Source organism: Liolophura sinensis, chromosome 13 (genome assembly GCF_032854445.1).
Source record: "Liolophura sinensis isolate JHLJ2023 chromosome 13, CUHK_Ljap_v2, whole genome shotgun sequence".
NCBI lineage: Eukaryota > Metazoa > Mollusca > Polyplacophora > Chitonida > Chitonidae > Liolophura > Liolophura sinensis.
In genome coordinates, this window is record NC_088307.1 from 28,752,406 (window position 1) to 28,986,684 (window position 234,279).

The following is a 234,279-nucleotide window of genomic DNA, read 5'->3' on the forward strand; positions in this document are numbered from 1 at the left end:
CCTGTGTTAAACTGTAGTTTTCATGTTGAATTGGCTCTTGTCATTAAGAAAATTGCTTTTTCGTCGGTGGCCTAATGGTTAGACCGTCTGCCTCAAGGTCGAGAGACCTGAGATAATACGCGGCTCGGGTGTTATCAAAGACATTAAAATGGTATTTCCTGCAGCCTCACTTGGGGCTCTGAGAGGTTAGAACAAACAAACAGGACTGGCTGGTTCGTTGTTAATAGATGCGACTGGGTGGGGTGCTCTAACCTCCCAGTGCTGAGCGCAATTGTTAGTCTTTGGTATATGACGCGACGCGGATTTGATCCCAGGTCTCCCTACTTCGAGTGTATTAACACCATTATTTAAAAAAAAACACTTTCTCTGCGATATGTACCAATGTGATATATCGAGCTTTAGGGGAAATCTCGAAAACTCCCTCATTTTAAGCTCTGAAGTTTTGGGCAACCAGCGGTAAACTAAACTTGTCTGGTAAACTAATACATTTTTGGCTTTTTAAGTGCTATCATTTTTGTGGGACAGTCTTCAAAGTTTCATTCTACTTATAAATGTTCACGTTTTTGACGAAACGGATTCGGATACACACTAGGCAAAAGTAATGAAAAGTCCAGATTCACCGACCTTTTGGGTTTGACCTCTGTCAGCTGGTTATTAATTTTGAGAAAAATTCAATGGTCAAATTCCTGACCGATGTCTTAGGAGACAATAGTTATTAGACTCGGAGGGTTCGGGCTTCGCAGATGTAGGGACAGTGCTGTGAGGCCATTAACGTTAGCGTGTGTGTGCATGTAAATGGGAAATTAATTGTGGACTGTGGCCAGCTTGTGTCATCTATGTGTCCTTCTGGTCACTAAGGCGATTGACATGTATTGCTGGTGATTAGGAGCCCGACTGTGGTCTATGGTCCAGACGGTTGACATGTATTGCTGGTGATTAGGAGCCTGACTGAGGTCGCTGGTCCAGACGGTTGACATGTATTGCTGGTGATCAGGGGCCCGACTGTGGTCTTTGGTCCAGACGGTTGACATGCATTGTTGGTGATTAGGGGCCCGACTGTGGTCGCTGGTCCAGACGGTTGACATGTATTGCCGGCGATTAGGAGCCTAACTGTGGTCGCTGGTCCAGACGGTTGACATGTATTGCCGGCGATTAGGAGCCTGACTGTGGTCGCTGGCCCAGACGATTGACATTTGTCCTGGTGATTAGGAGCCTGACTGTGGTCTTTGGTCCAGACGGTTGACATGTATTGCCGGCGATTAGGAGCCTAACTGTGGTCGCTGGTCCAGACGGTTGACCTGTATTGTTGGTGATTAGGAGCCTGACTGTAGTCTTCGGTCCAGACGGTTGACATGTATTGCTGGTGATCAGGAGCCCGATTGTGGTCGCTGGTCCAGACGGTTGACATGTATTGCCGGCGATTAGGAGCCTAACTGTGGTCGCTGGTCTAGACTATGGACATGTATTGGTAGTAATCAGGGGTGTGATTGTGGTCGCTGGTCCAGACGATTGACATATGTTGATGCTGATTGGTAACCTGACTGTGGTCGCTGGTCCAGACGGTTGACATGTATTGCAGGTGATTAGGAGCTTGACTGTGGTCGCTGGCCCAGACGATTGACATGTGTCCTGGTGATTAGGAGCCTGACTGTGGTCGCTGGTCCAGACGGTTGACATGTATTGTTGGTGATTAGGAGCTTGACTGTGGTCGCTGGTCCCAACGGTTGACATGTATTGCCGACTCACAGCGATCGGTGATTTCATATGGTACAGACTGTGCAGTTCTTAGGACGAAGACACGGTCGCACAGGTAATGCACAGGTAATATGGTTATTTTGTTTACTTTTGAAACCTTAGGTGTCAGGGAGCAGCAATAAACGTCAGAGCGCTAAAGATGCTGATTGTTTGACATTTATTGACATTGGTGTTCCATTTATTAATATCAGTACTTTATTTGTCGATAACAATAATTTATTGATGTTATCTTTTCCAAGGGGATCCTCTTCGGCCGTAAGTGGCAAGGTCTTCCAGCAACCTGTGGATGGTCGTGGGTTTCCTCCGGGCTCTGTCCGGTTTCCTCCCACCATAATGCTGGCCGCCATCGTATAAGTGAAATCTTCTTGAGTACGGTGTAAAACACCAGTTAAATAAATACATGAATAAATACTCCAAAGGGAGAAGTCATTCTTTCCACAACATATAGTCCTTATCACAATAAATACTACATAGACATCCTTGATATAGATAAAGCCATTTTTATTCAGTCATCCTTGGTATACAAATGACACTTAATACAAACTGTCACGTGATGTACATATTTCTTGATTTCAACAACTAGGGTGCATTTTTAAGTAGTAGTCGGAAAAGCTCTCCACAGACTTGGTATATTAATGACACTTAATGTGGGCTATCGTGTGATGTGCATATTTCTCGATACCAACACCAGGAGGCGATAAATGAATTAACGATATCGATAAACACCACTATTTATCGATATCGATCATTTCGCCTTTTCAGCCATCTGATAATTACTGCTCCTTCCTGACAAGTCGTAATGTTTCTAACCTTGTCCATTTTTTTCCGACATAAGCACTGTGCACTGTGCTACAACAAATCACCGACCTAGGTCAGACAGCCCCTAATTCTGCTGCCTCATTTCTTCGAAGGCTGACCATGCTACGTCGGCCATTGTAAGTACAAATATTTTTGTTTTTGCCTGTCTTTTTTAACGTCGTAGAGGGAGCAGATATTTCCATTAAAACCAACATTGAACTCACCGATATTTATAGATATCGCGATATCGAAAAGTATTTATTGATAGCACTAATTCATTTATCGATCTCAAACAGCGATTTATCAATATCAATGAAGGATTTATCAATATTAATAAATATATATTGATAGCGATAATTTATCCAATTATGTGATCAGACTCACATGTGTAGGATCATGCAGTCTTTCTATGTACATTACGGTCCCGTCTGAGGACGAATGGGGAAGAAATGCATTATTTATGATGAAAGTCGTTTCATGGAAAGAGATGCGTTGAATCGCATCTTAAGTTATTGTAAACATGCTGTAAGCAGTCGTAATCAACACGGAATCCCTGCCTAGGCTAGTTGGTTAACGCACCAAGTCCGTTTCACACAACTCCCGAAGATATGTCCTACCAATGTGATATGTTCTACCAATGTGATATGTCCTAACAATATATATGTTCTACCAATCTGATATGTTCTATAAATGTGATATGTTCAACCAATGTGCTACCAATGTGGTATGTCCTACCAATATGATATGTTCTACCAATCTGATATGTTCTATCCATGTGATATGTTCAACCTATGTGATATGTCCTCCCAATATGATATGTTCTACCAATCTGATATGTTCTAGCAATGTAATATGTTCTACCAATGTGATATGTCCTACCAATGTGATATGTCCTACCAATGTGATATGTTCTACCAATCTGATATGTTTTATAAATGTGATATCTCCTACCAGTGTAATATATTCTACCAATCTGAATTGTTCTATCAATGTAATATGTTCAACCAATGTGATATGTCCTACCAATATGATATGTCCTACAAGTGTGATATGTTCTACCAATGTGACATGTCCTATCACTGTATTATGTTCTACCATTGTGATATGTCCTTCCAATGTGATATGTCCTATCAATGTGATATGTTATACCAGTGTAATATATACTACCAGTATGATATGTTGTACCAATGTGATAAATCCCACAAGTGTGATATGTTCTACCAATGTGATATGTTCTACCAGTGTGATACCTCCGACCAATGTGATCTGTCTTACCACTGTGATATGTTCTACCAGCGAGACATGTTCTACCAATGTAATATATCCTATCTGTGTAATATCTTACACCAATGTGATATCTTCCACCAATCTGATATCTTCTACCAAAGTCACATGTCTTACCAATGTGATATGTTCTACCAGGGTGATATCTTCTACCAGTGTGATGTCTTCTCCCAATGTTATATCTTCTAGCAATGTGAAATGATCTACTAGTGTGATATGTTCTACCAATGATATATGTTCTACCAATCTGATATGTTCTATCCATGTGATATGTTCAACCTATGTGATATGTCCTCCCAATATGATATGTTCTACCAATCTGATATGTTCTAGCAATGTAATATGTTCTACCAATGTGATATGTCCTACCAATGTGATATGTCCTACCAATGTGATATGTTCTACCAATCTGATATGTTTTATAAATGTGATATCTCCTACCAGTGTAATATATTCTACCAATCTGAATTGTTCTATCAATGTAATATGTTCAACCAATGTGATATGTCCTACCAATATGATATGTCCTACAAGTGTGATATGTTCTACCAATGTGACATGTCCTATCACTGTATTATGTTCTACCATTGTGATATGTCCTTCCAATGTGATATGTCCTATCAATGTGATATGTTATACCAGTGTAATATATACTACCAGTATGATATGTTGTACCAATGTGATAAATCCCACAAGTGTGATATGTTCTACCAATGTGATATGTTCTACCAGTGTGATACCTCCGACCAATGTGATCTGTCTTACCACTGTGATATGTTCTACCAGCGAGACATGTTCTACCAATGTAATATATCCTATCTGTGTGATATCTTACACCAATGTGATATCTTCCACCAATCTGATATCTTCTACCAATGTCACATGTCTTACCAATGTGATATGTTCTACCAGGGTGATATCTTCTACCAGTGTGATGTCTTCTCCCAATGTTATATCTTCTAGCAATGTGAAATGATCTACTAGTGTGATATGTTCTACCAATGATATATGTCCTACCAGTGTGATATGTTCTACAACGTGATATGTTCTAACAGTGTGATATGTTCTACGAATGGGATATGTTCTACTACTATGTTATTTTCCACCATTGTGAAATGTAAAATATCCTACCAATGTGTTAAGTCCTACAAGTGTGATATGTTCTACCAATGTGATATGTTCCACCAGTGTGATATGTTCTACTAATGTAATATGTTCTACCAATGTGATATGTCCTGCCAATGTGATATGTCCTACCAATATGATATGTTCTACCAATGTGATATGTCCTACCAATGTGATATGTTCTACCAATGTGATATGTTCTACTTATGTGACATGTCCTACCAGTGCAATATGTTCTACCAATGTAATATGTTCTACCAATCTGATATGTTCTATCAATGTGATATGTTCTACCAATGTGATATGTGATATGACCTACAAATGTGATATGTCCTACAATTGTGATATGTTCTACCAATGTGTTATGTTCTACCAGTGTGATATCTCTTACCAGTGTGATATGTTCTACCAGCGTGACATGTTCTACCAGTGTTACATGTCCTACCAGTGTGATATGTCCTACCAGTACATGTTGGACTAATGTGATATGTTCTGCCAATGTAGTATGTTTTTCAACTGTGTTATTTTCAACCAATGTGATATGTCCTACCAATATGATATGTTCTACGAATGTGATAAATCCCACAAGTGTGATATGTTCTACAAATGTGATATGTTATACCAGTGTGATACTTCCGACCAATGTGATATGTTTTACCAATGTGATATGTTGTATCAGTGTGATATAGCCAACCAGTATATGTCCGACTAATGTGATATGTTCTACCAATATAATATGTCAAACCAGAGTGATATGTTCTACCAATGTGATATGTCCTACCGGTGTGATATCTTTAACCAGTTTTGTATCTTCTACCAATGTGACATGTCTTACCAATGTGATATGTTCTACCAGTGTGATATCTTCTACCAGTGTGATGTGTTCTCCCATTGTTATATGTTCTACCAATGTGATATGTTCTACCAATATAATATGTTCTACCAGCGTGATATGTACTACCAGTGTGATATGTACTACCAGTGTGATATGTTCTACCAATGTGATATGTCCTACCAATGTGATATGTTCTACCAATGTGATATGTTCTACCAATGTGATATGTCCTACCAATGTGATATGTTCTACCGATGTGATATGTTCTACCATTGTGATATGTACTACCAGTGTGATATGTTCTACCAACATCATATGTTCTACCAATGTGATATGTTCTACCAATGTGATATGCTCTACCAATGTGACATGTTCTACCAGTGTGATATGCTCTACCAATGTGACATGTTCTGTCATGTGATATGTTCTACTAATGTGATATGTCCTGCTAATATGATATGTCCCACCAATGTGATATGTGATATGTCGTACGAGTGTGATATGTTCTACCAGTTTGATATGTTCTACTGATGTGATATGTTCTATCAGTGTGATGCATCGTACCAATGTGATATGTCCTACCAGCGTGACTTGTTCTAACAGCGTGCCCTGTTCTACCAATGTGTTGTGTAATATTAGTGTGATATGTTCTACGAAGGTGATATGTCCTACCAATGTCATTTGTTCTAGCAATGTGATATGTCCAATCAATGTTATATTTCCTACCAATGTGATATGTTCTACCAATGTGATATGTTCTACTAGTGTGATATGTTGTACCAATGTGATATGTTTTACCAGTGTGATGTGTCCTACCAATGTGATATGTTCTACCAATGTAATATGTCCTACCAATGTGATATGTTCTACCAGTGTGATATGTTCTACGAATGTCATATGTCCTACCAATGTCATTTGTTCTAGCAATGAGATATGTGCTGTCAATGTTATATGTCCTACTAATGTGATATGTTCTACCAATGTGATATGTTCTACCAGTGTGATATGTTGTACCAATGTGATTTGTCCTATCAATGTGATATTTTCTACTAATGTAAGATGTATTTCCAGTGTGATATGTTCCACGACTGTAATATCTTTTACCAATGCAATATGTTCTACCAATGTAAAATTTTTACCAGTTTGATATTTTCTACCAATGTGATATCTTTTTCCAGTGTAATATGTTCTACCAATATTATATGTTCTACCAATGTGATATGTTCTACCAGTGTGATATGTTCTACCAGTGTGATATCTTCAAACAATGTGATATGTTCTATCAATGTAATATGTTCTACCAGTGTGATATGTTCTACCAACGTGATATCTTCTACCAATGTGATATGTTTTACCATTATGGTTCATCTTCAACAACAACCTTCCGAGCAGAGCTGGCTATAGTCCACAACTAATGCTTCCAAGTCAGGAAGCCTGGTGTATTTAGATATATTTTTGTTTGCTCCTTTTGGCTACACATTTTGCTTTTTCTGCTTTTTAAGTGGTATGAATTGGTAGGACAGCCTTCAAAGTGTTATTCTAGGAGTACATTTTCATGTTTTTTGACGAAATAACACCTAGTTATGAATTCATGTTACTGAATAATTATACTGGTGGAAACTTTCTTGCACGAGCGTCCTGGTAACAGGATGGGAATTGTTGAAGTCAACCATTTTCATGTCAGAGTCAACTACATCTACATAAGTGCAGGAATTTAGCCAACTCACCCAAACACCTTCCAAAAAGAAGGTCCAATCGGTATCCATTGACACACTGTTTCAGACATGTGTATGATCCCACGGAATTCTGACACACCCTTAACCCACACAGATCCTCATCGCACTCGTTTATATCTGAAGCGATGAAACATACAGGACATTCATTGTAAAATTTCAGACAACCTACAAAATCAATGTGGCATTCTCTATATCTAGCCCATTATTCTATGGGCAAATCAGACCTCTGACCGTAACAATACCAAATGTGGACAATTTACAATTTTGTGATAAATTTGCACAAAGATATTGTAAAAGGGAGTGTTTGTATCCATAGTGGCTTTATAAATAAGACATTATCCCCGTCCTGAGTACACTTACTTTTAGTTAAAAAATCGGCGATAGATACAGACTGAGGAAAATGTGATGATAAGTCTGAGACTCACAAAAAATACTGAGGAGATTAAATGTTTCATACTTTACATTCAAAGTTCGGCATTCATACCTAAAGCATTTGGTGTTAACAATTGCTAGTTTTGTTCGCAAATAAATCAGTCAATATGGCCTGGAATTTTTTCATAGATTAATTCAATTTAAGCAATTAAGTAACGTCAAACAGGCTATGCTAGAGAACTGCGGCAAAAAGCCATACTGTTAAATCCGATGAAACAGATACCATGTGCAAAGCTGAGACTGATATTTCATGATAAGAAATTATTGGTTTTTTTTTTTGATATAATAGCATAATTTCAGTTGGTCATAATATAGGGATGTCAATTCAGAAATGCTTTAAAAACAGGGAAAACTAGTTTTTGTTGCACACAGCTTTCACACTTTGAGGACAACAGGCAATCTGCCCGAGTACCAGGTTTGTGAATGTAACGATTCAGAGCGATTAATGTGGAAGCTAAGCAGGGAATGTGGCTGACCGATCCCTCGACTATTCCTGTGTTAAACTGTAGTTTTCATGTTGAATTGGCTCTTGTCATTAAGAAAATTGCTTTTTCGTCGGTGGCCTAATGGTTAGATCGTCTGCCTCAAAGTCGAGAGACCTGAGATAATACGCGGCTCAGGTGTTATCAAAGATATTAAAATGGTATTTCCTGCAGCCTCACTTGGGGCTCTGAGAGGTTAGAACAAACAAACAGGACTGGCTGGTTCGTTGTTAATAGATGCGACTGGGTGGGGTGCTCTAACCTCCCAGTGCTGAGCGCAATTGTTAGTCTTTGGTATATGACGCGACGCGGATTTGATCCCAGGTCTCCCTACTTCGAGTGTATTAACACCATTATTTAAAAAAAACACTTTCTCTGCGATATGTACCAATGTGATATACCGAGCTTTAGGGGAAATCTCGAAAACTCCCTCATTTTAAGCTCTGAAGTTTTGGGCAACCAGCGGTAAACTAAACTTGTCTGGTAAACTAATACATTTTTGGCTTTTTAAGTGCTATCATTTTGTGGGACAGTCTTCAAAGTTTCATTCTACTTCTAAATGTTCACGTTTTTGACGAAACGAATTCGGATACACACTAGGCAAAAGTAATGAAAAGTCCAGATTCACCGACCTTTTTGGGTTTGAACTCTGTCAGCTGGTTATTAATTTTGAGAAAAATTCAATGGTCAAATTCCTGACCGATGTCTTAGGAGACAATAGTTATTAGACTCGGAGGGTTCGGGGTTCGCAGATGTAGGGACAGTGCTGTGAGGCCATTAACATTAGCGTGTGTGTGCATGTAAATGGGAAATTCATTGTGGACTGTGGCCAGCTTGTGTCATCTATGTGTCCTTCTGGTCACTAAGGCGATTGACATGTATTGCTGGTTATTAGGAGCCCGACTGTGGTCTTTGGTGCAGACGGTTGACATGTATTGTTGGTGATTAGGAGCATGACTGTGGTCTTTGGTCCAGACGGTTGACATGTATTGTTGGTGATCAGGAGCCTGACTGTGGTCTTTGGTCCAGACGGTTGACATGTATTGTTGGTGATTAAGAGCTTGACTGTGGTCTTTGGACCCAACGGTTGACATGTATTGTTGGTGATCAGGAGCATGACTGTGGTCGCTGGTCCAGACGGTTGACATGTATTGCTGGTGATCAGGAGCCTGACTGTGGTCTTTGAAAGAGACGGTTGACATGTATTGCTGGTGATTAGGAGCATGACTCTGGTCGCTGGTCCCAACGGTTGACATGTATTGTTGGTGATCAGGAGCCTGACTGTGGTGTTTGGTCCAGACGGTTGACATGTATTGTTGGTGATTAGGAGCCTGACTGTGGTCGCTGGTCCAGACGGTTGACATGTTTTGTTGGTGATCAGGAGCCTGACTGTGGTCTTTGGTCCAGACGGTTGACATGTATTGCTGGTGATTAGGAGCCTGACTGTGGTCGCTGGTCCAGATGGTTGACATGTATTGCTGGTGAGCAGGAGCTTGACTGTGGTCGCTGGTCCAGACGGTTGACATGTATTGTTGGTGATCAGGAGCCTGACTGTGGTCTTGGTCAAGACGGTTGACATGTACTGCTGGTGATTAGGAGCCTGAGTGTGGTCTTTGGTCCAGACGGTTGACATGTATTGTTGGTGATTAGGAGCTTTACTGTGGTCGCTGGTCCAGACGGTTGACATGTATTGTTGGTGATTAGGAGCCTGACTGTGGTCGCTGGTCCAGACGGTTGACATGTATTGTTGGTGATCAGGAGGCTGACTGTGGCCTTGGTCCAGACGATTGACATGTACTGCTGGTGATTAGGAGCCTGACTGTGGTCGCTGGTCCCAACGGTTGACATGTATTGTTGGTGATTAGGAGCCTGACTGTGGTCTTTGGTCCAGACGGTTGACATGTATTGTTGGTGATTAGGAGCCTGACTGTGGTCTTTGGTCCAGACGGTTGACATGTATTGCTGGCGATCAGGAGCCTGACTGTGGTCGCTGGTCCAGACGGTTGACATGTACTGCTGGTGATTAGGAGCCTGACTGTGGTCGCTGGTCCAGACATTTGACATGTATTGTTGGTGATTAGGAGCATGACTGTGGTCTTTGGTCCAGACGGTTGACATGTATTGCTGGTGATTAGGAGCATGACTGTGGTCAATGGCCTTGACCGTTGACATGTATTGTTGGTGAGCAGGAGCCTGAGTGTGGTCTTTGGCCCAGACGGTTGACATGTATTGTTGGTGATCAGGGGCCTGACTGTGGTCGCTGGTCCCAACGTTTGACATGTATTGTTGGTGATTAGGAGCCTGACTGTGGTCGCTGGTCCAGACGGTTGACATGTATTGTTGGTGATTAGGAGCCTGACTGTGGTCGCTGGTCCAGACGGTTGACATGTATTGCTGGTGATTAGGAGCTTAACTGTGGTCGCTGGTCCAGACGGTTAACATGTATTGCTGGTGATTAGGGGCCTGACTGTGGTCGCTGGTCCAGACGGTTGACATGTATTGCCGGCGATCAGGAGCCTGACTGTGGTCGCTGGCCCAGACTCTTCACATGTATTGCCGGCGATTAGGAGCCTAACTGTGGTCGCCGGTCCAGACGGTTGACCTGTATTGTTGATGATTAGGAGCCTGACTGTAGTCTTCGGTCCAGACGGTTGACATGTATTGCTGGTGATTAGGAGCCCGACTGAGGTCGCTGGTCCAGACGGTTGACATGTATTGCTGGTGATTATGAACTTGACTGTGGTCGCTGGCCCAGACGATTGACATTTGTCCTGGTAATTAGGAGCCTGACTGTGGTCTTTGGTCCAGACGGTTGACATGTATTGCCGGCGATTAGGAGCCTAACTGTGGTCGCTGGTCCAGACGGTGGACATGTATTGTTTGTGATTAGGAGGCTGACTGTGGTCGCTGGTCCAGACGGTTGACATGTATTGCCGGCGATTAGGAGCCTGACTGTGGTCGCTGGTCTAGACTATGGACATGTATTTGTAGTAATCAGGGGTCTGATTGTGGTCGCTGGTCCAGACGATTGACATATGTTGATGCTGATTTGTAACCTGACTGTGGTCGCTGGTCCCAACGGTTGACATGTATTGTTGGTGATCAGGAGCTTGACTGTGGTCGCTGGTCCCAACGGTTTACATGTATTGTTGGTGATTAGTAGCCTGACTGTGGTCACTGGTCCAGACGGTTTACATGTATTGTTGGTGATCAGGAGCTTGACTGTGGTCGCTGGTCCAGACGGTTGACATGTATTGTTGGTGATCAGGAGCTTGACTGTGGTCGCTGGTCCCAACGGTATACATGTATTGTTGGTGATTAGGAGCCTGACTGTGGTCGCCGGTCCAGACGGTTGACATGTATTGTTGGTGATTAGGAGCCTGACTGTAGTCTTCGGTCCAGACGGTTGACATGTATTGCTGGTGATTAGGAGCCCAACTGTGGTCGCTGGTCCAGACGGTTGACATGTATTGCTGGTGATTAGGAGCTTGACTGTGGTCGCTGGTCCAGACGGTTGACATGTATTGCCGGCGATTAGGAGCCCGACTGTGGTCGCTGGTCCAAACGGTTGACATGTATTGCCGGCGATTAGGAGCCTGACTGTGGTCGCTGGTCTAGACTATGGACATGTATTGGTAGTAATCAGGGGTCTGACTGTGGTTGCTGGTCCCAACGGTTTACATGTATTGTTGGTGATCAGGAGCTTGACTGTGGTCGCTGGTCAAGACGGTTGACATGTATTGTTGGTGATTAGGAGCTTGACTGTGGTCGCTGGTCCCAACGGTTGACATGTATTGTTGGTGATCAGGAGCTTGACTGTGGTCGCTGGTCCAGACGGTTGACATGTATTGTTGGTGATTAGGAGCCTGACTGTGGTCACTGGTCCCAACGGTTTACATGTATTGTTGGTGATCAGGAGCTTGACTGTGGTCGCTGGTCCAGACGGTTGACATGTATTGTTGGTGATTAGGAGCCTGACTGTGGTTGCTGGCCCAGACGATTGACATATGTTGATGCTGATTGGTAACCTGACTGTGGTCGCTGGTCCCAAGGGTTGACATTTGTCCTGGTGATTAGGAGCCTAACTGTGGTCGCTGGCCCAGACGATTGACATTTGTCCTGGTGATCAGGAGCTTGACTGTGGTCGCTGGTCCCAATGGTTGACATGTATTGTTGGTGATTAGGAGCCTGACTGTGGTCGCTGGTCCCAACGGTTGACCTGTATTGTTGGTGATTAGGAGCCTGACTGTAGTCTTCGGTCCAGACGGTTGACATGTATTGCTGGTGATTAGGAGCCCGATTGTGGTCGCTGGTCCAGACGGTTGACATGTATTGCCGGCGATTAGGAGCCTAACTGTGGTCGCTGGTCTAGACTATGGACATGTATTGGTAGTAATCAGGGGTCTGATTGTGGTCGCTGTTCCAGACGATTGACATGTATTGCAGGTGATTAGGAGCTTGACTGTGGTCGCTGGCCCAGACGATTGACATTTGTCCTGGTGATTAGGAGCCTGACTGTGGTGGCTGGTCCAAACGGTTGACATGTATTGTTGGTGATTAGGAGCTTGACTGTGGTCGCTGGTCCCAACGGTTGACATGTATTGCCGACTCACAGCGTTTGGTGATTTCATATAGCACAGACTGTGCAGTTCTTAGGACAAAGACACGGTCGCACAGGTAATGCACAGGTAATATGGTTATTTTGTTTACTTTTGAATCCTTAGGTGTCAGGGAGCAGCAATAAACGTCAGAGCGCTAAAGATGCTGATTGTTTGACATTTATTGACATTGGTGTTCCATTTATTAATATCAGTACTTTATTTGTCGATAACAATAATTTATTGATGTTATCTATTCCAAGGGGATCCTCTTCGGCCGTAAATGGCAAGGTCTTCCAGCAACCTGCGGATGGTCGTGGGTTTCCTCCGCTCTCTGTCCGGTTTCCTCCCACTATAATGCTGGCCGCCATCGTATAAGTGAAATCTTCTTGAGTACGGTGTAAAACACCAGTTAAATAAATACATGAATAAATACTCCAAAGGGAGAAGTCATTGTTTGCACAACATATAGTCCTTATCACAATAAATACTACATAGACATCCTTGATACAGATAAAGCCATTTTTATTCAGTCATCCTTGGCATACAAATGACACTTAATACAAACTGTCACGTGATGTACATATTTCTTGATTTCAACAACTAGGGTGCATTTTTAAGTAGTAGTCGGAAAAGCTCTCCACAGACTTCATACATGGTATATTAATGACACTTAATGTGGGCTATCGTGTGATGTGCATATTTCTCGATACCAACACCAGGAGGCGATAAATGAATTAACGATATCGATAAACACCACTATTTATCGATATCGATAAATAGTGGTGTTTATCGATATCGATCATTTCGCCTTTTCAGCCATCTGATAATTACTGCTCCTTCCTGACAAGTCGTAATGTTTCTAACCTAGTCCATTTTTTCCGACATAAGCACTGTGCACTGTGCTACAACAAATCACCGACCTAGGCCAGACAGCCCCTAATTCTGCTGCCTCATTTCTTCGAAGGCTGACCATGCTACGTCGGCCATTGTAAGTACAAATATTTTTTTATTTTGCCTGTCTTTTTTAACGTCGTAGAGGGAGCAGATATTTCCATTAAAACCAACATTGAACTCACCGATATTTATAGATATCGCGATATCGAAAAGTATTTATTGATAGCACTAATTCATTTATCGATCTCAAACAGCGATTTATCAATATCAATGAAGGATTGATCAATATTAATAAATATATATTGGTAGCGATAATTTATCCAATTATGTGATCAGACTCACATGTGTAGGATCATGCAGTCTTTCTGTGTACATTACGGTCCCGTCTGAGGACGAATGGGGAAGAAATGCATTATTTATGTTGAAAGTCGTTTCATGGAAAGAGATGCGTTGAATCGCATCTTAGGTTATTGTAAACATGCTGTAACACGGAATCCCTGCCTAGGCTAGTTGGTTAACGCACCAAGTCCGTTTCACACAACTCCCGAAGATATGTCCTACCAATGTGATATGTTCTACCAATGTGATATGTCCTACCAATATATATGTTCTACCAATCTGATTTGTTCTATAAATGTGATATGTTCAACCAATGTTCTACCAATGTGGTATGTCCTACCAATATGATATGTTCTACCAATCTGATATGTTCTATCCATGTGATATGTTCAACCTATGTGATATGTCCTACAAATATAATATGTTCTACCAATCTGATATGTTCTAGCAATGTAATATGTTCAACCAATGGGATATGTCCTACCAATGTGATATGTTCTACCGATGTGATATGTTCTACCAATCTGATAATTTTTATAAATGTGATATCTCCTACCAGTGTAATATATTCTACCAATCTGAAATGTTCTATCAATGTGATATGTTCAACCAATGTGATGTGTCCTACCAATATAATATGTCCTACAAGTGTGATATGTTCTACCAATGTGACATGTCCTGTCACTGTATTATGTTCTACCATTGTGATATGTCCTTCCAATGTGATATGTCCTATCAATGTGATATGTTTTACCAGTGTAATATATATTACCAGTATGATATGTTGTACCAATATGATAAATCCCGCAAGTGTGATATGTTCTACCAATGTGATATGTTCTACCAGTGTGATACCTCCGACCAATGTGATCTGTCTTACCACTGTGATATGTTCTACCAGCGAGACATGTTCTACCAATGTGACATGTTCTACCAGTGTGATATATCCTACCACTATATGCTCGACTAATGTGATATGTTCTACCAATATAATATGTCCTACCATGTCCTACCAATGTGATATGTCCTACCAGTGTGATATGTTCTAACAATATGATATGTGTTACCATTGTAATTTGTTCTACCAGTGTAATATGTTCTACCAATGTGACAAATCCCACAAGTGTGATATGTTCTACCAATGTAATATGTACTATCTGTGTGATATCTTTCACCAATGTGATATCTTCCACCAATTTGATATCTTCTACCAATGTCACATGTCTTACCAATGTGATATGTTCTACCAGGGTGATATCTTCTACCAGTGTGATGTCTTCTCCCAATGTTATATCTTCTAGCAATGTGAAATGATCTACTAGTGTGATATGTTCTACCAATAATATATGTCCTACCAGTGTGATATGTTCCCCTAACGTGATATGTTCTAACAGTGTGATATGTTCTACAAATGGGATATGTTCTACTAATATGTTATTTTCCACCATTGTGAAATGTGAAAACTCCTACCAATGTGATATGTCCTACAAGTGTGATATGTTTTACCAATGTGATATGTTCCACCAGTGTGATATGTTCTACTAATGTGATATGTTCTACCAATGTGATATGTCCTGCCAATGTGATATGTCCTACCAATATGATATGTTCTACCAATGTGATTTGTCCTACCAGTGTGATATGTTCTACCAATGTGATATGTTCTACTTATATGATATGTCCTACCAGTGCAATATGTTCTACCAATGTAATATGTTCTACCAATCTGATATGTTCTATCAATGTGATATGTTCTACCAATGTGATAAGTGATATGACCTACAAATGTGATATGTATTACAATTGTGATATGTTCTACCAATGTGTTATGTTCTACCAGTGTGATATCTCTTACCAGTGTGATATGTTCTACCAGCGTGACATGTTCTACCAACATTACATGTCCTACCAGTGTGATATGTCCTACCAGTAGGCTACATGTTGGACTAATGTGATATTTTCTACCAATGTAATATGTCCTACCAATATGATATGTTCTACGAATGTGATAAATCCCACAAATGTGATATGTTCTACAAATGTGATATGTTATACCAGTGTGATACCTCCGACCAATGTGATATGTTTTACCAATGTGATATGTTGTATCAGTGTGATATAGCCAACCAGTATATGTCCGACTAATGTGATATGTTCTACCAATATAATATGTCCTACCAGAGTGATATGTTCTACCTATATGATATGTCCTACCAGTGTGATATCTTTAACCAGTTTTGTATCTTCTACCAATGTGACATGTCTTACCAATGTGATATGTTCTACCAGTGTGATATCTTCTACCAGTGTGATGTGTTCTCCCATTGTTATATGTTCTACCAATGTGATGTTTTCTACCAATATAATATGTCCTACCAGCGTGATATGTACTACCAGTGTGATATGTACTACCAGTGTGATATGTTCTACCAATGTAATATGTCCTACCAATGTGATATGTTCTACCAATGTGATATGTTCTACCAATGTGATATGTCCTACCAATGTGATATGTTCTACCGATGTGATATGTTCTACCAGTGTGATATTTACTACCAGTGTGATATGTTCTACCAATATCATATGTTCTACCAATGTGATATGTTCTACCAATGTGATATGCTCTACCAATTTGACATGTTCTACCAGTGTGATATGCTCTACCAATGTGACATGTTCTGTCATGTGATATGTTCTACTAATGTGATATGTCCTGCTAATATGATATGTCCCACCAATGTGATATGTAATATGTCGTACGAGTGTGATATGTTCTACCAGTTTGATATGTTCCACTGATGTGATATGTTCTATCAGTGTGATATATCGTTCCAATGTGATATGTCCTACCAGCGTGACATGTTCCAACAGCGTGCCCTGTTCTACCAATGTGTTGTGTAATATTAGTGTGATATGTTCTACGAAGGTGATATGTCCTACCAATGTCATTTGTTCTAGCAATTTGATATGTCCTATCAATGTTATATTTCCTACCAATGTGATATGTTCTACCAATGTGATATGTTCTACTAGTGTGATATGTTGTACCAATGTGATATGTTTTACCAATGTGATGTGTCCTACCAATGTGATATGTTCTACCAATGTAATATGTCCTACCAATGTGATATATTCTACCAGTGTGATATGTTCTACGAATGTCATATGTCCTACCAATGTCATTTGTTCTAGCAATGTGATGTGTGCTGTCAATGTTATATGTCCTACTAATGTGATATGTTCTACCAGTGTGATATGTTCTACCAGTGTGATATGTTGTACCAATGTGATTTGTCCTATCAATGTGATATTTTCTACTAATGTAAGATGTTTTTCCAGTGTGATATGTTCCACGACTGTAATATCTTTTACCAAAGCAATATGTTCTACCAATGTGATATTTTTACCAGTTTGATATTTTCTACCAATGTGATATCTTTTTCCAGTGTAATATGTTCTACCAATATTATATGTTCTACCAATGTGATATGTCCTACCAATATGATATGTTCTACCAGTGTGATATGTTCTACCAGTGTGATATGTTCTACCAATGTGATATCTTCAAACAATGTGATATGTTCTATCAATGTGATATGTTCTACCAGTGTGATATGTTCTACCAACGTGATATCTTCTACCAGTGTGATATGTTTTACCATTATGGTTCATCTTCAAGAACAACCTTCCGAGCAGAGCTGGCTATAGTCCACAACTAATGCTTCCGAGTCAGGAAGCCTGGTGTATTTAGATATATTTTTGTTTGCTCCTTTTGGCTACACATTTTGCTTTTTCTGCTTTTTAAGTGGTATGAATTGGTAGGGCAGCCTTCAAAGTGTTATTCTAGGAGTACATTTTCATGTTTTTTCACGAAATAACACCTAGTTATGAATTCCTGCTACTGAATAATTATACTGGTGGAAACTTTCTTGCACGAGCGTCCTGGTAACAGGAAGGGAATTGTTAAAGTCAACCATTTTTATGTCAGAGTCAACTACATCTACATAAGTGCAGGAATTTAGCCAACTCACCCAAACACCTTCCGAAAAGAAAGCTGAATCGGTATCCATTGACACACTGGTCCAGACATGTGTATGATCCCACGGAATTCTGACACACCCTTAACCCACACGGATCCTCATCGCACTCGTTTATATCTGAAGCGATGAAACATACAGGACATTCATTGTAAAATTTCAGACAACCTACAAAATCACTGTGGCATTCTCTATATCTAGCCCATTATTCTATGGGCAAATCAGACCTCTGACCGTAACAATACCAAATGTGGACAATTTACAATTTTGTGATAAATTTGCACAAAGATATTGTAAAAGGGAGTGTTTGTATCCATAGTGGCTTTATAAATAAGACATTATCCCCGTCCTGAGTACATTTACTTTTAGTTACAAAACTCGGTGATAGATACAGACTCAGGAAAATGTGATGATAAGTCTGAGACTCACAAAAAATACTGAGGAGATTAAATGTTTCATACTTTACATTCAAAGTTCGGCATTCATACCTAAAGCATTTGGTGTTAACAATTGCTAGTTTTGTTCGCAAATAAATCAGTCAATATGGCCTTGAATTTTTTTCATAGATTAATTCAATTTAAGCAATTAAGTAACGTCAAACAGGCTATGCTAGAGAACTGCGACAAAAAGCCATACTGTTAAATCCGATGAAACAGATACCATGTGCAAAGCTGAGACTGATATTTCATGATAAGAAATTATTTGTTTTTTTTTCTGATATAATAGCATAATTTCAGTTGGTCATAATATAGGGATGTCAATTCAGAAATGCTTTAAAAACAGGGAAAACTAGTTTTTGTTGCACACAGCTTTCACACTTTGAGGACAACAGGCAACCTGGCCGAGTACCAGGTTTGTGAATGTAACGATTCAGAGCGATTAATGTGGAAGCTAAGCTGGGAATGTGGCCGACCGATCCCGGGACTATTTCTGTGTTAAACTGTAGTTTTCATGTTGAATTGGCTCTTGTCATTAAGAAAATTGCTTTTTCGTCGGTGGCCTAATGGTTAGACCGTCTGCCTCAAGGTCGAGAGACCTGAGATAATACGCGGCTCGGGTGTTATCAAAGACATTAAAATGGTATTTCCTGCAGCCTCACTTGGGGCTCTGAGAGGTTAGAACAAACAAACAGGACTGGCTGGTTCGTTGTTAATAAATGCGACTGGGTGGGGTGCTCTAACCTCCCAGTGCTGAGCGCAATTGTTAGTCTTTGGTATATGACGCGACGCGGATTTGATCCCAGGTCTCCCTACTTCGAGTGTATTAACACCATTATTTAAAAAAAAAAACACTTTCTCTGCGATATGTACCAATGTGATATATCGAGCTTTAGGAGAAATCTCGAAAACTCCCTCATTTTAAGCTTTGAAGTTTTTGGCAACCAGCGGTAAACTAAACTTGTCTGGTAAACTAGTACATTTTTGGCTTTTTAAGTGCTATCATTTTGTGGGACAGTCTTCAAAGTTTCATTCTACTTATAAATGTTCACGTTTTTGACGAAACGGATTCGGATACACACTAGGCAAAAGTAATGAAAAGTCCAGATTCACCGACCTTTTTGGGTTTGACCTCTGTCAGCTGGTTATTAATTTTGAGAAAAATTCAATGGTCAAATTCCTGACCGATGTCTTAGGAGACAATAGTTATTAGACTCGGAGGGTTCGGGCTTCGCAGATGTAGGGACAGTGCTGTGAGGCCATTAACGTTAGCGTGTGTGTGCATGTAAATGGGAAATTAATTGTGGACTGTGGCCAGCTTGTGTCATCTATGTGTCCTTCTGGTCACTAAGGCGATTGACATGTATTGCTGGTGATTAGGAGCCCGACTGTGGTCTATGGTCCAGACGGTTGACATGTATTGCTGGTGATTAGGAGCCTGACTGAGGTCGCTGGTCCAGACGGTTGACATGTATTGCTGGTGATCAAGGGCCCGACTGTGGTCGCTGGTCCAGACGGTTGACATGCATTGTTGGTGATTAGGGGCCCGACTGTGGTCGCTGGTCCAGACGGTTGACATGTATTGCCGGCGATTAGGAGCCTAACTGTGGTCGCTGGTCCAGACGGTTGACATGTATTGCCGGCGATTAGGAGCCTGACTGTGGTCGCTGGCCCAGACGATTGACATTTGTCCTGGTGATTAGGAGCCTGACTGTGGTCTTTGGTCCAGACGGTTGACATGTATTGCCGGCGATTAGGAGCCTAACTGTGGTCGCTGGTCCAGACGGTTGACCTGTATTGTTGGTGATTAGGAGCCTGACTGTAGTCTTCGGTCCAGACGGTTGACATGTATTGCTGGTGATTAGGAGCCCGATTGTGGTCGCTGGTCCAGACGGTTGACATGTATTGCCGGCGATTAGGAGCCTAACTGTGGTCGCTGGTCTAGACTATGGACATGTATTGGTAGTAATCAGGGGTGTGATTGTGGTCGCTGGTCCAGACGATTGACATATGTTGATGCTGATTGGTAACCTGACTGTGGTCGCTGGTCCAGACGGTTGACATGTATTGCAGGTGATTAGGAGCTTGACTGTGGTCGCTGGCCCAGACGATTGACATGTGTCCTGGTGATTAGGAGCCTGACTGTGGTCGCTGGTCCAGACGGTTGACATGTATTGTTGGTGATTAGGAGCTTGACTGTGGTCGCTGGTCCCAACGGTTGACATGTATTGCCGACTCACAGCGATCGGTGATTTCATATGGTACAGACTGTGCAGTTCTTAGGACGAAGACACGGTCGCACAGGTAATGCACAGGTAATATGGTTATTTTGTTTACTTTTGAAACCTTAGGTGTCAGGGAGCAGCAATAAACGTCAGAGCGCTAAAGATGCTGATTGTTTGACATTTATTGACATTGGTGTTCCATTTATTAATATCAGTACTTTATTTGTCGATAACAATAATTTATTGATGTTATCTTTTCCAAGGGGATCCTCTTCGGCCGTAAGTGGCAAGGTCTTCCAGCAACCTGTGGATGGTCGTGGGTTTCCTCCGGGCTCTGTCCGGTTTCCTCCCACCATAATGCTGGCCGCCATCGTATAAGTGAAATCTTCTTGAGTACGGTGTAAAACACCAGTTAAATAAATACATGAATAAATACTCCAAAGGGAGAAGTCATTCTTTCCACAACATATAGTCCTTATCACAATAAATACTACATAGACATCCTTGATATAGATAAAGCCATTTTTATTCAGTCATCCTTGGTATACAAATGACACTTAATACAAACTGTCACGTGATGTACATATTTCTTGATTTCAACAACTAGGGTGCATTTTTAAGTAGTAGTCGGAAAAGCTCTCCACAGACTTGGTATATTAATGACACTTAATGTGGGCTATCGTGTGATGTGCATATTTCTCGATACCAACACCAGGAGGCGATAAATGAATTAACGATATCGATAAACACCACTATTTATCGATATCGATCATTTCGCCTTTTCAGCCATCTGATAATTACTGCTCCTTCCTGACAAGTCGTAATGTTTCTAACCTTGTCCATTTTTTTCCGACATAAGCACTGTGCACTGTGCTACAACAAATCACCGACCTAGGTCAGACAGCCCCTAATTCTGCTGCCTCATTTCTTCGAAGGCTGACCATGCTACGTCGGCCATTGTAAGTACAAATATTTTTGTTTTTGCCTGTCTTTTTTAACGTCGTAGAGGGAGCAGATATTTCCATTAAAACCAACATTGAACTCACCGATATTTATAGATATCGCGATATCGAAAAGTATTTATTGATAGCACTAATTCATTTATCGATCTCAAACAGCGATTTATCAATATCAATGAAGGATTTATCAATATTAATAAATATATATTGATAGCGATAATTTATCCAATTATGTGATCAGACTCACATGTGTAGGATCATGCAGTCTTTCTATGTACATTACGGTCCCGTCTGAGGACGAATGGGGAAGAAATGCATTATTTATGATGAAAGTCGTTTCATGGAAAGAGATGCGTTGAATCGCATCTTAAGTTATTGTAAACATGCTGTAAGCAGTCGTAATCAACACGGAATCCCTGCCTAGGCTAGTTGGTTAACGCACCAAGTCCGTTTCACACAACTCCCGAAGATATGTCCTACCAATGTGATATGTTCTACCAATGTGATATGTCCTAACAATATATATGTTCTACCAATCTGATATGTTCTATAAATGTGATATGTTCAACCAATGTGCTACCAATGTGGTATGTCCTACCAATATGATATGTTCTACCAATCTGATATGTTCTATCCATGTGATATGTTCAACCTATGTGATATGTCCTCCCAATATGATATGTTCTACCAATCTGATATGTTCTAGCAATGTAATATGTTCTACCAATGTGATATGTCCTACCAATGTGATATGTCCTACCAATGTGATATGTTCTACCAATCTGATATGTTTTATAAATGTGATATCTCCTACCAGTGTAATATATTCTACCAATCTGAATTGTTCTATCAATGTAATATGTTCAACCAATGTGATATGTCCTACCAATATGATATGTCCTACAAATGTGATATGTTCTACCAATGTGACATGTCCTATCACTGTATTATGTTCTACCATTGTGATATGTCCTTCCAATGTGATATGTCCTATCAATGTAATATGTTATACCAGTGTAATATATACTACCAGTATGATATGTTGTACCAATGTGATAAATCCCACAAGTGTGATATGTTCTACCAATGTGATATGTTCTACCAGTGTGATACCTCCGACCAATGTGATCTGTCTTACCACTGTGATATGTTCTACCAGCGAGACATGTTCTACCAATGTAATATATCCTATCTGTGTGATATCTTACACCAATGTGATATCTTCCACCAATCTGATATCTTCTACCAATGTCACATGTCTTACCAATGTGATATGTTCTACCAGGGTGATATCTTCTACCAGTGTGATGTCTTCTCCCAATGTTATATCTTCTAGCAATGTGAAATGATCTACTAGTGTGATATGTTCTACCAATGATATATGTCCTACCAGTGTGATATGTTCTACCAACGTGATATGTTCTAACAGTGTGATATGTTCTACGAATGGGATATGTTCTACTACTATGTTATTTTCCACCATTGTGAAATGTAAAATATCCTACCAATGTGTTAAGTCCTACAAGTGTGATATGTTCTACCAATGTGATATGTTCCACCAGTGTGATATGTTCTACTAATGTAATATGTTCTACCAATGTGATATGTCCTGCCAATGTGATATGTCCTACCAATATGATATGTTCTACCAATGTGATATGTCCTACCAATGTGATATGTTCTACCAATGTGATATGTTCTACTTATGTGACATGTCCTACCAGTGCAATATGTTCTACCAATGTAATATGTTCTACCAATCTGATATGTTCTATCAATGTGATATGTTCTACCAATGTGATATGTGATATGACCTACAAATGTGATATGTCCTACAATTGTGATATGTTCTACCAATGTGTTATGTTCTACCAGTGTGATATCTCTTACCAGTGTGATATGTTCTACCAGCGTGACATGTTCTACCAGTGTTACATGTCCTACCAGTGTGATATGTCCTACCAGTACATGTTGGACTAATGTGATATGTTCTGCCAATGTAGTATGTTTTTCAACTGTGTTATTTTCAACCAATGTGATATGTCCTACCAATATGATATGTTCTACGAATGTGATAAATCCCACAAGTGTGATATGTTCTACAAATGTGATATGTTATACCAGTGTGATACTTCCGACCAATGTGATATGTTTTACCAATGTGATATGTTGTATCAGTGTGATATAGCCAACCAGTATATGTCCGACTAATGTGATATGTTCTACCAATATAATATGTCAAACCAGAGTGATATGTTCTACCAATGTGATATGTCCTACCGGTGTGATATCTTTAACCAGTTTTGTATCTTCTACCAATGTGACATGTCTTACCAATGTGATATGTTCTACCAGTGTGATATCTTCTACCAGTGTGATGTGTTCTCCCATTGTTATATGTTCTACCAATGTGATATGTTCTACCAATATAATATGTTCTACCAGCGTGATATGTACTACCAGTGTGATATGTACTACCAGTGTGATATGTTCTACCAATGTGATATGTCCTACCAATGTGATATGTTCTACCAATGTGATATGTTCTACCAATGTGATATGTCCTACCAATGTGATATGTTCTACCGATGTGATATGTTCTACCATTGTGATATGTACTACCAGTGTGATATGTTCTACCAACATCATATGTTCTACCAATGTGATATGTTCTACCAATGTGATATGCTCTACCAATGTGACATGTTCTACCAGTGTGATATGCTCTACCAATGTGACATGTTCTGTCATGTGATATGTTCTACTAATGTGATATGTCCTGCTAATATGATATGTCCCACCAATGTGATATGTGATATGTCGTACGAGTGTGATATGTTCTACCAGTTTGATATGTTCTACTGATGTGATATGTTCTATCAGTGTGATGCATCGTACCAATGTGATATGTCCTACCAGCGTGACTTGTTCTAACAGCGTGCCCTGTTCTACCAATGTGTTGTGTAATATTAGTGTGATATGTTCTACGAAGGTGATATGTCCTACCAATGTCATTTGTTCTAGCAATGTGATATGTCCAATCAATGTTATATTTCCTACCAATGTGATATGTTCTACCAATGTGATATGTTCTACTAGTGTGATATGTTGTACCAATGTGATATGTTTTACCAGTGTGATGTGTCCTACCAATGTGATATGTTCTACCAATGTAATATGTCCTACCAATGTGATATGTTCTACCAGTGTGATATGTTCTACGAATGTCATATGTCCTACCAATGTCATTTGTTCTAGCAATGAGATATGTGCTGTCAATGTTATATGTCCTACTAATGTGATATGTTCTACCAATGTGATATGTTCTACCAGTGTGATATGTTGTACCAATGTGATTTGTCCTATCAATGTGATATTTTCTACTAATGTAAGATGTATTTCCAGTGTGATATGTTCCACGACTGTAATATCTTTTACCAATGCAATATGTTCTACCAATGTAAAATTTTTACCAGTTTGATATTTTCTACCAATGTGATATCTTTTTCCAGTGTAATATGTTCTACCAATATTATATGTTCTACCAATGTGATATGTTCTACCAGTGTGATATGTTCTACCAGTGTGATATCTTCAAACAATGTGATATGTTCTATCAATGTAATATGTTCTACCAGTGTGATATGTTCTACCAACGTGATATCTTCTACCATTGTGATATGTTTTACCATTATGGTTCATCTTCAAGAACAACCTTCCGAGCAGAGCTGGCTATAGTCCACAACTAATGCTTCCAAGTCAGGAAGCCTGGTGTATTTAGATATATTTTTGTTTGCTCCTTTTGGCTACACATTTTGCTTTTTCTGCTTTTTAAGTGGTATGAATTGGTAGGACAGCCTTCAAAGTGTTATTCTAGGAGTACATTTTCATGTTTTTTGACGAAATAACACCTAGTTATGAATTCATGTTACTGAATAATTATACTGGTGGAAACTTTCTTGCACGAGCGTCCTGGTAACAGGATGGGAATTGTTGAAGTCAACCATTTTCATGTCAGAGTCAACTACATCTACATAAGTGCAGGAATTTAGCCAACTCACCCAAACACCTTCCAAAAAGAAGGTCCAATCGGTATCCATTGACACACTGTTTCAGACATGTGTATGATCCCACGGAATTCTGACACACCCTTAACCCACACAGATCCTCATCGCACTCGTTTATATCTGAAGCGATGAAACATACAGGACATTCATTGTAAAATTTCAGACAACCTACAAAATCAATGTGGCATTCTCTATATCTAGCCCATTATTCTATGGGCAAATCAGACCTCTGACCGTAACAATACCAAATGTGGACAATTTACAATTTTGTGATAAATTTGCACAAAGATATTGTAAAAGGGAGTGTTTGTATCCATAGTGGCTTTATAAATAAGACATTATCCCCTTCCTGAGTACACTTACTTTTAGTTAAAAAATCGGCGATAGATACAGACTGAGGAAAATGTGATGATAAGTCTGAGACTCACAAAAAATACTGAGGAGATTAAATGTTTCATACTTTACATTCAAAGTTCGGCATTCATACCTAAAGCATTTGGTGTTAACAATTGCTAGTTTTGTTCGCAAATAAATCAGTCAATATGGCCTGGAATTTTTTCATAGATTAATTCAATTTAAGCAATTAAGTAACGTCAAACAGGCTATGCTAGAGAACTGCGGCAAAAAGCCATACTGTTAAATCCGATGAAACAGATACCATGTGCAAAGCTGAGACTGATATTTCATGATAAGAAATTATTGGTTTTTTTTTTGATATAATAGCATAATTTCAGTTGGTCATAATATAGGGATGTCAATTCAGAAATGCTTTAAAAACAGGGAAAACTAGTTTTTGTTGCACACAGCTTTCACACTTTGAGGACAACAGGCAATCTGCCCGAGTACCAGGTTTGTGAATGTAACGATTCAGAGCGATTAATGTGGAAGCTAAGCAGGGAATGTGGCTGACCGATCCCTCGACTATTCCTGTGTTAAACTGTAGTTTTCATGTTGAATTGGCTCTTGTCATTAAGAAAATTGCTTTTTCGTCGGTGGCCTAATGGTTAGATCGTCTGCCTCAAAGTCGAGAGACCTGAGATAATACGCGGCTCAGGTGTTATCAAAGATATTAAAATGGTATTTCCTGCAGCCTCACTTGGGGCTCTGAGAGGTTAGAACAAACAAACAGGACTGGCTGGTTCGTTGTTAATAGATGCGACTGGGTGGGGTGCTCTAACCTCCCAGTGCTGAGCGCAATTGTTAGTCTTTGGTATATGACGCGACGCGGATTTGATCCCAGGTCTCCCTACTTCGAGTGTATTAACACCATTATTTAAAAAAAACACTTTCTCTGCGATATGTACCAATGTGATATACCGAGCTTTAGGGGAAATCTCGAAAACTCCCTCATTTTAAGCTCTGAAGTTTTGGGCAACCAGCGGTAAACTAAACTTGTCTGGTAAACTAATACATTTTTGGCTTTTTAAGTGCTATCATTTTGTGGGACAGTCTTCAAAGTTTCATTCTACTTCTAAATGTTCACGTTTTTGACGAAACGAATTCGGATACACACTAGGCAAAAGTAATGAAAAGTCCAGATTCACCGACCTTTTTGGGTTTGAACTCTGTCAGCTGGTTATTAATTTTGAGAAAAATTCAATGGTCAAATTCCTGACCGATGTCTTAGGAGACAATAGTTATTAGACTCGGAGGGTTCGGGGTTCGCAGATGTAGGGACAGTGCTGTGAGGCCATTAACATTAGCGTGTGTGTGCATGTAAATGGGAAATTCATTGTGGACTGTGGCCAGCTTGTGTCATCTATGTGTCCTTCTGGTCACTAAGGCGATTGACATGTATTGCTGGTTATTAGGAGCCCGACTGTGGTCTTTGGTGCAGACGGTTGACATGTATTGTTGGTGATTAGGAGCATGACTGTGGTCTTTGGTCCAGACGGTTGACATGTATTGTTGGTGATCAGGAGCCTGACTGTGGTCTTTGGTCCAGACGGTTGACATGTATTGTTGGTGATTAAGAGCTTGACTGTGGTCTTTGGACCCAACGGTTGACATGTATTGTTGGTGATCAGGAGCATGACTGTGGTCGCTGGTCCAGACGGTTGACATGTATTGCTGGTGATCAGGAGCCTGACTGTGGTCTTTGGTAGAGACGGTTGACATGTATTGCTGGTGATTAGGAGCATGACTCTGGTCGCTGGTCCCAACGGTTGACATGTATTGTTGGTGATCAGGAGCCTGACTGTGGTCTTTGGTCCAGACGGTTGACATGTATTGTTGGTGATTAGGAGCCTGACTGTGGTCGCTGGTCCAGACGGTTGACATGTTTTGTTGGTGATCAGGAGCCTGACTGTGGTCTTTGGTCCAGACGGTTGACATGTATTGCTGGTGATTAGGAGCCTGACTGTGGTCGCTGGTCCAGATGGTTGACATGTATTGCTGGTGAGCAGGAGCTTGACTGTGGTCGCTGGTCCAGACGGTTGACATGTATTGTTGGTGATCAGGAGCCTGACTGTGGTCTTGGTCAAGACGGTTGACATGTACTGCTGGTGATTAGGAGCCTGAGTGTGGTCTTTGGTCCAGACGGTTGACATGTATTGTTGGTGATTAGGAGCTTGACTGTGGTCGCTGGTCCAGACGGTTGACATGTATTGTTGGTGATTAGGAGCCTGACTGTGGTCGCTGGTCCAGACGGTTGACATGTATTGTTGGTGATCAGGAGGCTGACTGTGGCCTTGGTCCAGACGGTTGACATGTACTGCTGGTGATTAGGAGCCTGACTGTGGTCGCTGGTCCCAACGGTTGACATGTATTGTTGGTGATTAGGAGCCTGACTGTTGTCTTTGGTCCAGACGGTTGACATGTATTGTTGGTGATTAGGAGCCTGACTGTGGTCTTTGGTCCAGACGGTTGACATGTATTGCTGGCGATCAGGAGCCTGACTGTGGTCGCTGGTCCAGACGGTTGACATGTACTGCTGGTGATTAGGAGCCTGACTGTGGTCGCTGGTCCAGACATTTGACATGTATTGTTGGTGATTAGGAGCATGACTGTGGTCTTTGGTCCAGACGGTTGACATGTATTGCTGGTGATTAGGAGCATGACTGTGGTCAATGGCCTTGACCGTTGACATGTATTGTTGGTGAGCAGGAGCCTGACTGTGGTCTTTGGTCCAGACGGTTGACATGTATTGTTGGTGATTAGGAGCCTGACTGTGGTCGCTGGTCCCAACGTTTGACATGTATTGTTGGTGATTAGGAGCCTGACTGTGGTCGCTGGTCCAGACGGTTGACATGTATTGTTGGTGATTAGGAGCCTGACTGTGGTCGCTGGTCCAGACGGTTGACATGTATTGCTGGTGATTAGGAGCATAACTGTGGTCGCTGGTCCAGACGGTTAACATGTATTGCTGGTGATTAGGGGCCTGACTGTGGTCGCTGGTCCAGACGGTTGACATGTATTGCCGGCGATCAGGAGCCTGACTGTGGTCGCTGGCCCAGACGATTGGCATTTGTCCTGGTGATTAGGAGCCTGACTGTGGTCTTTGGTCCAGACTCTTCACATGTATTGCCGGCGATTAGGAGCCTAACTGTGGTCGCCGGTCCAGACGGTTGACCTGTATTGTTGATGATTAGGAGCCTGACTGTAGTCTTCGGTCCAGACGGTTGACATGTATTGCTGGTGATTAGGAGCCCGACTGAGGTCGCTGGTCCAGACGGTTGACATGTATTGCTGGTGATTATGAACTTGACTGTGGTCGCTGGCCCAGACGATTGACATTTGTCCTGGTAATTAGGAGCCTGACTGTGGTCTTTGGTCCAGACGGTTGACATGTATTGCCGGCGATTAGGAGCCTAACTGTGGTCGCTGGTCCAGACGGTGGACATGTATTGTTTGTGATTAGGAGGCTGACTGTGGTCGCTGGTCCAGACGGTTGACATGTATTGCCGGCGATTAGGAGCCTGACTGTGGTCGCTGGTCTAGACTATGGACATGTATTTGTAGTAATCAGGGGTCTGATTGTGGTCGCTGGTCCAGACGATTGACATATGTTGATGCTGATTTGTAACCTGACTGTGGTCGCTGGTCCCAACGGTTGACATGTATTGTTGGTGATCAGGAGCTTGACTGTGGTCGCTGGTCCCAACGGTTTACATGTATTGTTGGTGATTAGTAGCCTGACTGTGGTCACTGGTCCAGACGGTTTACATGTATTGTTGGTGATCAGGAGCTTGACTGTGGTCGCTGGTCCAGACGGTTGACATGTATTGTTGGTGATCAGGAGCTTGACTGTGGTCGCTGGTCCCAACGGTATACATGTATTGTTGGTGATTAGGAGCCTGACTGTGGTCGCCGGTCCAGACGGTTGACATGTATTGTTGGTGATTAGGAGCCTGACTGTAGTCTTCCGTCCAGACGGTTGACATGTATTGCTGGTGATTAGGAGCCCAACTGTGGTCGCTGGTCCAGACGGTTGACATGTATTGCTGGTGATTAGGAGCTTGACTGTGGTCGCTGGTCCAGACGGTTGACATGTATTGCCGGCGATTAGGAGCCCGACTGTGGTCGCTGGTCCAGACGGTTGACATGTATTGCCGGCGATTAGGAGCCTGACTGTGGTCGCTGGTCTAGACTATGGACATGTATTGGTAGTAATCAGGGGTCTGACTGTGGTTGCTGGTCCCAACGGTTTACATGTATTGTTGGTGATCAGGAGCTTGACTGTGGTCGCTGGTCAAGACGGTTGACATGTATTGTTGGTGATTAGGAGCTTGACTGTGGTCGCTGGTCCCAACGGTTGACATGTATTGTTGGTGATCAGGAGCTTGACTGTGGTCGCTGGTCCAGACGGTTGACATGTATTGTTGGTGATTAGGAGCCTGACTGTGGTCACTGGTCCCAACGGTTTACATGTATTGCTGGTGATCAGGAGCTTGACTGTGGTCGCTGGTCCAGACGGTTGACATGTATTGTTGGTGATTAGGAGCCTGACTGTGGTTGCTGGCCCAGACGATTGACATATGTTGATGCTGATTGGTAACCTGACTGTGGTCGCTGGTCCCAAGGGTTGACATTTGTCCTGGTGATTAGGAGCCTAACTGTGGTCGCTGGCCCAGACGATTGACATTTGTCCTGGTGATCAGGAGCTTGACTGTGGTCGCTGGTCCCAATGGTTGACATGTATTGTTGGTGATTAGGAGCCTGACTGTGGTCGCTGGTCCCAACGGTTGACCTGTATTGTTGGTGATTAGGAGCCTGACTGTAGTCTTCGGTCCAGACGGTTGACATGTATTGCTGGTGATTAGGAGCCCGATTGTGGTCGCTGGTCCAGACGGTTGACATGTATTGCCGGCGATTAGGAGCCTAACTGTGGTCGCTGGTCTAGACTATGGACATGTATTGGTAGTAATCAGGGGTCTGATTGTGGTCGCTGGTCCAGACGATTGACATGTATTGCAGGTGATTAGGAGCTTGACTGGGGTCGCTGGCCCAGACGATTGACATTTGTCCTGGTGATTAGGAGCCTGACTGTGGTGGCTGGTCCAAACGGTTGACATGTATTGTTGGTGATTAGGAGCTTGACTGTGGTCGCTGGTCCCAACGGTTGACATGTATTGCCGACTCACAGCGTTTGGTGATTTCATATAGCACAGACTGTGCAGTTCTTAGGACAAAGACACGGTCGCACAGGTAATGCACAGGTAATATGGTTATTTTGTTTACTTTTGAATCCTTAGGTGTCAGGGAGCAGCAATAAACGTCAGAGCGCTAAAGATGCTGATTGTTTGACATTTATTGACATTGGTGTTCCATTTATTAATATCAGTACTTTATTTGTCGATAACAATAATTTATTGATGTTATCTATTCCAAGGGGATCCTCTTCGGCCGTAAATGGCAAGGTCTTCCAGCAACCTGCGGATGGTCGTGGGTTTCCTCCGGGCTCTGTCCGGTTTCCTTCCACTATAATGCTGGCCGCCATCGTATAAGTGAAATCTTCTTGAGTACGGTGTAAAACACCAGTTAAATAAATACATGAATAAATACTCCAAAGGGAGAAGTCATTGTTTGCACAACATATAGTCCTTATCACAATAAATACTACATAGACATCCTTGATACAGATAAAGCCATTTTTATTCAGTCATCCTTGGCATACAAATGACACTTAATACAAACTGTCACGTGATGTACATATTTCTTGATTTCAACAACTAGGGTGCATTTTTAAGTAGTAGTCGGAAAAGCTCTCCACAGACTTCATACATGGTATATTAATGACACTTAATGTGGGCTATCGTGTGATGTGCATATTTCTCGATACCAACACCAGGAGGCGATAAATGAATTAACGATATCGATAAACACCACTATTTATCGATATCGATAAATAGTGGTGTTTATCGATATCGATCATTTCGCCTTTTCAGCCATCTGATAATTACTGCTCCTTCCTGACAAGTCGTAATGTTTCTAACCTAGTCCATTTTTTCCGACATAAGCACTGTGCACTGTGCTACAACAAATCACCGACCTAGGCCAGACAGCCCCTAATTCTGCTGCCTCATTTCTTCGAAGGCTGACCATGCTACGTCGGCCATTGTAAGTACAAATATTTTTTTATTTTGCCTGTCTTTTTTAACGTCGTAGAGGGAGCAGATATTTCCATTAAAACCAACATTGAACTCACCGATATTTATAGATATCGCGATATCGAAAAGTATTTATTGATAGCACTAATTCATTTATCGATCTCAAACAGCGATTTATCAATATCAATGAAGGATTGATCAATATTAATAAATATATATTGGTAGCGATAATTTATCCAATTATGTGATCAGACTCACATGTGTAGGATCATGCAGTCTTTCTGTGTACATTACGGTCCCGTCTGAGGACGAATGGGGAAGAAATGCATTATTTATGTTGAAAGTCGTTTCATGGAAAGAGATGCGTTGAATCGCATCTTAGGTTATTGTAAACATGCTGTAACACGGAATCCCTGCCTAGGCTAGTTGGTTAACGCACCAAGTCCGTTTCACACAACTCCCGAAGATATGTCCTACCAATGTGATATGTTCTACCAATGTGATATGTCCTACCAATATATATGTTCTACCAATCTGATATGTTCTATAAATGTGATATGTTCAACCAATGTTCTACCAATGTGGTATGTCCTACCAATATGATATGTTCTACCAATCTGATATGTTCTATCCATGTGATATGTTCAACCTATGTGATATGTCCTACAAATATAATATGTTCTACCAATCTGATATGTTCTAGCAATGTAATATGTTCAACCAATGGGATATGTCCTACCAATGTGATATGTTCTACCGATGTGATATGTTCTACCAATCTGATAATTTTTATAAATGTGATATCTCCTACCAGTGTAATATATTCTACCAATCTGAAATGTTCTATCAATGTGATATGTTCAACCAATGTGATGTGTCCTACCAATATAATATGTCCTACAAGTGTGATATGTTCTACCAATGTGACATGTCCTGTCACTGTATTATGTTCTACCATTGTGATATGTCCTTCCAATGTGATATGTCCTATCAATGTGATATGTTTTACCAGTGTAATATATATTACCAGTATGATATGTTGTACCAATATGATAAATCCCGCAAGTGTGATATGTTCTACCAATGTGATATGTTCTACCAGTGTGATACCTCCGACCAATGTGATCTGTCTTACCACTGTGATATGTTCTACCAGCGAGACATGTTCTACCAATGTGACATGTTCTACCAGTGTGATATATCCTACCACTATATGCTCGACTAATGTGATATGTTCTACCAATATAATATGTCCTACCATGTCCTACCAATGTGATATGTCCTACCAGTGTGATATGTTCTAACAATATGATATGTGTTACCATTGTAATTTGTTCTACCAGTGTAATATGTTCTACCAATGTGACAAATCCCACAAGTGTGATATGTTCTACCAATGTAATATGTACTATCTGTGTGATATCTTTCACCAATGTGATATCTTCCACCAATTTGATATCTTCTACCAATGTCACATGTCTTACCAATGTGATATGTTCTACCAGGGTGATATCTTCTACCAGTGTGATGTCTTCTCCCAATGTTATATCTTCTAGCAATGTGAAATGATCTACTAGTGTGATATGTTCTACCAATAATATATGTCCTACCAGTGTGATATGTTCCCCTAACGTGATATGTTCTAACAGTGTGATATGTTCTACAAATGGGATATGTTCTACTAATATGTTATTTTCCACCATTGTGAAATGTGAAAACTCCTACCAATGTGATATGTCCTACAAGTGTGATATGTTTTACCAATGTGATATGTTCCACCAGTGTGATATGTTCTACTAATGTGATATGTTCTACCAATGTGATATGTCCTGCCAATGTGATATGTCCTACCAATATGATATGTTCTACCAATGTGATTTGTCCTACCAGTGTGATATGTTCTACCAATGTGATATGTTCTACTTATATGATATGTCCTACCAGTGCAATATGTTCTACCAATGTAATATGTTCTACCAATCTGATATGTTCTATCAATGTGATATGTTCTACCAATGTGATAAGTGATATGACCTACAAATGTGATATGTATTACAATTGTGATATGTTCTACCAATGTGTTATGTTCTACCAGTGTGATATCTCTTACCAGTGTGATATGTTCTACCAGCGTGACATGTTCTACCAACATTACATGTCCTACCAGTGTGATATGTCCTACCAGTAGGCTACATGTTGGACTAATGTGATATTTTCTACCAATGTAATATGTCCTACCAATATGATATGTTCTACGAATGTGATAAATCCCACAAATGTGATATGTTCTACAAATGTGATATGTTATACCAGTGTGATACCTCCGACCAATGTGATATGTTTTACCAATGTGATATGTTGTATCAGTGTGATATAGCCAACCAGTATATGTCCGACTAATGTGATATGTTCTACCAATATAATATGTCCTACCAGAGTGATATGTTCTACCTATATGATATGTCCTACCAGTGTGATATCTTTAACCAGTTTTGTATCTTCTACCAATGTGACATGTCTTACCAATGTGATATGTTCTACCAGTGTGATATCTTCTACCAGTGTGATGTGTTCTCCCATTGTTATATGTTCTACCAATGCGATATTTTCTACCAATATAATATGTCCTACCAGCGTGATATGTACTACCAGTGTGATATGTACTACCAGTGTGATATGTTCTACCAATGTAATATGTCCTACCAATGTGATATGTTCTACCAATGTGATATGTTCTACCAATGTGATATGTCCTACCAATGTGATATGTTCTACCGATGTGATATGTTCTACCAGTGTGATATTTACTACCAGTGTGATATGTTCTACCAATATCATATGTTCTACCAATGTGATATGTTCTACCAATGTGATATGCTCTACCAATTTGACATGTTCTACCAGTGTGATATGCTCTACCAATGTGACATGTTCTGTCATGTGATATGTTCTACTAATGTGATATGTCCTGCTAATATGATATGTCCCACCAATGTGATATGTAATATGTCGTACGAGTGTGATATGTTCTACCAGTTTGATATGTTCCACTGATGTGATATGTTCTATCAGTGTGATATATCGTTCCAATGTGATATGTCCTACCAGCGTGACATGTTCCAACAGCGTGCCCTGTTCTACCAATGTGTTGTGTAATATTAGTGTGATATGTTCTACGAAGGTGATATGTCCTACCAATGTCATTTGTTCTAGCAATTTGATATGTCCTATCAATGTTATATTTCTTACCAATGTGATATGTTCTACCAATGTGATATGTTCTACTAGTGTGATATGTTGTACCAATGTGATATGTTTTACCAATGTGATGTGTCCTACCAATGTGATATGTTCTACCAATGTAATATGTCCTACCAATGTGATATATTCTACCAGTGTGATATGTTCTACGAATGTCATATGTCCTACCAATGTCATTTGTTCTAGCAATGTGATGTGTGCTGTCAATGTTATATGTGCTACTAATGTGATATGTTCTACCAATGTGATATGTTCTACCAGTGTGATATGTTGTACCAATGTGATTTGTCCTATCAATGTGATATTTTCTACTAATGTAAGATGTTTTTCCAGTGTGATATGTTCCACGACTGTAATATCTTTTTACCAATGCAATATGTTCTACCAATGTGATATTTTTACCAGTTTGATATTTTCTACCAATGTGATATCTTTTTCCAGTGTAATATGTTCTACCAATATTATATGTTCTACCAATGTGATATGTCCTACCAATATGATATGTTCTACCAGTGTGATATGTTCTACCAGTGTGATATGTTCTACCAATGTGATATCTTCAAACAATGTGATATGTTCTATCAATGTGATATGTTCTACCAGTGTGATATGTTCTACCAACGTGATATCTTCTACCAGTGTGATATGTTTTACCATTATGGTTCATCTTCAAGAACAACCTTCCGAGCAGAGCTGGCTATAGTCCACAACTAATGCTTCCGAGTCAGGAAGCCTGGTGTATTTAGATATATTTTTGTTTGCTCCTTTTGGCTACACATTTTGCTTTTTCTGCTTTTTAAGTGGTATGAATTGGTAGGGCAGCCTTCAAAGTGTTATTCTAGGAGTACATTTTCATGTTTTTTCACGAAATAACACCTAGTTATGAATTCCTGCTACTGAATAATTATACTGGTGGAAACTTTCTTGCACGAGCGTCCTGGTAACAGGAAGGGAATTGTTAAAGTCAACCATTTTTATGTCAGAGTCAACTACATCTACATAAGTGCAGGAATTTAGCCAACTCACCCAAACACCTTCCGAAAAGAAGGTCCAATCGGTATCCATTGACACACTGGTCCAGACATGTGTATGATCCCACGGAATTCTGACACACCCTTAACCCACACGGATCCTCATCGCACTCGTTTATATCTGAAGCGATGAAACATACAGGACATTCATTGTAAAATTTCAGACAACCTACAAAATCACTGTGGCATTCTCTATATCTAGCCCATTATTCTATGGGCAAATCAGACCTCTGACCGTAACAATACCAAATGTGGACAATTTACAATTTTGTGATAAATTTGCACAAAGATATTGTAAAAGGGAGTGTTTGTATCCATAGTGGCTTTATAAATAAGACATTATCCCCGTCCTGAGTACATTTACTTTTAGTTACAAAACTCGGTGATAGATACAGACTCAGGAAAATGTGATGATAAGTCTGAGACTCACAAAAAATACTGAGGAGATTAAATGTTTCATACTTTACATTCAAAGTTCGGCATTCATACCTAAAGCATTTGGTGTTAACAATTGCTAGTTTTGTTCGCAAATAAATCAGTCAATATGGCCTTGAATTTTTTTCATAGATTAATTCAATTTAAGCAATTAAGTAACGTCAAACAGGCTATGCTAGAGAACTGCGACAAAAAGCCATACTGTTAAATCCGATGAAACAGATACCATGTGCAAAGCTGAGACTGATATTTCATGATAAGAAATTATTTGTTTTTTTTTTCTGATATAATAGCATAATTTCAGTTGGTCATAATATAGGGATGTCAATTCAGAAATGCTTTAAAAACAGGGAAAACTAGTTTTTGTTGCACACAGCTTTCACACTTTGAGGACAACAGGCAACCTGGCCGAGTACCAGGTTTGTGAATGTAACGATTCAGAGCGATTAATGTGGAAGCTAAGCTGGGAATGTGGCCGACCGATCCCGGGACTATTTCTGTGTTAAACTGTAGTTTTCATGTTGAATTGGCTCTTGTCATTAAGAAAATTGCTTTTTCGTCGGTGGCCTAATGGTTAGATCGTCTGCCTCAAGGTCGAGAGACCTGAGATAATACGCGGCTCGGGTGTTATCAAAGACATTAAAATGGTATTTCCTGCAGCCTCACTTGGGGCTCTGAGAGGTTAGAACAAACAAACAGGACTGGCTGGTTCGTTGTTAATAAATGCGACTGGGTGGGGTGCTCTAACCTCCCAGTGCTGAGCGCAATTGTTAGTCTTTGGTATATGACGCGACGCGGATTTGATCCCAGGTCTCCCTACTTCGAGTGTATTAACACCATTATTTAAAAAAAAAACACTTTCTCTGCGATATGTACCAATGTGATATATCGAGCTTTAGGAGAAATCTCGAAAACTCCCTCATTTTAAGCTTTGAAGTTTTTGGCAACCAGCGGTAAACTAAACTTGTCTGGTAAACTAGTACATTTTTGGCTTTTTAAGTGCTATCATTTTGTGGGACAGTCTTCAAAGTTTCATTCTACTTCTAAATGTTCACGTTTTTGACGAAACGGATTCGGATACACACTAGGCAAAAGTAATGAAAAGTCCAGATTCACCGACCTTTTTGGGTTTGACCTCTGTCAGCTGGTTATTAATTTTGAGAAAAATTCAATGGTCAAATTCCTGACCGATGTCTTAGGAGACAATAGTTATTAGACTCGGAGCGTTCGGGGTTCGCAGATGTAGGGACAGTGCTGTGAGGCCATTTAACGTTAGCGTGTGTGTGCATGTAAATGGGAAATTAATTGTGGACTGTGGCCAGCTTGTGTCATCTATGTGTCCTTCTGGTCACTAAGGCGATTGACATGTATTGCTGGTGATCAGGTGCCCGACTGTGGTCTTTGGTCCAGACGGTTGACATGTATTGTTGGTGAGCAGGAGCCTGACTGTGGTCGCTGATCCAGACGGTTGACATGTATTGCTGGTGATCAGGAGCCCGACTGTGGTCTTTGGTCCAGACGGTTGACATGTATTGTTGGTGATCAGGAGCCTGACTGTGGTCTTTGGTCCAGACGGTTGACATGTATTGTTGGTGATTAGGAGCATGACTGTGGTCTTTGGTCCAGACAGTTGACATGTATTGTTGGTGATTAGGAGCATAACTGTGGTCGCTGATCCAGACGGTTGACATGTATTGTTGGTGATTAGGAGCATGACTGTGGCCGCTGGTCCAGACGGTTGACATGTATTGCTGGTGATCAGGAGCATGACTGTGGCCACTGGTCCAGACGGTTGACATGTATTGCTGGTGATCAGGAGCCTAACTGTGGTCTTTGGTCCACATGGTTGACATGTATTGCCGGCGATTAGGAGCCTGACTGTGGTCGCTGGCCCAGACGATTGACATGTATTGCTGGTGATTAGGAGCCTGACTGTGGTCACTGGTCAAGACGGTTAACATGTATTGTTGGTGATTAGGAGCCTGACTGTGGTCACTGGTCCCAACGGTTAATATGTATTGGTGGTGATTAGGAGCATGACTGAGGTCACTGGTCCCAAGGGTTGACATGTATTGCCGGCGATTAGGAGCCCGACTGTGGTCACTGGTCCCAAGGGTTGACATGTATTGTTGGTGATTAGGAGCATGACTGTGGTCACTGGTCCCAACGGTTAACATGTATTGTTGGTGATTAGGAGCCTGACTGTGGTCACTGGTCCCAAGGGTTGACATGTATTGTTGGTGATTAGGAGCATGACTGTGGTCACTGGTCCCAACGGTTAACATGTATTGTTGGTGATTAGGAGCCTGACTGTGGTCGCTGGTCCAGACGGTTGACATGTATTGTTGGTGATCAGGAGCCTGACTGTTGTCTTTGATCCAGACGGTTGACATGTATTGTTGGTGATCAGGAGCCTGACTGCGGTCACTGGTCCCAAGTGTTGACATGTATTGTTAGTGATTAGGAGCCTGACTGTGGTCACTGGTCCCAAGGGTTGACATGTATTGCCGGCGATTAGGAGCCCGACTGTGGTCTTTGGTCCAGACGGTTGACATATATTGTTGGTGATCAGGAGCATGACTGTGGTCACTGGTCCCAAGGGTTGACATGTATTGTTGGTGATCAGGAGCATGACTGTGGTCACTGGTCCCAACGGTTGACATGTATTGTTGGTGATTAGGAGCATGACTGTGGTCACTTGTCCCAACGGTTACTATGTATTGTTGGTGATTAGGAGCATGACTGTGGTCACTGGTTCCAACGGTTAACATGTATTGTTGGTGATAAGGAGCATGACTGTGGGCGCTGGTCGAGACGGTTGACATGTATTGTTGGTGATAAGGAGCTTGACTGTGGACGCTGGTCCAGACGGGTAACATGTATTGTTGGTGATTAGGAGCCTGACTGTGGTCACTGGTCCCAACGGTTAATATGTATTGTTGGTGATTAGGAGCATGACTGTGGTCCTTGGTCCAGACGGTTGACATGTATTGTTGGTGATCAGGAGCATGACTGTGGTCACTGGTCCCAAGGGTTGACATGTATTGTTGGTGATTAGCAGCATGACTGTGGTCACTGGTCCCAAGGGTTGACATGTATTGTTGGTGATCAGGAGCATGACTGTGGTCTTTGGTCCAGACGGTTGACATGTATTGTGTATTGATCAGGAGCATGACTGTGGTCACTGGTCCCAAGGGCTGACATGTATTGTTGGTGATTAGGAGCATGACTGTGGTCATTGGTTTCAACGGTTAACATGTATTGTTGGTGATTAGGAGCATGACTGCGGTCGCTGGTCCAGACTGTTGACATGTATTGTTGGTGATCAGGAGCATGACTGTGGTCGCTGGTGGAGACGGTTGACATGTATTGTTGGTGATTAGGAGCCTGACTGTGGTCACTGGCCTTGACGGTTAACATGTATTTCTGGTGATCAGGAGCCTGACTGTGGTCGCTGGTCCAGACGGTTGACATGTATTGTTGGTGATTAGGAGCCTTACTGTGGTCACTGGCCTTGACGGTTAACATGTATTGTTGGTGATTAGGAGTATGACTGTGGTCGCTGGTGGAGACGGTTGACATGTATTGTTGGTGATTAGGAGCATGACTGTGGTCGCTGGTCCAGACGGTTAACATGTATTGTTGGTGATTAGGTGCCTGACTGTGGTTACTGGTTCCAAGGGTTGACATGTATTGTTGGTGATTAGGAGCTTGACTGTGGTCACTGGTCCAGACGGTTGACATGTATTGTTGGTGATTAGGAGCCTGACTGTGGTCACTGGCCTTGACGGTTGACATGTATTGTTGGTGATCAGGAGCCTGACTGTGGTCGCTGGTCCAGACGGTGGACATGTATTGTTGGTGATCAAGAGCATGACTGTGGTCACTGGTCCCAAGGGTTGACATGTATTGTTGGTGATTAGGAGCATGACTGTGGTCACTGGTTCCAACGGTTAACATGTATTGTTGGTCAATAGGAGCCTGACTGTGGTCACCGGCCTTGACGGTTGACATGTATTGTTGGTGATCAGGAGCCTGACTGTGGTCGCTGTTCCAGACGGTTGACATGTATTGTTGGTGATTAGGAGCCTGACTGTGGTCACTGCCCTTGACGGTTCACATGTATTGCTGGTGATCAGGAGCCTGACTGTGGTCGCTGGTCCAGACGATTAACATGTATTGTTGGTGATCAGGAGCATGACTGTGGTCACTGGTCCCAAGGGTTGACATGTATTGTTGTTAATCAGGAGCATGACTGTGGTCACTGGTTCCAACGGTTAACATGTATTGTTGGTGATAAGGAGCATGACTGTGTGCGCTGGTCGAGACGGTTGACATGTATTGTTGGTGATTAGGAGCCTGACTGTGGACGCTGGTCGAGACGGGTAACATGTATTGTTGGTGATTAGGAGCCTGACTGTGGTCACTGGTCACAACGGTTAATATGTATTGTTGGTGATTAGGAGCATGACTGTGGTTTTTGGTCCAGACGGTTGACATGTATTGTTGGTGATCAGGAGCATGACTGTGGTGACTGGTCCCAAGGGTTGACATGTATTGTTGGTGATTAGGAGCATGACTGTGATCACTGGTCCCAAGGGTTGACATGTATTGTTGGTGATTAGGAGCATGACTGTGGTCTTTGGTCCAGACGGTTGACATGTATTGTGTATTGATCAGGAGCATGACTGTGGTCACTGGTCCCAAGGGCTGACATGTATTGTTGGTGATTAGGAGCATGACTGTGGTCATTGGTTCCAACGGTTAACATGTATTGTTTGGTTATTAGGAGCCTGACTGTGGTCACTGGCCTTGACGGTTGACATGTATTGTTGGTGATCAGGAGCCTGACTGTGGTCGCTGGTGGAGACGGTTGACATGTATTGTTGGTGATTAGGAGCCTGACTGTGGTCACTGGCCTTGACGGTTAACATGTATTGCTGGTGATCAGGAGCCTGACTGTGGTCGCTGGTCCAGACGGTTGACATGTATTGTTGGTGATTAGGAGCCTGACTGTGGTGGCTGGCCTTGACGGTTAACATGTATTGTTGGTGATTAGGAGCATGACTGTGGTCGCTGGTCCAGACGGTTGACATGTATTGTTGGTGATTAGGAGCATGACTGTGGTCGCTGGTCCAGACGGTTAACATGTATTGTTGGTGATTAGGAGCCTGACTGTGGTCACTGGCCTTGACGCTTGACATGTATTGCTGGTGATCAGGAGCCTGACTGTGGTCACTGGTCCAGAAGATTGACATGTATTGCTGGTGATTAGGAGCCTGACTGTGGTCACTGGTCCAGACGGTTAACATGTATTGTTGGTGATTAGGAGCCTGACTGTGGTCGCTGGTCCAGACGGTTGACATGTATTGTTGGTGATCAGGAGCCTTACTGTTGTCTTTGGTCCAGACAGTTAACATGTATTGTTGGTGATTAGGAGCATGACTGAGGTCACTGGTCCCAAGGGTTGACATGTATTGCCGGCGATTAGGAGCCCCACTGTGGTCACTGGTCCCAAAGGTTGACATGTATTGTTGGTGATTACGAGCATGACTGTTGTCACTGGTCCCAACGGTTAACATGTATTGTTGGTGATTAGGAGCATGACTGTGGTCACTGGTCCAGACGGTTGACATGTATTGTTGGTGATCAGGAGCCTGACTGTTGTCTTTGGTCCAGACGGTTGACATGTATTGTTGGTGATTAGGAGCCTGACTGTGGTCACTGGTCCCAAGTGTTAACATGTATTGTTAGTGATTAGGAGCCTGACTGTGGTCACTGGCCCCAAGGGTTGACATGTATTGTCGGCGATTAGGAGCCCGACTGTGGTCACTGGTCCCAAGGGTTGACATGTATTGTTGGTGATTAGGAGCCTGTCTGTGGTCACTTGTCCCAACGATTGACTTGTATTGTTGGTGATTAGGAGCATGACTCTAGTCTTCGGTCCAGACGGTTGACATGTATTGCCGGCGATTAGGAGCCCGCCTGTGGTCGCTGATTCAGACGGTTGACATGTATTGCCGGCTATTAGGAGCCCGACTGTGGTCGCTGGCCCAGACGATTGACATTTGTCCTGGTGATTAGGAGCCCGATTGTGGTCTTTGGTCCAGACGGTTGACATTTATTGTTGGTGATTAGGAGCCTGACTGTTGTCGCTGGCCCAGACGATTGTCATTTGTCCTGGTGATTAGGAGCCTGACTGTTGTCTTTGGTCCAGACGGTTGACATGTATTGTTGGTGATTAGGAGCCCGACTGTGGTCGCTGGTCCCAACGGTTGACCTGTATTGATTGTGATTAGGAGCTTGACTGTGGTCGCTGGCCCAGACGATTGACATTTGTCCTGGTGATTAGGAGCCTGACTGTTGTCTTTGGTCCAGACGGTTGACATGTATTGTTGGTGATTAGGAGCCTGAATGTGGTCTTTGTTCCCTACGGTTGACCTGTATTGATTGTGATTAGGAGCTTGACTGTGGTCGCTGGCCCAGACGATTGACATTTGTCCTGGTGATTAGGAGCCTGACTGTGGTCGCTGTTCCAGATGGTTGACATGTATTGTTGGTGATCATGAGCCTGACTGTGGTCTCTGGTGCAGACGGTTGACATGTATTGTTGGTGATTAGGAGCCTGACTGTGGTCACTGGCCTTGACGGTTGACATGTATTGCTGGTGATCAGGAGCCTGACTGTGGTCTTTGGTCCAGACGGTTGACATGTATTGTTGGTGATTAGGAGCCTGACTGTGGTCGCTGGCCCAGACGATTGTCATTTGTCCTGGTGATTAGGAGCCTGACTGTTGTCTTTTGTCCAGACGGTTGACATGTATTGTTGGTGATTAGGAGCCTGACTGTGGTCGCTGGTCCCAACGGTTGACCTGCATTGATTGTGAATAGGAGTTTGACTGTGGTCGCTGGCCCAGACGATTGACATTTGTCCTGGTGATTAGGAGCCTGACTGTGGTCGCTGGTCCAGATGGTTGACATGTATTGTTGGTGATCAGGAGCCTGACTGTGGTCTCCGGTGCAGACGGTTGACATGTATTGTTGGTGATTAGGAGCCTGACTGTGGTCACTGGCCTTGACGGTTGACATGTATTGCTGGTGATCAGGAGCCTGACTGTGGTCTTTGGTCCAGACGGTTGACATGTATTGTTGGTGATTAGGAGCCTGACTGTGGTCGCTGGCCCAGACGATTGTCATTTGTCCTGGTGGTTAGGAGCCTGACTGTTGTCTTTGGTCCAGACGGTTGACATGTATTGTTGGTGATTAGGAGCCTGACTGTGGTCGCTGGTCCCAACGGTTGACCTGTATTGATTGTGATTAGGAGCTTGACTGTGGTCGCTGGCCCAGACGATTGACATTTGTCCTGGTGATTAGGAGCCTGACTGTGGTCGCTGGTCCAGATGGTTGACATGTATTGTTGGTGATCAGGGGCCTGACTGTGATCGCTGGTCCTAACGGTTGACATGTATTGTTGGTGATCAGGAGCCTGACTGTGGTCGCTGGTCCAGACTTTTGATATGTATTGCCGGCGATTAGGAGCCTGAATGTGGTCGGTGGTCGCAACGGTTGACATGTATTGTTGGTGATTAGGAGCCTGACTGTGGTTGCTGGTCCAGACGGTTGACATGTATTGCCGGCGATTAGGAGCCTGACTGTGGTCGGTGGTCCCAACGGTTGACATGTATTGTTGGTGATTAGGAGCCTCACTGTGGTCGCTGGTCCAGACGGTTGACATGTATTGCCGGCGATTAGGAGCCCGACTGTTGTCGCTGGTCCCAAGGGTTGACATGTATTGCTGGTGATTAGGATCATGACTGTGGTCGTTGGTCCCAACGGTTGACATGTATTGTTGGTGATTAGGAGCCTGTTTGTGGTCGCTGGTCCCAAGGGTTGACATGTATTGTTAGGGATTAGGGGCCTGACTGTGGTCGCTGGTCCAGACGGTTGACATGTATTGCTGGTGGTTAGGAGCATGACTGTGGTCGCTGGTCCCAACGGTTGACATGTATTGCTGGTGTTTAGGAGCCTGACTGTGGTCACTGGTTCCAAGGGTTGACATGTATTGTTGGTGATCAGGAGCATGACTGTGGTCTTTGGTCCAGACGGTTGACATGTATTGTTGGTGATCAGGAGCATGACTGTGGTCACTGGTCGAAAGGGTTGACATGTATTGTTGGTGATCAGGAGCATGACTGTGGTCACTGGTCCCAAGGGTTGACATGTATTGTTGGTGATCAGGAGCATGACTGTGGTCTTTGGTCCAGACGGTTGACATGTATTGTTGGTGATTAGGAGCATGACTGTGGTCACTGGTCCCAAGGGTTGACATGTATTGTTGGTGATTAGGAGCATGACTGTGGTCACTGGTTCCAACGGTTAACATGTATTGTTGGTGATTAGGAGCCTGACTGTGGTCACTGGTTCCAACGGTTAACATGTATTGTTGGTGATTAGGAGCCTGACTGTGGTCACTGGCGTTGACGGTTGACATGTATTGTTGGTGATCAGGAGCCTGACTGTGGTCGCTGGTCCAGACGGTTGACATGTATTGTTGGTGATTAGGAGCTTGACTGTGGTCACTGGCCTTGACGGTTGACATGTATTGCTGGTGATCAGGAGCCTGACTGTGGTCGCTGGTCCAGACGGTTAACATGTATTGTTTTTAATCAGGAGCATGACTGTGGTCACTGGTCGCAAGTGTTGACATGTATTGTTAGTGATTAGGAGCCTGACTGTGGTCACTGGTCCCAAGGGTTGACATGTATTGTTGGTGATTAGGAGCCTGACTGTGGTCACTGGTTCCAACGGTTAACATGTATTGTTGGTGATTATGAGCCTGACTGTGGTCACTGGTTCCAACGGTTAACATGTATTGTTGGTGATTAGGAGCCCGACTGTGGTCACTGGCGTTGACGGTTGACATGTATTGTTGGTGATCAGGAGCCTGACTGTGGTCGCTGGTCCAGACGGTTGACATGTATTGTTGGTGATTAGGAGCTTGACTGTGGTCACTGGCCTTGACGGTTGACATGTATTGCTGGTGATCAGGAGCCTGACTGTGGTCGCTGGTCCAGACGGTTAACTTGTATTGTTGGTAATCAGGAGCATGACTGTGGTCACTGGTCGCAAGTGTTGACATGTATTGTTAGTGATTAGGAGCCTGACTGTGGTCACTGGTCCCAAGGGTTGAGATGTATTGCCGGCGATTAGGAGCCCGACTGTGGTCACTGGTCCCAACGGTTGACATGCATTGTTGGTGATTAGGAGCATGACTGTGGTCACTGGTCCCAACGGTTAACATGTATTGCCGGTGATTTGGAGCCTGACTGTGGTCACTGGTCCCAACGATTGACATGAATTGTTGATGATTGGGAGCATGACTGTAGTCTTCGGTCCAGACGGTTGACATGTATTGCCGGCGATTAGGAGCCCGACTATGGTCGCTGATGCAGACGGTTGACATGTATTTCCGGCGATTAGGAGCCCGACTGTGGTCGCTGGCCCAGACGATTGACATTTGTCCTGGTGATTAGGAGCCCGATTGTGGTCTTTGGTCCAGACGGTTGACATGTATTGTTGGTGATTAGGAGCCTGACTGTGGTCGCTGGCCCAGACGATTGTCATTTGTCCTGGTGATTAGGAGCCTGACTGTTGTCTTTGGTCCAGACGGTTGACATGTATTTTTGGTGATTAGGAGCCTGACTGTGGTCGCTCGTCCCAACGGTTGACATGTATTGTTGGTGATTAGGAGCCTAACTGTGGTTGCTGGTCCAGACCGTTGACCTGTATTGATTGTGATTAGGAGCTTGACTGTGGTCGCTGGCCCAGACGATTGACATTTGTCCTGGTGATTAGGAGCCTGACTGTGGTCGCTGGTCCAGATGGTTGACATGTATTGTTGGTGATCAGGGGCCTGACTGTGATCGCTGGTCCTAGCGGTTGACATGTATTGTTGGTGATCAGGAGCCTGACTGTGGTCGTTGGTCCAGACGGTTGATATGTATTGCCGGCGATTAGGAGCATGACTGTGGTCGGTGGTCGCAACGGTTGACATGTATTGTTGGTGATTAGGAGCCTGACTGTTGTTGCTGGTCCAGGCGGTTGACATGTATTGCCGGCGATTAGGAGCCTGACTGTGGTCGGTGGTCCCAACGGTTGACATGTATTGTTGGTGATTAGGAGCCTGACTGTGGTCGCTGGTCCAGACGGTTGACATGTATTGCCGGCGATTAGGAGCCCGACTGTGGTCGCTGGTCCCAAGGGTTGACATGTATTGCTGGCGATTAGGAGCATGACTATGGTCTCTGGTCCCAACGGTTGACATGTATTGTTGGTGATTAGGAGCCTGTCTGTGGTCGCTGGTCCCAACGGTTGACATGTATTGCTGGTGATTAGGAGCCTGACTGTGATCGCTGGTCCCAACGATTGACATGTATTGTTGGTGATCAGGAGCTTGATTGTGGTCGCTGGTCAAGACGGTTGACATGTATTGCCGGCGATTAGGAGCCTGACTGTGGTCGCTGGTCCCAAGGGTTGACATGTATTGTTGGTGATTAGGAGCCTGACTGTGGTCGCTGGTCCAGACGGTTGACATGTATTTCTGGTGGTTAGGAGCATGACTGTGGTCGCTGGTCCCAACGGTTGACATGTATTGCTGGTGTTTAGGAGCCTGACTGTGGTCGCTGGTCCCAACGGTTGACATGTATTGCTGGTGATTAGGAGGCTGACTGTGGTCGCTGGTCCCAACAGTTGACATGTATTGCCGACTCACAGCTATCGGGGATTTCATATATTACAGACTTTTCAGTTCTTAGGACAAAGACACGGTCGCACAGGTAATGCACAGGTAATATGGTTATTTTGTTTACTTTTGAAACCTTAGGTGTCAGGGAGCAGCAATAAACGTCAGAGCGCTAAAGATGCTGATTGTTTGACATTTATTGACATAGGTGTTCCATTTATTAATATCAGTACTTTATTTGTCGATAACAATAATTTATTGAGGTTATCTTTTCCAAGGGGATCCTCTTCGACCGTAAGTGGCAAGGTCTTGTAGCAACCTGCGGATGGTCGTGGGTTTCCTCCGGGCTCTGTCCGGTTTCCTCCCACCATAATGCTGGCCGCCATCGTATAAGTGAAATCTTCTTGATTACGGTGTAAAACAGCAGTTAAATAAATACATGAATAAATACTCCAAAGGTAGAAGTCATTGTTTGCACAACATATAGTCCTTATCACTATAAATACTACATAGATATCTTTGATATAGATAAAGCCATTTTTATTCAGTCATCCTTGGCATACAAATGACACCTAATACAAACTGTCACGTGATGTACATATTTCTTGATTTCAACAAGTAGGGTGCATTTTTAAGTAGTAGTCGGAAAAGCTCTCCACAGACTTGGTATATTAATGACACTTAATGTGGGCTATCGTGTGATGTGCATATTTCTCGATACCAACACCAGGAGGCCATAAATGAATTAACGATATCGATAAACACCACTATTTATCGATATCGATCATTTCGCCTTTTCAGCCATCTGATAATTACTGCTCCTTCCTAACAAGTCGTAATGTTTCTAACCTTGTCCATTTTTTTCCGACATAAGCACTGTGCACTGTGCTACAACAAATCACCGACCTAGGTCAGACAGCCCCTAATTCTGCTGTCTCATTTCTTCGAAGGCTGACCATGTTACGTCGGCCATTGTAAGTACAAATATTTTTGTTTTTGCCTGTCTTTTTTAACGTCGTAGAGGGAGCAGCTATTTCCATTGAAACCAACATTGAACTCACCGATATTTATAGATATCGCGATATCGAAAAGTATTTATTGATAGCACTAATTCATTTATCGATCTCAAACAACGATTTATCTATGTCAATGAAGGATTTATCAATATTAATAAATATATATTGATAGCGATAATTTATCCAATTATGTGATCAGACTCACATGTGTAGGATCATGCAGTCTTTCTGTGTACATTACGGTCCCGTCTGAGGACGAATGGGGAAGAAATGCATTATTTATGATGAAAGTCGTTTCATGGAAAGAGATGCGTTGAATCGCATCTTAAGTTATTGTAAACATGCTGTAAGCAGTCGTAATCAACACGGAATCCCTGCCTAGGCTAGTTGGTTAACGCACCAAGTCCGTTTCACACAACTCCCGAAGTCGCCAAAGATTAGTTAACTAATATTGAATAGCGGTCCAAAGAATAGCAATTAAATATTGTTATCATACGGTATATCTGATATCGATGGCTTGTGCATGGCAACAGGTGTGGATTAGCAGGGTAATCGGCGTAGATTAACATGGTAACAGGTGTGCATTACCATGGTAACAGGTGTGGATTAGCATAGTAATATGTGTGGATTAGCATGGTAACAGGTGTACATTACCATGGTAACCGGTGTGGATTAGCATGGTAACAGGAGTGGATTAGCAGGGTAACAGGTGTAGATTAGCATGGTAACAGGTGTACATTACCATGGTAACAGGTGTGGATTAGCATGGTAACCGGAGTGGATTAGCATAGTAACAGGTGTAGATTAGTAGGGTAACAGGTGTGGATTAGCATGGTAACAGATGTAGATTAGCATGGTACAGTTGAAGTTTCCTATTTCTGCATACACAAGCTACAAAAACCATTGCAAACATCAAACGCGTTATTCAGTTACAGAGTAGATGTAACACCCGACAAGGCTAGAAACCTACAGACAGTCATACAAAGCAGTCGCAGCATTCCAGATCATTCGTGATCCTACGTTACCAAGACAAGGCTCGTGTACAGATCGGCGCCATCAGCACAGTGATTTCCCCTTTTTGGGCTTAATTGTTGATCGAGGAGTATGAGATATTTAACAAGTATTTTCAGATTCCTTGAGTCTCAATTTCCACCAATGATATAAAAATCAAGCACCTATCTGTATTTGAAATAATCAAAAACATCCAAAATAAAAACGGAACTATTTACTCACTTTATAGCTGATAAATATTAAGTTATTCAACATGGCGGCGCCCACAAAAGACAGCATGAAAAGAGAGTTCAAAAAGTAATTGCGTATGCCATGGCAAGCCTTGGCGTTTCCTGTGGAGTTGAAGGGGAAGCACGTCAACGCTCTGCGTGTGGTATATGAGAAATGATGTCATTGCCGTCTTACCGACTGGGTATGGTTAAACTATTGTATATCACTTATCAGCCTATGAAAGGTGGGTCATCCAGCGTCGAAAACACAGTAAGGAATCGAAATAACTATGATTGTATCCCCCCTAAAGTCTGCTGTGCAAGATCAAGTGGTATGTGTGCTTTCCCCAAGTCTTTAGTTTTATCATTGATATTTCTATCATAAATCGCCATAAGTCAAAGGTCAAATACCCATGAGCCTCTAAATAGGGCACTGCTTAACAGTTCGATGCATTCGCCGTCACGTGTAGATGTTTACAAAAGGAGAAAGTAGTCCTCTCAGAACAAGTGGCGTCACGCGATAGCTTCGATTTCGAGGTCACTGTTATAAAAAAAACATGGCGCCCAAGTATATTACAGGTGTAATCTTAACTGAGACAGTAGGTACATTTCTATTTTAGAATGCAATCGCAGCTGGGACAGTGTTGTGTCAGTTTCACTAGTGGAAATGAGTGAAACCGAACTTTTGGAAAGCAATTTACATCACTTAATCCTAAATGCATAAGGCCAGAAAATCAAAACTTCACCTCAAAGATTTTCTGGGATACTTCAGGCAGGGTATGTGGGGCGTATTCAACAAATCCCTTCTTGAACAGTACTGTAGTACTCGGTAACTGGAGATCAGAAGAGCGAGCTAAAGCTCCACCTGGCGAAAGCTCAACCCTATAGAAAAAGGGTAAGAAAAGTGGTCGCCAACACTGAAATATCAACTCTTTACATGGGCTATAGATAACATCAACGTTGCCGGCATCATTTCCAAGGTCAGTGGCAGGGCAGAGGTAAATGAACTGGCTGTGTCAGCTCGTAATATTTTTTCCAATCACCACAAGAAAATGTCGGTACATTGGTGACGAGAAAAGAAAACGAGAAGGTTGATTTTATTAGCAGCACGATGATTTGTCTATGCACCCACGAGTGTTTGAATTGTTAAATTCAAAACGGGGAACAATCAGTGTCGACTGTTTATGATTACAGTCGTCAAATAGTTTAAATGCAATTCAAGGTATTGGCATCCTGGTACTGCGGGCATTGACGCCCATACACATCGATGACGAGGTAGTTCCTCTCTCAGTTTAGGAGGCTAAAGGGGTCTATGCAGGGGGGTGTTTAATACTTCCTCAGTGGGTGAGCGCCCTCCTACTGGCCCGTGTTATTTCGTAATGACGCCAATTGGCACATAAGTGGGCTTGGACTCGCGAAATTCCAGTCCCGTGTATTATACCGGGAAAAGTACGCAATACCATGTTTTCCGGTGAGCCCTTACCATTTCGCATGTAAGCGATGTTCACGTTGTGAACACTTTGAAGGTGGTAGGTGAGTTTACACACAAGTTGTATCACTGCATGTACAGTGAGTTCAGTAGAGTCTTGAAGCGGTTCACAGGTTACCCATCACAAGCACAGAGGTTGCTGACATTGTCTGATGTGGAGTGTGTATTTTCTGTTTAGTCAGCTGTGATATATCATATAAATATATACATTTGGGGATATGCGCTTGTTACAGATCTGAATCTGTTCAGCCAGGGTACTTGGGCAAACATCAAAGAGGAGAATAAAACAAACATCAGCGTTATGCCACTTGGCATCAAAGTCTGACGCCACAGTGGTGGATAAATTACATCTCGGCTCTGTGGAAATGGACTGATTTCGCAGTCATTTGATTGTTGTTTTATATCGTACTTCACTTATACGACGATTGCCAGCATTATGGTGGGAGGAAACTGGGCAGTGCCCGAGGGAAACCCACGGCCATTCGCAGGTTGCTGAAAGACCTTCCCAAGTAGGGCCGGAGAGGAAGCCAGTATAAGTTGGTCTTGAACTCACAATGACCGCCTTGGCGAGAGGCTCTTGGGTTATTGATCCGCGCCGGCGTGCTACACAGCAACCCAACCACCACCGCCTCCCCCGTCCTCAGGCACGGAAACCCCTTTGTCAGAAATAAGGGACACTACGACATATAGACTCTGTTGCTTGTCCCGATGACAAGTATTGACAAAGAAGTATATAGAAACAGCCAAGTATACTGAAGATTTTGAAGACTTATTTAAATCAATTTCCTGTGATAATAGTGTTAAAAACTAATAGGAATGAATAAGCCATTGAGATACACTAGGTGCGAAGAGGCGATATTACCCTGAGTTCACAGATATCCTTACGTTACAGATATACGCCGTTATGGGCTTCATTAGTTTCTATGAGGTGGCGAGGCCGCTACTGCTAACAATGCAATAGATGTTTTAGGAGACACGGGAGGTGGAAATCTGAGTTGTCCAAAGACAGACTCTTTACAGTTCAACCTGCACGTGTCTTAAAGTATAAAATTTTAGCCGTAGATAATTTGTAATAGTGACCAAGAAGAGACGCTCTAATTCACGTTTTTTTGTTCTTCTAACAGCAGCAAGCGGCTATCCATATCAGTATTAGAATTCATGTTTGGTTGTGATATGTAGTTAAGAGTTCACCAATATTGAATAGCGGCTCAAGGAATAGCAATTAAATATTGTTATCGTACGGCATGTCTGATATCGATGACTCGTGCATGGTTACAGGTGTGGATTAGCATGTGGATTAGCATGGTAACAGGTGTAGATTAGCATGGTAACAGGTGTAGATTGGCATGGTAACATGTGTTGATTAGCATGGTAACAGGTGTGGATTAGCATGGTAACAGGGGTAGATTAGCATGGTAACAGGTGAAGATTAGCAGGGTAACAGGTGTAGATTAGCATGGTAACAGGTGTAGATTAGCAGGGTAACAGGGGTAGATTAGCATGGTAACAGGTATAGATTGGCATGGTAACATGTGTTGATTAGCATGGTAACGTGTTGATTAGCATGGTAACAGGTGTGGATTAGCAGGGTAACAGGTGTAGATTAGCATGGTAACAGGTGTGGACAAGCAAGGTAACAGGTGTAGATTACCACGGTAAAAGGCGTAGATTACCATGGTAACAGGTGTGGATTAACATGGTAACAGGTGTAGATTAGCATGGTAACATGTGTTCATTAGCATGGTAACAGGTTTGGATTAGCAGGGTAACAGGTGTAGATTAGCATGGTAATCGGTGTAGTTTAGCAGGGTAACAGGTGTCGATTAGCACGGTAAGATGTGAAGATAAGCACGGTAACAGGTGTAGATTAGCATGGTAACAGGTGTAGATTAACATGGTAACAGGTGTGGATTAGCAGGGTAACAGGTGTAGATTAGCATGGTAACAGGTGTGGACTAGCAAGGTAACAGGTGTAGATTACCACGGTAAAAGGTGTAGATTACCATGGTAACAGGTGTGGATTAACATGGTAACAGGTGTAGATTAGCATGGTAACATGTGTTCATTAGCATGGTAACAGGTTTGGATTAGCAGGGTAACAGGTGTAGATTAGCATGGTAACAGGTGTAGTTTAGCAGGGTAACAGGTGTCGATTAGCACGGTAACATGTGAAGATAAGCACGGTAACAGGTGTAGATTAGCAGGGTAACAGGTGTAGATTAGCATGGTAACAGGTGTGGACTAGCAAGGTAAAAGGTGTACATTGCCATGGTAACAGGTGTAGGTTACCATGTTGACATGTGTGGATTAGCATGGTAAAAGGTGTACATTACCATGGTAACAGGTGTAGATTACCATGTTGACATGTGTGGATTAGCATGGTAACAGGTGTGGATTAGCATGGTAACAGGTGTAGATTACCATGTTGACAGGTGTAGATTAGCATGGTAACAGGTGTACATTAGCATGGTAACAGGTGTAGATTACCATGTTGACAGGTGTGGATTAGCATGGTAACAGGTGTGGATTAGCATGGTAACAGGTGTAGATTACCATGTTGACAGGTGTGGATTAGCATGGTAACAGGTGTGGATTAGCATGGTAACAGGTGTAGATTAGCATGGTAACAGGTGTAGATTAGCATGGTAACAGGTGTGGACTAGCAAGGTAACAGGTGTGGATTAGCATGGTAACAGGTGTAGATTAGCAGGGTAACAGGTGAAGACTAATCGTGTGGATTTTCGTCTGCTAAAGGGGCCAGTTGATCGGTGCTTTGCAGGCTGGCGGGAAACAGATCGTGTGTAATGTCTGAAGTGTTTGGGGGAAGTGGTCATTCTCAATTCGCTTTCTCCTTAGTCGCTTCCGCGGGCGTTTATTGAGGGAAGAGCAAAAGAACATCTTTTTCATTAAACTGGTCATTAACTATAGTGGCAAACTTATTAATGGTGCTTTGTAGATTACAAATAAATTAACGCCTTTTCCAGAGGGACGTTTTTTTCGCTTAGCATAAAATTGTTTTCCTCGATCTCTGCTTTTTTAGAGCGAAATTATATATATGAATCTTGTCACACCAGCGACAGCTAGTCGGTATTTTCATTGACGTAGCACTTCATGTAGATAATAACGGTAGTACTGATGTCGTATGACATATATGTATAACGGATGCTGTTATTCTTACGTTCATATTGCGTTTTAACCTGTTGTCATTAATAAATATTATTTGTATCAAATTCATGATGTGATATGCAGTTAAAAGTTAACTGACACTTAGCCGACTACTGTATGGTAAAAATGAGAGGTGGATAGAGAGAGCGGGGTGAGAGGAGGGGGTAGGGAGAAAATGAGAGAGTGATACTGTGTTTTTTTGTGGCCGGGCGAGTCCATGCCGCCAAAGTGCAGCCGCCACTGAAACATCGTGCTGAAAACACCAGACATTGACACCCCCATCCAGTCACATTATAATGACACCGGGGTATAACCAGTCCTGTTTCCTTACTCTAACCTCTCAGTGCTGAATGCCGAGCAAGGCAAGTGCCATTTTAAACTCTTCGGTATGGCTCGACCAGGGTTTGATCCCAAATCTCGGATTATACAGTGCATGCACGCCTCTGCCATGAACTTCTTTGTATTTTTTTTTTATTTGTGTGATGTTTATTTACCTTGTCTGATTTAGTCTCTATGACGCGACTGTAGTAAAAAGTGTGCATGTGTTTAAGAAATGATTAAAAGAAAAGTCAACAAATGATATAACCGGAGTAATCAAGGAATAGCGGTGAAAACACACCTAAATATGCTTCGTAAATCAGCTTCCAATTAGGGATTCTCACGAAGCTATGACATGCGCAACCGGAAACACGATTTCGAGTCACGTGAACCCATACATATGTGGTTAAAGCGCAAAGCAGGGTTCTGGTGACGTAAGCGGAAACAGACACGTCCTTGGGTTATAGATGGCAGCACTTTCGATTGTCTGTATGAGCGTGATTGTGATCACTTTGAAATGCGATGTCTTGGTTGTGCAACACCACAAAAACTAAAAGTTATGATTTTTACGCTTCTTGTGGTATACTTTGTTGATGTATACATACATTTGGTCTGTTGTCCTTTCTTTTAAATATCTTGTCTACACCCTTTTCTCCTGTTTTATTTATCGAATTCGTTGACTGGAGCGTTTTAGGCTACTTTGAGAATTGCTATGGTGTAAATTTAGTCGCATCTATTTATATACATCGAAAATATTGTCTTACGCAGGCAGTGTTATGCTGTGACGCCTGTTCGGACCTATGGCGGTCAAGGCGAGATCAAATCCTGAATGTGAAAATAAGTTCAGGGTTTATATCCATTGGCCCGTTGATTGATGTCAGGTGTCGACTCCGTGACAACACGATTGCCAACAGCACGATATAAATGGCGTCCCTAAAGCCTAACACACGTGAACTCAAACTAACGAAATATACAGCTATATACAGTTTGCCGACGCCTAAAGACCTACTGATGAAAAGCAGCGGTCGACCCATATCGGGAGCTTGACACGCCACATCATAATCAATGACCAAATAATGGCCTTAGACAACTCTGTCAGCCTAAATATTGCTAGGCCAAATTCAAATTTCAGGTATTTTGGTAAGTGGTTAGCCGTGGTCAACATGTTTACAATTGTGAAAACTTCTCCGTCTATAATATACCGCACAGTTTCTTTCATCATTGGTTTTTGCTAAGTGAAGCCATGTTGTACTGGAATATTAAGCCGTTAATGCTTCGTCTTATGTTCTATCAAGGGCGTATTTTCTCTCATCGGAATCTTAAACGTTGAATATTTCCTCTTACAGATAACTAACGATCGTCTACATAACCTTTGCATTTAATAACATATGGTATATGTATCAACCCGGTGTTCGGGATTTGAACACATTGCTTAGCACTTTAACAAATCTCCGTGTCCTCTGTACAAGCTTGCTTGGATCTGCCTCATGCATTTCGATATATATATAAGTCCATGAATGGATCAATCCGTGCATGCATGTCGCTGTATAAATAACGTATTTTTATTATTTATTATTTGATTGGTGTTTTACGCCGTACTCAAGAATATTTCACTTATACGAAGGTGGCCAGCATTGTGGTGGGAGGAAACCGGGCAGAGTCCGGGGGAAACCCACGAGCATCCGTAGGTTGCTGGTGTTGGTCACACCATGCACAACAATATGCCACAATGTCGGTATAAAGACGTTCATGTTAGAAAACTCAAGCCAGTAAAGGAGACAGGTATAGGGCTGGGGTGAAAGGCTACTGTTCTCTACTGACGTATGGGCCAGGGTAATGTTCAGGCAGATGGGACGCGCTTTGACAACTTCTGTAAATCCTAGTGCACAGAAAGTGTTCATCTACCTTTCCTTTAATACCCTCAAATCACGGCCCAGATAAATCATGACAATCATATGTATCACATGTCGTTCATAATTAAACTAACTCACAACCGCCCAGGTAGCATATAGGTATGTAGCAGGTTGGTCCTCGATCATATACAGAAGTTATTCACCAAAGACACAGAGGTACACTGACGACGATCCAGATAACAAACGGCATTCGCTGGTATGCTCCTAATAGCCTGTACTTCAATACTACTGGTATATATCTACAAATCGTCCGTCTAAACGCCGTCACAACTTACCTTGACTGTCACAGGTGGCCGACAACGCGAGCAGTAGACTGACCACTGTCCTGGTAAGGGACAACATTCTCCTGCTATTTGTCGGATGCTATAGAGAAGGTACGAGATCTGACAGATACAGAACGACTTGTGTAGCTATACGTGCATAAATGCTACCTCGCACAACCAGGAAGAATTTATTTTGTGTAGAAATCAGGATATGTTTGTATTATATACGGACTTGCCACTCTGGCCTGCTATATACAGGCTGTATGGAAAGTGTGGCGTGGGGGTAGATTAGAGCCGGGAGCCGGGGGTGACGTAGAGAGGGGGGGACGGGGGGGGGGGGGATAGGTTACCTATGTAAAGCTTTCAGCGCGGTCGGAGTGAGTGAGTGAATACTTGGGGTTTAACGTCGTACTTAACAACTTTTCAGTCATATGACGACGAAGGAATCCTTGGAGTGCATGTGATGTGCCTCCTTGTTGCAGGACGGATTTCCACCGCTCTTATCTAGTGCTGCTTCACCGAGACGCCTTACCAAAGGCAAGTAAGCCTCCTCGCCCGAGCTTTTGTACTGATACGGGTCAACCAGTCGTTGCATTATCCCCTTCATGCTGAACGCCAAGCGAGAAAGTTACAAATTCCACTTTTAAGGTCTTAGGTGTGACTCTACCCATGACTGACACTGGATCTACTACTCCCGAAGCGGGCGCTCTGCCATCTGTGCTAACGGGGCCGCTGGGCGGTCGGGATCACACGTAATTGCATAGGTCTTTATCTGAACCATGTCATTTTCCCCGTAAATTTCCTCATACATATAGAGTATTTATACACCAGAATACAGCGGAGTCAAACAGGATATAGCCTGGGCAGTATATCCTTCCTGTTATTCATTCTCTGCCGACATGGACGTCACAGACTCTAGCTGTTCACAACCATGACAACATAGATTGGCTGATAACAAGGGTTGCTATCACGTCCTTTTTCATGCAAGAATCACAGAATTCTGCTGAATTTAATTTTTAATGAACTTATCATACCATATAGAGCGCAGTTCGAAATTGTTATTGTAAATCTCATTCTACTGTTTAGTTATATTTATTGTTAAAGGATGAGAAAACTTTAAAATGATGCCAAAATCATATGAGAGAGTGTCAAGACATTTTTTGTTTGAATTTTTTTTTTTGCAGCAGAAATGTCTATTTGAAAATATTTATGTGTGCTGGGTATTTGTCGTCGTTGCATAATAATGTTCTAAATAAGGATATAAATTTATGTGAATGTAAATTTGTTGTTGTTGTAACATCAAAACTCAAACTCAGACATTTATAATCAAAGAACAAACATAATATAGACGTAAACTATAGGAGCCTGTAATTTTACCATTGCTGTTACACTCCTAGCACCAAGAGCTCAAAAAACACAATCATGTCAAAAAACACAATCATGGCTCTGGCAAAGGTACTGTTTATAGGCACAGTTAAATGTATTATCCCTACCGATGTACTCCTAATAAGACGATAACCGAGCTGATATTAAGTAATTAAAGTGATAAATAAAAACAACCATTGATCACGTGATTGGTGTACCGGAACGATGAAGAAGTGTAATGATCCAACGGGAAACCGTCAGTCAAGATAGTTCAAGAGAAGAGCTTTTCAAGAGCACATAAGTATGCATCCCCGGTCGTTCTTTACAGTCAGAGCAAACACCTTTATACAGAGACTCCAATTATCTGAGTTGTATATTGAGTCTTCACCAAACATCTGAAACCAAAAGCACTTGTTAGAGACCAGTGGCAGTTTCCAAAACTTGTGATTTTTCAAATGATGAAATTCCTTAATGTAAGTCACTCGACATTTTGTATGTAACATGTATAGGCGGATATTAAACATTTTGCTGTTTTTCGTCCTAAATGAAAGTCGATGTGATTGTGGTTTAATGACTTTTTAACGCCTTTCAATAAGATAGAAAACCGAAAAATCTGCACATCTGTCTTTATTTACGAAGGATTTACTATAGATATACTGATAGATGTTACAAGCATCTAGTAATTTTTATTTCACGGTGCAAACACATGTCAGTTATGTTTAACTCTTCTCTTTTCAGGATGACAGATATGTGATAATTACTGCACCAGACGAGATACTAAAATATTATCTTGAACTTCCCGGAGATCGCGTCTGCTGTAAAGGTCTGCTGTAAGCACCCCCCCCCCCCTCCCCTGACGTCAACAAATTTGATGGCGTCAATCACTGATGTTAATCAAATATAAACATTACACTCTTGACTGCGTTTTGAGTTAATTTCAACTTGGTCTGTGTTAAGTTTACTTGAAGATACATTTTCTGGCACAGCTTCCGGGTTCGATTCAGATTTTCGCAAGTGTCGTCGATTTCTTCTAACAGTAATTTCGTCGTTGCGGCTAACCTCGTTTGATCTCACATTCTTCTTTCTGTTAACAATGGCGGGCTGTCACACTTTATCGTGAGGCTAGGCTCCTGACCTGATCTTCTTCTTGTAAGGGAGGTAGATTTCTTGCAGAACGGTTGTAATACTTTGTCTGCCTCACAAGTTTACGGTTCTTCTGTTCCTTGACGTTTTCAGGAACCTTTGATGTAGGTAGCAGGGTTTTCGTTCTCTGTTGAAGAGATGTTGAGCTGGGGAGGAGTTGGCAGCTTCTGTTGGAGTATTTCGATAGTCTAGCCTAGATAGTTCAGTGGTTATTTTGACAGCAGATTCCGCCTTTACACTGGATTGGGCGTAATCCGGGGAACTGGTGATCTGTCGAATATCATAGTTTGAAGCGCAGTCGGTAAAGTCTTTGGAGTTAAATGGAGGGCCATTGTCGGTGATAATAGTGTCTGGTATTCCATGCCTAGCAAAATGTCCTTTCAATCTGGTTATGACCTGCTTTCCAGTTTTGTCCGTAATCTGGTCGACTTCGAAAAAATCGCTGAAACCAGGTATTCCTTCAGGTTAAATGTGAAAAGGTCCGTAGCAGTCTTAGAACAAGGGCGGTCCGGTATGTTCTGTGAGATAAGTGATTCCTTGGTCGGATTTCTCCGGAACGTGCTACAAGTTTCACATTTGGAGATGGCATCAGACATTTCAGAGTTCACGTTAGACTAATACACGCAGTCCCGTGCCCTTCGTCTACAAGACTGAGTGCCAGCGTGGTGACTATGTATCAGATTGATGGTATCTTTCCGCATGGTAATAGGAATGACTACTCGCGGTCCCCGAAAAATGATTCCGTTCTGGACAGACCGCTCATCTCTGATATCAAAGTATGCAGCTACGCTGGGAGCTTCGTGTTGATGGTCTGGCCATACATTTAAAATGAAGGTCTTCACACTCTGTACTGTCGGATCGAGGTTTGTCTCTCTCTGAATTTCGGCAATCTTCGGTTCCGAGATTGGTAAATACTCGGCCATGTTGATGGAATAAAGCTCAGTTTCAGTCGGGGAGTTGTCTTCGAGCGCTAAAACATCCACCTGATGAATAGGCTCTTCAGTAGTACGCAGGTATGCTCTAGACAACGTGTCGTCGATTTGCATCTCGTTGCATTTCTTATAGACGTATTCTTTTAGTCGTATTTCTAACAGCATGCGATGTAGGCGTTTTGGGGCAGTCAGCAATGGCTTTTTCTGGATGTACTCTAGAGGCTTATGGTCACACTTCACTAAGACATAAGTACTGGTTGAATTGGGTGAAACCAAATACTATGCTCAAGAGTTCTTTTTTGATTAGAGCATAGTTCCGCTCGGTCGAGGTAAGAGTTCGGCTTCCGTGTGCGACGGGTTGACCTCCTTGAAGGAGTGTAGCACCAAGACCGGTTTCAGAAGCATCGGTCTGCAGTGTGGTGTCTTCCTTCTTGTAGTACTTGAGAACCGGGGCTTCCGTGATGGCTATCTGGATTGCGTCGAAAGCTTGGTCGTGGTTAGCATTCCATGGCCACTCCACATCACGCTTAGTCAGTTGTCTGACGGGTTCACATATGTCCGATAGTCCTTTTACAAACTTTGAATTTATTTATTTATTTATTTGATTGGTGTTTTACGCCGTACTCAAGAATATTTCACTTATACGACGGCTGCCAGCATTATGATGGGTGGAAACCAGGCACAGCCCGGGGGAAACCCACGACCATCCGCAGGTTGCTGTCAGACCTTTTTACGGCCGGAGAGGAAGCCAGCATGACAAACTTAGAAAGATAGTTGACCACAACAATGATACGTTGCACACCTTGCACGTCACTTGGTTTAGATATCTTCGGGAAGCCTCCACATTCTTGGCGTCTGGTTTGAGACCTTCTGCCGAAAGCACATGTCTAATGAATGATACCATTCGTTCTTTCAGTTCAAGTCTGTCAGGGTTTACGCGAATGTTTTGTTGTCTGCATCTCTCCATCAGTTGCATGGATCGCTTGTCATGGATGTCGATGGCTTCCTCGTATGTTGACCCCTCGCCCGTAACAAGAAGATCGTCTGTCACCCGAAATGTACCAGGTAACTTCTGAAGGGCTTCATCCAGACAATGTTGGAAAATTTCCGGTATAGGCGAGATACCGGAAGGAAGGCGTAGCCATCTATACCGTCCATATGGGCTTTCGAAAGTGGTGAGGTAACTTGATTCTTCCTCAAGAGGGATATGCCAAAATCCATTCCTCAGGTCCCCATGAAATTCTCATGATACGCAGCTCGAATAAACTTACCTTAACTTACCGATACTCTATACATAATAATAACAATGTCAACCATGCATCTGGCCGACAGAGTATCTCTCTTTACTGACCAGAACCTCTGCTACCTTGTCACTCAGCTGAATTTGGTTCCGCACGGGCTTTCATACTACTGCACTGGTGACAACCTGCTTATATCCCATTAGTCTGGATTTAAACACAGTGGATCGATAATATACAATAAGGACAATGGTGGCGGATCGACAATATACAAAAAGGGCAATGGTGGCGGATCGACAATATACAATGAGGGCAACGATGGCAGATCGACAATATATCATAAGGGCAACGGTGGCGGATCGACAATATACAAGAAGGGCATTGGTGGCGGATCGACAATATGCAATAAGGGCAATGGTGCCGGATCGACAATATACAATAAGGGCAATGGTGGCGGATCGACAATGTGCAATAAGGGCAATGATGGCAGATCGACAATATACAATAAGAATAAGGGCATTGGTGGCGGATCGACAATATACAATAAGGGCATTGGTGGCGAATCGACAACATACAATAAGGGCATTGGTGGCGGATCGACAATATACAATAAGGGCAATGGTGGCAGATCGACAATATACAATTAGGGCAACGGTGGCGGATCGACAATATACAATAAGGGCAACGGTGGCATATCGACAATATACAATAAGTGCAACGGTGGCGGATCGACAATATACAATAAGGGCATTGGTGACGGATCGACAATATAAAATAAAGACAATGGTGGCGGATCGACAATGTGCAATAAGGGCAACCGTGGCAAGGGCAAGTACAATCTGTTACAAACCCTTTATACATTGACATTCAGATCAAGGTACAAGTATGTCCATATGTACAGAATGTATTACAAATGAGAGGTTAAGATTCTCATCTTTTGGAACAGGTTGTCATTTTTAGACAGCTTTCAGACCATGTTCTCATCTTATTGACAGGTTTTCATCTTTTGGATAGATTCTCTGACCAGGAAGTAATATTTTGAACAGACTCTCGCCTTTTAGATCAGATATTTGGACAGGCTATCACTTCTTAGATAAGTTCCCATCTTTTAGACGAGGTTCTAACCTTTTTCACAGATTTTCATTTTTGGGAACAGGTTGTCGTCATTTTGGACAGACTCTCGTCCTTTGGACGAAGTTCTCATCTTTTGGGTAGGTTCATCTTTTAGATCATGTCCTGATCTTTTTTCTCTTCTTTCATACCAGGCTCTCCTATGGAGAAATTTCCGTCTTTTGGACAAGTTTTCGTCTTCTGGACAAGTTAGGTTCTTATGTTTCTCAACATTTAAACAGGTTCTCATTTTTTTCAACAGGTTTATAGTTTCTCATTTGGATCTGGTTCTCATCATATGGACAGAGCCTCATCTTTTTAGATAGATTCTCATCTTGTCGACAGCTGTCATTTTTTAGGCGAGCTGTTTTTTGGACAAATTTTCCATCTTTTGGCCCGCGTCTTTTGGACAACTTCTAATTTTTTGGACAGGTTTTCATTTTTTAATCTCATATTTTGGATAGTTTCTCATCTTCAAAAGAGCAGGGGAAATCCGTCCTGCGACAAGTAGGCACATTACATAGGCCCAAAGGATTCCTTCGTCGTCATCTGACTGAAAAATTGTTGTATACGACGTTAAACCCCAAGCACTCACCCATTCACTCACTCTTTCTGAGCAGGTTCTAAACTTTTGGACCAGGTTTTAATCTTTTGAACAGGCTCTGATCTTTCTTATAGTTTTCCATCTGTCGGACCGGTTCTTTTGGTCTGGGTCTTATCTCTTGGACACTTATGGAGACTCTCATCGTTGGATAAGAGAAGCGGATTTTAAACCATTCTCTTTAGATGTAATTATAAACAACCCTTGCAATTCAACGTTTCACATACTCAATTCAATTCAGTTTTCAAATTCAGTCTTTATTGCCGTCAGCAATGCAAGAAGAGCTGGTATTAATTATACTTATCTTAAATACTCATTTTTACATAGGACACAGGTACACCTACATTTGACATGAGATACGTTTAAATCTAGCGCTGTAAATTTATTTACGTCTAATTGTTTCAGTCGCTTGTAAGCATCTTTTAATTTTAGCCTGTAAGATTTTCATAGATATAATTTTGTTTCTGTTATCTGTTCATACATATATACATATATTCATACATACCTATATGAACACTTACAAGTTGGATGGCGATTCCATTCCGTACGTGTTCAACTTATTTTTGTGTTTGGGTTGTTTTCTTAAGTCTTGGGGCTGTTACACTATTGTATACACTATTTATGCGGTCTCGAAATGGGTTTATACCTGTTGATCAATTTAAAATAAATAAACGTCAATAATGTTTTCATTTAGTTCCTATTTTTTTTCCATTCATTAAGTCAAAGTGTAATGTTTGACTTCTGTATGGTGGGTTTCTTTATCGTTCTATGGCATCACATACATTGACATACGCATGTATGTATGCTTGGGGTTTTATGTCGTACTTATGGCGAAGGAGCAATTTAAGGTGTGTGTATTTGTGTGGCAGGGCGAGTCCATGCCGCCAAAGTGCTGCCGCCACTGAAGTGTCATGCCGAAGACACCAGACATGACATCCCACCATGTCACACCATACGGACTCAGGGCCAACCAGGCCTACCGAAGTTTGACTGTAACTTTAACTTTTATTTTTCTGACAGAGGACACCAAGACACCATGTGAAGGAAAACTTCACGTCCCATTTTACAATGATGTTATCTACTTGGTATTTCATGCCACACTCAAAACACATCGTAGTTGACCTCAAATTTCCTCCGCCCCTTGTCACTAGCTTTGACCGATCCTTAGATCTCTATTGAACTCGCATTGTTGTCGTCAGCTTTCAGAGGTTCTAAATGGACACCAGACAGGCTCTGACGGAAGCTAGCTGTGAGGTTTGTTTTGGAGTTCAAACAATGTCGTATAGGGAAAATTTAAGTTTCAGTATCAAAAGTAATATTTTATGACATTTTTTTCTACTTCTAGAAATGAGTTTTTGTGCGAAAAAAGAACAACTCAAAGAATGTTTCTCTTGTGCAAAGGATATAAATTTTGTAGGCACAGGAAACCGGAGTGCACAGGGTAAACTACCGGCGTCTGGTGATTAACTGGTGAGGTTTCTCACGTGCCCATCACAGATGTTTGCCCAGGATGCTATATGAATATACGCGAGTATGCCACGTTGGTAGTAGGCAAGTGATCTCCTGCCCAGACCGCCCTACAAGCAGGAACGCTGCCCACTGCTTACCGCCATCAAAGCCTGTGGAAGCGCGGAAGGACCTCATGAGCGCGCAGCGAGGTACACTTTACCTCATGCCACACACAGGCGTCAATAAATGACTACCGCTTTACAACTGAATGGCCACTATTTCAGTCATCACATGAAGAAACACAGATATATGAAACTGACGGAAGAGTAAAAAACCAAGTACTGCTACAATTTTGCATTGTTAAAGGACGTTTATTGCTGTTTCGTGAGGAATTAAAAACTTCTCCAATTATTTTCGACATGGAGTTACAAGGGTTAATACCAATAATGACAATTAACTGACAATCTGCCCCTTGTGGAAAATTTCCGTTGCATATAACGAATGTACAAGCAAGTTATTCCGGTATTACGTATGTACAGATAAAATAATGGAAACATTCACCACGACGCATTCAAGAATGCATTCAGCTCGTATAAGTATGTAGATATCATGTTTCTGATTCGCCATGGAAGATAGGTGGAGGGGAGGGGTGGAGGGGTGGCTTGTTATTCAAAGCCTGTTAACACCCTAAACACATCAAAATAAACCTCTGTTTTTCTTTTTCACAACAGCTCTGTGTGCTCGTCGCACACTTCTAAAGGCCCCTATTCTGGACGGATGACTCGGCTTGTCAGCGCGGTGACGCATACTGTGTTTCGCGGGCACAAACCTTCGCGGGCAAATAACATTCTAAGCTCAAATTTTCAGTCCGTTTCTTTGTTGTCGTTTTTTTTTTCTTTCATTCTTTCTGGAAGACAAGACCTAATACAGAAATACATTCGCTCGGCCAAATACCTAATGCTGAAGACAACAGATCTTGTACTGGCAAAATTCTGACAGAGTTACGGGCCTTGCACACTGTAACCATCCTGCAGGTGCGTCAATGGGAAGTTCCTTACAACTATTTACTGTATGTCAGCAACACTAACTGGACTCCGGTCATTACACTCACACAACACTTATGCCACAAAGTAACTGAATTAACATGCACTGCGACCCTGATACAGAGCTGTGGGCATCTGGCAAAGAAACTAGGAGAGTTTTTTTCTGATGCGGGATACAGGTAAGTTGCAGCTACGAGATATGTGAACTTCTCATGCCCTTACACCACAACATTGGTGCAACAGGTAGAATGCCACCACCGCCGAAGTACAAACCTAACAGCATGTACGTTAATACATCAGCAGCCGTTTAGCCTGATTACATGAAGTTTACTACCAGAGCCAGATCTAAATTTAAACAAATTTGTGACCAAACTTGTTAATTTCCACAGCTGCAGTCTCAAAATGACATTAGAGACCTTTAGTTGGAAGCACTGGTACATACAAATGAATGCACCAGCATGAACTGTCAAATCTCACCATAGTTCGATCAGCCTGTCCGTAAGCTGTCGGTCCAATCAAATTCTCGGGCTCTTGCAAGCATTTGCATATTGAGCAGTTCATGTTGTTGACTGGTGCTGAAGTTTGATCTGTCCAACCAAGGAATGGCGATTGGACTGTTAATGAGTTTCATGACGTGGCCTAAACATATGGAACAGATCTCAAGTCGCCTTCTTCATAGAAATTCCCAACAACTCTCATCTACTTTCCTTTAACACTGATTTTTTGTCCCATTTTGACACATTTGCAGACAACAAATGTACCAAGATGTAAGAACATGTATACATAGGACTGTGGCAAGAAAGAACTTACATGTTCAGGATCGCTTCATCTCAAACTTACATTTGTGCACTACATCCACGTATGTGTACCACATGCTTATGTGTGTGTGTGTGTGTGTGCGCCACATGTCCATCTGTGTATGTGTGCCACGCCTGTGTGCAGCAGCACACGTTTTCCACAGCCATGTCTGTGCACCACATCTGTATGCACCAGCACACATGTTTACCACAGCCATGTCTGTGCACCACATCTGTATGCACCAGCACACATGTTTACCACAGCCATGTCTGTGCACCACATCTGTGCGCACCAGCACCCATGTTTACCACAGCCATGTCTGTGCACCACATCTGTGCGCACCAGCACACATGTTTACCACAGCCATGTCTGTGCACCACATGTGCGCACCAGCACCCATGTTTACCACAGCCATGTCTGTGCACCACATCTGTGCGCACCAGAACACACGTTTACCACAGCCATGTCTGTGCACCACATCTGTATGCACCAGCACACATGTTTACCACAGCCATGTCTGTGCACCACATCTGTATGCACCAGCACACACGTTTTCCACAGCCATGTCTGTGCACCACATCTGTATGCACCAGCACACATGTTTTCCACAGCTATGTCTGTGCACCACATCTGTACTCACCAGCACACAAGTTTCCCACAGCCATGTCTGTGCACCACATCTGTACGCACCAGCACACACGTTTTCCACAGCCATGTCTGTGCACCACATCTGTACTCACCAGCACACACGTTTACCACAGCTATGTACATGTGTGTGTACATAAATCGACGGTCAATACTCCTCATATCTAACATTTGCACACTTGTAGTCAAGGCACACAGGTTTCCATTCAGTTGGTGTCATTATGCTTTTCCATGTTCCCTTACCACCCACACTCACACTGTGTTCACATTCTGCATGTTCATGGAAACACATTACTCCTTCCTAAACATTTGTCACTGTGGTCAAAAACATGGAATAAATCCAGAGGAGAGAAAGAGTCATGTTGGAGTTCATGTTTTTTCACCATCCTCCAAACATTTCTTTTGAACAGAAAAACTTTTCAGAAGAAAATTCTTTAGATTTGTGACCAATTAAAATCTGACCATCGTGCATCTTCTTCCTGGACAATTTAGGGCAACCTCTGTGACACTGTTAGGAGAAATGGTGTTTTGACAAGAACATAAAATGCAGCAGGCAGAATAACCTGGTGAGCAGTGCACACATTTCTGCACATTTTTGATCACATCTGGTCAAGGCAACAATTCTGAATTAGCTTGTTTTAGTTTTGTAGCTTTGGCAAATTTAAGATCAAAATGCTTCATTCAATATAGTGACCTTTGCAGGAGCAGTAACTCTGGGCTCTGATTTCACGAAGAATACCTACATGTACATGTACCCTAGCCTCTAGGTACACATTATTGTCTGAGCTCATACCAAGACACGAAACTAAAGCCATTTCTTGTCGACACTTCACAAATGGTTCAGTTACATTAGCATTAGTCTCATCCTTTCACACAAATATATATATATATATACACACACATATATATATATATATATATATATATATATATATCTGTACAAACACACTTGACTATTATTACAACATATATATTTGTATACACACAACCAAAGAGCTGTATTAAGCCGAGTCCACCTATGGTTGGGTGGGGGGTGGGGGGTGGGGGGTTGAGAAATGTTACTGTCTGATGCAGCCCACCACTTCATAACCCTAGACATTAGGAACACTGGAATAGAAACAGCTTCCCAGGTGAGCTTCCCAGGTGAGTTTCCCATGTGAGCTTCCCAAGTCTCTGTCAACAACTCCACTACTGAGCAAGTCTTTAGGCCTAGTTCAATGACTTTCAATCATAGAGCTGAACAGAATGGGTTGGCATTCGATTACAGCATGCAAATCTCTGCCTGTCCGACTGTATCTTAGAGCTCCAGCCCCAGCTTTCTTGAGCAGATTGTCATGATTTGTGTCAGTAGAAGCAGGAAAGAGGGGTAAGCACTATAAAATCTCGTAATTGCACTTGGCTACACGTAGCTGCATCACACAACAAATTCACTCCTTACATCAGAAGCCACACAACCTGGTTTTAAGCTTGAGGTACTGAAAATGGGTTTAACTTGCTGGCACCTGCCCAAACGTCTCCTTTTTTTTCTCCGGCACACTATAATAAACTGAATTCTTGACTGCAGTAATAAAATTCGTAGTTCATGGCGTTCAGCCTTGTCCGCATCAAGATGTTGTTCTGAATTTCGACTGGCTCCTCTACATCAGCTGAGCTAGCTATCCCTGGGGAGCAATCTGCAGTTTCCTCGCAGCCCATCTGCCTCCTCCGCTCCCACGCAGTGGACTTACCTGTGATGCTTAGCAGAGTCAACACCTAAATGCTAGGCTGGCACTGGCTGCTTTTCCACTCCCAACAAACTACAGCAAGTTTTGTCCAGCAGGATAACTCAGTGCAGGGCAAATTCCCACTGAACCCTGGCAGGACACAATTCTTCAGTGAACAGTTCTTCCCGACCTGCAGTGTTGTCCTGTTAGTAAGTAGACAGGGACAGGACCCAGTAACTCTGTCAACACCAATCTGCCATGTACTCAAAGTCGTAAAAGAATGTTTGTTCCTCTGAGGTGAGAATTTTGCGTTCCTTGGCTGGGGTGAGAATGGCTTTCTCAGCCGTGAATTCCTCGTCAAAGTTACTCACGTCTTCTGGGTGGCGCTAGGTAAAACAGATAAAATAAAGGTGTTATAACCAAGTAGATCATGCCTGAGAGGAGAGTAAATAAAACCCAGAAAATAATCAGCTCACATGTCCACAATGCCCAGAAAGGGAGATAACTATGTCGCTGTCTCAAAAATAGCTTCTCGAACAAGCTTCTGAAAATATCTCTACTCATTTTCCAAAGTTCCTGAAGTCTATCTGTACTTCAGTGTAGAATGGTTACAAAAAACAAACAAACAAACAAAGAACAACTGTGAAAAGCTAATAACGATAATGATCAGTAAGATCTGTAGCTTAAGGAACAAAGGAACCTAAACCCAGGGGTCAAAATGTTTGCTCATTCACTTGTTCTGTTTTAATAAGTTTTAAGACTTTAGACCATGTAAATATTTCAGAGAAGTAAAAGATTGTGTGTTGTACTTTACCCATGTTGAATTACCACATTGTAAATGGAATATTGTACTCGCGTACAAACTGTGACAAAAGGCGCAGCTTGAATATTTTTTTAGGTCATTTCGTAAGTGTGGTACAGCCATGCCATATCATTTGACCAGTACGCAGCCTTGTGTTGGTGCCCTAACCTTCAGTCAGTAAAGCCTGATAATCAGACAATCCATCACTGAATTAAAATTTTCCACTGTCCATCAGAATAAAAAGTGCAGCTTAAAATTTTTCCACACAACCCATGTGTTTGTAAACAGCACCACTGTCAGTCACGAGTAATTTAAGGCGGACTTGCCCATACTGGAGACATCTATACTTCGGGGACACAATCGGCAGTGTGCACGATTGACACTGCTGGCGTCGCTCACAAGCCAGTTCTTGAAATCTGAGAACTGCAGCCATTCATCGATAAAACGACAGTTGCCTGGCATCTCTAATGCTTTTTTTTTTCACGCACCAAATCACTCTCAATGACTACAGCGTAAGCTCTTTTCGCTAAACCAAAAAATGGCGATATTAGCGCTCTCTGGCGGAGAAAAGGAAGTCTGTAGTGGTGCAAAACTTTGACCGCGTATGTATCACTGGCGGCTGCTTTAGGTGCATGCCCGTTGCCAGTTGATTCACAGATTCTTACCACCGAATAACTATCTTCACGTGACACAAACAAAATCAAGTACTTTCAAGGACCTCCACATAAAAATGGTCAAATTCAAGCACTTTCCAGTCCTTGAATAACCAAAATAAAATTCAAGTACTTTCAAGGTTTTCAAGGACTCGTGCGAACCCTGTTATATTGGATGACCTAAATTTTGGTCAAGGTCATTGCACTGAAGAGTTCAAAAATATTAAACGTTCTGATTCCTCAGACTCCCGTAGCTTGCAGCGAGACAGAAAAGATCAACATTTCATTTCGAACCATGAAACTCGAAAAGTTAATTGGCTTGTGATTTATCAGAATGACATTGACGAACAGACGGTAAAGACACAAGTTCTGTTCTCGAGACTCTTGTCTGACTTACCACAGTGGGTATGAACGGTGGTTTGACCTTCCTCTTCAGCAGGTCATCCCAGTTTATATCCTGTAACATGCATCAGACAGCATAGGTCAGAATCCACAATGTGATTGACTGATCCACTTATTGACTTACTGATTAAGCAGTGTTTAAATCCAACTTGATTTGTAAACTTATCATTGAGAAGCCACATATCGAATTTAACATCAATACAACGAACCGTTTTGAACAAAAACCATGAAAACTTGAAATTCATTTGTAATTGTACTGAAGCCACATACATCAATACAACGAACTACTCTGAACAAAACCAGGAAAACTTTAAATAGTCCAAAACAGAACAAAAAGAATTCATCCATGAAATGGCCAGAAACTTGAATTTCATGAGTAAAACTGATTGACAGAAAACGTGTAAACCTTTTCTCCACTCCCACACCAGCAGGGGGCTGAAAAGACAAGGACAGCTACGTTCACAGGGTGTGATTTACCCCGCGTGTGTTTGTTTGGCTGAATGCTGACTTACCCTGAAGAAGTCCTGTTTCTTCACGTCACCCGCGTCCCGCTCGCTGGCTCCAAGCCTCCTCTGAGGGTTCTTCCGTAACAACTGTGAAATTGAACCAGCAAGATTTTGTCATCATCAGTTGAACCATATTTTGTCATCATCAAAAGGACCACATTTTGTCATCATCAAACGAATCACATTTTGTCATCATCAAACGAATCACATTTTGTCATCGTCAAATGGGCCACTTTTTTTCATCATCAAAAGGACCACATTTTCCCATCATAAAACGAATCACATTTTGTCATTTTCAAACAGACCACATTTTACACAAAAGCAGTCAGTTTCAGGGTAAAGGACATTTCGCAGGGGAAACCTTCATCTTTCAGCAAGTTACTATTGAACTTGGAAGACAAGTGGTTTTCAAGTAGACTGTACAAATGGTCAACAGAGTGTGGGAACCCTCTTGCTATCACCAAGGCTTGCAGGCATTCAGGGCATATCCGTTGTCTGTGACCATGTTTGAGCCCACACTTCGTATCCTCACCACTGTAGGCAAGCACCTGTACTTAACATAAGACCTGATCTAACACCTGTGTGTGTAATAGAATCAGATGATCATTGTTCAATGCCATATTTCATACCACTCAATAGGGGTGACTTTTAGAAGAGTGGTTACATAAAGAAATGAGGGAAGATCCCTTCTGATATCTAAATTACATCACATCCATTCGAGTCACCAGAAAAAAGAAAAGAAAAGCTGAGCCTAGAGTCCTGGACGGTATATCACAGGCACCTTAGTCTTACTTACCCGCCTCATAATAGAAATAGCATCCGTGGAGAGGAAGCGAGGGTAGCGTACCTCATCATTCACAATACTGTCAAACACTTCTTCCTCATCATCACCTGGGAATGGAGACTGGCAAAAAACCAAACACACCCTTCATACACATGCACACAGCATTTCAAATTTCCCCGTCTTTTCCTCACCAAAGTTTTTCAGGCTACACAAAATAAATGTTCATCACTTCTACAAGCTTACAGTAATGTAAAATGATTAGCTAAACTTTCTAAACTAGGTTTGGTGGCACGGCTACCAAAGAGCTCATCTGTTGGAGACAAGAATGCAAACCGTCCTGTGTACTGAAATCGTGAATTTGCTAAATTTACAGTAATTAATATGCACACATATCATCAGCAATGGAACATCCCACCATGTGTCATTGTGCTTTATATGCATGTAAAACTTCAGGTGAATACATACCGCACTTTTTGAGATACTACCCATAACCCATATTGTGTTTAACTTTGATCATAATACACAATCCACTAAGTCAGGAATTTGGTAATTTATGGTATTTAATATGCACACACTGCATCTACATGGAATATCCCCCCTAGGGTTACTGTGCTCTACCTATGTGCAAACCCTCAGCTGACTACATGTTGTATTGTGGTGAGATACCACCCTAACATTTTGTTTAATGCCGATTCTAAAACATTATACACTAAGTCAGGAATTCAGTAATTTACAGTATTTAATATGCACACACTGCATCTACATGGAATATCCCCCCTAGGGTTACTGTGCTCTACCTATGTGCAAACCCTCAGCTGACTACATGTGGTATTGTGGTGAGATACCACCCTAACATTTTGTTTAATGCCGATTCTAAAACATTATACACTAAGTCAGGAATTCAGTAATTTACAGTATTTAATATGCACACACTGCATCTAGGATGGAATATCCCCCCTAGTGTTACTGTGCTCTACCTATGTGCAAACCCTCAGCTGACTACATGTGGTATTGTGGTGAGATACCACCCTAACATTTTGTTTAATGCCGATTCTAAAACATTATACACTAAGTCAGGAATTCAGTAATTTACAGTATTTAATATGCACACACTGCATCTAGGATGGAATATCCCCCCTAGTGTTACTGTGCTCTACCTATGTGCAAACCCTCAGCTGACTACATGTGGTATTGTGGTGAGATACCACCCTAACATTTTGTTTAATGCCGATTCTAAAACATTATACACTAAGTCAGGAATTCAGTAATTTACAGTATTTAATATGCACACACTGCATCTCGGATGGAATATCCCCCCTAGGGTTACTGTGCTCTACCTATGTGCAAACCCTCAGCTGACTACATGTTGTATTGTGGTGAGATACCACCCTAACATTTTGTTTAATGCTGATTCTAAAACATTATACACTAAGTCAGGAATTCAGTAATTTACAGTATTTAATATGCACACACTGCATCTAGGATGGAATATCCCCCCTAGTGTTACTGTGCTCTACCTATGTGCAATCCCTCAGCTGACTACATGTGGTATTGTGGTGAGATACCACCCTAACATTTTGTTTAATGCTGATTCTAAAACATTATACACTAAGTCAGGAATTCAGTAATTTACAGTATTTAATATGCACACACTGCATCTAGGATGGAATATCCCCCCTAGGGTTACTGTGCTCTACCTATGTGCAAACCCTCAGCTGACTACATGTGGTATTGTGGTGAGATACCACCCTAACATTTTGTTTAATGCTGATTCTAATACACTAAGTCAGGAATTTAGTTTCAAGTCAATTAACAGTATTTACACACCAAATCAATGCTGGAACATCCCTGTCATGTTATTATGTTTGACATATGTGCAAACGCTGATCTCAATACCTACACTACTCTTTATGATACCACCCCCAACATTTTGTTTAACATTGCTTTCCCTGTTATTGGGCTTAGACATCAACGCTCATGATATGACATAAACTAAGCCATGAGCTAAAAACCCTGGAAAGGTTAATTGAATTCCCAGTCTTTTCAAGGCTTTCAAAGCCAGTGTGAAAACCGAAATGAATGCAGAATGTTTAAAAAGCGTACATGAAGCACTTCTGTAGAAGTGTTTATGCAGAAAGTTGAACAGATGAACCAATTGAAGGATGGACAGCCATGTGCTTTCACAAAGCCTTACCACAATAAATGTTAGAATTTTGGTGATTGCCCTGAGGTGTACAAACAGATTAAGTTTGTGGGTATGCTCCTACCCCCAACCCCCCCACATACTCACTACCCTCCTCTTACAAGAGCCTTTCCGCATCTTACCTCTCCCACCAACATCTCAAAGATGAGCACACCAAGCCCCCACCAGTCAACGGCTCGTGTGTAAGATGTTTCTAATAGGACCTCAGGGGCTAGGAACTCCGGTGTGCCGCAGAAGGTGCTGGTGCGGTCACCATACCCCATGTTCTCCTTACACAGTCCAAAGTCTGCTATCTTGAGGTAGCCTTCTGTATCCAGCAGTAGGTTGTCCAGCTTAAGATCTCTGTTACAAATAGACAATCACATAAGGCTTAACTTCTCTGTTATGGAAAGGTATCCACGCAAGGCTTAACATCTCTGTTTCAGAGAGACATCCACAAAAGGTTTGACATCTCTGTTTACACAGATATTCACACAAGGCTTAAAATCTCTGTTACAGATAGACGTTTACACAAGGCTCAAGATTTCTGTTACAGACATCCACACAAGGCTTAACATCTCTGTTACAGATAGATGTTTACACACGGCTTAACATCTCTGTTACAGATATGCATTCACACAAGGCTTAAATATCTGTTGCAGATAGACATCCTCTCAATGACACACAGCTTAACATCTCATTTATATAAAATAAATGTAAATATATTTAATGAATCCACTACAGGGACTGTGTGACCTAGAACACTTAACACAGCTTGGCCACACTCCAGAAAATAAAGCTGTCCACAAAATTATTATTAACAGAAACCTTGTTCAAAGTGTTTACCTGTAGACAATGCTGTGGTCGTGTAGATACTGTAAGCCGAGGACGACACAGCCTGCGTAGAAGACACTGCGCGGCTCGGTGAACACGTCGTTGTGGATGTGCATCATCAGGTCTCCGCCACAAGCGTACTCCATCACAAAACACACGTGCTCCTGACAACGTCAAACATCAGCCACTCATCATTACTAGTTAATCTTGAAAGGAAAGACAGCATTCCATGCGTGCATGCAGATTTAGCCTGAATTTGAAATCAGGCTGTCTCCATTCCATACTCGTAAGTTCCAATTTCTCAGTTCAGACATCTTAATAAATTCCAAATTTCAGACTTTCCCAGACTCAAAATCTATATTTTTCAGGATTCTAGAATGAAATATTCTACTTACATGTACAAGCTTAAAAGCATGTCAAATGACATTATAACATGTAGCTGAGATTTCGTAAATACACAGCATTGCTCTAATTCATTCTGAAAGACATCTGACAAGTTATAATTACTCATGAAAATTTCCCACATGACATGTGATGTGCACAGATGTGCTCACCATACTGGTGGAAGAGAAGGTGGTCTTCAACAAATGATAGAATGCGCAAACGACTGAGACTAGCACCTTAACCGCAAAGCCATGGAAAACTCCCTCGTCATCTTTTCGAGTCAAAAAGTTTGACAGATAAAGTCACAGAAATGTCACAATACATGTTCCTGTAGCTGAGAGCAAGGTACATTCAATAACAAAACTTGTGGACCTTTCTGACCCAAACTGTTCAAAGGTATGTTAAACCCCAACAATTCAGGCTTAAAATCTTAATACCTGTATCATCTTCATACAAAGTAGGCACATACAAGGCACTATAGTCAGGACTAAAGTTAATACCTGTATCATCTTCATACAAAGTAGGCACATACAAGGCACTATAGTCAGGACTAAAGTTAATACCTGTATCATCTTCATACAAAGTAGGCACATACAAGGCACTATAGTCAGGACTAAAGTTAATACCTGTATCATCTTCATACAAAGTAGGCACATACAAGGCACTATAGTCAGGACTAAAGTTAATACCTGTATCATCTTCATACAAAGTAGGCACATACAAGGCACTATAGTCAGGACTAAAGTTAATACCTGTATCATCTTCATACAAAGTAGGCACATACAAGGCACTATAGTCAGGACTAAAGTTAATACCTGTATCATCTTCATACAAAGTAGGCACATACAAGGCACTATAGTCAGGACTAAAGTTAATACTGAGCTTAAGTCCTGACAGAATCTTGAACTTATTTCTTTGATTGGTGTTTTATGCTGTACTCAAGAATATTTCACTTATACCACGGCGACCAGCAGCGTCAGCGTGAGCTGGCATTGAACTCACAGTGACCGCATTGGTGAGAGGCTCCTGGATCATTGCGCCACGCTGGCATGCCAACCACCTTGGCGACGAAAGTCCCTGCCTCAAGTTTTCAGGCAGTTTCAATTCCCTGAGACCTGGCCCTTGCCAGGTAAACTTACCTCTGTTTGGAAACAGGCAAACAGATTGACAAGGAAGGGATGTCTGGAGGAGTTGATCACTTCAAATATCCTCTTCTCTGACATTAAGCTCTCCACTTCATCTCTGGATATTATGTCTCCCTTTTTCAGGGCTTTTATGGCAAAGTATTCCCCTGTGTTCTTGTACTGAGAGAGTATGACCTGTGACGGAAAAGCACAAACATGCAGGTCTTTGTACAGTTGTATAGGCACAGGGAATATGTATTTACCTTAACAAAGAAAAGCTCAAGGGGACATTATCACATAGGAAATTTGTTTACACATTGCTGAATGGATACAGGCTGATGTGCATGAGCTCTACATCTACATGGTGGGAAGGCAAGAACGACCCTAGAACTAAATACCTCTTCCTAAGCTTGTTACAAAAAAAGGTGTGCAATTTACCTCAACAGGTGGCCTTACCTTTCCAAAATGACCTCTTCCTAGCACACTGATTGGTCTAAAGCTGCTCATTTGGATATGGCTATTGGATAAACTGAAAGACAGCAAAAAATGTTGGTTTTTCATTGTCAAACGCTCCCATAATACTTAACCAATTAGACATCTTCAGCAAGAGTGAAGGAACGTACATGTGTGCTTTGTTTTTTTACGTCCTACTAAACATCTTTCAGGCGTACATGTGGGCCTACGACAATGAGGAGCCATTTGATCTGTGTACATATACTGTGTCTTCTTGTGGCAGGGCGAGTCCCACCCAGTCACATTATACTGGCACCAGGCAAACCAGTCACATTATACTGGCACCAGGCAAACCAGTCATCCTACCCAGTCACATTACACTAACACCAGGTAAACCTGTCACCCGACCTAGTCACATTATACTGGCACCAGGTCAACCAGTCACCCTACCCAGTCACACTATACTGGTACCAGGCCAACCAGTTACCCTACCCAGTCACATTATACTGGTACCAGGCCAACCAGTTACCCACCTAGTCACATTATACTGGTACCAGGCCGACCAGTTACCCACCCAGTCACATTATATTATACTGGCACCAGGTCAACCAGTCACCCTGGTCAACCAGTCAAAACAGCTACATGTAAACATCAGAGTGGTAATGCAAAGACAAAAAAAAATAAAAAAAAAGAAACAAATAAATAAAAAGTTCAGAGAAATGACAAGAATCTTCTAAAAATTAAAATACAGTTGTTATACATGTGCATATAAATATGCTTTACATATTAATTATATGTAGCAGTGTCAGTGATGGTCTGAAAACCCATGCAAGTTACTGTTTCTCTTTATAAGTACATGAAATCTGGTTTCTAACCAAACTTCACTTTCACTCTCACCTGGATACTTGAGACTGTGTGGGAGGAGTGGAGTTGGGAAGAGCTGGCGGGGGTGGGCTGGGAGAGCGGTGCCTTGGCACTGGCACCGGCACCGGATCAGCCACCTCCAGGTCAAGGTCAATTGTGTTGTCGGGTAAGAAATCAAACGACGATAATGCTGCCTGAAACAGAGGAATTGGCAGGCATGACGTGGTTAATAAAATCATAGTCTCCTCCAGTTGGATTATTATTTATTCGACTTTTTGTGCCACCTTCAGCCTAGGTCGCTTGACTTGAAATTTTTTTATGTCACATGGTTTGGCAGCCATATTGCATTTTACATGAAATCGTTTACATATCTTCTCAAGAACCACTGAACCGACTGTTTTGAAATTTGACATGCAGGTAGACTTTTGGTGGTTACAATAAGTTTGAAAACATTGTTGACTTCCAGCAAAAACTTTGGAAGCAATCGGTTAAAGTTGGGACGTCACAACTAGTTTTGAAATTTCAATTTTTTAAACTGTGTTCTGGTCTATTTTGAAGGGCTGATTCTGAATCTGCTTTTTTTTTTTTGCCTATCTTTATAATTTAAAAAAAACTAAAACCTAGTTAAGTAATTTCAATGACCTTTATCTCGAGAACCATGAGAGCTACAAATGTGAAACTTGCACCAAATTGTAGCCCAAGACATGCTCTTTCTGGGGTATGCCATCGGATCTGAGCTACAATCAATAGTTTTCTAGAAGAGTTTAAATAACATCACCGTCTTTTTTTTAACAAATAGATGTTAATCCTATTGTTTTATCATGGAGTTAGATGGAAACTGGACTAGCTTTATGGTATTTGACTTAATGCTTTCTGTTGCACTGAGCATGATTTCCCGAAACAGTTATGCAATTACATACAGCTATGGGGTCTTCTACTCGACAGCGTAGAATGATAACTCCAACAACAAACGATGTGGACCCCGGCCGAAACTGCTTTGCAGTTCTACTTTATATGATTGGTGTTTTTCACTGTACTCAAGCATATTTTGCATATATGACACTTATGGTGGAAAGAAACCAGACTGAGTACAACCTTCTCACATACAAAACAGACCGGAAGCAAGCCCGAACTGACGTTTGTTTGGTGTTTTACACTGTACTGAAGAATATTTCACTTATACGACAGAGACCAGCTTCATGGCCATCCACAAGTTGCTGGAAGACCTTCCCACCTATGACCTGCATAAGCTGGACTTGAACTCAGCCACTAAAGAGTAATAGTGGAAAAATCTACAAATTGCCTGTCCAAGGCTGCGTTTGAACGCAGACTGTGAGCTGTCCCAGAGCTTCCTTAGCTCACCTGTATCTCTTTCTCCTGTGACTGTGATGCTCTGTTGTTGTCAGGTTGTAACCCATGGTTACGATGGATGACCTCCTCACTTGGGTGTGTGATCGAATTCGGAACTTCAGGCGACGTGGGTGCCTCAAAGTCAATATTCATCACTGGCCTACCCCGGTCTGATGCTAAAATACCTGCCAAAAGAACAGAGGTTGTTACCAAGGTCTGTACATCATGGTTTTTTTGATTGGTGTTTTATGTAATTTTAGGGATATATTTCAAATAAACCTCGCCAGGAGGAAAACCACAGCACCTAAGCCAGGTACCAAGCAAAACCGCTTAGCTCACAGCAGGAGCCATAGCGGCAGGAGCCGTTACAGCAGGAGTCGTAACAGCGAGAGCTGGACTTAAACATAACTTATACCCCAAAAATGAAGAATTCTTGAAAAATTTCAGTTCCTGACAAAATTTTTTTTTATCTCTTGCATAATCATAATCTTGATTTTCAAGTAACATTTCACTAATCCTTTAAACAATTTCACTTCTATCTTGAAACCGTTCCTCTCAAACATTCGGCTCATCATCTATATGTATTTTTGGCTAATTTCATACTGATTCCCCTCTCTATTTCCCAATGGCATGCCTAGACTCACCAGGTGACATGATGTTGGAAGGAGGCGTGTCCCCGGCGTCACTCGGACTCTCGGACATCTGCGGTGGGATGGATCTCTTCATCAGCCGACCCCATGTGGCCACGTTTATATTCATCTGCTGCGGACGCAGGAAATTCCGTCCTGAAATATCCCTCGTCCAATCAATTCATGTCTACTTTCAAACACTGACAGCTGTACTATGCAAAATGATTTAGTAATTAATTGGGTGATTTTTTTTTATTCATTTCATTGTTGCTTAATGCCATAATCAAAACCCTCACACATACCATGGCAGTCAGTGGAGGAAACTGGAGTGCAAAGGGGTAAAACTTCACATATACCACGGCAGTCAGTGGAGGAAACTGGAGTGCAAGGGGTAACGCTTCACATATACCTCGGCAGTCAGTGGGGGAAACTGGAGTGCAAGGGGTAAAACTTCACATATACCACGGCAGTCAGTGGGGGAAACTGGAGTGCAAGGGGTAACGCTTCACATATACCTCGGCAGTCAGTGGGGGAAACTGGAGTGCAAGGGGTAAAACTTCACATATACCATGGCAGTCAGTGGGGGAAACTGGAGTGCAAGGGGTAAAACTTCACATATACCATGGCAGTCAGTGGGGGAAAATAGAGTGCAAGGGGTAACGCTTCACATATACCACGGCAGTCAGTGGAGGAAACTGGAGCGCAAGGGGTAAAACTTCACATATACCACGGCAGTCAGTGGGGGGAAAATAGAGTGCAAGGGGTAAAACTTCACATATACCATGGCAGTCAGTGGGGGAAACTGGAGTGCAAGTTGTAAAACTTCACATATACCACGGCAGTTAGTGGGGGAAAATAGAGTGCAAGGGGTAAAACTTCACATATACCACGGCAGTCAGTGGGGGAAAATGGAGTGCAAGGGGTAAAACTTCACATATACCATGCCAGTCAGTGGAGGAAACTGGAGTGCAAGGGGTAAAACTTCACATATACCATGGCAGTCAGTGGGGGAAAATAGAGTGCAAGGGGTAACACTTCACATACACCACGGCAGTCAGTGGAGGAAACTGGAGTGCAAGGGGTAAAACTTCACATATACCATGCCAGTCAGTGGGGGAAACTGGAGTGCAAGGGGTAAAACTTCACATATACCATGGCAGTCAGTGGGGGAAACTGGAGTGCAAGGGGTAACACTTCACATATACCACGGCAGTCAGTGGGGGAAAATGGAGTGCAAGGGGTAAAACTTCACATATACCTCGGCAGTCAGTGGGGGAAACTGGAGTGCAAGGGGTAAAACTTCACATATACCTCGGCAGTCAGTGGGGGTAAATTGGAGAGCAAGGGGTAAAACTTCACATATACCATGCCAGTCAGTGGAGGAAACTGGAGTGCAAGGGGTAAAACTTCACATATACCACGGCAGTCAGTGGGGGTAAATTGGAGAGCAAGGGGTAAAACTTCACATATACCACGGCAGTCAGTGGGGGAAACTGGAGTGCAAGGGGTAAAACTTCACATATACCTCGGCAGTCAGTGGGGGAAACTGGAGTGTAAGGGGTAACACTTCACATATACCACGGCAGTCAGTGGAGGAAACTGGAGTGCAAGGGGTAACGCTTCACATATACCACGGCAGTCAGTGGAGGAAACTGGAGTGCACGGGGTAAAACTTCACATATACCATGGCAGTCAGTGGAGGAAACTGGAGAGCAAGGGGTAACGCTTCACATATACCATGGCAGTCAGTGGAGGAAACTGGAGAGCAAGGGGTAACGCTTCACATATACCATGGCAGTCAGTGGAGGAAACTGGAGAGCAAGGGGTAAAACTTCACATATACCATGGCAGTCAGTGGAGGAAACTGGAGAGCAAGGGGTAAAACTTCACATATACCATGGCAGTCAGTGGAGGAAACTGGAGAGCACAGGGGTAACACTTCACATATACCATGGCAGCCAGTAGGGGGAAACTGGAGTGCAAGGGGTAACACTTCACATATACCATGGCAGCCAGTAGGGGGAAACTGGAGAGCAATGGGTAAAACTACAGATCTTTGGCAAGTTGCTGATGAACTTTTCCACATGTGACAAATAGATGTGCACACCATTTTGGTGGAAGACAAACTTCACCCAACGTTACAACCTTTGACCTCCCTTGCTTATTGTCACACGGTGTGTGTACACATGCTGTGTCTTCCTGTGGTAGGGTGAGTCCATGCTGCCAAAATACTACCTCCACTGAAGACATCATGCCGAGGACACCAGACATGACACTCCACCATGTCACACCATACTGACACAGGGCCAACTAGTCATGTTTCCTTACTTTCAGAGCTTAGCCCAAAGCGAGGCAACAAGAAATACCATTTATAAAGTCTTTGGTATGACCCGACCCCGGATTTGGTTCTGAAGTGGAGTTCTTTGATAGCAAATATCAAATAACATGACAAGGAAGAAGTTACACTCATAATATCAGTGGCTCATAAGGTCATTCTTTACTCGACCATCAAACACTGATAAATATACATCCATTATCCGTTAAAACAGCTTTGTGACCAAGTTATCAAAGTGCCAATCAAATGGCAGAAATGTCACAGATAAATTTTTATACAAATTTACGTCATGTGATCCAATTGAAAGCTGAGAGACTCCACGTGAATGACGGACCAACTAAATGAATTATCAATAATCAAGGATATTAATAAAAAATGTCAACAATGAAATATTGAATAGAAACATAAGTTTTTCAGATGGCTGATCAGGCAAATACAGCGAACTTAAAAAAAATGGTAGGGTTGTATATTCGCCGAGTATCCACTATCAAGTGGAAAGTCACTTGATGTTGTCCGCTGACAAAACAAACAACAACAGCAACAACAACGGCCGATCCACCCGTTCGCCCCAAATGTTAGAAGACTACTATTACTGTTGTTATAATATTCCTACCAGTCAGCAAGTGGATAAACTTATTGTGCCTGTGGGTTTCCAGCAGTAAGTGTGATGGGTAATTTAGTCAGGGACATACCAGTCATATGATGGGTAATCCAGTCAGGGACATAACAGCCGTGTGATGGGTAATCCAGTCAGGGGCGTAACTGTCATGTGATGGGTAATCCAGTCAGGAACATAACAGCCGTGTGATGGGTAATACAGTCAGGGACATAACAGCCATGTGATGGGTAATCCAGTCAGGGACATAACTGTCATGTGATGGGTAATCCAGTCAGGGGCATAACTGTCATGTGATGGGTAATCCAGTCAGGGACATAACTGTCATGTGATGGGTAATCCAGTCAGGGACATAACTGTCATGTGATGGGTAATCCAGTCAGGGACATAACTGTCATGTGATGGGTAATCCAGTCAGGGACATAACAGTCATGTGATGGGTAATCCAGTCAGGGACATACCAGTCATGTGATGGGTAATCCAGTCAGGGACATAGCTGTCATGTGATGGGTGATCCAGTCAGGAACATAACAGTCATGTGATGGGTAATCCAGTCAGGGACATAACTGTCATGTGATGGGTGATCCAGTCAGGAACATAACTGTCATGTGATGGGTAATCCAGTCAGGGACATAACTGTCATGTGATGGGTAATCCAGTCAGGGACATAACTGTCATGTGATGGGTAATCCAGTCAGGGGCGTAACTGTCATGTGACGGGTAATCCAGTCAGGGACATAACTGTCATGTGATGGGTAATCCAGTCAGGAACATAACTGCCATGTGACGGGTAATCCAGTCAGGGACATAACTGCCATGTGATGGGTAATCCAGTCAGGAACATAACAGTCATGTGATGGGTAATCCAGTCAGGGACATAACAGTCATGTGATGGGTAATCCAGTCAGGGACATAACAGTCATGTGATGGGTAATCCAGTCAGGGACATAACTGTCGCAGTCAGGGTGAACATTTTCCGCATGACAACTAATGTGTGGCCATGTTCCATTGGTTGACACAGCTTTTAAAGAATGATGTCATGGGGAATTTTCCAAGTTGACCTATAACGGAGAATGGATCTGTATTTATCAATGGGTGATGAGTTAAGAATGATGACATAGGCCATTCATATTATGAAGGCAGGGAGAAGTGGATTAAGATAGAGAAACAATGCCTAAATATCACTAAATACTACAATTCAGGGGCTTCCAAGGAAAATAGTTTGGTTCAAATACCTTTATGTTTTGGGAATATTTTTTTCTGTCTCTGAAGTTTCGGTTTTCTTGACATAACTGGGTTTAAGAATGTAATCTGGAACAGAAAAAGAAACAAACTGATCACAAAAGTAAATAACTAATTTACAATAAAATTTGACAGAAGTGCAATTGATTGTTAATGTTGTTTAGTCAGTTACTGTATGTCACCCAAAGCTTAGTGCTACTTTGTCAGTTACTGTATTTCCCCTGAAGTTTAGAGTTCCTTTGCCAGTTACTGTATTTCCGCTGAAGTTTAAAGTTCCTGTGTCAGTTACTGTATTTCGCCCAAAGCTTAGTGCTACTTTGTCAGTTACTGTATTTCGCCCAAAGCTTAGTGCTACTTTGTCAGTTACTGTATTTCCCTTGAAGTTTAGAATTGCTTTGTCCGTTACTGTATTTCACTCAAAGTTTGGCATTTTTAAAGTGAAGCATTTTGCTTGATTCTGAAAGTTTTAGCTACCTTTTAGGGCCAGTATTTTTTGTAGAGTTTGATGAATTTCTTATCAGAAAAACTAAAGTGTTTGCATCAAAAGGGTCCCTTTGAGGGCTTTAAGCGCTTTTGACTGTGCATTTCTACATGGCAAACTTGTGGTGAAATATTGTACTTAGTTTGTTAGCTTTATATTTCAAATTATCCAAAGTTAACTGATATCTTTCATTTTTGAGAAATTCACTTCATACTGTCTACACTTCTTCAGAGTTATCCTGTTACATTTTTTACACTATCTTAAAACAGATTGGCATTTTTATTTTCTCTACTGACAAACCTCCGCGAAGAGAATCCCCTGAGGTTCTAGATGGATGGCCATCCCATGGCGACGGTTATCAAGGAAGTCTTCCAGGCGGAAAAATTTGATGGCGCACATCTGTCTCCAGTCTCGCCAGTACACGGCAATATCAAGCTCTCGTGACTGAAAAAAGGTACACAGAAATACCAAAACCTTGATATTCACCTCTCAAAACCATACAAATGTGCAATATTTAACAACAGAAATGTACCAAATGGACTTAATTCTGGAGACGTGTAAACAATCTTGTTCTTGCATGTCTTATGTTATGTATATTTCTATGTCACATTATGCAAAAGCAAACAACATAAACCAGAATGAAAACTCTGATTTATCCCACACAGTGAACTTTAACATCCAACTTATCCACAATCCTGCACAGTGAACTTTAACATCCAACTTATCCACAATCCTGCACAGTGAACTTTGACATCCAACTTATCCACAATCCTGCACAGTGAACTTTAACATCCAACTTATCCACAATCCTGCACAGTGAACTTTGACATCCAACTTATCCACAATCCTGCACAGTGAACTTTGACATCCGACTTATCCATAATCCCGAACAGTGAACTTATCCATAATCCTACACCTGTAGTGGACTTTGTCATCAGCCTGAACGATAGACTGCGCAAAATGCCACAAGAGCCACCCACTGACATCCGACTCATCCATAATCCTGAACAGTGAACTTTGACATCCGACTTATCCATAATCCTTAACAGTGAACTTATCCATAATCCTACACCTGTAGTGGACTTTGTCATCAGCCTGAACGATAGACTGCGCAAAGTGCCACAAGAGCCACCCACTGACATCCGACTTATCCATAATCCTGAACAGTGAATTTTGACATCCGACTTATCCATAATCCTACACAGTGGACTTTGTCATCAGACTTAGCCTGAACGATAGACTGCGCAAAGTGCCACAAGAGCCACCCACTCACTACCACCAAGGAAGAGCAATAAGTGAACTTTGACCTATCATGACTCACCCTGTCCAGGTCTATACTGGCCCTGTGGTCCCAACACTGCTGACTGCATGACTTCCATGGAGTCTGTAGGACTTGCTGATGATCCAACTTCACCACAGCCATGATCTCGTCTGCAAACAGAGAGAGCAGCAAAGGGAGGTTAAGTAATGGTCTTACCAGACCAGAAAAGCTGAATCAGTGCTGTACATAGCTGAAAATCCTGATCGGCTAGGCTGGCAATACGGACCAGAAAAGCTGAATCAGTGCTGTACATAGCTGAAAATCCTGATCGGCTAGGCTGGCAATACGGACCAGAAAAGCTGAATCAGTGCTGTACATAGCTGAAAATACTGATCGGCAATGCTGGTAATACAGACTAGAACAGCTGAATCAATGCTGTACATAGCTGAAAATACTGATCAGCAATGCTGGTAATACAAATCAGAAAAGCTAAATCAGAAAAGCTGAATCAGTGCTCAGCTGTAGCTGAAAACAAAAGACTTCTAGTAGAAAACTGGTAGAATATTAATTAAAAAAATCAGCACTATTTGAGCTGAAACCACAACTGTAATGACGAATTATTACCACATGTGGTAGGAAACATAGAACACAACTACCAAATCTGTACTGCTGTGGCTGAAAACACAAAAGCAATGTCAAATCATTACCATGTCTGGTAGAAAACTCAATTACACCTTTAACTGTTCATTACTCCATTAGCTCACTGGCAAACGCATGAACTTGAATTTGAAGCTGTTGATTCAGTTTCATGGGAAAAAGAAAAAAGTTTGTGTACTGGCAAGGTTTTCACAATTAAAAATACAGGACTGTGGAGGCACTGGGTTTTAGTTTTCTACTGACTGAGTGAGAATATGAGAAGAGAAAGACAGCGATTTCACACAAGGAATATCCCACAAGGTGATTTCATGTAAGGGTATTTCACACAAGGAATTTCACACAGATTTCAGTTTGGTTATGTGTCAGGTATACGTCAACCTCGAGGCACGCAGGTGAAAATCTGAACGCATTTCAAAATATTAAAACTCAAAGTGGTTAGTGGAGATACACACACAAAAACACTCTTCAAGCAGATTTTTTGTGCCTCTTATTGTGGTGTTATTAAACAAAATATTAATTTACATATTATTTGATGTAAGTGGTCATCTTCACATTCTATCGGAAAGGTGAAACAAATTAAGCACACTCAACAAGGCAATAGTGTAACTGCACAGGGCTTGTGTCAACCAGCAGGGGTGAAAATGGTGAAGGGGTTGGGGGGGGGGGGTGTTGGTCAGTGCGATGTATCTAACCTCTCAACCTCTTACAAGTACAAAAAGGCAAAACTTTGTAAATTTTCAAAATTAACACAAAAAAAAAAAAAAAGTTATTTATGGATTATCAGTCTTGGAACTTCAACATTACCACATGAACGTTTCACTTATTTTTTCAGAACATGTTAAAATACTGTATTCAATCTAAAATTAGGCCCATGACTAACTTACACATTCTGCCGGATTCTCAATATTCTACTGATGTTAGCAACATACTTCGAGGTGTGTTTAAAAGAAAGGATGTGTTTAAAAGAAAGGATGTGTTTAAAACAAAGGATGACATCCTGCTGGAAAAAAATTGATCAGCACCAAAAAAAAAATTTTTTTTCTTCTAAAAATGAATTTTTTGAAGGCAGAATTTTTAGAGCAAATACAGTACTTCTCATCAATACATCTGGTCTAGGTTGAGAAATTCGACCATGCATCAAGACGGTGAGATAGAATATGCTTACGGCTTGTTACTGGAGTGGATGCTGCAAATTAACAAATTACAATTAAGTTTTAAACTAACTGAAATACTGAACCAATTTTGCCCTGAAAACATTATTAACTATACATAGCAATTACACTGTACTATTACAAGAAAACTTTTCTGAAAATAATGTCTTCCTGAATGGCGGTTATCTCCCTGTGTTTGAATTGAGATCACGGTAAAGGGTGCACTTTGGCACTGCCTGTTGTAGTTATAAAGGGAGATAACTCATTTCTTAGGCAGTCTATCCACATTATCTCTATGGTCTTACTTGGCCTTCATGGCCGTGCAAAATGTTCAAATCTGTAGTAGCTTTTCTGCCAGACTACACTGAGAATTTGGTTGCTTGAAAAGTTTTCTGCTAGCCCAAATACAGTTGCAGAAATGTCAGAGGACCTCTGACGGTGAACAACAGTGGATTAGCTGACTTGTAAAGTTCTCACTGTAGGATAATAACGCAGCACTGAGCTACTGGTTTTGTGAACCTCGATGTTTTTAACGTTCCATGCTACGTTGGGGAATTATTCTGCCGGTAAACATGATATCAACTGCTGGAACATGACAGGTACTTGTCCCCACAAGGGAATACACAACATTACTACAACTATCACAGGGGATATACAACATTACTACAACTATCACGGGGGATATACAACATTACTACAACTTTCACAAGGGATATACAACATTACTACAACTATCATGAGGGCTATACAACATTACTACAACTATCACAAGGGATATACAACATTACTACAACTATCACAAGGGATATACAACATTACTACAACTATCACAGGGGATATACAACATTACCACAACTATCACGGGGATATACAACATTACTACAACTATCCTGGGGGATATACAAAATTACTACAACTATCACGGGGGATATACAACATTACTACAACTATCACAAGGGATATACAACATTACTACAACTATCACGGGGGATATACAACATTACTACAACTATCACAAGGGATATACAACATTACTACAACTATCACAGGGGATATACAACATTACTACAACTATCACGGGGGATATACAACATTACTACAACTATCACGAGGGATATACAACATTACTACAACTATCACGGGGGATACACAACATTACTACAACTATCACAAGGGATATACAACATTACTACAACTATCACGGGGGATATACAACATTACTACAACTATCATGCAGATCTTCTCAAGCATGCGGACTACTGCATGTTAGGATTGTTAGTCTTTAGGTATATCTCTTTCTATAGGCACTCTAGATTCTGACAAACAGATAGAACTAGGCACTCATTCATCTACTGATCATGCAACAGGTTAGAGCACTAAATGGTAAATGGCACGGCTAAGTTTCCCAAATTCTGGACAGTTTATAAATTGCAATCAAGAATAAAATGTGCCAGCTGGTTGGTCGTGAAGATGCAATACATTTTCATCAAGGTACATGGGAAGGTCTGTCAGCAAACTGCGGATGGCTGTGGGTTTCCCCCGGGCTCTATTCAGTTTCCTCCCACCATAATGCTGGATGCCGTTGTGTAAGTGAAATAATCTTGAGAACGACGTAAAACACCAATCAAATAAATAAATCATTCTTAACAACACAGGCATTCACACATAAATCTTTCAACGCACTTGAGGGGTTAAACAAACAAAACAGCTCACAAACGGGATTTGTCAGGAAGAGGTAAAGTTACTGTCAGAGGGCAGAAGGACGTCAATTCATGGAAGAATCTGCTTTTCACAATGAACACTTGACAAGCAGGTCAGCAACCAACAAAGGCAGCAACCGCATCTTGACAACAGTCTTCACACACCCACAGAGGCACACTGACTTTAAAGGAAGTGAAGAGTTTAGGGCCTAACAGAGCCAAGTACTCCAGGGTACGAGCTGACAAAAATGCCTTACTGAACATAAAACTCGTGAAGTAGGCTATACACTTCATGAACTTCTCTGATGCGACACGGTGAATGCGACTAAATAGTACCTGAACTTAGAGTGACACTTGATGGAGAGTATAACTATGTAGTACCTGAACTTAGAGCGACACTTGATGGAGAGTATAGTTATGTAGTACCTGGACTTAGAGCGACACTTGATGGAGAGTATAACTATGTTGTACCTGAACCTAGAGCGACACTTGATGGAGAGTATAACTATGTAGTACCTGAACTTAGAGCGACACTTGATGGAGAGTATAACTATGTAGTGCCTGAACTTAGAGCGACACTTGATGGAGAGTATAACTATGTAGTACCTCAACTTAGAGCGACACTTGATGGAGAGTATAACTATGTAGTACCTCAACTTAGAGCGACACTTGATGGAGAGTATAACTATGTAGTACCTGAACTTAGAGCGACACTTGATGGAGAGTATAACTATGTAGTACCTGAACTTAGAGCGACACTTGATGGAGAGTATAACTATGTAGTACCTGAACTTAGAGCGACACTTGATGGAGAGTATAACTATGTTGTACCTGAACCTAGAGCGACACTTGGAGAGTATAACTATGTAGTACCTGAACTTAGAGCGACACTTGATGGAGAGTATAGTTATGTAGTACCTGGACTTAGAGCGACACTTGATGGAGAGTATAACTATGTAGTACCTGAACTTAGAGCGACACTTGATGGAGAGTATAACTATGTAGTGCCTGAACTTAGAGCGACACTTGATGGAGAGTATAACTATGTAGTACCTGGACTTAGAGCGACACTTGATGGAGAGTATAACTATGTAGTACCTGGACTTAGAGCGACACTTGATGGAGAGTATAACTATGTAGTACCTGAACTTAGAGTCACACTTGATGGAGAGTATAACTATGTAGTACCTGAACTTAGAGCGACACTTGATGGAGAGTATAACTATGTTGTACCTGAACCTAGAGCGACACTTGATGGAGAGTATAACTATGTTGTACCTGAACTTAGAGCGACACTTGATGGAGAGTATAACTATGTAGTACCTGAACTTAGAGCGACACTTGATGGAGAGTATAACTATGTTGTACCTGAACCTAGAGCGACACTTGATGGAGAGTATAACTATGTAGTACCTCAACTTAGAGCGACACTTGATGGAGAGTATAACTATGTAGTACCTGGACTTAGAGCGACACTTGATGGAGAGTATAGTTATGTAGTACCTGAACTTAGAGCGACACTTGATGGAGAGTATAACTATGTAGTACCTGAACTTAGAGCGACACTTGATGGAGAGTATAGCTATGTAGTACCTGAACTTAGAGTGACACTTGATGGAGAGTATAACTATGTAGTGCCTGAACTTAGAGCGACACTTGATGGAGAGTATAACTATGTAGTACCTCAACTTAGAGGACACTTGATGGAGAGTATAACTATGTAGTGCCTGAACTTAGAGCGACACTTGATGGAGAGTATAACTATGTAGTACCTGAACTTAGACCGACACTTGATGGAGAGTATAGTTATGTAGTACCTGGACTTAGAGCGACACTTGATGGAGAGTATAACTATGTAGTACCTCAACTTAGAGGACACTTGATGGAGAGTATAACTATGTAGTGCCTGAACTTAGAGCGACACTTGATGGAGAGTATAACTATGTAGTACCTCAACTTAGAGGACACTTGATGGAGAGTATAACTATGTAGTGCCTGAACTTAGAGCGACACTTGATGGAGAGTATAACTATGTAGTACCTGAACTTAGAGTGACACTTGATGGTGAGTATAACTATGTAGTACCTGAACTTAGAGTGACACTTGATGGAGAGTATAACTATGTTGTACCTGAACTTAGAGTGACACTTGATGGAGAGTATAACTATGTTGTACCTGAACTTAGAGCGACACTTGATGGAGAGTATAGTTATGTAGTACCTGAACTTAGAGTGACACTTGATGGAGAGTATAACTATGTAGTACCTGAACTTAGTGCGGCACTTGATGGAGATTATGTAGTACCTGAACTAACCTTGACTGTGCAGGCAAATTCAACATACTGTATGTCACTGAAGGTTGGTATTTAGAAATACACTTTGAGAAGCACACAAAGGCCTTCAAATGATACTTTCTTATGATGACTTCAGTGTTTCTGATCAGGGAATAATCCACAGTCCCGTGCATAGTAAAGATCTGTGTGTGAAATTATGGACTGCGCTGGATGTTGTGGCAATGTGCTGCGTGAACAGGGAAACAAATATACTAACAATCAAACGCACAGATGCAGACAACTGAAATGAAAACAAAATGCATACAAAAATATCAGATATGAGAGGGTTGAAAATCTACACATTTTGAGCAGGAAAATTTGTCCTGCAGTGGATTTCTGCAACTGGATAAACTTCAAAAGCAAGAACTCTTCAAGGCTAAACTAAAGCACTCAAATCCCCTACCAGAAACATGTATTTATTTATCTAACTGAATATTTCCCATATATGACGGGGGCCTGTACATGTAGGTCACAGGTAATCACACTCAATTTAGGGTACACATTTCCACCTGAACTGGTTAAAACTCATTTAATTCTTGACAGTGGGATGCCTCAGACCTGACAGAAGTCTATAGGTGTGCATGTTTTCCTATCCTAGACTAGGTAAAATTTGAGCACTTTACTATTGCCTTAAATAAAAGCAGGACCTGTCCATCTTAAATCATGCAGAAATTTCAACACTCTCAGGTAATATCTCAAACTAAATGCAGGCAACAAAAAAGTCCACCAATTACTGGCAAGATAGTGGTGCAGGGAGGGGCATGCATACCGGAGTTTCTCTTACTAGAACAGTCTTCCTTCACGTTGTAGGTTCGGCTGCTCCTGCTGCCGGAGAATGTCTTGCTCCCGCGCAGCAAACTCTTACTCTCTCCAGGACTAGAGAGTAGTGCCTGCAAGTGCTCTCTACGGGAGCGTGTGGGGATCTCCTCAAGTAACTCTTGACATCCCATTAATCTGTAACAGAGATTGACAGTAACTGACTTTGTTTGATACCATAATCAAGACTTTTTTGGACAAGTTTTATGGATGGTGGAAACTGGAGAGCCCAGAATGAAGGACTGACTGTTGATGGTACTTGATAGCCTACAACACAAGGCATGCACTCATAACTGACTGGCTGAGTGATCTAAGGGGAATGTATTGGAAATCCTCAAACAACACATAACCATCCATCAACCTGTCACACTCAGCATTTGCATTCCTAATTAAATGTTCAATTGATTTCTTTAATGTCATACTAAAATTTGTTCACTTTTATGACGGCGGGTAGTTTTTTTAAGTGCAACGACAACAAATACATCAGCATATACGACATATCAACATCATGGTGACCTCAAGCTTGCTACTTGGGACAAATCAGTGTAATTTAACATTGGCCGGTGAATCCAATGTTCAAGATTATCAAACAACGACTTCCTTTTTTTTTTTTCCTGATGTATATGTTTTCAGCAAAATTTGCAGGGTAACAAAGTCTTCGTTGTAACATCGAAAATAAAACTTCTTGTAATGAAAGACCAGCTTCCTACATTACAATTACCTGGCTAACACCCACTTCCCTTCAGCTGAGTTACAACTGCTTGGCCACAACCCTCCCCTCCAGTCCCCAAAGTTACTATAGCTTCGCCAGCCTCCCCCCCCCCCCCCCCCTCCCAATACCCAAAGTTACTACTGCTTGGCCAACAACCCAACAACCACCTCTCCCCAAAGTTACCATTACTTGATCCCCTCCCTCCAAAGTTACCATTATTTGCTCCCTAGTACACCTCCCACCCCCTCACACCCCTTTCAACTTCATCAAGCAGTGGCAGTAGCATTTTGCCACATGCCCTGACAAACCTTATCTGCAGCTTGCCCGTGAGTGCGGCAGGTTTTGTGAGGGTCGAGTTCTTGCTGGGGGGTCGTGAAGCGCTGTTCAGCTTGGCGTAACTCGATGGGCTTGAGGCGTCTAGCTCCTCCTTCAGTTGCTGAATTTTGGAGTTATCAGGTGAGAGGTCTTGCATTCTCTTCTCCAATGAGATTCTCAACAGTTCTAGCCGCTGTACCGAGTCTGACAAACTCGAGTGAGCCTTCAAAAAAAAAAAAACACCATCAAACATAGCAAGATTTTAGGTTGTCAAAAACTAATTTCAATGTATTTCTGCTTTGTGCTTAATGCTGTACATATGAATTTTTTGACTGGGCAACAGAATGCATGGATGAGACTGGAGTGTGTGGAAGAAACCAAAATGCATGGAGCTAATAGGAAACCAGAATACACTGAGGAAAACCAGAATGAATGGAGAAGACAAGAATTCATGGAGGTTGCTGGTATGAACCAGGAAAAAAGAATGCCTTGAGGCAACCAGAATGCCGGAAGGAAACCACAACACTTCAACAGGTACCGAGCAAGCCTCCAGAGTTAATGCTGCACATGAACCACCAAGAGGGTGCTACTAGCGGAGACATAATCATCAACAAAACTTCAGAACTGACTTCTCACATGTTAGAGTTATGGCCCTGTAAACAGTAATTGTGAGAAGTTCACAACTTCCATGCCTAAAGTTGGCTTTGAATCCACACCTCCTGTGTCCTATGAAGATCTCACCTCCTGTAAGGCTTTCTTGTCTTGTGACTTTGTGTTCTGGAGTAGTTTAATGGCGTTCTTAGCGCCCTCTATCACAGCTGCTTCAATACGAATGTGGTGTCGCAACTCTTCTATCCGCAACTCCAAGGGAGACAATACGTCACAGTTTGAAGCTGAAAACATATCCACACAAAGTGTAACAGTACTGATTATCCCCCCTTGTATTTCCCTGACGTGACCTTATTATCAATGATTTCACTGAGCATATGGTGATGGTACATACAGCATCAATGATCAAGAGGTAGGAGAAGTAGATGTAGTATGGGGGATAACTCATGACAATTAAATAGAAAATGGGCAGTGATTATCTCCCTTCGCATGTACATGAGGCTCAAGAACATTATGATTGATGGCAATAGAGAAAACCAACCAAACCTGATACTACCTTTTATTACTGGGAGATAAGTCAATAAAGTCATCAAAAGGTAACAGGAAAACAAAAAGAGTGCTGTAATTCTTCAAACTTTTTGCACGTTTGCTAGGTGCATATCCAAGCATATTCTGATCGCACTGTTTTGTGCAGATATATACAATTATATGTTTTGTAAAACCCTGAAAACGGCCAATCCAACCAATGTAGTTTTGTCTCTGAAATCTAATTATAAATGTGCATAAATTGCACTGAAAGTTGCTCTTTCATTGGTGAAAGGGTTGACAAATTAGGGTAAACCTACTGACAACTGATTCAGTATGGACAAGGATTGTCTCCCCTTGTACATAGCTCAGAAACATTATGATCAAAGAGCACTAAGACCTACATGTATTACTAAAACTTAGTGAAGAGAGCAAAACAAAGTGACACTAATTATTAATGACCAAGAAGTAAGAGAGGTGGGTGTAGAATGTGATGCCAGGGTTGATCTCACCTGGGACACTGTCATCTCCCTCTGCGGGGTCAGAACCCTGTGTGGCAGCTAAAATCTTCATTCTGATCACCTCTATTTTGGTTTTGGCATCGATCAACATCTGCTGAGCCTCTGCTAGAAGTTTTTTGTCCCTGGAAGGCCCAGCGCTGTACATTGCTATCATGTTCTCTGCCCCTTGTTTAACCTGCAGACAAAGGAAAAAATACAATGTGAAGTTAAAATTCATCATTCATGCATTCTGTGACTTTAATGAAAGATATAGATACCCTAAATGACCATTATTTTCATCCATGACTAACTTGCCCAATTTTCCTGATTCTGAGAGTTCTATTTTTCTTAGAAACATGTTTTGAGGTTTGCTTGGAACATGGGATGATATTCTACTGGAAAATTGTTTCAGTGCCAAGAAAAATATTTTGTGACATTTGCTTGCTTCTAAAAATGCACTTTTGTGGACAAAATTTTAGGGCATTTAAGGTATTCCATGTATATAGTACATTCATATTGCTGGCAGCATGGCCAGGGTACAAGGCTAAGTAGTGTTTCGCCAAAGACTTTGAAGCTAATGATATTGGCACATCTGATGTTTTGTACCCAGGAAAGCAAATCCTGCGATTCTGGATTGAAATGCGTAATTCCGAGGACCTTTTTATGTGGACAAACAAGATGACAACTTAAAATTTCGCAGAAATTGATTACTATCAACTTAAAGTTGTAGACTTTCATAAATTGGGATGGATTCTCTTCTTACTTTATTTAAACGTGCTGGCTTTTGCCAACGCCATTTCATTTCAGTATTATTTTAACTCAATTGCTCCCGCGAGCGGCTCAAGCCGCACATTTGACAGCACCTCATTTCCCTGCTAGTGGCTTAAGCCCCATAAAACACTGTCTCTGATTGGTCCATTTTTGCACGGAAATTGGGATTTTTAGGAGCTAACCCCATCAAATACTGCCTTATTAGACCCTATGGAAGCCACACGAGCAGTGTTCGCAAGCCATAAAAAGGCGCGAAAGAATGTGGAGAAGATTCGATGACTTTCTTTGAGGCTTTTGCCGAAATGGCAGACTCGAGTACAGGTGACGATTTCAAGGACTTTATGAATAAAGACATCTGAGAGGATTTCGATTCGGATATTTCGGTTTCAGATGTTAGCACTGACATAGAAGAGTCTTCAGACAAAGAGGAATTAACTTTAGGTCAACTACGCTCCAGAATTAACAAGAGACGCAAACCTGAACTATCGGAAACTATCTGCCAGTAACAACAACAACGCGATCTATGGAAACGCAATTTTACTCAAATCGAGAGATACATTGTTCTAATAAAGTGATTAACTTTTTGTTTACATGCTTCATAGAGCCAAAATACCATCTGCCACCGAATATCTGATGGTGGAATTATCCAAAAATCATAACACAAAACTTCGAATTGTTAGAGCAAAATTGTATTTCTGCTGTGGCCTGCTGTGCACCAAGCGGTGATCAGGGTTGCAGTAACGAGGGCTGTATGACGTTGTGGTAGCAAATGAGTTAATATTATTTTACCAATGATTCTCTTTATATGTACATTCAACCATGTGCTATGTCACTACAAGATACCAGACATAGCACACTAGCCCATTGTGGCAAATTGCCAATTTCCTGTCAGGTATTACGAGTGTAACAACTTATGCGCATTATGCAGACCTTGACCAAAATTTAATGTTATAACTGGCTACTTTCGACTCAAAACATGAATTAAATATTCTGCTGTGTGCTGAAATATTGCGAATGTGGCGCTACGCCATAATCAATCATTCATTCTTCAGGTCCTGAAAGCTGCACCCATATATAGCTATAGCTGCTTACCTTATTTTCTATATCTAACTGTTTTTGTAATGACTGTAGTCTGAGGCTAAGGGTTGCATCCATCTGCTGGCCATCTTTCTCAGGGGAGACAATCGGTTCTGAAACACATAAAAATCATTTTATATTTATATTATTTATTTGCATGTTTGATTTTTTTCACCCACACAAACACTACCAGTTTTATGGGCATAGGAACACTGAATGCTCGGGGTAAACCCTGTAGATGTAGATGACCAGGCTTGTAGATGGCCATGGCCAGACGTGTAGATGTAGATGACCAGACATGTAGATGGCCATGGCCAGACATGTAGATGTAGATGGCCAAAGGTGTAGATGTAGATGGCCAAAGGTGTAGATGTAGATGGCCAGACATGTAGATGTAGATGGCCAGACGTGTAGATGTACATGGTCAGATGTGTAGATGTAGATGGCCAGACGTGTTAGATGTACATGGCCAGACATGTAGATGTAGATGGCCAGACATGAAGAGCTTTATGAGTTTATGAGAGCTTACAGACGTCAGTGTTGCCTACATATAACCGTCAGTGTTGCCTACATATAACTGTCAGTGTTGCCTACATATAACCGTCAGTGTTGCCTACACATAACCGTCAGTGTTGCCTACACATAACCGTCAGTGTTGCCTACATATAACCGTCAGTGTTGCCTACATATAACCGTCAGTGTTGCCTACATATAACCGTCAGTGTTGCCTACATATAACCGTCAGTGTTGCCTACATATAACCTACATATAACCGTCAATGTTGCCTACATATAACCGTCAGTGTTGCCTACATATAACCGTCAGCGTTGCCTACATATAACCTACATATAACCGTCAGTGTTGCCCACATATATAACCGTCAGTGTTGCCCACATATAACCGTCAGTGTTGCCCACATATAACCGTCAGTGTTGCCCACATATAACTGTCAGTGTTGCCTACATATAACCGTCAGTGTTGCCCACATATAACCGTCAGTGTTGCCTACATATAACCGTCAGTGTTGCCTACATATAACCGTCAGTGTTGCCTACATATAACCTACATATAACCGTCAGTGTTGCCCACATATAACCATCAGTGTTGCCTACATATAACTGTCAGTGTTGCCTACATATAACCGTCAGTGTTGCCTACATATAACTGTCAGTGTTGCCTACATATAACCGTCAGTGTTGCCTACATATAACCTACATATAACCGTCAGTGTTGCCCACATATAACCATCAGTGTTGCCTACATATAACCGTCAGTGTTGCCTACATATAACCTACATATAACCGTCAGTGTTGCCTACATATAACCGTCAGTGTTGCCTACATATAACCGTCAGTGTTGCCTACAAATAACCACAGGGAGGGGGCTCAGAAGCAGACCATATGGCCAGCAGCTGTGACAGTCACGCCTAGATGTTTACAAACACTTGATGAGAGTTATACAGAAACATTGTACAATGCTGATATTTCAGTAATGAGGTGTTCTGGCTTATTGCCACTGATCAGCTAGAGTTGTGGGCTCTGACAACCAGCACAGGCTGCAGGGGAGTCCATCATTGATTGGATTTACTTATGTCATTCTTGTTTTAAAAACCATACTCAAAATTTTTAACTTATAGGGTATGTTCTATTGGTGAAGGAAACTGGATTGCCTGAACTAAATCACTATGTCGTTTGGCTTCATGTACATGTATGTTTTCAGCCAAATGTACATGTAACCAGATGGGCTTACACTGATTCAGATTGGCTGGTACATGTACATTGGCCAGTGCATGTTCACTGGCCCAAAATTGGCTGCCACATGTACAATGGCCCAAACTGGCTGGTACAAGTACATTGGCCCAAAATTGGCTGGTACAAGTACATTGGCCCAAATTGGCTAGTACAAGTACATTGGCCCAAATTGGCTGGTACAAGTACATTGGCCCAAATTAGCTGGTACAAAGTACTTGAGTACGGTGTATAATACCAATGAAATAAATAAAACAGGCACCTCATACATAATGGTACACTGAACAGTCCACAATGCCCAATTGTTACGTGTGTGTGTGTAGACATAGGCTCTCCCCCAGTCGTTCCTCGCACACTCCGCGAACAGCCTTGAGAGTATTCTGGATTTCTGACACTGGGGAAGGTGTGAGCTGTGTTTATGCAACATTGTGAATCTTACAATTTCCAGCCTTACACAGGCTCTCAACTGATAGGTGTGGCCATTCCCTTCAACTGATAGAGGTGGCCCATCCGGTCAACTGATAGGCTTACAGTTCATATCAGAAATCAGTAGAAAAACACCATTTTTTTTCTTTTTTCAAAAACAGGAAATTACAGGTTTTAGGTTTTCGGATTGAATTTTTGTTTCATTTTCCTGTAAAATCCGCATACTTACAAGCAGGAGTGGAAAGAGACATAAATAAGTCAATAATTATGTGTAAAACACATCAATACGACGAGCTAAAACTGCTTGCCAAGTATCCTCACAGCAGCAAAATAATTGCTCCTTATCAGACTATAGCCAGAAAATATGTTAATATATATTCCACTGAGGAATTGCAAAACATGCAACTACGCAGAAAATCAAAACAAACAAATAATAAACTCAGGTTGGCTGACTCAAACTGAAGTCAGTCCCTGTGTTATTTTAGTCTGCAGTTGATTTGCTGGTTCCAGACTTAACGTGAGGATAAATGATCTTTGTCTATGTTTATCTTCTGCCGAATCTATCATCCTCTCTCCTCAAAGAAGCAGCTGGTAGAAGTGTTTATTTAATCAGCCCAGGGTGGGCAGTGTGCCTATCCCCCTCCTTCCCAAACATCTCTAACCCCCCCCCCCTCCCCACACCTCTACATATTATACAGGTTCTCCATATAGTCTAATTTTTCTACCTGTGAATCACACTCCTTACACTGCATACCATGCTCTATAATGTTTGTTTTACATCACTGCCACCACTAGCAAGTATTGAACACAAATACTGGAATATGCCAAGGTCACTGGAGTCACAGTGATGAGGCAGGAAGTAATGTGAGAGAAAAATAAATTCTCTTGCCCTAACCTTAAGTTGTATCAATAGTGTACACATGTACACATGCATTCTCTTTGTGTTAAGCATCCACGATTCTAACCAACACATGTAACAACTCCATTAAAAAATGCTCATTACATAGTTCTGGGCTAGGACCCCCCTCAGGGCCATATCTGCAACAAGACTGAAGGTTCTGACCCCAAACTTTACAGGTGACACTGTCACCCTACATACACACATTTTATGAACTGTAACTCAAAATGATGGTTTCTTAGAGCTTCAAAGTCTGGGAATGTAGGAAAGAATGACATTTTTGTTCAATTTACAAATGTAAATGTACATGTGTACTTGTTAGATTCAATACAGGTTGACTAGATTGGTGGCCCAGGAGTTTGGGAGCCCAAACATTTTCCACAACTGAAATGGCTCATGATATGGCCTTGCCAGTGGTGAGGCTAAAGCCTACATGTACATGTATGTAAGTTTGTCCCACAGACTCCAATGGTCATGCTTGTCTAGTCATGGCAATGAAGTACCCTGAGCGTACAGAGTGGACACGCACGGTGAAGACTGTGAATCAATCCACAGCTATCCTTAATACATCCTACCTATTATTAACTTTGATTTATTAAAATGACTGGAGCTTTACACCAAACTCAAGAATATTTCACTTTAATATACGACAACAGCCAGCATAGGTTTGACACAGCGACCGCATTTGGGGAATGACTTTTTCCTGGGTCTTTATTCTGCAGTAGCACACTAATCACTAGGCCACAGAATGACCTCCTCCTGAGTCATTATTCTGCGGTAGCATGCTAAGCACTAGGCCACGGCGGCACCTTATCCTTTATCAAAAGCTCACAGCTGATTCTTTGGTTACTGTACACGTATGCTCATGTATACACAGGCAAGGGGAAAATTTGTTTGTATCAGTTTTTACTTTGTTTTAAAATGTACGCTGAAAAGGGTGTGGCCAGAAGGATCGCATGTCTAAAGGGAGGAATCTGGAGCATGGGGCTGTATCACATTTATCTGGTCACATCATGCCTGTGGCAACCATGTGGATTCTGACAGCCCACTGGGTTAAGCATACTGGAATGTTGGGGACCCGCCCTGTTGATGACATAACTATACTCCCATCAGCCTACATCTCTGCATGTGTGTACAGACGTGTGTACAGACGTGTGTGATGTACAGTAAATGACCTAAGAGTTCAACCATGATTAATTTGCACACTGTGCCGAATTTTAAGAATTCCATTGAATTTTGAACAGTGCTTTGAGGTTTGTTCGGAAGAAAGGGTGATATCCCCTTGGTAAAATGTAAAATTCACCACCACAAGCAGTATTTTATGACATTTGTTTGCCTATAAAATGCACTTTTTAGGCACAATTTGACTGTAGGCAGTATTTCAGGACCTTTGCCTGTTTTGCTGATAACAAGCACTCATTATTCTCTGTGGAGAGGCATTTCATGATTAAAACTAGTGTTAACATCAGAAGTGTAATTTTTTGGTATTTATGCAGGGTTTTCATTTAGAATTAGAGGAGGAGGTCAGAGTTCAAAGGTGAATTGAAAGTAAATACGCCACAATTACTATTGGTTTAAATAGTAAGAATACTCAAAGTAGGCGGCTTTGACACCCTGTTGAAGTGGATTTTTACCACAAATCTTTGGACCCAAATCTCTAGATGAAATACAGTAAATGGGTTTTTTCTTCACATGAAATAATCAAGTCTGAATGTAGATGATTGTTTAGGTGTACCTTATTTCCTGGTTGTCGCTATTTAAGGAAACATCACCTATACAGTGTGCATCAGAGCACATGTACAACCATCTATATACGGAACAGGCCCTCGTGTCTACATAGGTTAACATCAACCACAAGATTCTCGTGGTTGACGGTCACATGTACTCAGCGCCCAGTGTCAATGTTGGGCTCTCAGCCTGTGTACATGCACACCAACCTCCTACACCTCATGATGCACTTCTTTATACCACAGCAGCCTACGCATCTCGCAGGTATGTCGGTACATAAATACCAGGGTGCACAGCCACTATAAATAGTCCATGTTTAATTTAAAATGATACATGTTAACATGGTTGCGTTCTGAAGATACCTTGTACATTCACTACGGCAGCACACACAGCTGTGCTTGGGATTTGAATACTCCCGTATGGGTTCTTGGGTGCTTATCAGCGTTACATTTGTATATACACAATCACTTAATTTGTCTCACAAGTACAAGTAAATGAATAAATGTTTCTGGGCTGGATGTACTTAAGGGTATTTCACATACATGTAAATAAAGGACTCTTGTCTGGACATGGCCAAACGTAAATGATGAATTCCACTGTGAGATCTAACGTCAATGGTTTGTAGAAAAAAATACCAGATTTTTGGACCCTAGTCTAGATGAGTTTACTGATGATCAGGCTAGAATGTCTCCAGTGTACATATACATAGATCTTCATGTACAGCCTACTCATGTACATGCCTGTTATCAGTACAGTGTAATACACTTTGTGATCATCATACTTCTGAGATCATCAGATAAATAAAGACAATGGATCATGTACAATGACGACTATCCCCGCCACCTGTGCACAAATCCTGTCAACTGGTGAACTATCAAGGCTGAAAAGTAGGGTTTACGTGAACAGGTACATGTACATGTAAATGAGCAGGTGTGCTGCATGTAAGTGGCTAGCTCACCTGTGAAAGGCTCAATTAGCCAAACACATTGATAGATCACTCTGAAAGCATGTGTACTTCGTCACAGAGATACATGTACAGGTATATATAAAGGTATGACCTTTTCACATGGGCATTTCTATACAAAGCAAAAACTGAAATGTACATGTATCCAGATGTATCATATCAAGAAATAAAACACTCTAAGGTACAATTTGGATGTTCTCTCTGATACCTTGATTTCTGTGTAACATTTAAATGAATTTGAGAACGTCACTGGAGTTACATGTACACATAGATGTGAAGGTAAGGTCTCACCTGTGAGTGATAAACTGGCACATTTTAATTCCACAAATTCTACACATAAATGACCACTTTATATCACAAAGATCCTACAAGCAGTCAGAGCACGGGAATATACAAACTGCTCATTCAGTGCTGGATTTGAACCCTCACCTCATGTGTCCTAGGAATTGTAAGGCGAGCCCCTCTAACCACTACACAATGGTCCACTCCTTGTTCCCTTATATGGGTGCAATTTGTTATTATGCAAATGAAATAATACGTACATGTATGAATGTATAATGACCTCATACATATTCATGGCTTGATGTCTAATTGCCACGGCTATTTACAGAGCTCTATAGTGCCTGTGTGTTTACTGTGCATGTACACATATGTGTAGTAATATATACATCTGTGAATTTGTGCAAAGTTAGGATTGGCTCCGTGGATATTTGTGAATTAGAGCGATAAAGTCTGTGACTACTGGGTAATGGCACGTCACTTACACTCAGTCAAAGTGCTCAGATCCAACAGGTAAGTCCACACTGCCACAACACTGTCACTGGTGCTAGCTGATCTCTGCACCTTTACGCCATTAATGAAGAATACCAGCACAGAGCCTACACACATCAGCAGCCCCGTGGATAAAGAGCCCTCAAATCCATGCATTCACTGAACTCACATTACCATACATCTTTATTAAAGACAATCGACCCATTTTTAAGTTTGGAATTCCCTTTTTTTTTTATTTTGGCTAATGAAAAATATAGGGATTTAAAGAAATTAAAGTAAAAGAAAGGTAAAATATGAAGTAAGGTTCATCATACAGACAACAGAAGAATGTTGAAAGGCATTCAAATATTTGAATTCTATGGTGGGATTTATGAGCAATAATGACAGTATCTAGGAACTCTGACAACACATCACCTTTTTCTCCTGATGTTGACCAGAAGGAAAGAACTTCTCCGAACATTATTTCAGTAATCTTTTTTTCATGGGTAAGATGACTTATTCCAACATTCAGTGCCGTGATTAGAGTTGGAAAACTTTCCTGTGACGTCAGAGTTCCTAAACTCCGCCAGTATGGTTCATAAAGCCCATCTTAAAATTCAAACAGTTGAATGTTTTTAACTCACTTCAAAAATATTGAAAAAATAAATGAAAGTATATTTCTGCAAAATTTTAAGTGGTCTATCAAGTAATGTCTACTTCAATTTTAGAGGTCATTTCCTTTAAACAAAGCACTTTTATGAATATCCCAATAAAAACTTTTAGACATGGGGCCTTTTATATTGGTCTACATATATTTTGGTAGCTTACATGTACCTGTATATATCGATCTGCATGAACGATATGATATGTGACATTAAGAAATTAAGAAGTTTGAACTGGAATTACCAAAAGAAACTCTTTCAAAGAATTTCAAGGCCTCGAAAACCTTTGAACAAAAATTTCTTCATGTAATTTTCAAGGACAGGCGAGAACCTTAAATTTTGTAAAACCTCAGCCACAGTTGTTACCGTGCTTTTACTTAAGAGACAAAATTGGCAGTTGCTGTATTTGATCTCACACCCACTGGGCCTACCTTGTAATGAGTCTCTCCGTAAATCGCCACTGTTTGACACCAACAGGTAAGCGTTCAACTCTTGTAATTCACGCTGCAATTCCTGCAACTTATTGTTCGCTTTTTTCACAATACTGCTCACATTCGACAAGCTTTTCTTGTCTGTTGACACTTCACGTAACTTTTCTGCACCCTCCTTAATTTTCATTTCCTTTCGAATTTCCTTTTTGAGGTTTTCCCGCATTTCCTCAAGGCGTTGCTGAAGCCCCGCCTCCGAGAGGTTGGGCTCGAAGCCGTACCGCTGGCCCAGTTCATGATACCAGTCCTTCGAGGCACCTCCCTGAAAACACACAAAACATAACCACCGTCATCTACAGTTTTACTTCTACACTTCATATCTTAGATTTGTTCTTTCACACAAAATCAAAACAAGATATTTTCTAGATGCTGATTAACTAATTTCTAGACCAACAATATACTTCCACACATACTGGATAGTCCAGAGCTGCTGGCACTGTAGCACTCAAACCAAAAGAAAATTGTCCACATCTAAGACGCTACTGTTCTTGATGACCTCATTTCATACCAAAAAGTTTGAAGTGAAGTTATTACAACCTAGAGAGATAAAATCACATCGCAAGGTGAAGCGTATAGCCCACAAGACAGTTTGAAAATTTGGCTTTAATCATGATAATCCTTGTTCAAAGGTGAGACTCACACCAAAATATATTTTATATAAGTTTTTGTAAACTTACTATTATGTGTTTACCAGACCCAAATACATGTACCTGTAGTCTCAATGTCAATGGAATTTACTGATGCCGCTGCAATGATTAATCTACCTGGCATTCAGTTGTGGTAAACTACCTGTACATCACTCGCATTATAAGCTCTGTGTCAAAGCCTTGTTGTCACTGGCAAAGCAACATGCCAAACTAAATACTTACCTGGCATTCAGGTGTGGTAAACTACCTGTACATCACTCGCATTATAAGCTCTGTGTCAAAGCCTTGTTGTCACTGGCAAAGCAACATGCCAAACTAAATACTTACCTGGCATTCAGGTGTGGTAAACTACCTGTAGATCACTCGCATTATAAGCCCTGAGTCAAAGCCTTGTTGTCAATGGCAAAGCAACATGCCAAACTAAATATTTACCTGGCATTCAGGTGTGGTAAACTACATGTAGATCACTCGCATTATAAGCCCTGAGTCAAAGCCTTGTTGTCAATGGCAAAGCAACATGCCAAACTAAATATTTACCTGGCATTCAGGTGTGGTAAACTACATGTACCTGTAGATCACTCGCATTATAAGCTCTGTGTCAAAGCCTTGTTGTCAATGGCAAAGCAACATGCCAAACTAAATATGAAAGGGGAGTGAATTGTCACAAAATGTCAGATTTAACTTTATAGTTACGAAAAGCTGAGAAGTTCTTGTGAGACAGAATGTGGACTTGGGTGACTGTGTGTACTCTACATACACGCATAATCTGAACACCACAGTGTCTCCTACATTCCACAATGCAGCACACGTGCATCTTCCCTACAATGTGGCTTTCACAATTAATGATAAGATCATGAGCACAAAGTACCCAGTCAGTCATATATAATGGATAAATCAATTCTACCATGCCCAATACAACCTTTCCTTTGCAATGCTTTTATTCAGCATTTGAATTGATCAATAAATGAACAAGTTGATAAATAATAAATTTATGTTCACGGTTTGATGTTTTATTTCCCTTGACTGTTGGCAACAGGGACGCTATTGGGCAATACGGTGAACACTAAATTTCAATCAAACGTTACTTACATGTAGTACATCAAGAAGTACTAAACTAGCCTGTGATCAATTCTACTCCACTTTCTATCAGCATGAAAGTGGGTCTCCGCATACAATGTACATGTCCCATGGTATCAGAACGCTCTCACCATCCATTACTTCTGTTAAATCTATACACTTCTGTTAAATCACCCAACACTGCACCTACGGCTATAGCGTGGACCATTTTGCCTGATTCTGACAGTTCCATTGATCTTCACAGGCAGGTGCTTGAGAGTCAGGACACTTCAGAGTTAGGATGAAATAGGCAATCTAAAGCATGGTACACTTTTGAGCATAAACCTTTCACTAGTGCCGTGGACACATAAAATGCACATAAATGTTGAACATGTCTGACAGTTTCTGTGCTATTTCAAAGTATTATCTGGACCATTCAACTCTGGTCACATAAAAAAATGTACATGTACAGGCACAATGTCAAATTTACAGGGAAGACAAAAGTGAACCACTTAGGAGAAACTTGCCCTGGAAGACTATTCTATTACTGATGTGACAGAAGTGAAATGCAGTTTTAGGAATTCCAGTAAAACTTATAAAATATATTGTTCAAATCATCTTTTTCCCCAGTGGGATTTCTTTTTACCTTTCAAAAATACCTCAAGATGAAAACACCTTTCTCAGATCAATACAACATGCCTAACTCATAAAAAATCAGGAATTTTCTGAACACGGATGACATTTTAGGTCTACATATGTACATATATGTAGACTAATAATCTAAAGACCCAGACAGACATGTTTCCACTCACAAATCTGGCTGCAAAGCCTGAGGGTACTTCACGATGTAACAACACACGTTTACATACATACTAATGAATGCTTTGATATGTAGAAAGACTGTTTTTGCTTTAAGCCATACAGGGAGCCATGTGCAAAAGTCTCCCCTTATAGGAGTTCCAGCTAAATGTACATGACGATGGGCAGGTACATCAAGCCAGGGAATACATGTACATGTACGTCTCAGGGACCGTACAATGCCAACAACAACCAACAGCATCTTGACAGGAGCCCAACGATGGATGCAGGACAAAACCTTCCATTTAAAATACATGTAACACTGTGAGAAACATTGTAAATGTCATATAGGTAGCTGGAAGATTTCCCAATCATCATGTCATGAAGAGAGTTGAACAATATTTGTAGGCTTGGTGCTTGTAGCTGCCCTGATATATATGTCCTGACTCTTATTTATTTATTTGTTGTGCGCCGTACTTAAGAATATTTCACTTGTACAACGGCAGCCAGCATTATAGTGGCTGGATACCGGGCAGAGAGGGGGGTGGGGGGGGGTGGGGGGGGAGGGAAGGAAACCCACGACAATCCGCAGGTTGCTGGCAGACCTTCCCACGTACAACTGGAGAGGAAGCCAGCATGAACTAGACTTAAACTCACAGCAACCGCATTGGTGAGAGACTCCTGGGTCATTACGCTGCGCTAGCACGCTAACCAACTGAGCCAAAGAGGCCCCACCTAACTCTATTAAAATTACATGTACACTTTTACATGGAAATACATATCTATGAATTCAGTGAATGCCTGGCACATGTGCGTGTATCTGTCAAGCAAATACCCTGATAATATATTTCTTTACTTGATAGGAGCTTGACTATTTGACAGATTAATCATCAAATAGGCAGATTTGAACAGCGGCCTTTCCAAACAGACTTACATGTATATACGTCTCTAGCCAGGCCCTGGAGTGTTTGACCGTTTCCGTGGTCTGCACAAAGCAGCGTGTGGCTTGGATGACATTCCTGGTGAAAACATTCATCCGGGACTAAACCTAATGTGTGGATGAACGGCAAGACACTTGAAGTGTTAATACTCCCACAACAACAACACTTGCACAAGAGCTGTAAGAGATGACCCGTGCATACATCTTTCCATTTTTAGCTTTAGCTACAAATATTGCAGTAAAATCCAAGCTGCACTGTGAGAGTAAGATGGTTTTCAACATACAAATTCTGGGTTTAATTTCGACTGTAACACAGACATTCTGTCATGCCAAACAGTTCCAACAGAACTACATGTACATGCATCAAGCATTCATATGGTGCACACATGTGAATCCAGGTATGACTGTTTTCATCAGAGGAACACTCTATGAGGCATATCCACACATAAGCGTCTGTGCATCTATAATATGTCTACACATCACCTCTCCGATGCAAGATTACAACATTATGTCCAGACCATCAAGAGAAATCACGGAAAACGCTCTGAGTCAAGTTACATGTAGGCAAGGCATCAAACTCATGTGTGCAGTAAGTTATCCACATGTAACAACTCAATACCATGGTATTCCTCACCCAGTCCAGTGCAAGAAGTCACAAGAAATCACCTACAGTGTAGATCACACCTGTTTCTAATTAGCAAATCTTAACGGGAGTGTTGGCTTAGAGCCTACAGGAGCATTATTAGGTAAGTAATGTATCTACAGGATGGTTTACATGTAGATGTATGTGTTACCTCACCTGGCCGGACATGGTTATATGTAATTGATCATGGGTAATTAGTAGTGATGATATGACGTTCACTTGATTATTTGCAGATTACTGCCTTATTGCTGGTATGACTGCACTTATAGCTATAACCCTGAAGCTGCTTACTTTATTACAGGCGTCAGGTCAATCCTCATGCCATTACACTCAATACAAGTATTATTACGCCCAAATGTACAGGCTGTGGTCATTATTTGAAGCACAAATGTAGAACCAATAATAAAGATGTCTACACATACATGTACACGTGTTTGTCATAAGCTCTTGTCCATGACACAGTTGCTTATGTTACCAAATTGTCACAGTTCTACTTACCTTACAAAAGTGCTATGTCATTCTGTATCGAATGTATGTACATGTAAGTGTACAGTAGGTTTCAGCACCAAATGAAATATTTAGTTACATGAACCTTTACTGGCTCCTAAAATGGACTAGATGGATGGAAATTTTACATGGCTCCACACTAGCAACGATGAGAAGAAGAAATCATAATATATGGCTTACGGGTATTCCCTCAGCCAGAGAGTAAAAAAGACTGCCTACTTTTATTAGTCTACATTGTAAGTCATGCCTGGAGTCAGACTTGAACTCCTGCTAAGTGGGGTCTAACACTCCAATTATCCCGCCATTAAAGTGCTGGCTAGAGCTAATTCCTGGGCAAAACAAACATGTATACTTGTGCATAAACATGCCTGTCTATCCAGTTTGGAAATATTAGAAACTTCATTTTATTTTTTATTTTTACATCCTATATATTCAGACTTTGATCCATTTACTGCCAGAGTGTTAAATTTAAAGGAAAAATAAAGAACAATTTCAATTTCTGTCAGAATTATTCCGTAATGTTCACATGTACATGGCCCCTGTACTAACTGGCCCCTGTACTGACTGGACCCTGTATGATCAAAGAACTGGCCTCTGAATTAACTAGCCCCCATACTAACTGGGATATGTATGATGAATGAACTGGCTGCTGTATGATCAACAAACTGGCCCCAGTATGATCAACAAGCTGGCCCCTGTATGATCAACAAACTGGCCCCTGTATGATCAACAAACTGGCCCCTGTATGATCAACAAGCTGGCCCCTGTATGATCAACAAACTGGCCCCTGTATGATCAACAAACTGGCCCCTGTATGATCAACAAACTGGCCCCAGTACGAATATGACTAACATCCTGCTCTTTACAAAAGTCACACATGGCTTGCTTGAACATACATTTTCTGTATGACGATAAGCACTCAGCGTTAATTGATCACACAACTCATTAACAGGTGTCATTTAGGTTTGTTATGTCCATGAACACGCATCAGGCAAGCCACGAATCAAAAATCTGTTTGCTGAGGCAATCCTATCCATCCTGTAAAACCATGTTAACAGAAAATATTGTTTTATTTAAATCAGCATTTCAAATATTTGATTCTTTCCTTTTTTTTTTAGGCATGCTGTAGTTAGGCTACTATTACAAAAATGAGAAAGGTAACCTGTCTTGATTAAATTAGCCACTTACAGGTACAGGTACATGTAATCTTGTCATTAAACAGGAATTCTTTAATACCTGTTAAAAATCTCTACAATAACTTTCAAATGGAATAGCTATTATCCATTAAATCCATTCTTCAGGAAAGAGTGGAGAAAACAAACAAACAAAAAAAAACCCCAACCCAAACAAACAATTGTGTGTACCTGTGTTTCTTCTACCTTAATTGTTAATGGGCACACCTAGAGCTATCATTATCCTGTATACTCATGTTCTCAGAAGCCATCTTTGTTGTACTATGATAATCACAAATCAATCTTGAGAACATGTACATGAATAAAACCAATTTGCTGGGTTTAATTTCCTTGAAGATTAGGTGGGTTTTTTGTAGCTAGTGAACCGTATCAGCCAATTTATCTGACACATACATGAATGATTGTCTATTTAAGGTTGGCATCCATATCTTGTCATTTCTAAATTCACAGTCATACATGTATTTGGATTCAAAGTGTGTGCAGTTATGAGTGCTATCAAATTATTAAAATGACAACATGTTTTAAAAAGATACTCAATACATGTAGTTTTATTATCCAGAGAGTTTTCAGTATTTATCCAGAATTTCGGAATTATTTGTACACGTATGTAAGTCGTACATCAAAGACTTTTGTAAAAGTTTACCAAACAAGGTAGTGCCAAGGTTACCAAGGTTACTGTATTGACTCGAGTCAGAATTGAACCACAGATGTACCATTTACATGGCAGACACTTTATCCAGAACATGCACATGTAGCTGTATTATTGATACTGGCATCCAACAGGAAAAAACAGAACATTCCACTACAAGGGAAATCATCTAAAATAGCTGGGTGTAGGTGTACACCATCCGTCATGAAATCAAACTTTTCAAACTTTCTGTCTTTCGTTATTTGTTTGGTGTCATAATATTTTGCCCATGACAATAGATGGAGATTCTACCATGTGCTGAGAGTTCTACTGGTATTTGCTGGTTTGTTTGCAAAGTTAAGGTGATGTTAACAGACAAAATCTAGAAGTTTCAGCATCAAATCAACATTTTATGCATTGTATGACATTTATCTGCCCTTAAAAATTCAATTTTTGTGTGCAAACTTTAGGTCATTTAGTGTGCACATGTACAATGACAGGAGAGGCAACTTCTGACAGCTGCTGCAGGGGACAAGTTTTCCAAAGTTTTGTGGGTGCACAGATTTACAAAATGGCTGCACACACAAACTTTTTTGGGGGTGCACTGGATGAAAGCTGGGTGTGTGTACCTGTACCAAACCACCCATTAATGTCAAACCCTGAGAGCTACACCCCCGCTTTATTATACTACATCCCCATGATTATCCAGTACATTATGGCCATGTATAATCGACGCTTCATTCATAATACACAGGATGCATAATGATCCCCCCTATTGTTGTTCAACATACCCCAAGCTCACACCCCCTGCATCAATTTACTTTTAATTCCAGTGTCACCTATAGTGCTATTGAGTTCCCAACGGATATGCCTGTAAGGGACAACAATTTACGGACCAGCATTTCTCAGATAAACACAGATTGACCAGGACTATGGTCAGAGGATTTCCTGGTGTTAAGTTACATTTATAATGATGTGGTCAGTTGAGTCATACAGCCAGGCCACGCTGGTCACTCAGCCATGACAGCAGGCCTATGAAATTCTGGCTTACATGTACCTCAAAGGTGTAGTCCTGCTATAGAGACCGTCAAGGAATTCATCTAAGCCAAATTTTACTTTGATTAATTTTATGTTGAGAATGTGTGATTTAATATTCCTCCTTAATACTCAATATAAATGATTAAAACACACATAAATAAACAGTAAAACCAGAGCTCCTGAGGTGACAGAGTTGCCAAATAGTTGGATTACGTTAGATATTTATTCTGATTGTTCATGTAAACGCATAAACAGTAACAATTTAAATTCCCCAAGTAACAGTTGGCACAAGCACAATTAAATAAAAGAAACTATAGTGCAGTGATGTTAATAACAATACATTAGATGTCAAGGTTCTGGAATTACTCAAGAAATTTTGTTGTCATCACATTTTGTTCATGCATGAAAACAATCCAAAGGGGCATTACCTCGGGGATACTTAGTTCACTGGCAGGGACCATGCCTAGGGGATACTTAGTCAGCAGGATGAGTCAGGCCTCAGGGATACTTAGTCCACTAGCAGGGACCAGGCCTCGGGGAAACTTAAGTCCACTAGCAGGGACCAGGCCTTGCGGATTCTCAAGTCCACTAGCAGGGACCAGGCCTCGCGGATACTTGGTCCACCAGCAGGGACCAGGCCTCAGGGATACTTAGTCCACCAGTAGGGATCAGGCCTCGGGGATACTTAGTCAATCAGCAGGGACCAGGCCTCGGGATACTTAGTCCACTAGCAGAGACCAGGCCTCGGGGATACTTGGTCCACTAGCAGGGACCAGGCCTCAGGGATACTTAGTCCACCAGCAGGGATCAGGCCTCGAGGATACTTAGTCAATCAGCAGGGACCAGGCCTCAGGGATACTTAGTCCACTAGCAGGGACCAGGCCTCAGGGATACTTAGTCCACTAGCAGAGACCAGGCCTCGGGGATACTTAGTCAATCAGCAGGGACAAGGCCTCGGGGATGCTTAGTCCACCGCCAGGAACAAGGCCTCGGGGATACTTAGTCCACTAGTAGAGACCAGGCCTCGGGGATACTTAGTCAATCAGCAGGGACCAAGCCTCGGGATACTTAGTCCACTAGCAGGGACCAGGCCTCAGGGATACTTAGTCCACTAGCAGAGACCAGGCCTCGGGGATACTTAGTCAATCAGCAGGGACCAGGCCTCAGGGATACTTAGTCCACTAGCAGGGACCAGGCCTCAGGGATACTTAGTCCACTAGAAGGGACCAGGTCTCGGGGATACTTAGTCAATTAGCAGGGACCAGGCCTCGGGGATACTTAGTCCACTAGCAGAGACCAGGCCTCAGGGATACTTAGTCAATCAGCAGGGACCAGGCCTCAGGGATACTTAGTCCACTAGCAGAGACCAGGCCTCGGGGATACTTAGTCAATCAGCAAGGATCAGGCCTCGGGATACTTAGTCAATCAGCAGGGACCAGGCCTCAGGGATACTTAGTCAATCAGCAGGGACCAGGCCTCAGGGATACTTAGTCAATCAGCAGGGACCAGGCCTCAGGGATACTTAGTCAATCAGCAGGGACCAGGCCTCAGGGATACTTAGTCAATCAGCAGGGATCAGGCCTCGGGATACTTAGTCAATCAGCAGGGACCAGGCCTCAGGGATACTTAGTCAATCAGCAGGGATCAGGCCTCGGGATACTTAGTCAATCGGAAGGGACCAGGCCTCAGGGATACTTAGTCAATCAGCAGGGACCAGGCCTCAGGGATACTTAGTCAATCAGCAGGGATCAGGCCTCGGGATACTTAGTCAATCAGCAGGGACCAGGCCTCAGGGATACTTAGTCAATCAGCAGGGACCAGGCCTCAGGGATACTTAGTCCACCAGCAGGGACCAGGCCTCAGGGATACTTAGTCCACCAGCAAGGACCAGGCCTCAGGGATACTTAGTCAATCAACAGGGACCAGGCCTCAGGGATACTTAGTCCAGCAGCAGGGACCAGGCCTCGGGGATACTTAGTCAATCAGCACAATCCTGGTTTATGCAGGGATACAGTATAAACCTTGCTATTGAAGTTCTTAACTTTAGTCCAAATTTCGCTCAACGTCAAATGCTGAGCTTGACCTTCACAATGCAGATTACCCATTCTTTGTCGAGAGAGTGGTGACAGGAAACAAGAAATAACGTCTGACAAATCCCAATACGATACAAATGTAGATGTATGCCTTGCTAATTCTGATTTGTCCATTTATTTTAGTGATTTGGGTCATGTCACGTTTGGCTGAGCGGGATATTTGGTTGTTTTACAAACACACTGTCATGCAGTGTGGCCACACCTGCATTAATCTTACATATTACATGTGAGTTTTTGTCCAGCTCATGTATGTGGAAAAGTCTGCCAGCAACCTGCAGACAGTTGAGGGTTTACCCTGGGCAAAGCCCGGTTTCCTTTCACCATAGTGCTGGCCTCCGTTGTATAAGTGAAATATTGTTGAGTACCAAGTAAAGCACCAACCAAATAAATAAATAAATAAATAAATAAATAAACACTAAATGTACATGCACTTTACACTGAAGATTTACATACAAAAACATGTATATACTGTACCAGAAGTCCATTAACTAGAAGTATGCAACTTCACTACAGCTAGTCTCCATAGCACTTTACACTTTTCTTTGATCTCTAACACATTATGTGACATATCTGCGCAGCCATGTATTTTTCTTTCTCTCTACTGTGCAGCAAACGTCTGAGAAAGGTTGATGCATGATGGGTTCCAAACGCGTTGTGTAGAAATAACGACAGGCTCCAAACATGTTGTGTAGAAACTACAACAGGCTCCAAGCGTGTTGTGTACAAATTGCGACAGGCTCCAAACGTACTGTGTAGAAACTGTGACGGGCTCCAAATGTGTTGTGTAGAAATTACGATCGGTTCCAAACGTGTTGTGTACAAATTGCGACAGTGGAAAGTTTTGTAAGAGGACAACAATATTTTTGACAGTTTTATAGTTGCTTGGCAATATTAACACAGTCAGTGGGTTCTTAAATGCATAGCAACAATGATCAGCGAAGTTGTAGTTTTTAAATACAGAGTATCGCTTTCAAGGTGTGGCCAATTCCTGTAGCAGCCGTTTACATTTAGATTTCCCACGATTCAGTTCAGAGTTTCCACCCAAGATGTTGACATATTTCTTCACCAGGTGGTGTGAGCGTCTACAGATCATGTAACAGGTGTACTGTGCTGTGGAGCTATATATGAAGCTGCATACTTCCAGGTAACAGACTTCTGACTGTACATATAGTTATTTCCAAATTTCTCTGTCTGATACAGATCAGACAAAAAATGTTAGCTAAACTTTGCTATTCTTTTTTCAAAAATAGAAAACAGTTTCTGATCTTTCCCATATTATAAGGTATGCATTGCGAGCATGACTTGCCACACACATACACACACAGTACAGGTATTATCATCACCACGGCCGCCCACCTGTACATGATGTCAATTTTAGCTACCCTAATTCTTCAACAGCCTCTATTTTCAAGCAATATTTTGAAACATTCTGAGAGAACTACTGAGTGTAGAAAAATAATTGGCACAGTTTAATGAAATTTACATTTTTCACTGGAATATATGAAACTGTGCCATTTTTATAATAACTGTGTGCATATCCTCCACTGAAAAATGTGCTTTGGACAATGAAGATTTACATTAATCATACATTTACTGGGTGAAAACATTTCAAATATTGAAACTGAGGGCACACATGTACATCATGTACAGGCACCATAAACGTGTACTAGGGCCATACTGGTAAACTTATATACTGAAGAAAAAACTGAAGGTTTTGATCCCAAACATTCATTAAAGGTCGCATTGCGGCTGTGTGTTATAAATAATACACGCATTCACTAGGGAATGCATATACTATGGAATGATCACTGTAAATAAATAAGTAAAAAAAAAAACAAAAAAAAACAAATAAGACTAACAGTTGAGGAAATATATATGTATATATATATATGTATTTACACAGGTATCAGAGTACATCCTTTAATTATGCATAAATAAATTAATACCTTACATGTAGAAAGATTATGTATCAGAAAAACCACTACAATCGTAATATTGTCACAACCATTTCACACCACACGCAACTCAATCTGCCACTGCTTGATCATGTTAGTCAGTAACAATGAAGTCTCCAGGTGAAGCTACATGGTTACTTTTACTTTTAGCGTTTTTACCTGGAGTCTTTATCTCTGGACATGTACTCGTTACTAATGAAGTGAATATTCATAAGGTTAATAATGGACCTGATCAATGCTACCTGTGTGTTTGTACCTGTGCTTAACTTAAAGGTGGAATGCTAATAAACCAAGATGTTTATCCAGTTGCATAAATTACCTGACTAACGTTTTAATAGACTAAATATACTGTGTAACCAATATGTATAGCCTAGGTCAGGTGAAATCACTGACTATTCCAGCATATAAACTACACATACATAAACACACACATGTATACTGTGTTTGTTTTAGTGTACATAAATAAATGCTTCTCCTTCCACTGTATTAAACACACATGTACGCGTTTTCTTTGAAAAAATTATGTACCATATATTACACATGTGCCTGAGGAAAGATGATGAACTTCCATGCAAGCCAGGAAATTGTATGCTCCACATGTGTATTGACTTATTTAATTATTTGATTGGTGTTTTACGCTGTACTCAAGAATATTTCACTTATATGATGGCAGTCAGCATTGTGGTGGGAGGAAATCAAGCAGAGCCTGGGGGAAACCCACGACCATCCGCAGGTTACTAGCAGACCTTCTATGTGTGCACGTTTAAAAACCGACCTGAGAAGCTCTGACATCATAACGTGTATTTGACATTTGTACAGCCAAGGCAGTAATGCTCTTTTCAATCTTTGACAAAATTCGCTCCCCAAGCCCTAATCTAGTCAGAATAGGTGTGGTGGGAAATGATGATAGAGAGAATTCACTCCCTAAGCCCTAATCTACAGCTAGAGTAGGTGTGGTGGGAAATGATGATAGAGAGAATTCACTCCCTAAGCCCTAATCTACAGTCAGAGTAGGTGTGGTGGGAAATGATGATAGAGAGAATTCACTCCCTAAGCCCTAATCTACAGCTAGAGTAGGTGTGGTGGGAAATGATGATAGAGAGAATTCACTCCCTACGCCCTAATCTACAGTCAGAGTAGGTGTGGTGGGAAATGATGATAGAGAGAATTCACTCCCTAAGCCCTAATCTACAGCTAGAGTAGGTGTGGTGGGAAATGATGATAGAGAGAATTCACTCCCTAAGCCCTAATCTACAGCTAGAGTAGGTGTGGTGGGAAATGATGATAGAGAGAATTCACTCCCTAAGCCCTAATCTACAGCTAGAGTAGGTGTGGTGGGAAATGATGATAGAGAGAATTCACTCCCTAAGCCCTAATCTACAGCTAGAGTAGGTGTCGTAGTTTTTAGGTTTAGGTTTCCGATGATAACAATGTCCATATTTAAGGCCATGCTGCACAGCACACAAACACCTTCCATGTATACAGTGACATTCATAACTGCAACAACAGCCATCAGACTTGACAGTCAGCTGTCTGGTACGTGTATATATGAGAATCTTTGAATGGTGTGCTTTTCCTTCTCTTGTGATGTTTTACATCCAACCTGTGCAACATGTACATATACAGGTATGTGTGTGAATAGCAGGTGTCACCATGACAGATCTCCCAATTAATCCTTACACCTGTACCAGGCTAAATGCCCATACACAGTATAATCACACCCACATGTACCTGATACAGATTCCACAGAAGCTCGAGCATAAGTATACTGAGGGATTTAAGCACAGGAAAAAAGATCAAGCTATTTGAAATAGGCTCATACATGTAACAACCATCACCCCCCCCCCCCCCACCATCCCCACTCCTCAGACTATGTTTAACAAATAATTTTCATAATGCTGAAATCCTAAGGGGATGTACACATGTAAATGTACACACTGACACATATGTATGTGATTACTGTTAAGGTGCTAAGACTACGATTACTACTGTAAAGATACCTATACACAAACCTTAGACAGTCGCATTATCTTGTTTCTGTTGCCGTCCCAGTCTATACTGTAGGATCCCATAATGTTCCGTGCTGCTATGTTATGTCAGGAAGTAGGGCAGCGGAGTGCCCACAACACTGGCCTCGTCCCAGCTGACTCAGGCAAGGTGTGTACTGCAGGGAGGGGGCGACGGTCGCGGACTGGCTTTACCTCACAGCTGAGAAACCTCGACAAAACCCAGCCCCCTCACAGCATAGGCAACACTATGCACCTGTCCTCTGATTGGTGGAGACATAGCCCCTTCTACAGGGCACTTCCAGATTATCACAGAGAGCCTTATTAACTCTGCGTACACATTATCTGAGCTGTGAGTGAAGACCTGTAAATAGCATGCCTGCCCTCTTGAATAATGAGCTCATTCAGCTGATATGCGGAAGACAGTTCTCAGCAAAACAATAACAGATCTGTGCAGAGAAGCTAGCTCATGCTGGAGGCTCCAGAGGATGGCCTCAGGTGTTGTGTTGAAATTAGTTAGTTTAGTTGTACACGCTGTACAGGTGTTGAGTTGAAGTTGCTTAGTTTAGTTGTTTGCGCTGTACAGATGTTGAGCTGACGTGGCTTAGTTTTATTGTTCACATTGTAAAGACGTTGAGTTGACGTTGCTTAGTTCAGTTGTTCACACTGTACAGATGTTGAGTTGACATTGCTTAGTCTAGTTGTTCAACTTGTACAGGTGTTGTGTTGACGTTGCTTAGTTTAGTTGTTTACACTGTACAGATGTTGAGTTGACGTTGCTTAGTTTAATTGTTCACGCTGTAAAGGTGTTGACGTTGCTTAGTTCAGTTGTTCACGCTGTAAAGGTGTTGAGTTGACGTTGCTTAGTTCAGTTGTTCACGCTGTACAGGTGTTGAGTTGACGTTGCTTAGTTCAGTTGTTCACGCTGTACAGATGTTGAGTTGACGTTGCTTAGTCTAGTTGTTCAACTTGTACAGGTGTTGAGTTGACGTTGCTTAGTTCAGTTGTTCACGCTGTACAGATGTTGAGTTGATGTTGCATAGTTAGTGCTTCAAGCGGCAAAGGTGTTGCTATTTACTTCTTAAAACTGTACAGATGTTGATGTTAGTTTGCTTAGTGGTCCAAGGTGGACAGGAGTTGTGTTCGTTTTGGCTAGTTTAGTGGTTTTCTGCTGTACAGGTGTTGTGTTGGCTAGCTTAGTGGTCCAAGGTGTACAGGTGTTGTGTGCGTTTAGTGGTTCATGTTGTACAGGTGTTGTGTCGATTTTGGCTTAAGTTTAGTGGTTCATGCTGTACAGGTATTGTGCTGGTTTTGGCTTAAGTTTAGTGGTTCATGCTGTACAGGTATTGTGCTGGTTTTGGCTTAAGTTTAGTGGTTCATGCTGTACAGGTGTTGACGCTGATTATTTTAGTGGTTCAAATTGAGACTTTGAAGGCCATACATGTAGGACGGGCCTCACAGGCAGATTCACACCAAATTTTAAAATACACATGTCAAAAAATGAAAAATGCTTTAAAAATGCAAGTGAACTATTTAGAGAGACAAACTATTCAAGGAAAAAAAAGTAAATACATGAACATCTTGGATGTAGATGTTGGACAAATCCAATCTATGCAAATGCCTTCAATTATACAGAGCTTTAGACCATCATCTCTGTTGGCTCAGCTGTACAATCGTGGGTGATTCACTAACTACTCCACCAAGAGTCAGGAAATGCACTGATCTAACAATCAAGGTATGTGTGACGGTCAATATATGCAGCCCAAGTTAATTATGCCATCCACACATACCTGGTGCCCCTCACTGCTACGCATGATGATGACACAAAGTGTCGTATGCTGTGATCACATAATCACAGTGCATGTATGTGGAGGAGGCCAGGAGACCTGGGCCCAGTTTCACAACATTTGTTCCATCGTACATTAGTCGTACGTGTCCTATATGTGCGATTATTGTACATGTACGACATCCTTGTGAAACTGGGCGCAGAGCCCTAACACACACTGATGCATCTTGCCTATCAACACCTACATACATGTAGCATGACAGACGCAATCAGGTATACATGCCAACAATGCAATAATTTCCATAGTGCTTGTTTCTGGGTGAATATCACAGTGTCGAAAAGTTGATAATAATAACTGGATGTACTGTGATACCTACACATCTAACCTGGATAATCATTCTGGCAAATTCACAAAAAATAATCCTAAACTGGCTATAATTCTAGATTAAATCATCAATGCAATTACCTCATTTGAGAACAGAAAAACCCGAAAACTCAAGAGGATAGCTGGACAGTGGTCCACGATTTACCTGAACAATGCTAATAAGTTCTTATTATCATTTTGCATCATCACATGTTACATCTGGGTCACCAGATGATTTTTGATGATTCAATTTATTTCACTGGTGTTTTATGTTGTACTCAAGAGTAGTTCACTTGAACTAGAATTCTTCAACCCTTTCAACTACCTCAGTGATCTACAGAGAAATAATCTGCATGAAACTTCATCTTAGTGACACAAACAAATCGTTTTTGGCGTTCTTTTCATAATAATTATATGAAAAAAGGACTTAAGTTGTTGAAATGGTGGAAGATTTACAGCATATGATGCGGGCTCTATATATGGCCCCATAGTACAATAACAGAGTTGTAACAGATGAAGACAAAATGGCTTTACTAACATGGCTAAAGAGCCTGTGTGTATGGGCGACCTTGGGAGGTGGAAGGGGAAAAGTTCAGCCATCAGCCATAAAACAGGAAGTCTTTCACTCAGATTCTCAAGAGAGAGGAAATCCTGTGAACTTGGACTTAATTAGACCACTCACAACACAGGACAAGTACATTTTTTGTACATGTATACTGTTCTTTCATGACTTATTGATTGTTCAAAGAAGAAAATGGGTTAATTATGGCTTTATGTAATACTCATTTAGAAATTAACCAAAGATGAAATGCAAGACGGATGCAGAGCTTGTTTCTCTCCTCCTTTGTGCACATATATGTCCAACAGAGGGATTTGTTGAAGCCAGCATTACGGTGGGAGGGAAACCGAACAGAGCCCGCTGGAAACTCACCAACAGCCTAAGCTTGAAGACGCCCGGAGAGGAAGCCAGCATGAGCTGGTCTTGAACTCACACCAACCGCATTGGTGAGCGGCCACTGGGCCGGATACATTACTTCAACTTGTACATGTAATTACACCTATATGTAAACTTCTGTAGAACTGGCTCTATAATTTTACAGATCCAATTTCTTTTACCTGTGTCGCCACAACATGGCTGAAAATTACCAATGTGGCGTAAAGCCATAATCATTCATTCTTTTACCTGTGACTTGTAACAGAGCCGTGTGTTTGTACTATACATGTACATATAAGCCGAGCTGCTTTTACAAGCTTCCATTACACTAAAACAAACATCAGACAAAATACTTCGTTTTTCATTGGACAACAACCGACACTTGGGGTACAGATATATTCTCGAATCCTGCAGATGACATCAAATGCGTCTGCTGAGCAGGTTATCTCATTTTGTTGGGCTGTGAATACAGTGGTCACATCGCTGAAATGATTCACCTAAACAGCAGTCTTCTGCACTCACTTGATGGATCTTTACAGGATAAATTTGTTACACAGTTACTCAGTGATAGGATACAGAAATATATGGTGTCAGCACACTTCATATTGGGCTCGGCGTCAATATGAGAATTATTGACACGATATATATCAGTGTCCTATCACTGAGTAACCATGCACATGTAACTAACATTGTACAATGCCAGGGCAATATACAGTTTACATCTGCCTGTACATAAGCACCTGCCCATGTCATGTTTACATGTACCTGTATGTAAGCACCTGCCTGTGTCATGTTTACATGTACCTCTATGTAAGCACCTGACAGTGTCATGTTTACATGTACCTGTATGTAAGCACCTGCCTGTGTCATGTTTACATGTACCTGTATGTAAGCACCTGCCTGTGTCATGTTTACATGTACCTGTTCGTAGGCACCTGCCTGTGTCATGTTTACATGTACCTGTACGTAGGCACCTGCCCGAGTCATGTTTACATGTACCTGTATGTAGGCACCTGCCTGTGTCATGTTTGCATGTACCTGTACATACGCACCTGCCTGTGTCATGTTTACATGTACCTGTACATAAGCACCTGCCTGTATCATGTTTGCATGTACTGTACATACGCACCTGCCCGTGTCATGTTTACATGTACAATCCCAGGATGATTCAGGCCAATGACTTCATTGAAAGCCATTAAAGATGATTTGTCAAAGCACTTGACTAAACAACATACATTTTGGCATACATTGTTAATGCACAAAAGATATTTTCTATGAACTGATAACATGATCTAATCAAGTATTTATACATGTAGCCTAAATTAGAAGACCTTTAACGTCCTTGATACTGGGCAATTTACAATGTACATGAGATTTCCTCCAGTTACAATTGTGCTCACACACAGTTCTTTGTCATTCATGCTTTATAATAAAGCATTATGTACACCCCTCAAGACAAATGAGAAAAAAAAAAACGTTTGGGATTAACTTCATGGATCATTGTCCGTCATTTTATCTGATTAAAACACTTGTGTTTGGCAAAGCTTTTAGTCCACTAACTTCAGTTTTGAGCTTTTTGTTTTGTTGCCCATTGTACACAGATTCTTGCTTTTATCGCTACATCTTAAAGGCTGCTAATGATTGATACATAAGCAGATAAAGTTTCTTGCCTTTATCTTGATTGTAACACAGGTTAGAATGTGGCCGGCTTAGGGTTCACTCATCACACCAAAGTTGTGTTCATACCAGGAAAAGTTGGTGGTTCAAGGCCTGCTCAGATGCCTACACTAGTGAAAAAAGGGGACCTTAATCATCAGCCTCCATTTTGAGTGTCTTTCTGATCTGCCATCTTTGGTACACAGACCCTTTTTCAGATTAAAATCAGTCCCCAAATAAGAAGGGCAAGAAAACCAGCCAAGAAAATACTTCATAGAACACAAATTTTGTACTGACCGTTCTCAGACTTAATTGTACGGGTTGTTTTGTAAATTCTGATATGTTCTTGTAATTAATCTTACAAAATAATTCATGAAAAGTTTTCTGAAACTGAAAAAAAAAAATCACACTTGTGACGATAAATGAGGGTTTTAAATCTCTCTAATTACCTGCAATGGCAATTCTAGTGGCGGTACTTACTTCCAAGGTACAGTAAGTGTGTTTCATTGCTTTTTTCTTCATTTCAATTACTCTTTGAACAAGAGAATTACTCTATTAAAATGGTGGCACTAACAGCCCCAATTACATTGTTTTAAGAAAAACTATTTATATTTATTTACTTGATTTTTGTATTATGCTGTACTCAAGAACATTCCACGTACATGTATACAATGACGACAAAGCTATTTATACACAGTACAAAAAATGTATGCCACTTTGAATGAACCAACATGATTTTGACACCGATTAGCCAGTTTTATGCTTCACCTGATCAATGACATTTCATAGTGCAGAATGTTTGGATTTATAATGTAATTTGGAACTGAGCAGAGCCCGGGACAAACACACGACCATTTGCACATTGCTCACAATTGTAACACAGGTACATTGTACTTTCATTTACAGGTATTTATATTAAAGGTATGGTACATGTTTTATTGCCTCTTTCTTTTAGTACTGCTTCAACAGCGCCGAATGCATGTACTAACAAAACTACATATATTTATACAAAGATGAACAGCATTTTGATTGAACGAACTTTGCTTTACGCCGGATTATAGATATTTTTTATTTGTAAGAAAACGGAGTTGTTAAGGAGTTAATTATCCCTGGCATCCTGCTTGTCTGCCAGTGGTCTAGCTATAAGAGGGACGGTCAGGGATTAGTGACCAGCCGAACCATCAGAGGGATGGTCAGGGATTAGTGACCAGCTGAACCATCACAACAATCTGTGGAATGTGGCCCTGGCTGGACATTGTTTTTGTATCACTCACTGAGGCAGGGGACATGGCTCAGATTCTCTCAAGCACTTAGCCCACAGAATTATGCATGTACCTGCCCAGTATCACCTTACAGGACTGCAGTGAATAGTTTTGCGGTGTCGTCTCCACATACGTAACATTGCTGTCATTGAGTCAGCTGTGATTCCAGGACTACAGGTCAAAGCTTTTTCAAACATTTGTAAATGGTGTCATTCATACTGTGATTACTCCATTTCTTCAATCTTTTCACGTATAAAAGAGCACCTTTCAGAGCACTTTATGCACCTTTTTTAATATCATTCTGGAGACATCGTTCCATTGGTAGGGGCTGAACTTGTGCTTCCACTAAGAACACTGATCTCACCCATTTAAACAACCACCATCACAACACGCAGGTACTATACATGTACACAAAGTATGTACGAATCTAAATGTACTCTAGAACCATGACATGCCAGCAAAACTCTCAGATGATCACAGATTAATTAGCTATTACTATTCAACAGAATTATTCATGTGGTGTTGGCTCTTGTCATCGTGATTTAGCGCGGGGCAGATGTTGGGGGGGAGGTGGGGGGGAGACAGGTAGAGTAACTAGATCGAGCCCTGGTTGTTCCCTGGTGTATCACCCTGGGGTTAATGCAGGGGCATGCCTCCCTCTGACTGTCCCATTCTCATGGAGCGTGCCCACTCCTCATACCGCAAGAGAGAGAGAGAGAGAGGAGTGGCCAGTCAAGTGGCCAGGCCAAGGCTAACTACCTTCATAGGTTCACATGAGCATGAACTATCTGCATGGACTAACAGGTGAAACTGGTATACTGAGACTTAATTAACTCCTGGTTTTCTACCACGACTGTTTAGGACAGCAATGCAACATGATTTAGTGGAAAAGGGAGGAAGTGGGTTGGGGGTGGGTCTGGATGCCTCATAAATTGTGTTTGAGAGAATGAAGAGTAACAGAATTTAAATTTGAAGTTGCTATTTTGTTTCTAAGTATACAAGTGCTTTCTTCACATTTGCACACGTATGCTTGTGTGACGGTGTATATGTTCAACACTCTTGAAACAAAGTCTTGGTATGCCTGTACATACCTGTCAAAATCAAAAGTGTGGGTAGAATGAATTTAGGTGTGTATATCACACACCTGGTCTTTTGCAAAAGTGAGGAAATCATACACCTGCTCAAGAAGAAGGCCTAAACCGAAAAAAAAAAAACCCTCATCATTTGCAGTGCCAAGCAACACAATAATCTGAACTACCATCATTTGTTGTTTAATACTGGGCAACTAAGAACATGAATATGGAGATGCTGGCGACTCATTTTCCACTACACAGGTACAGTACCAAGTTTATACATGTTGCGCACATGAAAAATTTAAAAGTTCAACGTAAAAACAATGCTCAGACATTGCTGTCTTAACACATGAAAAACCTAGGAAGTCATCCAAATGTGGAAAAAACATGCAACATACAAGTAATCTAAAATGTAAATTTTCAACCATTTCCCCCTCTAAAGCACTTTTTGCAGTGACATTCACACAGACACTTATTACGAAAATGATGTTAAAATGATTTGCCTGTGTTACTAAAAAACCCATACTTCATAAAAATGTACAAATTATTTCTGTACACCCCATAGTTCTCTCGTAATGTTGATTGTAGGGGCAGTTGAGGAATTAGGGTGGAGCTAAGACTTTGCATGTGTTCATCATGTGGAGATACATGCACATGAAGAACTCGGTGTAAGTTGGCATGGAATAACCCCACATCAATGATACTGATGTGTTCACAGGACAGCAAACATATTTCAGGAGATTTTGACACCAGTGAAAAGCCCATATGTCATCCATTAATCTGTTTAAAACTGGGAGGTCATGTACATACATATGTTTTTACTTTGCAAAATGAACCTCAGAAATACTGTTTACAGACTTACACATACAGTGTACATGCATGTACATTTTTAGGGCTATGCAACACAACAGACAATTAAAACACAACAGAAAAAACACTGTTAAGGACTACTTGACCTAAAATTGTAAAGTGCATGTAAATTTAATGCAAATATCATGGTTAGAAAGTTCACTTATTTCCGTACGTGATATCTTTATTACATCACTTTTAAAATTATTTCAAGCCATAATTACACATACTGTGCTCATATCCAAACAGTGACATCTGATCTTCCTGAATTATGGGGAAATGGTTTACAATTAATATATCAAGCTTACAAGCATTTTTAGTTGTACTAAAAAAAACATGGGGGCAGGGAGGAGCTATTGCAACACTGAGACATTTACCATGGTGACAAATCTCTTCACTATATGCTGTCATGGAAGTCACGTAAGGTGTAATTTGCAACTGCGTAACAGCCCCTGAAGTCGGGTATGCAAGATGACCTAGAAATGGAGGACACCACTGTCATCTGTATGTACATGTACTTCCATTTATCCTGCATCAGACAAAATACTTCGCTTCTGATTTGATGACAGCTGTCATGTGGGGTACAGAAATATTCGCGAATCCTGTAGACGACGTCAAATGTGTCTGATGAGTAGGTTATCTCCCTTTGTTGGGTTGTGAATACGCATCTGTATTCTGCACTGAACTCATGGGTCTTTGTAGGATAAATTCGTTACATGGTTACTCAGTAATAGGATATGGAAATATATGGTGTCAGTACCCTTCATATTGGACTCGGCTGACCCCTCGATCAATATGAGGATTAACAACGCCATATATCTGCGTATTCTATCACTGAGTAATCATGTAACAAATATTATTTAACGTTGGGGTGGCTGAGGTAAGCTACAATTTTTCAATTCCATATTCAGATTTTTTTTTTTTTCTCTTGTAACAGAAACATTGTCAAACATCAATGTGTTCAGGTTAAACAAAGGGAGATAACTCATGAAGATGAGTGCCCATGATGTTCATAATAACGTGCCCACATGTTCCGTCAGTGTATGAGTATCAGTCAAATAAAAACAGCTCAGATGGGCCGGGAATGTTGAGCGATGACATCCATAATGGGAATCCTATCAGTAGCTGCTGAACAACACTGACAGTTCACTGGGTAATCTAAGTCTCTAGGTCTAAAGTTTATTATACCAATAAAAATTTATAGTTCATTAATTCCAACATATATATACATTACATACACACTGCTCCCAAGAAATAGCACGCTCATTCAAACCAAAAAGATTCATATTGTGTTATAATTGAATCCTTGCAAAATCGAATCCTGACAAGGGAGATAATTTGTAATGGCTGGAATAAGCAGAATTCTGAACGTGACTTGATGACAAATGCACACTAAGATACAAAATGTACATAAGTATTTCAGGTACTTGTGTTGATTGGGTTATTGTCTAATAAAACAATAACAATTATTAAAATTCTTGCATATCTCGCAATAAAGTCTTGAAATATTCGAACATTATCACAAGTAAAGTGATTTACCATTGCTTTATCTGCGAATCGAGAGTCTGTTATCTTTGAGAAAAGTGAACTTTGAAGAAAACAAACCTTGATCTGCCGTGACAGCGTGTAAGAAAACAAAGATGGCCGCCACACAATGTTACATCTCTGGATTGGTGACAACAAATCTGTTGCTCAAAATAAACACAAAGGAGGGTTCTTACCAAGTCATGGTAGGTCAAGCAAAGGTCATTCCACAATAAAGATATTTCCCTTTTTTTTTTTACATAACAGCTGAACGGGTTGATAATGTTTTTCAACCAAATTCCTACCGCTCAAACAGGCAAGTCTCACTGTGATTTAAAAGAAACATAACCTGTGAGGAGATTGCATTTTTTTCTGCACTGTCGAACTCTCCACCATTTGGTGTTTTCGTAAATGTACTGTAGACTAAATGCATCAAACGGACAGAGCCACTTACTAAGAAAATTCATACATGTAATTATGTGTAGAATGTTGCATCACAAAATTGCCTGAACACATGTGCAACTGCTGATTTTCATCACTGAAGCTTTACGTATTAGAAAATAAAGGTAAAGACCTTTTAGTCAACGGCAGCATCATTTGTGGTGGGCTTTAATAGCGCCCAACAAGCTCGAAGGGAAGCAATTCAGCTGAAATCACGTTTGTTTCACAGCTCAAGCGTGTCTTATTGTTTACCCAGGTGTGGTTGGATTACGATTCTCAGCACAATTTTTATTTGTCAAAATACAAATATAAATGATTAAAAACTTGACATACACTCAAATCTGGTCATACCTAAGCGATAGCTAAAGATGTACTTGTGACAGCAATTCTGCTGTTTTTCCCATGAATATTTTGACAGTGGTACAAAAAAAAGTTGGGGGGCATCACACCATGGTGTTAATTCCGATTTCGCGGTAAATCGATACGCGTAAAATTTGAGGGAGTAGTGTATATATATATATATATATATATATATATATATATATATATATATGTGTGTGTGTGTGTGTGTGCGCGTGTGTGTGTGTACATATGTACTAATTATAATTTTTTTATTTCATTACATTCCTGGCTGGAGTTTAACAACACGCTATTTCACTACTTCTCTTTCAGGCAGTGATTTCACAATTTTCAAGACGCTCATGATCCAAGTATTGTAAATGTTCAACCTTTTCAACCATTAAAGCACTTTTTCCAGTGCGAGTTATGGATGCAATTATTATGAAAAGGAAGCTAAAAACGATTTGTTTGTGTCACTATTAAAAGATGCAAGCATCATACAACTGTGCAAATTATTTATCTATAGCCCATAGTGCAGAGGTGGTTGAAATGGCTTAAACTTTATAGTACTAGGGTCACGAGGGTCTTGAAAATTATTTTCAGGCCTATGACTGCCTGAAAGAGATTTACGGTGGTCTTTCCAACGATTCCCCATACATATACGGCCAACATGTTCACTGGGCAGAACTGACTGGCTCTGCTCGAAAGTTTACAATGGAGCTTTGAAAAAGTCTTTTCTGTTTCTCAGAATATAAATCTGTTTAAACTTTCTATCTTTTTCATCAGCTAAACCAAACAACGAACATGTTGTTTAAAGGCAGGTCCGCATGCTCAATCCACACATTACCCGTAAACTCGAAGATTTAATGGTAGTTATGGAAATACATGCGCATAATTAGAATGACCACGCCCTCTGCTAATTTGCCAATCTGCTAATTAGTGTACATGAAGCAGTGTACCCTGTTACACACGTGTAAATTCCACAACAATGACCTCAGCAATATTTACCACAATCTCGTGTTAGTACAATGCAATGCACAATTCCACAAAGCAATTCTTAACTTACATCAAGCCTTAAGGCTTTGAAATGACATATACATGTATGTAGAATCTAACGGAAGTGAAAACAGTAGCAATAACTACATATATATATATATCAACTATAGAATCAATAGCTGTATATGTATTCTCAGTTTCATACAGTTGGATTAGTACAGCTGACAACAGTTTGGCAGGGATCTCCACACTTTTTGAAACAACTGTGTGATGGGTTATACCTCGGGCTGCTGTTGAGCTCAGCAAGGCAAGCATCAGCAAAAGAGCCTGGGGCCGCAGACACCCTGCCACCATCTTTGCAACATGCTCTAAAATACATTCTCTGTCATTTTAATCATGCTACTGTATAACACCAATTACAAATCAGTGTCATCGTACAGTGAATTTTTGATTTTCAAGACAATAAGTAAAACTGGAAACCATTCGTTGCTATTTAGTTTGAACGTCTGATAATGGTTCAGTCAGTTTAAAGAATGTACAAAAACATGGTCTGTGGGAAAAGGGGTTAGTACATGTGCATGTAAATAACATTTGACTTCACACTCTACTTTACCTTATTCCACTTATGCCTTGGAGGATTCATAGGAGTTCAATTTAGACAGTATCAACAGTCTGCTAAATTCCAACACTGAAAGAAACTCAATCCTAAAACTACTTTTGAGCTTAACTTCAGAAAATTCAATTGAGACCTAAATGTTACAGTTGTGACATTTAGATGTAGTAATTAGTTATTCAGGTTTCCCGAAACAGCCAAAAACTGAACTCAATGCTGAAATAAACTCAATTCTGCAATATAAAAACTTAATTCTTTTACTTCTATTACTCCTTGCAACATGCAGTTTTTAATTTTGTAACAGAGCAATCCTCAAAATAAACTTTGACTACATATCCTAATATGGAAATGATTTTGTTGGATTGATTGGTTGTTCGCTTCTGCTTCTTTCAAAAGCATCTGCCAAAGTACAAATGTAATTTGGTGTAAAGTTGGCTTCATATTGTAAACACTTACAACAAAGGCGAAAGTCAATGCAAAATGTAGCTAGTATAGGCTGAGTTCCCTGACTGGTTCGTCAACCATCGTGTAGCCAATCAGCGCGAACGTTATATTATTGTACAGTCTGGCAACGTGAATGACAGAATGGACTGCGATATGTGTACACACAAAGTAGGTCTAGCCAGATTTACTTCCAAAATTCCAACTAATTAAGACCAGCTATTGTCAAACTTTCAGCTGTCATAAGATAAGGACAACCGATTGTCTGTACATGTAGGTACATGTATATTATTTGATCAGTTAAAACTTTCTCCAATACACCGTGGTACGACCAAAAACAGGTGTATGTGAACTGCTGTCCGCCGGCTTTTATGGAGAGGCCTGGTTTAGGTGACTAAATACGTTCCGAAACTACAATGTGTAATGGCTGTAGATAAGGCCCTGTGCAATAAAACTGCATGTACATGTATCAACTTGAATCAATGGGACACTTTTCTGGGAACAAATTCCCCAGTTTTGGTTTGTGGGAAAGATGACCTCAGAGGATTGCGATCAGCATAGGTTTAGCCAGTGTCTCAGTGTCTTTGAGATGCCTTATTGTGACAAAATTGACATGGGACAATAGGAGAAAATTGGAAATGAGACAGCCTGATTTCAAATTCTGGCTAAATCTCTGCCAATCAGAAAAAAAAGTCCTATAAATCAGGTTACTGATGGGGCTTGACACCACATGGGCAGAACCATGACAACACTAGTATCATGCAAGTACATCTAAACAACACAGACCTTCCTTAACACAGCCTAAACTAAAACAAGGCGTTAACTACACTTGACAGTGACTCAATACCTAAACCAGCTGATAGTGTCTGCTTCTTCTCACATGACGCGACAGGGCTGCATCACTTGCAGAGCACTTAGGATAAACACTCAGTGCCTGTTGTCTGCTAACTCTTTAGTCTTACACAGTGTCTTGGCAACTTTACAACACCAACAAAACATACAGTGCACCACTGCAGTCTAAATACTACAGCATTGTACACTACAGCAGCATGTAGTTGAACCTACGCCTCAATACACTGTGACTTTCCTCAAACATACAATTTGGTCGTTGTTGTTACTGAGAGTATAACATGTACTTGTACACAGTTTAATGTATTTAAAAAGTCACCGCGGCCTTAAATCCAAATTTTGCTGTTTTGAGTGCTGCCCTAAGTCAAGAAGTTTGTCAGGTACCTGCCAGCAGTCAGTGGTTTTATACTCCTGACAATCTAGCATCTTCCATTCATAAACCTGACAGCCCTCACTTCCAGCAAGTTAAAGAAATTCTTGAGCGCATGCAACGAAAAGGCCTACAGTTAATCACACTGTGTTACTGTGCTGTCGTAACGCTGTGCCCTGTCACAGTGCCATCGTAACGCTGTGCTGTGTAACAGTGCTGTTGTAACGCTGTGCTGTGTCACAGTGCTGTGCTGTGTCACAGTGCTGTCATAATGCTGTGCCCTGTAACAGTGCTGTTGTAGCGCTGTGCTGTGTCACAGTGCTGTCGTAACGCTGTGCTGTGTCAGTGCTGTGTCACAGTGCTATCATAATGCTGTGCTGTGTCACAGTGCTGTTGGAACGCTGTACTGTGTCACAGTGCTGTCTAATGCTGTGCAGTGTCACATTGCTGTTGTAATGCTGTGCAGTGTCACTGTGCTGTCATAATGCAGGTCTGGAAATCTGCAGCTGGACAATATATAAACCAGTCTTCTCACCAGGACCAACTGTTTGGTACAGGACAAAACAGTCTTGTAAACAAGATTCAGAGATTCATAAAGTTCAAAGTTTTGCAACCGGAACTCAAAATTAAGTCTTTTTTCTGGTCCAGATTGAGTTTACACCCGCTTTAACCTGGTACTTAGTTTAATTATGCTTAAGCGACCAGTAATTTTGCGAATGTGAAAGAATATATGATATACTGGTTTATATATATATGAGACAGAATAAGTTTAACAAACTTTTAATCAACTAGCAAAGTGACCTGTCACCTTTGGAGCAGTTCAACGTAAGGCACATAAATTAATTTACCATTATCAGAACCAGTCATTCACGCAGTAAAAGCAACATTATTTGCTTTCCGTTTTAATCGTCCCTTGTAGCCTTTCATAAACCTCTAACATGGCGTAGCTGTCAAACGGCTATTGCTTTGTTGCATATAGTTCCTAACGCTCACTCATTGGTCCACAGAGTCACAGCCAATGGGACAGCATGTGTCAAAGCGACATTCACTGGAAACCAGCACATGTTGTATCTACTTGACTTTTACTTTCCTGCTATACTGCATTTATCAAACTAAATACGAAAGGACTCCCACTTTATTTTTTACCCATTAAACCCTATCACCACAGTTTGAATATATTTAAAGCCTAATTTTATTTCAATTACACCCAATACATGCATGACCACTTTGGCTTTTCATGGATACAGCCCTTGGCGACTGAAGTCAACCATTCATCGCTACGTACAAATTTTCGAATGCAATACAGTTTTTATCTAAAAATTTGAGAATCTGTACCAGACAAACACAGAATTGAGATTGTATGAATCCCTGAAGATTATACAGGTACATGTAACTCTTGAATTAAGTCAGTCACTATGTTGCACACCAACCTAAAAATTATTTGCAGGCTAGAAATGTTATAACCGGGAAATCAGTTGCATGTCCACTCCAATAAAGTGGACGCACATTATCAGTATCAGCAGCCTGTAATGTACCATGGCAGGTCATACTATTTATATATATCACATATATCAATGTCATCAAAATGTTCCTCGTAGCCTTCGGACAAAAATCATCTAATTAACGTGTAATAATCATGTCAGCCAAATTTTCTAATATTCGTACATCACAAAGCTACTTTTGTGTCAATGTTCCATCTATTATACCCCATCCTGCCTCTGGGTATCACCGTCTACTCTCTGATGCTCAACTATATACAGGATGTTCCTGGGCAATGATACCATAGAGTGAAAGCTGGCATGCTAATATCACATATGCACACACGAAACAGATATATAACAATATACAGTAATCACTGTAATGTGCCTAACGGACAGGTCTGCAGCCTGATGGGAAGCAACCATACCCCATGACGTACATACACATGTAAAATATGACAGCCCATCCTGTAGTACTGCATGACACACAAATCCTGACAATAAAATAAGACTGTAGAATTTTAGACCTGATGTAAGAAAGCATCATTCACAGCAGTGCTGCAGCAAATATGAAATAACAAGCTGAATTGATGTATTTCACCTTAAGTTTAGCATTGTTTAAGTGACACATTTTGCTGGATTTGACTGATACATCTGACTTATACGGCCACTTCAGAGTTTCTTCTTAAGTTTGATTTCTTCTTATTTTTAGGTCTTCTGAAAGGGCATTTTTACACACCAATTACAGGTGAAATGTACAGTACTACAATCTTTATCTGAAAACTCCGCTGAAGCAAATACATTTTTTCGTCATGTCAGGGTAATCTCAATATCTCAAATCTTGAGAATTTGGTGAAGTTTGCTGTAAAATAACGGTGAATTTTCAGACGCTTGATAGATCACATAAAATCTGCCTATGATACTTACGCATCAAGACATAAGATTCTCTGACACTGGGAAATGCAGTGATGATAGGAATCTTGAAACTCCAAAATTCAAATCTGGAGAAGGTTTAAAACAACGATGAACCATTTCCCTCCTCATCTATATGTGCACCTCACCCCAGACTCCTACATGTACACCTCACCCCAGACTCCTACATGTACACCTCACCCCAGACTCCTACCTGTACACCTATACCCAGATTCCTACATGTACACCTCAACCCAGACTCCTACCTGTACACCTCACCCCAGACTCCTACCTGTACACCTCATCCCAGACTCCTACATGTACACCTCACCCCAGATTCCTACATGTACACCTCACCCCAGACTCCTACATGTACACCTCACCCCAGACTTCTACATGTACACCCCACCCCAGACTCCTACATGTCTGGATTGATATATATGCATCTTAGTTGAGGGTTGTATCCATGTGCCTTACATCTGGGGCCACAACAGGTCTTTCCGCCAAGGTAAAACCAACACATGTCCATTAAGATTTATGGCACATGTGTACGAGTATCTCTTGATTCATACATGCAGATGTACTTTGTGGGCAAACATTGGGAACAGAATATCTTGTGTGGCTCTCCTTTCCTGTCTAGCAAAGACCACTGTACTACAACAAAACTTGATGCAGCACACGCAGTCTCTGGTCCTGTCTTGGTACATGTGTACTACAGATAGAAATTTACTTTATGGCCCCTTGAGGAAAAAACAGGCCTGGGCTAAGGCCACACAAATCACACAGCTGAATTTATCAAGTCCTGTCCTGACCAACTATAAACCAGGGTACACACTGCCAAACACATACAACATGGGAGTGTTTTACTGTCCTGCAAGTATAAAAGAGGAAGATAACTATGTGAGAGTTCAGTCCCTGTGGTTTGTTTAGGGTTGCTACATGTATAGCTAGTGCATCCAGCCACATGTATTAGGTGAGTACAACATCTCAACCTGTGTGTATTAGCCTGAACCTGTTAATGTGTACCCACATGTGTACTTGATACTTGATACAAACTATAGGTCTACCAAACACCATCTTGATAATCATCCCCATGCATTTAATTCTCGCTGTCGGCTCAGCCTTGTGGAGCAGAAAAAAAAAAATTGAGCTATTCATTCCCTTGAGGGAGAAAATTGTAAAAACACTTGCTCTGTAATATGACACTTATATACAAGCGATTACCGAGTTACATGAAACATGTGCAAGTTGTGTAAAACATTACACAAGCAGCTGACATTAATTGCTATGTAACACTGTCTATCCCTAAACACAGTACATGTTACTACTAAATCAAATCACAGTGATAGTACTGACTACCACCAGTGCACTTGTACTACTGATATATTATAAACAGACTTTCAGCAGATCAAAACCTTATCAAAACAAAGCGAAATTAACAATGGCATACAACATACATGTACATGCTGTCATATGTACTTCCACCTACTGTACATGCGAAAGCTACATGTATATACTGTTCCTTGTTAACATCATAAATTTCCAAAGTATAAAGCGCTTTTCTTTAAAGGGATATAATATCGATGCTTATTGGCTGACAGTGTAGATATGATTTCCTGGGTTAACTTAAAGCCTTCAGATATGGTCACACTTGAATAAATCTACCATACCTAATATCCAGCTTAGGCTTTGCTTATCTGCAGCCAATCAGTGATGATTCTTTACCCCACTAACATGAATCTCTACTACATATACAATTATGAACTTTTTTTTTTCATCTTCAATTAAAATTTATGTATTTCACTGACTGTGGTCTTGTTATTTCACATGTCCTGAGAGAGAATACATGTCATGCTGATATATATGTGAGTTTTGTTGGGTATACCAAAACATTTACTTCATTTGATTAACCCCATAATCAAGAATATTTCACATATATATAAATCCTCAAAAAAATTCACCATACCCTTGTGCGTGCTTTGATATCATACAGAAATTTGCCTGAGAAATACATATTGTTTTCAAAATCTTTATAATTATTTTCTCAAAATTCCACATGCCAAGTTATACTATACTAGTCCCATTTGTTGAGGAGTCATGGTAGATATACGATAAGTCAATTTCCTAGGTTGCAAAAAAACCTAAATACTACACATAATCAGCTTTCTGCAAGGCTTTTACTGTAACTTACAAACTTTCTCACACAGGATGCAGAAAACTTCATCACCTGAAGTCCAATGTGCGTAATACATGGACATGCCATAATCAGGGCCATATCTAGGAAAAAAAATAAGGCTTTCATCCCAAACTTTACAGGTGACATTGTAGCGCTACCTAAACACATTTTATGAACTGCAACACAAACCTTTTAAGCTTCTAAGCCTGTGATTGAAGGCAGTTTGTACACCAACTTAAATTTTTGTTGGTAAACCATCATTTTTTTTGTCCAATTTACATGTTTGATTTAATACAGCTTCATTTGTTTGGGGGCCCAAATGTTTTCCAGAACTAAAATGGCTCTAGATATGGTACTGATAATGACAGATGGTACATGCAAATGATGCTAAACAGACTCTATGCTGGACCATGGGAACAAATACTGTGGGGTCAGGGGAATTCACTGTTTTGAGGATTGCACTTTGGGGCCGAACATTTAGAAAGATGCCTCAGGATTTTGCTTCAACAATCTTAAGAGTCAGGTACCTAATAGCAAGCAATACCACAATCTGGTTCTATAATATATTACCTTTGGTCATGAATAACTTGTTATCTTTTGAGATTGTTTGTGGTGATAGGCATATATTTCAAATCTTCATTTAAATCACACGAAACAAGTCAACCGTCTTGACCATTTAGTCAGCCAACATGCTTCTCAAACAAATAGGAGGTACATGTAGGCCTACTGTAGCATATCAGTAGGCAGCGAACATACATAACACCTAATAATAATGATAATCAGAAATCTAACAACTCTCAAGGCTGAATATACCTGAATGTCATGAAAAAAGTCATTTAGAAAATGGTTTTAACGGCAGTATTGTCTGCATTGAGGATTGAGGACTGCATTTTCTTGATATTTTCTTGGTGTCATTCTTTGAGTTAATTTTAACACTCATGATCCCAATCATCCAGGATTTTAACAAAATACCCCTAGCAAAACGAAGTTATGCTAACATTCCTTAGCTCACATTTTTTTTTAAATTTGGCATTCAAACAAACTAGCATTAAGACCAGTAAAGTTTTGATGAAAGATTTCGAATTCAACATGATTGACATGCTCATTGATGTTTCGTTTCTCTGTCACAAGCAAAGAACAATCACAACCAGCCAACACAACTCATCAGACCATATCCATACAAGGATGGACAACATCACGGTAGGTCAGTTTGAACGCTAATCAGGTTTAATTAGGAGAAACAATACTGCATTCCTACCTGATAATAGTAGGAGGTGCCTGTTTCCGTCGCCATCTTTATTCCTAAAGTCGAATCGGAAGGACGATTCCCGTTCGCTCAGCTCTCACAAATCATTTATTTAGTTTCCCCGATGCAGCTATTGATTTCTGCACTTTGATCAAACCTTCGCCACAGACATTTCAACGGCAAAATTCTCCTAAAAACCATAAAAGCCCGATGTTTTTTAAACATCCATTCAGACAGTGTTGTCGGTTTGATTCCCAGCGAGTTCGCTCACAGGTCACGTGAGAGGTCATCAGTAACCGCATCCAATCAAAGGGAGTTTCACAAAAACTTTTCGGGTCGTCTTTTCGTGTGGAGACGTTTCAGCGGATAATTATCTTATATTACGTATCTGACTTGGCACAACACTCCGGCACGCAACCCCACGTTGTTTGGGCTTTGAAATGTGGAAATAGGGATGTGCAGCTTTTGATAATACTTTTGAATTCAACCTTTTTTTAACTGCACAGACAGTTTTGCAGTCTCTGTAGCAGAGGTGATTCATCGTCGCTGTGAAGGAGAGCTGAGACAGACTGCATTCTGGGATACGTCGACATCAATTTGGCGGGATTGAGACACCTTGCCTTCTTTGCTGGACTTGGTCGCCATCATCACATCTTACATGTATATGTCTTTACGTTGGGAATAAACAGAGAAGTGTAGTTGAAGATAATGTGCGGGCGCACTGCTTGGTAAATATCATGATCAGTGATACGAGCTTGAAATTGAGATTAGGCCTACATTTTTAAAATTTTTATGGTGTACATGTACATAAATATATCGAGTACCGTTTACTGCAATTGCTGACATGAGTCTATGCGCCATATTATATGTTCCGGGTATCTCTTGGAATGAGCTTAAGCTTCTTTCGATAAAATAGGCTCGCCCTTAATAAAATATGTCTGTATTTCAACAAGGTAAATTCTTCCTTCAAATTTGATGCGTTCTGACGTTTATTCAAAGATCTAGGTTGATAGGTGATCGAGAAATTTTAAGAGTTCAGCTGTCACACCAAGCAAGGACTGTGAACAGGTAGCTGCATGTGTATGGCTCAACTGATCTGACGATGTTCTAACATACCAAGCAGGACATGCTCAGTATGTTAGTACGTTGTTTAATCAGATGTTGGCTTCAGTGGTGGAGCTAGCAAACAGGGTGTCATTTAATTAATTTAATAATGTACCGGTAACAAGAACAGTTGTAGTGATAAATTTGATGAGGTCTGACTTACAAAATAACCATCAAAATATATACAAAAGCTCATTATTACCTACCTGTAGCAAACTGAAGACAGGTTGTCATAGCGATATGCTAAGTTTATCATGCATCTTCCAAAAAGATGACTGGAGTTGGAAACTCTTTCATGCACATGAATTCACCCATTATTAATCCCCTTCTGATTTTAACCTTGAATTCCTAATTGTCTTATCTTGTATCCTCACTAATGAGAGTAAAACTCATTGAATTACGAAACAAAAATATAAGCTCGAACAAATTCTCTGTGCAACCCAGTAAACGATGATGTGGTTATAAATGCTTCCTGGGGCTGGAGATCAAGTTAAACTCAACAAGGTTAAATAGTTATGCTGAATTTGCTGAACGTCACTTTTATTTTATCCTAATTCCCAGTACCCTTGATCCTGGAGAAGTTAGAAGGGCCTGCACCTACAGAGATGGCAATGGTAAAAGACGTCAGCCCACGTGGAGAGATGCCCCAGGGGGAAAACAGTATTACCCATCGCACAATGTTGCCCCTGGCTCTTACACGTAAGATATCACTGAAGGTTCAGCTGAGTTATCAAGTGAAAAATAAATAAAAACTTGGCCTACAAATCTATATGTCACATGTGGGACAGTTCACCAGTAACTTGCCAATGGTCAGTGGTATATCCCTTGTTCCACCACCCATTAAAGTGATCATGACCGCCATCCCGTTCTATAGCAGTAAAAAATTCTGTTGTCTTGTGTTAAACGTCAGTTAATCGATCAAGCAGTCAGTCAAGGAGAATTGTTTGTTATATTTCACTGCAGTCCAGTCATGCTGTCCCACAGACATTTCCAGGGCTCAGGGGAGGTAACTGTGGGACGTGTGCTGATGCCCATGCAGTGGGGTCTCGTCCCTTCTTGGCACAAGGGAGACCCCAAGTCTGTGATGTACAACATGAACAACTGTCGCAGCGATGGCATGTTGCAGAAAAAGAGCTTCAAGGGGCCCTTGGAGAAAGGAAGACGCTGTGTGGTTTTAGCCGATGGGTAAGTATTAAGAGAGCATGTGGTAAATTTTATCTCCTACGATTCAGACATGATTTTTTTCTGTTTTTAAGCAAAATTCCACTTTTTGTCTGGTCGATTCCTACTATTGTACTTGATTGCTCTATGCTGTGTTTCCAGTGAATGTCGCTATGATACAGGCTATCCCATTGGCTGTGTCTCTCCTGTGGACCAGTGAGTGAGCTTCTAACAGATTGTTGGATATGCCGCTTACATGCAACAATGCAATGGCCGTTTGACAGCTACAGCAAAGGTAGCGGTTCTGATTGGCTACAGAGGACAATTAAAACCGAAACTTATCTCAATCTAGTTGGAAGATTGCAACATAGTGCTATGAAAGGAGGCATGTGAAGACATTTTTGTAAACTGTTTCGATGGCTGTTAAGCATGATGGATCATGGGAAGCGGTAGGAATCGGGATGACTTTAAAACTGAAAGTTTACTTGTAAATGTGTTCTCATCTACACTGGAGTTTTGAAACGGAGGAAAGATTAAATTGTGACATTGAGTTTTGAAACGGAGGAAAGATTGAATTGTGACATGCTACTGTTGTCAAACATCACAACGATGTAGCAAATCCAGTACAAATACCAGGGTGTCTATCAGCTACAGGTGACTTCAGTCCTCTGTAGCTGAAGGCTTTGATCGAAAAATGGCTGATACTTTACTAATAGGGCCCATGCAAGGATTTAAAGTTCTCAGTGGATTACTTGATAACAAACCTCCAGCACCTCGACTTCTTAAAAAAAAAATTTCATGTCATCAGTAACCAGTCACATATAATTCTTCAAACAAAGACAATGATGCACTGTATATATCAGAACAACCTACATGTTAAAACTTATTGGCATGGTGCGTTTTTTTATTGTAAAGGCCTTTAAGATTTAGGAAAGCCTTTTCATTTCATTTTTACTACCTCTGTATGCCTAAAATAATCATGGCAGTAAAACATCTTATTTTGGGGGTAAAAAGTCCCATCTTCATGATGCCCTTCAGGGTTCGAAATTACCCTTGACTTGTTGGACATGTCCGGCAAAAAAATGGTGTTGTCCGGCAAAATTTTTATGCAGCACTGATAAGTGTCCGGTTGAATATTTGGCGATGAAAATTAGCACATACATAAAGCTTTGCTCTTTTGATGAGTTTCCCAAACTGGCGTTTAAGTCGATTGATAGCAGCGCCTTTTATTGTATAATAAACCGTCAAATTACTTCAAGACACCGCTTCATCGGAAAATCACGTTTCCATCAAATATACTTCCAGTACAAGACTTTCCTGTTTACGAAAATAGATTACTGTGTTTCTGTGGCTTTTCATTGGGCAAAGAGGCGCATGTGGCAACCTTAAGTTCACGGGGACAGGAGGGCGACACTAGCAATATTGTTGTGGTTGTCAGTGAAACGAAAAATATTGATCGCTCCAAACGACCGACCACATACTTACATTTGTTTACCGTAAGACGCGTCCTGCTTGTGCACAGTTATGCACAAGTGGAAGACAGCTAGATTCACCACATGTGAAAATTACAGTGACAGCAACAGGTCAGTTATTAAAACAGCTACATGTCAAAACTGTTCAAACTATCTTAACTATCTGTCTTATTTTGTCTGCCACCAGATGTTAAATAATTCTCAAAGAAGTTCTTCAGAAGTGTTCTAGAAATGTTTTGAAAAATTAAGCGTATGTGATCATGCATAAAAATTTGATGGAAAAGGAAAAAACAAACAAACTTGCTACATTCCTCACGGATAAGTTGTTTTCAAAAGAACGAAGTTAGTTTCAGTTTGTTAGGAGAAATATTTGTTTTCCTGTGTTGGAAAGACATTTCCTTAGTACATCTGACATGGTTTAAGAAAAATTATGTGGCAAAACAAAATCTTGCCATTGTTATTGGTTTTGTTGCCAACTCACCCTGACAAATCACTGCAGCCACCTGCCCAGAGCTTAGATATTGTGACACATGTAGCCGTTCTCAGATCCACATAAATGACTGCGAGCCTGTGTCAGTGGAGAAAAAATGCTTCATTTTAACACTTATGATGATTTCAAACTCTGAGTATTTCTGTCAGCGCCTGCCCACCTTAAGCCACACTAGCACTGAACATAACATGATTTCAAACTCTGAGTATTTCTGTCAGCGCCTGCCCACCTTCAGCCACACTAGCACTGAACATAACATGATTTCAAACTCTGAGTATTTCTGTCAGCGCCTGCCCACCTTAAGCCACACTAGCACTGAACATAACACTTAAGTTTTTGATGTCCCACCAGTCCTTCTGTGACACTTTCAGTGTTAGTGATCCACCAAATCTATAAGGGCAGGTTGTGGAAATGCCACAGTAGGACAGGAGAAGAGGCCAGCACCAAAAGTCACTCATACATCTCTTCTTACGGTAGGACAGGAGAGGAGGCCAGCACCAAAAGTCTCTGATACATCTCTTATTACGGTAGGACAGGAGAGGAGGCCAGCACCAAAAGTCTCTCATACATCTCTTGTTATGGTAGGACAGGAGAGGAGGCCGGCACCAAAAGTCTCTGATACATCTCTTGTTATGGTAGGGCAGGAGAGGAGGCCGGCACCAAAAGTCTCTGATACATCTCTTCTTACTGTAGGACAGGAGAGGAGGCCGGCACCAAAAGTCTCTGATACATCTCTTATTACGGTAGGACAGGAGAGGAGGCCGGCACCAAAAGTCTCTCATACATCTCTTATTACGGTAGGACAGGAGAGGAGGCCGGCACCAAAAGTCTCTCATACATCTCTTCTTACGGTAGGACAGGAGAGGAGGCCAGCACCAAAAGTCTCTGATACATCTCTTGTTATGGTAGGACAGGAGAGGAGGCCGGCACCAAAAGTCTCTGATACATCTCTTATTACGGTAGGACAGGACAGGAGAGGAGGCCAGCACCAAAAGTCTCTGATACATCTCTTATTACGGTAGGACAGGAGAGGAGGCCAGCACCAAAAGTCTCTGAATGACACTCTCTGCAATTTTTTCTTTTGCCGTGACTAAGCCATCACATATTGGCATTCACCTTTGGCATTTGCCAAATTGCCACGGTGAATTGTGTGAGTTGTGTCCTAGAGATAGAAATGTACATGTATGTAGAGTAGTCTGAAAGTCTAGCCATATTAATAAACAAATAAATATTGACTTGCGGAGTTGAGATTTGTCAGGATTTCATATGTAAATTCAAAATACATGTATCTCTTTATTTTTGTCGTGAAGGTTTTTCGAATGGAAAAGAGACAAATCTGAAAAACAGCCCTACTACATTTACTTCCCTCAGCCATCTTCAAAAAAGCTGGAAGGTGAGAAATGTGACATCAATGTAGATCTTAAAACAGAGGTCAAAGGTGAAGTCAAATCAGAGGTCGAAGTTGAAGTCAAACCAGATGTCAAAGTTGAAGTCAAACCAGAGGTCAAAGATGAAGTCAAATCAGATCAAGCCCAAAGCGGAGTGAAACTGGAGGTCAAAGGTGAAAATGATCAAGGTATAAAGAAAGAATTTGAAGAAGACAAGGATGACAATGTGAAAGTGGAGGAAGATTGTGGTGAAGGCTGTGATAATGGATCCAGCTGTCATGAAGAAGGTACAGTTGATTCTGACACGTCAGTCAAGGAAAATGTTTGGATAGTCATTTTAGTCTGATAAATTCCATTTTTGTTGCTGTGTGATACTGAAGTTAAAATTAAAATTAGAATGAAAAAAATGACATGAGAAATGATTGAAATTTTTTGTACATGTCATTAGTAAACTATTCCATCTGATGATGAAACAAGGTGTGGTGTAATTGCTAATATTTACTCGTATATATGCTGGCCGCCCTGTTACAAGAGAAATGTTCTTGAGTGTGGTATAAAGCACTAATCAGTAAATATATTTAAAGTACATGTACATGTTGCCAAGACCAAACAAAATGGATGTTTTATTTGATTTTGTGTCCCAGAATGGCAGGGTCCAAGGTTACTGACTATGGCTGGAGTTTTTGATGTCTGGAAACCAGCTGAGGTAAGTATCTCCATGGCAACATGGTAATGGTATTGCAGTCAAGCAATCTGTCACTCTTGGCAGTAAACTGGAAGGGTGTCTTTGTGGCGGAGTGGTGAGCTTACCAGTGAGCTTTTCTACTTGGTACTGACTTTTTCTGTGGCCTAATGGTTAGAGCGTCCGCCTCAAATTCGGGAGACCCGGGATCAAACCCTGGTCAGGTCATACCAAAGACTTAAGTTGGTGCACAGCACTGAGAGGTTAGAGCAAGGACACATGACAGGTTGACCCAGTGTAATCATCTGCACTAGCAGCATGGACTGGCCTTGCCACAAGAAGACACAGAATATGTACACGTTCCTAATGACTCCTCCTTGTCATCTGACTGAAAAATTGTTAAGTATGGCGTTAAACCCCAAGCATCCATTCATTAATTCCCCTGTGCATTGGTTGGTTTCCTCCCAGTCTAGAGCCCAGAGGAAGGCTCTGGAATGATGTGTTTAAATATATGCACTGTAAATCTCAAACCTTTTTAACATCTAAGGCTCTTCTTTTGATTGAATTTTTGTATGAAAATGACGCTGAAATGATTTGTTTGTGTCACCGAGACAAGTTTCTTGAACTGTGCAAACTGTTTTTCCACTTCTATAGTTCTCAAAGAATGTTTCAAGATATTGGTTGCAGAGGTGGTTAATTTATTTGATTTGATTGGTGTTTTACAACGTACTCAAGAATATTTTACTTATACGACGGCGGCCAGCATTATGGTGGGAGGGAAACCGAGCAGAGCCCAGGGGAAATCCACGACCGTCCACAGGTTGATGACAGACCTTCCCATGTATGCCACAGGTGGTTGAAAAGGTTGATAAATTAAGGTACATGGATATATATTATGGACATTTGCTGAAGGTGTTTCATGATGTCATTGAATTTCTTACCGAAAGCTCAGTCTGTAAATTTGAATGCCTGTACGGAGCAGATATGTTATGTGTTCCCCGCAGTCTGCAGAGCCTCTGTACAGTTACAGTATTATCACAGTGGATGCTTCTCCAGCCATGGCCTGGATCCACGACAGGATGCCTGTGAGTATGACCAAAGGAAAATAGAGCTCCACTCAATTACCTCTCATTAGTTAACTGTCATTTAAGTATTTGATTAGTGTTTTACGCCATGCTTAAGAATATTTCACTTATATGACGACTGCCAGCATTATGGTGGGAGAAAAAGAGACAGGACCCTGGGAGAAACCCGCAGTTGCTGACAGACCTTCCAACATCCGGCTGGAGAGGAAGCCAGCATGAGCTGGACTTTAACTCACACCGATTGCATTGGAGGGAGGCTCCTGGGTTATGGCACCCTAGTTAACTCTCATGGGTGGCTCATGGGTAATGGCATTACATTGGGCGCTAACCTATTCATGTCAGGGAGGCACCTAGTTAACTCTCATGGGTGGCTCATGGGTAATGGCACCACATTGGGCGCTAACCTATTCATGTCAGGGAGGCACCTAGTTAACTCCCATGGGTGGCTCATGGGTAATGGCACCACATTGGGCGCTAACCTATTCATGTCAGGGAGGCACCTAGTTAACTCTCATGGGTGGCTCCTGGGTTATGGCACCACGTTGACGTGCTATTCCACACGGTCAGGAAGGTCCCTAGTTAACTCCCATGGGTGGCTCATGGGTAATGGCACCACATTGGGTGCTAACCTATTCATGTCAGGGAGGCACCTAGTTAACTCTCATGGGTGGCTCATGGGTAATGGCACCACATTGGGCGCTAACCTATTCATGTCAGGGAGGCCCCTAGTTAACTCCCATGGGTGGCTCATGGGTAATGGCACCACATTGGGCGCTAACCTATTCATGTCAGGGAGGCACCTAGTTAACTCTCATGGGTGGCTCATGGGTAATGGCACCACATTGGGTGCTAACCTATTCATGTCAGGGAGGCACCTAGTTAACTCTCATGGGTGGCTCATGGGTAATGGCACCACATTGGGCGCTAACCTATTCATGTCAGGGAGGCACCTAGTTAACTCTGTTGTACGCTGTGAGAAGGTGGAACGTCTGAAAACGGAGAAAGGTCAATTTCAAGGTTAAAACATCAGATGAGGACCTATCTTGAAGACGAAAATGTGCTTTTTCGTGCACACCTTGACACTTGTGAGAAAACTACATTTATTTAATCAATTGTTTTTTGTTCAAACTGATTAGGAAAGCCCAGAATGCATGATATATGTTTTTTTTTTTCTTTTTTCTTTTTTTTTCTTTTTGTGGCTGCCTGGTGTGAGAAGTTTTAAAATTGTCTGAAACCCAACCAGAATACAACACACAGTTTTGTTGATCCTGGTCAGAAAAATAAATCTATCCAAAAACATTGAAAATCTGTTGACTTTTCCACAAGTCTCAAATTCAATGGTTGGTGTCATAGTTTTGTCTACATTCTTTTGACTAGAGAAGACTTGTTACTTTCTGGATTAACATAGATGGGTAGTCTTAAATTTAGATCTTGTTTGATCAATAATGCCTTTTCTGTCGGGTGAATTTAGGGGAGGGGGAAGGTGAATAACAAGACAAAAAAACCATATTGCTAGGTGAAAAATAGATTTGGGAGTTTCTTTTCAAAGGTCTGTCATTGGTCATTGTTTCTAGGCTTTGTTAATCAATGAGGAGGAGATAGAGCAGTGGCTGGAGTATGGGGAGGTCCCTCTGAAAAAGGTAAGTGGTTAGTAGGGTCTCCGGTTCATATCAAACTCTGCCCTATTTCTCATTTTCACCTACCACTAGTTAGGGAGAGGGATATTAGTGGAAAGAACATGTTGTCTTTGACAAGCCACAGTACCTTACTGAAGTTTACAGTACCTTACTGAAGTAAATATATCCTGAAAACATACCTTTCATGGTCATAAAGAAACATAAGTCATGAATAAACATCCCACAGGGCTGCTACAGTCATAAATGAATGGCCCACAGGGTTGCCACAGTCCTAAATAAATGGTCCACAGGGTTGCCACAGTCGAGAATAAACGTCCCACAGGGTTGCCACAGTCAAGAATAAACGTCCCACAGGGTTGCCACAGTCATAAATAAATGGTCCACAGGGTTGCCACAGTCGAAAATAAACGTCCCACAGGGTTGCCAGAGTCATGAATAAACGTCCCGCAGGGTTGCCACAGTCATGAATGAACACTCCACAAGATTGCCACAGTCGAAAATAAACGTCCCACAGGGTTGCCACAGTCATGAATAAATGTCTCGCAATGTTGCCACAGTCATGAATATACACTCCACAAGATTGCCACAGTCATGAATAAACATCCCACAGGGTTGCCACGGTCATGAATAAACGTCTCACAGGGTTGCCACAGTCATGAATAAATGTCTCGCAATGTTGCCACAGTCATGAATATACACTCCACAAGATTGCCACAGTCATGAATAAACATCCCACAGGGTTGCCACAGTCATGAATAAACGTCCCACAGGGTTGCCACAGTCATGAATAAATGTCTCGCAATGTTGCCACAGTCATGAATATACACTCCACAAGATTGCCACAGTCATGAATAAACGTCCCACAGCATTGCCACAGCCATGAATAAAGGTCACACAGCATTGCCACAGTCATGAATAAATGTCCTACAGCATTGCCACAGTCATGAATAAATGTCCCACACCATTGTCATGAATATATGTCCCATGGTGTTGCCACAGTCATGAATAAATGTCCCACAGCAAAATGTTAGGCAACTATTGCGGGATCACATTCACTATAATATGGGCGTCTGAAAAATGTTTTGCAAAAAATTCTTTTCAAAAGTAGTGAGAGTAGACAAATGGTAGAGAAAACTGAGGGGCTTATCATTTGTGAACCTCTATAAGTGCTTATGTATTCTGTAAGCTTCTAAAGGAAAGATGTGTCATTTGTGCCTCTGGAATATGTGGAGACAAGTAATAGGTAAATTAATGTTAACAAAGGTTATCTGACATTTTCCACAAGCTATGTGATACAGGACTTTTTACCTTAAATATATGTGGAAGGATTGAGGAATTAAGGCATGTGTAGGGTATGCTGTTTGAAGAGGGTCACGTTCACACTGACATGCACTTCCTTTACTTAATACTTGTGATATTTACATGCACAATATTACAAGATCAGTTAAAATGAATGTGGACTATTTTGTGTGGCTGCAGGCTGTAGAAGTGATCCGTCCTGTTGAGTGTGTACAGACTCACCCGGTGTCCACCATAGTTAATAACTCCAGGAACAAGTCACCTGACTGTGTAAGACCCATTGACCTCACGTAAGTTCGTGCGCAAGTGTTTTTTTATGTTTTCGTCTTCTTGACTTCTTCAAGAGAAATTAAAAAATCGGATAGTATTGGAGGATTACAGGGCAAAGTGAAAGGGAAAGACAACTCAAGAATTTTGGTGATGGAATTATAGAATAACATATTGCTTGCTGGTTGTCAAAAATAGAGCCTGTTTATGGCCATTAATCAAATTTTAACAAGTTTGTGAAATAATTAACCTATGCTTGTACATTGTATGTACACAGGTTAGCCATACGCAGGTGGACACATTTCTCAGTTGAGGTCTTACTTTTGGCCAATCATATTGCCACAATTCTTAATCTTCTGAATGATGGCTCTGATTAGCTGTTTCCTGTTTTCAGTATTGAGCCCAACCCAATGGATTTACCTTGAGCATTGGAAAGCTCAGGTGCATCAGCACTAGTCCATGTATGCAGTATCTGCCTGCATTACTTTTCACGTTACAGAATTTCATAGCATTTATATTACTTTTGATTTTCGTTTCTTTATGATTATAAACTTCACTTTTATTCTATGCACAAGTATTTGTGTTTCAGGCATGATTGTTAGGCAATCCTTAACCTGCCGGTAGTGGAAGACTTAACAGCTTCTGCTGGAGGATCCTTAGCCCTAATTGACAAATAAGTGCGCTTGATGAAATCCAGCTCTGGCTGGTGTTGATGTTGTTTTATGTCAAACTACTGCATCCTCCATCCAATAACATGTCAACTTAAACATCAATTACCAAAAGAGATATTGGACTTTCAATTCAGTTACGTGGCAAAGTGTGGTGTTTTTTATCAAACTCCTTGGTTTCCTATACCTCTAAATCAATAGCCACTATCAGAAAAGCTCAAAATTCAACCGTCTGTCCAAAATCAAGTCACCTTCCGAAAGTTTACTCCCAGATATTCACAAGAAATGGGGACCATCAAAGCTGTCAAATGAACCTGTAATCGAAGTGAACGAACCTTGAATCAGACATCAAACACTGATCATAGAGATACATTACATTCCTGCATGATAAAATGTTTTCTGTGTAAAATAATGACAAAAAGTTGATCAGACATCAAACACTGATCATAGAGATACATTACCTTCCTGCATGATAAAATGTTTTCTGTGTAAAACAATGATAAAAAGTTGATCAGGCATCAAAGGATACATGAAAAGTTACAATAAAATGAAGGCTATGATTTTAAAAAAATGAAGATACTTACAATAAAAAATAAAATACCGTTAATTACTGAATTCCTGACTTAGTGTATTGTCAGTGTGTATAAGAATCATTGTTAAATTAAGTGTTAGGGGTGATTTCTCAAAAATTACAGGATGTATTGAGCTCAGGGTTTTCTCGCATGTAGAGCACAGTAACATGTGGGGGATATTCCTTCATTGATTCGGTGGGTGCATACTGAACTCAGGGTTGGCACACATGTAGACCACAACAGCACGAGGGGAATATTCAGTATGATTCGGTGTGTGCATACTGAGCTCAGGGTTGGCACACATGTAGACCACAATAGTACGAGGGGGATATTCCATCGCTGATTCGGTGTGTGCATACTGAACTCAGGGTTGGCACACATGTAGACCACAATAGTACGAGGGGGATATTCCATCGCTGATTCGGTGTGTGCATACTGAACTCAGGGTTGGCACACATGTAGACCACAATAGTACGAGGGGGATATTCCATCACTGATTCGGTGTGTGCATACTGAACTCAGGGTTGGCACACATGTAGACCACAGTAGCATGAGGGGGATATTCCATCACTGATTCGGTGTGTGCATACTGAACTCAGGGTTGGCACACATGTTGACCACAGTAGCACGAGGGGGATATTCCATCACTGATTTGGTGTGTGCATACTGAACTCAGGGTTGGCACACATGTAGACCACAGTAGTACGAGGGGGATATTCCATCACTGATTTGGTGTGTGCATACTGAACTCAGGGTTGGCACACATGTAGACCACAATAGTACGAGGGGGATATTCCATCACTGATTTGGTGTGTGCATACTGAACTCGGGGTTGGCACACATGTAGACCACAATAGCACGAGGGGGATATTCCATCACTGATTCGGTGTGTGCATACTGAACTCGGGGTTGGCACACATGTTGACCACAATAGCACGAGGAGGATATTCCATCACTGATTCGGTGTGTGCATACTGAACTCAGGGTTGGCACACATGTAGACCACAATAGCATGAGGGGGATATTCAATCATTGATTCGGTGTGTGCATACTGAAGTCAGGATTGGCACATATGTTGCACGAGGGGGATATTCCATCATTGATTACGAAATAAAGACCAAGTATTTTATGTATCCTTTGAGGTACATTTGGTGTCGTACTCAAGTAATTGATGACCGTTTTCATGTGTTGATGACAGGAAGAAGAGTAAGCCGTCTGCCAGCAGCTCTTTCATGATGAACTGGCTAGCCAAAGGGAAGAAGGAATCTCCAGTGAAGAAATCAGATGATGGCCCTCCAGAGAAAAAATTGAAGATGGAACAGGCTTGATCAAGCAACTTGATAATCCTGCAGTATGTGGATTATATGACTTCATCATTCTGCGGAATGTGAATTTATGGCCGTGTTGTTTGCTGATCATCTGACTTTATGGCCCTGTGGTTTCTTAATCATGTGACTTTATGGCCATGTGGTTTGTCGATTTGACTTTTTGGCCACGTGTTGTGCTGATCATGTGACTTTATTGTCACCTGGTATGTTGATCGTGAGACTGTATGGCCATGTGGTTTGTTGATCATGTGACTTTATGGCCCTGTGGTTTCTTAATCATGTGACTTTATGGCCATGTGGTTTGTCGATTGGACTTTTTGGCCACGTGTTGTGCTGATCATGTGACTTTATTGTCACCTGGTATGTTGATCATGAGACTGTATGGCCATGTGGTTTGTTGATCATCTGACTTTATGGCCCTGTGGTTTCTTAATCATGTGACTTTATGGCCATGTGGTTTGTCAGTTTGACTTTATGGCCACACGGTATGTTGATCATGTGAATTTATGGCCATGTGGTTTGTTGATTATGTGACTTTGTGGCCCTGTGGTTTGTTGATCATGTGACTTTATGGCCATGTGGTTTGTCGATTTGACTTTTTGGCCACGTGTTATGTTGATCATGTGACTTTATTGTCACCTGGTATGTTGATCGTGAGACTGTATGGCTTTGTGGTTTGTTGATCATGTGACTTTGTGGCCCTTTGGTTTCTTAATCATGTGACTATATGGCCATGTGGTTTGTTGATTTGACTTTTTGGCCACGTGTTGTGCTGATCATGTGACTTTATTGTCACCTGGTATGTTGATCGTGAGACTGTATGGCCATGTGGTTTGTTGATCATGTGACTTTGTGGCCCTGTGGTTTCTTAATCATGTGACTTTATGGCCATGTGGTTTGTCGATTTGACTTTTTGGCCACGTGTTGTGTTGATCATGTGACTTTATTGTCACCTGGTATGTTGATCGTGAGACTGTATGGCTTTGTGGTTTGTTGATCACGTGACTTTGTGGCCGTGTGGTTTCTTAATCATGTGACTTTATGGCCATGTGGTTTGTCGATTTGACTTTTTGGCCACGTGTTGTGCAGATCATGTGACTTTATTGTCACCTGGTATGTTGATCGTGAGACTGTATGGCCATGTGGTTTGTTGATCATGTGACTTTGTGGCCCTGTGGTTTCTTAATCATGTGACTTTATGGCCATGTGGTTTGTCGATTTGACTTTTTGGCCACGTGTTATGCTGATCATGTGACTTTATTGTCACCCGGTATGTTGATCGTGAAACTGTATGGCTTTGTGCTTTGTTGATCATGTGACTTTGTGGCCCTGTGGTTTCTTAATCATATGACTTTATGGCCATATTATTTGTCGATTTGACTTTATGGCCATTTGTTATGTTGATCATGTGACTTTAGTGTCATGTGGTATGTTGATCGTGAGACTGTATGGCCATGTGGTTTGTTGATCATGTGACTGTGGCCGTGTGGTTTCTTAATCATGTTACTTTATGGCCATGTTATTTGTCGATTTGACTTTATGGCCATTTGTTATGTTGATCATGTGACTTTATTGTCATGTGGTATGTTGATCATGTATGCGACTCTTTGATCATGTGGCAGATGTCAAATTCTCAGTTGATTGCACACAGTTTTTGTTGAAGCAGAGATGGTCACATGATTTAGAAAAGAGGACGAAGTCAGCTAAATCTGAAATTACACCAAAAAGAGACAAAAGTCTCTACCTGCTTAAGTAAAAACAAGTGGCTCATGTTGCAACTGATTTGTAAAACAGACCAGGCAAAGAAATTTGCACGTTTCAGAAAGACACTGTAGCCTTGCACAGTATTTGCTTTTTTTTTTTTTTTTTTTGAAGTCCAGTTACTTGTTACGGTTAGATATTTTGCTGGTATATCTTGTAGATTATTGTTACTGTAGTTTGAACATTTACTTTTTTTTGTACAAGGCATTTATCTAGATATGTATGTATACAATAGCTCACGTTGTTACCAGGCATTTATCTAGATAACCATGTATGTATGTGTACAACAGCTCGCGTTAGTACCAGGCATTTATCTAGATAACCATGTATGTATGTGTACAACAGCTCACGTCAGTACCAGGCATTTATCTGGATATACATGTATGTGCATTGTATGTGTACAATAAGTCACTTTTGTTGATCAGATATGTTCATGAATGCATCAGACCACTCTGTTGTCTAGTAGTTTGTTTTTTTATTCAGGTGTACTTCAGTGCTATTTCAGATGTTTCATGCATATGACATTCACAGACATTAATAGTTTTCTGGATCCTAAATTATAAAAACATTGTGGTTTTAGAGTTTTAACTGTTTTGGTTCTTTTTATCTGGCTTGTGTGACTATTTTTATTTCATTGTGGATGTTCTCATTACCATAATGAAAGCCATTCTCTGCCTTTTGTTTTAAACATATTCTTGCCAAGATATGACTGAAATATTGCCGATGTGGCGTTCAGCCATAATTATTCATTTGTTTACATCATTTCTGGTAAATGACCTAAAATCTTGCCCCAAAAATGGTCTTCTGATAGATTCATATAATACTCAAGTACAAGTGGTGTAGAAACGAAAGGTTCATTTTGACTCAATACTTCAGAACTTTATTATGCCATTCTGATAAAATGCTGAAATATTGAGTCAGAATGAACCTTTTGTTCTTTTGAGTTACACTACGTGTGTATTACGTGAAATTGTCTTATTGCACATAATGCTGAATCTTACAATGAGTACTGTGTAAAACACGAATCAAATAAATACAATTAGTATGGCATCCTGCCTCCCAAACAAACCTCAGAATGCCTGTTAAAGATCATTATAATTATCAAAATTATTAAACTTCGTCATGGGTGAACCAGCCGATGATAATGGATTCACTTGGGGTCTCCGCAATTTCCTCCCACCATCATGTTGTCGGTCTTCATGAAAGTGAATTATTTTGAGTATGGTCGCAAAACACCAAACAAATAAATAGTTGTGGGTGAAATTTTGGGTCTTCTCCACACTTTCCATCACCCATCAAACTCACGGCTGCTCTGTGGGGTAAATATTCCTGACTGAGAGATCAACAACCAATCCATCTGTCCATCAATCTGTATTCTGAACTTGTTCCTAAATATCAAAATCTTAACAACTTCATCCACAGAAAAACAAAACATCATTCCTGATGTACATATAAAATGTGTATTGTTATACTTTATTATGTAATAAAGTTTTAGAATTTTAATTTCTGTGTTTAGTCTGAATATTGATGGGAATTTCTGTACATGCGTTTATTGTTGACGAGAACCTGCAGATCTAGATATTCATTGCTCAGCCTTTGGCAACTGTTCGTCTCTGAGAGTGGTACCAGAATTCATCGCTGTCATCTCATCGTTGCCATCTCTCATTGCTGCCATCCGTCATCTCTCAGCCTTTCGCGACTGTTCGTTTCTGAGAGTGGTACCAGAATTCATCGCTGTCATCTCATCGTTGCCATCTCTCATTGCTGCCATCCGTCATCTCTCAGCCTTTGGCGGCTGTTCGTCTCTGAAAGTGGTACCAGAATTTATCGCTGTCATCTCATCTTTGCCATCTCTAATTGCCGCCATCTCTCATTGCTGCCATTGCCGCCATTGCCGTCATCTCTCAGCCTGTGGAGACTGTTTCTTTATGAGGTGTACAAGGTCATCAAACTTGTCCTCATCAATTGCTTGTCGGATGGTGTGGAAAAACTCAAAGTAGTGATGAAAATTATGGCTGCAAGAGAAAGACGAGAAAGGTTGATTTGTTTGTTTATTTGATTGCAGTTTATGCCATCTCAAGAACATTTCAATTATATAGGGGCAGCCCGCATTACAATGAGAGGAAATTGCACAGATCAAGCCTGGTGGAAATCCACAACCATCTGCAGGTTGCTGCAGACCTCCCCACTAAGGACTGGAGAGGAAACCAGCATGGACTACGCTTGAACTCGCAGGAATCGCATTATACATCATATGGATACTGAACAAAAATGTGAAACCAATCATGGGTTATTTCCAAACCTTTTTTGCCATTATTTGCCATGAGTTTGGGTTAGGAGTGATGCCATGAAGAGTTTTTCATTTTTTGCAAGCAATAGTTAAACAACTGGGACTGTAATAATTAAATTCCAGTTGATATAATGATAATATATTGTGAAATTTAATCTTTCTGCCCCCAGCCCCAATTTCCCAAAATATTGCAGCCGGAAACAAGAAATTAAGTCGTTGGCATTAGCACTCTGTATAATTACATGTAACAGCTTACATCATGAGAAGAACGCTGGCCAGCAGTTCTGAGGTGTTGAGTAGATGATGGATGTACGACCGAGCGAATGTCTGACAACAGTAACACTGACAGGAAGGTAACACAGGTCTCGAGTCCTCGCGGTACCTGACAAACAGACAACAGTAACACTGACAGGAGGGTAGCACAGGTCTCAAGTCCTCACAGTACCTGACAAACAGACAACAGTAACACTGACAGGAGGGTAACACAGGTCTCACGGTACCTAACAAACAGACAACAGTAACGCTGGCAGGAGGCTAGCACAGGTCTCAAGTCCTCACGGTACCTGACAAACAGACAACAGTAACGCTGACAGGAGGGTAAGACATGTCCCAAGTCCTCACAGTACCTGACAAATAGACAACAGTAACACTGACAGGAGGGTAATACACAGGGCAGCCCTTATGTACTTGGCCAATCACTGGTGCTGAAAGCGTCATAAAACCTATTAGCTCTCGATTGTCAGTGTGGTTTCTTATAGTGGATAGACAGATATCAGAGCATTAAATTGGATTTTGTGATTAGTTTATGTGTTAAACTGGTGCAATGTTTGAACCAGACATTTATCAACAGGGAACTGAGATCGGCTGCCTGTGTCACAATGAGTACATGTTGGGCAGGATCCCGCAGTAACTTGTCAGGGCAAGCTGGTAAGAAAACGATCTCGGGAGAGTCATTGTTTGAAGAGAAATATTGTGACTTTGCATCATTTTTCCTGAGCAAAGTCAGATTTATTAAGAAAATCTGAATGAAAGGGTCTGTTATCACTCAGAAGGTCCTGTGGCGTTTGGTAAATCCCCTGAACTCAGTACAGTCAGCTAGGCCTGATGCTTACACCCATACAGTTGAGGACTTCTAAAACACACTGCTTGTGTCCATGAAGATCTCTTTGACTGAGTACCAAACCAAACATCGGCCCTTTGAGCACGGAACAGAGCTGATACTCTCTGGTTGGGTATCAGGCGTTTTTGTTTGTATTTTCTCATTGTCATATTGTTGAATACCGATGGTATGGGAGAGCTCCTAGGTTTTGTGACGTCACTCTAATATCTATAACATGGCAAATGGTGTCACCAAATAAGTGGTTAGATGCTGACTTTGCTATTATTTTGTTGATAGACAGTGTAGAATTTTTAAATATTTTTAGAACATTTCAGGAATACTGCTTTATTAATTCAGCTTTAGTGGCTGACTTTATGTTCACTTGAACAGACTTGCTAAGCACTCACCTTTTATCTTTAAGGTCAATTGTAAAACTTGCCCCAGTATATGTTTTTTCCTTGGTTTCCTCAGTTATCTCCCCTGATATGCCATGGCAGCTCTTGCTACTGCTGAACTTAAAATCAAACACTTGGGCTTCCCCTCTTTCGGTGACAATGTAGGGATACTTTTGCTATGTTAAGAAAATCTTAAACTTGTCAGGCTGTTGTATTTAAATGCATTAATGACTACACACCACAATGAATGGTAACCATGAATGAATGGTAAAAGAAGAACAAAGCTTTCACTCAAGTCAAACTTTTCCACTAAAAGTAGAGTTGAAGTTTATTTGGATTACTTTGTTGGTATCGGCAAAATGCTGTACTAAATAATAACTGACCTTCTACAATAGCAATCAATGTAGTGGAGGAAACCAGTTCCTATATGCAGATTAAACCACTGACCTTTGGCAAGTAACTGACAAACTTTTTCACTTGTAACAGAGATTTCACCAACTGTGCATGCTCAAAACAACCACCATAATGGTGGAAGACAAGTGTCTGTGATATCCAGAGGACTTCGCGAAAGACCGCCTAAAAATCCCCTCAACCTGCGCTGTCACTTTTACCCGTTGCCAAGCAACTAGAGCAGTACAGGCAGGAGAGTTTAGAAAATTCCCATCACCAAGGCGTCTGTTCTGGAATATCTGCGGAGGGATATAAGCTGTCCAGTAAGTCAACCAACAGCGCGAACACAGAAGAAATGTGTGTACCGTATGATATCCTCTGAACTTCATGCAAGACCACCCCAATGGCCTTCGTCATCGTTGTGGACACAGAGCAACAGTATGTATAGTGACTATCATGGCATATGCATAGAAGGATATGAGCTGTCAAGGATGTCCACCCCACAGCTGACCGCTGACAAGACGTGGTCAGGTCTCCAGCCACCCTGCATTAGGCGAGGACGGTCAGCAGATAATGCAGACTGAAAGCAGATTGGGAGAAGCACATGTTTGTACGTGTATAGATACATGGGAGGAGCACTCCAGGTTTAGCCACTGACTGCTACTGGCGGGTACCCAAGAAATCTCCTGAATTAAAGCCGTGGCCAAGGAAACAAGACGTGAAAAATGCGACCTCAATGGTCAACGCCCAGACCATCACAACGAGTCAGTGGTTTAACTATCGGAGCCACCAAGGTGGGATTCCTTCTGATTCATCTCCAAAATCAAATATATCTGATGGAAAAATCACAGATGTTCCAAAACTCACATCATGTCAAGATTTTATAATAAAAACAATGCAATAATCTAAATCTGATATTCTACTTTCTAAACAAACTTACCACAGTTTTCTGCAAAATATCTTTGATCTCATCAAATTCAAAATCTTCTGTTTTTGGTCCAAAATTCTGAAACCCTTCAATAGAAAACCCTGGAATGAACAAAAAAAGTTATATTCTGTTTACACTCTCAAATGTTAAAGTGCAAGTAAGAAGGAGAAAGAGAGAGAGAGGAGAGATAGATAGAGATGGGGAGAGAGAGGGAGACAGACAGACAGAGGGAGACAGGTACAGAGAGACAGACAGAGAGATAGATGGAGGCAGACAGAGACAGGGAGAGAGGTGGGGAGACAGACGAACATGCAACTCCACATTCCCATAATAATCCTATACCTTACCTTGAACTGGCCTAGAAGAAGTTTCCTTTGCTGATTTCAGTCTTTCCTCTATCTGATACCCCCCTTCTATAGCTCCAAATATGGCAGCATTTTTCAACACCTGTAAATAGAAATCTAACAAGCCTGAGTACAATAATCTGACAGGAGATATGACTTGTAATCAGCACTTAGGTGTATAACCTACATGTACCAGTTTTATAACAAATATATTTGTCCCTTAGCTTAGACCTCTTTTCCACTTGAGACTACTAGCTCCCCAGCAGTAAGGTCACCAGTTCAAATCCAGTTCTGGCTGGCTAAGCTGCTGCATTGTTCAGGCACTTTGTCAGGTGTCAGTCCATTTGTTTCTTCATTGCTCATCTCATTTTCCTTCAGCTATAAACCTGACATTCATTCAATTACTGACGCATTCTTGAATGACATCATTCATATTTATAAGCAAATATAAATCCATAATATTTTCTTCTAAAATAATTTCTGCATGAAATTTCATCCATTAAATTAAGTACTTTAGTACTCAGTAATCAACAGAGGAGTTTCCAGTTCAAGCTCTTTTGTCAGTGAAGGTAAAAACAGTCCTACTGTATCATGTGACTTGTCCGAAATGTTAGGCAACCTTCACTGATATTTGTCTACAGATCACCTGTCTCTTCGTGTTTCTCAAGCACAAATGAAAACTCTGTATTACGTGAACTTCTGAAGCTCACAGTCTTTCGGTTCCTGTATTTTAGTCATCATTGGCTCACTCTAAGTAGCTTTTTGTGAAACTTTTTCAGATGCCCATGTTACAGTAAATGTGAACAAATATAGTTGCCTAACATTTTTGACACGTCACATGATACAGTAGGATGTTTTTTACTTTTAGAGATAAAAGAGTTTAAACTCGAAACCCCTCGTACTGACTACAAATTTATTTATTTATTTGATTGGTGTTTTATGCCGTACTCAAGAACATTTCACTTATATGACGGCGGACAGCATTATGATGGCAGTCAACCTGAACTGACTACAAATGTTTTAAGTCAGAAATAGAGGAAAACATCACTGTTAAGCCATATGTCTGTTTTCTGGAATTCATTTTCCTTGGGAACCCTTTTCATATGTATGACAAAATGCTCTTTGAAAATACCTAATGGCATCAGCTGGACTTCTTCTAAAAAGATCAACTTCAAACTCTCAGAAATCAACATCATATCTCTTAAACAAACAGGTTTTCAGAACTATATTAGTCCTGCACTTAAGTTTTAATTTTAGTCTGACTTGTAATATTTGTTTGTTTGAGATTATAATATAACTGTAGAAACAGACAAAGTTGTAACTTCTATTTTCTTTTTTTAACTTATTTTCTTTTAACAGTATCCTCTAGAGTATGGCGTAAAACCCAAATAAAAAAACAAAACAATAAAATTGATAAATTTTAACAGTAAATAATCCTTTTCATCAAACCTCTGAATTCTGATGTCTCTCCAAACACTCGTCCAAAAAACTGAGAGTCCTGTGGATGGACTTCTGCAGCCTTTTCCTGGTCGTGGTTTTTCCCACGTCTCCGTCTGACAAAGCCTGGTAAACATCTGGCTGAAAAGCTTCCTGTATGTCCATGTAGTGATCAGGCTCCAGCTGAAAATAGATCCAAACTCAAATCACTGATTTTCTCCAGGTTTTTCAAAACACAAAATTCACATTTTCAATTCACAACGTACATACATACATTATGTGCCTATGTCATTCTCAATCTAAAGGTTTTTTCAGGCCCCAAAACAAAAACTCCTTATTTTTCAGGTTTTTCATGTCTGGGACAATTTTCTTCGAGTTGTGTGAGCCCTGTGAAATGTAAGTCTATGTACAATATCATGATTAAGATGAGTTCCATATAATTTTTCACTTCTTGGATGCTTTGAAATCAAATTCAATTCCATATACTTTTCGACTGTTATACTTGATGGAATCGACATTATTTTCCCATCATGCTTTGCAGCTGGACTGATGTTTAACGACACCACCAAGTATGGTATACCTCAAGTGAGTGATTTCTTACCCTGTGCATAATCCTGGCTGCTAGTATAAGTGAAATATTCTTGAGCATGGCATAAAACTCCACTGAAATAAATATTACACCCTACCCTGTATTTTCCCCCTTTTGCCCACACCGCCACACTCTGTTTATCGTTATACCCCTGGGGCAGTTCCATGGCTGAGTCTTGTATGGTTGAGAAAACAATGGATCCCTGAAACAGAAGAAAACAACAACATCAGCTGCAAATCATTTGTTTTCACGAACAAATCTCACCAGGCTGATCAGACAACTGTGCTTGACTTTCTCCACTCATAAAAGTGACCTCCCATCAAGAAATCTGTGCTCATACCTCAACCTGGTTTCTCCAACCATAAAAGTGACCTCCCATCAAGAAATCTGTGCTCATACCTCAACCTGGTTTTCTCCAACCATAAAAGTGACCTCCCATCAAGAAATCTGTGCTCATACCTCAACCTGGTTTCTCCAACCATAAAAGTGACCTCCCATCAAGAAATCTGTGCTCATACCTCAACCTGGTTTCTCCAACCATAAAAGTTACCTCCCATCAAGAAATCTGTGCTCATACCTCAACCTGGTTTCTCCAACCATAAAACCATTTAAATATGTTTGAATCAGTCATTCAACCTCAATCAACACAACACAACAAATAGACTTTCTACAGGCTGCATCATTACAAAGTCGTGTTCACAAGACTTTTTGATTTAGGTACCATACTTGAATTTACTGAATAATGACAAATCACAGCATGTTCAGAATGGGGCTGCAGATGAGAAAAGGAGCTTGATTACTTTCACATGTATGTGTATTCATTATTTTCACATGTGTGTGTATTCATTATTTTCACATGTATGTGTATTCATTATTTTCACGTGTATGTGTATTCATTATTTTTACTTGTATTTGTATTCATTATTTTCACATGTATGTGTATTCATTTTTTCACATGTATGTGTATTCATTATTTTCACATGTATGTTTATTCATTATTTTTACTTGTATTTGTATTCATTCTTTTCACGTGTATGTGTATTCATTTTTTCACATACAGGTGTATTCATTATTTCTACTTGTATTTGTATTCATTATTTTCACATGTATGTGTATTCATTATTTTCACATGTATGTGTATTCATTTTTTCACACGTATGTGTATTCATTATTTCTACTTGTATTTGTATTCATTATTTTCACATGTATGTGTATTCATTTTTTCACACGTATGTGTATTCATTATTATCATATGTATGTGTATTCATTTTTTGACATGTATGTGTATTCATTATTTCTACTTGTATTTGTATTCATTATTTTCACATGTATGTGTAGGCCTATTCATTTTTTCACATGTACGTGCATTCATTATTTTTACATGTATGTGTATTCATTATTTCTACTTGTATTTGTATTCATTATTTTCACATGTATGTGTATTCATTTTTTCACATATATGTGTATTCATTATTTTACTTCAGATATCAACTCACATGCATCGCAGTGATACCACCCAAGCCCTTCTGGAAACCTCTCACAGCTTCATGATGTTCAACCCTGTAAAGCATATAAATTCCAAATAAAATACTAAAAAATAGCTGGTGTTTACAGGACACCACCAGGGTTAACACTGTTAAAAATCAACAGTATATGGGAAGGTCTACCAGCAACATTCAGATGGTCGTGAGTTTCCTCCCACCAACTTGCTGGCAGATGTGTTACAAGTGAAATGTTCTTGAGTACTGTGTAAAATATCAATAAAATAAATAAATAAAATAAATAAAAATCAACTAAAGGGTCAGTATGTAAGGTGACTATGAACTCGTAAGAATGGCTGACATGAAGAATTGAACCTGGGTCTCTTAGCTGTTAAACAGATGCTCTATGCAACCCCTCAGTCATTTATGGATATATCAAATACATGTTCATGCCATGTACAAATAAATAGCAAAGAACTTACAGTAAAGGCATTGGCATCTGTACCAATGATGGCATATTTGTCAGCTTCTCCCATATGTCGGGGGTGAGATGTGGCACGCTCCCTAACAAACACAACAAAAACAAATAAATACACGTTAACACAGACCGGGGGGGTGGATAGCCTTGCCTTCTCTCCATGTACATTACGTTATACTGTACAAAAATACACAGAAGAGTAATACATTATGATAAATCTAATTTTATGTGTGTGTGCTTGGGTTTTATGTCGTACTTAACAATTTTTTCCGTCATATTGTAAGGAGGAGTCATTAGGTGCGTGTACATACACTGTGCTTTCTTGTGTTGCCAAAGTGCTGTCACTGAAGTATCATGTCAAAGACACCAGACATGACACCCAGTCACATTATTACTGACACCAAGCCAACCAGTCCGGTTTCATTGCTCTAACCTCTCAGTGCTGAGCGCCAAACGACGCAGCAAGAAGTACCATTTTTAAAGTAGATGGGTTTGATCACTAGTTTCTCAACTTCAAGGCGGATGCTCTAGCCATTAGGCCATTGAAGCAGTCTTATCTACTGTTAGTAAAGAGCATACATGCATGTATTGTAATATATTTATTTATTTATTTGACTGTTCTTAAATACTGAAGGAGTTTTCACTTATACGACAGCAGTCAGGTTTACGGGTAGAGGAAACAATTATATAATAAACTAAAAGGAAACCATAAGATACTATAAGATATACATGTACTATAGCATAGACAGTATTGGTTTGTTTTAAAATCAAATTCTATGATTACTGTAAAATTATGTAATACTCAATAATATATTTCAGTTATACATGTATTTAACTGCAGTCAAGTCTATTACTGGACGAAACCAGATCTACATGTAGTTTTGGGGAAACCACTATACATGACTAGTACATGTAACATGACTAGGTTCCTTGTATAACCCTCTAATTGCAGTTCAGTCTGAGGGGGAAACCAGGCTTAGTTATGAGGAAACCACCATCCATTACTAGCTTCCTTGTATAACCCTTTAATTGCAGTTCAGCCTGAGAGGGAAACCAGGCTTAGTTATGAGGAAACTACCATTCATTACTAGCCTACTGGTAATAGCTCTCTGATTGCAGTTCAGTCTGAGGGGGATACCAGACTTAGTTATGAGAAAACCACCATACATTATCACATTCCTGGTAAAACCAACTAATTGTAGTTCAAACAGAGGGGAAAACCAGATATAGTAGTGGGAAAACACCTCATGGAAGCTAGCTAGATCATAGTTCCTCCACACCAATCAAGCTGGATTTGACAGCCATATTTAAGTCAACAGTTGGCATTATTCAGGCACCGAGGCAACATGAGTGCGGTAAATAACAGATGTTCAATTTCTATAAGTTATGGAGAGCTGACTGAGTTATATGGTCACTTTGTTGACTGACCGCTTATAATTACAAGCGTGGTCGCTGAGCGCTGTCAGTGACCACGCTTGACCAAGCTGATCTTACCTCCTCGGGTGTAGAGAGAACAAACTGGGGTTTCCACCACCTTGTCTGGGTGTCGGGCAAACTCCACCATCGCCCCGCGTCGGCAACCGCTTGCATGTGCGGCTCTGATCACAAACTTCATCCTTGAATGGTCACCGTGGACAAAATACAATTTCAATGAACTCTTATCGTGCCAATTAAATCCTATCTGGTCTATTATTTGGTCTTTAGACTCGCCCACTTTACATTAGGCAAATCCAACAGCTCTTAATCTCTCTTCTGACGTCTCCAGAATTAATATATATATAGGCCCTATAGGCCCTATATACATTAATTTTTTTCAAAAGATTTCCAAATTAACACTAGGCCTACTTGATAAGTGATCTCATTCGAAGAAGGCCTTTAAACTATCCAGGGACGGAGGATTCTTCTGCTAAAATACAACATGTATGAGGGATAATTTGCCTTGTTCAAGTGCCTAGTTGTTGATGTTGTCGTTCAACTATCTAATCTTGGACATTTCGTCACCGTTGATTTTAATCTACAGCGATGTACAGTTGGCAAATGTGAGACAATCAAGCATATCGGTATATCATATCACAAACTGATGTCTGTTCTGAAACTATAAGGCACGTGGGGTAAACACAGGGAGAAGTTATTGACGCTCGTAAAAGCATGTTCAGGTCTGACAATATTACTAGTAAGGGGACCAAAAAAGGCAAAATTACTTTTTCAACACGTAAATCCTACATAGCTGTTACCCAAATCAATGTGTTAGAATGCTATATTTTAGTTTAAATGAGTTTGATCAATTTACAATAACTGCTCCCCGGAAATCGGTCTATTTTCACCTTCCTTTTCAAAGAGCTCCAGTGCACGCCAAGTAGTCGTTTTGACAAAATGGTATATGTAAATTTCCCTGTAAAACTCACAGAAGAAGAGGAAACACTACAGAAGAAATATGCTAAGCTAAGAAAAAAGGTTTGCGACGTGATAACTAACCTGAATTAATTGCATTTATATTGATTGGTGCATGTTGGTCTCACAAAACCAGGCAAAGGCACACAGACTTGACGGTCTAATTCATTGAGCCAACTTCATAGTGCTCATGTATGTAGGCTTAGCTGGTCGATCTTTATGTGCTATATCAAAATTCTGACATTCACCGTAACACAGAATCCATCACTGCCTCACACACACACACGCCTTACTCCACTGAGGTGGTCTCTAGCCCAAAGCTAGCTGGACAATTGGCCAATTACGTATCGCCATGCATATGTCTACGGGGACAATTTCTTTAAAAATAACAGCTCAAACTCTGCCTTACATGTGTCATGCACAGATTCTTAGAAACACAAAAAGTGTGAATATGTCAAATCCAGCATGAGTAAACCATCTTGTATTAAATGTTTTAGCATAAAATCAAGCCATATCAATTTTCAAACTTTTGCGCATGAGCGTTGGATGATTGGGGTGTTTTTTTAACCCAAAATTCTATGTGGAACTTCTGAGAACTCCTATCTCTCATAGGCCCAGTTGTCTTATTATCAGTAGCTTGTGAAAGGAGCGATAACCCAGGCATCTACAAATTTTCCAGTTTTAATTTGAGTGACTTTGATTCACTTTGCAGCGGAAGTCTCTGCAGGCGCATAAGACCGGCAAACAGGACCATCAGCAAGGCAACACACCTCCTGTCAAGAGATGTGAGTTCACGGCATCCCTAGGTGAAACGGGAGCATTAAGTAAACTGTATGTTTGCTTATACTAATCTTTTAGCGTTGCATTCAACGCTATATTTCTAATGAGCCTTATTGTAACAAGGATGTTACATTGTAGCAGGACTTTAAATGATTGCACCATTACAGATACATATGCTAGCCATTACTTTGCTTACGTTCCACCTTCAGTGGCCTAATGGCTCGAGTGGCCTAATGGTTCGAGTGGCCTAATGGTTCAAATGGCCTAATGGTTAAAGTTACCTAATGGTTAAAGTTGCCTACTGGCTCAAGTTGCCAAATGGTTCAAGTTGCCTACTGGCTCAAGTTGCCTAATGGTTCAAGTGGCCTAATGGTTCAAGTGACCTAATGGCTCAAGTGGCCTAATGGCTCAAGTGACCTAATGGTTCAAGTGGCCTAATGGCTAAAGTTGCTTAATGGTTCAAGTGGCCTAATGGCTCAAGTGCCTGATGGTTCATTAGATATACCTGTAGGTGTACAGAGCATACAAGTCAGGTGCTTTATCATGTATCCAGTGCTCTACTGATGAAACATGACTGTACAAAACTGATGTTGAAATTATTTCTGTTTTTGGGCCAAAGCAGATAGACATTTCCTGTTGTTATCAATGAACTTTAAGGCCAATAGAGGAGTTAATCTAAATGAATGATATGATACTTAACGAGATGATTTAAAAGCAGTCATAAATCCCCATGTGCATGGGTTCAGGGGCATGCACGTGGAAATGCTGAAAGCAATTTCGGGCCTTATCCAGAAAGTTTAATATGAAACTATTAAACAGATAATTGATAGAATGTTGCCGGCTTATTCTTTGTTATGGTAGTACAGTTTCAGCCACGTTTGAGCATCATGCTTCAAATATTTTGTTTTGCAAAGAAGATTAAAGTTTTGGACTTTGTGAAACACTCCTTCTAATGTTTAGCTGAGGCCAAAAAAATTTTCTTCGGCGAGTGAATTTCATGAGCCTAACAAACCATGTATTGATATTTAAATTCCATGGACAAAGTGAATTTAGGTCAGTTAGCTGAAGTTTTAAAGGAGGACCCATTTTCACACTGCTTTGGAAATCAGTATTTCATAATTTTTCTCATATATCGTGTTGCTTTGTGGTGCTAAAATCCATACAATATTATGTGTGAAAAAAGTTGAGAAATTTGATATATGCTATTATGTTTTGTGAAAGTGGGTCCAGGCTTATACAACATGTCTAAGTTTACCAGTAAAGATTTGATGAGGTTTTTGTCTATTTCAGTGGCCTCTGAGGCCTCAACAGAAGAGGCCAAGGAAGCAGCTAAAAAACTTCTCAAGTCAGGGGTGAGTTATGAGTGATGAGATCAAAGATGGATAGTTCATCTATAACTTGTTAAAAGGTTTTACAAACCGTCAAAAGTTTCCCTTAAGACATTGATTTCTCGAAGCAATCAACTTTCAAATCAACTAATATGATGCCGAAAGTTGATCTTAGACGAATCACACTTGATTTCTTGTTTCCTGTCACTACTAGCATATCATTTTATTAGAACCGAGTATTTCATTTTTTTTTTGCCTGAAATTTTCTCCGATGGTGAGTTTTCTCAAAAGATGTCAAATGGTGAGATTATTAAGATCATCACCAATACGCTAAAACAATCATTGGAGTATGAATTAGTTTTGAAAGTTGAAAGTTTGATTACAGATCAGTTTAATTTTATTAATTTGACAACTATTTCAACCTGAATTCCAGATCTCATTGGTCTATCATACATATAACAAATGAATGCTTAAATTGATACAATGTTTGTTTCTTTGCCAGATAATAAAATTGAAAGATGATTCCAAAGACAAGCACAGTTTCAAAAGATCCAAAAATTTTGAGAAGAAGATGAAGGTATATTAGAATCACATTATTTTTTCCTAAACTTTGGTGAATCTTTGAACTGCCTTTAAACCATTACTCCCTTTTTTCTTATCTTCTCCCAAGATCAGCCACGATAGGTCAGTTGGTGAAGCATCAGCTTCAGGGACGGTAGATCCAGGGTCAATCCTGGGTCGGGTCATACCTAATACTTTAAAAGAGGAAGTTGTAACTTCCTCGCTTGGCTTTTAGCATAAAGGGGATAGTGCAACAACTGGTTGACCTGTATCAGTATAATGGCTCGGGTGGGCGGCTGACTTGCCTGTGTTAAGTCATCTCCGTGAAGCAGCACTAGATAAAAGAGTGGTGGAAATCCGTCCTGCAACACGGAGGTACTTTACATGCACTCCAAGCACTCTTTCGTCGTCATATGACTGAAAAATTGTTGAGTACAACGTTAAACCCCAAGCACTTACTCACTCCCCATGCTTCCCTTGTTGATTTGATCAGAATACTCTTTGGGTATTGGCTATACTGACTCAACAGCCTCTCAGCATGTGGAAACTGAGTTCAAGTCCAGCTTATGCTGGCTTGCTCCCTAGTCGTACATGGGAAGGTTTGCCAGCAATCTGGGATTGTTGTGGGCTTCCCCAAGGTTCTCCTCACTCACTCACTTTCCTCCCACCATAATGCTGGCCGTCGTTGTATAAATGAATATTCTTCAGTGCAATGTTAAACTTTAATCAAATAGATAAATCAAGTGAATGGCAGTGCATGGAATACTCAATCTAGGATAACCCGTTGTCTTATTATTCAGGATACAGAGAAGACACCCACAGCTGTGGGCTTTCAGCCATTTGCCGCTTTTCACCAAGAAGAGGACGAAAGACGTGATGAGGTCAGTTATTGGTAGGAATGAACAGTGACCACTTCATGCCACCTGGTCTGTATTTCACCAGTATCGTGGCGATTTCCATGTATCAGCGTAGCTGGCACACTTCACCTAGTCATTTCCAAGCCTAGGAAGCCTTGAGTCAGTTTCTGGTAGGAATAAACAGAGACCATTTTATGCCACCTTGCCTATATTTCACCAATAATGTGGTGATTTCCATGTATCAGCGTAGCTGGCACACTTCACCTAGTGATTTCCAAGCCCTAGATAGCCTTGGGTCAGTTTCTGGTAGGAATAAACAGAGACCATTTTATGCCACCTTGCCTATATTTCACCAATAATGTGGTGATTTCCATGTATTAGCGTAGCTGGCACACTTCACCTAGTCATTTCCAAGCCCTAGGAAGCCTTGGGTCAGTTTCTGGTAGGAATAAACAGAGACCATTTTATGCCACCTAGGCTATATTTCACCAGTATTGTGGTGATTTCCATGTATCAGCGTAGCTGGCACACTTCACCTAGTCATTTCCAAGTCTAGGAAGCCTTGGGTCAGTTTCAGGTAGGAATGAACAGAGACCATTTTATGCCACCTTGCCTATATTTCACCAGTATTGTGGCGATTTCCATGTATCAGCGTAGCTGGCACACTTCACCTAGTCATTTCCAAGCCTAGGAAGCCTTGAGTCAGTTTCAGGTAGGAATGAACAGAGACCATTTTATGCCACCTTGCCTATATTTCACCAATAATGTGGTGATTTCCATGTATCAGCGTAACTGGCACACTTCACCTAGTCATTTCCAAGCCCTAGGAAGCCTTGGGTCAGTTTCTGGTAGGAATGAACAGAGACCATTTTATGCCACCTAGGCTATATTTCACCAGGATTGTGGTGATTTCCATGTATCAGCGTAACTGGCACACTTCACCCAGTGATTTCCAAGCCCTAGATAGCCTTGGGTCAGTTTCTGGTAGGAATAAACAGAGACCATTTTATGCCACCTTGCCTATATTTCACCAATAATGTGGTGATTTCCATGTATCAGCGTAGCTGGCACACTTCACCTAGTCATTTCCAAGCCCTAGGAAGCCTTGGGTCAGTTTCTGGTAGGAATGAACAGAGACCATTTTATGCCACCTGGGCTATATTTCACCAGGATTGTAGTGATTTCCATGTATCAGCGTAACTGGCACACTTCACCTAGTGATTTACAAGCCCTAGATAGCCTTGGGTCAGTTTCTGGTAGAAATGAACAATAACGACTTTTAGAAAGTCAGTAACTGGTGTACATGAGTTCTTTTGTCTATATTTTGAATGGCTTGTAAGAACAGCAGGCCATTGAGGTGTACAGAGATTAGTGACTAGATAAGGGTGACCAATGTGTAAAACCATTTGCTGTAAGCAGGTTGTGTTTTGGGAGAACAAACTAAATACACAGCAGGAGTCATCAACACTGGTAATGGCCAGGCAAGCGAGACGATTTTCCTCAGAGATGAAGCCACAGGAAAAACTTGTTCCTATTCAGTACATTGTCAGACATAGTTTGTACTGTATGTGCAAAATGAAAATGAAAGTACATTGTCTGATATAAACCGGCTGCTGTGCTGGGCAAAGTGAAAATCAAACTAAGTTGTCAGTATAGACCAGGTATTGTGTTGGGCAAAGGAAAAATTAAAGTATATTGTCTGATGTAGACCAGCTGCTGTTGGGAAAAGTGAACATGAAAGTATGTTGTCTGATGTAGACCAGCTGCTGTTGGGAAAAGTGAACATGAAAGTATGTTGTCTGATGTAGACCAGCTGCTGTTGGGAAAAGTGAACATGAAAGTATGTTGTCTGATGTAGACCAGCTGCTGTTGGGAAAAGTGAACATGAAAGTATGTTGTCTGATGTAGACCAGCTGCTGTTGGGAAAAGTGAACATGAAAGTATATTGTCTGATGTAGACCAGCTGCTGTTGGGAAAAGTGAACATGAAAGTATGTTGTCTGATGTAGACCAGCTGCTGTTGGGAAAAGTGAACATGAAAGTATGTTGTCTGATGTAGACCAGCTGCTGTTGGGAAAAGTGAACATGAAAGTATGTTGTCTGATGTAGACCAGCTGCTGTTGGGAAAAGTGAACATGAAAGTATGTTGTCTGATGTAGACCAGCTGCTGTGTTGGGCAAAGCGAAAATAAAAGTATTTTGTTTGATGAAGACTCGCTGCTGTATGGCAAAGTGAAAATGAAAGTATATTGTCTGATAGAGACCCGCTGCTTTGTTGGGCAAATTGAAAGTGAAACAAGAGGTCATTTATAACAGGCATATACATTTGCTGTATTTGTCCTAAATTTTGCTTATTCTTTTATTCTTGATTCTAGATTAAGGTATATTTTTCTTGGAATTGTTATTATATAAAAGTTTGTGTGGAAGGTAAGATGATATTACACTGGAAACGTATATTTCAGCAGCAACAGTAATATTTTATGACATATTATTTGCCTCTAAAAATGCATTTTTATTTCTGTAAAAACAAAGGTAAATTCCAGATACATATACATGTTTGGTGTTTGCTTGCAGTCTCGACCTCGTGTCAAGAAACTGTACGACAGCTTTGTAGGCTCACGAGAAGGGAGGGAATCCAGGGATGGCCGTGAAGGGCGTGATTCCAGAGAAGGCAGAGACAGGAGAGACTCGAGTAAGGACAGAGACCTTCAACCTTTTAAATGCAATATTTCTGCCATCTTGATTTGATTGTGGTAATTTATGTGTTTGATTGTGATAATTTATGTGTTTCGTGTGTTAGCTTTGATAGGATGTTTTCAAGAGCAGAGAAATGCTACACGACACCGTAGCGTAGATTTAGTGTAGATTTAATGACATTTTAATTTCTTCCAAGCTAGACTTAGAGAAAGGTGTTGTCAGGTTTGCTGGTTTGGAATTTTCTTACATGTACATGTGCATTGTTGTGAGATGAATTAAAAGTTGTTGTTTTTTTCTGTAATCTGTATTACCTACCGACCATTTCCATTAAGACAAAGAAAACTGTCTTTTTGTTGTTCATAGGGTATGAGCGTGATGACAGACGTGAGAGAGAAGCGCCCAAAAAGGGCAACACAATCTACGTCCATGGTCATGGTGTGAATGAGGACCTGCTGAGGAAAGCCTTCTGTAATCTGGGCACTATCCTCAACATCTCAGTGGAGAAGGAGAAAAAGTAAGCTCATTGTCTGAGAAATAAGTCTTCTTTAATTTTATATATTGTGATTCAGTTAACTGGCGGCTAAAAGATTAGTAAGTCTTATTATTTGTCAGCATGAATTTGATGCATGCGAGGGTTTATACGGAAACAGGGAAAAAAACACAGAGAAAATGTAGGCACAATTGTCGTGGAAAAAGTGTGCTGGCCAAGTATATCATATTACTCTTGTGATTGGTGGTTAATTGATTATCATTATCAAAGTTTATTTTTTTTATACTATTTATAGCTGGATCATGCTTGACCGTTAAAAAATACATTCATAATTTTTTTTTGTGAGGGCAGGGGTTTATAAAAGTCGCCTGGATGAGCCGGTATTCCATCTGTCGATTGAATGAAGAACTTAATATCTTGTTATGTTTATGTAGTTTAGGTTGTTTTTCTTTTTTGAAAGAAAAATTCTAAATTTTTACATAAACTCAATTTGAACATCTCCAAAGTTCTGTGAAGCAACCTGTTTGCGTTAGGAGTTATCTCCCTTGTATGGAAATCATGTGCGTTGATTTGACTTAAGGCCGGCCTCACACCGTCAAGTTTACTAGAGCCAGAATGTTGCGCAAGAAATTTAGCGGACCGTCACACGTGAGGCAATTTTCTTGCCAAGATTATTGCAGAAAGACGTAGACGACTTTCTTGCAGACCTCTTGCGGAAGAAAATTGAAACCCCCCTCACACGACACTTGTTGCAATATTTGCTGCAAGATATCAGCAACTGAGTTGGGCTGTCATTGAATTGTGTTGTCACAGTGAAAGGAAATGGCTCGGTTCCAAACCGTTACAGGAATAAATCGGAAAAGAAGGGCTGCCGCGGTTATTGTTTTGTTGGAGCTGATGAAAAAAAGAAAACGCCGATGGTGGGTACGACCGTGGATCGCCAGACGGACATCACTAGGTGCATATAATGCTCTCATGGCAGAATTGATGATTGAGGACCCACAACAGCTGCGGGAATTTCTGAGGATGAGGCATGGGGACTTTCAAGTTATCCTTGATATGATTGAGGCAGAAATTACCCGCAAAGACACGGTCATGAGGAAAGCTATCCCAGCTAAGGAACGTCTTGCCCTCACACTCCGATTTTTAGCTACAGGTGAGTAATGACCATTGAACAAAACGATGTATTTATGTATTTATTTATTCAACATTCACTGTAGTTGTAAACATACTGGAGACAGTTGCTAAAGAGATGTTGACAAGGATTTATAGCGAAACCAAAAATAACAACTTCTATAGTCACTACTTAATAATATTCGATTTTAGTATCGAGTAAGACTGTTCAAAGACATTTTTTCTTCAGGTGATTCATACGAGAGTTTGGCGTATTTGTTTCGTATTCCTGCAAACACGATCTCTGGGATTGTTCCTGTCGTTTGCAAAGCCATCTACAAGGCCCTGAAGGATGGCATCAAGGTAATGTATGCACTTGTTGCAGTAACACAATTTACAAAGAGGGATAGGCGTTGTATCCCGCACCAGCACAAGAGTTCGGAGCAATGCCAGAATAGGTGGCATATTGGTTTTGGTCAGTAACAATATTCTGCATGGTCGTGCTTGAGGCATGTGATTGGCTAAATGAAGGCGACAGCGTGTCAGCCCTCCAGGAAAGAGGTGACGAATTACCACTGTACTGCTGTTCATCCAGTTCCTGAGCTCTCAAAATTGTCATAGTAATATCTCGTTTGGCTCTGTTTCGAATATGTTCTCCACGAATAGCTCGAAGCTCCGTCGAAACGTACTGACCGAAAATATCAAGAGCGTCCGCTGGCGGCTCTTCAAGCACTTTTACAGCCTGAGCCAACAGGTCCTTGTTGGGTTCACGCCGGGCTTTCTTTGTTGTCGGAGCGGTGCTGGCCATTTCGATGGTTTCGTCACTTCTGTCAGGGAGAGTTTCGGAAAATCCAATCTTGAAAAAAAAAAATAAACATTGCAGTTTTTTTCACCATGCAGCTTTAAAGAGACTATACCTCAGATTTTTGGTAAAAAATCGATCAGCGCTAATCACATTGGGGCTCCCCTAGCTACAAGACGCCCTGTTACATGGGGCTATCTACTAACCCTCTACGGCACTAGTTGTGGCACCGTTTTACTCTAAGAGCAATATTCAAAAAAACAAAATTTAGATAATTCGGGTCGAATTATCTAATTTGGCAAACTCTATTAGCGTTTTTGAACGGGAAATCGTACAACAACAAACGTGGTATTTTCTGAAAGTTAAATGATTTGAGCTATCTTAGAAATAGAGCGAAAGCCCGATTTGATTAGCGCTGATCGATTTTTTACCACAAATCTGAGGTATAGTCTCTTTAAAAACAGCATAATATATATGTGATTATACAAACAACATCAAACTGTTCATTTAAGCTGGACGTACATATTAATATTAAATGACTGTATCAAAACAACGGTGGGCTCAATGTACCCCCATTCAAAGAGTATAATAAATTATTTCTGATAAACCCATGTGAGCTAGTCTAGTGAAGTAACAATCTATTTTGTACTTTCAGTTTCCGCGTTCTGCAGTGGAGTGGGAAGTCGTTGCTGAAGCGTACAAAAAATTACGGCATTTCCCCCATTGCATCGGCGCACTTGATGGTAAACACGTGGTCCTGAAAGCTCCGGCCAAAAGCGGCAGTTATTTTTCAACTATAAGGACACACATAGTATAGTTCTGCTCGCACTTGTTGATGCCAAATACAGATTCATGTTCGTGGATATAGGCTGTAATGGGCGAGTATCAGATGGTGGTGTTTTTTCGGCAACTCAACTTTTCACGGGTCTAAAAGAGAAGGCGCTGTCACTTCCTGATCCTTCACCACTTCCAGGTCGAACAAAACCTGTGCCTTATGTGGTTGTAGCTGACGATGCATTTGCACTTCAAGAAAATATAATGAAGCCTTATCCATTCCGAACAAGGGACATTGTCAGTCGGGTATTTAACTACAGGCTTAGTCGGGCACGACGGATGGTCGAAAGTACATTCGGTATACTGGCAACTCGATTCTGCGTTTTGCTGAAGCCCATCAATTTGAACCCAGACAAGGCTCAATTAGTTGTGCAAGCAGTCGTCGCCCTTCACAACTTCCTAATGAAGGAACCGAACGAAGCGTATACACCCCCTGGTACAATTGACCTTGAAGACCGAGACGGAAATATGATGCCTGGTTCCTGGCGCGCAGATTTCAACCCCCAAGGGACGCTTCTGGGACTTCACCATCAAGGCAGTAACCACCATGCGACATCCGCGAGAGAGATTCAACGCGAGTTTGGAGAGTATTTCATGACTCCTATTGGTGAAGTGTCCTGGCAGTATCAACATGCGTAAAGTGGACCTACCTCTGAGGAAGATCCTTGCCGTTTTTTCATCCCCGCGCCGACAAACGACAATGCCTCCATGTACTGCCACTTACTCTTCTTTACAACACCCTCGGACCCGGACTTCCTTTTTTCTTCGGCCTTAACCTCAGCGGCATACTGAGTCCTCAACGTGTGGAACTTCTTTTCCACCTGGAAAGAAAGACATGCATGTGTACAGTCAAGAGTGATTTTAAAGTCAGATTATTTGTTGGCGCTTAGTCTTCAGTGTCAGTGATAGTGTCAGTGACCAGGGATGAATTGCCAGGGAGTATTTTTTACAAAAACGCTGTACAGTTATGTTGATGTAGCATCTCATCTTTGACTACACAAATGTATGTTAATAAAAAAAATTCAAATGTCTCACCTCGCATTGTTCCTTGTTTAAAGCTTCCGCCACTTGTTTCCACGAGTCAGATTTTTTCACCCGGTCTCTATATTCGTCTACCAATACATTCCACAGTGTCGGTCGTTCCTCCACCTCACAAATCAACTGCTTTATCTCCTCGGTTGACCACTGACCAGGCATAATTCACCTCTTTTATCTGGAATGAAATTGGGATCGACTGAACTTGACATATGCGAACATGTGTTTTTTCATGTACTATAAACTTGCTGGATAATAGGACCATGCTCTATTCCCAGCAACATTGCCTCAAGTCGTCGCAAGATCTCGAAAAGAGCCCTCACACGGCGCAAGAACGGGTAGTGTGCAATATTGCTACACATTGCTGGACATAATGAGCAAGTCTCTTGCGGGGGACATCACACGTACCAGAATATTGCTGCAATAGTTTCATCAATATTCTTGCTCAAGTAAACTTGATCGTGTGAGGCCGGCCTAAGAATGCAATTTTTGGAAGCAGATTGACACATGAAATCTGACAGGACACACATTAAGCTTCTTTGGTCTCTTTAGGTCAATCACGAATAAATTTGACCTACTTGTGTGGCTTCAGATTGTTCTGTTTATGACACTAGGTTAGAGCAAGTGACTGTGAGAGCATGTGACTTGACTGGCTCCCTCCCTTTGACATTAGGTGGCGCTGACATCTTCAGCTCTTTCGTTTTCGTGCCACTGAAGTTTGATAAATTTCTGAATCGGAACATTTTATATCAACATCGATTCACTATGAAGGCATGTTATTTTTGTTCAAAGACAGAACATGGAGATGTGTGGCACACAGTGCTTTACGCTGTTGAGATGCAGCCGTAATTGACTTGGCACAAGTGACAAGCCATCAACATTGATACATATAATGTAGCGCTAAGCAGTGTATTTTATCTCTATTAACAGGTTGCCTCTCTATTTTACAATCATTATAGTTAATATTCCGTGGGGTAATTCACTATTTGAGGCGCTTTTCATTTTCTCATTAGCTGATTTTTGCCGTAAATTTTGTGACCATGACCATTTGTCTAGGCTAATCCAACTTGTTTTTTGTCATCTCCTTGAACTACTTTCATGCTATGAAATCTTTTGGGGTTTTTTTTTTTGACAAGTAAGGATAATATTTCAAGAGAATCAAGTTCATGCACAGATGCACTTTTAGTGTATAGTAAAGCTTACATGTTAGGTGTTGATGATTTTAGATTATTAAGATATTCCAGTTTTTTCTTAACATCATTTTTGACATGTCCTTTCACAGACTGAAACTGACTGCCACATATACCCTAAGCCATTAACGCATGGCCATTATATCTTGATTCATGACTGAAGTATAGTTTGAAAGTGGTGTCAACACCAACTGCGCATGCACATTTTGAGTTTCAGTTACTCTAAACTGACACTCTTGGTTGTAAGCTTTTTGCGAATGTCTTCACACTTCACTGGACAATTTGTGCCAGGCAGCATAAAATACATTTAATAATAACTGCAATTTTATATAGGAGGTCAGTTTTAATTGAGTTCACATAGGCAGCAATAATTACTTTAACCGACAGATGGTAAAAATATTCATTTTTAGCACCTGAACTGGACAGTTGAAGCAAAAAAATACTCAATTTCAATGGAAAGAAAAACTCAATTTCCTCCCGAGAGAGGTAGTTGGTACTTGAAAAAATGAACCAAGTATAAATTGTATATATGTTCATTATCCGAGTCAACAGAGGGTGTGTAATCATGAGAATAGATAGCTTCCAGTGACCAATGACATTAGCTGTGGCCTTTGAACAGAAGTGGTTCAACCTTGACTGACAGCTTTACAGCAAAGAGGGGCTGATATGGCCTAGTGGTTAGTGTGCTAGCACAGCACAATGACACAGTTTCTCTTTTCTCACATGCTTAGCCCATGAACACGTACATTAAATATTTTTGTGTGCGGCATCAAACACCAATCAGATACATGTAAAGTAAATACTTTTTTGAATTACCGTATTTAAAGTGAAATTTTAGGTCCATCCACAATGCACATGTAAAGTGTATCAGCCTGTCTAACTAAACTCTTTCTCGTTTCAGCTGCGGTTTTGTCACCTTTGAGAAAATGGAGTCAGCCGACCAGGCTATTGCTGAGGTATTTCACCTTTGACCTCTTTAGTGGGATTAAGTTTTTGACCCTTGATCTTTCCTGTTGATAACAAATTTGAACCTTGATCTCTATGGTGTGAACCTTGACCTTTATGGTGTGAACCTTGACCTTTATCTGTGAACCTTGATCTCTATGGTGTGAACCTTGACCTTTATGGTATGAACAAATGGATTATGCGACTGTGTTTTGACAAGTTGGTATATAATGTTTTACATAAAAATTATGTATATGCATTATAAGTATTGGAAGTTCTGGCAGCAACCTACGGATGGTCGTGGGTTTCCCCGGGCTCTGCCCGGTTTCCACCCACCATAATGCTGGCCGCCGTCGTATGCTGAAATATTCTTGAGTACAGCATAAAACACGGATCAAATAAATAAAATAATATTATAAGTATTTGGCTGGTTCCCTCCTGCAGACGTCAGATGGCGCTAATCGCTTCAGCCTGAGGGGCGGGCACAGTAGAAATTCATCACTAACCTCGAGTCATATGTAACCATTAATGTTATATTTGTGCATATGTTTGTGACGCCGCAGAGATGTGTACATTGTCAGGTCAAATTAGCCTTAACATGTCACAACAACCCTTCATACACCATACCTTGTTGATGGCCTTCCACCGCTGCAAACGTCTTACTATATAGTGCAGGGCAGATAGCTTTGTAATATACCTGTCGTCAAATGCAAGGTATGCAGAATACATCAGGGAAACCAGACTAGTACGGTATGTGATGATTATCACAAAAAAAAACAGCATGCTTGCTCAGCTGATAGTGGAAATTGCTGAATTTCTGTGTCGATGGCAGAGCTAGCCATTATTCGGCTGTTCACTTCACTAACAAGCAGACATCGGAGAACACACAAAAGGAGATAACTGCTGTAGAATAAACCCACTTGTTTATTGGACACAAGTGTATGTTCGTTGGCTGTTACCTCGTGAACGTGGATATTACGTTGCGAATGTGGCATTGATTTGGAATATACCAAAATCACTTTGAAGTATTATAATATTTAATACAGATTTTTACAGATAATATGATGTTCTTCATATCGGGACAGCGGAGAGAAACAGATAATATGATGTTCTTCATATCGGGACAGAGGAGAAAACAGATAATATGATGTTCTTCATATCGGGACAGAGGAGAAAACAGATAATATGATGTTCTTCATATCGGGGACAGAGGAGAAAACAGATATATGATGTTTTTCATATCGGGACAGAGGAGAAAACAGTCCGTCTGAATTTTAAGATACTCTTTCTGTTGCTCGGTTATCAGAACATCTACACATGAACATTGGTACTGGTTAAAATCATTTAGGGTGATACATGCGTAGTTGTCCTGCCTAGAAATTCACAACAAGCTAACAAAAAAAAAAAAACAACACAAAAATATGTCAAGTGGATAATGAGTGAAATAATATCACCCAATGGCAATATAGGAATGGATAAGTATGATAGACGGGCTGTTGTTGTTGTTGCAGATGAACGGGTCGATGGTGTCAGGTGTCCAGATGAAGGTGTCAATGGCGTTCAGACAGCCTGTGTTTGAGGGTAACACACAGGACCCCTCAACATCCTCATGGGCGTCTATAGGTGGGTGCGTGGCTGTGGGGTGGTCGAGATAATCGGCCTCTCAATGGCCTGTTCTTTGCCCTGTTCATTCTATGGATGTAACATATTGCTTGTGGGCAGGGGTGTTTTATGGGCTGGAGTAGCAAGGCTCCATATCTGTTAGTCTTAGAGACAGGAGTAGACTGTTGTCTTGCGGTCAGAAGCACTAGTCCTCCCATCTCAGTAAGTGGTCAACGACACTCATGTATCAGTTTGCACAGTCTTGACATTCATGTCTGTCTGTTAATAACCTCCCAAAGGTTGGTGGTTTTCCCCATGAAACTTGGCAATGATGAACAAAAAAAAAATAAATTAACAAATAAAGACTGAAACATGGTACATGTAGGTCTGCAGGTTGCAATCTAGCTGGACCTATTGCTTATTGGAAGCTTTTGTCCATTGATCAACCATCAATTTAGAAAGAAAGTACTTATGTTATACGCTAACATTATGAGGTTTAAGGAGGATATATCAACAAGCACAAATTGAATTGATTTTTTGCTTGTAGAGTTTAATTATAATAATTTTTCAAAACATCACTCTCCTCTGCGTATGTGTTACCGTTTAAAATTGATAATAGAGTTCTTCCTTTTCAGCCGCATGTGGGAAGTTCTGGCAGCAACGGTGGTTGGTCGTGGTTCCCGCCAGAATCTGCCTGGTTTCCTGCCATGTATAAAGCTGGTTGCATTATAACTTTTTTCAAATGTCAGAATCCTTTTAACACTACAAATAGTGTAAATCTGTTAGAAAGGCAATAATTTTAGCTATTTTTTTTAGTAAATTCAGAAAATTGGTGGCTCAAGTCTAAGGTCACAGTGGAGTAATTACAATAATATGAACTGTGTTTATTTTATGTTTGTAGCTGCCAGTAATTCACAGAAAGGTACCCACAGAGACAAGAGAGAGATGGGTGTCCTATGACAATGACGATATCTTCTGATGTCCATATGTACAGAGTGGTACCAGCTTAGTCCACGTCTCCTGCAGCTGTCTGTTATCCAGGACAGCTGTTAGTGTTTTCATCCAACATGACTGCTGGACATTGAAGAGGGATCTCACTAATTTAGTTGGCAGATTTTCCACATTATAGGTCTGCAGGAACAATGGATTTGCATGGGTTGAAACTGAAAATTTGACTCACTGGGATGGAAGTCAAAACATGTGACTCACTGGATGGAAACTGATTTGTCATTCAGAGGCTTGACACTGACCATGTGACTCACTGGATGGAAACTGATTATGTCATTCAGAGGGTTGACACTAACCACGTGACTCACTGGATGGAAACTGATTTGTCATTCAGAGGCTTGACACTAACCATGTGACTCACTGGATGGAAACTGATTTTATCATTCAGAGGATTGACACTAACCACGTGACTCACTGGATGGAAACTGATTTGTCATTCAGAGGGTTGACACTAACCATGTGACTCACTGGCTGGAAACTGATTTTGTCATTCAGAGGGTTGACACTAACCACGTGACTCACTGGATGGAAACTGATTTTGTCATTCAGAGGGTGGACACTAACCACGTGACTCACTGGATGGAAACTGATTTGTGACTCACACGCGTTGACACTGAGCATCTGACTCTTGACTGGAAACTGATTATGTGATTCAGAGGCTTGACACTAACCATGTGACTCACTGGATGGAAACTGATTATGTCATTCAGAGGATTGACACTAACCATGTGACTCACTGGCTGGAAACTGATTTTGTCATTCAGAGGATTGACACTAACCATGTGACTCACTGGATGGAAACTGATTTTGTCATTCAGAGGGTTGACACTAACCACGTGACTCACTGGATGGAAACTGATTTTGTCATTCAGAGGGTTGACACTAACCACGTGACTCACTGGATGGAAACTGATTTGTCATTCAGAGGCTTGACACTAACCATGTGACTCACTGGATGGAAACTGATTATGTCATTCAGAGGATTGACACTAACCATGTGACTCACTGGCTGGAAACTGATTTTGTCATTCAGAGGATTGACACTAACCATGTGACTCACTGGCTGGAAACTGATTTTGTCATTCAGAGGGTTGACACTAACCACGTGACTCACTGGATGGAAACTGATTTTGTCATTCAGAGGGTGGACACTAACCATGTGACTCACTGGATGGAAACTGATTTGTGACTCACACGCGTTGACACTGAGCATCTGACTCTTGACTGGAAACTGATTATGTGATTCATAGGGTTGACACTAACCATGTGACTCACTGCGTTGAAACTGAACATGTGGCCCTCTACTTTGAAACTGATCACCATTGTGTAATTTAAATAAATAACATTTAAATAAATGTATGATGGTAGTTTTGTTTTGTTTGCAAGACACATGTATAGCAGTTAATTATAAAGTACATTGTAAATATGCCCATGAAACTGGGAGAATGATATGCCCCTTACAATCATTATTGTACAAAGATTTGTTATTTATTTGATTGTTGTTAGTGCTACATTTAGTCAAAAAAGTTTCACTTATTTTATTAGGTGGTCATTTTTATAAATGGATCAAACTGGACAGAGGGTCGGTAGTAAATTACATTATTTATTTATTTATTCATTTATTTGATTGGTGTTTTACGCCGTACTCAAGAATATTTCACTTATACGAAGGTGGCCAGCATTATGGTGGGTGGAAACCCGGCCCAGCCCGGGGGAAACCCATGACCATCCGCAAGCTGCTGAAAGACCTTCCCACGTACGGCCGGAGAGGAAGCCAGCGTGAGCTGGACTTGAACTTACAGCGACCGCATTGGTGAGAGATTCCTGGGTCATTACGCTGCGCTAGCGCGCTAACCAACTGAGCCACGGAGGCCCCTAGTAAATTACAAGTCTTGGAAAAGTAATCAGCCAACTTGCCCACTTGGTGACACAGCTAAAAGCTATGAGGATGTGTAGAAGGCAATGAATCTCCACCAAACTTGTGCAAAGCCAGCAAAACGACCCGCTGTATCTACTGCCACTGAGGTCCTAAAACAGTGAGGGTGAAGGAAAGCCAAGGATTCTGTATCTGAGGTTGGAAATGAGCTAACACTCTGCCAGTGCCTGTTAGATCATGACAATATTATCAAAATTACCGTATCTCACTGAAAGTTCGATGTTTTAAAAGCAACACGTTTTGTTCAATTCTGATTGATCATGGTGTTTCAACTTATGGGGCCACTTTTTAAAGTTGTTTTTGTGTGAAAAAATTCTGAAAGTTCATTTTGAAATACCAAACTTTAGGTGAACCACAGCATTTCACTTGGACGGAGACCTAGTTGATGGGCTGACAAAACCTGGCACAAAGTACAACATCTTAAAGTGATAACGAATCAAGTTGCATGGCTGATCGTGAAGATGGGGTTTCTTGGGTTAAAGCCCTGCAATCTTGGTCAGGCTGGAATAAATCTGCCATACTTAAAATTGAGCTTAGACTAGGCGTAGCCTGAACTTGTCTATCTCTCACATCAGCCAATCAGAATCGATTCTGTATCTCTTTAAGAGGCACCCTAATTCCTCAACCTTTTTGCGTGTGAAAGCAACTTCCATTGCAATTTTTTCACATTGTTAATCTGATTGTGAAGACAAAACTACATTGGTTGAATTGGCCAGCTTCAGGGCTTCGCAATAAGTATAATTTTATCAGTCTACACAGAATAATGCCTTCGGCATATGCTTAATTAAACGCTTGAAAAACATGCGAAAAGGTTGAAGAATTACAGTACCTGTAAACCCTTGGTGCAAAGATCACATCTAAGCCAGTGGAATTTCACACATGACAAAATTTTGTTGCACTTTTTGCGGGTGTTCCATTCATCTTAAAGGGGTGTTTTTTCGGAGTGTTTTTTTTTAGGAAGGCACTTGTAAGATGATATCTAACTTTTATTGATGATATCTACCTTTTGTAAGATGATATCTACCTGGGAGAATGCAAATGTTACCACCAACAAAGAAAATTTATAACATTTGCCTGGCTCTTGAATTGCCAGCTCTTTTCTGGACAAAATTTTAGGTCATATGCTGTACTTACTTGCTCATGGGGATGAAGTTCATCCCGGAGGCTATGTCATGCCCTGAAACGAGGTTTGCATGTTCTCAGATATACTGAGAATTCATGTCAGTGTGAAAAAAAATTCACACTGAAAAGCGGGATTTCGCATTATAGAGAGATTCATGCAGCCCTCACCCGTTGGCATTTTCTTTTATCATGTATAATTTTTCACTAGCGCAACTGAAACGAAACGCTGTATTTTTTCTCTTTGTTATGCAATACTGGCTGATTTTACAATACACAAGACAACATTAAATTTTGTCGATCATAAGGTACTCAGTTTTCGTGATTGTAACCTTTAGCTGTTAACTTAAACTGAAGCGTATTGTGTGTTACGTTTGTTCATCTGTTTCATCGTTTCATGGAGCCTATCGGATATAAAGGGTACATGATACAGACAGAACAACGTGTCCGTTCTCCTAGCCAAGAAATCGGCTGAGCTTTAATATTACGTGTCATCGACAGATGTCAAGTGAATTATATTTGCCGACGACGTTGTAATCTTCTGGACAATTTTCATCCAATTTCGTAGCGCTTACAAGAGTTAATTCCATGACATCTCGCTTGTTTGTCCTGCTGACAAATGTCAGACCGTCTTCATTAAACACGTGCAGTTATTGCGGCGCATGTGCACATGTGACTGACGTTTAATGGTACAAAAAAAAAAAAAACAAAAAAACAAAAAAAACAAAACTCCCAGTCACAGCGTCAATTTCTGGTGATTTTATAAGCATCTGGCACTTCATACTTCTTCTTTACTTAACAATTATATAGCTTTCAAAACAACATCGTCGTCCATTTTTGCGAGCTGAGCTGTTCTACAGGCGGAATACTTAAATAACGTTGTGACATATTTTTACATCACGTCAGATTCTCACTAGACGTCTACGTGATTGTGTGCCAATTTAAGTCAGTCGAGTATAGACGACATTTCGAGGTGAGTAGCTCAAAGCAGACCTTGTTTTCGAACTCGACTGTGGTTTTCTGAGGAAATATCTCAAAAACGCCAGTGCCAATGGTTGGAAAAGGTCCAACTTGCGGACGGACCACTTATTAAGTGGATTTAGATATTAAGCCTTGCGTATGCAGCGAGACTTTTCGATGGGATGGCTGAATACAGATAGGGGCCTACAATCAACCTTGCATGCATAGACTCAACTCAAATACACAGATAAAATAGTGAGAAGCAAATACAGGATATAAAAAGTTGTCTTTAATTGTTTTGGGGGTAAATGTATAGAGAACCCGGACTGAGCCCGTACAAGATACAAGATGTTGTATACAACTACATTAAGCTAACCTAATGAGATATAAAATCCTGCAGGAAATGTGTAAAATATGACAGTAGGCCAAGGTGCCTGGCTAGTATATGTATATCGCATGCAATGGTATATATAACAAGTAATCCGAAATATGAAAAACACATATAGCTACTATGCGGGCTCAGCCCGAAATTTACCGTGATATTAAATATATATATACTTCACAGAGCAAAGCGGACAAGGTCCAGTTAAACAAGAAAAGAAAACTAAATGCAAGAAAGACAAGGTGGGTGAGTCGGCAAACAAATCAAGCAAAACCTTTAAGACTTCAAACGCGCATGCTATCGTGGACACAACTTTAGGGAAATGACCGTTAAGATCTCGGTTCATAACCCGCGGGAAAGGGATAGCACTGGACAAAGGACCATAAAAGAGGATGTTGGGATAGCTACTGGACAAAGGACCATAAAAGAGGATGCTGGGATAGCTACTGGACAACGGACCATAAAAGAGGATGCTGGGATAGGTACTGGACAAAGGACCATAAAAGAGGATGCTGGGATAGCTACTGGACCAAGGACCATAAAAGAGGATGCTGGGATAGCTACTAGACAAAGGACCATAAAAGAGGATGCTGGGCGATGGGTAGATTTCCGGCCGAGGACTCCTTGTATGTTGTCGCCCATAGCAAAACAAAAACGCGTATATACATATAACAAAATACAGTGTCGAACAAGTAAACCTGTGCACATATAAGAAAACCAGCAGTTTACAATGCCACGTGTAAATGCCCTTAACTACATGTACAACATATGTGACTCAATGCATCCATGCACAGCATGAGGCCAATCATTAACTAAGCGCTAAGCCGTGTGGCAATAAGTACCGTTTTTTTAAATTCTTTGGTGTGACCCAACAGGACCTGACCCGACCTGAATTTAATCCCAGGTCTCCTAGCTTAGTGTGACACCTGCTTTGCACCTTTCTCTTTCATCACACAGTTAGTCTATCTCATGAACAACTTAAGAATCTTTACTTTTCCACATTAACTGGGAGAGAAATATAACATTTGGCTTTCAGCACTACTAATATCTATCCTAAGCAGTGAAAATAATTACCCTTATGGGCCTCAAATTTCGCCCTCAAAAGAACATTTCATAGGCAAATAAATGTTATTAAATATTATTTTTGCTCCTGAAACTACTTTTCCAGTAGGATATCATCCGATATCAATAGAACTCTCAGAATCAGGAAAAATCAGCTCTTAAGCCATGGACAAAATTTATGGTCATTTAGGGCAGGTACCAGAAATAGAAAAACTTCAGGAAAACCTGTAAAAACTGATTAAGCATGTCAGTGGAGTAAAGAAAAAGCTAAGTCTATGATCGGCTTTTAAAACAACAACGACCAAATGATCACAACAAACAACAGGATGAAGAAGTAACGAAACAAAGACTTCTGTTTTGTGGTAACCATGACTGGACGTGTTTTCAGTGGGTAGAACGTTCGGTCCCACTGCGTGAAGATCGCATCTCGTGCTCCAGGCCATTTGTGACGGCCCATCAGACGGAACTGGTACGGGGTACAGGGCCCTGTTAGACACTTCCACGCCAGCTTGGGGTCTGTTTTAAATAGTTCTTCTGAAAACAAGAATGTACAAGGTTTATTTAACCCTTGATGTCTTTCCCGTACATGTATTCTACTGACTATCAGCCAGTGATCTGACAAATCTAATGGAAATTGAAGTCCCATATCGTACCGCTTGCACATTCACACCATTTATGTCTTTCCGCGTTCTTACTGAATATACACGTACATTTGCTGTATATATAGTTACTTTTGAAGTTCATGTCCTGTGGTGCAGACATAATTTAAATTTTCAGTAGGTACTCTTCTCTGAAGGAACTCAAACCTTTTAACTTCCGTAGGTGTAAATGCTGACCAGTACATAAGTCAATGACTAGTTTACCCTTACCGAAGTCAGGTTAACACTTACTAAAGTCAGGTTTACACTTACTAAAGTCAGGTTAACACGCAGTAAAGTTAGGTTTACACTTACTGAAGTCAGTTTTACACTTACCGAAGTCAGGATAACACTTATTGAAGTCAGGTTTACACTCACTGAAGTCGGCTTGACACTTGCAGAAGTCGGGTTCACATTTACTGAAGTCGGGTATATACGTACTGTTGTCGAGTAAACACTTACTGAAGTCAAGTTTACTTTTTAAACTTTTTAAACTTAAATTTTCAGTAGGTACTCTTCCCTGATGGAACTGAATGTTTTTAACTTGCGCACGTGTAAATGCTAACCAGTAACTAGTGTACCCTTACTGGAGTCAGGTTTACACTTACTGGAGTCAGGTTAACACTTACTGGAGTCAGGTTTACACTTACTGGAGTCAGGTTTACACTTACTGGAGTCAGGTTTACACTTAATGAAGTCTGCTTTGCACTTTGCACTTACTGAACTCGGGTTTACACTCGCCAAAGTCGAGTTCACTCTCACCGAAGTCGGGCTCACACTTGCTGAAGTCGGGTATATACATACTGAAGTCGGGTAAACACCTACTGAAATCAGGTCTACACTTCCTGAAGTCTAATTTACACTTTACACTTACTGAAGTGAGTCTACACGTTACACTGATTGAACTCAGGTCTACATTTACTGAAGTCAGGTCTGCCCTTGCTGACCTGAAGTCATGTTTACATTTGCTGAAGTCTAGTTTACACTTTACACTTACTGAAGTCTAGCTTACACGTTACATTGATTGAAGTCAGGTCTACACTTACTGAATTCAAGTCTATATTTATTAAAGTCAGGTCTACACTGGCTGTCTACTTTACACGTACACTGGCTGTCTACTTTACTTGTCGGGTTTACATTCTGTTTACATTTACTGAAGCCTAGTTTACACTTCAAGTCGACTTTACACTTACTGAAGTCTAATTTACACTTTATACTTACTACAGTCAGGCATACACGTGCTGAAGTCTGGTTTACATTTGCTGAAGTCAGGTTTACGCTTACTGAAATTAGTCTGACACTAACTGAAGTCATGTTGACACTTACTGAAGTCAGGTTTACACCCCACAAGCTCTGCCAGTTCATCCATGATTGGTACAAAGTCCACCTGTATGGTGTGGCGTTGAGAAGCCACATATCGCTTCGCCATGGCCACCTCCTTCTTTTTGATGTCAAACCACATCTCTCCGCGCGTTGGCAGTTTGGTAATGCCCTGTAAATCCAGTAAATCCAACAATACATTATTCTTACGATTTCCTTGATTCACTAATACACTAAACATGGAAAAACTTCCTGGTCACTATGAAACCATGCTTGGAAATCTGGTTGTATTTGCATATATACGAGGGGAGACTGAAGAATTCCTTGGCCTAATGTTCTAGTTACCTGGTTACTTTGTATAAGGCTTCTACCTGAGCACCTCGTTATCAATATGTAAAGAAAGTTATAAAGGTTGTGAAAAGTTGTAAAGGAAGGAAGACATATGATTGAAGTCCAAGCCACATGTAGCAATTCACAATTACATGTGGTCTCCGATGTGAAAAATAGCCCCCACGAGCACGTTAAATTTTGTTTGCAGATTGTGTTCAGTATGGCTCGACTTCAGGAGGTCTACGGGGTCCGTGGCATTATCTCTCAACCTTTTAAAGCCATATGTATAATATTTCCGTCGTGTTTTTCATTACTAGAAGGGGAAATAACTCCGTAGCTTTTGTCAAACTCATATAGGGGCTACACAATAGGGTCCAAATGGCAATAGAAACAAAACATTTTCATTTGTGATGTTGCAGTGTTTGTGTACTGTCTAGCTGTTGAACAGTATTGTTATAGGTGGGATGGAGTTTTACGAGTTCCCATTTTAATTACATGACGGTGTTTGCATTTTGAAGGTTAAAAATAATTTGGTCCTGTTAGTAAACAAGGTGTCGTGTCAAACAAAAGCAGGAAAACAGAAATACGTTTGGTTACTCTCTTCCAAAATAGTACATAGAACAGTACAAGTAAGACATTATGGCCTTTGTTTGCCTCCAAACCTGATGTTGTCAGCATGACTGACTGACTGACTGTCTGTCTGTCTGTCTGTAAGTCTGTCTGGCTGTCTAGCTGGCTGACTGTCTGTCTGTCTGTCTGGCTGGCTGGCTGTCTTACAGCTAATATGGTCAGCATGACTGTCTGGCTGTCTGGATGTCTGGCTGGCTGGCTGTCTCACAGTACGTCTATCTGTACGTTATACCTTAAAGACTTGAGTGGCCAATCGACACTGCATTTCTGAAATGGGCATGATGGACCCCAGTGGCTGAATACAGCCAATCACAGCGCAGGTAGGCTTCTCCAGTTCAGGTGGGAACATGTACTTGAACAGCTCGACTCTGTTGTTCTTTACATCGATCACAGATTTGTCCATGAACGGGAAGCCGAAAATGTATCCGGTCGCCAAAACAATGACCTCAATGTTTTCCTCAAACGTTCCGTCGTCAAACTCGATGCCAGTCTCTGTGATGCACCTTACGTTGGGCTTAATGGTAACAGCACCGCAAACAATGCGATTCGGCAAGTCGTCATTCAAGGTGGGATGCTGGCCAAAGAAGGAATGCTGTGGCTTCAGAGCAAATCTTTCATGATCGAAGCGATTGTTAAGGGCATTTTCCACCAGCATCTCTTTCAAAGATATGGGTATCACGTCTGCGATGGCAGAACCAAATCGAGAGAAAGCTAAATGCATGTCCAGGGGAATTCCCTTGTTAGCGACACGGTTCAAAACCCAGGCCCCTCTTCGAGTGCTCAGGAAAACCTACAAAAGTGAAGAAAATCTATTTATGTTTTTATTTGTTTATTTTTTATTTATGCATGAATGTTTTAATACTTTGTCATCCTATTCATGACAGAAATTCCCACACATGGTGACTTCGTTTCCAGGTGTATGAAGGAAGGTCTCTGAGCAAACCTGCGCTTGGTCGAGGGTTTCCTCATGCACGGCTATGCCCGGTTTCCTGCAACTATAAATTTGGCAATACTCTAGAGTACTGCCAAACTACTCTTGCGTTTCTCCAAATAAACAAATATAAGCATCTGAAGTGCTCCAAAACACTTTAGCAATAACTATACCCAATTGGTACCAACCCCAACACATTCTTGCCACATTCTCTTCAGATGCAAGTAGGTCTACATGTGACTTTCCTTCAGCATGTAAACCTTTGATGATCCACAAGGATTCAGTATACTTCACTAATAGCCGTTGTTCAATGTAATACTGACACAGAGACATAAAATTAATAGTCAGAAAAAACCAGAATTACTGGAGTAAAACAACCAACCTTTGGTGATTTACTCACCAACTCTCCCACGTATATTTCCATTTCCATTCATAAGCTTCACAAAGTAGATTATCTATTGTTGGAATTACCAAGATACTCTCCTACAGATACATGTGTGCACACCAAAATGGCAGAAGACAAGTGGAGTGAATGCTATAACTTTGTAAATGGTATCACCAAGATCTGAAATTGAACACCCTTTATCACTGGTGACTCACCTTTATCACTGATGACTCACCTTTGACACTCGACTAAGTTCCACGGCCATATCTCCTCCGGAGTTCCCGATGCCGATGATGACAATACGTTTGTTCTCGTAACCTTTCATGTCCTTGTAGTCGTGAGAATGCAGGATTTGACCTTTGAACTTTTCCTGACCCTGGAATGTTGGTATTTGCATTTCGGCATGATGACCTGTGCAAATCAGCAACCCGTCAAAATACTCTGTCGTTTTCATTTTGTTTACCAAATCCTGAACTTCAATCTGCCATCTCCCGGTGTCTGCGAAATCAGATGCCTGTTTCACACACAAGACCTCGCTATTGAAACGGATGTGTTTCAAAAGATCAAAGTTTTCAGCATACAGCTGGAAGTATTTTTTGACATAGGTGTTGTGCATGAAAACAGAGTACCTTTTGGGAATAGGAAAGTCGCTGTAGGCCATCATTTCCTTGCTGGAGTTAATGACTGTGGACTTCATCACGCATGCCTGCCCTTCTCGCGCCTCCTCCGTGTAATTCCACAGTCCGCCAATATCATCAGTTCTTTCGAAACACACGACTTCCAACTTTTCGTCCAGGCAGCATTTTATGGCAGTCAAACCGCTGGCACCTGCTCCAATCACAGCTACTCTTTTCGCCATTATGCTTCAATCAGCTGAAGTAGTCTGAAACGCAAGTAATGTTTCTCTATAAATGTCACTGATGCCATAACAGGTAAATATATGACCCACACTGCTGTAAGTGTATGCACTACAATATCACTTGACTCTCAGCTATACCGGTATGTGGTATTTTCTGTAAGACAGGAATTTTGAGATCGGACTCTTTTGTCCTTGAAGTTAATAAAAATTAAAACTACTGTATCATGTAAATTAATTTAAATTGTCAAAAGTTGATAGTGTTATAAGCCACTCGTCGTGTTGCCAGCGGCCATCTTACCTTTTCTCCAGCAACAACTTAAGTTCAGTCATTCTGCAGTCATCCTGGTCACATCTGGCGCGAATCTTGGTCAGGCGGTACATACAATCTCATTTAGACCGTTTTACGGGGCTTTAGCCCTTGCGTACACGCTAGCTGTAAACATGACACTAGGTGTCTTCAGTTTGCTTACCTGGTAAGTCGGACGGGGTGATGTAAAAAGTACTAGTGAATGGTCATTCACCTGACTCTCACTCATTCAAGCCTGTGAAAACGTGAGCTAGCCTAATGCAGGACTTCCGAGTTTCGCTTTCCCGTTTGTCAACGAAGTTTATTAGTCTCAGTGTTCGATCACAACCGCATTCCCGGACAACTGGAGATGATGTTATCTCAAATGTTGTACTAATATTATAAATTAGCAATATGTGGTGCCTAAATTATCATGCATAATCACTGTTATAACTATACACTATAATTAACACTTATTTGCGAATAATTGCGAAAAGTCAAAACTCGACCTGCGTATTATCAGGATTATGTGCAAATTAGTAACCGCGCCGTGAACTACACCGTTTGTGAATATTTTGTTTTATTCCAAGAGAACAAACGAGGCTGATGTCGAACAGCGCGATTTGGTTATAAGTTAGATAGGTTTATGTGTGGATTTTAGTGTATGTCATAAAACCCTACGCGCATGATGGTCGGATCCTACGCCTATCATACGCGGATGGTACGCCCATCTTGGGTGTGTGATCGGCGTATGATGTGAACATTTTCCTGTGATATTACGCCCGTCCTACGCGGATTTTCCGACCAACATCCGTTCCAGATATATGCATGTAATAGCTGATCAGTGCTGAGGGATAACAAGGTCACAGGTCTAGCTTGAGTAGTGTCTCTGTTAAGGAGAGAATTTTGGAGAACATAATTTCAGTAATCTTTTACTCATATGTAAAAGAGTTATTCCAATATTCAGTGTCGTGGTTAGAGTTGGAAAAACTTCCAGTGACGTCAGAGCTCCTAAACTCTAAGAGTGTGGTCCATAAACCTCACCATAAAATTTAAACGTTTGATCGACTTTAAAAATCTAAAAAAACATAAATGAATGTGTATTTATGCATAGTTTTAAGAGGTCTGTTAAATGATTCCTACTTCGATTTTTAGAGGTCTTTCCCTTTAGAGATAAAATTTTTTAAAACGAAACAATGATTCCGAACCGTACTAGTAGGAATAATACAATTAAAGCGGAAAACTAATTTTTTAATTGATTTATTCATTGTTGTTCAAAACGACAAAATTTTTCTACTTATGTGGATACCTGGCGGAAACCAGAGTGCCCATGGTAAACGACCAATAATTGGCAAGTCACATGTACAAACTTCCCCCAGTATGATGTGCCAGGCGTTTTGGTGAAAGACACCACGTGTATTCTCACCAAGGCCACTACGAACTGTAAGATTACTGAAACCTACAAATTTCTTGTCCATGGTCGGTATTGAACACACACCACTGAGTCATGGGCGAAAACTAGTAGACTATAGAGGAAAATTCCATCTAGTCCTGAGGCATAAATATACATGTATATAGTTTGGAGAAAGAGGAGAATTCAGTTAAAGAGCTCTGCAGAGTTTGTGGCACTTTGAAGACCTCAGACCGTTAAGACCTCAGTTCCTAACATGTGGGAAAAAAATGCTGGGATAGCTACTGGACACAGGACCATAAAAGAGGATGCTGGGATAGGTACTGGACAAAGGACCATAAAAGAGGATGCTGGGATAGTTACGGGCCAAAGGACCATAAAAGAGGATTCTGGTATAGCTACTGGACACAGGACCATAAAAGAGGATTCTAGGATAGCTACTGGACAAAGGACCATAACAGAGGATTCTGGGATAGCTACTAGAGAAAGGACCATAAAAAAGGATGCTGTGATAGGTACTGGACAAAAAAACCATAAAAGAGGATGCTGGGATAGCTACTGGACCAAGGACCATAAAAGAGGATGCTGGGATAGCTACTGGACAACCATAAAAGAGGAGGCTGGGCGACGGTATTTCCAGCCGAGGTTTCCCGGTATGTTGTCGCCCATAGCAACACAAAAACGCGTATATGCATGTAACAAAATAAACAAGTAAACTTGTCGAACAAGTAAACCTGTGCACATGTAAGAAAACCAGCAGTTTACAATGCCACGGGTAAATGCCCTTAACTACATGTACAACATATGTGACTCAATGTATCGAGATTTTCAGGCTGCCGTTCTCCATTTCCAACAAATAAAGCTTCAGTATCACCAAACTTTGGCATTCTCTTCTGACTGATTTACATATGCCGCGATTAACCGACATCTCACAAAAGTAGACGTTACCACCGCTGTTATAGTGACCTCATTAGTGACAGGCTCCTAGGTCAGTTTTCTGTATTAGCACGCTAACTATTGTAGGCATGGAGACCTCGGCCCAATATCATTCATATAACGCATGACAGCAATAATCACAAATGCTTCTCTCAGTTCATATCTAAAATATGATATATATATTATATTCATTAATCAGATTTCAGCAAATGTGCGGAATTGTGATAGAGTAACATTAAAAATTATGCTGCCAAACATCACCTGCCTTGCATTTAAATAAAAACAAATTAGCGAATGCAAAATAAATCAAACTGCGTCGCAAATATTTATACACAGATATCGTACAAGTGCATACAAATTAAATCCAGCAGATTTCAATAAAATAATAAAATGAATTTCTACAAATTCAGCATAACCACGTATAGATGTTCAAGCACAAGGATATATGAAGTGTATGCAGTTCTTCTATCAAAAATACACACTAATTAAGGTTTTGATATTAAAAATGTAAATTTTGTTTCACTGTAAATCAGTGCATTAAACAGAAATAGTTCAAAATAAAGATTCTTCTAAAACCAGACGATTCTGTAAAATTTTACTCTATATTTATATCCTATTATATATTTATATCCTGCTTTGTGTATAAGCTACAAGAGTATGAGCAAACAGATTTATGTCTCCTGTGGCTCTATTAAAGCACTTGGGAAAAGGTCACTTCTTGCCACTTCGCCAGCGAACAGTAAGGCCTAGTTGTACAAAATAAAGTCATGAAAGCTCTGTAGAAATATTTACTTATTTGATTGGTGTTTTACCCCGTACTAAAGAATATTTCACTTATATGACGGCGGGCAGCATTATGGTGGGAGGAAACAGGGCAGAGCCTGGGGGAAACCCACGACCATCCGCAGGTTGTTGGCAGACCTTCCCATGTACGGCCGGAGAGGAAACCAGCATGAGCTGGACTTGAACTAACTGCGACCACATTGGTGAGAAGCTCTGCAGAAATACTCAGACTATCTGGAAAGCTGAAAAGCATACAAATTCAACGAATAATCGCTGATAGCGACTCAAAAATAGGCATTTTCCTGTTGGGAGGACCGTTTTCTTCGCCCACGTTGTTACTACGGAGATCATGTGGTCTCCAGCTTTCGATCCGTCTTACAGAATATACGTAGGGTACATGTTTCATGACACCATGTATGCAGTTTCTTTACACAGAGTATCCCATGCCTTCATATGAAGTCCCGATTAAAAGATGATTTATGGAGTTTATCAAGGACATCAGGATAAAACGGCTTTGGCTATATTTACATGTAGGCCAGTTTTCATCCATCTTAAGATATACTGTAACAAAGGTTACGTTATCAGCTGTCTTTTCTTAACGACATACTTAAGAATTTTTCGCTTATTCGACGTTAAGTGAAATGAAATTGCCTGGAGTAAACCACCAACCTTTGGCAAGTTACGACAAACCCCATCGATCACTTACTGTGATTAAGGCCCCACAAATCTCGTCAATCACTTACTGTGAGGTAAACCCCACAAACCCCGCCAGCCACTTATTGTGAGTTGGGCCCTACAAACCATGTCAACCATTTATTGTGACTCGGGTCTCACAAACTCCGCCAACTACTTATTGTGACTCAGTCCCCACAAACTCTGCCAACCACTTATTGTGACTCAGGCCCCACAAACCACACCAACCAGTTATTGTGACTCGGGCGCCACAAACCACTTATTGTGACTCAGGCCCCATAAACTTTGTCAACCACTTATTGTGATTCAGGCCCCACAAACCTTGTCAACCACTTATTGTGACTCAGGCCCCACAAACTCCGCCAACTACTTATTGTGACTCAGGCCCCACAAACCCTGCCAACCACTTATTGTGACTCAGGCCCCACAAACCTTGTCAACCACTTATTGTGACTCAGGCCCCACAAATTCCGAAAACCACTTCTTGTGACTCAGGCCCCACAAACCTTGTCAACCATTTGTTATAACTCAGGCCCCACAAACCTTGTCAACAACTTATTGTGACTCATGCCCCCCCCCCCCACTTATTGTGACTCAGGCCCCACAAACCACTTATTGTGACTCAGGCCCCACAAACCTTATCAACAACTTATTGTGACTCATGCCCCCCCCCCCCCCCAACTTTTTGTGACTCAGGCCCCACAAACTCAGCAAACCACTTCTTGTGACTCAGGCCCCACAAACCCAGCCAACCACTTATTGTGACAAAGGCCCCAAAACATTTTCAACCACTTATTGTGACTCAGGCCCCACAAACCCTGCCAACCACTTATAATGACTCAGGCCCCAAAACGTTTTCAACCACTTATTGTGGCTCAGGCCCCACAAACCCCGCCAACCACTTATTGTGACTCAGGCCCCACAAACCCTGCCAACCACTTATTGTGACTCAGTCCATCTCATGAACAACTTAAAAATCTTTACTTTTCCACATTAACTGGGAGAAAAATGTAATATTTCGCTTTCTGCACTACTAATATCTGTCCTAAAAAATGAAAAAAATTACAATAATGCACCTCGAATTTCATCCTCAAAAGTACATTTTACAGGCAAATAATTGTCAGAAAATATTATTTTTGCTCCTGAAACTGGCATTTTCCCAGCAGGATATCATCCAATGTTCCAAGCAAACCTAAAGACACCTTTCTAAAATCAACAGAACTCTCAGAATCAGGAAAAATCAGCTCTTAAGCCATGGACAAAATTTATGGTCATTTAGGGCAGGTACCAGAAATAGGAAAACCTGTAAAAACTGATTAAGCGTGTCAGTGGAGTAAAGAAAAACCTAAGTCTATGATCGGCTTTTAAAACAACAAAGACCAAATGATCACAACAAACAACAGGATGAAGAAGTAACGAAACAAAGACTTCTGTTTTGTGGTAACCATGACTGGACGTGTTTTCAGTGGATGGAACGTTCGGTCCCACTGCGTGAAGATCGCATCTCGTGCTCCAGGCCATTTGTGACGGCCCATCAGACGGAACTGGTACGGGGTACAGGGCCCTGTTAGACACTTCCACGCCAGCTTGGGGTCTGTTTTAAATAGTTCTTCTGAAAACAAGAATGTACAAGGTTTATTTAACCCTTGATGTCTTTCCCGTACATGTATTCTACTGACTATCAGCCAGTGATCTGACAAATCTAATGGAAATTGAAGTCCCATATCGTACCGCTTGCACATTCACCTCATTTATGTCTTTCCGCGTTCTTACTGAATATACACGCACATATGCTGTATATATAGTTACTTTTGAAGTTCATGTCCTGTGGTGCAGACATAATTTAAATTTTCAGTAGGTACTCTTCTCTGATTGAACTCAAACTTTTTAACTTCCGTACCTGTAAATGCTGACGAGTACATAAGTCAATGGCTAGTTTACCCTTACCGAAGTCAGGTTAACACTTACTAAAGTCAGGTTTACACTTACTAAAGTCAGGTTAACACGCAGTAAAGTTAGGTTTACACTTACTGAAGTCAGTTTTACACTCAATGCAGTCGGGTTCACTCTTGCAGAAGTCAGGTTCACATCTAGTGAAGTCGGGTATACACTTACTGAAGTCAGTTTTTTACTTACTGAAGTCCAGTTTACACTTTACACTTACCGAAGTCAGGCTAACAATTACTGAAATCACTTTACACCTACTGAATTCAGGTTGACACTTACTGAAGTCAGGTCTATACTTGCTGAAGTCTAGTTTATACTTTACACTTACTGAAGCCTGCTTTACATTCACTGAAGTCCATATTACACTGACTGAAGTTTAATTTACAATTTACACTTACTGCAGTCAGGTTTACACTTACTGCAGTCAGCTTTACACTTTCTAAAATCAGGTCCATACTTACTCAAATCAGGTCTACACTTGCTGAAGTCTAGTTTACACTTTACATTTACTGAAGTCAGGTTTATATTCACAGAAGTCAGGTTTACATTTACTGAAGTCATCTTTACGCTTACTGAAATTAGTCTGACACTAACTGAAGTCATGTTGACACTTACTGAAGTCAGGTTTACACCCCACAAGCTCTGCCAGTTCATCCATGATTGGTACAAAGTCCACCTGTATGGTGTGGCCTAACTGAAGTCAGTTTTACACTTACTGAAATTAGTCTGACACTAACTGAAGTCATGTTGACACTTACTGAAGTCAGGTTTACACCCCACAAGCTCTGCCAGTTCATCCATGATTGGTACAAAGTCCACCTGTATGGTGTGGCCTAACTGAAGTCAGTTTTACACTTACTGAAATTAGTCTGACACTAACTGAAGTCATGTTGACACTTACTGAAGTCAGGTTTACACCCCACAAGCTCTGCCAGTTCATCCATGATTGGTACAAAGTCCACCTGTATGGTGTGGCCTAACTGAAGTCAGTTTTACACTTACTGAAATTAGTCTGACACTAACTGAAGTCATGTTGACACTTACTGAAGTCAGGTTTACACCCCACAAGCTCTGCCAGTTCATCCATGATTGGTACAAAGTCCACCTGTATGGTGTGGCCTAACTGAAGTCAGTTTTACACTTACTGAAATTAGTCTGACACTAACTGAAGTCATGTTGACACTTACTGAAGTCAGGTTTACACCCCACAAGCTCTGCCAGTTCATCCATGATTGGTACAAAGTCCACCTGTATGGTGTGGCCTAACTGAAGTCAGTTTTACACTTACTGAAATTAGTCTGACACTAACTGAAGTCATGTTGACACTTACTGAAGTCAGGTTTACACCCCACAAGCTCTGCCAGTTCATCCATGATTGGTACAAAGTCCACCTGTATGGTGTGGCCTAACTGAAGTCAGTTTTACACTTACTGAAATTAGTCTGACACTAACTGAAGTCATGTTGACACTTACTGAAGTCAGGTTTACACCCCACAAGCTCTGCCAGTTCATCCATGATTGGTACAAAGTCCACCTGTATGGTGTGGCGTTGAGAAGCCACATATCGCTTCGCCATGGCCACCTCCTTCTTTTTGATGTCAAACCACATCTCTCCGCGCGTTGGCAGTTTGGTAATGCCCTGTAAATCCAGTAAATCCAACAATACATTATTCTTACGATTTCCTTGATTCACTAATACACTAAACAAAGAAAAACTTCCTGGTCACTATGAAACCATGCTTGGAAATCTGGTTGTATTTGCATATATACGAGGGGAGACTGAAGAATTCCTTGGCCTAATATTCTAGTTACCTGGTTCCTTTGTATAAGGTTTCTACCTGAGCACCTCGTTATCAATACATAAAGGAAGTTACAAACCATTAAGATCATTACACTCTCAGTAACTGAAAGAGAAACATCAGCAGATCTGATCAATCTTGTTCAAGAATCTCCGGCTTCTTTTTCCAGAGATATGATTGAAGACTAACACATCTATAGCAATTTACAATTAAATAAAAGAAAGAAATAACACCTTTGAGGGTCCAAATAGCACTAGAACACAAGAATTTCTTTAAAACTCAAATACAGTATAGAATTCTCTTAATGCCTGCATCGGACAGTATTTTGACATGCATCATATACATATACAAAGAAAAATGATGGGTGTGTGTGGAAGAGAAAAGTTTTGTGAGGGTTTACAGAACTATGAAGAAATATAAGTATTTCATATCAGTAGGGTGTACTGAGCTGATGTTGTCTGCCTAACTGGCTGGCTGTCTCACAGTACATCTGTCTGTACGGTTACCTTAAAGACTTGAGTGGCTAATCGACACTGCATTTCTGAAATGGGCATGATAGCCCCCAGTGGCTGAAAGCAGCCAATCACAGCGCAGGTAGGCTTCTCCAGTTCAGGTGGGAACATGTACTTGAACAACTCGACTCTGTTGTTCTTTACATCGATCACAGATTTGTCCATGAACGGGAAGCCGAAAATGTATCCTGTCGCCAAAACAATGACGTCAATGTTTTCCTCAAACGTTCCGTCGTCGAACTCAATGCCAGTCTCTGTGATGCACCTTACGTTGGGCTTAATGGTAACAGCACCGCAAACAATGCGATTTGGCAGGTCGTCATTGACGGTGGGATGCTGGCCAAAGAAGGAATGCTGTGGCTTCAGAGCAAATCTTTCATGATCGAAGCGATTGTTAAGTATATTTTGCACCAGCATCTCTTTCACAGACATCGGTAACAAATCAAAGATGGCAGAACCGAGGCGAGAGAAAGCTACATTCATGTCCGCGGGAATTCCCTTGTCACCGACACGGTTCAAAACCCAGGCCCCTCTTCGAGTGCTCAGGAAAACCTACAAAAGGGAAGAAAATCTATTTATGTAATTATTTGTTTATTTTTTATTTATGCAGGAATGTTTTAATACTTTGTCATCCTATTCATGACACAAATTCCCACACATGGTGACTTCGTTTCCAGGTGTATGAAGGAAGGTCTCTGAGCAAACCTGCGCTTGGGCGTGGGTTTCCTCATGCACGGCTATGCCCGGTTTCCTAAAACCATAACACTAGCTGTTGTCTTATAAGTGAAATACCCTCGAGTACTGTCAAACTACTTTTACAGACCTCCAAATTAATAAACATTTCAAGTGCTCAAAAGCACTTCAGGAATAACTATCCAACTGGTAACAACCCCAACACATTATTGCCACATTGTCTTTATATACAAGATTGTGGACATCCGGGCAGTTTGCTTGTACGAGTCAGTGGCAAGTACACGACTAGGTGAGAGATAACATGGGCAATGAACAACACTGGACTATACTGAGAGCAGTAACCAGACATTATAGAGTGTAAAACAGAACAATGTGCCCAGTATAGATAAAATGTGAACATTGACAAAACCTGGTTTTGTACTTGGACACAGACCCCCATTACAACTTCCGTTTTTCGGTAGGGACGATTGTAGTTCTGTGAATTTTAGGGTATAAAGTCTTTTTTTGCTCCCAGGCATTCATTTTTGGTGCACAGGTGCATGCTTGGTATTAAAATGCTGGAAACTGTCTAAACTTTGAGGAGGTATGAGCTTTATTGATGAAAGTTTGAAATTCTGGGTGAGAGGACACAAGGTGTGAGGTAGTGATGAGGCTGCGAGTGACGTCCCCTTGGCATTGCTAGGCACGCCTCCCAGCTGCCGGCATGGAAAGGTCCAGATTTTGACGGTCAACCTATGTCAAGATTTTTATGGCTTCTTTCTCACAGGCTGGGCCAGGTATGCACCAAGGCTTATTGGCCACGGAATGTTTGGGACTGAGCTACAGCACTAGACGTTAACATTGTCGCTTATGGAAAATTAATGGGGGTCCGAGGCCACTTATGAGGCTGTGAGTTGTGTGTTAACTCCCATGTTATTTAAACAGTGTTTTCAATGTTTTGTGGGAGTGCGTGTTATTGTGAGTAACATGGCAAATGCCCGGATGCCCAAGGTTTCGAATACAAGTACATTTCCTCCAGCATGTAAACCTTTGATTCAGTTTACTTCACTAATTGCCGCTGTTTAAAGCATTATAAACTCTCCCACGTATATTTCCATTTCCACTGATAAGCTTCACAAAGTAGGGTATTATTTTAACATCAACAAAAGATACAAGGCGATGCATGATTCAAAATTTCAGTTTTATTTAAACCACCTTTAAGAATGCTTTAAACGAAACAGAAATACTGAGTCCTGTATCACCTTGTATGCTACACTGATGACTCACTATCACTGGTGACTCACCTTTATCACTGGTGACTCACCTTTATCACTGATGACTCACCTTTGACACTCGACTAAGTTCCACGGCCATGTCTCCTCCGGAGTTCCCGATGCCGATAATGACGATGCGTTTGTTCTCGTAACCTTTCATGTCCTTGTAGTCGTGAGAATGCAGGATTTGACCTTTGAACTTTTCCTGACCTTGGAATGTTGGTAAATGCATGTCAGCATGATGACCTGTGCAAATCAGCAACCCGTCAAAATACTCTGTCGTTTTTGTTTGGTTGACCACATCCTGAACTTCCATCTCCCATCTGCCGGTTTGAGCGAAATCAGATGCCTGTTTCACATACATGACCTCAGAATTGAAACGGATGTGTTTCAAAAGATCAAAGTTTTCAGCATACAGCTGGAAGTATTTTTTGACATAGGTGTTGTGCATAAAAATAGAGTACTCTTTGGGAATAGGAAAGTCACTGTAGGCCATCATTTCCTTGCTCGTGTTAATCACTGTGGATTTCATCACACATGCCTGACCTTTTCGCGCCTCCTCCGTGTAATTCCACAGTCCGCCAATATCGTCAGTTCTTTCGAAACACACGACTTCCAACTTTTCATCCAAACAACATTTTATGGCAGTCAAGCCGCTGGCACCTGCTCCAATCACAGCTACTCTTTTCGCCATTATGCTTCAATCAGCTGAAGTAGTCTGAAACGCAAGTAATGTTTCTCTATAAATGTCACTGATGCCAAAACGGGTAAATGTATGATCCACACTGCTGTAGGTGAATGGACTACCATATTACATGTACTTCAATATCAGCTTTACATGGTATTTTCTGCAATACAGGAATTCTGAGATCAAACTCTTAATATTTATGTCCCCGAAGGTAATAAACAAACTAAAAAATTCTACTGTATTATGTGGCCTAATTGTCAAAAATCAAAAATGTTATAGGCAACTTCTGATGACAAAAATTTACAGTCACCACATCTCGCCATGTTGCAAGTTGCAGCCTTCCCTTTTCCTCAGAAACAACTCAAGTTCAGTCATTCAGCTCCTCAACTGTTTCCATAATTCATCTTCTCTAAATAGCATTTTAGAGTAGCCCATGCTACATGTTATCAAAACCACATGTAGTTGCTGATCAGTGCTGACAGATCACATGACCGTAGTGTTTAGCTTGAGTGATGTCTCAGTGCTGTTGAGACGAATTACTCTCACAAAATTACCATGGAAGTGATGGGGGAAAACAGGAGAAAATTTGGAAATGATACAGCCTGATTACAAATTCTGGCTAAATCCATAATATACATGTATATGGATATGATAGGTAAAAAATGAAAATGCATATTTTTTTTTAAAAAAGAGAAATTTTTTACATGCAATAATGGTTCAGAACTGTGATAGTAGGGTTAATACTATTAAGGCAGCCAGCTAACTGATTTAATCATTGTTGCTTAAAATGACTCACTGAAAGAACTTTCCACTTATATGGCTGTCTGGCAGGAAACCAGAGTGCCCATGGTAAACCACCAACATTTGGCAAATTACATGTACAAACTTCCCCCAGTTTGATCTGCTAGGCGACTTGATGAAAGACACCCCCTGTGTATTCTCACCAAAGTGACTACGAACTGTAAGAGTACTGAAACCTACAAATTTCTTGTCTAAGGTCAGTATTGAACACACATCACTGCGACATGGTTAGGAGTTATGCCCCTTACTCACTGAGTTACTGAGCCCATACATACGTCATGTCCTTTACCAGGGTAGTGTCACGTGGCAAGCTTACCAGCAAGGGATTTGAGCCAGCGATCTCTGGGTTTCAAGTATGGTTCTAATTCAACAAGGTAAAAATTACAGCCATAAGAAGAGGGATCATTAAGCTCACTGGATTATGTAAGCTTCTACCACCATAGAGATTTATATATTTATTTTATCTGTGTTTTACACCCTAATCAGAAATATGTCCCTTACTGGAAGGTCGCCAAGCAGCATTATGGTAGGAGGAGCCTGGGGATGGGAGGAGCGGTGGGGTGGGTGGTGGATAGGGGGTGTGTGGGGTGGTGGTGCTGGTGGGAACTATAGCAGACTAAAAATCCCATCCAGTATAGCTAACAATTATACAAATCCCACTCACACAAGATCACTGACAGCGATTCAAAAAAATAGGCATTTCCAATGCAATAACGTTGGGAGGACCGTTTTCTTCAACCACTCCGTTCGTTACTAAAGGAATCACGAGATCTCTAGTTTCCGTTCCGTCTTGCAGAATAGATATGTACGACTATTCAATGGAAGGAAATTCAATCAACAGCTCTGCAGAAAGTTTGCAGCACTCTGAACTTAATTGAGTCTCATCATTATAGTAAAATAAAATACCCGGTACTACAACCGGTAACCTTCGACAATTATATATCTTTGGATTCGCTGTACATAGTGTGTTAACATAACATGTGCAATCAAATGCTTCGATCTCACCTTGGAGACATGATGGAAAAAGATTGTTAGCTATTTCGCTACAATCCAGAAAAGTCCTCAAACGATATCACCTACCTTGAATATCTGTAATGTTTTTTTTTACAGTGGCTAGTGTCTGGTGAAATATCACATACTTTCGCCACAGCACTGGCGGACTTCGACCCCGACATGTCAAGAAAACTCTCCTGGCACGGGAAATGCTTGTCCCAGTTTCTGGCCAGTTATTCTAATCATTCTCATGTTCACGTACGTGCGTGTCTGTCAGGCAACTGCCGTATCGCGGAGAGAGAGACCTCATGCGTTACATATCTTCATCACCAATGGGTATCTATCAAAGATAGATATCACAGGTTAGGTCCGTGAGGCAGCGATTACACTCCCCAGATGGTAGTACGAACCTCCACGCCCCACAGAACTAATAAATGTTATTGATTAGGTAATCGTTTAACGCCATGATCAACATTTTTTTGTTCTTCTAGGCCAAAGATGGTGGTAAATGTTACGGGTGGAGAACCTTGAGTGCCTAAGCTAAAGTCAGGACGTTTGAAAAGTTACTGACGACGTAATTAGCATATGTCACGTAATAATTTGGTGGAATAGAATTGAAACGTGCAGCACAGAAGGTAAGACCAGAACAGTGACGACAGTGTGATAGCTGACAAATGGTCACACGTAACCGCTGAAATACGATCTCGTCAGTTTATCTCGGTCAGGGTCAGGGTTTTTATTGGAACTGTTCATGTAAGTGCATAAATGGTAGCAATTTGCACACCCCCTAGCACCATGGCTTAAGCAGAATTAGTTAAAAACAAAATGTAGTGATGTTAATTGCAATTTATCAGACGTCACTGGTCTAGAATTACTTAAAAGTATGTGTTGTCATCGCATTTAACATACAATCACATTAAAATAATGCAAATGGGAGATAGCCTACTCGGCCTATTTGTCTGAGAATACAGCACCCCCCCCCCCCCTCCCCCCCCACCGTGTCCGTCGTTGTCAAACTGGTAAAAAGGAGAGCATTGCGTCTGATGCGGGATAATGACCTTCATGTTTACATGTTACACGAGCGCATTGATTTTCGTTACTACTTTTGTAGTAAAATCTGTCAACTTCAACCTCAAATATATATCCCCTAACTTGCGTGTGGTACAATGCCATATTACCCTGTGCAGATTGCACTTTTCTCTCCATCATCAAACAAGAGCTCAGGTGAATAAACACAACATACGCACCAATAAATGCATTTCTTTGAAATGTATCAAAGAATATCAGCAGCATTGTGGCGAGTATAACCCTTGAAGAGAATGGTCATGAGTGTTGATGATAGGTAAGTGGTTACCATGACAACTGCACAAGTGGACAAATGTGTCCACCACAAATGAAAACTTTATGCGGAAAACAGATGAAGTTGTAGCCCGGACAAAAAATCATTTCTATTTATATAGTACACGTAAGGAAAATGGCTATCTGGTTACCATGACAACCGCAAAGAATATCAGCAGCATTGTGGCAAGTATAACCCCGGAAGAGAATAGTCATGAGTGTTGATGATAGGTAAGTGGTTACCATGACAACTGCGCAAGTGGACAAATGTGTCCACCACAAATGAAAACTTTATGCAGAAAACAGATGGAGTTGCAACCGGGACAAAAAATCATTTCTATTTATATAGTACACGTAAGGAAAATGGCTATCTGGTTACCATGACAACCGCAAAAAGAGAAAAATATGAGTCGTGACACATTATCATCTGTGTGAAACTGCGTGGAAACTCTTGGAACTATAGCCTGGACACGAAATCTTTTCTATTTATATAGTATATATAGAAAACTGGTGATCTGGTACCCATGAAAACTGCGGAAATCGACAAATATGAGTTGCAACACATCATCAAGTTAAAATGTCTTTGTGGCAGTATTACCCAAGCAGTGCTCCTTCAACATCTTCACTCTTCAGCTTGGAGGCAAAGCTGGCACCAAATTGCCCTAACTGTGCTTGTGTGACCTACAGAGCCTCGAACCAGGATTTTAAAAGAACGGCAGATGTCGGATGCATCGATTACATGAGCATAGATCGGGCTATATGTACATGTGAATTACAAAATGTGCAACCAAGGCGAGGATTGCCAGTCCCCAGACATCCCTCGCCTTCAATGGTCTCCTGCTTCAATAAAAATTAACCAATTGCACTAAAACTTTAGTTATCTTATTCATTAACAGTTAAGCTTTCTTTTTGGTAGCAAATATATGGCACATACATCTACAGCTCACACCCACGTCCTCAGGGTTTATTGAGAGTTTAATATCCCTTGTTCCCGAGGCTGGGAGACGCTGTAGACTAGCATTATAGATCATGGAGACTATGTCAGGCTTTGAACCAACGACCTCCGAGATTGAAGCCTACACTTCGTTCTGGGCTAGTTATAGACCTCCTTGTAGAAGGCTTGACCCAATGTCTACATGCGGTTGTGCCTCACTGAAACGCCTCACCAGACAGGAAACCCTGCACCATCACATTGTACAGACACCATGCTGTACAAGACCTGAAACGCAGCTGCGTGAATTTGATGCCAAATTATTTGAAGGTAAACCGTAGTTTATTTGATTCTTCAATTTGGATACGATTCATGTTGAGAGGCAGGATTTCGTTTCAGATGCCACTCCAGTTTTGAAGTGAACTAACGTCTTGTCAAATTGTTACCAAGTCACCGAAATATATTCAAAGGAACCCTAAATGTTTCTGAACAGAATATCATTTGATTGGTGTTAAATGACATACTTAAGAATACTTCACTATTATAATTTTATTTGATTGGTGTTTTACGCCGTACTCAAGAATATTTCACTTATACGACGGCGGCCATCGTTATGGTGGGTGGAAACCGGGCAGAGCCTGGTGTAAACCCATAACCATCCCCAGCTTACTGGCAGACCTTTCCAAGTACGGCCGGAGAGGAAGCCAGCATGAGCTAGGCGAACACGAAGCACCCACATAGGCGAGGGGCTCCTGGGCTCCACAACGGCCTCCAGCAATATATAACCTAGAGAGCCAGTAATCATGGTCTTTTTCATCTCCTCCCATCACCCACCCCTTTCTCTCTCTCTCCCACCCCCCACCCCCCGTACACCTCGGGGAAAGGACAGTTTTTACAGTAATGAGCAATACCAAGCCTAAAAATTTATCAAGTGAAAAAAATTCTGTATCTCCACTATTCTTTTCCAATTTACACACACGAATGGAGGAAATTTGGAAGCATTTTTTTAAGTTTGAAATACATGTATTAAGTTATTCTATAATTCTGACAAAACGGCAGTACTTGCAGAAATAAGACTTTTCCCTCTTACACATAGAACAAACTTAACACCTGGTCTGTGAGTAAAATAAAGAGTGCAACATGTAACTTAAGGTTTATTATTCTAGATGCACACAAATCTATAAAAACACATGGCGTTTTGCTTGAAGCGATACCATACTTTGCTTCTCCTTTGGACCTCTTTTTCATAAAAATTAAAATTTAAAGGAAAATGCAGTAGTGTACAAGAAGTGCTGGAGTGGGGTTGAAATACTTTGAGCATACTTTTACATGTACCAGACCAGACACTGATTTTTTTAAAATTTCGCGCATCTTTCAATCAGAAATCAGACAGCTGGTGTCAACAGAAAGTTTCATTTTTCAGTTCACTTCTTCGGGAGAAAAAAAAAAAACAAAAAAAGTTTAATTTTTGGCTGACTTGAAGGAGACTTGCAGTGGTCTCCCTGTGTAGTTGTATCCATTTAAATGCTGAATAGCGTATTCAGCTTCCGAGTAGTTTGTCATCGTGACAAATCCGTAACCCTTGCACTGCCCAGCCTTCTGGTCGTATATCACATTCACTTTCTGTATTGCTCCGAATGGAGAGAAGAGCTGCCACAATGTTTTTTCGTCTGCGTCCGTGCCGATGTTGTAGACGAAGAGCGTGTACCCTGTGTCTGCGACTGGGGGTCCCAGGGGTCCCTGATTCTGACCCCCATACCCTGCCATGGGGCTGTAACGAGAGTAACGACTTCCTCCTTGGTTGCGAATGGGGCCCGGTCCATAGCGGGGTCCCCCTGGCCCTCCAGGGAATGGCATGACTGGTGGGGGGCGTACCTTCTTGGCGTTCTCTTCAGCAAACTTGATGTTCAAGGCGTCAGACGCCCCGGGTAGCGTTGTGCCGTTCAGTTGTATCATTGCCTCCATGGCCTGGTTCTTTGTCTCAAACAGAACAAACCCCACCCCTTTTCCTGTCCCAGAAGCTGTGTCGACTAGAACGCGCGACTGGACGATCTTTCCATACGGACTGAAGTATGTGTTCATGTCATCCTCAGTGAAGGTACGAGGTAAGTTTCGCACGTACAAGTTAGCTCCCTTGGTTGTTTCGCCCCCTGGTCTTGCTAATGCCACCTTGATCGTCTTGTTCTGAATCTGTAGTCGGTTCAGTGTTTGAATAGCCCGTCTAGCATGCTCTTCCTGTTCGTAGTCGACGAAACCAAATCCATAACTGTAATTTGTGTGTTTGTCCCGCACAATCTTGGAACTCTTGATAGGACCAATGCTCTGGAACATGTTTCGGAATTCATCATCCGTTAGGGTCTGGGGAAGATAATTCACGATGAGGTTGGTCCCACTGTTGTCCCCGTCGGCCATCTTGGATTTGCGGAAGAACTGGAGGAAATGACCCACGCCTCATGGTGGTAAAAAAAAAAGGTAAAGGTAAAAAAATTATGAACAAAAAAAGGTCCTGGGAAAAACCAAGAAGATGAAAACAATCAGATATCAGATAGCAATCAGATAATGAAAACAATCAGATATCAGATAATGAAAACAAGTCTTAACAGAATTTGCATTTGCAGACCAGATAACTGCACTAATGTTATCACAACGCACCACTGTAAATAATCGCATTTTTATTTATATATTTATGGTAAATGACTTAAAGTGTCGCCCTGGGACTTGGAAAGCGTATCCCAAGATTCACTGCGTTGGCTGTGGTTGTTACTAACTGGGCATCGCGGGAGAGCAACAGGGGTGGTCAGGGGATTCTACTGACAGCTCAAGAATGTAATACGTGAAACTGTGATTAAAGCAACGCCTAGACGTGCGTTTGCGCCACTCCAGCTAAACATTTCTTGTTCATTCTGGCATAATTTGAATGTCTGTCAACTTATGCCCATATTATGTAAATATGAATGCTTAATTTACTTAATACGTAATTGAGTCGCCTCAAATTAAAATTTAGTCATACAGATTGATTTTATCTACATGTATACAAGCCACTTACAATCACAGGGCTTGAAATTTTCATGTCTACCCATCGATCATGTGATTTTCGCTGGTAAAAAGCAAAACAATAATCTTATCTGTCGCTGGTAAATCACATCTGGGAAAAACTGTATACAGGAAATCATAAAGCATGTTGTTTAGAAAGCCAGTGACAGTAGTGTGCGAACTCCTAATGTGATAACTCAAACAAATCCTGTCTCCCGATATGCCGGATTCCCACACAGTGCTACCGAAAAGCAGTACAAGTAAATCGTGGTAGTTTTCGGAAACCTTGCACGAAGTATGTTTTCTGTGTATAACAGAGGTTCGTGATATAGAAAACGCGGAAAAAGAAACTCTTCTGCAATTGGATATATCCGACTTTTAAGGAAACAAAATGTGCGTGTAGACTGACATATTAATAGGAATGGCCACAGGAAGCTGACGATATATCTTGGTGAAATTCATTTTTAGCCAAAATTTGAACACACATTCGTTGTATAATGAGGGCTCTCAGCAGACAACCGATCACCAGATAATGGTGTGAGGTGACTTCCATGTAGGCCCAACCCGAATACTGGGTTCGTCTGCAGCGTACATTGTTCATGTACATTCCTGGTTTGGCCTTGTCATGCTTTGAGACAGTTTGGAATTTAAAGGTTTGGAATAGACCTTGCCTGTCTTGATACTTTCTTCCACTTCATTTATATTTAGAGATGCACATGTAGGCCTCCTAGTCAGGAGACCTGCACACTGTCAGTGACTTAACCCCATGTGGTGAGGATTAACAACCAGCTTTAAGTACCATGCAGGGTAATGACAAGGGCGGAGGACTAACAACTGTCTTCTGCCATCTTGCCGCCAACTCAATAGTGTGAAAGTAAACGACAGTATCTCATGTGTGAAACTTTAGGTCCATTATCTGGTGTTTTACGCCGTACTCCAAAATATTTCACCTATATGGCAGTGGCCAACATTATGGTGGATGGAACCCCACGAACATCTGCAAGTTGCTGAAGGCCTTCTCACATACGCATCAAATGTTTATTGTGATGTACTGGATCTAGCTGAGCAAATATGATAAATCCCATAATCACTCATTCAAATAAACTACTTCGGTGTTACCTTTTATTATTCCAGTTGGAAAATTGTTCACAAAATCTGCTTAATCTCACGGATAAGTACTAGAGTTTCTAGAGAGGAATAAAAAAAAAAACAGAAAAAAAAAATATCACAAAAAATGGTTAATAACATTCAGTTTGTTCAATGAATCTGGTGAGCTAAATGATCAGGCTGAAGGTTACCTGTAATATTACCTTTAACATTTTCATTCCTACTAAGTTCAGAGACTATTACATGAGAAATACTGATGTAACTCATCCTAAATCCAAACAGAAGGGACTTGCTATACTGGACTGTGGCTGTGATAGATGCTGGTCCTTCGTGAGCACCATACCCCTGTCATAAGTCGGTCTGCTTACCACTGCACTTCAGAATTTACCACTGCACTTCAGAATTTACCACTGCACTTCAGAATTTTTCATCTGCGCGACAGCTGTCAGATTTACGACAGCGGAAACCCGAGAAACCACCATGAAGTGTTGGTTACCAGAAAAACCTTTCGATATAAGTTAAGGCGGAACCAGAGAGAACTGGATTCAAACCTCATAACTTGTCAAGGGTTAGTGAACTTATGGCAAAATACTTTGGTGCCCTTAAATACATAACTGCAGCTACACTATATGCTGATACTTTTTTTTTTATCCACTGACAGATGGTGAGCTAGAGTGTGAAAGGTGTACTAACCTGATCTACAACTTGGAAGCTTTGGAGAAAGAGTATACCTTGAAAGGCGACAAGACACTCACAGAATTTAAAAACAGGCGTTTTCACTGAACAATAGGCCCTCTCTTCCTTTCTGTAATGTTTAACCAAGGATCCTAGTCTAACTGTTAAGCTAATTTTATCAGCATTCTCACTGTACCTCTCCATCTATCAGCATATGAAAAAAAAAAAACAGCAGCTGCAGTTCTGTATCTATCATCCCTTCTGAAAGTGAGGGTTCAGAGATAGCCCGTTTGTAGTCCTGCATGTAAGCACCTTGTTTTCGATAATTTTAAGTCACTACAGTACAATCATGCATCCTTATATTTACTTTTCTTGGAGTAGTGCCAGAGTTCTGGCACCTCACACCTTAAGCATCTCCTATGATAGTACAGGCCTTCACAAATATGTGAGCTACAATTTTGGCAGCCTCACCTTTATTCATTAGCACTCTGCAGGTCTCAAAGATCATCGCCCCACATTAAAACCGAAACATGTCTGTCTTGAGGCCAAGGTGAGTGTAAATGTAAACAGTCATCTCTCATGTGTGGAGAGGTAGCATGAAAGCTGTATTTTCCCCATCCAACATTGTTCATTTTGAAATATACAACTTCCTGAAAAGATGAGGCCGCCGAAATTGTAATGAGTTGGCAAAACTCTGGCACTACTTCAAGAAAAGTCGATATAAGGATGCACGACTGTACCGTAATGACTTCAAAATCATATAGGAAAGAAGGTGCCAACATGCAGGACTAGCCTATTTGTAGATTTCTTTCCAACCTATAATTTTTTTTGTTCGCCGCAGCGTTGAATCATCGCAACTATGGAGCCTAACGAAACACAACAACAAAGGGTATTCAAATGAAAACTGCCAAGTGCGTGCTACTCTTGGGCCATGCTTTGAAAACTTCCTATAATATCCATCGTCTTTTTCAGGGTATCTTATCACATACCCCATCATCAGATGACGTGATGATTAACAAACATTTTTAAGAGTAAACAAACCTTTTCTATGTACGAATTAAAGCATGTTAAAATATGTATGTATGTTGTTGTTGTTGTATCATGCCGGAAGAAAAGAGGCACGGGCGAAAATGGAGGGGCAGTTTACACACTATTTTAGAATGCTTACCAACAACCTATCTTCTAAAGACCATTATACCCAACAACAAAATAACATCATTTTCCCATAGTATGCGATAAAAATGAAAATCACGCTTTGCATCAACCGTTTAACGAGATACATTTAGCGGACTTTACCAACCTACCAATTTTACGATGGCGGTCGCCAACCGAGAAAGGCCTCGTTCTGGCCAGAGCACGTGCTTCGCGGGGAGAGGGTCAGAAGTGGGTGTCCCGGCGACTGAAAGACATGAGTTGGTTTGGCTGCTATAGATAGAGGACTAACTCGAAATCTGAAGTGTAAGAATGCTGAAGTGCAAAATAACGGCTTAAAATGCCGATCAAATAAAAATGCGGCGCAGAACACCAATCAAATAAATAAATAAATCCTACACGTTGAGACACATATACTTACATGTGCACACCATGTATGAGAAGTTGTCTAAAATGAGAATAAATACGTACGTATACCATATGTAATTCCCCTCCATGGATGTATACCTAGTGTAATTCCCCTCCATGGATGTATAGTATGTTGCTGGTACACAAAGTATGACAATATTTTGTGTAAACTGATGGTGTAAAAGTAATGGTGTAAAACTGGATCTTACAGGACTGGTGTATGACTGAACTGGATTCATTGGCTCTCTATGCCAATTAATATAGGCATACTACAGATATGCATAATAATGCATCTGATTAATTTGTGATATATTACTCCTTATAGATCGATGTTTGGTGTTTTTGGTTCAAAGTCTGAGAATAATTTCATCATCGAGTTAATTGGAATACATATAATATGACCGTAGGATGCACGATTTTAATTATATTCCTCGTTCAGGTACATACATGTATAGGCCTACTTGCCATGCGTGAAGTCAGCACAGTTTACACAATGGTCGCCTCCCTGATCGAGGCGCACAAATTGTAACAATTGTAATGATTAGGCCAGTAAATTGAACTTAAGTGGACATGATTAACATAAAAGTTAACCAGAATCGGACACAAATTCCTCGTCGATCGAGCGGGATTATAAATTGTTTGCTTATCTGCTCGTTTTACAATATGTAAGGCTCCAGGTTAAAATGGACGGTGGATTTCTGTGGCAGCCAGCCTAATATTATCTTAATAATTTAACATGATGATATCCCGTGTACATTATCTTTGCGAGAAGATAATGAAAGGTGAAAAAATCGGTGCCATGTCATCTATAATTATACATGTATATGATTCAGGAAGTCCATGCATAACAGACTTTATATTAAATCACAATTTATTCAATTAAAAACTAATAAAAATAACTGATAAACAGATAAATGTGGATTTACACACATGCAGGTCTATATATATATATATATATATATATATATATATATATATATATATATATAGTATCCAGATGTCTTGACCTACACGTATACACTTAATATTATTTTTATCTTCTAACTCTTATTTTGTTGATTACTCTGAAAACAGTTCTTTTTCTAGTTTTGAGAAAGGATTTCTGAAGTGAAATCTTGAAAAAATTGCTGCACGCGATCATTACTGCATGTATTACATTATTGCATGCAGAATTTTAGTGTCAACGGTAAGAGGTGAACTTCTCAACCGCCAAGAATAATAAACGCGGTGCATAATTCTCTTATGCTCTCTTATATAACTGATATATACCGACTGTTCGTACAAATTCCACAGTTAATAGCTCTGAGCATCCGGGTTCCTCGCAAGGACCAGGGGGTGATAAATAACATGGAGATAAATGGGCGAAATGTTGATTTTCGCCCATTTCTAAAATTCAAAGAACTACAGGACAATGGAACTATCATGTATGAAGGTTAGGCACATTCAGATCACTTCCCACAAATAATTTCTCACCTAACAGCTATAATTTTCATCATTCATGCTAAAATCTTATTCATGGCTATCTCGCCAGGGTTAAATTTGATTTGTTTTCACCTCCAGTACTCTAAGTTACGTGACTAAAGAGTGTGCTGATGACTGGCCCAGGGCAGCTATGACGTCACATGAATATACACGAAATTCGTGGGGAACAATAGCGCCACTATGTAGATGTAGTTTTGGTTAACTGCATGATTTTTTTTGCAATACTACAATTGCATTTGGTAAAAAAAACAACGTGTATGCAGAATTGAACAAATGTTTTACACGCCTATTCCTCCCCCCCCACCCCCCGCCACTTCCCTTTAATTCCTGTCTCTCTCTATCTTCAAAATATTTCCTCTCTTCAAAAGGCTTCCGGCATCTTCGCAACTGACGATCCACCCCGGCATGGCTAAGGCACTGTAAATTTGTTTCCTTCCCAATCTCCATGAACATCCGCTGGTCCTATTTTGACTGATTGAAGTTAAATGTCATACTTGGGACTTTTTTTCAGTTACACCATACAATATGCACACCATTTTGGCGGAAGGCTGCTGGCCTTCAAGTTCGGTGAACGTTAGACTGTGCAAATGGCCCATGAGGGTGTCACCGACGACTTATTGTCACTGAAGATGGCCAAGCAGGGAAAGCGGATGATTTCACTGACTCCCTATCCCAGGCCGGGTTTGAACCCACACCTTGTGAGTCCTAGCCAAGGCAGAGCTAACACTGGGCAAATCTAGCTATTTTAGGGCAAATCTATTTATTAACCGTACGTATGACAATATATACCAAGAGGTGGTCCCAAATAGCCCCCATGCCAAAATTATTTTCAAGTGTCAAAAAATAAAGACTGGAATTATTTATTTGACCACAAGAAATCTAAAAAAGCACAAACATTGTCCAATACTGTTTTTTTTAACACTTTAATTACAAAAGACAAACACATTTCAAAAATAACTTCACGTGAAAACACTTTTTGTAAACTGAAAGTTTAGAAATTTAACCAGAATTTTAGAAATCATAGATTCTGAAATAAATATTTCAACAAAATGTTCACATAAGCTAACAGGAAAAAGAGAAAAGCACAAATAATTAATACAACTTCAAAAGTGTATTTACAAGAATTACTTATGAAAATATTTACAGTACTAAAGATACATGTAGCATTTTCGAAATGTTTACAGCACAATTTTATAGCTTGAGTGCCAATTTAGAATAGCTCATGCTTATCAAAGATATGAAGAAAATCTGTCGTCTTTACTTTATGTTGGCATGGGGGTAAAAGTTTATTCTAGGTGTACCTGGTCAGGCTTTTTGCTTTCCTGGATTTAAATTTAACATGATATGAAAACAGTTGTACGTAGCATATATTATTATAATTCTTCATTTGATTTTTGCCATTGTGCTGCTAATTAACTTTATATTGCACTATATACTACAGTAAGTTTAGATGCACAAATCTGAAATTACTGTAACATTCTACTACTGTCCTCTACTGTCTATAAATACAGACAAATAACAAAAGAAAAATTTTTTCCCACCAACCTATTAATATGTAGGTAAACTGTTGTTGTCCCAAACAGTTATGCCAATATAATACATGTATGTCACATCTGTTAATAATTCATTTTTAATCAAAAGTTCACCAACACAATTAAACACTTATCAGACTTTTCTTACTTACACTCAAAAACTTCTCCTTTCAAAGCAATCACAGTGAACACATGAAGACCATCTAAATTCAACATGTACCTGACATCACCATACTATACATCCAACTTGCCACATTTTCCATAAATATTCATGCTTTGTTTTATAATCTTAATAATTTGAAATGGAATAACTTTCAAACATGGTCATGGGTCAGAATGTTTGGTCAGTCCCTCAGCTTTCAGACTTCAAAATAAGATAGGACTAATCACAAAGATGACTTTGTATAATGGATATACTTAAATTTGACACACAAATGACAGAGACTTTACCCACTGTCATGTTGTTTTACTAACAGTATAAAAGGAATCAACACATTTCACAACATATATCGAATGAAATCAATTTTTGTCAAGGTCATGACAGAACATTTTAACCCCTGTTACCATTATACACATTGTACATAGAAATAAAGTGTGAATGTAGCGGAGATTTAACTGGGAAAATATAACTTGTCATTCCACTTAACAACTTGGGTACATACATGCATACATGACATAGACTGCATTTACATTTAGCTCTTATCTCAAACAACATGTGGACATTACACAGTTCACATCTACATGTAGTTCTTATCTCAAACAACATTTGGACATTACAAAGTTCACATCTACATGTAGTTCTTATCTCAAACAACATTTGGACATTACATAATTCACATCTACATGTAGTTCTTATCTCAAACAACATTTGGACATTACAAAGTTCACATCTACACGAAGTTCTTATCTCAAACAACATTTGGACATTACACAGTACACATCTACCTGCAGTTCTTATCTCAAACAACATTTGGACATTACACAGTACACATCTACATGTAGTTCTTATCTCAAATAACATTTGGTCATTACATAGTTCACATCTGCAGGAACATTGTATTTCTTATCTCAAACCTCATATAGACATTATCAGGTATGCGATATGTACACCTGGGTTTAATGAAGATGTCAACTGCCACGACATTATTTGCAGTTCTACGATCACATTAAATTCATATCTTGAGCCCCCATCCCTTACATGAGGCTTCATAATAAACACTGCATAGCACCTAGGGAATGTTCTGTTAGAAATCTTTTGCAACTTTACTGAACAGCTCTAATGTGGCATTACAAACATAATAAATTCTCATCTGGAGCCAAATGAGAACAGAAGCTTTCAGGGAAAAGGTAAGTTTTAACAAAACAGACCACTTTAGCAACATTCTGGTGAACAGCTTAGGTGTGGCACTATATCGTCAATATTAGAAAGTGTCTACTTGCAGAAGCCTCTATAAGCCTTACATTACACCCAAACAAAATGAAGGTGTATTCTAGCTGATGTCATTTGCAATTCTTCTTAACAACCAGAACTCTTCATCTAAACCACAAATTACACTAAATGCTGCATTCTTAGAGCAAGGCTAAATTGCATTACTCCGTTTACACGCTCTTTCCTGTCGGAGAACCAAGGACGGGTCCATTCCCACAGACTGCTTCCTCGGGGCTAATGGTGACAATATTGTTTGCTATTCTGTTGAAGAAAGCCATCATGGAGTCCACTCCCTGTTGTTTCTTCCATGGAGCAAGGATCACCCATTTGACCCATGGTTCTTTCTCCCATGGAGCCATCATCACCCTTTTGACCCACTGTTCTTTCTCCTATGGAGCAAGGATCACCCATTTGACCCATGGTTCTTTCCCCTATGGAACATGGATCCCCCATTTGACCCACTGTTCTTTCTCCCATGCAGCTAGCATCACCCCATTTGACCCACTGTTCTTTCCCCCATGGAGCAAGGATCACCCATTTGACCCATGGTTCTTTCTCCCATGGAGCTAGCATCACCCCTTTGACCCACTGTTCTTTCTCCCATGGAGCAAGGATCACCCATTTGACCCATGGTTCTTTCCCCTATGGAACATGGATCCCCCATTTGACCCACTGTTCTTTCTCCCATGGAGCTAGAACCACCCACTTGATGCACAGGCTGCTCTCAAGGTCTCGGTTTCCTCCGGGGAAATGGGGATAATGTTGTTGGCTATTCTGCTGAATAAAGCCATGATGCGGTCCACGCCCAGTTGTTTTTCCCACAGAGCCATCATAAAGCCTTCCACAGCCTGCTGCTTCCCCAAGTCCTCTGTTTGCAGTTTGTCCGTCACCAGTTGCAGCATTAGGAGAACATTAGTGAAAGGTGCATTGTCGTTGTCACAGTATGAGTGTAGCATCAAGGCAGCTTCTGGAGACAAGCGTTCCACATTTACCAGCATTGCACCTTTGTTCCCAGAACTGAAGGCTTTCCGTAGTTTCTTGTCCAGGTCCTTCTTCTCCTGTGCAGGGGTGTTCTGGTTCAATTCCATGGCCAGGATTTTGGTTTCGCCATTCACATCTCGACTGACATTGTACAGCTGGTTCAGCATGGATACCATCTGAGACCCGATACAAGACATGGTCGGGAGTGTGTTTTCCACGCCGACCATCAAAACAACGGCAGGATACACTGGTTGAGGGTTCTCCACGATATGTTTAGTAGCAACATGAAGCACTTTCCACGACCTTGCAGACTGAGCCGGAAACTTTCCCCTCAAATCAGACATGCGAGTCTTAAACTGTTCGTAAAGCTTCAGCTGCGAGACATGGGGAGTTTTGTTGATTGGCAAACACCAGTAAATTCCCACAATAACTACAACAACAGTGACACCTAGCACTATTAGCGACCACGTAGAATTATTACTGTTCTCTAATTTGGCTGCTCTGTCTTTTGCCTGAGCAGGCCTATATCTTCTGGGAGATTCATGGCTATCTGAGTTTTCGCTGAATGACTCTGCCCCATATGACCTCCCTGATCGCAAACGCGGCATTCTGTCTGAACTGTGCAGGGGCTGGCGGCCAAGACCCGATGGCGAGTCTTCCAAATAGCTAGACTGATACTGGTCAGAACTTGTAAAGGAGGACTGTGTCAAATCCCCAGGGGATGACATAGCCCATGACTTATCATTTTCATCATCTGAGTCCTCCAGTGGTAAACTTGGGTAGAGACGCTGGAGATTGGGAGATCGCTGAGTCTGTTGAGGTGATCTGTGTGCCTGATCAGGAGACTGATCAGAGTCCTGTTTAAGGCGTGTTTTGGATGGCATTGTGATAGGGGGAATCAGATTTAATTCATGAGTCAAATCTGAAACCAAAAAAAAAAAAACAAGTTTTGTGTTAAAAAACAGAAGTGAATTACATGTAGGCCTACTAGCCTAATGTTCTCACCTTCTTAGATTACCTTAGTTACTTGTTTATTTTAACAGCCACTCAAAAGGACCTAACTGTAGTGACCTGCATAAGTTTAAGTGAAAATGGAGGGAAACTGGAAATTAAGAAGAGCTGCTTTACCTTATCTTGTCTTCTTAGCCCTTTTGATGTGAGTATGTCAGAAGCACTGATGGCAAACTAATCCAGGGAGTCATATTTTCTTATCACTATGAGTCTTTATTTTCATTGCTATGTAATGAATTTCTGTATTTCTGCTGAAAAATGTACGATCTCTCAGCCATTTCAATTATTCCACTGATTTTGATTAAGCCCATTTGTTTTCTGCAAAAAACATGAAACGCTATGTCTCGACAGTTTACTTTCTAAGAGAAGTGTTTCCTAGTTTAAAGGACACGAAGGTCAATGTGTGTTTGCTGTTTCATTAGTGTTTACTGCATGAGCTGTTCAGTTGATAGACCATGCATCAACGACACTACATGACCAAACAAAGGAAAAAACTTAGGCGCTGAGAGAAGGATTTACACATTCTGCTGTCTACTTGAACGGGTTACAAACACAGTTGCTCAAAAGTAAACTGAAGAGTAACTGGTTTGACTTTGCTTTGACCTGCCTTTTTGGAGGTTTACACTTGACAGATGTGAGTGGAGAGAATGCTTCCAGATTGTAGTTAAGATAGTTATGTGGTTGTTGAGAGATCTTATCGCGAGTTCACGACTTCTGTTTTGATTTGAACAGCGACTCTTGATACTCCCCATAACGCCAATGGTGTATTATACTCTCTCAGCTGTTGCTATCCGATCAGTCGACATGGCTGTGAAAAACAGATTTGTGAATGAATCGACGTCACCCTACAACGTGCTCCAACCCCAACTTTATAAATCCCAAAAGCTCCATATTGTTAAATATGAGTGCCGATGTAAAAACGTTCAGTATCCCCCGCCCTACGATTGTACTAACCAAAGTTCAGTAAATTGTTGTTGTTGTTGTAAGAGTCTCCAAACCAACTGAGCCAACATGTCTCCAAACACGAAAATACTTTTAAGATACAAACCTAGAAATTTATACGATTTGCTACTTTTAAAACAACATGTCAGACAGTTTGCCTTACTTGATGTCCAATGGTGACACGTCTTCCACACTTGTGATTAGAAACTGAAACTGTCGCTGAAAAACGGAGCGCCACCCGAGTCTAGGCTAAAAGGGAGACTACTTTTGTATTACAACCCAGTGTGTATGGAACATGTGCATGCATGGGCATTTTCATATGGCGTGTGCAGCTGTACATCAGGGGGCCTCCGTTGCTCAGTTGGTTAGCGCGCCAGCGCAGCGTAATGACCCAGGAGTCTCTCACCAATGCAGTCGCTGTGAGTTCAAGTCCAGCTAAAGCTGGCTTCCTCTACGGCCGCACGTGGGAAGGTCTTTCAGCAACCTGCGGATGCAATTTCCGTTAGGTAGGGTTCAGCGCTATGTGCTTATACTGGGGTAAAGTAGTAACTAAAGAAATAGAGCATATATATTGTGAAAAGAAGAGGTTTTTATACGTGCAGGTTGCTATATCACGATACAAGGAGAACTGATGCAGTATTTACTGACATTGTTTTATGTCCTACCGGTACTTTATTTAAAACATAGGCCCTAACAGTAGGCCTGTCCCCAACGTTATGAATAGCCGTATATAGAAAGTTTTGGCCAGAGTGTAAAAGTCTGATCAAACCAGTCTGTAGATATTCCCATTCTCTTTGTACATGCAGGGGCCTGTCACAATACTTACATGAATAATTAAAAGATGTATGTACGTAATGTAGGCCTAACTGCATGCACCTAATTTATCATTCATTGCTAAAATTATTTGTTTCAGCCCAGAGCAGATGAAAAAGAGTTCGTGCTGTTGACAGTATCCTTGAAAAGAGTAAACGATAATTTAAACTGCTGTGTTAGTCATGATATCAGAATACGGAATTATTCACAAACGTTTAGGGGAGACAACTCCCATCATCGTGTGTAGTGGCAAACTGCAGTGTGTGAATTGGGCAAAACAGTTTACACGTTTTAAAGATTACAGGACAAAGAAAATATGTGTGCTCATCTTTGGTTAACGAGCGAAGAATAAAAGGGGTAACAACTCTGCATTCAAAGAAAAACGTACATGCAGGTATAAAATATTAGCATATTGAATAAGGAGGTGAATAAGTATAGGGCACTTGCCTTAAAAAGCTACCCACGGAACTCCGGATTACCGTTAAACCGATTTCTAACGGAGAATAGATGTGTACATATAGCCAAACACAAGCTCTCTCTGACATGTCTGAACAACATAAGCTTAATGTAGAATTAGCTGTATCCTTATGTGCACTGTTTGGGCTTTGTTGTGTTTCTCTTTTTGTTATAAACTTTATTGTGTCTTTGTCATCCTGTAAAAATGTCTCCGAGTTTGATTTACGAGATTACAAGTTATTGAGTTTAATTGTTTTGTTTTTTTTTGTACAATTTCCCCTTACTGCTGGCCATACTTTTATTTATTTATTTCAGTGTTACAGGGCTAAAATTTAGGCGTGATGATTCTTTCCAATCTGCATACAAATCTGTGACCTCCTTTTCGACCCAGGGAACTGTACAGGATTCATTCCAATAATGAACCCAGCATGCATAGCACCAAATCAAACACACAGGCAAAATGGGGAATAGCAAATACACGATAGAAAAGGCTGTCTGTAATTATTTTTGAGGTAAATGTATACAGAATCCGGACTGAGCCCGTAGAAGATACAAGATGTATACAACTACATTAAGCTAACCTAATGAGATATAAAATCACGAAGGAAATATGTAAAATATTACAGTGAACCAGTAGGCCAAGATGCCTGGCTAGTACATGTATATCGCATGCAATGGTAACTACAACAAGTACTCCGAAAATAGGCACTACACGCTGAGCCCATAGAAGATACAAGATGTTGTATACAACTACATTAAGCTAACCTAATATGTAAAATATAAGCCGTGAATGTGTAAAACATTACAGTGGGCCAGTAGGCCAAGGTGTCTTGCCAGTATGTGTGTATCACGTGCAATGGTAACTACAACAAATAATCCTAAATACGAAAAACGCATGCATGGGTACTACACGGGCTCAGTCCGAAACTTACCCACCAAAAACCAACCGCACCAAAAACAGAATAGGAATTAACGACTGTAGTACGAAGGTGGGCCGGGCGAACAAGAAACCCAAGTTTGTCAACCATGGGAGATCCAAATTCAACTACCACATATACAGTACCGGGGGGGGGGGGGGGGGGGTGCGTGTTAAAGCCGAGGCCATGCATATAAGATTGGAATGGGAAATCGAAAATACCATCAAACGGGAAAGGATTAGTCAGGTGATCCCCGCAAGAAAACTGTGACGTAAGAAAGCACAGTGCAGACGCTGAGAATGGCAGAACACTAAATCCGAAAGACAAAATGACGAAGCACGTTAATTGTGAAGAAGACAAGTTAGAGTTAAAATAGTAGAGACGAAGAAAAAAAGCAAAATCTTATTAGCGAGACGGGTGTGAATATCTGGGAAGAAGGTGCGAGACATGCATGGCACAATTTAAAAAGATAACGAAATAGGATAAACAAATGTAAATATCGTAAAATGTGGAGTACAAAGCGCAGGAGTCATGGAGCAATCGTGAAACTGAAAAAGCTATCATATAGAAGTAGGATAGCCACAATAAAGCAGAACAAACGGGAGAGTTCCACCTCGTGCAAGGAGATGTTATTCTAATAAAAGATCGAGAATTAACAAACAAAAATCCATGTGATTTTCATCGTGGGTTAAAATGGGCCCAAAAGTAAAACTTCCTGTCGAAGTGTCGCTCTATAGGGCAACAGATAACTGGGACCGAAAGTAACACAAATTAAAAAATGGAACATCATAAATAAGTAATATGCAATATATCAACACATACAGCAACACTACCTGAAGACGTACGGAAGACGAGAAACGGCCAAAGAAAAACCTTTGAACGTAATATCGATGTTCCGCTGGAAGTCAACGGGAGAGTAAATCATGCAGGCAAATCATTTTCAGAGGTAATTACAAACACTAAAAGAAAGTAAGAAAATAAGACAACCACAGGTAAATAAGCAATAATCTCACGAAACTTTGAGACACGTCTGAACTGAAAAAAAGATGTAGCCGGGATAAATTAAATTATACTTGTAAGTTTATACAAGTACTAAGCATCCGACGCTCCCAGTGATAATTAAAGGGCACTGTGGAGGTAAAATCCTGACCAAAAATGATTAGCCCGTTTGTCCACGAAGCTGTAAAGGGGAATACAAACGAGTGGGTGACTTATACATGTCTGTCCGGGGATTCTTCCGCATCCACAGAAGGTAACACAAAACACAATAACAGACAGCATGTACGGCAACATCTGGTTTTGCCAATCACCGCCGAAATCATCAGTCTAGTGGCTGGAGACAATACCTTGTTGTTTTGGTTCGGTGAGACTCGGAACAGGGTAGTTGATTATGGGGACCACTCAGTTGACATCGACTTACTCTTGGGGAGATTTAACGCGCGTGTGAAGATGCAGTAAATGTGGCTTACCGTCGATCCGACACATCAGCAGCAATGATTCTCCCTAACTCTCCCAACATCTCGTGTTGGTCGATGCAGAGAGTTACTTTCGCAACTACCTCGGCTACGGAAGCGCGGCCCTCGGCACGTGAATAAACTTCATTCTGCCATGGCTGCGTTGACTTCTTGATGGCCCTTGAACAGTATTGTTGTGTTAGGATCGTGTGGTTGACTAGACTTTACGTTGCCAATGCAGATAACATTGACACTTATTTATTTGATTGGTATTTTAAGCTGTACTCATAAATATTTCATTCATACGACGGCTACGAGCATTATGGTGGGAGGAAACTGAACAGAGCCCGGGGGAAACCCATGACAAGCCGTAGGTTGCTGACAGACCTCCCCACGCACGGTCAGAGTAGAAGCCAGGATGAACTGGACTTAAGCTCAAAGCGGCCGTATTGGCGAAAGGCTCCTGGTTCATTGCGCCACGTTGGCCTGCTAACCACCTCGGTCACGGAGGCTCACTTGTCATTTAAGACATAAGCAAAAATTCAAGCAAGCGCCATGAAATCATTTGCAATATGTTGTGTTTGGTGGTCTAACGTAGATAAGGACCTAGCTCGGAGTTCAGTTAACGAATGCAGTTCGTGTCAGCAAAATGTGAAATTGCCAGCACCAACCCACTTGTATCCTTGGTTGACTTGATTACCATCTTGGTTGACTTGATTACAATCTTGGTTGACGGCTGGTATACGAATGTCTGTTTCGAGGCATACATTTGCATTGATTATGCAGAACCATTCATGAATTTAATGTTTTTGATAATCACAGATGCTAACTCCAAATAGATGACGTTTACCAGATGTCAAGGACAACTTCAGAAGCTACAATTTGCAAACTTTGACTAGCATTCGCTATACACGGGTTGCCAAGAACAATGGTGTCAGATAATGCTTCAACATTCAATAATGTTGAATTTATGTCGTTTATGCGTGCAAAAGGAATCACTCGCTTTACCTCTTCACCACACCACTCTGCCTCTAATGAACTCGCTGAACGCTCACTTAAAACCTGAGATGATTTCAGAAAACTTTAAGGGAGTCTTTGAGTCCAAGTTGTCTCGATTTCTTTCAAATATCTCTCTATTCCACGGAAGGCAACTCACCCGCAGAGCTTTTAATGGAACGGAAATTGAAACCTCCCCTGGATCTGTTACAAGGTAATGAGAAGAAAGGAGTTCGTGAGGTGCAAAGTAAACATAAATTCTGGCACGACGCCCACAGTAAGGATAGATAGATGGATGTTAGAATCACAACAGTCAGTTTCAGCAGTGTAGCGTACAACTTTGATATCTGTGAGCATTGGACCCCAGGTGAAATTGTTGATTAATTCGGATCTTCATTCATTGTTTCATTACTTGGAGGTGACACCATTCGTCGACATGCTGACATCACATCAGATTGTCAAGGGCTACATGCAGTGAAACAGAGGAATCCAATGCGATGTGATCGCCAATGTGATCAATCTACAGTACCTCTGTGCCACCACCAGTAGATGTGAATCTCTCCCATCCGGGTCTTCCGGACGCTGAAAAGGATGCTACACCTCAGAAAAGTTTGCTAGTTTACCGATCAACGAAAACGGTCTGATCGTTTGAACCTTTCAGACTGTACCTGGTTTGGTAAGGCGGGTAATCGGTCCCAGTGAGGTACAATAAGAAAGTGCAAATTTCAAAATCCCAGCATAATTCTGTAAACTGCCAAATCACAAGTATAAATCTTGGTCGAAGCACACATATGGGTTATACGGCCATAAATGGGGTGGTTTTGTAGTAATAACCCATCAAAAATGCGCTCTCGATCAAAAACGTTATATTTTCGTTCAAATGAGACACTGTGTTTTATTTTACAGTATGAAGGTCCACCTGAACCAAAAATATCTTTACTGAAATTATCGTGTATGTATTTGTACGTGCTGTCAAAGTTTCGATTTGGTTAACGTTTGTCTTATGTAAAACATACACTTTGTAATGTTATAAGTTTTTTTTTCACGTTTTGGCAGGTTTAAAGACTGTATTTCTATCGTCGTAACTCAGGCATCCTCCATAATACAATGGACCAACGAAGTTGATGTTGAGAAAATATTACACCTCGGGAAAGAGTTCGAATCTTTGAGCTTCTTCTTTTATTTGGAAACATTTTCTTTGTGAGTTGAGGTATAGGCCGTCTAGTGTCAAATAGGTATTGTCATGAATTAGAATGGATAAACTATGGTATTACGAAACATTTGACAACTATAACGGAATCATAAGTGAATCGTTTGTTCAGAGCACATGTGGTTCTATAGGTGTCATTAACATTAATAAATTGTGCGTAGAAAAAGTATAAGGCTGGAAGTTACATTTGATATATATTATATTAACTGATTGATGCATAACTGCGTGCTTAATTTTTTTTCAGACAGCTGCACTTATGGAGGAATGGTTTTCACGACTCTACGGTGTAAAATGCAAAAAAAGGAGATATTTCAATGTGACTGGAGAGGGCTACAATTTGTAGATTTTAAAATCTATACATGGCTTCAGTGCAAGTTTGTGGCTTTACAAATCGTATGCTTGCCATATAACAGGGAAAGTAGAGTATAACAACACTGAAAAAAGAAATAATCTTACGACTGTGTCAGCAGCTGTCGCTCACAGCCATTATCTGCTTCGCTGCTGAACTGACCTTCCAGACCTTTGGTACGTGTTCTTGGACAATGTAATGGGCCTGAATTTAATCTAGACACAACACACTGAAGTGTTTTAATGATGGTTCCTTTCCTTATCCAAAGTGTATTAAACTAATTTTCTAAAGCTATCTTAAAGTTTGAAAGTAAATGCTTTGTTTGATGAGAACAGCATTATGAAGCATTCTTTACATTATGAATTTGCAAACTTAGGAATAGGGAAACAGCGTCGAAACAGACATCTGTATGCCAGCCGTCAGCCAGTATTAATGCTCCCGGTCAGTAATCACAATTCCCCCAAAACGACGCTTAACACAAACTACAAAAGATTTAACAAAATATATAAAGTACGAAAATAGGATGCGAATCACACAAAGAGAGGAAGTCAGCAGTTTTCAATGATGTTGGACCGACGCAAGGTATGTTTTAGGCGACTGAGTTAAATCAGCACAGGTATTCAAATTCTGTACCATGCTAGACTATAAGTTGTCGATAATAAAATATGTATCTCAGTTACGCTTTGATGGCAACTGTCCATCGATCCAATGCAGCAAGATCGATGCATATACAGTCCCTATTGCCGAATTAGACACAATCATGAAACAGAGTGCCAAATGTAGTGCTTTAAGTATGTTCTAAATGAGAGTCATACATTTCGTAAAGAACTGTTAATCACAGATGACCCCTAGTTACCTTGGTTACTACGCCCAACAAAATGACTGGTCCCCTTTTTTCTCTGTTGTAGTTGTTTCTTTCTCTGTTACCTGGGGACTTTCTTTGCTGTCTCTTCCTTACGCTTTGTTGTATTTTAGTTGCATTGGCAGCTCAAAAAATTCATTGGTGTGGTGTTTTGTGCTGCAGCTTCCGTACTGTTGTGTCCGGCAATAATTCAACAAACGAGTTCCTTATAGATCCGGGTTCAATTGTTAAACACCAAGCACTCGCTCACTTGATATCCTGGATTCAGGGAGTGGTCATTATCAGTAGGGAGAAGTCATTTACACAACACTGTATCTGTGGAAAAACAAATTTACAACTAGCTTGAACGCTAAACTTTCAATGCAAATTATCAAAACTAAACATACATGCATTGTTAAGGAAGAAATATTCCGTTAACGCGAATATAAAGTCATATTCTTGTGATCTTCTCCAAATGTTCATGAAGAAATGCCTATTGAATCCACAAGCATTTCTCAAATACAATTGCACTGTATAAGAACCATTACAAATTAAACTCAAATGTCACTGAATATAAAGTCTCTGCGCTGTTCCAAATTAAAAGCTTTAGATTAACCTTACGGTGCAAAAATCCTTCAGGTAAGTTGGTGGTGATCGAAAACGAGGAGATCGTCTCACTTGTGTCACTGTCAAGTCCAGCCTAGGTGGTTACAAACATCAGGCGAAGTTTGCAGTGCTTTTTGTTGATACGAGGTTACAGGCTGGTTGGTCAGTTTCCTTTTCACTGTTGGAAAAATCCTGCATGAATGGAAGTATTGCCATTGATACACTTGGTGGTTGTTGAGTTGACATTTCTGTAACATCCGGTGATTCTGATTTGAACAGAGATCCCTCTGCTGGTCTTAGCTGGTCAGTATGACGTCTCCATGCCAGATTTCCTATCTGTACAAGGTAAATGCAAGAACTTAGCTTTTTGAGAACGGTACCCATGATCGACGTTTCCTTACGTTATCTGTATTCCTTTGACAGAAAAGGTTCTCCTATTTCTACGCTTCTAGAATCTTTTTTTCTGGCGAAGCTTGTCTCTGAATTTGCTGTCCATTATTTGAGTTAATGGCGTCAAGTCTGGTTCTAAGGTTTCTGTTGATCAAAAAACGACGCCAGTAGTTCGCTGCTCGATCTGTTCTGTTTATTTCTTTGTTTCATGCCTTGAAAGGTTGACTGAAACCTAGCGTAATATTTAGATTAGTACAGTAGCACTTACAGTCGAGAGTGTCTCACCATTGCGGTTGATGTGAGTTCCAGCTCATAGTGGCTTCCTCGCCGTATGTGGGAAGGTCTGTCAGCAACCTGCGGATAGCGGTGGCATTCCCCCGGGCTCTGCCCAGTTTCCTCCCACCATAATGCTAGTAGCTGCATAATACATCGATACATTAGTAAAGTTGCATAATGTATGTTATGACCACTAGAGTGACTGGAGAGGTGCACTCTCATGCTGGTAATGGAAGACTGATAAGACCAGGCGTGCAACACGTGACAAACGTTCTTAGCAAAATTATCTCCATGACCTGTTGTCTTTAATAGCATTAGGCCGCTTCAAATTTCAATGAATAGGTAGTTTAGCTGGTCTAAGCTCGTGTACGTTTAGCTATGTGGCGCAGTTCTGTAAGGATTCTGATATCCTCTGATCCCATGAAGGCCTTTTATCTTTCCCAGACGTCATTGTTTGTTTGAATGTACGAACAAAACGTTCTGCTTCACCATTTGTGTTGGGATGGAATGGTGGAGACAGGATATGATGAACACTGTTGATCTTCAAGAAGTTCTGAAACAACTCACAAACAAATTGAGGGCCATTGTATGATACCAGATCAATAAGCACGCCATGCTCCGAGAATACAGTTCGTCATTCTCCACAGTTTGTTCGGCAGTTATCGAAAACATCCTGAGGGCCATTGTACGATGCCAGTTCAATAGGCACGCCATGCTCCGAGCAGACAGTTCGTCATTCTCCACAGTTTGTTCGGCAGTTATCGAAAATATCCTGGGGGCCATTGTACGATACCAGTTCAATAGGCACGCCATGCTCCGAGCAGACAGTTCGTTATTCTCCACAGTTTGTTCGGCAGTTATCGAAAACATCCTGAGGGCCATTGTACAATACCAGTTCAATAGGCACACCAAGCTCTAAGCATACAGTTCATCATTCTCCACAGTTTGTTCGGCAGTTATCGAAAACATCCTGAGAGCCATTGTACGATGCCAGTTCAATAGGCACGCCATGCTCCGAGCAGACAGTTCGTCATTCTCCACAGTTTGTTCGGCAGTTATCGAAAACATCTGAACCATTATACGCCATTTTGAATGAGCATGAACTGTAATCAAGAGTTTTCCGCTCATGAATGGTCCTCGAAATCTATGAGGATTCCAGCCCATGGCTTTGGGGGCTATCTCCATGGATTTGCTTCAGCTTGTGGTGCCTTCGGTTGAATGTCTTGACAAATGTTACACTGTCGCACAAAATGTGCAATGTCTCTGTCAAGTGTTAGTCACCACAAATGTATTAAACGTGCAAGTGATTTCGTGCGTATTATTGCTGGATAACTTGAGTCAGTAACTCGTTCAGTATTTTATGTGAAACGTACTTATAGTCGTAATTCCCAATAAGAGACATCTGTCTTCTGAAGAGAATTCTGGTCTTCTGCTGAAGTATGGCTGTAACTCTGGGCTAACTTCATCAGATTTGAAGGCTATCCCGAGTGAGTGAGTGCTTGGGGTTGAACGTCGTGCTCAACAATTTTTCAGTTATATGACGACGAAGGAATACTTAGGGTGTATGTAATGTACCTCCTTGTTGCAGGATGGATTTCCACCCCCTCTTTTATCCTAGTGCTGCTTCACTGAGACGACTCACAGAAGGCAAGTAAGGCGCCCCAACCAAGCCATTATACTGATACGGGTCAACCAGTCGTTGCACTATCCCCTTCATGTTGAACTCCATGCGAGGAAGTTACAACTTCCTCTTTTAAAGTCTTAGGGTCACTCGACCCAAGATTGACCCGGGATCTACCGCTCCCAATGCGGACGCTCTACCATCTGTGCTATCCGAGCCGGTGAAGGCCATCCTGAAGTCCTCAAATGTAGCCCTCTTGACAGTACTGGATCATATTTTGGTTCTCGCCCAATTACCTTGGCTGTGATTGGTAATTGGTTAACTTGGGCTGAATTGATAGCATTCGCCTCTGAAGTCCAGTTGATTCGTCTTTCTGGCTGGTCACTGTCGTGTAATGCTTACCTTGATAGTGCGTCTGCGTTACCATTCTGTTAGATGTTCGACCTTTGATCTCAAAGCTGTAAGACGCAAGTTCAATTGCCCAAGGCTGAATTCTCGCCGCAGCAATTACTGGTATTCCTTTCTCTAACCCTATTATTAAACTCAACGGTTTATTGTCCGTGATCAGTGCAAACTTCCTACCGTAGAGGTGTTGGTGAATTGTTTGTGGTATCGTTTGAGTACAAATATTACCGCTAGTCCCCCTCTCTCTATCTGCGAGTAGTTAGGTTCATTAGGCGTCTATGACCTTGAGCCATGAGCAATTGGCCGTTCTCCATCATTGGTTATGTGAGATATGATTGCACCAATTCCCACAGGAGAGGCATCTACAGCAAGTGGTTTGGCAGGGTCGTATTGTTCCAATATATTGTTTGTAGATGTTAAAAGTCGCTTCTGGGATGTATATGCCGGATCGATTTCTCTGTCTCAATTCCAGTCTGTATCTTTCTGTAGCAATTTATTCAATGGTTCACAAAAAGTTGACATATTAGCAACATGCTTTCTGTAGAAGTTCACTTCGACACGTTGCTTTTGGAGCACACTGAATATCTTGAGTCCCCCCATCGTCAATTCTTACCTCTTCTGTATCGATAGTGAATCACGCGTAAGAGATGGTGTTATCTCGATACATTTGGATGTCTGAAGTCTAATGTTGGCTTTGTCGAGTTGGTGAAGTACAGTGTCAAGATTCTACACATGTTCATAACCATTAGTAATATTCAACGGGTAATCTGTTTCAGTATATTGTCCATAGTGAATAGATGGTGACGCTCAAAATCCGTATGGGAGCTTTGTGTAGGTGAAAAGACCAAGACGAGAGTTTATCGTCACATATTTTCTTGATTCCGGATGCAATTCAATCTGCTGATATGCTTGAGACAGATCAAGTTTGGTAACTTTTCCCCCCGCCATTCAACGACTGAAAAAGCTCTTCCGGTTTTGGCATCGGATGTTCTGGAATTTGTAAGTCCTGGTCAACTTTGACTTGATAATCACCACAGATGTCACCACTTGGTTTCCTTAACGTTACTGCTCAATCGCTGCATTCAACCTTCTCTATTACACCTAAGCTTTCAAGTCTAACCGGTTCTTTAGCAACTCCGTCCCGTAGAGCGAATGGTACTGGTCGAGGCTTGAAATATCTCGGCTCAGCATTGGATTTCAGGATTCGTTTGGCTTGAATTCCATTTAATTTCACATTCACTTTAATCTCTGGGTTAGCCTTGTCGTTAACACACTAATGTACATTAATGTCAGTGGAGTGTGTTCCTCATTTGAATTTGACTCACTGTTAATCTCACTGTCGCTACTTTCCGATAAATGTTTCACTGTATTACTTCTTTTTTTACTATACCGATGTTTTCCTTTAGGTTGTGTTTTCTGTCACGTTTACCTTTCTGTGCTTCCATACATTTATTAGGACATTTTTTTCTGTATGTGCCCTGTTTTTCTGCACAAATGACATACGGTATCATTATAGAAACATTTGTCCGACATGTGATTACAGCGGAAACATTCCACTCTGTCAAATGTTACTTTGTTTACGCTTTGTTGCCCATTTATCTGAGTCATATGTTGATTTGATCTTTCGTAACTCAGTGTGATGTCGTATGCTTTCCTTACAGTTAGCTCAGTCTCACTAAACGGTTACTTTTGTGCATTTCTATCACTGAGACGGATAGCAAACATGTCTCTCAGAGCTGGATCTAAAAAGTCACCAAAACTACAAGTCGCTGACAATTCTGTTAACTCTGTTAGCTACTGAGTGACATGCCCACCCACTTTCTGTTTCCTGTTGTAAAACTTAGCAAGCACTTAGGAGTTACGTTTTGTTTTACAAGGTCACAGAGTTCAATGTAGGTCATGTCAGTTGGCTTTGTCGGAGATGGTAAAGTCTTGATCACATTTGGATACATTTTTCTTCCCACTACACTACACTAAGACATACAGCTCTTTTTCATTGCACCTGTTCAGTATCCCGGATATCATTTCCTAGGAAATACTGGTCCAACCTCTAAATCAAATCATTCCAGTCTCCATTTTCTTGGAAAAATGTCCGTAAACAGCAGCCATCGCTTTCGTCGTTGTTGTTGCACAGTGCCCGAAAGCAACTTTCAGAAACAAACAGTTCAATATTTTTCTTCTCATGTTGTACCATGCGCTGAAATATGGTCAATTACCGCAGTGGACTGTCCTTCCACATTCGTCGTCGGCAGATTTCTTGTGTTCCTTTCAGTTTGCAACATTTACTTTGTGGCTGCACAGAATGGACATAATATTACGGCAGTAACCTTCACATCCAGGTGTCAGGGAGCGGTCATTGTCAGGAGGGAGAAGTCATTTACACAACACATACCCTGGGCAACTTCCATACCCAGAAAAACTTCCATACCCTTGGCAATTTCCATGCACCTTTTCCATGCATTCAACACCACGCGCTGAATGCGATCATCCCTGACACAAGTGATCAGCCTGTCAAGAAGCAAAAATTGGCACCAAATTCACAGTCTTCAGCTACACGACGACATTCAGCCATTAATGTTGAGACAGACTGCTCTGGTCTACGGAAAAGTGAGGCAAATTTCACTCTCTCTGCATAATGGCAGATGGCTTAGAATGATGGCGTTGCCCAATTTCACGGAGTTCCGCAAAACTTTGTTCACAAGTATTAGCTGGAGAAACCAAGCTTCAAATGCGCCCACAGGTCTTCGCACCACAAACACTGAGCAGTACGGCTCTCTGCTTACCCTCACCCACCTCTATCTTATTTGCTACAAAGCACCGTTGAAGTCTTTCAGTGTAATGAACCGAGTCTTCACATGCGGTCAGAATTGAACATCATCATTCCCAAAAGTTGCCGGGATTAAGTCAAAGATTTTACGGAGGAATAACGTCTGAGTAGTTGTCAAATTTTCCTCGCATAGTCTGCTGTAACGTATTCACTCTAAAACTTGGTTAAAGTTAAAAGGTTTACTGCAGCAACAGAAGCACAACAAACAGAGGAGCAGCCTGCGCATGGTCGTGGATTTCCCCCGCGCTCTGCCTCGTTTCCTCCCATATGCATCGTATAAGTAAAATATTCTTGAGTACGACGTAAAACACCAGTCAAATAAAGAAATAAAGTTAAATGACACCATCTGAATAATAGTCCTATATCTAGTGACTTCACTTTGGAACTACCTTTGGGATATAAATTTGGGAGTCACGCGTCAAAAAAACCCAGCCCCCCCCCCCCCCCCGCCAAAAGTATTTGAACGACACAACTTGCTAAATACTGTAAAATATGAGTTATAATACATTATTTCCTTATCATTGAATAAAGTGTTAATTTAAAATTCTTACATATCTATATTTCCCTAGTCCAGCTGCACTGTCAAAAACAAAAGTTGCAACGTTTCAGTTTTAGAAGAGTTAATCCCCTTGAATGCTGGTTTACGTGATGTCAGTCCAATAAAATCAACTGTTCAGGTTATACGTCTGATAATATGTAAGTCTAAGTCAAAAGTATCGATTAAGCGCCGGTCAGCGTGTTAACTGACCTGTCCAGCTCCTGTCTTTTGTGTAAAGCCGTCCTGACTATTGTGAAAAGCCGTCCTGACTATTGTGTAAAGCCGCCCTGATTATTCGAGGTAGGCTAATTTGTATACAGCCTGCTATTAAATGTGGAGAAAACATAAAAGTTGTATTTTGGGTAAAAAAGTGGGAAGAGTTAGTTGAAAATGTGATCTTGAATATGTTTCATTTTTCTTTAAAGAGAAAAAAGGCACTTGAAAATAATCTTTGTGTTGTGGATGTATATTTTGGACCACCTCGGTGTATTGCCTCACATGTTATAATAAATTTATTTGCCCAAGAATTTGATCCTTTCAGCTTACAAGTTCATATCTTAATATTATCTCAATTCGGATTAAATGTATTATTTTTGGATACAAACAATAAATTTACATTAAAATAAATTTATTTGACATGTTACATTCTTATTTGGAAGATCATTGTGCAAAGACAGTATATACCAAGAGGTGGTCCCAAATACCCACCATACCCACCATTTCCTGAAAGAAAAAAATTGAAAAAAATATTAAAGGACGTATAAGCAAATAAGTTTGAACGCCGTTTTATCTGATTTTGGCATCGTTTTTATGTTTTCTTATCCTTTCGTGGATATGAGACCTGTCCCTTCGTAGATCGCCAGGATCTTGTTGGACATGATGCTAGCGGGTTTTCCCCGGGCTCTGCCTGGTGTCCTGCCACCATAATGCTGGCCGCCGTCGTATAAGTGAAACATTCTTGAGGAAAAGCGTGTACAGTTTAAGACGCCGTAATTTCATATTATACATGCACCATGTTTCAATACAACATACATGCCATGCAGGAAAGAAGGTTTTGACGCCATAATTTTGTACAAAATGAGAGTCCAAAACTCACACTTGATTTGTAACTGTTTTTTTTTTTTTGTGATGAATATGCCAAGTGCGAATTGAATACGATGAAAGATTTTGAAAAAAAATCCAGGAAAGCTGGAGTGTTAGAATTTAGTCCCAGTTAGATGTATATATACCAAATTCCAATTTGTGTTTCTGCTTATGATC

At 40.9% G+C, this 234,279-nt stretch overlaps 9 protein-coding genes across 16 annotated transcripts; 2 read left to right on the forward strand and 7 right to left on the reverse strand.

Annotated features, from left to right (window-relative positions):
* Positions 1–68,675: 68,675 nt before the first annotated feature.
* Positions 68,676–138,223, reverse strand: LOC135480104 (serine/threonine-protein kinase N2-like). Of its 3 annotated transcripts, XM_064759859.1 has the most exons (22): positions 137,989–138,223; positions 105,107–105,425; positions 97,515–97,612; positions 95,664–95,847; positions 94,759–94,910; positions 94,011–94,240; positions 92,959–93,128; positions 88,157–88,177; positions 86,395–86,504; positions 85,374–85,517; positions 84,586–84,661; positions 80,415–80,555; positions 79,783–79,955; positions 78,454–78,614; positions 77,560–77,632; positions 77,119–77,298; positions 75,608–75,759; positions 74,905–75,124; positions 72,592–72,699; positions 71,802–71,882; positions 71,285–71,344; positions 68,676–69,818 (listed from the first exon to the last, which is right to left on the reverse strand). In XM_064759859.1, the coding sequence occupies exons 1-22, from the start codon at positions 138,022–138,024 to the stop codon at positions 69,675–69,677; spliced, it is 3,033 nt and encodes a 1,010-aa protein (XP_064615929.1). In that variant the 5' UTR covers positions 138,025–138,223; the 3' UTR covers positions 68,676–69,674. The 3 variants fall into 3 exon arrangements, with proteins under 3 accessions (XP_064615929.1, XP_064615931.1, XP_064615930.1); XM_064759861.1 differs by lacking the exon at positions 88,157–88,177; XM_064759860.1 differs by lacking the exon at positions 88,157–88,177 and having other exon boundaries at positions 92,944–93,128.
* A 386-nt stretch (positions 138,224–138,609) lies between these two features.
* LOC135480524 (abasic site processing protein HMCES-like) lies at positions 138,610–154,393 on the forward strand. The gene is made up of 9 exons (XM_064760376.1): positions 138,610–138,704; positions 139,642–139,779; positions 140,044–140,265; positions 143,514–143,878; positions 144,236–144,297; positions 145,278–145,358; positions 146,933–146,998; positions 148,475–148,584; positions 151,000–154,393. Exons 1-9 carry the CDS (start codon positions 138,685–138,687, stop codon positions 151,127–151,129), a joined length of 1,194 nt encoding a protein of 397 aa, XP_064616446.1. The 5' UTR covers positions 138,610–138,684; the 3' UTR covers positions 151,130–154,393.
* Positions 154,332–160,561, reverse strand: LOC135480525 (queuine tRNA-ribosyltransferase accessory subunit 2-like). The gene is made up of 8 exons (XM_064760377.1): positions 160,460–160,561; positions 159,786–159,956; positions 158,340–158,439; positions 158,005–158,093; positions 157,544–157,644; positions 156,687–156,845; positions 155,437–155,562; positions 154,332–154,905 (listed from the first exon to the last, which is right to left on the reverse strand). Exons 1-8 carry the CDS (start codon positions 160,526–160,528, stop codon positions 154,788–154,790), a joined length of 933 nt encoding a protein of 310 aa, XP_064616447.1. The 5' UTR covers positions 160,529–160,561; the 3' UTR covers positions 154,332–154,787.
* A 1,288-nt stretch (positions 160,562–161,849) lies between these two features.
* On the reverse strand, positions 161,850–164,153 carry LOC135481046 (queuine tRNA-ribosyltransferase accessory subunit 2-like). Its single transcript, XM_064760976.1, has 3 exons — positions 163,816–164,153; positions 162,326–162,407; positions 161,850–161,922 (listed from the first exon to the last, which is right to left on the reverse strand). Exons 1-3 carry the CDS (start codon positions 163,934–163,936, stop codon positions 161,850–161,852), a joined length of 276 nt encoding a protein of 91 aa, XP_064617046.1. The 5' UTR covers positions 163,937–164,153.
* Positions 164,154–164,680: 527 nt separating this feature from the next.
* LOC135480396 (negative elongation factor E-like) lies at positions 164,681–181,268 on the forward strand. The gene is given in 11 exon segments (XM_064760226.1): positions 164,681–164,775; positions 165,425–165,497; positions 166,783–166,844; positions 167,323–167,397; positions 168,182–168,262; positions 170,811–170,928; positions 171,297–171,447; positions 177,299–177,353; positions 178,854–178,965; positions 179,846–179,892; positions 179,894–181,268. Coding segments are annotated over 11 exon segments (885 nt in total). The 5' UTR covers positions 164,681–164,694; the 3' UTR covers positions 179,924–181,268.
* Positions 181,269–184,271: 3,003 nt separating this feature from the next.
* On the reverse strand, positions 184,272–190,754 carry LOC135480556 (flavin-containing monooxygenase 5-like). The gene is made up of 4 exons (XM_064760416.1): positions 189,881–190,754; positions 188,562–189,119; positions 187,376–187,541; positions 184,272–185,945 (listed from the first exon to the last, which is right to left on the reverse strand). The coding sequence occupies exons 1-4, from the start codon at positions 190,502–190,504 to the stop codon at positions 185,698–185,700; spliced, it is 1,596 nt and encodes a 531-aa protein (XP_064616486.1). The 5' UTR covers positions 190,505–190,754; the 3' UTR covers positions 184,272–185,697.
* Positions 190,755–192,034: 1,280 nt separating this feature from the next.
* LOC135480152 (flavin-containing monooxygenase 5-like) lies at positions 192,035–203,473 on the reverse strand. 2 transcript variants are annotated; one of them, XR_010445907.1, is made up of 6 exons: positions 203,387–203,473; positions 200,888–201,535; positions 198,866–199,423; positions 198,034–198,199; positions 195,541–196,225; positions 192,035–195,045 (listed from the first exon to the last, which is right to left on the reverse strand). XR_010445907.1 is itself a non-coding variant. In XM_064759918.1 (5 exons), exons 2-5 carry the CDS (start codon positions 201,509–201,511, stop codon positions 195,978–195,980), a joined length of 1,596 nt encoding a protein of 531 aa, XP_064615988.1. In that variant the 5' UTR covers positions 201,512–201,535; positions 203,387–203,473; the 3' UTR covers positions 195,326–195,977. The 2 variants fall into 2 exon arrangements, 1 of the variants encoding a protein (XP_064615988.1); XM_064759918.1 differs by lacking the exon at positions 192,035–195,045 and having other exon boundaries at positions 195,326–196,225.
* Positions 203,474–206,690: 3,217 nt separating this feature from the next.
* Positions 206,691–211,719, reverse strand: LOC135480139 (ELAV-like protein 2). Of its 4 annotated transcripts, none has more exons than XM_064759898.1 (2): positions 211,688–211,719; positions 206,691–208,074 (listed from the first exon to the last, which is right to left on the reverse strand). In XM_064759898.1, the coding sequence occupies exon 2, from the start codon at positions 207,978–207,980 to the stop codon at positions 207,030–207,032; it is 951 nt and encodes a 316-aa protein (XP_064615968.1). In that variant the 5' UTR covers positions 207,981–208,074; positions 211,688–211,719; the 3' UTR covers positions 206,691–207,029. The 4 variants fall into 4 exon arrangements, with proteins under 4 accessions (XP_064615968.1, XP_064615970.1, XP_064615969.1 ...); XM_064759900.1 differs by having other exon boundaries at positions 206,691–208,018; positions 211,688–211,702; XM_064759899.1 differs by lacking the exon at positions 211,688–211,719 and adding an exon at positions 209,721–209,788 and having other exon boundaries at positions 206,691–208,018.
* Positions 211,720–216,828: 5,109 nt separating this feature from the next.
* LOC135480248 (uncharacterized) lies at positions 216,829–219,564 on the reverse strand. 2 transcript variants are annotated; one of them, XM_064760031.1, is made up of 2 exons: positions 219,333–219,465; positions 216,829–218,289 (listed from the first exon to the last, which is right to left on the reverse strand). In XM_064760031.1, the coding sequence occupies exon 2, from the start codon at positions 218,249–218,251 to the stop codon at positions 217,079–217,081; it is 1,173 nt and encodes a 390-aa protein (XP_064616101.1). In that variant the 5' UTR covers positions 218,252–218,289; positions 219,333–219,465; the 3' UTR covers positions 216,829–217,078. The 2 variants fall into 2 exon arrangements, with proteins under 2 accessions (XP_064616101.1, XP_064616100.1); XM_064760030.1 differs by lacking the exon at positions 219,333–219,465 and adding an exon at positions 219,484–219,564 and having other exon boundaries at positions 216,830–218,289.
* Positions 219,565–234,279: the final 14,715 nt, after the last annotated feature.

What these genes read in the sequence shown, in the direction of transcription:
- LOC135480104 (XM_064759859.1), bottom strand. Translation starts at nt 138,024, where the DNA reads ATGGCGACGGAAACAGGCACCTCCTACTATTATCAG. An exon ending in GGGAGATGACAGTGTCCCAG is followed by an intron (nt 94,911 to 95,663) that starts GTGAGATCAACC and finishes ATATGTTTTCAG; the next exon opens with CTTCAAACTGTGACGTATTG. An exon ending in GACCACAGCATTGTCTACAG is followed by an intron (nt 75,125 to 75,607) that starts GTAAACACTTTG and finishes TATTTGTAACAG; the next exon opens with AGATCTTAAGCTGGACAACC.
- LOC135480524 (XM_064760376.1), top strand. Translation starts at nt 138,685, where the DNA reads ATGTGCGGGCGCACTGCTTG. An exon ending in ATGTGCGGGCGCACTGCTTG is followed by an intron (nt 138,705 to 139,641) that starts GTAAATATCATG and finishes CCTAATTCCCAG; the next exon opens with TACCCTTGATCCTGGAGAAG. An exon ending in GGATCCACGACAGGATGCCT is followed by an intron (nt 145,359 to 146,932) that starts GTGAGTATGACC and finishes CATTGTTTCTAG; the next exon opens with GCTTTGTTAATCAATGAGGA.
- LOC135480525 (XM_064760377.1), bottom strand. Translation starts at nt 160,528, where the DNA reads ATGGAACTGCCCCAGGGGTATAACGATAAACAGAGTGTGGCGGTGTGG. An exon ending in TTCTTCTAGGCCAGTTCAAG is followed by an intron (nt 158,094 to 158,339) that starts GTAAGGTATAGG and finishes TGTTCATTCCAG; the next exon opens with GGTTTTCTATTGAAGGGTTT. An exon ending in GTGGACATCCTTGACAGCTC is followed by an intron (nt 156,846 to 157,543) that starts ATATCCTTCTAT and finishes AACATAGCAAAA; the next exon opens with GTATCCCTACATTGTCACCG.
- LOC135481046 (XM_064760976.1), bottom strand. Translation starts at nt 163,936, where the DNA reads ATGAAGTTTGTGATCAGAGCCGCACATGCAAGCGGTTGCCGACGCGGG. An exon ending in TTCTCTCTACACCCGAGGAG is followed by an intron (nt 162,408 to 163,815) that starts GTAAGATCAGCT and finishes TGTGTTTGTTAG; the next exon opens with GGAGCGTGCCACATCTCACC. An exon ending in CAGATGCCAATGCCTTTACT is followed by an intron (nt 161,923 to 162,325) that starts GTAAGTTCTTTG and finishes TATGCTTTACAG; the next exon opens with GGTTGAACATCATGAAGCTG.
- LOC135480556 (XM_064760416.1), bottom strand. Translation starts at nt 190,504, where the DNA reads ATGGCGAAAAGAGTAGCTGTGATTGGAGCAGGTGCCAGCGGTTTGACT. An exon ending in TGGCCACTCAAGTCTTTAAG is followed by an intron (nt 187,542 to 188,561) that starts GTATAACGTACA and finishes CTGGATTTACAG; the next exon opens with GGCATTACCAAACTGCCAAC. An exon ending in GGGGTGTAAACCTGACTTCA is followed by an intron (nt 185,946 to 187,375) that starts GTAAGTGTCAAC and finishes TCTTGTTTTCAG; the next exon opens with AAGAACTATTTAAAACAGAC.
- LOC135480152 (XM_064759918.1), bottom strand. Translation starts at nt 201,511, where the DNA reads ATGGCGAAAAGAGTAGCTGTGATTGGAGCAGGTGCCAGCGGCTTGACT. An exon ending in AACTTAGTCGAGTGTCAAAG is followed by an intron (nt 199,424 to 200,887) that starts GTGAGTCATCAG and finishes TCCCTTTTGTAG; the next exon opens with GTTTTCCTGAGCACTCGAAG. An exon ending in TAGCCACTCAAGTCTTTAAG is followed by an intron (nt 198,200 to 198,865) that starts GTAACCGTACAG and finishes CTGGATTTACAG; the next exon opens with GGCATTACCAAACTGCCAAC.
- LOC135480139 (XM_064759898.1), bottom strand. Translation starts at nt 207,980, where the DNA reads ATGGCCGACGGGGACAACAGTGGGACCAACCTCATCGTGAATTATCTT.
- LOC135480248 (XM_064760031.1), bottom strand. Translation starts at nt 218,251, where the DNA reads ATGCCATCCAAAACACGCCTTAAACAGGACTCTGATCAGTCTCCTGAT.